Source organism: Phyllobates terribilis, unplaced genomic scaffold (genome assembly GCF_046119375.1).
Source record: "Phyllobates terribilis strain yellow unplaced genomic scaffold, ASM4611937v1 Scaffold_1__5_contigs__length_1240528914, whole genome shotgun sequence".
In the NCBI taxonomy this organism is placed as follows: domain Eukaryota; kingdom Metazoa; phylum Chordata; class Amphibia; order Anura; family Dendrobatidae; genus Phyllobates; species Phyllobates terribilis.
This window is the reverse complement of record NW_027362761.1, coordinates 724,124,309-724,412,666: the sequence shown is the minus strand read 5'-3', so window position 1 is coordinate 724,412,666 and position 288,358 is coordinate 724,124,309. Positions and strand designations below refer to the sequence as shown.

At 44.7% G+C, this 288,358-nt stretch overlaps 2 protein-coding genes and 1 long non-coding RNA gene across 3 annotated transcripts; all 3 read left to right on the top strand.

Annotated features, from left to right (window-relative positions):
- The first annotated feature begins 60,462 nt into the window (after positions 1–60,462).
- On the top strand, positions 60,463–63,531 carry LOC141170438 (uncharacterized). The gene is made up of 3 exons (XR_012252315.1): positions 60,463–60,527; positions 62,427–62,706; positions 62,781–63,531. It is a non-coding gene; the product is annotated as an uncharacterized lncRNA (long non-coding RNA).
- Positions 63,532–66,506: 2,975 nt separating this feature from the next.
- On the top strand, positions 66,507–278,787 carry ONECUT3 (one cut homeobox 3). The gene is made up of 2 exons (XM_073686336.1): positions 66,507–67,973; positions 276,517–278,787. Exons 1-2 carry the CDS (start codon positions 66,941–66,943, stop codon positions 276,807–276,809), a joined length of 1,326 nt encoding a protein of 441 aa, XP_073542437.1. The 5' UTR covers positions 66,507–66,940; the 3' UTR covers positions 276,810–278,787.
- Positions 154,838–155,333, top strand: LOC141165357 (gastrula zinc finger protein XlCGF66.1-like). Its single transcript, XM_073650957.1, has 2 exons — positions 154,838–155,110; positions 155,193–155,333. Exons 1-2 carry the CDS (start codon positions 154,853–154,855, stop codon positions 155,331–155,333), a joined length of 399 nt encoding a protein of 132 aa, XP_073507058.1. The 5' UTR covers positions 154,838–154,852.
- Positions 278,788–288,358: the final 9,571 nt, after the last annotated feature.

The following is a 288,358-nucleotide window of genomic DNA, read 5'->3' as shown; positions in this document are numbered from 1 at the left end:
TCCCTGCTCCTGCACTACAGGGTTCCCCTTCCTCAGTGTTCCCTCCCCCCACTCCAGCCAGGGACAGGGACTGTCGTGCCCATCTCAGGGGCATATTGGTCGCCCTGCCCCACGGCAATGTGGTGTAATGCATGCAGGTGTCGGGTCCTGATCCACACTCCATCCTTACCTGAGAGCGAGATATCACACCTCTGCGTGAGGTGCAATACCTCTGTAGCAACCGAGCCCTCAGGGTGCTACAGTTCTGACGCGCCCCCTGGGCCAGTGCTGTAGGGGATACCCGGAGCCGGATCTCGATGGGGGTAGTAGTCCTTGTGGCGGTGACCCGGTCCGTGCCCAGGGTGTCAAACTAAGTGGCAGTCTATGGCAGTAGATGTTGGACGACTACGCCACCCGTTGAGTGCAGCCAGGGAGCTGCTGCTGCAGGGCAGACCGCTGAGGCCGGTGGTAGGATTGTGCAGCGTGATAGTATAACCCCCAACGGGAGGGGTATGGCCTCAGGGCAGCCGACGTGGATGATGGGGGTAGCAGGAACCACTCGGAGACGGTACTGTGTAGTTCAGGGTCTTTACTGGTGACAAAGATAGACCCTCCCGGAGTACTGGCTAGCGATTGGGGCCTGGTCAGTCCTTGAGCAGATGGGATCTCCCCTGGCCAGGCGGAGTTGTAGGCCTCCCAAACTAACTATACTCTTCTGGCTACCTTGCTAGAGGTGGGTATAAGTAGCCCACGTCCCTGAGTGTACCGTGTGGTGCTCACCCGTATGGCCGGTGACTCGGGGCCTTCGGGTTTCTGGGCCAGAGGACCTGCAATCCCCTGCCGGTCGGTTTCTGCTGCTGGATAGGAGTTAGTCCCCACAGCCTCGGACTCCGGGTCCGGTGATAACTTCTCAGTCAGGGCGAGCTCTGCAGCTGCCAGCCCCTGACTCCTTGTAACACTGCTCCCACAGAGCTCCTGTTGTTTCTTCCTATATTTGCTTCTTTTCTCTGCTTCTTCTCTACTCACTCACCCTGCCTCAGCCCTAGGTTTATATAGGGGAAGTCCTTCCCCTCCCAGGACTGGGCAGGAGGTGTGGCATGCATAGGATCCCTGACCAAGAGACCTCCCACCTGCTCTCAGACATAACATTGCTGTTACTGTGGAAAACCAGACCCCTGGGGTGCCACATTCCCCCCTAGTGAAATTTAGTACTCCGGGACTAAACATATTTTAGAAAAACATAACAAGATATAACAATAACAATAAAGAAACACATAAAGGTGGTCACGGCATGTCCGTAACCGGGTGCAGTCTTTGAAGAAAGCAAGGTGTCCATTTCACCAAAACAGGGAGACGTAACCAGGTAGGGGTCTGTCCTGCCCCGAGTCCTTAACAGTCTTTAGTCCGTCCTGGGTTACGCTCCAACTATGTACAAAGGATTCCCGGTAAATCCACCAAGGACTCCTAAAAACAACTAGAAACACATAATTATACACAAGCAACAAGAAAAACAGGTAACCACAAATAAAACAATTTATACACTTCAAATCCTCCAACGTGCGGGTAACTGGCCTCTAGTGGCCCTAGTGGACCTACGGAGCTGACTGTCTGGCCCTGAACTACAGGGTGTAGGAGCTGTTAAGGGTAAACTGGGCAGCGGTCTACGGGCCCTTTGGCTCACTAGGGATATGGCAGGCTCACTGCAAGCAGAGGGTTGATCCTCCGGGTCTGCTGGTGTGGGGTCTTCTGCCTCCTGGACCGGCTGTTCTTCCAGCTCTACCTGATGCTCCGTAGGTGCTTGGGATGCTGGTTGGAGGAAGGTGAGTACAGGTACCACAACTGCACCATTGACTTGAGTCCAAGACCGAGGGAAGTCTCCGAGCACAGTACTAACCATATCTTCCCTTTCCTCTACGGGTCGATGGTCTTCTTGTTCCTCTTCAGGGTTCCGTAGCTGTTCAGGACACTTCTTCAGGTGATCCCGGGATACAATGGCTGTGGTCTCCCCTCCGTCTTTACTGATGGTACAGACCTTTGGGTTGTCGTGGCTTGAGGGCAGTACGGTGTACGGGTCCTTCTCCCACTGGTCGTCCAACTTGTGGAGCCGTCTTTTTCTCTTCAAGACCTGCTCTCCGGGTACCAGGGGAACAGCGGGAGCATACTGGTTGTAAGTTTTCTCTTGTCTTTCCCTAGCCTGACAGAGACTTCGCTCCACGCTCTCCTGTACTTTCCGGTACTGCTGCTGCCTCTCTGTGTCCCAGTCTGCTTCTGGTGAAGTGTCCTCAGGTGTCAGGACTCCCATTTCCAGGTCAACAGGTAACTTACCAGGTCTCGCCCTCATTAGGTAAGCCGGGGTACAGTTGGTGGAACCTACCGGGATGTGGTTGTATAGGTCCACCAGATCGGGCAGCTTCTCAGGCCACAGACTGCGTTCTTCCAGGGGCAACGTTTTCAGAAGATCCATTACCACCTGGTTCATTTTCTCACAAAGTCCATTAGTTTGCGGATGATAGGGTGTCGTCCTTATCTTCCGGCAGCCATACAGAGTGCAGAATTCTTGGAAGACCTCCGCTTCAAAGGCAGGTCCCTGGTCTGTCAACACTTGGTCCGGGTACCCGTGTGGACGGCAGAAATGCTGCTGGAAGGCTCTCGCTGCTGTTCGAGCTGTTAAGTCCTTGACGGGGACGACAACCAAGAACCGGGAGTAATGATCCACGATGGTTAACGCGTAGACGTAGCCACTTCTGCTTGGGGTCAGTTTTACATGATCCAAGGCTACCAGTTCCAACGGCTGCCGGGTGACGATGGACTGCAGGGGAGTCTTCTGGCTGGCACGGTCCTTCCTTCTTAGGTTGCACGGGCCACAGTCTCTGCACCACCTCTCGATGGTTCCCCTCATGCCTACCCAGTGGAACCGCTCGCGCAGCAGGAACTCCAGCTTCTTCCATCCGAAGTGTCCAGCCCCGTCGTGGTATGCCTCCATCACCATGGCTGCGTCTCTTCGTGGCACCACTACTTGCCAGATTAGTTCATGCGTCCGGGAGTTAACCATTCTGCGGCACAACTTCCCCTTATAAAGGAACAGTCGACTCTTCTCAGCCCACAGTTGCTTGGCTTCCTCCGGAGCGTCTGGGTCAAGGCGAGCCTCTGGCCGAGTCAGCATCTCCTTCACCAGTCGGACGGCAGGGTCACTGTCTTGCGTTTCCTCCCAGTTGTAGTGAGGCAAGGGGTTAAACGTAGCGGCTTGCTTACTCCTTACCCGGTGGGAATACTGGATAGTCCCATGCCGATGGAACGCAGGGAGTTCGACTTCTTCCAGTCCCTCTGGATCTTCTCCTACGTCCGGTAGGTTTGGCATCCTGGACAGGGCGTCCGCGTTGGTATTGGAGCGTCCTGCCCGGTATTTGATTGTGAACTCGTAGTTGGACAGACGGGCCATCCATCTCTGCTCTAGGGCACCGAGTCTTGCTGTGTCCAGGTGTGTCAACGGGTTGTTATCCGTGTACACGACGAACCGGGAAGAAGCGAGGTAGTGCTTAAAGCGTTCGGTGACTGCCCACACCACTGCCAGGAACTCTAGCTTAAATGAGCTGTAATTCTCAGGGTTTCTCTCGGTGGGTCGCAGTTTTCGGCTGGCATAAGCGATTACTCGTTCTTTCCCCTGCTGGATCTGGGACAGCACGGCTCCTAGCCCGATGTTACTTGCATCGGTGTAGAGGATAAAGGGCTGGCTGTAATCCGGGTACGCCAGGATTTCATCCCCCGTGAGGGCCATCTTCAGCTGGCGGAAGGACTCCTCTTCCAACTTCTCCCATCTGAAGGGCGGCTTCTGGTTCTTGGCCTTCCGGGACTGGCCTATCAGGAGGTCCTGCATAGGAGCTGCCTTTTTGGTGAAACCGGGGATGAATCTGCGGTAGTAGCCTACCAACCCGAGGAACTGCCGCACTTCCTTTACACTGGAGGGACTTGGCCATTCCTTAATTGCGGTGATCTTATCAGGGTCGGGAGCCACTCCGTCAGCGCTCACCACGTGTCCCAGGTACTGCACCTTTGGTTTCAGGAGGTGACACTTGGAGGGTTTCACCTTTAGGCCGTAGCTTGCCAGAGCTTCGAACACTTCCGCCAGGTGTTTCAGGTGGTCCTCATAAGTCTTAGAATATACGATGACATCGTCCAGGTACAACAGGACCGTCTCGAAGTTTCTATGGCCCAGACAGCACTCCATTAATCGTTGGAAGGTTCCTGGTGCGTTGCAGAGTCCGAACGGCATGCAGGTAAACTCGCTAAGTCCCATCGGGGTGGTGAATGCGGTCTTCTCCCGGTCCGCCTCTGCTACAGGAACCTGCCAGTACCCACTAGTGAGATCCAAGGTAGAGAAGAAGTTAGCAGATCTTAAAGCAGCCAAAGACTCCTCTATCCTTGGTAAGGGGTACGCATCCTTGTGTGTGATACGGTTGATTTTCCGGTAATCTACACACATCCTCATGGTGTTGTCTTTCTTTTTGACTAAGACTAGTGGAGCTGCCCAGGGGCTACAGCTATCCCTGATCACCCCAGCCTCCTTCATGTCTCTAAGCATCCCCTTGGCGTGTTGGTAGTGTGCAGGGGGTACGGGTCGATACCTCTCTTTTATGGGAGGATGGTCTCCCGTGGGGATGTGGTGTTCTACCCCCTTGACTCGCCCGAAGTCTAACGGGTGTTTACTAAACACTCTCTCGTACTCTTGAACCACCCGATAGACTCCCTGTTTCTGATGTGAGGGAGTGGAGTCAGTACCCAAATGTAGTTGCTGACACCAGTCCTCCATTGTTTTCTTAGAGCCGTTACCTTCCTCCGGGTGAGATGGAGGCAAGGGTTCCACAGCTTGTATAGCATTTTGGTTAATGGTATATAATTTGGCTAGCGTGGCATACCGGGGCAGGTACACTTCCCTCTTCCCGATATTGATTATGCGAACGGGCACCCTCCCATGGCGTACATTAACCACCCCCCGTGCTGTCAAGATGGTGGGCCTACTGTCTGAGTAAACTGGTTCTACCATTGCCTGGTAATCTCTACCTCTCAGACCAATAGCTGCCCGGCACCAAATCATCATTTCCCTTTTTGGGGGCATGGCAATAGGGAAAGGGTCACACATTCTCACGCTACCAATCTCACCGCCGGAGAGTTCCACCTGTTGCCGTCGCATCAGTGCCCGGATCTCTTTTTGGAGCACTCGCTGCTCGCCGGAGCTGGCGTTCTTGGCAACCTGCTGTAAAAGGAAAATCACCTCTGCAAGACAATTTTCAATTACATTAGTTCCTAGAGTTATCTTTGGGTGACTCTCGTGTTTGTCAATGTCTACAATGATCAGTCCCTGTGCTGCCAGTTCAACTCTACCAATTTTAATGGTCACCTCTTTAAATCCGATCTGTGGCACGGGCTGACCATTGCTGGCGATGATACTCAAGTCGTCGTCAGGGTAGCGGGTAATATCCGAGTCATTCCAGTACTGCTTGAAGAGCACGTACGGGATGGTGGTGACCTGTGACCCGGTGTCCAGTAGGGCACTCATAGGAATGCCATCCAGTACCACAGGCAAGACTGGACGTCCTCCCACATATTTGTCACGCCAGTTCGATGGGCCTGGTGATCTTTTTCCTGGGGGTTGGCCCTCTACCCCAGGTTGTGTCAGTTTAAAGGACAGTACCTTGCCATATGTCCGGGTTGATTGCAGCGGCAGATGGGTCGTCCGTCCTAGTTGTATCGGTCGCTGGGTCTTCCTCTGGCCGGTGGGGTCCTCCTTGGTCGACGCCACGGGATGTCCTCCGGTCCGGATGCCAGCTGGATCTTCCCTGGAGTGGAAACCTGTAAAGACTGCACAGTTCGGGTTAGCGCAGCAACGCTTTTAGCTAGCTCTTGGACCTGATGGTGCAGGTCTGGAGCCGGGTCATTGTTCAAAGCCTGCGCATCAGCTCCCACAGGCCCTGCCGACAAGGGCGCCGCCTCCTGGTGGTAAGTGGTAGTGGGGCGTCTGGGGGTCACAACGCCACCTGGTGCCGGTTCTCGAAGCACCCGGATGGCTCTGTCCTTGAACTGTGCAAATCCCAGATGAGGGTCCTGTAAGGCCATTGCCCGCAACTGGGTTCGGTGGGCATTGAAATATAAACCCTCTATAAATTGTTCAGTCAACAGCCTGTCCTCGTCTCCCAAGCCGTCAGGGTCGGTCTGCTTAATGGCTCTCAGGGCCTCTTGTAGGTTCAGGGCATAGTCCCTTATACTCTCATGTGCCCGCTGTTTGCACCCGTAGAATCTAAGCTTGATCTCGGCTGAGGTGCGGGTATCAAAGGTGTCCCTCAGCCGGGTTAGTATCCCTGCGACAGTCCTCCCCCCAGGTGGCCAGGACTTTACCTCCCTTCGGGCTGCCCCAGTTAATTGGGCCACCAGGATGCTCACTTTTTGCTCTTCTGTGAGGGGGTACACCTGGAAGAGGCTATCCAGCTTTTCTCTAAAGTCATGCAGGGTATGTGACTCCCCTGAGTACTGGGGTAGCCAGGCCGCTCCCGGGATATAGGGCATGGTGAAAGGCATGACTGCAGCAGCGATGGCGCTGGCGGGGGTTGAGGCAGTGAAGCTCTCCTCCGTATCCGACATCCTCCTCCCCCCTAGTGGACCGTGGCCTACCTTGCGATGATCCTCTTCCGTAGGCCGCGGCTCCGCAGTAGATCGTCAGGGTTGAGGACCTTCCGTCGCGCTCCTGTGACGTCGGCGTCTGCTGGGCTCCTTCCAGGACCTTACGCGACGTCCGGACGTGAGGCGGGGCTTCAGTTCTCGCGCGCTTTCGGAGTCCACGCCCCTCTTCTTCCCGCGCGACGTCTTCAAGATGGCGTCCAACGGCGGGAAAACTCCACGGAAGGCGGGAAGAAGGCTGAAAATGGCGCCGGATGGCGGGAATCTTCACAGATGGCGGGAAGAAGGCTGAAGATGGCGCCGGATGACGGGAATCTTCACCACAGGTAAGTTTGAACAGTCTCTTTCAGGCACGCAGTACCCGGTGGTTGCGGGCACGAGATCCTGCCGACTACGCCAAAAGTTGACGCGCCCCCTGGGCCAGTGCTGTAGGGGATACCCGGAGACGGATCTCAATGGGGGTAGTAGTCCTTGTGGCGGTGACCCGGTCCGTGCCCAGGGTGTCAAACTAAGTGGCAGTCTATGGCAGTAGATGTTGGACGACTACGCCACCCGTTGAGTGCAGCCAGGGAGCTGCTGCTGCAGGGCAGACCGCTGAGGCCGGTGGTAGGATTGTGCAGCGTGATAGTATAACCCCCAACGGGAGGGGTATGGCCTCAGGGCAGCCGACGTGGATGATGGGGGTAGCAGGAACCACTCGGAGACGGTACTGTGTAGTTCAGGGTCTTTACTGGTGACAAAGATAGACCCTCCCGGAGTACTGGCTAGCGATTGGGGCCTGGTCAGTCCTTGAGCAGATGGGATCTCCCCTGGCCAGGCGGAGTTGTAGGCCTCCCAAACTAACTATACTCTTCTGGCTACCTTGCTAGAGGCGGGTATAAGTAGCCCACGTCCCTGAGTGTACCGTGTGGTGCTCACCCGTATGGCCGGTGACTCGGGGCCTTCGGGTTTCTGGGCCAGAGGACCTGCAATCCCCTGCCGGTCGGTTTCTGCTGCTGGATAGGAGTTAGTCCCCACAGCCTCGGACTCCGGGTCCGGTGATAACTTCTCAGTCAGGGCGAGCTCTGCAGCTGCCAGCCCCTGACTCCTTGTAACACTGCTCCCACAGAGCTCCTGTTGTTTCTTCCTATATTTGCTTCTTTTCTCTGCTTCTTCTCTACTCACTCACCCTGCCTCAGCCCTAGGTTTATATAGGGGAAGTCCTTCCCCTCCCAGGACTGGGCAGGAGGTGTGGCATGCATAGGATCCCTGACCAAGAGACCTCCCACTTGCTCTCAGACATAACATTGCTGTTACTGTGGAAAACCAGACCCCTGGGGTGCCACAGTTCCATTTATCTTCAGCCTAGGTGACGTATTGCGATACAGGGCCGTGATTTTGGCTATAAAAGGGTCCCCTAGACCCCTACCTCAAGCTTTTTAAGAGAATCATATATGGCGTGCCAGGAGACTCTATGGAATGCTTTCTCAGCATCCAACGAGAGTATCTAATTACAAATTTTTAACTGCATCTAGCCCAGGAAATACTTTGTGCCTAGTAGCAGTGTCTGCTAGTCAGCGGATTATCCCGGCTGTTAAGCAAGCTACACCACCTGTAGTTTGGACACTTAATTTTTTCAAAGGAAATGCTTCGGGACCACGGGATACTCAGTGAAGAGCATCAGGAGGCACCCCAAGGCATAGGGGCTGGGACTGGCAGTAGGATGCCTTGCGGTGGACAGCCGAGCTCGATCCTTATAAAAGCTTTTTAACTGCAGCAGCTTTAGTGGACGCTACTGGAGCTGGAATTACGCGGCTGCTGGCATGAGACTTGCCCTCCAATAGATCCTTGTAAATGGATTTAAAGTGTATTCATTCAAATTAGAGAGACAATTTAAATTAAAAAGCTTAGAGCTGCCTCCACCACAGGGGGGCTCGCTCGACCCACCAGCGGACAGGCACCAGTATTGGGAGAGGGGGGCTGGCCGTCAGGGTTTACCGCGGATCTGGCACAAACCCGGCGACACGGAGGTGGCACGGGCAGGAGCGGACTGAACGTGTCGGCTTCTCACTTTTTGGATTTTAGAAGGGCATGACATGCCTATATCTGTGTCTCCCCCTCCTTTTACTCCTCCACCTCTTTTCTTTTCTCATGACTATATGTACTTGTCACTTTTCCATGTGTTAGTTGTGTCTTCTGAGCAGTTTGTCAGCTTTTGGACACCTTTGAAGGTGTTTTCTATGTGTTTCTATGTGTTTTTGTTTGCCTGCCATTGGTTTTAACGGTGTTCGAAGGTGTTCGACGAACAGTTCGACGAACAGTTCGGCGAACACAAGGGTGTTCGATGAACCGAACCGAACTCGAACACTACGGGGTTGGCTCAACACTAGTTTCTACCACCTGAACTGTAATCCCTGAGCTCCAACACCGCCAGTTGGCGCTCAGAAGTGCTGTCTGCACAGTCAACACTTGCTGCCGTGTTATTGGGGTTCAGTAATGTCAGCTGTTCCCCTGCTGTGCGGACGGCAATTTCTCCTGCTCTGTCCACATTCTCACGACTACAGATTTTAAAGTTGCTCCAATTACACCTCTGGCTCCTCTGTTTTCAGTATTATCCCTGAGCTCCAACACCGTCAGTTGGCGCTCAGAAGTGCAGTCTGCACAGTCAACACTTTCTGCCGTGTTATTGGGGTTCAGTAACGTCAGCTGTTCCCCTGCTGTGCAGACGGCAATTTCTCCTGCTCTGTCCACATTCTCACTACTACAGATTTTAAAGTTGCTCCAATTACACCTCTGGCTCCTCTGTTTTCAGTATTATCCCTGAGCTCCAACACCGCCAGTTGGCGCTCAGAAGTGACGTCTGCACAGTCAACACTTGCTGCCGTGTTATTGGGGTTCAGTAACGTCAGCTGTTCCCCTGCTGTGCGAATGGCAATTTCTCCTGCTCTGTCCACATTCACACTACTACAGATTTTAAAGTTGCTCCAATTACACCTCTGGCTCCTCTGTTTTCAGTATTATCCCTGAGCTTCAACACCGCCAGCTGGCGCTCAGAAGTGCTGTCTGCCCAGTCAACACTTGCTGCCGTGTTATTGGGGTTCAGTAACGTCAGCTGTTCCCCTGCTGTGCGGACGGCAATTTCTCCTGCTCTGTCCACATTCTCACTACTACAGATTTTAAAGTTGCTCCAATTACACCTCTGGCTCCTCTGTTTTCAGTATTATCCCTGAGCTCCAACACCGCCAGTTGGCGCTCAGAAGTGACGTCTGCACAGTCAGCACTTGCTGCCGTGTTATTGGGCTTCAGTAACGTCAGCTGTTCCCCTGCTGTGCGTACGGCAATTTCTCCTGCTCTGTCCACATTCACACTACTCCAGATTTTAAAGTTTCTCCAATTACACCTCTGGCTCCTCTGCTTTCAGTATTATCCCTGAGCTCCAACACCGCCAGTTGGCGCTCGGAAGTGCTGTCTGCACAGTCAACCATTGCTGCCGTGTTATTGGGGTTCAGTAACGTCAGCTGTTCCCCTGCTGTGCGGACGGCAATTTCTCCTGCTCTGTCCACATTCACACTACTACAGATTTTAAAGTTGCTCCAATTACACCTCTGGCTCCTCTGTTTTCAGTATTATCCCTGAGCTCCAACACCGCCAGTTGGCGCTCGGAAGTGACGTCAGCAAAGTCAACACTTGCCGTGTTATTGGGGTTCAGTAACGTCAGCTGTTCCCCAGCTGTGCGGACGGCAATTTCTCCTGCTCTGTCCACATTCTCACTACTACAGATTTTAAAGTTGCTCCAATTACACCTCTGGCTCCTCTGTTTTTAGTATTTACCCTGGGCTCCAATACCGCTAGTTGCTGCTCAGAAGTGCCGTCTGCACAGTCAACGCTTGCTCCAGTGTTATTGGGGTTCAGTAACGTCAGCTGATGCCCAGCTGTGTGTCCGGCAAATTCTCCTGCTTTGTCCACATCCACTGTACTACTGATTTAAAACTTGCTCCAATTACACCTCTGGCTCCTCTGTTTTTAGTATTTACCCTGGGCTCCAATACCGCTAGTTGCTGCTCAGGAGTGCCGTCTGCACAGTCAATGCTTGCTCCAGTGTTATTGGGGTTGAGTAACGTCAGCTGATCCCCAGCTGTGTGTCCGGCAAATTCTCCTGCTCTGTCCACATTCACACTACTACAGATTTTAAAGTTGCTCCAATTACGCCTCTGGCTCCACTCTGTTTTTAGTATTTACCCTGGGTTCCAGCACCGCCAGCTGTTTCCCAGCAGTGTCTTTGGCATGGGTCCTCCCTCCTGCCCAGCCTGGTTCCAGCACGTCAGCTGTTTCCGGGTAGTGTCAACGTCTCTTTGCCTCCAATGCGTTGTCCTGTCGTGTTGCGGTCGGGTTAGCCGACTCTATGGTGCCTGCAGTTTAGGTGACTCCTATGTGGGCTGCGGGATCTGGCAATGAAGGCTGGTTCCATAGTGCCAATAAGACAAGCACCCCCTGTAGGACTGTGGGTTTCGGTAACTGCGGCCGGCTCGCGGCCTTGCAACTTTTTTTTACATGGGTACCTTCTGCTACCCATCCGGGTTCCAGTACCGTCAGCTGGTTCTCGGCAGTGCCTTTGGCTTAGGTGCCTCCTTCTCGGTATCCAAGTTCAACCAACGTCTGCTGGTCCTTGGTAGTGCTTTCTGGCACAGGTACTTCCTGCTTAGTAACCGAGTTCCAGTACCGTCAGCTGGTCCTCGGTAGTTCCATTGGCTCTTGTACCTTCTACTACCCATCCGGGTTCCAGTACCGTCAGCTGGTTCTCGGCAGTGTCTTTGGCACGAGTACTCCCTCCTGCCCAGCCTGGTTCCAGCACGTCAGCTGTTTCCGGGTAGTGTCAACGTCACTTTCCCTCCAATGCGTTGTCCTGTCATGTTGCGGTCGGGTTAGCCGACTCTATAGTGCCTGCAGTTTAGGTGACTCCTTTGTGGGCTGCGGGATCTAGCAATGAAGGCTGGTTCCATAGTGCCAATAAGACAAGCACCCCCTGTATGACTGTGGGTTTCGGTAACTGCAGCCGGCTCGTGGCCTTGCAACTTTTTTTTACATGGGTACCTTCTGCTACCCATCCGGGTTCCAATACCGTCAGCTGGTTCTCGGCAGTGCCTTTGGCTTAGGTGCCTCTTTCTCGGTATCCAAGTTCCACCAACGTCTGCTGGTCCTTGGTAGTGCTTTCTGGCACAGGTACCTCCTGCTCAGTAACCGAGTTCCAGTACCGTCAGCTGGTCCTCGGTAGTTCCATTGGCTCTTGTACCTTCTGCTACCCATCCGGGTTCCAGTATCGTCAGCTGGTCCTCGGTAGTTCCATTTGCTCTTGTACCTTCTACTACCCATCCGGGTTCCAGTACCGTCAGCTGGTTCTCGGCAGTGTCTTTGGCACGGGTACTCCCTCCTGCCCAGCCTGGTTCCAGCACGCCAGCTGTTTCCGGGTAGTGTCAACGTCTCTTTGCCTCCAATGCGTTGTCCTGTCGTGTTGCGGTCGGGTTAGCCGACTCTATGGTGCCTGCAGTTTAGGTGACTCCTATGTGGGCTGCGGGATCTGGCAATGAAGGCTGGTTCCATAGTGCCAATAAGACAAGCACCCCCTGTAGGACTGTGGGTTTCGGTAACTGCGGCCGGCTCGCGGCCTTGCAACTTTTTTTTACATGGGTACCTTCTGCTACCCATCCGGGTTCCAGTACCATCAGCTGGTTCTCGGCAGTGTCTTTGGCTTAGGTGCCTCCTTCTCGGTATCCAAGTTCCACCAACGTCTGCTGGTCCTTGGTAGTGCTTTCTGGCACAGGTACCTCCTGCTTAGTAACCGAGTTCCAGTACCGTCAGCTGGTCCTCGGTAGTTCCATTGGCTCTTGTACCTTCTGCTACCCATCCGGGTTCCAGTACCATCAGCTGGTTCTCGGCAGTTCCTCAGCCTTCTTGTACCTTCTGCTACATTTCCAAGTTCAAGCTTTTTGAAATGGTTCTTGGTAATCACTCTGGATCTCCCTGACGAGGACCCTGAAGACGAGGACCCTGAAGACCACCCCGAAGAAGACGAGGACCCCGAAGATGAGGACCCTGAAGACGAGGACCCTGAAGACCAACCCGAAGAAGACGAGGACCCCGAAGACGAGGACCCTGAAGACGAGGACCCAGAAGACGACCCCGAAGCAGACGAGGACCCCGAAGACGATGACCCTGAACACGAGGACCCTGAAGACCACTCCGAAGAAGATGAGGACCCCGAAGACGACGACCCTGAAGACCACCCCAAAGAAGACCAAGAAGATGACCCTGAAGAAGTTGACCAAGAGGACAAAGAAGAAGACAACCACCAAGATACAGAAGAACAAGAGACAGAAAACCAAGAAGCAGAAGTACAAGAAGCTGCAGAACAAAAAGCGGAAGAACATTAAGCATAAGACTAAAAATCAGAGCAAAAGATAATATCTAAATTATAAGCAGAAGATGACTAAGCAGTGTATGGGGGTGAGTCCGTTCCTCCTCGTGGTGCCCCTGGAAAAGACCTGCTGCTGCAGGCCAAACTGAACGCGGACAAATCCTGTTGTAAATCTTTTGTGACGGGCAGAACGAAAGGTGTAATGTTCAAACTTTTATAGATAACAACTACAGCCAACTGAGCCAAATGTTCTAAATTTTTACATTTTTCTTCTAAATTTTTACCTTTTTCTTCTCTTTCCTTTTTTCAGACTATTCAAAATCAATGAATATTATTTTTTCGGGACATTACAGTATTGGATGAGGTCAATGAGAAGGCGATCTTAAGATATGGCCATATTTTGCAGTAGTGTAATGTATCATTTGGGGTATAAAATTATATGTTCTTGAGTTTTGTTTCATTTTCTAAAAATCTTGAATCAACTTATACTAAGATCAGTGGCAGGAATGTCAATAGATACGATTTAGTAGTAACATCATGGATGGTGATGCTACATTTGTGATACGACTCTACATGGAATGAATTAATTATTGATACCATTTCAAAGATTAGTCCTTATATATATTGAATTCGGAGAGCATCATAAAATTAATAAAAGTTCTAAAGCTATATATATAGATGTTTGTAAAAAGCTTTTTATGAAGTAGCCATGGTTCGTGATGTCACAATTGCGACATGACCCTGTATAGAATGATTTGATTAGCGCTAATATACTGGAGTTATTAATTATGTTGAGTGAGCATTAAAACATTTCTAAAAATAATAAAAATTATAAAAAGCCTTTTATATATATAGAAATTCTAAAAAGTAGTTTTCAAGAAAATAATCTATGGTATCATATTTATTGTAATAATCACTGATGGTCCATTCATATATTCTAGTTAATTCAGAGAGCATCATAAAAGTATTAAAGTTATAAGTAGATGTTTGTAAAAAAATCCTTTATGTAATGGTCATGGTTAGTGATGCTATAATTGTGATATGAGCCCATATAGAATGAATTGATTATTGGCACTATTTTACAAGATTAGTGTCAATGTATTGGAATTATTAATTATGTTGAGTGAGCATTATAAAATTAATAAAAATAATAAAAATGATAAAAAATAATAACAATTATAATAAATATTTTTTTATATATATATATATATATATATATAAAAAGCAGTTCTCAAAAAAACATTCTATGATAATAGTCTATGAAACCATATTAGTGGTAACAACTGCAGATGGTTCATTCATATATTCTAGCTGGGTAAATTAATAAATCCTTATATATGAGAACATTTAGGTTTTTGTTTTTGTATTGGTATGGAGATATCATTATATTAATTTATGATTGTAATTTTGTTTCTTTTTATTATGTTTTCTATTATTATCTGATATATGATGTTGTATTTTGTGTGATGCTTCATTGTAGTTTTGTATAATATATATCATTTTTGTAATTTTGCAATATTTTTTGTTATATTTTTTGCAAACTTTGTATGATGTCATTTCCTTAAATTTCTCTATATATGTGTGGAAGTTGTTTTGTTATCCACAATTGAAAAAAGCCTGCAATGGGCTGAAACGTCTTGTTGTAGTTTTCCTACATGTGGAATAAATGAATTGATTGAATACACGTGAGTGCCGGGATTTCTCTACTTTGTCTGCAATTTCTCCACGTGCACCACCACTACTAACGAGGACTACGGAGTGCCGACTGTTTCTTTGCATCTAAATCAGCAGATGTGACTGCTCTAACTGAGTCGCCGGTTACACATTGACAGGAGCTTTACTGCTCCAGCAGTGTATAGCGCTGAGCTGCCATGAGAGAGGTCACAGGAGTTCATCAGTTTATGATCTCCGGTGATCTCACTTACTGCACCGCCGCTACGTGAGAAAATTCTCACCCAGCAGTGGTGGCATAAATGAAGGTCACCAGGGTTCATCAGATGATGAACTTCTGTGACCTCTCTCACGGCTGCTCAGCGCTATATACTGGGGTAGTGATTACACTCCTGTCAGTGTGTAGCCTGCTGTCATGTAGAGCAGTCACATCTGCTGATGTGACTCTTCTACAAGTGAGATCGTCTTGGGACACTCTGTATTATTCATCAAATCTGACAGGTGAGGGATATGGTTGTTTTTCATTTTTGTTTTTTTACTGGGGACAATGGCTTCATTGGATTAGACACTAACATGAACATAAATTAGCTTTTTTATTTTCTGCTTTTACAGGGGACAATGGCTTCAATGGCTTCAATCAGTAGACGCTAATCAATGCTAATCAACCCCAGCTGTCTATTTAGCCTTTGTTGGTTAGTGAATATAGGGGGGACACCACATCAATTTTTTAGGTGGTCTCCCCTATAATAACCAGTAAAGGCTAAGCAAACAGCTGTCAGCTAATAATGAATAGCCTGTAAACCTTTAAGGCTATTGGACCGTTCCAAGGATATTAACATCAGCCCCCAGCTGTCGGCTTTCCCTCTGCTGGCTATTAAAAATAGGGGGGACCCCATGTATTTTTTTCCATTTATTTATATTAGTAAGTAATAAATGAAAATAACATCATGGGTTCCCCCCCATTTTTAATAACCAGCTAAGGAAAAGCATACATCTGAGTGCTGCAGTCTCCAGTTGTCTGCTTTCCATTGGTTGGATAGCAAAAATGGGTCCAACCATCCCTTATCCATCCATCCCTCATCCATTCATCCATCCATCCATCCCTCATCCAATCATCCATCCCTCATCCATCCCCCCCTTTTTGTGTTATTTTATTACTTAAAATAACAACAGACCAAAAAACATTTCTTTTACCTTTGTTTAAGCAAATAACTTTAACAATAAATAACATATGCAGCCAAAGGTTCAAAGTTATGTTCATGTGGTTGTCCTTAGTGATCCCCGCAGGAAATATAGGGGAGACCCACCAACAAATGAATATAGGGGGAATATAGTCCCCCCTATATTCACTAACTAGCAAAAGCTAAATAGACAGCTGCAGATTCATATTAGTAGCCTAGGAAGGGGCCATTAGGACTAAATGTTCCCTTGCTATTAATAACAGCTCGCAGCTGTTTGATTAGCGTTTACTGGCTAGATTACAGGGCTACCCCAGAGAAAAATTGACATAGGGTCCCCCTATATTTTGTAACCAGCAAAGGCTAACCAGACAGCTGCAAGCTGATATTAATAGCATAGGAAGGGTCCATTAGGCCCAAATGTTCTCTGGCTATTAATAACAGCTCACATCTGTTTGATTAGTGGTTACTAGTTTACAGAAAAAAATTGACCTAGGGTGGGGTAATAGGTTTGAGGCTCATGTCAGCCTTGTATTCGCAGCTGACAAGAAGCCCAGGTTAGTAGTGGAGGCCATCTCTAAGACACCCCCATTACTAACCCCATATTAAAAATTTAGAAAACATGGCCTGAAAAAAATCATTTATTTGAAATAAAGGTTCACACGGTTTTACTTATTTATTTAAAAATAAAAAACACAGTTATACTCACCTAATGCCTAATCCATTGAAGCCATTGTCCCCTGTGTGAGAATTTTCAGCTGATGAACTGTTGTGACCTCTCTCACGGCAACACTGTGGGAGTGATCACGCTCCTGTCAGTGTGTAGCCGGCTGCCGGGTAGAACAGTCACATCTAGTGATGTGACTGTTCTACCGACGAGATCGCCGTGGGACACTCTGGATTACATGGATTACGGTGGTTTATTATTTTTTCTTTTTTACTGGTGACATCGACATCATGGATTAGGCGTTAAGGTTAGTATTATGGGTTTCTTTATGTTTTACAGGGGACAAGGCTTCAGGGATTTGGTGTTAGGTGAGTATAAAGTGTTTGTTATCTTTATTTCAATATGAAGTTGACGCACCCCCTGGGCCATATTCTTTAGGGGGAATATCCGGAGCCGGATCAGATGGGGGTTGTAGTCTTCCGAGTGGCTGTGACCCGGTCCGTGCCCAGGGTGTCAAACTCAGTTGTATGTGGCAGTCCTACAGATGTTATTAAGTTCTTAATGTCGACTACGCCACCCGTTGTATTGCGGTCACTATGGCCGCCGCTGCAGCAGGGTCCGCTGAGGCTGATGGTGTTGGTGCAGCTTTTGGTAGTATAACCCCCAACGGGTGGGGTATAGCCTCAGGGGGTCAGGTGCAGAGGATGGGGGTTGTGGTGGTGCAGCATAGATGTTAAATGAAGACAGAGTCGGGTTGTGCAGTTTAGGGTATTTACTCACTGCTGTTGTTCCGGTCACTCCAGCTTCAAGTGACCACCCGAGCCGTGCTGCGTCCACCAGGTCCTGGATTCAGCCAACCCCCAAGCAAGTCCGGAGCGTGACCCTGAGCTCTCCTTCTGTCCTTTCCTCTGGCCGTCCCCACTAGTGATCCACCTAGGTCCAGCTCCCTCGGGCCTTCTGTTGGGAGACCCTTGGCCTTGGGTTCCCTGACCCTCCACGTGGTATGCCTTCGGGGTGGATGTGGTGGGTGGCCGTGGCAGACGCTGCCCACGGCCTCCGGTCTCTGGCTAGGGTGTGCTTTTGCCCCCACCAGCTTGGGATCCGGTACCCTATTGCCGACTCTTCACCCGGGGATTGAATTTGGGTTCTCAGAGTCCTCTCTTTGTCTCCTCTGGGTCTTTCCTTCTCTGCTCCACTCTCTCTCTCTCTCTGGGGCTTCTCTGCTCCTCTTCTTCTTACTCTGACAGACTGACTGATTGTGGCAGACTGACTCCTCTGCAAAGACTGACTGACCCTGAACTTAGATGGTGCCCACCTTAAATACTCCCTCTATGTGTGAGCTCAGGTGACCAGCACCCAATGAGCTCCTATCTTTACCCAGGCTGCTCCCCCTATCTGCCCCTACACTACTTGGGATGTACCACCCCCCTCCCACTCCAGCCAGGAACAGACTCGGTCGTACCTGCACATTTCTAAGTGGGAGTACCGTCGGCCTGCTCCTCGGAAATGGGATGTGTGTAGTGCATGCAGCCTACCGAGCTCAGGTCCACACTCCATCCTTACCCGGGAGTGGAATATCACACCTCTGGGTTGAGGTGCAATACCCCTGTAGCAGCCGAATCCTCAGGGTGCTACATTCCCCCCTGGTAAATCACAGCACGTCCTCGGGCTGTAAGAACAAAACACCACAAAACATACAAATTTTTGCATAAACATATAAAACATATAAAACAACATATATTAGCATAAAACTTTTCATATAAAACATTCTCGTCGCCTCTGGCTCCTCCCTCCGGTCACTGTGCAACGTGTGACCGGGTACAGTGCGACAGTCTTTTCTTGAAAAATGGTTTTCCTATAAAACCGGTAGGGGGCGCTTTAGGACGCGCAACTATTTACAAAAGGGGTAGTGGCCGCTCTCAGTCCTCGGCCAGGTATTAGGGAGGAATGACCGCTCTCAGTCCTCGGTCAGTGGGAATAGGGACACACGGGTTAACAGTTCAGTTCTCTGGTCCCAACGGGGACTATAATAGCGGCAGTAACAGTTCACGGTGCCCCGACGGGCAACTATATACAGCTTGTACTCTGCTGTACTTAACGACGGCGTCCTCCTGCTCTTTCTTTATGGTTTCCTTTAGCTTCAGACCCGTCCGGGTCCTCTTGCTCTTCCTCCTCACACCGCAGCTCTTCCTCCGTCAGACGATGCACATGGAGGGCGTAGGGTCCTTTGGCACACTTGTGCCGGGTGAAGGTGACCTCGTCCCCGATGTAAAGGTCACGACCTCTGTGTCCCTCCGGTAGGTGGGACTCAACGTCTCTCCTGGTCACGAAGACGTCGCCTAGGGTGCGGTGGTCTCGGATGAAGCCCCACCCATGCTGCATGTTAAACTTTATCACAGTCCCGGTGGTGCGGGGACTATGCGCTGCACGGGGGTCTCTCCTGGCCCGGCTCTTCTGCTCCGCGCTCCTTATTTGAGCTTGCTGTTCCCGGACCCGCCTCTCTCTCCGCTCCCTCTCGAAAACCTCGAGCTGTTGGCGGCAGCACTCAGCACGCTCCGCTGCAGCTGCCCGAGTCTCCTGAGTGAACCCCATGAGGTCTTCTCCGGTGGGGTCCCACTCAAACTGGGTCTCTTCTAGCGGGGGCGAGATCCTCTTCACGGGCTTCGGAGCCGGAATCAGGGGCTCGTCTAGGGCTCTCTCTCTCCGGAGTCGGGGATGGTGAAACTCCGGTGGCCCAATAAAGGGCTGCCCATCCGGGCACGTGTGTTGGGTAAACAGGTCCTCTCCCAGATGCGGCACTTTTGGTCTTATGGGCGCGGTGGTGTTAGCGCCCGGGTTGCCCGGGCCTTGCGGCCAGGCCTGGGGTATCTGGAAGGTGAAGGGCACCGTAAGGACGGCGGCACCCTGGGCTACTTGGCCCTGCGACCAGGCCGGGGGCTCCGCGGAGGTAGGGGGCGCTGTTGGTATTGCGTCGCCCGGGGGTACTAGGCCTTGCGACCAGGCTGGTGGTACTTCCTGCTTGGTCACGCTCGGGGTCGAGGCGTGTGACGTCACAGGGGTCGCGGCTCCCGTTTGAGGCCTAGTCTGCGGCGGTGACGTTGCAGCGACGGGCACGGCAGGATAGACTTCGGGCTCTGCGACGGGGAGCTGGGGCAGGTACGCGGTTTCCCGGTTTGGGGTATAGACGTCCCCTTTACCTGCCTCCACTCGTTCGGCTCCCTTCTCGGCGCCGTCTCCGGCCTTCAGTCCTCCCGCGCCATCCTCAGAGGCGGTCTGTCTCCTCGTCTCGGGTGGCGTGCTCCGCTGACAGGTCTCGGTCTGCTGGGCCATCTCACGGCTCCATTCTGCTAACGTCTCTCGCTGCACCCGGGCCATCCTCCTTGCGAGGCCCTCCAGAGCGGTCTGTGCACACTCCCGGTTTCGGGGGAGCTGTGCTAGGACCTCCACTAGGCCTAGTGGGGTCGTTGTTTCCAGCAGGCTCCTGACCAACGGGTCGGTGCTGCTCTGCTCTCCTTCTGTTGTCTCCAGCAGGCTCCTGGCCAGCGGGCCGGTGCTGCTCTGCTCTCCCTCCTCTGTTTCTAGCAGGCTCCTGGCCAACGGGCCGGTGCTGCTCTGCTTTCTCGCCATCTCCGGGTAAGCTCCTCCGATACTCTTCTCCAGGCTTCTTGCCTCCGGGTGCGCTCGCTCCAGACTGCTCCAAGCGACACCCATCTTTTCTCTCTTCTTCTCAGTCCTCCCACTTCGAGGGCGGTCCCGGGGCCACTTGGTGATTGTCAGCTCCAGGGGCTGTTCTTTCACGCTGACAGACACCTCTAGCATCACAGTCTCTGTTGGTGGGGGCGGTTTCCACTTTTGGCGCCATTTTCGGTCCTGGCCCACGATGGGAGGTGGCCTCTTGCCATCCTCTGGCACGCCCATAATGGCGTCCGCTCTTCCAAGGCGGGAAACCTTTGGAAATGGTGGGAATCGTCTCCCAGTGGCGGGAAACTCTGCAGATGGCGGGAAAAAGCTGTTAATGGCGGACAACCGGCTGGAATCGACCTGTGATGGGGTCCGATGGCGGGGACCCTCCGGAACCGGCAGGAGACTTCTTTTTGAGGTAAACTCGTTCTTTTCTTCAGGCACGCAATACCCGGGTGTTGCGGGCACGTAATCCTGCCGACTACGCCAAAGTTGACGCACCCCCTGGGCCATATTCTTTAGGGGGAATATCCGGAGCCGGATCAGATGGGGGTTGTAGTCTTCCGAGTGGCTGTGACCCGGTCCGTGCCCAGGGTGTCAAACTCAGTTGTATGTGGCAGTCCTACAGATGTTATTAAGTTCTTAATGTCGACTACGCCACCCGTTGTATTGCGGTCACTATGGCCGCCGCTGCAGCAGGGTCCGCTGAGGCTGATGGTGTTGGTGCAGCTTTTGGTAGTATAACCCCCAACGGGTGGGGTATAGCCTCAGGGGGTCAGGTGCAGAGGATGGGGGTTGTGGTGGTGCAGCATAGATGTTAAATGAAGACAGAGTCGGGTTGTGCAGTTTAGGGTATTTACTCACTGCTGTTGTTCCGGTCACTCCAGCTTCAAGTGACCACCCGAGCCGTGCTGCGTCCACCAGGTCCTGGATTCAGCCAACCCCCAAGCAAGTCCGGAGCGTGACCCTGAGCTCTCCTTCTGTCCTTTCCTCTGGCCGTCCCCACTAGTGATCCACCTAGGTCCAGCTCCCTCGGGCCTTCTGTTGGGAGACCCTTGGCCTTGGGTTCCCTGACCCTCCACGTGGTATGCCTTCGGGGTGGATGTGGTGGGTGGCCGTGGCAGACGCTGCCCACGGCCTCCGGTCTCTGGCTAGGGTGTGCTTTTGCCCCCACCAGCTTGGGATCCGGTACCCTATTGCCGACTCTTCACCCGGGGATTGAATTTGGGTTCTCAGAGTCCTCTCTTTGTCTCCTCTGGGTCTTTCCTTCTCTGCTCCACTCTCTCTCTCTCTCTGGGGCTTCTCTGCTCCTCTTCTTCTTACTCTGACAGACTGACTGATTGTGGCAGACTGACTCCTCTGCAAAGACTGACTGACCCTGAACTTAGATGGTGCCCACCTTAAATACTCCCTCTATGTGTGAGCTCAGGTGACCAGCACCCAATGAGCTCCTATCTTTACCCAGGCTGCTCCCCCTATCTGCCCCTACACTACTTGGGATGTACCACCCCCCTCCCACTCCAGCCAGGAACAGACTCGGTCGTACCTGCACATTTCTAAGTGGGAGTACCGTCGGCCTGCTCCTCGGAAATGGGATGTGTGTAGTGCATGCAGCCTACCGAGCTCAGGTCCACACTCCATCCTTACCCGGGAGTGGAATATCACACCTCTGGGTTGAGGTGCAATACCCCTGTAGCAGCCGAATCCTCAGGGTGCTACATTTTTATTTAACTTTTTTTTATTTTGAGCACAGACTGTAAGCCTGTAAGGGCAAGGCCCACTCCTTTTTGTGCAAGTCTGTCATTGTTAGTTTGTTCACCGTATTTTATATTTGTATCTTGTATGTAACTCCTCATGTACAACACCATGGAATTAATGGTGCTCTAAAAATAAATAATAATAATAATAATAATACACTCCTAGGAGACCTCAGAGTATTAGTGGTTTTGCATATTTAAACTTATCTGACTAGGGGAAAAAGGGTTGAAGACTGACAATGGATAGCCAGGCAGGAAGATGGTAGGGCTGATTTAATCATTGACATCAGCCATAAATGAAAGGAAATTAGCACTGATCAATGTCTGATTTATTTTGACAAATGTAAGGTATTCCATGCTCCACTTGGGTGTGATAACGCCACTCACCATGCAGAATTCCCTGTCTGGCATTACACCCATAACAAACTAGGTCAGTTCTTGTCACGGGTTCAATCTGTTGACCTAGAAGTCCATGGGATCAGGACTCAGAGTATTTACCTGAGAAATAACAGAGAAAGGATATTGTCTAAGTACGACTGAACCAGGTTTTTCAGCCAGTGTAACTCTGTCTACTGAAGTGCATCAGGTTATTGCAATGGGTGATAAAACATTTGGTCCATCATAACAAATTTACTCTATGTGTTGCAGTTGCCTCAGCTTCTTGTTGTATTCCTAACGCTGACACAGGTGGGGGAGAGTTTAGTCTGCAGGAATTGCAGAGCAGTCTTCTGGTCAGTCATGCATTCATCAGGCATCCACTCGGTGAAATTTTTACATACCAAGTAACACAGCTTATCTTGGTAATAAGCCTATTTAGGCTCTCTTTTAGAAGCCGGGGAAAAAATCTGCTTTTTTAGTATGGATATTCAATAGTCATCCCTTTGCTTGATGGAAACAATACACCTGTCATCCTATATGCATTACAGCATACAGTTTGCCATGCTGGCTAACATGACCGAGGGTACTCTTAGTTCATTTTCAACATTCAACACCCTGCTGTGATGGTCGGATGTCATAGAGTCATTATCGTCATTGTCACTCTGACTATTAGCCTCATCCACTGCCTGTGCCAACTCAATATCTCCCTCCACACTCACGTTCTGCAGCTCCTCCTCCTCTTCTTCCTCCTATTACTCTTCCAAATACTACAGCATATATCATAAACCTTGAGGGGCCCAAACAACACAGGACAGCAAAGTACAAGTTGTTGTTCTTCCTCTATGCCCTATTCATTCTGGTGAGTGTTTTTGTCAGGATAAATATGAGGGATTGCATAATTGATTCCCGAGTTGCCCCTGTTTCAAGTGTTTCAGTAGGCGACATGTGTCCCTCATTAGGTTCCCATGGCAAATCTCAAAGTAACCCATGCTCTAAAGTCAGGAGGGTGTGTTTTGCCACTTGGCCATAGCCACCAAATTCACCGAGCAGGTATATTTCTGAAAGACATTTTGCATAACTAAATTCAGGACGTGTGTCATACAGGGAGCGTGAGTTACTTTGCCTGTCGGTAAGGCAGTCAAAATGTTCCCAACATTGTCACTCACAAAAATTCTCAGCTGCAGTTCATGTAGTCTGTCAGTGTAAGAGTTGCTGCTTGATACACAGCAGCAACTTGTTCGCTATATAGCTCTTGTCCCCCATGCTTTCAAGCTGTAAAACCATTTGTCAAAATTATACCTTGTGTTACGGATCCGGGTGGTGGAATGGTGGAACCTCTGTGCTGTGATACAAGGATGGACCAGAGGGGCTTAACTAGGTGCCTACCCGGACCGACCCTGGACATACGGTGGCTTAGTTGACTCCATGAACCAAGGAGGAACCGGTAAAGTGAACCAGGTGCCACTCTGGGACCGACGTTGTGTGAGAGCAGGCGACTCCCACGGGACTGATGGCCGAAGCCAACAGGCACAGCTGATGAGCACAGCTGGTAGACAGGCAGGTGATGTGGGTAGACAAGCAGGCGGGCATGGCAGAAAGACAGACAGGTGGGCATGGCTGATAGACAGGCAGGCGGGCACGGCTAATAGACAGGCAGGCGGGGACAGCTGATAGACAGGCTGGCGGGCACGGCTGATAGACAGGCTGGCGGGCACTGGAACCTGTGGGCTGGAGAGAGTGTTAGCACACAAACAACAACTTTGCACAGGCACCTCCATTATGGAGGAGGTGCATTAAGCAGGGGCAGTCCTCCGGCCATTGGCCGGGGACTTTTAGGATGGCGCGCGCGTCCCCTTTAAAAGGAAGGGAGCGTGCGCGCGTGCGTGCCCTAAGTACAGAGACAGGGGATCTACGCGTGGTGCGCGCACCCCGGACTGACGCTGAGATGGGCCAGGGGGAGGAGCGGGGAACGCCGGACCGGAGCCGCGGTGGTGAGTAGATTGGAGTCTCTGTCGGGCAGGAGGCAGAGACGCCGACGCTACAGTACCCCCCCCTTTACGCCCCCTCCTCTTCAAGCCCTCAAGAAACTTTTCAAGAAGAAGAGGAGCATGTATGTTCTCCCTGGGCCCCCATGACCTCTCCTCAGGACCAAACCCCTTCCAATCCACAAGAAAAAAGGTTTTTCCTCTTAACCTCTTGGTAGCCAGAATGTTCTCTACCTCAAAAACGTCCTCAGAACTGACTGGAACTGGAGTAGTACCCGGATCATCAGAGAAAGGATTGAGGACAACAGGCTTGAAGAGTGATACATGGAAGGAGTTGGGGATCTGTAATGAGGCAGGAAGTTTCAACTTGTACGCCACCGGATTAATTTGGCTCAGAATCTCGAACAGATCAATGAATCGAGTACCCTCTTCCGATCCTGAGCCGCCACAAAGGTCTTACCAGGAGGAAGATGAGACGGGTCAAACGGAGCAACAGACATTATTCTGGAGGGGTCAATGATGTGTAGAGTCTCCTTCTCTTGGTCGGTAGACAGGAAAGAGCGGGATAGAGCGTCAGCTTTAATATTCTTGTCTGCCAGGCGGTAATGGAGAGTAAAGCTGAAACAAGCAAAGAATAGAGACCATCTGGCCTGACGCGGATTTAGTTTTTGGGCGGTCTGCAAGTAAGCGAGGTTTTTATGGTCAGTGTAGATGACCACCAAATGCAGGGCCCCTTCAAGAAAGTAGCACCACTCCTCCAGTGCTAATTTGATGGCCAGAAGTTCTCGATCCCCTATGGAGTAATTGCGCTCGGACGGAGAAAAGAGTTTGGAGAAGAAGGCGCGGCTCACCATTCGCCCAGACAAGGATTTCTGGGTGAGCACTGCTCCAGCCCCGGAGGGAGAGGCATCAACCTCCAAGAAGAACTGTTTATTGCAATCTGGACGATGTAGCACTGGAGCGGAGGAGAAAGCTTGCTTAAGAGATACAAAGGCACTTTTTGCCTCAGAAGTCCATTCCCTGGGATTTGCCCCTTTACGGGTGAGAGCAAAGATGGGAGCAGTCCAGGAGGATAAATGAGGAATGAAGAGGCGATAATAGTTAGCGAATCCAAGAAACCACTGAATAGCCTTCAACCCTCAGGTCAGGGCCACTTTAAGATGGCAGACACTTTATCGAGATCCATCCGCAGTCCGGTCTCAGAGATGATATACCCCAAAAATGGTAGGGTGGTCTGCTCAAAGACGCATTTCTCGTACTTAGCATACAGGCGATTCTTCCGGAGCCTCAGCAGTACCTGACGAACATCCCTCCGATGAGAGGGCAGATCAGGAGAGAACACCAAGATATCGTTCAGGTACACCACCACGCAGGAATACAGGAGATCTCGGAAGATGTCGTTCACTAACTCCTGGGAGACGGCTGTAGCAGTACGGAGACCGAAGGGCATCACGCGGTACTCGTAGTGACCATCCCGAGTGTTGAATGCCATCTTTCACTGGGGAATCCGGACCAGATTGTACGCCCCACGAAGATCGAGCTTAGTGAAGATCTTCGCGCCTTTTAGGCGGTCAAACAGCTCCGAGATCAGAGGCAGGGGGTACTTATTTTTTACAATTTTTTATTGTAATCTGGTTTAGGCCCCTGTAGTCGATACATGGACGAAGAGAGTCGTCGTTCTGTTTGACAAAAAATAATCCTGCTCCAGCCGGAGAGGTGGATTTCTGGATAAATCCCCTAGCAAGATTCTCTTCTATGTACTCAGACATAGCACGGGTCTCGGCTAGCGACAAGGGGTAGATTCGCCCGCGAGGAGGTGAAGCACCAGGTATTAGGTCGATGGGGCAATCATACGGCCTATGAGGTGGTAGTGTCTCTGCCTCCTTTTTATCAAAGACGTCCGCATAAGACCAGTAGGGTGCCGGCAGGCCAGGTAGGTTAGCTGGAGTAGACGGAGGTTGAGCAGGACGAACAGGAACCACACAGGACTTATGACATTCCTGATCCCAGCGGAGCACCTCACCCGAGCTCCAATTCAGGATGGGATCGTGACTCTGTAACCAAGGCAGGCCAAACAAGAGGGGATGAGAGAGACCGGACAGCACGTAGAAGGAGATCTTCTCCAAATGTAGAATTCCCACCTGAAGAGTTACAGGCTCAGTGACAAACAAGATGGTCTCAGAGAGAAGCTTTCCATCCACGGAGGAAACCGCTAAAGGATCAGCCAGACATATGGTAGGAATCTGATATCGCTCCACAACGGTCTGTTGAATGAGGTTCCCAGCGGCTCTGGAATCCAGATAGGCAGTCTCGAAGAAGCTGGTTTTATCACTGGTAACCGAAACGGGCAGAGTCAAGGGCAGAGAGGAAGAACTTTTGCCTAGGATGACCTCTCCGAGTGGCCCTAGACACAGGAGTTTCCCGGTCTCACCGGACAGGAGCGGATTAGATGCTCTATACTGCCACAGTAGAAGCAACTCCCCTCGGTGCGGCGGGCCTCCTGGTGAGACTTAACCATCTTTACTTGATCTATTTGCACAGACTCTGGAGAAGTAACCGCAGGGGATGTTGGTTGCGAGACTGGCCTTTGGAAGGTTGGTGTGAGGCTCAGGGATCTTCTCTCACAGGTCGCCTCCTTAGAAAGCCCCTGAAAACGGATGTCGATCCGTGTAGTTAATGACACCAGGTCGTCCAGAGAGGGAGGTATGTCATGACCAGCTAGCTCATCCTTGATCCATCCTCTCAAAAGGTGGACATCAGAGCCTCATTGTTCCAGGCAAGTTCAGATGTGAGGGTGCAGAAACGCACGGCATACTGACCCACAGAGAGACTCCCTTGGCGGAGTCGGAGAAGAGAGGAGGCAGTCGAAGATTTTCGTCCGGGCTCATCTAATACCTTCCGGAAAGCTGCGAGAAAAGCCTGGAGGTCGGACACCAGAAGATCCCTTCTCTCCCACAGAGGGTTAAGCCACGCCAACGCCTCTCCGGTAAGATGAGACATGATGAATGCCACCTTGGCCCGGTCGGAGGCAAACTGGTGCGCCAGGAGCTCAAAGTGCAGCTTGCACTGATTGATGAAGCCCCGACATAGGGCAGGATCACCACCAAAATGTGGAGGAGCAGATAGCCAGGGTCCTAAGCCGGGTGCCACAGCGCCACTGGGTTGAGGTGCCACCGGAGAGAGTGCCGCTTGGTTAGAGGCGGACACAGTCGGGGTGGACAGCGCGCCCAAGCAAGAGTTGACTGTCTGCAGATAGGACAGGATAGTATCCTGTTGGGATTTCTGGCGAGAGACCTCTTGGTACAGGTCTGAGAGCTAAAGAGCCTGGGAGCCCCCGGTTTCCATGGCCTGTGCAAACTGTTACGGATCCTGGTGGCGGAACCTCTGTGCTGTGATACAAGGAGGGACCAGAGGGGCATAACTAAGTGCCTACCCGGACCCACCCTGGACACACGGCAGCTTGGTCGACTCCATGAACCAAGGAGGGACCGGGAAGGTGAACCAGGTGTCACTCTGGGACCGACCTTGTGTGAGAGCAGGAGACTGCCACGGGACTGATGGCTGAAGCCGACAAGCACAGCTGATGAGCACGGCTGGTAGACAGGTAGGTGATGCGGGTAGACAAGCAGGCGGGCACATCAGAATGCAGGTGATGCGGGTAGACAAGCAGGCAGGCACGGCAGATAGACAGGCAGGTGGGCACGGCAGATAAACAGGCAGGCGGGCACGGCTGATAGGCAGGCACGGCTGATAGACAGGCAGGTGGGCATGGCTGATAGGCAGGCACGGCTGATAGAAAGGCAGGTGGCCATGGCTGATAGACAGGCAGGTGGGCACGGCTGATAGACAGGAAGGCGGGGACGGCTGCTAGACAGGCAGGCAGGCACAGCTGATAGACAGAGAAGCGGGCACGGCTGATAGACAGGCAGGCAAGGCTAATTGACAGGCAGGTGGGCACGGCTGATAGACAGGCTGGCGGGCACTGGAACCTGAGGGCTGGAGAGAGTTTTAGCACACAAACAACAACTTTGCACAGGCACCTCCATTATGGAGGAGGTGCCTTAAGTACGGGCAGTCCTCCGACCATTGGCCGGGGACTTTTAGGACGGCGTGCGCGTCCCCTTTAAGAGGAAGGGAGCACGTGCGTGCATTCCCTAAGTACAGAGACCGGGGATCTACGCTCGGTCACTCACACTGGACAGACGCTGCGATGAAGCCAAGAGAAGGAGCGGGGAACGCCGGACCGGAGCCGCGGTGGTAAGTAGATCGGCAAATTGGCCGAGACGCCGACGGCAGAGGTCGGCAGAGATGCCGACGCTACACCTTGCATATTCGAGAAAGATTGAAGTCGGTTTCTGAAATCAACACTGTGCCTTGTGGCTATTGGGTTGGCTCATGTCTTTTGAGCAGGATCTGGAGATGTAGCAGGAAACCGATAATCTGCACAGGGTGGTGAAAACGAATGTGCAGTGGGTACAAAAGTATTCAGACCCCTTAAAATTTTTCACTCTTTGTTTCATTGCAGCCATTTGGTAAATTCTAAAAAAGTTCATTTTTTTTCTCATTAAAGTACACTCTGTGCCCTATCTTGTCTGAAAAAAAACAGAAATGTAGAAATTTTTGCAAATTTATTAAAAAAGAAAAACTGAAATATCACATGGTCATAAGTATTCAGATCCTTTGCTCAGTATTGAGAAGCACCCTTTTGAGCTAGTACAACCATGAGTCTTCTTGGGAATGATGCAACAAGTTTTTCACACCTGGATTTGGGGATCCTCTGTCATTCCTCCTTGCAGATCCTCTCCAGTTCCGTCAGGTTGGATGGTGAACATTGGTGGACAGCCATTTTCAGGTCTCTCCAGAGATGCTCAATTGGGTTTAGGTTAGGGTTCTGGCTGGGCCAGTCAAGAATGGTCACAGAGTTGTTCTGAAGCCACTCCTTTGCTATTTTAGCTGTGTTCTTAGGGTCATTGTCTTACAATTATTAGGGAATGTGACAACAGGTTGTAATTTGTAGCATACAGGAAGAAAAAGATTTTTCCACCACCAGGAGTAAAACAGTAACAATGCAGTGACATAACAAGAATCTGCATAACTAATCATATTCTAAATAGTTGCAAGTCAAATTTATGTATGAGATAGCGGTAGTGGAGATGAGATATAGAGCCTGAAACTGAAAAATTCAAAACATTGCTACCCTTTTGCTCATCAGTGTATTTCAAACACCATGTTTTCTGAAAGTTATACATCTCATTCATCACTTTTTGTTGTCTTGCTTTTAGCTTTATGTATCGGTATAACTAATTTATTTTTGTATTTTTTCGTTGGAATACACCCACAATATAAGATTATCAATTTCGCACCTTTTAATATGTCGAGGGGAAAATAAGTATTTGATACACTGCAAATTTTGCAAGTTTTCCCACCTATAAAGAATGGAGAGGTCTAATTTTTTATCGTAGGAACACTTCAACTGTGAGAGACAGAATCTAAAAATAAAAAATAGAAAATTACATTGTATAATTTTTAAATAATTAAATTGCATTTTATTGCAGGAAACAAGTGTTTGATCACTTACCAACCAGCAAGAATTCTGGCTCTCACATACCTGTTTGTTTTTCTTTAAGAAGCCCTCCTACTCTGCACTCATTACCTGTATTAATTACACCTGTTTGAACTCATTACCTGTATAAAATACACCTGACCACACACTCAATCAATCACACTCTAATCTCTCCACCATGGCCAAGACCAATTAGCTGTCTAAGGACACCAGGGACAAAATTATAGACCTTCACAAGGCTGGGATGGACTACAGGACAATAGTCAAGCAGCTTGGTGAAAAAGGTAACAACTGTTGGCACAATTATTAGAAAATGGAAGAAACACATGATGACTCTCAATCTTTCTCGATCTGGGGCTCCATGCAAGATCTCGCCTCGTAGGGTAAGAATGATTCTGAGAAAGGTCAGGAATCAGCCCAGAACTACACAGGAGGAGCTGGCCAATGACCTGAAGAGAGCTGGGACCGCAGTCTTAAACATTACCGTTAGTTACACACTACGCCGTCATGGAATCCTTCAGGGCACGCAAGGTCCACCTGCTCACACCAGCACATGTCCAGGCCCGTTTGAAGTTCACCAATGAGCATCTGGATGATCCAGAGGAGGCATGGAAGAAGGTCATGTGGTCAGATGAGACCAAAATAGAACTTTTTGGTATCAACTCCACTCGCCGTGTTTAGAGTATAAAAAGGATGTGTATAAGCGCAATAACACAATCCCAAACCGTGAAGCATGGTGGGGAAAACATCATACTTTGGAGTTGCTTTTCTGCAAAGGGGACAGGACAACTGCACCATATTGAAGAGAGGATGGGTGGGGTCATATATTGTGAGATTTTGGCCTACAACCTCCTTTGCTCAGTAAGAGCATTGAAGATGGGTCGTGTCTGGGTCTTCCAGTATGACAATGACCCGAAACACACAGCCAGGGCAACTAAGGAGTGGCTTCGTAAGTAGTGTTGAGCCATCCCCGTAGTGTTCGAGTTCGGTTCGGTTCGTCGAACACCCGTGTGTTCGCCGAACTGTTCGTCAAACTGTTCGTCGAACACCTTCGAACACCGTTAAAACCAATGGCAGGCAAACAAAAACACATAGAAACACATAGAAAACACCTTCAAAGGTGTCCAAAAGCTGTCAAACTGCTCAGAAGACACAACTAACACATGGAAAAGTGACAAGTACATATAGTCATGCGAAAAGAAAAGAGGTGGAGGAGTAAAAGGAGGGGGAGACACAGATATAGGCATGTCATGCCCTTCTAAAATCCAAAAAGTGAGAAGCCGACACGTTCAGTCCGCTCCTGTCCGTGCCGCCTCCGTGTCGCCGGGTTTGTGCCAGAGCCGCGGTGAACCCTGACGGCCAGCCCCCCTCTCCCAATACTGGTGCCTGTCCGCTGGTGGGTCGAGCGAGCCCCCCTGTGGTGGAGGCAGCTCTAAGCTTTTTAATTTAAATTGTCTCTCTAATTTGAATGAATACACTTTAAATCCATTTACAAGGATCTATTGGAGGGCAAGTCTCATGCCAGCAGCCGCGTAATTCCAGCTCCAGTAGCGTCCACTAAAGCTGCTGCAGTTAAAAAGCTTTTATAAGGATCGAGCTCGGCTGTCCACCGCAAGGCATCCTACTGCCAGTCCCAGCCCCTATGCCTTGGGGTGCCTCCTGATGCTCTTCACTGAGTATCCCGTGGTCCCGAAGCATTTCCTTTGAAAAAATTAAGTGTCCAAACTACAGGTGGTGTAGCTTGCTTAACAGCCGGGATAATCCGCTGACTAGCAGACACTGCTACTAGGCACAAAGTATTTCCTGGGCTAGATGCAGTTAAAAATTTGTAATTAGATACTCTCGTTGGATGCTGAGAAAGCATTCCATAGAGTCTCCTGGCACGCCATATATGATTCTCTTAAAAAGCTTGGGGTAGGGGTCTAGGGGACCCTTTTATAGCCAAAATCACGGCCCTGTATCACAATACGTCACCTAGGCTGAAGATAAATGGAACTGTAGCACCCTGAGGGCTCGGTTGCTACAGAGGTATTGCACCTCACCCAGAGGTGTGATATCTCACTCTCAGGTAAGGATGGAGTGTGGATCAGGACCCGACACCTGCATGCATTACACCACATTGCCGTGGGGCAGGGCGACCAATATGCCTCTGAGATGGGCACGACAGTCCCTGTCCCTGGCTGGAGTGGGGGGAGGGAACACTGAGGAAGGGGAACCCTGTAGTGCAGGAGCAGGGAGGAAGCAGTTCCTGGGTGCATTGAGAAGGGAGTATAAAAGGTGGGCACCATCTTAGTTCAGTGCAGAGAAGTCTGAGCAGAAGTGGCAGGGAGCAGGGGCTCTGCATGAGCTCTGCTCCGGAGGCGGGCCTAGTAACAGAGCCCCAGGCCTGGAAGAGGGAGATGGAAGGAAGAGGAGCGGAAAAGGCTCCAGGAACGAGGAATGAAGGGATCCCAGGGGTGCGGACGGGCGAGTCGCCACCGCACGCCCGAATCCACCTGCGTGGAGGGGTCAGGCCAAAGGGGGAGACCGGTCCCCGAAACTAGTGGAGGCAGGAAACGACCCTCAGCTAGAAACCGGAGGCTGTGACATTTTATGTGGCGCAGCCCCTCGCTACACCCGCTAGGAAGGCACCACATAGGGTCAGGGAAACTCGCGCCAAGTTTACCAAGAGGAGGCCCGAGGCAGCCGGACAGAAGGGTTGGTAAGAAAGGCCAGACAAAGGACACACAAAGGGGGTCCTGTGAAGCGCTCCAAAGTTATCTGGGAGTTGTCTGAGCCCCTCACCTGGTGAGCACAGTATGACGTGGGCATCCGTTACCTGCAGACGTGGTCTGGATAATAAGAACTGTGAGTAAAGGCCCTGGACTGCATCACTGACTCCTATTCATAGAGACCTCTCCCATCTATGTTATCTTAATTTTGGGCCCTTTATTGAACAACTCCATACAGACCACGGTTGGCAAGTTAGAACTGTAAGATTCACTACGTGAACCACTGGTGTTTTGTGGAAAAGCACATGTACACTGTGTTCCAAATTATTATGCAAAAAGTGTTTAGGAGTGATAAGGGAAGAATTTGTTTGCTTGTCAGTTAAACTCATTGATGGTGATGTGTGTCAGGGCTCTTTATATCACTGTAAGCAATTGCAGACACCTGTGCTAATTAGTTTGGCAGGTGTGTCCAATGAAAGGCAAGACTACTTAAGAAGGCTGTCTCACATTATTAAGCAGCCTACATTTTCTGCCAAAATGGGAAAGTAAAAGGATGTGTCGGCTGCTGAGAAGCAACAAATTGTGGAGTGTTTAGGTCAAGGCATGACTACAATCAACATTGTGCGATAATCAGGATGAAGTGTCTTGGCAATCAAGAAGTATGTAGCTGATTCACAGTACACACGTGTGCGTGCTGATAAGGGCAAATTGAGGACTCTTTCCTACAGGCAATTACGTCAGGTTAAAAGAGCAGTGGCAAAAAAGCCTTGTCATAGCAGCAGACAAGTTTTTGAAGCTGCTGGTGCCTCCAACGTCCCCCGAACAACAAGATGCAGGGTCCTTCAGAGGTTTGCAGCTGTGCATACGCCATCCTGTTGACCTCCTCTATCCACTTCACACAAGCAGAAACGGCTCCAGTGGGCCAAACATTACATGAAGACTGATTTCAAAACTGTTTTGTTCACGGATGAGTGCCGTGCAGCGCTCGATGGTCCAGATGGATGGAGTGGAGGATGGCTGGTTGATGGACACCCCACGCAAACACGGCTACAGCGCCAACAAGGAGGAGGTGGAGTAATGTTTTGGGCTGGAATCATGGGGAGAGAGATTGTCGGCCCCTTTAGGATCCCTGAAGGCGCTAAAGATGAACTCCATAATGTATGTGGATTTTCTCAAACATCACTTCCTGCCATGGTTCAAGAAGAAGAACCGTGTATTTCACAGCAAGATCATTTTTTTGCATGATAATGCACCATCTCATGCTGCACATAAAACATCTGCATCTCTGGCTGATATGGGCATAAAAGGGGACAAACTTATGGTGTGACCCCCATGCTCCCCTGACCTCTACCCCATTCAGAACCTCTGGAGCATCATCAAAAGGAGTGTCTATGATGGCGGGAGGCAGTTCACATCTAAGCAACAGCTCTGGGAGGGTATTCTGTCCTCATGCAAAACAATTGAAGCAGAAACCATCCAAAACCTGACAAATTCAATGGACGAGAGAGTTCAGAAGCTCCTTTCGAACAAGGGGTCCTATGTGAAAATGTAACATCACCTAGAATAAAGTTTTGAGTTGAAAACTGTTTGATTTCAGTTTCTAATAACCTGCTAAAGCTTATAATTTCAAAAATGACCATTTTTTTGGTCTTTATTAAAATGAAAAGGTTGATCGAAAAGTTTGGGGGATCTAAGAGTGTGGCAACCCAGTAGTCATGATTACTTCGAATTCTGACAATATGAGGGTCATGTTGCAGGTAGTGCAGCAAGAAGGCACTTATGTGTCTTGCGCATCTCGGAGCCCCAAAATTATTTTCCGGGCTAGATGCAGCTAAAAATTATTATTAATTTTATCAGTGCTGCACACTGCTACAAAGCCCAAATTATTTTCCAGTCAAGATACAGATAAACATGATTAGTAATTTTAAATCTGGTGGAGCTTATTATAGATGGCCTAATAGAATCAGTGCTGCACACTGCTACAAAGCCCAAATTATTTTCCAGCCAAGATACAGATAAACATGATTAGTAATTTGAAAGCTTAAAACGGTTGGTAGGGTGATTTTAACCAATCATCAAGCTTTTACTCTCCCCAGGATGACACAGGGGTAGAAAAGTCATTTCGGATCCATGATTTGTTCATCTTTATGAATGTGAGTCTGTCTACATTATCAGTGGAGAGCCGCGTGCGCTTATCTGTCAGCACACCACCAGCAGCGCTGAACACACGTTCAGACAGAACGCTGGCTGCGGGGCATGACAAGATCTCCAAGGCGTAAGTGGCTAGCTCCGGCCATTTATCCAGATTGGAAGCCCAAAAAGAGCAAGGGTCCAGTGACACAGTCATGGCTTCAATGTTTACTTGGAGATACTCCTGTACCATCGTCTCTAGGCGTTGACTATGTGTCAGACTTCTTGTCTCCTGTGGCCTTGCAAAGGATGGGCTAAAAAAGTGGTGAAATGATTCCGCAAAATTGATGTTACCAGCAGATACTGTGGTTCTGTTACGGTTTGAGTGCTGAACACTTGACGGTCCCACGGTTGGCAAGTTGGAACTGTGAGATTCACTACGTGCACCACTGGTGTTTTGTGGAAAAGCACATGTAAGATTCTGCAACAGTCTCTGCTGATACTCCTGCATGCGTGCATCCCTTTCTATGGCAGGAATAATTTCTGCAAATTTACTTTTGTACCGGGGATCTAACAGTGTGGCAAACCAGTAGTCAGGATTATTTCTAATTCTCACAATTCGAGGGTCACGTTGCAGGTAGTGCAGCAAGAAGGCACTCATGTGTGTTGCGCATCCAGGAGCACCAAGTCCCTGTTGTGTTGGTGGCGAGGTAACAATCATGCTTCCTTCCTCTGTCCTCTCCCCCCAACCTCGCACAACAGAAATGTGATCAAGGTCTCCCTCATCTAATGAGTCTTCCATCAGTTCGTCCTCCACTTCTTCCTGGGCTCCTGCACCTTCCTCACTAGTTTGGCTGCTACCATGCACCCTGGTAAAACCATCTCCCCCACCCTCACATGCCTGCCGCCTTGGTGCTGCCGACCGTCTGGACCTTGCAGATGTTAGCCCTTCCGCATACAACTCCTCCTCCTCTACTTCCTCCACCTCCTCTTGTGCCACCACCTGACTCCGAATTCTGTTTAACATGTGCTCCAGCATGTAAATCACCAGAATAGTCATGCTGATAATGGCATCGTCAGCACTAAACATCTTCGTCGCCATTTCAAAACTGTGCAGAAGGGTGCATAGGTCCCTGATCTGAGACCACTCCTCCAGCGTGATTTGCCCCACCTCCGGATCTCGTTGGCCCAGGCTATACGTCAGAACGTATTGCACCAGGGCTTGTCGGTGCTGCCACAGTCGCTGCAACATGTGCAGAGTTGAATTCCACTGGGTAGGCACATCGCATTTTAGCCGGTGAAGTGGCAGGCCCAACCACTTCTGTAGAGATGTAAGTCGCTGAGCTGCGGGATGCGAACGGCGGAAGTGAGCACACAGCGACCGTGCCCTCTGCAGAAGGCCATCTAGTCTGGGATAGTGGGCTAAAAATTGCTGGACAACCAGGTTCAACACGTGAGCCATACAAGGCACGTGTGTGACATTGCCCCGGCGAAGGGCCGCACCCAGGTTTGCAGCATTGTCGCACACGGCCTTCCCTGGTTTCAGGTCCAGTGGAGACAACCATTCATGAAACTGGTTCTCCAGAGCTGACCACAACTCCTCAGCTGTGTGACTCACATTTCCCAGACATTTCAAAGTAAAAACCGCCTGATGACGTTGAGCCCTACTGCCAGCATAGTAAGGAGGTGTGCAGGATCCCTTCTGCGCAGTTAGAAAGCTTGTGGCATGACCAGACAGGCTTTGGGTGCAGGTGGAAGACCGAGAGGAGGTTGAGGAGGCAGAAGCAGTGGAGGAACTTTGACATAAAGAGGATTGACGCACAACTCGTGGGGACGGCAAGACTTGGACAGCAGCCCCTTGTCCTGCTGTCACCATAGTTACCCAGTGCCCAGTCAGCGACATGTAACGCCCCTGTCCATGCCTACTCGTCCAAGTGTCTGTGGTGAAATGCACCCTGTCACACACAGAGTTTCTCAAAGAAGCGGTGATGTTGTGTGCGACATGCTGGTGGAGCGCAGGCACACCTTTCTTTGAGAAGTAGTGCCGACTGGGCATCTGGTACTGGGGCACTGCGACGGACATAAGGTCTCGAAAATCCTCTGTGTCCACCAGGCGGAAAGGCAGCATTTCTGTAGCCAAGAGCTTGCAGATGGTGAAATTCAACCTCTTAGCTTTCTCATGGCTAGGAGGAAATGGTCTTTTACTTGTCCACATCTGAGGGACCGAGGGCTGGCTATTGTGCTTAGACGGGGTTGATAAGGGTGTCCCCGGCAAACTGCCGGTCTGTGAGGAAGATGCAGACGGACATGTTAGGTTGCCTTGATCCAAAGGTGGTGCTATCGATGTCGGACAGCGCTCAACACCAGCTGGTGTTACCACCTCCAAAGAAAATGATGACCTGCCAATCACGCTGGCTGTTGCGGGTAAAGAGGTGGCAGGTCTGCGCCCCAAAACAGGTGTGACTGCTGTCCCCCCAGTCACAGAGGATGAAGAGGCCGCGGATGCACAAGATATGGCAGACGGTGGTTGGCCCGGCCGGCTAGGCCGCATTGTAGCACACTGAGCTTCCCACTGCAACTTATGCTTCATGTCCATGTGCCGGTTCATGCATGAAGTACTCAAACTATGTATTTTTTGGCCTCTACTTAGCTTTTGCTGACAAATGTTACAGATAACACGAGTTGGGTCATCTTTATCGATCTGAAAAAATGCCCAGGCTATGCAAGGCTTAGCACCCATGCGACCTGTGGTGAGAGGCAGAGTTGTGTTTGAGGATGCAGTTGTTGACGTGCTTCCAGTACTACGTCTCTGTCCAGGAAGGCGCAACCTGACCTCGTCGTCACTAGCATCTTCCTCCACCTCCTCTGCTGACCTCATCTCTTGGCTGACTGTGGGTTGACAGTAAGTGGGATCTCCAACCTCATCATCATCACCCTGTGCGTTATCACACCCGTCGTCCTCAGAGCCAACCTGTTCCTGCCCTGACAAAAAACTAAAGTTGTCGCTCCAATCAGGTATTTGAGTCTCATCATCGTCTTCCTCATTGTCTCCACCAACAGGAGTTACAGTTTGGGAATGAGGGTCTACATTATGGTCAGAACCTTCTGCGTCTGGTCCTGGATCCGACTCATAAAGATTCTGGGCATCAGTGCAGATCATTTCCTCGTCTGGATTCACAGAAGCGCTGGAGTCGACCTCTGATTCCCAGGCTATAGTATGAGTAAACAGCTCTGCAGACTCAACCATCTGTTCTACCTCATACTCAGACGGGCAGCTGGAGATTTCGGAGCTGTGAGGAAGCAAGTGCGATTGGGGTGACACCTTTGAGGACTGGAGTATTTGTGATGTTGAAGTTGATGTGGAGGAGAGCCCACTTAAAGGAGCACTTGATATCCGTTGAAGCACCTGCTGTTTTTGTGCCTCATCTGGAATTTGTAGCGATTGGCGTGTCCGTAAGAAAGGTATCTTATCACATTGTCCGCTAAAAGAAGTAGACATTTTAGTTTGGCTGGAAGATGGTCTTTCTTCTGCAGATGTTACTGTTGCTTTAACACCTACCCCACGGACACAACCTTTTTTCCCCTTCCCAACACGCCTATTCCCCTTTCCACCAGCAGCAGGCCTTTTTCCACTCATTTTGGTGGTTAACTAATTCACAACTCTGGAGTTGTTTGCACAAAAAAACAATGGATGGGAACCGAGCAGAGCTCAGTGGCCAAACTGTGGTATTAGGCCAAAACTATTGGCTGGGTTAGATGCAGAAAAAAATTATATTCAGTTTGCAACCTGATGGAGGTCAGTATAGATGGACTAATAGAACAAGTCCCACACACAGCTAGAAGCCCAAATATTTTTTCAGAGGTAGATGCAGAAAAAAAATATATTCAATTTGCAACCTGATGGAGGTCAGTATAGATGGACTAATAGAGAAAGTCCCACACACTGCTAGAAGGCCAAATATTTTTTCAGAGCTAGATGCAGACAAAAAATTATTTTGAATTTGCAACCTGATGGAGGTCAGTATAGGTGGACTAATAGAACAAGTCCCACACACAGCTAGAAGCCCAAATATTTTTTCAGAAGTAGATGCAGAAAAAATATATATTCAGTTTGCAACCTGATGGAGGTCAGTATAGATGGACTAATAGAGAAAGTCCCGCACACTGCTAGAAGGCCAAATATTTTTTCAGAGCTAGATGCAGACAAAAAATTATTTTTAATTTGCAACCTGATGGAGGTCAGTATAGATGGACTAATAGAGAAAGTCCCACACACTGCTAGAAGGCCAAATATTTTTTCAGAGCTAGATGCAGACAAAAAATTATTTTGAATTTGCAACCTGATGGAGGTCAGTATAGGTGGACTAATAGAACAAGTCCCACACACTGCTAGAAGGCCAAATATTTTTTCAGAGCTAGATGCAGAAAAAAATTATATTCAGTTTGCAACCTGATGGAGGTCAGTATAGATGGACTAATAGAACAAGTCCCACACACAGCTAGAAGCCCAAATATTTTTTCAGAGGTAGATGCAGAAAAAAAATATATTCAGTTTGCAACCTGATGGAGGTCAGTATAGATGGACTAATAAAGAAAGTCCCACACACTGCTAGAAGGCCAAATATTTTTTCAGAGCTAGATGCAGAAAAAAAAAATATTTTTAATTTGCAACCTGATGGAGGTCAGTATAGATGGACTAATAGAGAAAGTCCCACACACTGCTAGAAGGCCAAATATTTTTTCAGAGCTAGATGCAGATATAAATTATTTTTAATTTGCAACCTGATGGAGGTCAGTATAGATGGACTAATAGAGAAAGTCCCACACACTGCTAGAAGGCCAAATATTTTTTCAGAGCTAGATGCAGAAAAAAAATATATTCAGTTTGCAACCTGATGGAGGTCAGTATAGATGGACTAATAGAACAAGTGCCACACACAGCTAGAAGGCCAAATATTTTTTCAGAGGTAGATGCAGATAAAAATTATTTTTAATTTGCAGCCTGATGGAGGTCAGTATAGATGGACTAATAGAGAAAGTCCCACACACTGCTAGAAGGCCAAATATTTTTTCAGAGCTAGATGCAGACAAAAAATTATTTTGAATTTGCAACCTGATGGAGGTCAGTATAGATGGACTAATAGAGAAAGTCCCACACACTGCTAGAAGGCCAAATATTTTTTCAGAGCTAGATGCAGACAAAAAATTATTTTTAATTTGCAACCTGATGGAGGTCAGTATAGATGGACTAATAGAGAAAGTCCCACACACTGCTAGAAGGCCAAATATTTTTTCAGAGCTAGATGCAGATATAAATTATTTTTAATTTGCAACCTGATGGAGGTCAGTATAGATGGACTAATAGAGAAAGTCCCACACACTGCTAGAAGGCCAAATATTTTTTCAGAGCTAGATGCAGAAAAAAATTATATTCAGTTTGCAACCTGACGGAGGTCAGTATAGATGGACTAATAGAACACGTCCCACACACAGCTAGAAGGCCAAATATTTTTTCAGAGGTAGATGCAGATAAAAATTATTTTTAATTTGCAGCCTGATGGAGGTCAGTATAGATGGACTAATAGAGAAAGTCCCACACACTGCTAGAAGGCCAAATATTTTTTCAGAGCTAGATGCAGACAAAAAATTATTTTGAATTTGCAACCTGATGGTAGTCAGTATAGATGGACTAATAGAGAAAGTCCCACACACTGCTAAAAGGCCGAATATTTTTTCAGAGCTAGATGCAGACAAAAAATTATTTTTAATTTGCAACCTGATGGAGGTCAGTATAGATGGACTAATAGAGAAAGTCCCACACACTGCTAGAAGGCCAAATATTTTTTCAGAGCTAGATGCAGACAAAAATTATTTTTAATTTGCAACCTGATGGAGGTCAGTATAGATGGACTAATAGAGAAAGTCCCACACACTGCTAGAAGGCCAAATATTTTTTCAGAGCTAGATGCAGAAAAAAATTATATTCAGTGTGCAACCTGATGGAGGTCAGTATAGATGGACTAATAGAACAAGTCCCACACACAGCTAGAAGGCCAAATATTTTTTCAGAGGTAGATGCAGATAAAAATTATTTTTAATTTGCAGCCTGATGGAGGTCCGTATAGATGGACTAATAGAGAAAGTCCCACACACTGCTAGAAGGCCAAATATTTTTTCAGAGCTAGATGCAGAAAAAAATTATATTCAGTTTGCAACCTGATGGAGGTTAGTATAGATGGACTAATAGAACAAGTCCCACACACTGCTAGAAGGCCAAATATTTTTTCAGAGCTAGATGCAGATATAAATTATTTTTAATTTGCAACCTGATGGAGGTCAGTATAGATGGACTAATAGAGAAAGTCCCACACACTGCTAGAAGGCCAAATATTTTTTCAGAGCTAGATGCAGACAAAAAATTATTTTGAATTTGCAACCTGATGGAGGTCAGTATAGGTGGACTAATAGAACAAGTCCCACACACTGCTAGAAGGCCAAATATTTTTTCAGAGCTAGATGCAGACAAAAAAATATTTTTAATTTGCAACCTGATGGAGGTCAGTATAGATGGACTAATAGAGAAAGTCCCACACACTGCTAGAAGGCCAAATATTTTTTCAGAGCTAGATGCAGATATAAATTATTTTTAATTTGCAACCTGATGGAGGTCAGTATAGATGGACTAATAGAGAAAGTCCCACACACTGCTAGAAGGCCAAATATTTTTTCAGAGCTAGATGCAGAAAAAAATTATATTCAGTTTGCAACCTGATGGAGGTCAGTATAGATGGACTAATAGAACAAGTCCCACACACAGCTAGAAGCCCAAATATTTTTTCAGAGGTAGATGCAGAAAAAAAATATATTCAGTTTGCAACCTGATGGAGGTCAGTATAGATGGACTAATAGAGAAAGTCCCACACACTGCTAGAAGGCCAAATATTTTTTCAGAGCTAGATGCAGACAAAAAATTATTTTTAATTTGCAACCTGATGGAGGTCAGTATAGATGGACTAATAGAGAAAGTCCCACACACTGCTAGAAGGCCAAATATTTTTTCAGAGCTAGATGCAGATATAAATTATTTTTAATTTGCAACCTGATGGAGGTCAGTATAGATGGACTAATAGAGAAAGTCCCACACACTGCTAGAAGGCCAAATATTTTTTCAGAGCTAGATGCAGAAAAAAATTATATTCAGTTTGCAACCTGATTGAGGTCAGTAAAGATGGACTAATAGAACAAGTCCCACACACAGCTAGAAGGCCAAATATTTTTTCAGAGGTAGATGCAGATAAAAATTATTTTTAATTTGCAGCCTGATGGAGGTCAGTATAGATGGACTAATAGAGAAAGTCCCACACACTGCTAGAAGGCCAAATATTTTTTCAGAGCTAGATGCAGACAAAAAATTATTTTGAATTTGCAACCTGATGGAGGTCAGTATAGATGGACTAATAGAGAAAGTCCCACACACTGCTAGAAGGCCAAATATTTTTTCAGAGCTAGATGCAGACAAAAAAATATTTTTAATTTGCAACCTGATGGAGGTCAGTATAGATGGACTAATAGAGAAAGTCCCACACACTGCTAGAAGGCCAAATATTTTTTCAGAGCTAGATGCAGATGTCAATTATTTTTAATTTGCAACCTGATGGAGGTCAGTATAGATGGACTAATAGAGAAAGTCCCACACACTGCTAGAAGGCCAAATATTTTTTCAGAGCTAGATGCAGAAAAAAATTATATTCAGTTTGCAACCTGATGGAGGTCAGTATAGATGGACTAATAGAACAAGTCCCACACACAGCTAGAAGGCCAAATATTTTTTCAGAGGTAGATGCAGATAAAAATTATTTTTAATTTGCAGCCTGATGGAGGTCAGTATAGATGGACTAATAGAGAAAGTCCCACACACTGCTAGAAGGCCAAATATTTTTTCAGAGCTAGATGCAGACAAAAAATTATTTTGAATTTGCACCCTGATGGAGGTCAGTATAGATGGACTAATAGAGAAAGTCCCACACACTGCTAGAAGGCCAAATATTTTTTCAGAGCTAGATGCAGACAAAAAATTATTTTTAATTTGCAACCTGATGGAGGTCAGTATAGATGGACTAATAGAGAAAGTCCCACACACTGCTAGAAGGCCAAATATTTTTTCAGAGCTAGATGCAGAAAAAAATTATATTCAGTTTGCAACCTGATGGAGGTCAGTATAGATGGACTAATAGAACAAGTCCCACACACAGCTAGAAGCCCAAATATTTTTTCAGAGGTAGATGCAGAAAAAAAATATATTCAGTTTGCAACCTGATGGAGGTCAGTATAGATGGACTAATAGAGAAAGTCCCACACACTGCTAGAAGGCCAAATATTTTTTCAGAGCTAGATGCAGACAAAAAATTATTTTTAATTTGCAACCTGATGGAGGTCAGTATAGATGGACTAATAGAGAAAGTCCCACACACTGCTAGAAGGCCAAATATTTTTTCAGAGCTAGATGCAGATATAAATTATTTTTAATTTGCAACCTGATGGAGGTCAGTATAGATGGACTAATAGAGAAAGTCCCACACACTGCTAGAAGGCCAAATATTTTTTCAGAGCTAGATGCAGAAAAAAATTATATTCAGTTTGCAACCTGATTGAGGTCAGTAAAGATGGACTAATAGAACAAGTCCCACACACAGCTAGAAGGCCAAATATTTTTTCAGAGGTAGATGCAGATAAAAATTATTTTTAATTTGCAGCCTGATGGAGGTCAGTATAGATGGACTAATAGAGAAAGTCCCACACACTGCTAGAAGGCCAAATATTTTTTCAGAGCTAGATGCAGACAAAAAATTATTTTGAATTTGCAACCTGATGGAGGTCAGTATAGATGGACTAATAGAGAAAGTCCCACACACTGCTAGAAGGCCAAATATTTTTTCAGAGCTAGATGCAGACAAAAAAATATTTTTAATTTGCAACCTGATGGAGGTCAGTATAGATGGACTAATAGAGAAAGTCCCACACACTGCTAGAAGGCCAAATATTTTTTCAGAGCTAGATGCAGATGTAAATTATTTTTAATTTGCAACCTGATGGAGGTCAGTATAGATGGACTAATAGAGAAAGTCCCACACACTGCTAGAAGGCCAAATATTTTTTCAGAGCTAGATGCAGAAAAAAATTATATTCAGTTTGCAACCTGATGGAGGTCAGTATAGATGGACTAATAGAACAAGTCCCACACACAGCTAGAAGGCCATATATTTTTTCAGAGGTAGATGCAGATAAAAATTATTTTTAATTTGCAGCCTGATGGAGGTCAGTATAGATGGACTAATAGAGAAAGTCCCACACACTGCTAGAAGGCCAAATATTTTTTCAGAGCTAGATGCAGACAAAAAATTATTTTGAATTTGCACCCTGATGGAGGTCAGTATAGATGGACTAATAGAGAAAGTCCCACACACTGCTAGAAGGCCAAATATTTTTTCAGAGCTAGATGCAGACAAAAAATTATTTTTAATTTGCAACCTGATGGAGGTCAGTATAGATGGACTAATAGAGAAAGTCCCACACACTGCTAGAAGGCCAAATATTTTTTCAGAGCTAGATGCAAAAAAAAATTATTTTTAATTTGCAGCCTGATGGAGGTCAGTATAGATGGACTAATAGAGAAAGTCCCACACACTGCTAGAAGGCCAAATATTTTTTCAGAGCTAGATGCAGAAAAAAATTATATTCAGTTTGCAACCTGATGGAGGTCAGTATAGATGGACTAATAGAACCAGTCCCACACACAGCTAGAAGGCCAAATATTTTTTCAGAGGTAGATGCAGATAAAAATTATTTTTAATTTGCAGCCTGATGGAGGTCAGTATAGATGGACTAATAGAGAAAGTCCCACACACTGCTAGAAGGCCAAATATTTTTTCAGAGCTAGATGCAGAAAAAAATTATATTCAGTTTGCAACCTGATGGAGGTCAGTATAGATGGACTAGTAGAACAAGTCCCACACACAGCTAGAAGGCCAAATATTTTTTCAGAGGTAGATGCAGATAAAAATTATTTTTAATTTGCAGCCTGATGGAGGTCAGTATAGATGGACTAATAGAGAAAGTCCCACACACTGCTAGAAGGCCAAATATTTTTTCAGAGCTAGATGCAGACAAAAAATTATTTTGAATTTGCAACCTGATGGAGGTCAGTATAGATGGACTAATAGAGAAAGTCCCACACACTGCTAGAAGGCCAAATATTTTTTCAGAGCTAGATGCAGACAAAAAAATATTTTTAATTTGCAACCTGATGGAGGTCAGTATAGATGGACTAATAGAGAAAGTCCCACACACTGCTAGAAGGCCAAATATTTTTTCAGAGCTAGATGCAGATGTCAATTATTTTTAATTTGCAACCTGATGGAGGTCAGTATAGATGGACTAATAGAGAAAGTCCCACACACTGCTAGAAGGCCAAATATTTTTTCAGAGCTAGATGCAGAAAAAAATTATATTCAGTTTGCAACCTGATGGAGGTCAGTATAGATGGACTAATAGAACAAGTCCCACACACAGCTAGAAGGCCAAATATTTTTTCAGAGGTAGATGCAGATAAAAATTATTTTTAATTTGCAGCCTGATGGAGGTCAGTATAGATGGACTAATAGAGAAAGTCCCACACACTGCTAGAAGGCCAAATATTTTTTCAGAGCTAGATGCAGACAAAAAATTATTTTGAATTTGCACCCTGATGGAGGTCAGTATAGATGGACTAATAGAGAAAGTCCCACACACTGCTAGAAGGCCAAATATTTTTTCAGAGCTAGATGCAGACAAAAAATTATTTTTAATTTGCAACCTGATGGAGGTCAGTATAGATGGACTAATAGAGAAAGTCCCACACACTGCTAGAAGGCCAAATATTTTTTCAGAGCTAGATGCAGAAAAAAATTATATTCAGTTTGCAACCTGATGGAGGTCAGTATAGATGGACTAATAGAACAAGTCCCACACACAGCTAGAAGCCCAAATATTTTTTCAGAGGTAGATGCAGAAAAAAAATATATTCAGTTTGCAACCTGATGGAGGTCAGTATAGATGGACTAATAGAGAAAGTCCCACACACTGCTAGAAGGCCAAATATTTTTTCAGAGCTAGATGCAGACAAAAAATTATTTTTAATTTGCAACCTGATGGAGGTCAGTATAGATGGACTAATAGAGAAAGTCCCACACACTGCTAGAAGGCCAAATATTTTTTCAGAGCTAGATGCAGATATAAATTATTTTTAATTTGCAACCTGATGGAGGTCAGTATAGATGGACTAATAGAGAAAGTCCCACACACTGCTAGAAGGCCAAATATTTTTTCAGAGCTAGATGCAGAAAAAAATTATATTCAGTTTGCAACCTGATTGAGGTCAGTAAAGATGGACTAATAGAACAAGTCCCACACACAGCTAGAAGGCCAAATATTTTTTCAGAGGTAGATGCAGATAAAAATTATTTTTAATTTGCAGCCTGATGGAGGTCAGTATAGATGGACTAATAGAGAAAGTCCCACACACTGCTAGAAGGCCAAATATTTTTTCAGAGCTAGATGCAGACAAAAAATTATTTTGAATTTGCAACCTGATGGAGGTCAGTATAGATGGACTAATAGAGAAAGTCCCACACACTGCTAGAAGGCCAAATATTTTTTCAGAGCTAGATGCAGACAAAAAAATATTTTTAATTTGCAACCTGATGGAGGTCAGTATAGATGGACTAATAGAGAAAGTCCCACACACTGCTAGAAGGCCAAATATTTTTTCAGAGCTAGATGCAGATGTAAATTATTTTTAATTTGCAACCTGATGGAGGTCAGTATAGATGGACTAATAGAGAAAGTCCCACACACTGCTAGAAGGCCAAATATTTTTTCAGAGCTAGATGCAGAAAAAAATTATATTCAGTTTGCAACCTGATGGAGGTCAGTATAGATGGACTAATAGAACAAGTCCCACACACAGCTAGAAGGCCATATATTTTTTCAGAGGTAGATGCAGATAAAAATTATTTTTAATTTGCAGCCTGATGGAGGTCAGTATAGATGGACTAATAGAGAAAGTCCCACACACTGCTAGAAGGCCAAATATTTTTTCAGAGCTAGATGCAGACAAAAAATTATTTTGAATTTGCACCCTGATGGAGGTCAGTATAGATGGACTAATAGAGAAAGTCCCACACACTGCTAGAAGGCCAAATATTTTTTCAGAGCTAGATGCAGACAAAAAATTATTTTTAATTTGCAACCTGATGGAGGTCAGTATAGATGGACTAATAGAGAAAGTCCCACACACTGCTAGAAGGCCAAATATTTTTTCAGAGCTAGATGCAAAAAAAAATTATTTTTAATTTGCAGCCTGATGGAGGTCAGTATAGATGGACTAATAGAGAAAGTCCCACACACTGCTAGAAGGCCAAATATTTTTTCAGAGCTAGATGCAGAAAAAAATTATATTCAGTTTGCAACCTGATGGAGGTCAGTATAGATGGACTAATAGAACCAGTCCCACACACAGCTAGAAGGCCAAATATTTTTTCAGAGGTAGATGCAGATAAAAATTATTTTTAATTTGCAGCCTGATGGAGGTCAGTATAGATGGACTAATAGAGAAAGTCCCACACACTGCTAGAAGGCCAAATATTTTTTCAGAGCTAGATGCAGAAAAAAATTATATTCAGTTTGCAACCTGATGGAGGTCAGTATAGATGGACTAGTAGAACAAGTCCCACACACAGCTAGAAGGCCAAATATTTTTTCAGAGGTAGATGCAGATAAAAATTATTTTTAATTTGCAGCCTGATGGAGGTCAGTATAGATGGACTAATAGAGAAAGTCCCACACACTGCTAGAAGGCCAAATATTTTTTCAGAGCTAGATGCAGACAAAAAATTATTTTGAATTTGCAACCTGATGGAGGTCAGTATAGATGGACTAATAGAGAAAGTCCCACACACTGCTAGAAGGCCAAATATTTTTTCAGAGCTAGATGCAGACAAAAAATAATTTTTAATTTGCAACCTGATGGAGGTCAGTATAGATGGACTAATAGAGAAAGTCCCACACACTGCTAGAAGGCCAAATATTTTTTCAGAGCTAGATGCAGATAAAAATTATTTTTAATTTGCAACCTGATGGAGGTCAGTATAGATGGACTAATAGAGAAAGTCCCACACACTGCTAGAAGGCCAAATATTTTTTCAGAGCTAGATGCAGAAAAAAATTATATTCAGTTTGCAACCTGATGGAGGTCAGTATAGATGGACTAATAGAACAAGTCCCACACACAGCTAGAAGGCCAAATATTTTTTCAGAGGTAGATGCAGATAAAAATTATTTTTAATTTGCAGCCTGATGGAGGTCAGTATAGATGGACTAATAGAGAAAGTCCCACACACTGCTAGAAGGCCAAATATTTTTTCAGAGCTAGATGCAGACAAAAAATTATTTTGAATTTGCAGCGTGATGGAGGTCAGTATAGATGGACTAATAGAACAAGTCCCACACACTGCTAGAAGGCCAAATATTTTTTCAGAGCTAGATGCAGAAAAAAATTATATTCAGTTTGCAACCTCATGGAGGTCAGTATAGATGGACTAATAGAACAAGTCCCACACACTGCTAGAAGCCCAAATATTTTTTCAGAGCTAGATGCAGAAAAAAATTATATTCAATTTGCAACCTGATGGAGGTCAGTATAGATGGACTAATAGAATGATGCTATGCCCAAAAGATTTTACTTCAGTAGGTGCAGTAAAAAAATTGGTCTTCTATACACAGGTGGTATATCTTGCAACACAGATAGGCTACTCCCCTGACTAACACACTCTGCAATAGGCCAAAAAGGATTAGCTTTGCTAGATTCAGCCAAATGCTGTGAAAAAAAACTTGCACAGCACTGGCACAGACCTGCCTGGCAAAAACTCATAGGAACTGATGTAACCTAGTCCTGAAAAGGACTGCAATTACAATTAGTCTTTACTCCCACAATCTATCTATTTAAGAGCACAGACCTGCCTGATAAAAGTCGTAGGAAATGCTGTAACCTAGTCCTTAAAAGGACTGCAATCACAACTATTCCCTACTCCCAAGCTATCTGTAGATTTGTGCGAAAATTGGCTTGAAATTAACAAGGTATAGCGCACACAGCAACAGCGGTGCCGTCTAACACGCAGCTGCAGCAGTGAGAAAATGGTGGCGATGGGGAAAATGGCTTGGTCTTATAGGGCAAGGACATGTGACATACACTGCCAATGACACATGCCCTTGCTTGTGTGAAAAAAAGCACTTCGCTCCGTGTGTGCGCTGCTGATAGGCTGACAGATTGCACCTCCCCACTGTAAATGCGGGAAAGAGAAAAAAAAATGGAGATCTTCATTATTCCTGCAGAGATCCATCCCCTGCCCCTCCCCCCACCCCGCTGTACACTCAAACTGCGTATTAACATTAATTTTCATCATTACTGAGAAAAAATCCAGTTATGATTTTGGTGCACGAACAGTTATCGAACATAACCTCGAACAGCCGAATTTTTCTCAAATCGTTTGTGTTCGCCGAACGGCTCGAACACCGCCCAAAACAGCTCGAATTTGAGATTGGCGAACAGTTCGAGTCAAACAACGCTCATCTCTATTCGTAAGAAGCATTTCAAGGTCTTGGAGTGACCTAGCCAGTCTCCAGACCTGAACCCAATAGAAAATCTATGGAGGGAGTTGAAACTCAATGCTGCCCAGCGACAGCCCCGAAACCTGAAAGATCTGGAGAAGATTTGTATGGAGGAGTGGGCCAAAATCCCTGCTGCCATGTGAGCAAACTTGATCAAGAACTATCGGAAACGTCTGACCTCTGTAATTGCAAACAAAGGTTTCTATACCAAATATTAAGTTCTGTTTTTCTATTGTATCAAATACTTATTTTATGCAATAAAATGCAAATTAATTATGTAAAAATCATACAATGTGATTTTCTGGATTTTTTTTAAGATTCTGTCTCACACAATTGAAGTGTATCTACGATAAAATTACAGACCTCTCTATTCTTTGTTGGTGGGAAAACTTGAAAAATTGGTAGTGTATCAAATATTTATTTCCACCACTGTAGTGGGTGAAATAAATATTGAACACGTCACCAATTTTTTAAGCAAATCTATTTCTATAGGTGCTCTTGCCGTAACATTCTCACCAGATGTCGGTAAGAACCCATCCAAACCACACAAGCAAAGAAATCAAACCATATGTTATAGATATAATTGCAAATCTATAAGCCATCTCATAGTTATGATAGTGAATACTGAAGCAAGACTAACACTCTATTAAAACTTGATAAGACCCTTTAACTGCAGCTGTTGCCCTCTAATCTCCTCCTTTGCAAACAGGTAATTAAAGAGGATTCTCTAATAGATAGCAGATGCATTCCCATCCCCAGCTTGCCTAAAAAGGTGGAAGGTGACACATTGATGGCGAGTAGAGATAACCTATCACCTTTAGCATCAGCTTTGAACAGAAAAGCAAGCAGATTACTTAAAATCCCTCATCCTCCTTTTAGAGATTATGAATTGAGGTTTTTAGGAATGGCATAGATATGATAGATATGAAAGTTATATTTTCAGAGACGTGACGAAGTGACAAACGTAACACATTGTCTTACGGCACTGGACGGTGACCATAACACTTTCAAATTAAATATCGGCAAGATGGATAATTCTATCCATGCCAAGTTTCCTATCTAAATAAAGGTAAAATCATGATAGTAAAGATGACAATAATTTCTCCCTCCTGGGACCTCCAGGGGTGAAGATATCGTAGAATTTTCTAAGACTGAGCCATGTCCCATAATTTTCTGAAGACTGACCCTGTTGTGAGCCACCGGTATGTATGCGTAACTAAGCTAATGCCAAATTATAATCTCATAATCCAAGTCCTGGGAGATTCAGTTTACTGTAGTTCTGTCTGTTGCCACCCAAGAACGAAGAGCTTTCCTTCATAAAAGCTAGAGCCAACCCTGCGACATTAGGTTTAGTACATTTCTTCTGTGTATCCATTTTATTTTATATAATTGTTTATAATGTATTGTTTTGTCCATTTTGTAACATCTTTTGTATATTTTTATAAACACTACCTACTTTTTTCAGATTAAATATATAAAATTTAATAGCCTTGTTCCTCTTGCACTATAAACCGCACCCCTGAAGACATACGCTACCTGTCGGGTGTCCAATCAGCCTGCATAAAAAATTGGTGGTGGCAGATAGTTTTTCATGGGTTATTGGGAAGCTTTGCGATATCAATGCCGGAGTATATATATTTATATATACGGTATATATACACAACGTATTTTTCAGACTATATGTATGTACAGTACAGACCAAAAGTTTGGACACACCTTCTCATTTAAAGATTTTTCTGTATTTTCATGACTTTGAAAATTTTACATTCACACTGAGGGCATCAAAACTATGAATTAACACATGTGGAATTATATATTTAACAAAAAAGTGTGAAACAACTGAAAATATGTCTTATATTCTAGGTTCTTCAAAGTAGCCACCTTTTGCTTTCATGACTGCATCTTGCAGCGGCATGCTATTCCATCCGGTTTGTGTTTAGTTGGACCATCATTTATTTTTCAACAGGACAATGACCCCAAACACACCTCCAGGCTGTTTTGCTATTTGACCAAGAAGGAGAGTGATGGGGTGCTACGCCAGATGACCTGGCCTCCACAGTCACCAGACCTGAACCCAATCGAGATGGTTTGAGGTGAGCTGGACCGCAGAGTGAAGGCAAAAGGGCCAACAAGTGCTAAGCATCTCTGGGAACTCCTTCAATATTGTTGGAAGACCATTTCCGGTGACTACTTCTTGAAGCTCATCAAGAGAATGCCAAGAGTGTGCAAAGCAGTCATCAAAGCAAAAGGTGGCTACTTTGAAGAACCTAGAATATAAGACATATTTTCAGTTGTTTCACACTTTTTTGTTAAGTATATAATTCCACATGTGTTAATTCATAGTTTTGATGCCTTCAGTGTGAATGTACAATTTTCATAGTCAAGAAAATAAAGAAAAATCTTTAAATGAGAAGGTGTGTCCAAACTTTTGGTCTGTACTGTATAGCTATATGATGGTTGATACTGATGAGGGTCTCTCCAAACCACAACACAGAGAAAAAAAAATAGGACTGAACATTTAACCATTGCTCAGCCACACCCTGAGGTGGAGGTATGGGGAATGACTTCCCTCCCATCTCTATGTCATTCCCATAAAAGAGTTAACCCCCAGCATATAACATGCTGGCAGAAAGTTTATTTGTTTCAGTTCACACAGGCTAGCAACCTGCGTGACACATACCTCCTCTCATATATCATACCAGTGACTCTGTCCAGTGCACTTTAAAGACATCATCACTGTCCCCATTGGGGATCACTATCTAAATTCTCTATCAGTATGTTTTTGGAGTGTGGGAAAAAAACCACCAAACTACGGTGAGAACATAAAAACTCCTTGCAGATATTATCCTTGTGAGATTTGAACCCAGGACTCCAGCACTGCAAGGCTACAGACATAGATATTTGTATATATATAGCTATATGATGGTTGATACTGATGAGAGTCAATGTAGAAGGGCAGCATGGTGGCTCCGTGGCTCAGTACATTCAATCTTATCAGTAGAAACCGTCATCTCCTATCTCAGTAATGGGAAAGTCTGTGTTCATTGAATACAAATTTTACCCAGGAATTGAGAATTTTGAGAATTAATAATCAATCAATCAAAGTGGTTTATGTTCATGTATACTATTGATTTATGTAATAATAATTAAAATGACAGTTACACTTTAAAGGGGTTTTCCCACAAACAAAGTACTCTTTAATCAATAGATCTTGGAATAATAGTCCGACAATCGGATGTGTTAAAAATAATGTTCCTGTGCTGAGATAATCTTATAAATGTGCCCCTGCTGTGTACTGTATAATGGCTGTGTCTGACTGTCCAGGAACACAGTCTGATCATACCACAGCTCCTGGGTAGGGGAGGAAGCAAAAGAGAGTATACAGACAGGACAGCATGGGATCGCAGCTGATTTTTTCTGTGAGGTAAAACATTTCCCTACCTGTTTAAAAACTTGTTTTACCTCACAGAAATAATCCACTGTGATCCCATGTTGTAATGTCTGTATAGTCTTTTGCTTCCTCCCATGCCCAGGAGATGTGGTATGATCAAACTATGTTCCGTACATGGTGTGGCAAGATGACTCGGACTCAGGAACCCGGGTTTTCTCTGCAAGCTTTATTAAACAGCATAAAGCTCTGCACTCCAGCAAAATAAACACGGCCTTACTGGCAAAATGACAAAACAAAAGAATAAACCATAGCAGAGTCCATATGAGTATGGGATTTGCCCACACAGGTTGTAGTCCCAGCCTTCAGCTCTGTCCTGATCTGAAGCTCTCCCAGTCTGGAGACCTAGTCTCTCCAAACCACAACACAGAGAAAAAAAATAGTACTGAACATTTAGATGTTGCTCAGTCACACCCTGGGGTGGAGGTATGGGAAATGACTTCCCTTCCATCTCTATGTCATTCCCATAAAACCACACCCTTTAAAAGAGTTAACCCCCATCATATAACATGCTGGCAGAAAGTTTATTGGTTTCAGTTCACACAGGCTAGCAACCTGCGTGACACATACCTCCCCTCATATTTTATACAAGTGACTCTGTCACATATTCCCCCCCAGCCGGAGGTTTGGGCACCTTCCGATACCAGACAGGGAATTCTATAAAGGGCATCAGCGTTCCCGTGTAACTTCCCGGGCCTATGTTCTACGTGAAAGTTGAAGTCCTGAAGAGCTAGGAACCATCTAGTTACCCTGGCATTTTTACCCCTCTTTTCCCTCAATCATCTCAACGGGGCATGGTCTGACACCAACTTAAACTTCTGGCCTAGTATATAGTATCTTAGTGTATCTACGGCCCACTTTATGACTAAACACTCCTTTTCTACTATTGTGTAGTTTTTCTCGCAGGAGGAAAGCTTCCGGCTCAGATAGAGAATGGGATGTTCTTCCCCATTTATCTCTTGAGAGAGTACGGCTCCTAGACCAACCTCTGAAGCATCTGTCTGGACCACGAACTCTTTCTTAAAGTCTGGTGCGACCAGAACCAGCTGTTTACACAGTGCTGACTTCAACAGTTGAAACGTGGTCTCTGTTTCCTCTGTCTACTTCACCATGGTTGACCTGGTGCCTTTTAGGAGATCCATCAGTGGTGCGGCCGTCGTGGCAAAATTTGGGATAAACCACCAGTAATATCCCACCATTCCCAGGAATGCTCTTACTTGCTTCTTGGAGAGCGCTTGCGGCCAGGTCTGGATTGCCTCTACATTATGGACTTGCGGCTTTATTTCACCTCTCCCGATGACATAGCCCAAGTGCTTGGCCTCTTCTTTTCCAACGGCGCATTTATTGTAAATCCCGCCTTCCTTAGAGCATCCAGAATGGCCTTTAGTTTAGGTAGATGACTAGCCCAGTCTGGCCTAAAAACTACAATGTTGTCAAGGTAGGTTGCGGTATACTTCTTATATGGGGCTAGGATCTGATCCATAGCCCTCTGGAAGGTGGCTAGGGAACCCTGTAGTCCGAACGGCATCCAGGTGTATTGAAAACACCCATCAGGTGTCGATAAAGCCGTCTTCTCCTTGGCCGTCTGGGACATGGGGATCTGCCAGTAGCCCTTCGTCAGGTCAAGAGTGGTGATGGACCTTGCCGGTCCAAGCCTCTTGATGAGTTTGTTGACGTGAGGCATGGGGTACGCGTCACACTTGGACAACTCATTCAGCCGGTGGTAGTCATTACAAACCGCTACTCTCTGTTGAGTTTTGGCAAGAAGATGATTGGGCTCGACCACCCACTCTTTGACTCCTCTATCACCCCTAGGTCTAGCATCCTCTTCACCTCGTCAGAGATCACCTCCTGGCGTGCTTCCGGAATCCGGTATGGCTTCAGATTTACTCTTACATGTGGCTCTGTCAGCACGTCATGCTCTACCACCTGAGTATGCCCCGGCAACTCTGAGAACAACTCCCGATTTCGTTGTAGTAGGTCCCGACACTGTTGCTTCTAGGGTCGGCAATAGAGTCTTTGCTATAGTGACCTCTTCCACCTTGCCTTCGGGAGCGGCTCCCAGGCAAGGAGTTTCCACCGGTTCCCGGTCCAGCCACGCCTTGAGCAAGTTCACATGGTATACTTGGTTCTTCGGCCAGGCTGGTGGACTTTATAATTAACTTTGTTGACTTTCTCCACCACCTTGTACGGACCTTGCCATTTGGCCAGGAACTTGCTCTCGACTGTAGGGATTAGCACCAAAACACGGTCCCCAGGCTGGAACTGCATCAGCCTCGCCGATCAATTATAGACCCTTGCCTGGGCTTCCTGCACTTGGAGGAGATGCGCTTTCACGATCGGCATCACTTTTGCTATTCTTTCCTGCATCTGGGCGACATATTCAATGATGCTCCAGTGTGGCGTAATCTCAGCTTCCCAGGTTTATTTAGCGATATCCAGGATTTTTCGTGGATGTCGTCCATACAGGGGCACAAATGGAGAGAAGCCAGTGGAGGCTTGGGGAACTTCCCTGACGGAAAAAAGTAGAAATGGAAGCAGGTAGTCCAAGTCTCGACCATCCTTCTTGACGACCTTTTTGAGCATCGCTTTCAGGGTCTTATTAAAGCGCTCCACCAGGCCATTGGTCTGTGGATGGTAAACGGAGGTTCGCAGCTGGGTAATTTGAAGCACTTTACACAACTCCTTCATCACCTTGATCATGAATGGGGTTCCTTGATCTGTCAGGATTTCCTTTGGCAGACAGGTCCTGGCAAAGATGTGGACAAGTTCCCTGGCTATGCATTTACTTGATGAATTTCTTAGCGGTATCGCTTCTGGATACTGGGTCGCATAGTCAATGATCACCAGAATATATTGGTGGCCTCGGGCCGACTTGACTAAGGGCCCTACTAGGTCCATAGCAATCCTCTCAAAGGGGATCTCTATCACCGGCAGTGGCACTAATGGACTATGGAAGTGGGGAGAGGGAGTGGTTATTTGGCAGGTGGGGCAGGACCTACAAAAGTTGAGAATTTCTTGGTAACACCCAGACAAATAAAATCTTCTTAAAATCCTCTCCTGAGTTTTCTTGACCCCTAGGTGTCCCCCCAGAACATGTGAATGGGCCATATTCAGTACCCTCCTTCTGTATGGCCCGGCACTAACAGCTGTTCCACTGTCTCACCACCCCTTAGTTTAGCCACCCGATATAGCAACTCCCCCTGAACTGCAAAGTGGGGGAACCTGGTATCGGCCCCCGGCTCTTGGGCAACCCCATTACATACAGTAACCTGGTCAAACGTCCCCTTTAAGGTCAGGTCCCGAATTTGAGCAGTCCCAAAGTTCTCTCAGGACATATCTATGTAATTCAGGGAGGTCGGCCTCCTCAGTCACCGTCTCACCCTCATCGCCAGCAAGATCGACGGGGGTTTTTCTCCAGGGACCAGGCTTTTGCCCTAGCTACTTAGTCCAGTTCCCTTCCCCCACAAGTCCCAAAATAAAGAAAATTCACAGCTCAGTATGACGGGATGTATCAGGACCTTAACCACCCTGACCTCGCGGGACTGGGCACCACAGTCTGTTCCCACTGTCACTGTGGCCATGGGATAGTCCTTGGCGTCGCCATGGATGCACCGAATGCCCACAGTTTTGGAAGGGATCAACTGGTGGGGAAGGGTAGCTCTGATTAAGGTTACCAGACTCCCAGAGTCCAACAATCCAAGCACTTTTACTCCATTAACAGATACGGCACATGCCTTCGGCCCCTCGCCGGGCCGACAGTCCACACTGCAGACCGGATAAGCATAATAGGAGACCCGTCTGCCTAGGCTGCAGTCCATGGGCTCAGGGGACATATGAGACCTGGCGGCTACGTGTCAAGGGTTGTGACACCGCCAACAAACTATATCTTTAACAACAGTCCTTGTGGCACCTTCAGTGGGAGTGGGACATCCCCCCCATGGTGGTTCTAGACCCCTTCCGTGGTAAACCCGTCCCCTTTTGGGTATCCCAGTACAAAGAAATGACTATATCCGTTTTCCCGAGGGATTTCTCAATCACCTGGTACCTCTCTACCAGGCCGATGAAGTCATCTGCATTCTGGGCAACCCAGGTCTGTACCAACTTGGAAAGGGAGGGGACGAATCTATCAATGACTACCCACTTGACCATCTGTGCCGGAGTGGAGGACTCTGGCTGCAACCACTTCTGAACGAGATGCAGTAGGTCAAACATCTGCGAGCGGGAGGGTTTGTCGTTGCCATACGCCCAGTGGTGGACTCGTTGGGCTCTACAGCCATATTCACTTCCAGGCATGCTACGATCTCTGTCTTTAGCTTGGCGTATTCCTTAGCATCCTGCAGTGCCAAGTCATAATATGCCTTTTGGGGTTTCCCCAACAAATATGGTGCCAGAACCTCTGCCCACTGTTCTGGTGAAAGTCTCTCCCGATCAGCCACCCTCTCAAATACTGTCAGAAATGCTTCTACAGCATCCCCTGGGGTCATCTTCTGCACGGCCTGTCTTACCACCTTTCTGACGTGGAAGTTATCAGTCGGCCCTGGGGGTGGGGCGGTTGCTTTTCCCTGGATGGCGTCCGCCAGAAGCTGTATCTGCTGTTGCTGCTCCTGCTGGTGCTGCTGCTGCGCCTTTTGCTGCAACTGGATCTGTTGAAGCAGCAGTTTGGTCGTCTCCTGGTGCTCTGCAAGTGCTGCTGGTGCATCTGTTGTTGGCTCTGCACCAGGTGCTTAATGAGCTCCTCCATGCTGCCAGACTTTTCTGGCTGGCTGCCAGACTTCTCTGGCTGGCAGCCTTCACCCAGGACATCTACCGGTCTCTGTGGCAGGTACAAGTGTTCCTGGAATCTTGCCTCACACCAACTGTGGCAAGACAACTCGCTCGGCCGCTTCCGGAAATAGACTCAGGAACCTGGGTTTTCTCTGCAGGCTTTATTAAAGAGCATAAAGCTCTGCACTCCAGCAAAATAAACACAGCCTTACTGGCAAAACGACAAAACAAAAGAATAAACCATAGCAGAATCTATATGAGTATGGGATTTGTCCACAAAGGTTGTAGTCCCAGCCTTCAGCTCTGTCCTGAGCTGAAGCTCTCCCAGTCTGGAGACCTTGCCTCTCCAAACCACAACACAGAGAAAAAGAATCAGGACTGAACATTTAAACGTTGCTCAGCCACACCCTGAAGTGGAGGTATGGGGAATGACTTCCCTCCTATCTCTATGTCATTTCCATAAAACCACACCCTTTAAAAGAGTTAACCCCCAGCATATAACATGCTGGCAGAAAGTTTATTGGTTTCAGTTCACACAGGCTAGCAACCTGCATGAGACATACCTCCCCTCATATATCATCATACCAGTGACTCTGTCACAATGGTCAGACACAACCATTCCATTACACAGTACACATCAGGGGCACATTTATAAGATTATCTCAGGATAGGGACATTTTTAACACATCCAATTGTGGAAGATATTTTTTTTCTAAGATCTATTAATTAAAATATATTTTATTGGTGAGACAACACCTATAAGTGTCACGCATGAAGTTAGACATTTCCATCAACGTTTGCTTTGTTTACTTGAGGCAAATAATTTGTGCTTAAAAATACAATCATAAATCTGGTTGGTGCATTTTCAAACCTTTCAAAGTCACATCCCATATTCTAGATACTTTGTAAAATGTTTAGCGAGACCCACGTCTGTTGTTTTTGGTGCAAATAATTGGTTTGTCTAACTGTTTGTTTAAACAATATGTGAAAAAGATATAGTCCTGACTACAGATGAAATGGTATAAGCTTCAACCTTTGTAAAAGAGAGAAAGAATGGGAGAGAGATGGATAGATACTGTAAATAGATATGGTAGAGAAATAGATAGATAGATAGATAGATAGATAGATAGATAGATAGATAGATAGATAGACTGTAGATATATATTAATATACAATGTGTTCGCCAAACATTAAATATATGAAATCTGAACAGCATTAAACCATATAGCATATACTTAGAATGTGCTGCTGCTGCACTTTTTGATTTGTATCTACTGTAATGATGGCAGTTTGCACCTGTTCACAGTTGCTTCATTCTATTAGGAGGTGCTGGACAGTTCTTATTTAATTGTAGTATACAAGTGGAGATTGTGACTGCCCTCATAATGACTAAGCACTCCTCCCATCAGTCTAATGCTATATTTAATTATTGCTGGATGTTATCTGCCCTTTAAATTCGTAGGCTTTTTGACTCAGGGGCGAGACATATCTGATAGAAAAGGTTAGGGTCCCATCAGAGAAAGGTTGCCTTGTTGTGGCTGGGCTGCATACATGAATTGGACAATTTATGCACTAAATATCAAAATTTTAGAGCTGTTTTCTTTATAGCAGTAATGCAGTTCATATTGCATTTATTTGCTGATTACATATATCTTGGTGCACACAGTTACTGCTGGACTTGCTGACATCTATTTACTGCAGTCACAGCACCTTGCACATGTTTGCATTTGTCTAATTCTCCTAGGAAGTGCTAATCAGTTTTTACTTCATTGCTGATGGATAGATAGATAGATAGATAGATAGATAGATAGATAGATAGATAGATAGATAGATAGATAGATACTAGATGCATGGATTGATAAATAGATAGACAGATAGATAATAAATATATGTATAGACAGATAGATAGATAGATAGATAGATAATAGATATATTTATAGATAGATAGATGTTAGATAGATAGATAGATAGATAATATATAGATAGATATTAAATAGACAGATAGATAATAGATATATGTATAGATAGACAGATAAAATATATATGTATAGATAGATAGATAATAGATAGACAGACAAATAATAGATTGATAGATAATAGATAGATAGATAGATAGATAGATAATAGATAGACAGATAATAATAGATTGATAGATAATAGATAGATAGATTGATAGATTGATAGATAATAGATAGATAGATCGATATATAGATAATAGATAGACAGATAGATAGATAATAGATTGATAGATAATAGATAGATTGATAGATAATAGATAGATAGATAGATAGATAATAGATAGATAGATAGATAGATAGATAGATAGATATTTAGATAGATAGATAGATAGATAGATAGATAGATAGATAGATAGATAGATAGATAGACAGATAGATAGATATGGGGTAAATAGATGGATATATAGATATATGGATAGATAGATATGAGATAGATAGATATTAGATAGATAGATAGATAGATAGATAGATAGACTTTAGAAATATATTAATATACAATGTGTTCGCCAAACATTAAATATATGAAATCTGAACAGCATTAAACCATATAGCATATACTTAGAATGTGCTGCTGCTGCACTTTTTGATTTGTATCTGCTGTAAACTGTTACATAACATAGTAGTCCCATTGTCTCAGAACTGTGTGCTATGAAAAGAAAGACAGGTGAATGCCACCTAATAGTGGTATTAACATCTGATTTATCATCACAGTTATTATGCCTGCTATAGCTCACCTGTCCAGTTTCCTGCTGGTCTGGAGACTGTAGTTTAAAGTTCACAATGAGGGGTGTGAGTTTGTTAACTTTTCAAGTAGATGACAAATGAAACCCGGTGAGTCTGACATTGATCTTCTACCTCGCGACAACTTTTCCTTTGTGCAAAATGTGTAGATGACGAGCACTTAGATAAACTGCAGCCCCGGCCAGGGAGGTAGAAATATACTACTAATATGCTTTATTGTTCTTGTAACACTGGGTACAAGAAAGAAATGGGAGTGACAAGAAACGGAGGAATCCAGCTGCAGGTTTATATATGTGTGTAACCTCTCATATATAGGTATATATATATATATATATATATATATATATATATATATATATATATATATATATATATATATATATATAAAAATATATATATATATATATATATATATATATATATATGAGTTTGCATACCTACCACTGTTTGTGTGTGCATACATTAATCAATGTATCTCAAAACCTTCACGTTTCCTTTCTTGCGCTGTAATTATAATGAATTAATGTAAAAAAAAATAAAATACATTTCAGAATTAGACTTTAACCTAAAAATAAAAAAAATACCTTTAAATAGATATATGGAGAAGAATATGTGTATCTCTGTAATTCTATATATCGCCATATGGATAAATATACATATATATGTACATATATGTATATCTGTACGTATAAAATATGTATGTATATACAATTATATATGTTTATGCATATATATAGATTTCTCTCTCTATATATATATATATATATTCATATATATACATATATTTATATAAGTACAAATAAATATATATGCATAAATGTATATATTTATATATATACATTTGTCATTTTATATATAGAGAGAGAGAGAGAGAGAGAGAGAGATATGCTCTCACACATAAAATAGTGTTTTCATTTACATGTTCATAGTTTACTTCTTTTTTGTCCTATACATGATCATGATCAGAAATGATCTCACCGCTGTATACTACACATTTCATGTCTGTAGATATTATATAGTATAGTCGTTGTTATGACATTGTCTGATTACAATATTATATTTCATGGCTGTATATTTTATATTGTATAGCTGCTGTTATTACATTGTCTGGTTTCCATATTGCACAGCATTGATGCAGATACTATAGTGAATTAATGCGGTTATTCCATTGATCGGCGGCATATATTCCGATGAATGGCTGCACATGCTACATTGTGTCGCTGTGGTTAATATATGGTATAATCCATGTTATTCCCGTAGTTTTGCCTAGTTCTTGTAGTGCCCCTGTGCTGATCGCAGTCCTGTTCCCCACGGTCTCCCCGTGCTCGGATTACTGCAGGACACACATTTGTGCGCTGGACTCAGTGCAGTTCTGTATGTACAATAGGATTAACAATGGCAGTCTGTCTCCCTTCTCCCCACATTTAGCCGCTTCTCCCCTATAGATTATTTCGATTTTGCAGCAATCAGTAGTGACTGGGATACTCAGGCAATTTCTTCCTATCGACTTTGTAGCCCCAGACAAGGCTTAAGATGTGAGAAAGTAACGTGTGCCTTAAATAAGACTCCACTGATCAATGAAGAAGCTAAAGAACAATAACTGAACATTAAAACATAACTGCATGTTATCCAGAAAGTAACCACAGGGCACTAAAGTGTTAACTAGAAAACTCTAGAAAAAGAACTGGTAAAACGACACTGTGTTTCTCCCATTCTTCTTCTTTCTATCTATCTATCTATCTATCTATCTATCTATCTATCTATCTATCTATCTATCTATCTATCCATAATCACACACACACGTGTATATATATATATATATATATATATATATATACACTCGTATGTATGTATCTCATATTCCTATTCCTACGACAATTTAGCTGTGTATTTAAATGATATCTCCTTGTTTCGTCCATCCACATAGACTGTAGTGTATGTAGGCTTGCTTCGGGATCACACTAAGGTTTTTCTTTTCTTTTTGTACAGATCCACATTCATAGGACACCTATTACCTGGCATAATATCTGCACACTGTGCATCTCCATCAGATCATGTCGTGTTGCTGGATTTGTGCAAAAAACGAATTTTGACCGAATTGATGAATAATTCTGTATTATCAGGTTGCAGTCCATAGGCGAAAATAAAATCTGACTTGTGGTCAGTGGCTTCAGTGTTTCAATAGGTAAAAAACAATAATGGAGCCTACACAGAACCCACTCCTGGTTTTGGCTAACTAGTGATGCAAACTACTCACCAATATTACCATGTAAGTGAACCTGTGATTTCATATCGATGAGTTTACATTAATAAAAGAAACATGCAAGGTAACCTATATTCCAGTTCTAGGTGGACATAGATGACCACATCACCACATCCCACACCTGAACTAAAGGGGCAGGAGAGAGGATAGGAGAGAATAAGGATAAGAAGAGATGAGTGAGAAAGAAGAAAATGAGAGTGGGAAGAGGAATCGATAATTAGCAGCTGTCAAATGAAGAAGGAGAGATCAGCAGCGGAGCCCATCACTTCCCAGGTCAGGAGGCAATACATGGAGGCAGAGGAAGAGCATTCGTGTTATCATCATCCTCATGGCTTTCTGCCCTGAGATTATTCTCATTCCATCGTGTGCAATATGCATCGGAGGAGGACACTGTGCGACAACCTCATCCAGGAGTCACTAAAGAGTTAACTGACCTTTAAGTGAATGCTAGGAGTGCAGCCTTATACCAGGGAAGTGACATGGAACTAATAATTCCTGTTTGCCTATCTCATTGGTTTTTATAACTCAAGGTGATTTCTAAATTGGCAGATTGATAGAAATCCAGATCCGATTATTTCTCATACGACAGGTTTCAAAGCTGTCAAAGTTCAATCAGTAAATCCATGTGTCACCCACAATAGTTCACTGTTAGGAATCAGGGGGTGCCCCAGAAACCTGCACAAAACGGGGGGAGGTGGTAGGAAAGTACAAAGATACCTCTACCTGTAAGTGAGGGGGGAGTAATGGTGCGTTTATACAGATCATCATAAATGACCCCACTCCTATCAATATTAGAGGATCGTATAGACCAGAATAGCTGTGTATTCTTATTACTGCAGAACAGACCATTCTCACATCGGGGTACACTACACACAGGCGTCTCTTTGTCACTTCTGGCCGCTGCCCATTAGGTACCCCTCACACCCCAGCTCCCCTCCCCCCTTGCCTGTTCCCTAATGTCTCTCTTCCCCACTCTGTTTATCAGCACATTTCTCTGCCTTTTGCTTAATGATATTTTATTGATTAACAAGGAGCAATGGGGTGTCTCAGAATAGGAACTCACGCTAGCAGTGCTCAATTATATTTTACTAATTACTAAAAGGACCTCTTTCCAAGCTCCAGTAGGGATGTTCAATTAATAACAGTCCTAGAGCAAAATTAAGAGCACCATTCATTTTAGCAGAGCTAGACAAATTATGGATTATCAGACCAAGAGCTTAGAGGCAGGGATGTGTGCTATGTATATTACTAATATATATATATAATCTGTGGATATATATATATATATATATACATATATATATACATGCATATACACAATGTATATATATATGTGTGTGTGTGTGTGTATATATGTATATATGTATATGTATGTTACACCACCGTGATTGCAGAACTTGATGCCTCTTGTCTTACCTCGGAAATCTTGAAATAATACTATAAATTTTAATTATCTGGTACATCTGAAGCGGAAAGCTTTTCCAAAGGCCTGTGATATTCTGGCGTTTATTCTTTCATGGAGGTAAGGCCAAGAATATCGTGGGCACGACTAGCAAGATGCTATTATAAATTCATATAATTACAGATCCCATTTTTTCCAACCTTCCCTGATGACTTTGTCTATACTTCGCCATGCTAGAAGTAGTCTTCCTGTGCACCTGTTTGCCCCTCGCTCTCTCTTTCTCCTTTTTAAAAATAAAAACCTGCACAGCAAGGGAGGCTCCATTTCTATCCCAATCATATTGATCTGGATAATAGATGAAGGTGTATTATGAACGATACAGAAATATTCTATAACCATGCACATCCAGAATGGGACTTTCAGTTTAAATCAAACTAAAACATTTATCTATCTATCTATCTATCTATCTATCTATCTATCTATCTATCTATCTATCTATCTATCTATCTATCTATCTATCTATCTCTATTGATCCTCTATCTATCTATCTATCTATCTATCTATCTATCTATATTAATCCTCTATCTATCTATCTATCTATCTATCTATCTATCTATCTATCTATCTCTATTGATCCTCTATCTATCTATCTATCTATCTATCTATCTCTATTGATCCTCTATCTATCTATCTATCTCTATCTCTATTGATCCTCTATCTATCTATCTATCCATCTATCTATCTCTATTGATCCTCTATCTATTTATCTATCTATTTATCTATCCATCCATCTATTATCTATTTATTATCCATCTATCTATTATCTACCGTATGCATTCAATCATGTCAATTATTACATAAGATTGTATATACTCTATATTAATACTAGCTGTAACTGTATACAATTAAAATCTTGTTTTCGACATTTTACAGGTTATTCACATATGTGAAATAGATTAAATTTATACATACATATACAAACACACACACACACACACAGAGAATATTGAGGTGATACAAGAATGTATTTTAGCATTGTCAGTGTTCTTTTTGCAGCGCTTGTTTAACCTAACACACCCCAGACAAGGCAGCGCTGACCATATGAAATGCTGCAGAAATCCATTTCATTGTGGAAAATAAAATGTTTCCATTTCCCATTATAAAATAAATATTGTAGTAGGAGACTCTTCACTCAATAGCAATTTCACAGAGCTGAAGCTCACCTCCAGCTTCTCCACATTGGAAATAAATTCTAATGATTTGATAGAAAAAAAAAAACTATATAATAGATTTTGTGGTATTTGGGATATCAAAGTGATAGAGGCATCTGGCATTGATGAATTCTATAAAGCAGCAGCTTCACAACGGGCTAAGACTTTAAAACGACGAGGTATAGATTTTACTCAGCTCAATGCAATTTTTTCAGTCTGTTTTCTATTGACCTAAAAGACTTAAGGGAAAGAAATACATATTATTGGAATTTTTTCAATATTAATTTAAATATTAGTTATGGTCTCTGAAGGAGAGAGATTGAGCTTGCATCAAAACAATAAAATCAAAGCTCAGATCTGAGACGTGAGAAGAGGAAAAAGGTGTTGCATATAGCATGTGAGCGAATATATATATATATATATATATATATCATTCCCTTTTATTAATGCATCTGCTTTATGAACTGCTGATAAGCAGTGACTAATTGAAAGCAGACGGAGTGGTCTGCAGGGTTAATATTACGCACTTACTATAAGGACAGGAATAGTGGTGTGCTCCACCACTTTTACAAGACCAGAGCACAAGGGGTTAATTTCGGAATGCAATAATTATTCTCTTTAATTGTGCTCTTTGTTTATATTGACAAATACATGTAATATGTAAGTATGGCAGGCAGAAGGATACAGCAGCACTGACAGCAATATATACTGATGCTCCCTTTACTCCCTTTCTCCCTAATATTTCCCTTTTTCCCCACTCTAATGTTCATTGCTCTCTCCATTGTCTCCCTATGCTAAACCTATATTAATTTTTGGACTGTACAGGGTAAAGGGCATGAGGGCAGCGTGTGCCTCCAGTAATAACCTGCATCCATGGGATGTGACAGGCCTCCTCCTTCACAGACCACCTATCTGTGTATGTTATACTGTACAAGCATTCATAATGCTGCTTCAGGTGTATGTGAAACGCTGAATAATAGTCCTTGCATTTCTTATTGCACATGTTATGACCTTTATTTCATAAACATATATCCCTCTGGACATGCTAATTTTTCTCTTTCCCTATATATAATTTTTCCCTTTAATATTCTGCATAATCAGTAATATATTCACAAAAATGGTGACGCTGATCTACATTGGATCCATGTAAAATCCTAACAGTGATGTTTTCAGATGAAGTCCACAGTATATCAGAGCGGAGGACAGCTGGAGGTGGTCTTGGTGGAGAGTGCTGAGCAGGAGTAGAGCAATGACAGGTACTTATCGATGGGCAGAGGGATGCTGACGTCAGCCAGTGCTGGCTGTGAGACTGAGGCTGGCAGGAGGTCTGATCTTCAGCTTCAATATTATCTGCAGGTTTTCAGCTCTAGACACACCACAAACCAAGAGGCAGCAACCATCACTTGGGGAGAGGGAGAGAGAGAGCCTCTAGCCAGCAATCACATAGCCATTGTATCCCAGGAAAGGAGGGGGAGAGAAGCAGAGAAAGCTCATCAAGTCATGCAGGATTGACTGCAAAGGAGAAGCTAATCGATGGCAAAGCTTTGAATCTGAATTAGCCTGGAAAGCAAAAGGAGAAGAAAGGAAAGGAGCAGGAGGGGGCACAGCGAATAAACCTGCGAGGAAGATGGAACTTACAATGGAAAATTTGGGGAACATTCATAATATACCACATTCCCAAGCTGGGGAGCTCATGAGCTCCACACACAACCGACAAGCTTCCCACAGGAACCTGGTTTCTCACGGTCGACCTGCTATGGTGACAAGCATGGCTTCCATTCTGGACGGAGGGGAGTACAGAAGCGAGCATACCTTGGCTGGACCACTGCATCCTGCTATGAATATGTCCTGTGACTCCCCATCTGGCATGAGCCTAAGCAGCACCTACACGACCCTAACCCCTCTCCAACACTTACCCCCTATCTCTACAGTGTCTGACAAGTTTCACCACCCGCACCACCACCATCACCACCACCATCACCACCACCAAAGGTTGACAGGTAACGTCAGCGGAAGTTTTACTTTGATGAGGGACGAGAGAGGTTTGACTTCTATGGGTAACCTCTATAGTCACTACCCAAAGGACATGACGACCATGGGTCAACCGCTGTCTCCTCTGTCTAATGGCCTAGGCACTTTGCACAACTCACAACAGTCACTGGGCCCATATGGTCCTGGTGGGCACTTAGCCAATGATAAAATGTTGTCACCAAATGGATTCGAATCTCATGCTGCCATGCTATCTAGGAGCGAGGACCACCTTTCAAGAAGCTTAGTTGCTCCAGGAGCTGGCATGATGCCCTCTTTGAATGGGATGCATCCACATGGTCATCATCACTCATCATCCAGTGGCTCAATAATTGGAGACAGGGACAGGCAAGCATCCACTTCTGGTTCCCAGTCTGGTGGCAATGGTCAAGTGGAGGAGATTAACACAAAAGAGGTCGCTCAAAGGATCACGGCTGAACTAAAGAGATACAGTATACCACAAGCCATTTTTGCCCAAAGGATCTTGTGCAGGTCTCAGGGAACCCTGTCTGATCTCCTGAGAAACCCCAAACCTTGGAGTAAGCTCAAGTCTGGCCGAGAGACCTTCAGGAGAATGTGGAAGTGGCTGCAAGAACCTGAGTTCCAAAGGATGTCTGCCCTGAGACTCGCAGGTAAGTCTATTCCTAAAACCCCGCACATAATATAATATACCACACTCAGAAGCATTTATATTGCTTGTGAAAGATGTTCTAGTGTGTAACATCAGTACATTAGGTAGAAATACAATAATAACATTTTAAAGTGGAGCATAGTCACTACATCTCACATAATGAATATTGTAATTGAAAAAAGAAGTGAAAAAATGCTTCGTTTATTCTTAGAATTCTCTTTCTTGTTTTGAACTTTTGGGAGGATGGAACCTTCCTTCCAGATGAATTCAGTGCTAACTATGGAGGTTGCATTTCCACAAAAAGACTTCTGAGTAAAATTTCTTGTCAATCAGACCAGTTGCTTTGCTATGTGTAAATGAAGTATTGATCTGATTGAAATCAGTCTTATCTGCCAACAAATGCATCTGACCTGCTTAATAATATTGTAGTGACCATCACTTTCAATGCCACTATTCTGTAGTGTGTCTGAGAAGTTCTGGGACAGATCCATGAAAGGGACTAAGATAATATTATCCTGATGAAAAGAGCATTATTTGTAGTAATTAACCTATTCTCACCTAACCTTACTCTACCATTAGGCACTAGCAACATTGTATACTGAACAACATACACTTGCAGGAAATAATACTTATTACATTGAATCAATGACAATACTCTAAAAGCATTTTTTGCTGCTTCCCAACTTGCACTCCTCTAGCAGATGTTAAACTTTCTTGTGTCCCACCTTAACACACAGTCCACATATACATAATTGTTGGCCTGTGTAACCAAGATCAAATCCTATACGGTGTCAAGTGCTGTATTCCAGGTGGGTTCTGCTCACTCTATTCTTACAGTCTTCTTTCTGACTTTGTTTTCTGTTTTGGAAGCAAAGGGGTCACTTAGTATGTATATAATACACATAACAATTTACATTTCCTATGAAAATGTATAGGCTCACAGAACAATTAGTTTAGGATCCACCTGGGAGGAGTTCTGCTATTAATGGCCTGGTTTTGGGTGTACAAAAATATAAGGCTAAATCAAGCATAAAACTGTCTAGTGGACTGACAAGTATGTCTCTTCCTGTCACATAGGTACCTGTACCAGGGAGCATTCTTCCTAATCACATTTGCTGCTTTATGTGGTTAGCACCACACTTAAAATACATTTTTTTCTATCTTCTTTTTGTTGTTATTATTATTATTATTTTATAGACTTGCAATTTAATTGATATTCAGTAATGATTATTTTAGTATATATAATAAATACAAATGATAGAAATGTTTGCATGTAGAAAATGATTAATAGCAGACCAGCTGGGAGTATATACAATAATCCTCAAAAGAGTAGTGAAAAATCTCCACCAATAACACTAATCGATAAAAGCCACCAAAAAAAAGAAAAGTATGGAGCAAAAATATTTGTTTATTTTAATTAATTAGTTGCAGATCCACATACATCACACTAATGTATATATATATATATATATATATATATATATATATATATATATATATATATATATATATATATATATACACACACACAAACACATACATATGTATATATCTGACTATTAAGTAATTCCTTGGCCAGGAACTGTGGAAAGTGTAAAAGAATGATCGGTATTCGTACATTATTGCAAGCTATAGAGATGTTCTAACTGCTATATTTATATAACATTATTATTATTATTATTATTTATGGAGTATGTAGCTGTAGATTTGCTGTCAGGTCAATGGACACCTAACACCTAAGATAATGACCCTGTGAGAATTAGTTGTATAGACCCAGCATTCGGCTTTTAGTACCTATTGGCAAGCGGTTTGTGAATGTGGCGAGTAAGCGGTGAGCGAAGTGAAGTATCAAGCAAACAGAATCTTCTTCCTCGATCCTCTCTCAGCTGCTCTCCGGCCTATCGATCCACACTAGGCCTCTTCATCTCACAAATGGCAGATCCAATCAATTATCTATAGCACACAGACAAAACCTCTAGGGATTTACCCCTTTGTCTAACCGACTTTATTTCATCACACTAGTCACAATGCCCTATCTATCTATCTATCTATCTATCTATCTATCTATCTATCTATCTATCTATCTATCTATCTATCTAATAATAATAATAATAATTATTATTATTATTATTCTAGCCTGTACACATATTCTTCCTCTTTGCCCTGATCTCAGATTTGCCCTTTGATGTCTTTATTTTGTAAAGACCAGTAGGAATAACACAGCAGACAATTGCGGCACACACAGCAGACAATTGCGGCACACACAGCAGACATGCTCGGGGCTTTCGCTTTTCGAGTCGATTTTCAAGCGACCGATTTGACTTGCAGTAGAAGTGCTGCAGCCCATTGCTACATAATGGAGCCGATAAGCCGCAGACGGAGGGACTGGGCGGCCGATCTGCCTGAAGCCCCAGATCTCGGTCGCACACCTTCCTGTGTGCACACAGCTGACAATACTGCTCCTATCTCCGTCCATTTTTCACGCCGAGGCAATGCTGTATGGAGGATTCATATGCCTATAGTGTAATTCAGATGGCTGTAATTAGGGCAGGATAGTGGCATCCTTTAGTTCCAGTCAATGCCCTATTGAAAAGCAGTTAATAGAATGCAAATTGTTCTGGCTTTACAAGGTTCTGGTAAATAAAGATTTAAACACTGCCACAATTGGCTATTTAAGTACCTTTCTTGTTCAATGTAATTGAGCAGTTTTAGTTTTATATCTTGCTCACTAATATAAAAATAATCACCTGGAGACCACTAATAAGGAGAATGTCTATTACATGGAGACTGACAGAACTGTCGGGACTGTAATATTCCATAATATGTCTGCAGGTACATATATTATATCTACACCATATATTCATCTATCTGTCTATATATATACAGTATATATGTATATATATATATGTATATATATGACTATAGAATGTCTAAAAATGTATATATATATATATATATATATATATATAGTTAACATGTAAAATTTATAGGATAGTTCAATGCATATATATATTTATATATATATATATAATACACACACAGATATGTATATACACACACATATATGTATACACACATATACACATATATACACATATACACACAAACACACATATATACACACAAATATATACACACGTACACATACATATATATACACACACACATATATATATATACACACACACATATATATATATATACACACACACATATATATATATATATACACACACATATATATATATACACATATATATATACACATATATATACACACACACATATATATTCACACACATATATACACACACACACATATACACACACACACACACACATATATACTCACACATATATATACACACACACACATATATATATATACACACACACATATACACACACACACACACATATATACTCACACATATATATATATATACACACATATAAATGCATACACATATATAAATATATATATATATATACACATATATATATACACATGTACACATATACACACACACATATATATATACATATACACATGCACATATATACGCAAAATATAATACCAAACTTTTTTTTACCTCACTATATAATTTAGAAATTGCAATGGAGAATAGATTTCACTTTATTACCCCCTGAATTTTGTAATACGATGCATTTAACAGACTGCATTGCACTAACTTACAATTTAATATATGTAAGTACACATTTGCAGTATAGAAATATGCACAGGAGCCTTTCATTTACAATGAAACATCAATTGTGTATTCTGGGGTTGCTGCCACATGCCTTAATGAATTGACTAACATTTTCCTATGTACATTTAATATTCAATGCTAATATATTAATCAATGCTCCATGAAAACAAAGGTATAAACCGCAGATTAATAATTAACCATGCAAGTGTGTGATTGCCCGACACAGAAGCCTTCTCAGCCGGGTATTATTCTGTATTCAGACATCTGTTGCATGAATGTGTGGACGATCTCAAGGTTCTTTTCTCTATCTATCTATCTATCTATCTATCTATCTATCTATCTATCTATCTATCTATCTATCTTTCTCTCATTATCATTATAACAATAGTATATATGTGTTTATTGTATATGTCTATGCCTCCAGGAGGTATACATATATATGTTGCACATGTGTTGTCTATGTACTGAGGTGGTATAGAGGACATCTGCATACTCTCTTGCATATACAATTCGCTGATTACACTTAAACTGGTAATTATATGGAGAGAGGAATTGGTTTGGGGTGGAAGAGGCATGCAAGAAGTGGATCAATAAATTCGAATTACTATCCCTAATTCATCACAGTCAGGAAAATCGATTTAATCTTTGCCATCTTCAAATATTGTTTAGATTGCAAGTTTAAAAAGGAATATATATATATATATATATATATATATATATATTATATATATATATATATATATATATATATACACACAAATCACAAATAGTCATGTTTTTGTATGCAGTGTAAAAAGACATGATAAAAAACATGATATTCAGCATATAATCTGAAATGTATACATATATTACACAGACTGCTATGTAAACACCACTCTGCAATGTACAACAGCAGAAACCTAACACTGTAGCCAGGGGAATACATATTGGTCTGTTTCAGATTCCTCTGACCTGAGTGTCATGATAAATACAGCACAGTGAATTTAAACTTGTATGTGTACATAATTTATTGCAATTTTCCCCATACCTCTTCATCGGTCAGGGCTCATCCACAGTTAAACACTTGTAGTTTTTGAAAGTTGACACTTCCCCTTGACTTCCTGGCAATGTCAGCACTGTCACAGCCTGCTGTTACAGCATGGGTTGTAGTATTGTGGTGCAGGTGCAGTGCATATGGCAGTGCATGTCCATTATGGCTGTAGCACATTGAATTGTCTATTATTGAATGCAGCAACTTTTCCATGTGTAACTCAAACTTGTTTATTATGAAACTGAAATCTGTGTGGATATAACCAATGTAATATGTGAATGCAATCATGTAGGAAACAGGAATATAGGCTGTGCAGAATAAATGATTCAAATCTGTAGACAGCAGAGTTTCTCTGTGAGTAGTTTCCCATAAATGTGTTTGACTATGAATGATATGCTAAAGTCTATTTAAGGCTTGTTTCCATTTATCTGACCACCTGGCTTTTTCCCCTCCAACATGCTATAAAAATGCCAGAGGGAAACTGATGAGGGTACTGATCCTATAGTTTTCTATGAAATCATCCCATTTATCAGATGTTGCACTGGACCCTTCAAGGATTCAGATCAACGCTACATGTTGCATTTCTCAATGCTGCCCATCAGTTTTGCAGTACAAACTAGTAAGGCTGGATTTACATATGACCCTTGTTTCTATCTGGCATTTAAAATGGTAGAAAGGAACTGATCCCATTGTTTGCATTGGGATTATTCCCATCTGTCCAGTGCATCAGTGGTTGCACCGGATGAGTACAGATGCTGGTCTGGGGTCCGGATCACAAGATTTCATGTAACACTGGGATTTGGCTTCAGGCCAGGTCCTGGGAGTAAGTGGGGAAAAGCCTTATGGCCACTGATGCATTTTTGCATTAGTTTTGGTCCAGCAGAGTTGCATTAATCACAAAAAACAGAACCTGATGCAATGGATATCTGTGAAACCAGTCTACAAAAACCGGATGACAACTGATGTCGCTTTGACATGAGATGTGATCAGTAAAGAAATAAGAACACTGATCATGACGCCCCAAATAAATGGAAAAGAAAAAAAGAAAAATAAATGGAAACACAGCTATTGATTACTTAATATATTGTGGGTTGAAATATTTACTATAAATGATCAGTTTATCTGTGGAGGAAAAATGTATATCTTTGTACCATGTTAGCCAGTAGATAGAAAAATATTATGATTTGAGAGTCCTCGGTGGTTGATACCTTTTAATGGCTCACTGGAAAGATAACAAATTGCAAGCTTTCCAGACTACTCAGGTCTCTTCATCAGGCAAATGACAAAGAGGCCTGAGTAGTCTCGAAAGCTTGCAATTTGTTATCTTTCCAGTGAGCCATTAAAAGGTATCATAGAATCATAGAATGGTAGAATTGGAAGGGACCTCCTGGGTCATCTGGTCCAACCCCCTGCTCAAAGCAGGATTCACTAGATCATCTCAGACAGATGTCTGTCCAGCCTCTGTTTGAAGATGTCCATTGAAGGGGAACTCACCACCTCTCGTGGCAGCCTGTTCCACTCATTAATCACCCTAACTGTCAAAAAGTTTTTTCTAATATCTAATCTGTGTCTCCTCCCATTTAGTTTCATCCCATTGCTTCTAGTCTTTCCTTGTGCAAATGAGAATAAAGATGATCCTTCTACAATGTGACAGCCCTTGACATATTTGTAGACAGCTATTAAGTCTCCTCTCAGTCTTCTTTTTTGCAAGCTAAACATTCCCAAATCCTGCAACCGTTCCTCATAGGACATGGTTTGCAGACCAGTCACCATTCTGGTCGCTCTTCTCTGAACTTGCTCCAGTTTGTCTATGTCTTTTTTAAAATGTGGTGCCCAAAACTGTACACAGTATTCCAGATGAGGTCTGACCAAAGAGGAGTAAAGACCGATAATGACTTCACGTGATCTAGACTGTATGCTTCTGTTAATACATCCCAGAATTGTATTTGCCTTTTTTGCTGCTGCATCACACTGTTGACTCATGTTCAGTCTATGATCTATTAGTATACCTAAGTCTTTTTCACATGTGCTGTTGCTTAGCTCTATTCCTCCCATTCTGTATATGCTTTTTTCATTTTTATTGCCCAGATGTAGTACTTTGCATTTTTCCCTGTTAAAAACCATTCTGTTGGTTGCTGCCCACTGCTCCAGTTTATTTAGGTCTTTTTGAATCCTCTCTCTCTCTTCTCTAGTATTAGCTATCCCTCCTAGCTTTGTGTCATCAGCAAATTTAATCAGTTTACCCTCAATTCCTTCATCTAAATCATTGATAAAGATGTTGAACAATACAGGTCCCAGGACGGAGCCCTGTGGTACCCCACTTGAGACATTCATCTAGCTGGATGTGAAACCATTTACAACCACCCTTTGAGTCCGATCACTAAGCCAGTTATGAATCCACCTAACAGTTGCCTGGTCCATTGCATACTTGGTCATTTTTTCAATAAGGATGGTGTGAGATATTTTGTCAAATGCTTTGCTGAAGTCAAGATATAGTATATCTACAGCATTTCCCTGATCCACCCAGTCAGTGATTCTGTCATAGAAGGAAATTAAGTTAGTCTGACATGACTTGTTAGTTACAAACCCATGCTGACTCTGGTTAATCACTTCATTCTTATCCATGTACTTACATACATGTTGTTTAATAATTTGTTCAAAGATCTTTCCTGGTATAGAAGTCAGACTCACCGGCCTATAGTTCCCTGGGTCCACCTTCTTCCCCTTTTTGAAGATAGGAACAACATTTGCTCTTCTCCAGTCTTCTGGGACTTCTCCTGTTCTCCAAGAATTTTCAAAGATTATGGAGAGTGGTTCTAAAATTTCTTCTACGATCTCCTTCAGTACTCTGGGGTGTAATTCATCTGGACCTGGAGACTTGAACTCATTTATGTTAGCTAAATATTCCCTCACAATCTTTCTGTTTACAGATAACTTGGATTCCTCTATTCCTTTAAAAGGACAGTGAAGATCAGTTGATGTTACATTTTCTTTCTGAGAGAAAACAGATGCAAAATAGGAATTAAAAAGTTCGGCCTTCTCAACATCCTCTCTTACCATTTCTCCATTTTCATCCTGTAAAAATCCTATAGCATCTTTGACTTTTCTTTTACTTTTGACATACCCCCAAAATCCTTTTTTATTGCTTTTGACATCTCTTGCAAGCTTTAATTCATTGTCAGCTTTAGCTAACCTGATACGTGCCCTACAGGATCTGCAGATTGCATTATAATCTTCTTTAGATATGCCTCCCTCTTTCCATTTAATAAACATTTCTTTCTTTCTTTTTAGCATGTGTTTAAGTTCTGTGTTCATCCATCCTGGTTTCCTTAAATGCTTCCCATTCTTCCTACTTTTCGGGATTGTTAACGATTGTGCTTTGAGAATCTCATTTTTAAAAATTTCCCATCCTTCCTGGACATTTTTGTCCTTAAGGACATCCAGCCATTGGATCCCTCCTATTCTCTTTCTGAGTCTCTTAAAATCTGCCTTTCTAAAATCTAACCTTGAAGTTTGAGTCTTCACATGTCTTCCTCCTCTAGTTATCCAAAATTCTATAATAGCATGATCGCTGCCTCCTAGGGTCCCAGCCACCTTTACCTCCTCAACCATTTCCTCCCTGTTTATAAGGATTAGATCCAAAGTAGCAGATCCCCTTGTTTTCTCCCCTACCTTTTGGAAGATAAAGTTGTCAGCAAGAGAGGATAAGAATTTGCTTGACCTGTTAGTTTTACTTGAGAGAGATTCCCAACAAATGTCTGGATAGTTGAAATCTCCCATGACCACTACGTCATATTTTTTGGAGAACTTGGTCATTTGATACATAAAGAGTTCATCCATATCTTCAGCTTGCCCAGGTGGCCTGTAGTAAATGCCTACAATGGTGTCCTTTCCATTGTTCTCTCCTTGTATTCTTACCCAAACAGTTTCCACAGAACTCCCAGTCTCTGAAGCTTCAATCTCTGTGCAGATATACGCTTTTCTAACATACAATGCAACACCTCCTCCTCGTTTATCAAGTCTGTTTCTTGCAAATAAGTTGTATCCTTTTAGCCTTTTATTCCAATCATGTGTATGGTCCCACCAAGTTTCAGTGATTCCAATGACATCATATTCCTTTTCCTGCATTAGTAGTTCCAATTCTCCTTGTTTGTTGCCCATGCTTTGTGCATTTGTATAAAAACATTTTAGTTTGTGATTGGTTTCTCTTCCTCCCATATTTTTATTATTTAAATTGTTTTGTCTTTGTTCTTCCTTTCCACTTCCAGTAGCAGAGATCTCAATAGTATTTGTCAGCTGTATGGCTTTTTCTGGCCTTTTGCTTCCCTTCCCACATTGTTCTATCAACCACCGAGGACTCTCAAATCGTGATATTTTTCAGTTTATCTATGGACAGGTGTCTACATTTAGCTTCCACATGATGTATATGGCTATATTTAGCAGCAGGGATATATCTGTCACTGCTGGCACTAGGGCATGGAAGAGTTAATACTCTACTTTGTGTTATTCTGAACAGGGCCTAGCCTGTATATTCAGGAATTTATTGCCACTGGCTATTGGGCTGAGGACAGTAGAGGGCTCTAGGATTTGGAAATATCCTTAGGCTAGGTAGGATTCTGGTATTATTTTTTTTTTACATTTTAGTATTTTTTACAATCATCATGTGTATTTGGAAAGGAACATAAACATATACATATCTCCCCCAATATTAATATTTTTCACATAGAAAATAATTTGCATTAGGGGAAAAAAAGGGGTGTCACTATTGGGTGTGCAAAAGTAGTAATCTCACCTGAGCCTTAGTGGCCCCCAGCCTGTAAAATAAAAAGATAGCAATATTATAAGTAGCACGTTAGCTTACAGATTTAACATTGGCATTCCAAATTACTCCGTAAGTTACATTTCTTTTTTTTCCCTGAAGGTATTTTAAGTTAGATTATGAAACATGATTGCTAAGCATGTGATGGAAGGGGCAGATTTCTATTACAATCAATTATTTTTTTTTCTTGTACGACAGACAAACTATTACAATGCATTATTGCAAAATCCCATAGATCGTTAACAGTAATGTAATGGCAGCATACGATCAGTTGGATTGCAACATATGTGTTCATCATGCAAAATAATCATCTACCTTAAGGCCACGTTCACACGTTCAGTATTTAGTTAGTATTTTACATCAGTATTTGTAAGAAAAACCAGGAGTGGGTGAAAAATGCAGAAGTGGTGCCCATGTTTCTATTATACTTTTCCTCTGACTGTTCCACTCCTGATCTTGGCTTATAAATACTGATGTAAAATACTGACCAAATACTGAACATGTGAACGTGCCCTTATCTCTCATTTCCAAATCAGTCGGCCTCAGTATGTCGGACTAGATCTGTATTAGTATTTTTCAAAATAATTTATATAACTGACCATTTTCAAGAAATGAATAGGAAACACATAGGATTGCCCCTTCGAAATACAGTTGCAATACAGAAGACTACCTATACTTGTGGCCAATTCCAGATGACTGTGTTTATTAGTGCACGTAAGGCACAAATGTACTAAGATAGTCCATACTGTAGGGCCAGTATTCATTTATAGGGCTTTTCACGTACTCTCATAAAAATGTGCATATTCGAAATATGCAGCATGCACTGCTATTATTTATTTTACAGTAAAAAAACAATGAAGTCTAAGTATGCCATCTTAATAATAAAGCTGGAAAAGGAGAACTTAAAGGGAATCTGTCACCAGGTTTTGCCACCTAATCCTAGAGCAGCATGATGCAGGGGCAGAGTTCTTGATCCCAGCTATGTATCACTTGCTGGGCAATTTGCTATAGTTTTGATAAAATCACAGTTTTATGAGCAGGAGATTATGACGAGGGAACAAGTAAATCTGCTGCCATGTAGTTCTTAATATTCATGAACTCTGTATAATCCAGATTCCACCACTGATTGGCAGCTTTCTGCCTATGCACAGTATACAAAGAAAGATGCAAATCAGTGGTGTGGGCGTGATTATACACAGCAGCAGATAAAGCAGTGATTTTATCAAAACTGCAGAACCCAGTAAAATAAGTAATACATAGCTGGAATCAGGGTCTGTGCCCCTATATCATGCTGCTCTCAGATGGAGTAGCAAAAACCTGGTGACAGATTCCTTTTAAATAATCCACTCATAGCTAAGAGTGTATTGGCGCTTGATGGCATATTTAAACATTTTGTGATTGGCCGCATTCTAAAGCTAAGTTCACACAATCAGTAATGTAGCTTACAGTAAAAAATGATGTGGCTTTACCTAGAATTGCTGCATACTAGCCAGATAGAGGCCAGGAAAGCAAACTTGTGGTAGCCATATAAGAACCTATGACAATGATAAAGTATAAGGCAAGAGTTTTTCTGACTTGTATGTTCGCAGAGACTTTTTGTAACATTATTGATTAATTTTAACTATTGAGCTACTGCTGCAGTCCAAAGGAATTCATTGAGTTATGTGCAAACATTTGAACTGTACTGCAAAAAATCTAAGCATACACCAAGGTAAAAAGGTATACATTTTTAAACATTTTTTATGTCTGCCAAAATTATATTTTTATAATTTTTTTTTCCTAAGACATTAACAATTTTTTTTAAAACAAAGGGGTAGAAGAGCTCAGCCGAGTATAAAACTTTATAGCCTTTCTTTTGAGCACATGTAATCAGGTACCAATGTTGGTTCTGTTCCTGTATTCATGTTCTGATGATGGTTCTGGGGGTTTTGGTTCTGTATTCATGTACTGATGATGGTTCTGGTGCTGTATTCATGTACTAATGATGGTTCTGGTGATGTATTTATGTATTGATGGGGATTTTGGAGTTGTATTCATGTACTAATGATGGTTCTGGTGATGTATTCATGTACTGAAGGTGCATCTGGTGCAGTATTCCTGTACTGATGATGGTTTTGGTGCTGAATTCATGTACTGATGATGGTTGTGGTGCTATATTCATGTACTGATGGAGGCCCTAGTGCTGTATTGATGTATTAATGATGGTTCTGGAAGTGTGTTAATGTTCTTATTGTGGTGCTGGTGTTGTATTTATACACTGATGATGGTCCTGGTGAAGTATTCTTGTGCTGATTATGGTTCTAGTGCTTTAGTCGTGTACTGATGATGATTCTGGTGCTCTTTTCATGTACTGATGGTTGTTTTGGGTGCTGTATTCATGTACTGATGGTGGTTCTGATGATGAATTCATGTACTGATGATGGATCTGGTGCTGTATTCCTGTACCGATGATGGTTCAGTTTTAAAGTGGAACTGTGCTTGGCTGAGTATTCTTATCTAATTTGTTTAATTGATTGTTGTAGTCTCAGCACCTGATACCTAGGGGTGGGATTCGACTGAGGGAGCCACAGGATCCAATTTGGTTCCCCTTTACTGTTTTTAATTGTATTCATTTCTGTAAAACCTGGATACAATTGAAGAAAATTCCCAGAATCTCCTTATCATTGTAATAGAGGTGAGCGTAGAGTCAAACAATACATATAGTAGTGATGACCTGATATAGCAATTGATCACTGTACAAAACTGAGTGTTGTATTCATGTACTGATGATGGTTCTGTTTTCATGTTCTGGAGATGTATTCGTGTACCCATGGTAGTTCTGGCGATATAGTTATGTACTGATGGTGGTTCTGATGCTGTATTTATGTACTAATGCTGTTTCTTATGCTATATTCCTGTACTGATGATGGTTTTGGTCCCGCATGCAAGAACTAATGATGGTTCTGGTGTTGTATTCATCATAAACTGATATTAGTTCTTGTGCTCTATTCCTGCAATGATGCTGGTTCTGGTGCTGTATTCATGTACTGATGGGAGTCCTGGTGCTGTATTCATGTACTTAAGATGGTTCTAGTAATGTATTCATGTATTGATGCTATTTCTGGTACTGTATTCATTTACTAATTGCTCTGGGAAGTATTTATGTACTGATGTTGGTTTTGTTGATGTATTCATGTTCTAATGATGTCTCTGCTGCTGTATTCCTGTACTGATGTTGGTTCTGATCCTGTACAGATGTAGCAATCCTTAACTTGTCAGTTGATGTTTTACATGTTTATGTTAATAAAGTAGAATTCTGCTTAACAAGTTAAGGATTACTACATATATAAGTTAGGAGCATTAAACTTTTGTATTTAGTGGGAGTCCATTATCAATAATTAAAGAAATTTCACTGTATATTATTTGCAGCATTACATAGGACAGCTGGGTACATTTCCTACATTTGAAAAAAGGGAAATATGTCTTTAATTTTACTTACTATTTTATATGGTTGAGTGATGTGTAATGGGTGTGTTGTACAGGAAGGGGTGCTTGGTTTCAAACAGAAACCACTTTTTGGTGGAGTTAACTTAAACTTGAGAGGTTGGCGAAGCAGTTTTGAAGATTTTTTGACTGGACCTTTTACCAGACATTTTTTTAAAGCTCCAGAAACTCCTAATATGAATAACAGAGTGGAGTTTTGATAAAAATTAAATGAAAAAGTTGTCCAAGTGTTTTTGAAGTGTTTTTTTTAATGAGGATTTTGTTGAGGAACCTCTCCAAAAAACTGCTCAAAAAATTTAGTGTGTACAGACAGCACTATGGGTAACACTGTGGCTCAATGGCTAGTACTGTAGCTTTGTAGTACTGAGGTCATGGCTCCAAACCCTTTTAAGGACAACATTTGCCAGCAGTTTATAAGTTCTCCCAGTATTTGTGTGGGTTTGCTCCTACACTACAATGAAATACTGATAAGGAGTGTAGATTGTGAGTCTCAATGTGGACATTGATTACAATATCTGAATATGATGCCACTATATAAGCAAAGCATAATAATAAATAAAATGATGTGGAAATGAATGGCTCAATCTAAACAAGTAAAATAAATAAAACATAGCCTATGGGGATGTAAAAATGTTCTAAGTTTATGAAGCAGAAACTCCAACTTTTGGAGGAGTTTTGAGCTTTTCAGTAGGATTTGGAGACTTCCCACGTCAAAAACTCAGCAAAAAGACTCATACTCTAAGGTTCACAATGCGTCGTTTTTACAATGGTCAAAAATATTTTTCACATGGAAGATGCTTTAGAAATCACTCCTTTTTTATAGCTTTTTTTTCTGGACGTTTCCTAAAGTGTTTTGTCAACATTTTTTTCTCTCAGTGTTTTTTTGCACATTTTTTTCAGCATTTATTTTTGCCATTTTCAAAACATTTTAGTAATTCTATAAATCAATGAAGAAAACGTTAAGGTTTTTCATGGCAGAAACACTGAAAAAAAAAATGCCAGTATTCTTCCGGATGTTTTTTTAGCCTTACCATTGACTTATATTGTAAATCAGTGAGCATATTGCTAGCGTAAAAAGTCTGACGAATGTAGATCTTACTTCATTTAAATGCTGGGAGTCCTTCAAAGCCTGAAGCATTGAATAGAGGTGAAAAACCCTAAACATATGAACAAAATGTTGTTTTTGCATAAAAATAAATAGGATTTTTTTTTTTATCATTTTGTTAGCGCTTTTTTTCTGGTATTTTTTGTAAGTAAAAAATGTAAGTAAGAGTAAGAATACACAGTGTAAACATACCATTACTGTAAAAAACACTTGCATAAATACTTGCCGGACCCCCAATGATCAACATTTGTGGCATGTCTCTGTGTCATGTCAAAAGCTATTTGAAAGCTTGGTTACGCTTTAACAATTTTTCAAAAACAATGCCAAGGTAGTGCCAATCGTTTTAGGTTGCAAGTAGTGGTCCAGTGTGACAAACCGTGATTGTTACTTGGAACTGCTAGCACACGTCTAACGGTACCCTCAGTATGTCAGATCATTTTTTTTTTGGCAGATAAGGCAGATTTCAGTCAGGTCAATAATGCATTTACATAAAACAATTTATATTGACATTGATCTGATTGGATACATATTGGTCATAAATCTGTATGTCTAAAATAACTCTCAGAGAACAGCCCCACGTAAGAACGTTCTCTTGTACATTGATTGTTAATGTCTCCATTTTTTGCAGGTAAAGCTGCTATTTTTTTTCCCAACACATGTATGGTGGTTTTCAAGTATTTTCTCACAGGCTTCTCTACAAGGGTATGTGCTCACGACATCTTTTAGATGCCGGTGCACCATCAAAGTTTTTGAAAATGCTCCAGTAAAACAATGGCTGTGGTTTTCTCTGTCTTCTTTGGTGCCTTTTTTGCTGATCCTGCAGTGTTTTTGCCACAGGCGTTTTTTTTTTTTTGTCAACTGCATATGTAAACTAGTGAGCAGCTTCCAAACACAATCCACCTGAAGAAGCATGGTCAGGTCACTTCTTTTAGCTGCTTTGTGACTTTGACTTTTGGAACCTCCAAGAGACTGAACATACTGTTTGCACATCAGTGCAAATGTTAATTCTTTATAGCATGTTTTACCTCTTTTTCAGGTGGATTTCAGACAGAATCTTCCTGAAAAAGAAGTCATGAGCACATATCCACCCTAAAGGTATGTGCACATGGTGGTTTTACACATCAGTGCACCAGACAGGTTTTTTAAGGTGGAGACTCTAGAGGAAAATGCCAGGAATCGTTTTCCTGAAGCCTCTTTGTCGGTGTCTTTCCAGACATTTTGCCTGAAGCCGCCAGAAGAATGGATAGGTCAGATATTTTAACTGCTTCTGTGTTTCCGAACCCTGAAGCGGTTAAAAGATGATATATAAGATGGCGTTTTGACATGGTTGTTCATTTTATGGGTCACTTTTGTGATGTTTCTTCAGGCAGATTCTGGGCACATGCCCTAAGAAAGGTTAAAAAAAGCTTGTGAAAAAACATATCCATCGTGTTTTGCATGAAAAAAATAAGTAAGTCGCAAATAAAGGAGAAAGTTAATTCATTTGAGGTTTAAGTATTGAGAATAAATATGCATACATTTTTTATACATTTTTTAGAGCTAGAAAATACTAAACATAATTGCATAATAGAGATGTTATATTACTCATATTGATATCAAAAGGGTACAGTCAAGTGAAATTGGTCTAAATCATCAAATTTACAGTGAACGCAATATAAATTGAAATCTTAATCTGGGAACAGTGTATAATTTAACATAGTTTAGATTTAACCTGGAATCTAAATTTCAAAAGCATGAGGTTATATATCACCATAACATGAATGGCCAGTTTCAGCTATTATTTTATTCCCACTGTTACCCTGAGTATTCTGTTATTCTTTATTTAATACTCCATATTGTTCCAGAGATACAAGCATTTTTATGAAATGCTGGTTTCATGGTCTTTGCCAATAGAGCGTTGCTCACAGAATAATAATGCAGATACAAAAGTTTAAAGATAAAAAATTACTCAGGAAAGCAGGTATACAGCAGGAGCAAAATCTGTCTACTTTTGACCTAGTGGCAGGTTTGGGTGATACCTGTTTAAACCACAGGACTACTTAGTGAGGCAAAGATTAGATAATATCTTTTGTCTCATGACTTTTGCCATACAAACTGTCATAGGAACTGGGTCTTTAATAGGAATTCTGTGACTTTGATGTTTTTTCTATATTATTGTAAAGACACATTTTCCACCATCACTATACAGTATCTCCCAGTCCCAGATGTTTATCTAGTTATCTATGTCTTATCTATTTAAAGGGCACTTGTCAGCAGGATTGTGCTCAGTAAACTACATACACTGTTACGTGGGTGACATTACACTGATTAAAATGATACCTTTGTTGACGAAATCCATCCTGTGGTTCTTGTGTAATCTCTACTTTCAGTTTGGAGATAATGATATGCTCGTGCTTTGGCGCAGCCTGTGAGGTGGGCTCTATGTGGTGCTTTGCTTACTTATTCATCTGTATGCTCTTATGACAGCTGACTGTGCCTTCACTGATCTGCCTCCTATTTTACATAATGCATCTAGTAGTGCGGGGCTAGGTAAAAAAATAGGAGGCAGGTCAGTGAAGGCAGAGTGAGCTGTCATAAGAGCATACAGATGAATATGTAAGCAGAGCCCCAGATAGAGCGCCCCCCACAGGCCGCCCCGGAGCACGAGCATATCATTATCTCCAAACTGAAAGTAAAGATTACACAAGAACCAGGGGACGGATTTAATAAACCATGGTATCATCTTAATCAGTGTAATGTCGCCCACGTGACAGTGTATGTGGTTTACTGAGCACAATCCTGCTGACAGGTGCACTTTAAGATTAAATTCACTTTGCTACATCAATGGCCTTTCGAGCAGGACAAGAAATCCTCCCAAATCTCCTTCTCTGTGACACTTGCAGTGTCAGTCTATGAATATGTCCTGTACCAGTGCTGTTTTGATATGTTATTTAGTCCATTAGTTCCTTCAACATCAACAACTTGAAAAGATCAACTGAACATAGGGCAGCCCAGCTAGACATGTTGCTTCAAACTTGGGTTTAATTAAACTCACAAAATCCAACTTATTTTAAAATGAATATAAAATCATAAAAAACACCCAGCATGCCAGCTCTTGCATAATCCTGTGTTTCACCTGTTGGCTTCTTCCCGTGGCTAGCTGTGCATGCTCAATGACTTATTTCTTATTTATTTGGGCACCTTATGGTTTGTTAAAAATCTCCTTACAGAAAATTGTGAAATGCTGCAAGCAGTACAGTAGTGCAGCATGGTTTGCCAGCTCCTGGGCAAAGGCAAGTACTTTGCACCCCCTAACCTTTTAGCACTTCCTGGGTCAGTTCTACCAGTATACAGTATACCAGCAACACTTCCAAAGACAATAGTCCCTGTACACAACGGTATTGACACTAATATAATGAAATGTAAATTTTATTGATATCTCAAGAACATGCCCCTGTTGAAAAAGCTAAAGGCGAAACGGCGGCGTCCGAGGTGGTAGCCCAGGCATATACAGATCAACACTGCCATAATTGTAAGTGACACTACTTTGAATCATTCTTGTACCTTTTCCCATATATATTTGGTCGGAAACAATATGACTCATGCTTTATATATCTAGGAGAGGAATCTTTGTGCTGCCTCTTTAGCACCTGCATTTTATACTTTTTATAGCACCTTGATTATCCAAAATCTCCTGAAAAGAGAGATATATACTTTTTTTAACACGGTCTTTGTATCCCTGCAAAATATACCTTAAAAGGCTTACTTATGCATTAAATTCTTGAGGACTCATAAAGATGCACTGAGCATTATGCACTTTATAAGATTGATTTATACATCTATGTTACAAGATTTTTCAATATTCGTTGATCCTAAGAAATTTTGGAAGTATTGGAATATGATTCTGATTTGACTGTCTGCTATGTGGCGCCCCTGCGGGCTCAGTCGCCACAGAGGTACTACATCTGGTGGTGCCTCACTCTCTGGTAAGGAAAGGAGTACAGCCCGGGACCCCAACACCTGCATCTAACACTACACTGCTCCAGGCCGGCTGTAAGGGCAAGATGCACTGTGTTCTGCTGAGTCCTGTCCCTGACTGGAGTGGGGGGAACCAGAGTGAGGGGGAACCAAGTAGTGGGTGTGGGTGGAGGAAGGAGTTTAGGGGAGCATTTGTTAGGAGTATAAAAAGGGGATCCATCTTAGGTAGAGAGAAGAATGAGTATGGGAGTGTGCAGTAAGCAAGAGAGGAGCAGAGTCTCTTCAGGAGCTCTGCTCCAGAGTGGGCCTAGTCAATGAGGCTCAGCAGAGGAGAGAAGAAGAGGGGAGCAGAGGAGGAAGGCTCCGGTAACTGAAGGGGTCCCAGGGGTACGGAAGGAGCAGGAAGGCACCCGTACACTCTAATCTGTCAAGTGTCGAAGGGACCAGGCCGCAAGAAGGTCCCTGGGCTAGTCATGTCACTTTAAGTCCCGGCTAGGAAACCGGAGGCTTCTGACTTTTATGGTGCAGTTGCCATGCTCGCATCCGAGTAGCCAAGAAAGGTAGCCATGTAGGATCAGGGAATTCCAGGTGACCCTGAAGGATCCGAGGACGCCATGTTGGGGCTCAGTTAGTGTGGCGCAGGGCAGGAGGGAGAGACCCAGCGCGGAAAGTCAGCTGAGGAAAGGAACATATAGAAAGGGGGTCCCGATAAGTGCTCTCGAATTGCCGGAGGGACTTCTGAACCCCTGCTTGGTGAACGCAGCGCGATGTGGGAAGTGGTAACCTGTACAGTGTACCCGAGGAACCTAAAAAGAACTGTGAGCAAACTCGGATGACTGCACTCTACTGTCTCTGTCTGTTATTGCCGCTGCGCCATCATCCCTCCTAAGCTACAACGCCCTGCATCCCATCCATCAATCCTGCCCCGGGGGCCCGCTCCGCCTGTGCGGAGCAGAAACATCCTAGCTGCCATCCCATCACCCCCGGAGGTCTGCAGCAGCGCTGGTAACTATTACCAGAAACCACAGATGACGTCACGAAACAAACTGTTAACAAAAACAACAAAACCCCCTTTTAAAGAGTGACCCAGAGGACGGGCCCGGGAGCCAACTGCCGTGATATCCTGCAAAGAAGGTAAAGGCCCGGGTACCGAGTCTCCCCCCATATATCCCCCTGGGTGAGTCAGCTACATATTGAAGATACCAGTTTGTTGATTTTTAATTTAATTTTAATTGTTCTTGACTGAAATATCAATAAAAAATAACTTTTATTATATTAGTGTCGATACCTTTGTGTACAGGGACCATTGGCTTTGGAAGTGTTGTTAGACTATTGTTTTGGAGGTGTACTGATGTACACATAATTTGGACATAGTGTATTAACCAGTATACAGTATAGTATTGTGAGAAAATAAAAAGTGTGGTAGAACAGGCTGGCCATGACTCACTGTTCTACCACTTGATTGATCTGTATTGATATGGTTCAAAGTAGCATTAATGGCGTCATTTGACTGTGGAAAGGCAGAAATTTTCACCTTCTCATAATTTGGCACCTGGATTTCTGGCCTTCCCCTGAAGCAATTTATTAGTAAGAATTGTATTGTTGTCGTAGGCGGATTATAATGAGGGCAATTTGGGCTACCGCCCGGGGCCCCGGGGCTCCAGGGGGCCCGGGACTCCGGGGGGTCCAGTCAGAGGCAGCACATACCGGCAGTCAAAGGCGGGGGGCCCCCAGACCGCTCCCCCAGCAGCGACACACGGCTGCTACTTCTTCTTCAGCCGGGCCAGCACTGCACCTGTTAACTTCCCTGTGTGCTGGCCCGGCCGCGTCACAGCTAGGAGACATGGCCCTGTGCATGGCCGTGTCTGCCAATGTGACGTCACGCAGTGCGCACTGCACTGCGGCACCAGAGAGGAGCTGGAGGACTGGAGCCGAGCCGGGGATGGTGAGTTTGTGAGAGTGTGTGTGTGTGTGTGTGAGTGTGTGTGTGTGTGTGTGTGTGTTTGAGTGATTGAGTGAGTGTGTGAGTGTGTGTACAGGCAGAAATCATTGTGTGACGTCTGTTTATATGTATTTTTGTGTTTCAAATGTGTTTATGCGTGTATGTACAGTACAGACCAAAAGTTTGGACACACCTTCTCATTTAAAGATTTTTCTGTATTTTCATGACTATGAAAATTGTACATTCACACTGAAGGCATCAAAACTATGAATTAACACATGTGGAATTACATACTTAACAAAAAAGTGTGAAACAACTGAAAATATGTCTTATATTCTAGGTTCTTCAAAGTAGCCACCTTTTGCTTTGATGACTGCTTTGCACACTCTTGGCATTCTCTTGATGAGCTTCAAGAGGTAGTCACCGGAAATGGTCTTCCAACAATCTTGAAGGAGTTCCCAGAGACGCTTAACACTTGTTAGCCCTTTTGCCTTCACTCTGCGGTCCAGCTCACCCCAAACCATCTCGATTGGGTTCAGGTCTGGTGACTGTGGAGGCCAGGTCATCTGGCGTAGCACCCCATCACTCTCCCGCTTGGTCAAATAGCCCTTACACAGCCTGGAGGTGTGTTTGGGGTCATAGTCCTGTTGAAAAATAAATGATGGTCCAACTAAACGCAAACCGGATGGAATAGCATGCCGCTGCAAGATGCTGTGGTAGCCATGCTGGTTCAGTATGCCTTCAATTTTGAATAATTCCCGAACAGTGTCACCAGCAAAGCACCCCCACACCATCACACCTCCTCCTACATGCTTCAAGGTGGGAACCAGGCATGTAGAGTCCATCCGTTCACCTTTTCTGCGTCGCACAAATACTCTTGATGAGCTTCAAGAGGTAGTCACCGGAAATGGTTTTCACTTCACTGGTGTGCCCTGTCAGGTTTAATAAGTGGGATTTCTTGCTTTATAAATGGGGTTGGGACCATCAGTTGTGTTGTGCAGAAGTCAGGTGGATACACAGCTGATAGTCCTACTGAATAGACTGTTAGAATTTGTATTATGGCAAGAAAAAAGCAGCTAAGTAAAGAAAAACGAGTGGTCATCATTACTTTAAGAAATGAAGGTCAGTCAGTCTGAAAAATTGGGCAAATTTTGAAAGTGTCCCCAAGTGCAGTTGCAAAAACCATCAAGCGCTACAAAGAAACTGGCTCACATGAGCACCGCCCCAGGAAAGGAAGACCAAGAGTCACCTCTGCTTCTCAGGATAAGTTTATCTGAGTCACGAGCCTCAGAAATCGCAGGTTAACAGCAGCTCAGATTAGAGACCAGGTCAATGCCGCACAGAGTTCTAGCAGCAGACACATCACTACAACATCTGTTAAGAGGAGAACAACATCTGTTAAGAGGAGACTTTGTGCAGCAGGCCTTCATGGTAAAATAGCTGCTAGGAAACCACTGCTAAGGACAGGCAACAAGCAGAAGAGACTTGTTTGGGCTAAAGAACACAAGGAATGGACATTAGACCAGTGGAAATCTGTGCTTTGGTCTGATGAGTCCAAATTTGAGATCTTTGGTTCCAACCATCGTGTCTTTGTGCGATGCAGAAAAGGTGAACAGATGGACTCTACATGCCTGATTCCCACCGTGAAGCATGGAGGAGGAGGTGTGATGGTGTGGGGGTGCTTTGCTGGTGACACTGTTGGGGATTTATTCAAAATTGAAGGCATACTGAACCAGCATGGCTACCACAGCATCTTGCAGCGGCATGCTATTCCATCCGGTTTGCATTTAGTTGGACCATCATTTATTTTTCAACAGGACAATGACCCCAAACACACCTCCAGGCTGTGTAAGGGCTATTTGACCAAGAGAGAGAGTGATGGGGTGCTACGCCAGATGACCTGGCCTCCACAGTCACCAGACCTGAACCCAATCGAGATGGTTTGGGGTGAGCTGGACCGCAGAGTGAAGGCAAAAGGGCCAACAAGTGCTAAGCATCTCTGGGAACTCCTTCAAGATTGTTGGAAGACCATTTCCGGTGACTACCTCTTGAAGCTCATCAAGAGAATGCCAAGAGTGTGCAAAGCAGTCATCAAAGCAAAAGGTGGCTACTTTGAAGAACCTAGAATATAAGACATATTTTCAGTTGTTTCACACTTTCACAGTATATAATTCCACATGTGTTAATTCATAGTTTTGATGCCTTCAGTGTGAATGTACAATTTTCAAAGTCATGAAAATACAGAAAAATCTTTAAATGAGAAGGTGTGTCCAAACTTTTGGTTTGTATTGTATATGTTTGGTGTGTGTGCGTGACTGCGTGCAGCCTCCTGCTGTGTATAGATGGCTACGTGCGGCCTCCTGCTGTGTATAGATGGCTACGTGTGGCCTCCTGCTGTGTATAGATGGCACCATGCGGCCTCCTGCTGTGTATAGATGGCTATGTGCAGTCTCCTGCTGTGTATAGATGGCTACGTGCAGCCTCCTGCTGTGTATAGATGGCTACGTGTGGCCTGCTGCTGTGTATAGATGGCTACGTGCAGACTCCTGCTGTGTATAGATGGCTACGCGCGGCCTCCCGCTGTGTATAGATGGCTATGTGCAGCCTCCTGCTGTGTATAGATGACACCGTGCGGCCTCCTGCTGTGTATAGATGGCTACGTGTGGCCTCCCGCTGTTTATAGATGGCTACGTGCGGCCTCCTGCTGTGTATAGATGGCTATGTGCGACCTCCTGCTGTGTATAGATGGCTACGTGCGACCTACTGCTGTGTATAGATGGCTACGTGTGCTCAATATTAAGCCATACAATTAATGTAAGGCTATGTGCCCACGATGCAGAAATGCTCCGGATTGTTTTTGAGCTTTCTGCTCTCCCTGACACAAAAAACGCATGTGGATTGTACATGCGTTTTTCCTGCCAGGGACAAGCGGGTGTGAAACGTTCTTCACATTCATTTCCACATGCGGGTTGTCAAGCGCTTTCCAAGCGATTTTAGCATCACTTGGAAAAGTACTTGACAACTTGGTCACACTATATAAATCCATGCAACCGGCATGGATTTATATAGTGTGACCGTAAAAGAATGGTAAAAAACAAAAAATAAATATATACTTACCTTCTGATGGCCTGCCGACGTCAGCGGTCGCGTGACCCGTCGCATGACTAAATGACGTCACCATAGGTCCTTTAGTCTACCGCGAGCTGCCGGCAAGCCAGGACGCATCGGATAAAGACACCGTGGGCCATCAGAAGGTAAGTATAATATTTATTTTTTATTTTATTCTTTTTTTTACTGGTTCTATGGTACCCGGGTCCAGAGGAGAGTCTCCTCTTCTCCAGACCTGGGTACCATCCGCAGATTGAAACGCATGGAATCCGCATGTACAGATGCAGTGATGCGGATTCCATGCGTTCCAATGCAAGTGAATGGCGGCGAAAATGCCGCGCTTCCGCAAAATAATTGGTAGTGCTGCGGATTTTTCCGCAATGATAATCCGCAGCGTAAATTTCCGCAGCATGTGCACAGCACATGCGGATTATCATTGGGGAACATGACGGACCTTCTACCAAGCGTTTTTTAAGCATTTCTGCAGCAGAATTGCCGTTGCGGAAACGCTTAAAAAACGCATAGTGGGCATACAGCCTAAAAAAAATTATTATAATTAATATTTTAGTATTGTGCCAAATTAATTTCACGTGAACTATCACATGATCTATCACAGGGGATCATGTGACATGTGACACATCAGGTGTGTGTGTGTGTGTGTGTGGGGGGGGGGGGGCGCGCCTTCTAAACTGCCCGGGGCCCTTGCTACTCTTAATCCACCCCTGATTGTTGTACATTATTTTATGTTGGCTGCAATGTTAACCACTGAGCCACCATGCTATACAGTAAGCAGTTGAACTTATGACAGCAATATGCTTTAAGTAATACATACATGGTGGCTGAAAAACAAAGCAAAGCACCATCCCAAATCAATCTATATCTCACATCTTAAACAGTCAGATTTTTCATGAAAATGTTACCAATATTTTCAATATATTGTATTTTAATTAGCTCCAATGTATTATTTACAATTAAGATTGAGTTTTTCTTTTAAGTAAAGAATCGATAACAGAATTTTCCAAAAAACAGCTTTAGATGGCACATTCAATATATTAAGTAGCATGTAGTATAAAGAGAAAATTCTGTTACTGAAGATGAAATCCCCCATTTATCAGTGGATGACCTGGTGTCCTTTGCATAGACCTAAATCCCAAAAGGACTATTTGTATTGATTGAGAATATAAGTGTTTATAGTTCCATTTAACAATTTTTAATGCCTTTTATTTATATACAGACTAATGTGGCTTATGGCTAGTTGATTCCTGAACAAAACATTCTAATTATTTATAGCAGACTACTGTCCTAATACATAGTTTATTCTATCATGGCTCATTGGACTTCCCTATAATGCCTTGCAGCTATCACCTCCCATGATATAGTGTAGCCAATTATGAAGGACAAACATAGCCTGTATAAAAGCAGAAGTAGGGAATGCAGAAAGCATTTTTGGGTGAATCAAGATCAGTGGTCCCCAACCTTTCCTACCTGGAGAGCCACATTCGCCACTGAGAGAGGGTTGCGAGCCACATCCAAACATTCCCCTTTCTCAAAGTAGCGACACCCAAAGCCTCCATTACTGGTATAGTGACAGCCAAAGCTTTTCTACAGAAATCCCACTGAGGCAATATACTTACATCCAGGGTTCCCCACCATATTCGTTATTCTCGTATCAAGCACTCCCACCACACCATCATATTGACCTACAGGCCCCCCTTCTGGCAGTATCATCCTATATCCAGAATACTATACTTAATTTATAAAAACTGTACAAAGTGTGTGTGTCACAAATTACTGTATTGAGGTTTTCCACATCTGTTATATTAGTCTAATTTGATGTACATACATTCCAGCCACACCAATACTGCGGCCTTTTGTTTGTAGGGTGTGTCATTTATCTAGCATTTCTTCTTCAGTCCTTTTTAGAAGGGGGGAATAATTGTGTTAAAATAATACAAAAGAGTATAAAAAATATCCAGATACTTAACTGTGTGACTGTCAAACTACTATTTTGTTGCACACTTGTTTTATTAGTCTAATTTGACGCACATACTGGTCACACCAACACTGCGCCCTGTTTTTTTTGGGGCATGCCATGTACCTAGCATTTCTTGTTCTGTAATTTGTAGGAAGGGGGAAATTGTGGTTGAAAACAGTGACAACAGTTAATTCCTGTGTAATAAAAAATGTAAGAAAAAAAATTTGGCAATGCTAATTGATGGGGTAATGTAAAAGAAAAAAACACACCATGGCATTTGGCAATGGTAATGTGGGAGATAAAAGCAGCAGAAGCACCATCCCCACTACCACTAGGCATCCAGATAGTAATACTACGAAATGCAGGTCAGTATTAGTGCAGAGGAAGTGTAAGACATTCTAAAATATATAGCACATCGCTTGTCTCAGTTACAGAACGATATTCTTACCTCAGTCAGATTTAGTCAGTGTTCTGTGTTCTGCACAATACTCGTTCCCCACCACCTTAGCAGTTAATCTTTTACAGTGTGGACTGTAAATCCCATCAATGACACCTCTGCCAGGGTCCAAGGCAGGTATTGCACAACAACAACTACTTTCAGTTGATGTTTTGATGAAATGAACAGTCGAATCTTGGACTTGGAGGAGATGGGGTTGAGAAGGTGAAGGACATGAGTCAAATAGCTACCTATGTTGGCAACTCTCTGAACCGTGGTGAAATGGGCACTGTCAGTAGCAGTTGGCAATGATGTTGATAATGATTGTGTGGTGGATAGGACCTGGGGACCATATCTGGATGACAAGGAAGTGCTGTCATCAGAGGAGGAGGGTGGTAGCATCAGTATTAAAGAGAGGAGCCGACATCCATCCAATAGATCTCCAAGGGGCAGATTTGATTATTCAACGGTAAGCTCAGGAGAAGGCGATGCCGCAATTGCTGTTGGTGGAGAAGGCTCAACTGTGCTTGAAAGCTCTAGTTGTGGTGGTAGTGAGCCCTGTGTGCAGTCATCTTGGATGTAGGAATTCTTTTTTTTGTTGCCAGTAAATCAGTCTATGTGGTCAAGGTTTGCAGCCACAAATAAAGTGGTGGAAAACCCAGCACAAATCAACCAGGAACTACAGCACATGAAGTAGCATAACCTGTTCATATTTAAAAAAGCAAGTTGGCTGACAATATGAGCCAAATACAAGTTCTCCTTGTTATGATCTGCTACAAGCACTAAGGAAAGAAAGGAGATCTGTCCCTACAATAGAACTAAGCTAGATCCCTACGATGTAACGGGGAACCTGATCCTGCGATCAGACCCGCTAAAGTCCTCGGCTAGTCTGTACGTAGACCTATAGATGCAAGGGAGGGATCCCTACAAGAACTAGGGACTGGGATAAAGTTGGACACCTCCTAGCAGAAATTGTAGCAGTAAAAGACAAACACACAACATAGAACATAAAGGTCCGAAGACCTAGCTAAACTGACTGAGAAAGGTAACTAAGCACCAGGCTAACTTAAGAGTAGAAATTACAATGAAGTCCAGCAAGGCCAGGAGGGCGGAGCAGGATTAAATAGGCAAAAAAGGTCATGTGACCAGCAAGATAGAAAAAACCTAACAGGAGAGTTCTAACAGTACCCCCTCTTCTATGAGGATCCTCCGGATCCCCTAAGCCCAGGCTTATCAGGAAACCTCTTGTGAAACGCTCTGACAAGTCTGGAAGCAGAAACATCATCCGCCCTCACCCATGAGTTATCCTCGGGTCCGAAACCCTTCCAAGCGACGAGATACTGCAAACTCCCTCTATACCGTCTAGAATTTAGGATGCGGGAAATTTCGTATTCCCCGTCCTCCACCACCGGAGGAACAGTGGCAGAGGCGTCTCCATCCGACACATAAGCTCTTTTCAACAGAGAAACATGAAACACCGGATTAATCTTCCAGGAGGTAGGAACCTCCAACCTAACAGCAGATTGGTTAACTACCTGAAGCACCTTAAAGGGCCCTACAAACTTGGGACCCAATTTTTTAGAAGGAATCCTCAACCGCAGATTCTTAGAGGACAACCAAACCATGTCACCAATAGCAAACAAAACCTCTTGCCATTTCCTATCAAAGTACCTCTTAGATTTTTTGTTAGCCTCCTGAAGATTACCACGCACATCCGTCCGAACTCTCTCCAAATCACCGGAAAAACTCTCCTCCTCAGGCACAGCCGATACCAATTTGGAGAATGACCCAAAAGACGGATGTCTCCCAGAACAACAAAAAAAAGGCGAACAACCAGCAGAAGAGGATGTATGGTTGTTAAGAGCAAACTCAGCAAGTGGCAGAAACTCAGACCACCCCTCCTGATTGTCTGCCACAAAACAATGCAAGAACTGCTCAACATCCTGATTCTTCCTTTCTGTCTGGCCATTAGACTCAGGATGATATCCGGATGAAAACGACAAATGAACTCCCAACCTGTCACAAAAAGCACGCCAAAAACGAGCCACGAACTGAGGTCCCCTATCCGAAACAATGTCAGTAGGAACGCCATGTAGTCTGACAATTTCCTTGACAAAGGCCTTAGCGAGTGTCTTAGCGCAGGGCAGTTTGATGAAAGGAACCAAGTGACACATCTTGCTAAAACGTTCCACGACCACCCAGATGACTGTGAAACCCTCAGAGGGGGGAAGGTCAGTAATAAAGTCCATAGCCAGATGTGTCCAAGGTGCACTAGGAACCTTCAGAGGGCAAAGCAACCCCGCTGCAGGAGTATGTGAAGACTTAGATCTAGCACACACCGTACATTGACTCACCCACTTAATGACTTCCTTCTGCCATCCAGGCCACCAAAAACTGTGACCCACAAGTCTCTTGGTCTCAGAAATTCCTGGATGACCTGCCAACCGAGACTCATGACACTCAACAAACAAATCTCTCCTAAAGGTCCTAGGCACAAACAACCTCCCATGGGGAGTGTTAGATGGGGCATTCTCCTGTGCTTTAAGAATCTCATCTTCCAAAATGGAGTCCAATGCAGCAATCACAACACCTTCTTGTAAAATGCTCTCCTCCTCCTCAGCACCGACCATGGGAGAAAAGCTGCGAGACAAAGCATCAGCTTTAACATTCTTGGTACCCGGGATATAAGTAACTGAAAAATTAAACCGCGAGAAAAAAAGTGCACACCTAGCCTGACGGGCATTCAAGCACTTGGCAGCATCAAGATAGATCAGATTTTTATGATCAGTGAAAACCTGAATGGGAAATTCAGCACCTTCCAAGAGATGACGCCAGTGTTCAAATGCGAGTTTAATAGCCAGCAATTCCCGATTACCAATATCGTAATTAAGTTCAGTCTCAGAAAATTTTTTTGAAAAAAAAGCACAGGGATGTACGCCATCCTTGTTTTTCTGAGACAACACCGCACCGACCCCCACCGAAGAAGCATCAACCTCAACCAAAAACGGCTTAATCACATCAGGCTGCATAAGGATGGGAGCAGAGCTGAACCTCTCCTTTAGAAACACAAAAGCTTCAATGGCCTCAGTAGTCCACTGAACCGCATTAGCACCTTTCCTGGTGAGATCGGTCAGTGGTTTGACAATAATAGAAAATTTTTTAATGAATTTTCTGTAATAATTGGTGAAACCCAAAAACCTCTGTATCAATTTCAAACCAATAGGCCTAGGCCATTCCTGAACCGCCTGAACCTTCACAGGGTCCATCTCAAAGCCCTCGCTGGAGATAATGTAGCCCAAAAAACTAATTCTCTGTACAACGAACTCACATTTCTCCAGCTTAGCAAAAAGCGAATTGTCAATTAATAACTGTAATACCTCACGTACGCTCCGCCAATGAGACTCCAGATCCGGTGAATAAATCAAAATGTCATCCAAATACACAACCACATTTTTGCCGATCAAAGGTCTAAGGATGTCATTAATAAGATTCTGAAAAAATGCTGGAGCATTGGTAAGACCAAAAGGCATAACCAGGTTCTCAAAATGACCCACAGGAGTGTTAAAAGCAGTCTTCCATTCATCACACTCCTTCATGCGCAACAAATTGTATGCCCCCCGGAGATCAATTTTAGAGAACCACTTGGCCCCCACTAACTGGTTAAACAAATCAGGAATCAATGGCAGTGGGTAAGGATTGCGTACAGTAATTTTATTAATCTCACGAAAATCCAGACAAGGACGTAAACCGCCGTCCTTTTTTTTAACAAAAAAAAAACCCAACAGCCACAGGAGACTTGGAAGGCCTAATGTGACCGGCGGCCAAGCTTGTCTGTATGTATTCCTCCAAAGCCTTTCTCTCAGGAATAGTAAGATTAAATAAACGACTTTTAGGAAGAGTCGCTCCAGGGACAAATTCAATGGTACAATCATAGTCTCTACGGGGAGGCAAAATTTGTGACTCCTCCTCAGAAAAAACTCTCCAAAAATCCTGAATAGGTACAGGTAATTCCCCTTTTTCCACCGCAGCAATACGTCCGTTACAACACTTGTCATAACACTTAGGGCTCCAGGACTTAATTTCATTGGTAGACCAATCCAGTACAGGATTGTGCAATTTTAACCAGGGTAACCCCAAAATTACTGGAGAAGACAAATTATTTAATACCACCAAATCCAAATTTTCTTGGTGAATACCATTAATAGTGAGGGGAAATTCACAGACCTTGTGAGTAACACTCTTCAAGGGGGAGCCATCGACAGAAACCACAGCAATAGGGGATGACAAAGGTTTGGGTTTTAATTTAAGTTTTTCCAAGAATCCCCCATCAATCACATTCAGAGTAGAACCACAATCCACAAATATCCGAAATTCAATTAATTCTTCCTGAGCAGCAGTAGTAGCAGAAAGAAATACCCCCTTAGTATTTAAACAGGCAATACGGGCGTAACTGACCTTTTTTTTTTCTTTGTTCATACGAACCACACAGTTCTTAATAAAATGGTCAGATTTCCCGCAATAAAAGCACAAACCTTCAGAAGATCTGTGGTCTTTTTCCTGAGAGCGGGGTGCCTTCGCCCCAATCTCCATCGGCTCTCCAATGTCAGTACATAGTAACATAGTAACATAGTTTATAAAGCCGAATAAAGACTTGCGTCCATCAAGTTCGACCTGTAAGTTCTGTAATTGCTAAAGTTGATCCAGAGGAGGGCAAAAACCTCAAATGATTTGGCCAATCTTCACCTGAGGAAAAATTCCCTCCCGACTCTGAAACCAGCAGTCAGAATAAATCCCTGAATCAACCTACTATTTTATTTTATTTTTAAGTATATACTGAAATCTGCCTGGTATCTAGAAATGCATCCAGTCCCCGCTTGAACTGGTGTAGTGAATCTGACATTACCGTCTCCTCACTCAGTGAATTCCATATTCTCACTGCTCTTACCGTAAAGAACCCCTTCCTATGCTGGTGCTGAAACCTTTTCTCTTCCAGTCTTAGTGAGTGCCCTCTTGTTACCGTAATATCCCTCCTTTTGAACAAATCCCGGGCAAGATCTCTATACTGTCCCCTAACATATTTGTACACATTTATTATGTCCCCCCTCAACCTTCTCTTTTCCAGGCTGAATAGTCCTAGTTTTGACAACCTCTCTGGGTATTGCAGTCCCTCCATTCCCTTTATTAATTTTGTTGCCCTCCTTTGTACCTTTTCAAGCTCATTTATATCCTTTCTATATATTGGGGCCCATAACTGAGCACAGTATTCCAAGTGTGGTCTGACCAGTGCTTTGTACAGTGGAAGAACAATGTTCTCATCCTTTGCAGCTATACCTCTTCTGATACATCCCATTACCCTGTTTGCCCTTACAGCAGCGGCCTGACTTTGGGCACTCCAATTTAGTTTGCTATCAATCAAGATGCCCAAGTCCTTCTCCATCTCTGAATTCCCCAATGATTTCCCATTCAGTGAGTACTGGTGACTTCCATTTTTCCTTCCCATATGTATGACCTTACATTTCTCCTCGTTAAAACTCATTTGTCATTTAATGCTCCACCTACCCAGCTTATCCAAATCCCTCTGTAGGTCTGCACTGTCCTCTTTTGTATTAATTGTTTTACATAACTTTGTGTCATCTGCAAATATTGATATTTTACTATTTATCCCATTGACTATGTCGTTAATAAAGATATTAAATAACCTTGGGCCTAGTACAGACCCCTGTGGTACCCCACTAGTGACGCTTACCCAATCTGAGTATATTCCATTTATAACCACCCTCTGCCTTCTATCCTTTAGCCAGTTAGCTACCCACTTGCAAACATTTTCCCCCAGCCCCATCATTCTCATTTTGTATACCAACCTATTATGTGGCACGCTATCGAACGCTTTTGAGAAGTCGAGATACACGACATCCACTGGTTCCCCCTGATCTACTCGAGAGCTAACCTCCTCGTAGAAGTCAATCAGGTTTGTTTGGCAGGAGCGATTCCTCATGAATCCATGTTGGTTCGGGATTAAAAGATTATTAGCATCAAGATGCTCCGTAATTGCCTCTTTAATGAAGCTTTCAAAAATTTTGCCCACAACGGACGTCAGACTCACCGGCCGATAGTTTCCGGCGTCTCTTTTCGCTCCCTTTTTGAATATTGGCACTACATTCGCCTGTCGCCAATCAAGTGGCACAAACCCAGTCTCAACAGAGTCCTTAAATATAAGATATAACGGTCTGTCTATCACATTACTTAGTTCCCTTAGTACCCGTGGGTGTATGCCATCAGGTCCTGGTGATTTGTTTATTTTAATGTTACTGAGGCGTTTCTGTACCCCAGCTTGGGTTAGATTTGTCATACTTAGTGGAGGATTAAGCTTGTCACTTCTCATTTCTCCTGTTAGTTCTATTTCCTTTGTGAAAGTTGTCAAAAAAAAATTATTTAATAGATTAGCTTTATCCTCATCTTTCTCTATGATTTTGCCTTCCTCACTTTTTATCGGTCCAATATTATCCGATTTAATCCTTTTACTATTTATATACGTAAAGAACAGTTTGGGATTTGATCTACTTTCCCTAGCAATACGTCTCTCTGTTTCCTCCTTCGCTATTTTTATTTGTTTTTTACAGGTTCTCGTTTTTTCCTTGTAACACATTAGTGCCTCCTTACTGTTTTCCTGTTTTAATCTCTTGAATGCCTCTTTTTTGCTATTTAACGCCCCTTTTACGTTCTTGTTCAACCATATTGGTTTCCTCTTATTTCTGGCCCTTTTATTCCCATACGGTATATATCTCTCGCACTGAGTATTCAGAATTCTTTTGAAGGTTTCCCATTTACTATTCGTATTCCTTTGATTAAGAACTTTGTCCCAGTCAATAAGTTGAAGGCTTTCTTTCAGCTGATCAAACTTCGCCCTCCTAAAGTTTAATGTTTTTGTTGTTCCCTTATTGATAACCCTACTGAAGGGCATTTTGAAGTCGATAATATTATGGTCGCTATTACCTAGGTGCCCCCTATCTGTACCTCAGTTATTCTATCAGGCCTATTAGTCAATATTAAGTCCAACACGGCCTTCCCTCTCGTTGGTTCCTGCACTAGTTGGGAGAGATAATTATCCTTAATATTTGTCAAGAACCTTTTTCCTTTCTGAGATCTACAGGTTTCTGTTTCCCAGTCAATATCCGGGTAGTTGAAATCCCCCATTACAATCACTTCATTATGTTTTGCTACTTTGTCTATTTGTCCTAATAGCAGATTCTCATTCTCCTCTGTTATATTTGGTGGCTTATAGCAGACCCCCAGTAATATTTTATTATTATTTTTAGTTCCCTCTATCTCTACCCACATGGACTCGACCCCCTCTTCTCCCTCTCCTATATCTTCCCTTAGTCTGGGTTTTAGACATGACTTTACATATAAGCAGACTCCTCCGCCTTTCCCCTGTTTCCCCTGTTTCCGGTCCCTTCTAAATAAACTATAATCTAATAAATTTACCGCCCAGTCGTAGCTATCGTCTAGCCAAGTCTCTGTTATACCTACGATGTCATACCTCTCCTCCGATATAAGCGCCTGCAGCTCATCCGCCTTATTGGTCAGGCTTCTTGCGTTGGTCAGCATGCAAGATAAAACTTTGGGGTTATTTAGCATCCTATTCTTCTCTAACGATCTAACTGTACTATCCCCACCCCCCTCTCCACCCTCATTATATTCACTTCTCCCCTTCCCCCTTGCTTGCCTCACATCCCACCTATTTCCTTGGTTTCCCCCCCCCGTCTCTAGTTTAAAAACTCCTCCAACCTATTAGCCATCTTCTTCCCCAGCACCGCTGCACCCTCCCCATTGAGGTGCAGCCCGTCCCTACGGTAGAGCCTGTAGCCGACCGCGAAGTCGGCCCAGTTCTCCATGAACCCAAACCCTTCTGCCTTGCACCAACTCTTTAGCCACTTATTCACCTCCCTAACTTCCCGTTGGCGCTCCTGTGTGGCTCGCGGGATTGGTAGTATTTCTGAGAAAACTACCTTGGAGGTCCTTGCCCTAAGCTTCCTACCTAGGTCCCTGAAATCATTTTTAAGGACCCTCCATCTACCACTCACTTTGTCATTGGTGCCGATGTGGACCATGACCGCTGGGTCTTCGCCAGCCCCACCCAGTAACCTGTCAACCCGATCCGCGATGTGCCGGACTCGAGCGCCAGGGAGGCAGCACACCGTTCGGCGATCCCGGTCTTTGTGACAGATTGCCCTGTCTGTCCCCCTAATAATAGAGTCACCCACTACCAGAACCTGTCTTGCCTGCCCTACACTTCCCCCCTCCCCCTCATTACTGGAGCATACACTCCCCCGGCGGTCAGAGGATCTGTCGTGCTCCAATAATGCCGGTTCTGAACCAGCCTTCCTATACTTATTCCCTCTATCCCTCCTAACTGTTATCCAGCTCCCTGCCTGTTCAGCCTGCACTTCCCCTCTATGCTCCACCCCCAGTATTGACCCATTGAGTGTCTGCTCGGTGAGCAGCAAACTCCGTTCCATGTTGTCGATGCTCCTCAGTACCGCTATCTGAGCACTTAGATCCAGAATTTGGGCTTCCAAGTGCACGATATGCTCACATCTCTCGCAGCAGTATGGATCCTCGAGCGGTTGCTCACTGAATGCATACATTGCGCAAGATGTACACTGCACGGCTCCGGCCAAAATGGACGTCATTCTAAATATGGGGATACAGTCAGTATATATATACACAAGTACAAAACACAATTATTTATATATAGGTGTATGGACGGGGATCAATTAGGGATGTGCAAGTGTATCAATTAGATATCGGCGGGGGATCAGTTAAGTATCAAGTATGGACGGGGGAATCAGATAAGTAGGTCAGGTGGATTAATTAAGTAAAAAGTAAAGTAAAGAAAGAATGAAATACAGTCAGCAATTCAGTCCTAAGTCCTCCCTTCCAAACTCCCTGAATCCAAAGTCACTGAAAAACAAGTCACACACTTACTTTCGTTCGCACTTATGCTCCGGACACACGCAGCTCGTTCACACTCGCAAACTAAGAGATTTAAAGAGTTTTTTTTTTCTTCCTTTTCCAGCAATGTACCCTTCACCTCAATGCACTTCCAAAAGTGGTCAGACCCTCTCAAGACTCGGAGCTGACATGGCAGAGGATTTACTCTCATTAACCCTTGCACGCAGTCTCCTGTCCACCCGTATAGCTAATTGCATTGCCTCCTGCAAGTTTCCAGGTGTGGGATAAGCAATCAGCAAATCCTTAACCCTTTCACCTAGCCCCGCAAGAAACAAACTTTTCAAAGCTGAATCGTTCCACCCCACCTGGGCAGACCACCGACGGAAGTGAGAACAATATTTTTCCACATTACCTGATCCCTGCCTCAAACGTCTCAATTCAGTCTCAGCTGATGAGACACGATCAGGATCATCATACAACAAACCCAAAGCAGAAAATAACTATCCACTGATCTAAAGCATGGATCACTAGGTTGGAGAGAAAAGGCCCATCCCTGAGGTTCTTTGCGCAAAAGTGACATTATGAACCCTATGCGCTGTGATTCATCACCAGAGGATCTGGGTCTCAAACGAAAATACAACAAACAAGCATTTTTAAAGGGAAAAAATTCTTCTTGATCACCAAAAAATAAATCAGGCAAACGTACCTTTGGCTCCACAAAATGTGCTCCAGAACAGCTACTCACGTGTTGTTGGAGCTCGGCCACCTCCAGAGAGAGTCCCTGCAGGCGTTGAGCCAAATCCTGAACCGACACCATGATGGAAACTGGAAGTCTTTCCTTAGAGATATTTTTTGGCTGGACTTACTGTTATGATCTGCTACAAGAACTAAGGAAAGAAAGGAGATCTGTCCCTACAATAGAACTAAGCTAGATCCCTACGATGTAACGGGGAACCTGATCCTGCGATCAGACCCGCTAAAGTCCTTGGCTAGTCTGTACGAAGACCTATAGATGTAAGGGAGGGATCCCTACAAGAACTAGGGACTGGGATAAAGTTGGACACCTCCTAGCAGAAATTGTAGCAGTAAAAGACAAACACACAACATAGAACATAAAGGTCCGAAGACCTAGCTAAACTGACTGAGAAAGGTAACTAAGCACCAGGCTAAATTAAGAGTAGAAATTACACTGAAGTCCAGCAAGGCCAGGAGGGTGGAGCAGGATTAAATAGGCAAAAAAGGTCATGTGACCAGCAAGATAGAAAAAACCAAACAGGAGAGTTCTAACACTCCTTCTATATTTTTTCTGAGCATTCATTTCTGGTAGCCAGGCTGCATCCTCAAGCAGTTCCGGGTCAGTGTCATCATCTTCATATACTGCTTGTCATAATTCTCTTTTCGTCTACCTCCTCTCTGTTGCATTATCATACCTGAATGTGTGGTCAACAAACCACAGTACACTCCCAGTTATCTGATTGTGTGCCAACTCAACGACCACCTAGGCAAGTTGCTGGGGATGTAGTCACTCCTCTACCACTTAGTTGACTACACTACCTTTTGAGAAAAAATGTCATGCACTCAGCCTTGCTGAAAGATACCCAGTAGCCATTATTTCTTACAGAAAGAAGTGGCCACCCTTTTCTCTCATGTGCAGCAAAACGGCTTCTTCTTGCACTTGGCATTGAGATCAAAAGTGCAATGCACCATTGACATATGGAGCAGGAATTATATGCAGGGATATTATATTTCTTTCGCCCACTAGATCAACGTTTTGAGTGGCAGCGATGCACCACTGCATCCAGGATAAGTGGTGAAGCCTCTCTCACTTACCTACCTTCTCCTACATCTCCTCCACATCTTCCTCAATGTTCATCATCCCTTCTTCATCATCAATTGTGCAGTACGTTGCATCCACTTCTCGTCTTCAGTCTTTTCATTCTTGTAAGTTTAAGTGCTAGCAAGCTTTATATCACTTATAAGCAAATGTGACAAAAGCCATTCAGTGGATGAGTTGTTCCACTGCATCAAGCAGCAAATCTTACTCTGTGTGTCTCCATTTTCTCTGCAACTGGGCATTGTAGAAAGTCACAATGCCCAGAACATTGTGGTTGCACATTTGGCCAAAGTAGAACACAAGTTTTCAACATTGCACACTTCCTAATTTTTATTTTTTTTTAAAGAAATAACCCCTTGAAGAAAAAGGTGGCCATGATCAGGAGAGTGTCTGGACATTTCAATCATTCTTATGTTGGATCCTTCAAAGAGTGCTTTCTTACTGCTTTTTTTCAAGGGACTACTACATTTGTCAGTAGAGACATTGGGCAAACACTATCAAGGATGCAACAAAGGATATGGAAAAAAATAAACTTCTACATGTTTATCACCATCCTGGCTCTTTTGGGGACCCTCAGGGGTCAATATAACATGCATCAGGATGTGGAGGAGGAGGAAAAGGGAAAAGGCAGGTGAATGTGTTCGGAGACATTGAGTAATCCCAGTAACTGACAAGGGATGAAATTGATGATGATAATGATGATGACAACGCTAGATAGGATGATTAACCATTGCAACGGGGTTGGAAAGTGAACCAACGAGGTTTCTAGGTCAACCTGGAGAGCATAGCATTCTGCATGACCGATTGCTGGAGGACTGACAGGCGTATCATTAGCATCGAACAAAGGGATGACTACTGAAAGGCCATTCTTTTATTACCTTGCTGTAAATGCCAAATAAAAGATTTTTTTTCAAATTCTTAAAAGGTGTAGCCATTGGCATTAAGCAGTGCTACGTAGTTGGCAAAGCTTTTGCTGAGCAGACATCTGCTGACCACATGTGTGTCTAGTAGACACTTGTGTGCTCCCTGCAGAGTAAATGCTCCCCAACCTATGTCATTGCTGCCACTACAAGCAATAGATGAGGCAACAGCAATATACATGATAGTAAATAAGATATGATGGACCAAATCAAAGATGCACAGCCTGAACAACCAGGCTTAGTTGGAACGGCACTGCATCCTTTTTCCAGCAAATATTCTGAGCCACAACCCCATGGGATTTTGTTTCACCAGACCAGACCAGTGGCAAAAACCATATCAGTTTGCCATGGGTATATTGTCTTGTCCAGCCTCGAGTGTCCAGTCAGAGAGGATATTCAGGGAGGCAGGTGGCTTTTTCACATCCTCCATAAGTGTGGAAAACCATTCATTTCTAAAAAAAAAAAAATAGAAAAGTGAAAGGATCAGTGTGGATTTTCTTTCACCTACAACTGATATTACTACCAATTAGAGATGAGCGGATCTTTTCAAACTCAAATTTGCCAGGTTTGTTGAATTTTCCTGAAAAATGAGATTTGCAGCAAATAGCATAATTATTCCTTTTCTGATGTGGTACGGAATAGTACGCACCACGTCGGAACCTCCGGTTCAGCGCGGGCTCCGGCGCTGAGCATGCACTGAACCGGGCACATGTCAGCTGATTTATACAGCTGACATGTGCCCGCAACAGCCGTGGGTGGAATCGCGATCCACCCGTGGCTGTTAACTAGTTAAATGCCGCTGTCAATCTCTGACAGGGGCATTTAACTTACGCAAACCGGATGCACGTCACTTACCCAGCCCATCGGTGATCCCGTCACATGATCGTGGGTCACCGATGGCTTGGCATTACAACCCGGGGTCTGCAGCAGACCCCTGTGGTTGTCATGTTCAGATTGCTATGAGCGACGCCCAATGGTCGGCGCTCATAGCAAGTGAGCACATCTGCTGCATATAGGCGATCTGCTCATCGCCTGTATGCAGCAGAGCCGATCAGGCAAGTGCTGCTTCTAACCTCCCATGGAGACTATAGAAGCAAGCAAAAAGTAAAAAAATAATGTTTTTAAAAATATAAAAAAATATATAAAAGTTACCCCCCTTTCACCCCACTCAAAATAAAACAATAAAAAAAAACCCACATACACATATTTGGTATCGCCGCATTTAGAATTGCCCGATCTATCAATATAAAAAAATAATGAATGCGATCAGTAAACGGCGTAATGATAAAAAATTCTAAATGCCAGAATTAAGTTTTTTGGTTTGGTGGCTGCAACATTGCAATAAAATGCAATAACGGCCGATAAAAACATCAGATCTACACCAATGGTATCACTAAAAACGACAACTCGGCGTGCAAAAAAATAAGCACTCAACCAGCCCCAGATCATGAAAAATGGAGACGCTAGAGGTCTTGGAAAATGGCGACTTTTTATTTTTTTTAGCAAACTTTGGATTTTTTTTTTCACCACTTAAATCAAAAATAACTTATACATCTTTGGTGTCTACGAACTCATAATGACCTAGAGAATAATAATGGCAGGTCAGTTTTAGCATTCAGTGAATGTGGTAAAAAAAACAAACAAAAAACAACTGTGGTATTGCACTTTTTTGGCAATTTTACCGCACTTGGAATTTTTTTCCCCTTTTCCAGTACACGATATGGTAAAACCAGTGATGACATTCAAAAGTTCAAAAAATGAGCACTCACATCGCCATATTGATGGAAAATAAAAAAGTTATGGCTCTGGGAACAAGGGGAGCAAAAAATAAAAAAGCAAAAACGGAAAATGATCCGGTCATGAAGGGGTAAAAAATTGCCTGTAAAATATGTGTATAACACTCTGAATTCCCATTGGAGTCTGTCTATTAAACCAATTTTGAGCTCAGTAATTCAAACACAGCATTTTTAATGTCCAAATGACCTTGACCTATCTGGCAAGGGCAAAACAAATGGTAACCAGTGGAAGACAGCAGTCTATTTAACCACCCACAGCTGTTTATGACCTTGTATACTGCTTACATTACGTAACCTGTCCCAAAATTTTCCCTTTTTGAGGTAGATACGTGACTTTCTGTTGTTTATAAACAATCAGTGCAAACAGAGACTTTTTGCACAAATAGTCCAAAAATAATTTTTTTAATTACTGAAACAAAACAGGTATACTGATTTAATTGTGAAGAAATTATAGTTTTTCAACTAAGACTAAAAAATTATCTCTTTAGGGTCTGCAACTGGTTTGCTAATCACAAAATGATTAGGCAATTACAAAGGTTTTTTCTTAAGCCATCCCCTTTTTTAAGAAAAGTAAACATGAGTACTGTTTTGAAAGTGAAGAAGTTGTCACCAAATCTTTTCATAGAATCATAGAATCATAGAATCATAGAATGGTAGAGTTGGAAGGGACCTCCTGGGTCATCTGGTCCAACCCCCTGCTCAAAGCAGGATTCACTAAATCATCTCAGACAGATGTCTGTCCAGCCTCTGTTTGAAGACGTCCATTGAAGGGGAACTCACCACCTCTCGTGGCAGCCTGTTCCACTCATTAATCACCCTAACTGTCAAAAAGTTTTTTCTAATATCTAATCTGTGTCTCCTCCCATTTAGTTTCATCCCATTGCTTCTAGTCTTTCCTTGTGCAAATGAGAATAAAGATGATCCTTCTACAATGTGCCAGCCCTTGACATATTTGTAGACAGCTATTAAGTCTCCTCTCAGTCTTCTTTTTTGCAAGCTAAACATTCCCAAATCCTGCAACCGTTCCTCATAGGACATGGTTTGCAGACCAGTCACCATTCTGGTCGCTCTTCTCTGAACTTGCTCCAGTTTGTCTATGTCTTTTTTAAAATGTGGTGCCCAAAACTGTACACAGTATTCCAGATGAGGTCTGACCAAAGAGGAGTAAAGACCGATAATGACTTCACGTGATCTAGACTGTATGCTTCTGTTAATACATCCCAGAATTGTATTTGCCTTTTTTGCTGCTGCATCACACTGTTGACTCATGTTCAGTATATGATCTATTAGTATACCTAAGTCTTTTTCACATGTACTGTTGCTTAGCTCTATTCCTCCCATTCTGTATATGCTTTTTTCATTTTTATTGCCCAGATGTAGTACTTTGCATTTTTCCCTGTTAAAAACCATTCTGTTGGTTGCTGCCCATTGCTCCAGTTTATTTAGGTCTTTTTGAATCCTCTCTCTCTCTTCTCTAGTATTAGCTATCCCTCCTAGCTTTGTGTCATCAGCAAATTTAATCAGTTTACCCTCAATTCCTTCATCTAAATCATTGATAAAGATGTTGAACAATACAGGTCCCAGGACGGAGCCCTGTGGTACCCCACTTGAGACATTCATCCAGCTGGATGTGAAGCCATTTACAACCACCCTTTGAGTCCGATCACTAAGCCAGTTATGAATCCACCTAACAGTTGCCTGGTCCATTGCATACTTGGTCATTTTTTCAATAAGGATGGTGTGAGATACTTTTTCAAATGCTTTGCTGAAGTCAAGATATACTATATCTACAGCATTTCCCTGATCCACCCAGTCAGTGATTCTGTCATAGAAGGAAATTAAGTTAGTCTGACATGACTTGTTAGTTACAAACCCATGCTGACTCTGGTTAATCACTTCATTCTTATCCATGTACTTACATACATGTTGTTTAATAATTTGTTCAAAGATCTTTCCTGGTATAGAAGTCAGACTCACCGGCCTATAGTTCCCTGGGCCCACCTTCTTCCCCTTTTTGAAGATAGGAACAACATTTGCTCTTCTCCAGTCTTCTGGGACTTCTCCTGTTCTCCAAGAATTTTCAAAGATTATGGAGAGTGGTTCTAAAATTTCTTCTACGATCTCCTTCAGTACTCTGGGGTGTAATTCATCTGGACCTGGAGACTTGAACTCATTTATGTTAGCTAAATATTCCCTCACAATCTTTCTGTTTACAGATAACTTGGATTCCTCTATTCCTTTAAAAGGACAGTGAAGATCAGTTGATGTTACATTTTCTTTCTGAGAGAAAACAGATGCAAAATAGGAATTAAAAAGTTCGGCCTTCTCAACATCCTCTCTTACCATTTCTCCATTTTCATCCTGTAAAAATCCTATAGCATCTTTGACTTTTCTTTTACTTTTGACATACCCCCAAAATCCTTTTTTATTGCTTTTGACATCTCTTGCAAGCCTTAATTCATTGTCAGCTTTAGCTAACCTGATACGTGCCCTGCAGGATCTGCAGACTGCATTATAATCTTCTTTAGATATGCCTCCCTCTTTCCATTTAATAAACATTTCTTTCTTTCTTTTTAGCATGTGTTTAAGTTCTGTGTTCATCCATCCTGGTTTCCTTAAATGCTTCCCATTCTTCCTACTTTTCGGGATTGTTAACGATTGTGCTTTGAGAATCTCATTTTTAAAAATTTCCCATCCTTCCTGGACATTTTTGTCCTTAAGGACATCCAGCCATTGGATCCCTCCTATTCTCTTTCTGAGTCTCTTAAAATCTGCCTTTCTAAAATCTAACCTTGAAGTTTGAGTCTTCACATGTCTTCCTCCTCTAGTTATACAAAATTCTATAATAGCATGATCGCTGCCTCCTAGGGTCCCAGCCACCTTTACCTCCTCAACCATTTCCTCCCTGTTTATAAGGATTAGATCCAAAGTAGCAGATCCCCTTGTTTTCTCCCCTACCTTTTGGAAGATAAAGTTGTCAGCAAGAGAGGATAAGAATTTGCTTGACCTGTTAGTTTTACTTGAGAGAGATTCCCAACAAATTTCTGGATAGTTGAAATCTCCCATGACCACTACGTCATATTTTTTGGAGAACTTGGTCATTTGATACATAAAGAGTTCATCCATATCTTCAGCTTGCCCAGGTGGCCTGTAGTAAATGCCTACAATGGTGTCCTTTCCGTTGTTCTCTCCTTGTATTCTTACCCAAACAGTTTCCACAGAACTCCTAGTCTCTGAAGCTTCAATCTCTGTGCAGATATACGCTTTTCTAACATACAATGCAACACCTCCTCCTCGTTTATCAAGTCTGTTTCTTGCAAATAAGTTGTATCCTTTTAGCCTTTTATTCCAATCATGTGTATCGTCCCACCAAGTTTCAGTGATTCCAATGACATCATATTCCTTTTCCTGCATTAGTAGTTCCAATTCTCCTTGTTTGTTGCCCATGCTTTGTGCATTTGACGCGCCCCTGGGCCTGCTGTGTCGCGCAGCGTCTCGCGCACGGGGGCTTACCCGGAACCGGATCAGATGAGGGTTGTAGTCTCCGAGTGGCGGGGACCCGGTCCGTGCCCAGGGAGTCAACTCAGTGTGTGGCAGTCTTGATAGATGTTATTGGAGTGTCGACTACGCCACCCGTTGATTTGCAGCTATGGAGCTGTCGCTGCAGGGCAGACCGCTGAGGCCGGTGTAGAATTGTGCAGCGTGATAGTATAACCCCCAACGGGAGGGGTATGGCCTCAGGGCAGCCGACGTGGAAGATGAGGGTAGCAGGAACCACTCAGAGATGGTGCGGTGTAATTCAGGGTCTTTACTGGTAACAACGATAGACCCTCCCGGAGTACTTGCTAGCGAACGGGGCCTGGTCAGTCCTTGAGCAGATGGGATCTCCCCTGGCCAGGCGGAGTTGTAGGCCTCCCAAACTGACTGTACTCTTCTGGCTACCTTGCTAGAAGCGGATATAAGTAGCCCACGTCCCTGAGTGTACCGTGTGGTGCTCACCCGTATGGCCGGTGACTCGGGGCCTTCTAATGGCTTCCGCTCCACGATGGCGGCGCTGGTCCCACGCGTGTGACCGTGCCTTCGGGTTTCTGGGCCAGAGGACCTGCAATCCCCTGCCGGTCGGTTTCTGCTGCTGGGTAAGGATTAGTCCCCACAGCCTCGGACGCCGGGTCCGGTAAGAAAGCTTCTCAGTCAGGGCGAGCTCTGCAGCTGCCAGCCCCTGACTTGTAGTAGTATTGCTCCCACTGAGCTTCTGCTGTTTCTTCCTGTGACTGTTTCTTGTCTCTACTCTCCTTGACTGACTAACCCTGCTTCAGCCCCGGGTTTATATAGGGGAAGGTCTTCCCCTCCCAAGACTGGGCAGGAGGTGTGGCATGCACAGGATCCCTGGCCAAGAGACCTCCCACCTGCTCTCAGACATAACATTGCTTGTTACTGTGGAAACCAGACCCCTGGGGTGCCACATTCCCCCCTAGTGAAATTTAGTACTCCGGGACTAAACATATTTTAGAAAAACATAACAAGATATAACAATAACAATACAATAAAGAAACACATAAAGGTGGTCACGGCATGTCCGTAACCGGGTGCAGTTTTTGAAGAAACAAAGGTGTCCATTTCACCAAAACAAGGAGACGTAACCAGGTAGGGGTCTGTCCTACCCCGAGTCCTTAACAGTCTTTTAGTCCATCCTGGGTTACGCTCCAACTAATTGTACAAGGATTCCCGGTAGATCCACCAAGGATTCCTAAAAATAACTAGAAACATAAAATTATACACAAGCAACAATACACAGGTAAACATAAATAAAACAATTTATACACTTTAAATCCTCCAGCGTGCGGGTAACTGGCCTCTAGTGGCCCTAGTGGACCTACGGAGCTGACTGTCTAGCCCTGAACTACAGGGTGTAGGAGCTGTCAAGGGTAAACTGGGCAGCTGTCTACCGGCTCTTTGGCTCACTAGGGATATGGCAGGCTCACTGCAAGCAGAGGGTTGATCCTCCTGGTCTGCGGGTGTGGGGTCTTCTGCCTCCTGGACCGGCTGTTCTTCCAGCTCTACCTGTTGCTCCGTAGGTGCTTGGGATGCTGGTTGGAGGAAGGTGAGTACGGGTACCACAACTGCACCATTGACTTGAGTCCAAGACCGAGGGAAGTCCCCGAGCACAGTACTAACCATATCTTCCCTTTCCTCTACGGGTCGATGGTCTTCTTGTTCCTCTTCAGGGTTCCTCAGTTGTTCGGGACACTTCTTCAGGTGGTCCCGGGATACAATGGCTGTAGTTTCCCCTCCGTCTTTACTGATGGTACAAACCTTCGGGTTCTCGTGGCTTGAGGGCAGTACGGTGTACGGGTCCTTCTCCCACTGGTCGTCCAACTTGTGGAGCCGTCTCTTCCTCTTCAAGACCTGCTCTCCGGGTACCAGGGGAACAGCGGGAGCATACTGGTTGTAAGTTTTCTCTTGTCTTTCCCTAGCCTGACAGAGACTTCGCTCCACGCTCTCCTGTACTCTCCGGTACTGCTGCTGCCTCTCTGTGTCCCAGTCTGCTTCTGGTGAAGTGTCCTCGGGTGTCAGGACTCCCATTTCCAGGTCAACAGGTAACTTACCAGGTCTTGCCCTCATTAGGTAAGCCGGGGTACAGTTGGTGGAACCTACCGGGATGTGGTTGTATAGGTCCACCAGATCGGGCAGCTTCTCAGGCCACAGACTGCGTTCTTCCAGGGGCAACGTTTTCAGAAGATCCATTACCACCTGGTTCATTTTCTCACAAAGTCCATTAGTTTGCGGATGATAGGGTGTCGTCCTTATGTTCCGGCAGCCATACAGAGTGCAGAATTCTTGGAAGACCTCCGCTTCAAAGTCAGGTCCCTGGTCTGTCAACACTTGGTCCGGGTACCCGTGTGGACGGCAGAAATGCTGCTGGAAGGCTCTCGCTGCTGTTCGAGCTGTTAAGTCCTTGACGGGGACGACAACCAAGAACCGGGAGTAGTGATCCACGATGGTTAGTGCGTAGACGTAGCCACTTCTGCTTGGGGTCAGTTTTACATGATCCAAGGCTACCAGTTCCAACGGCTGCCGGGTGACGATGGACTGCAGGGGAGTCTTCTGGCTGGCACGGTCCTTCCTTCTTAGGTTGCACGGGCCACAGTCTCTGCACCACTTCTCAATGGTTCCCCTCATGCCTACCCAGTGGAATCGCTCGCGCAGCAGGAACTCCAGCTTCTTCCACCCGAAGTGTCCAGCTCCGTCGTGGTATGCCTCCATCACCATGGCTGCGTCTCTTCGTGGCACCACTACTTGCCAGAGTAGTTCATGCGTCCGGGGGTTAACCATTCTGCGGCACAACTTCCCCTTGTAAAGGAACAGTCGACTCCTCTCTGCCCATAGTTGTTTGGCTTCCTCCGGAGCGTCTGGTTCAAGGCAAGCCTCCGGGCGAGTCAGCATCTCCTTCACCAGTCGGACGGCAGGGTCGCTGTCTTGCGTTTCCGCCCAGTTGTAGTGAGGTAAGGGGTTCAACGTAGCAGCCTGCTTACTCCTTACCCGGTGGGAGTACTGGATAGTCCCATGACGGTGGAACGCAGGGAGTTCAACTTCTTCCAGTCCCTCCGGATCTTCTCCTTCGTCCGGCAGGCTGGGCATCCTGGACAGGGCGTCCGCGTTGGTATTGGTGCGTCTGGCCGGTATTTGATTGTGAACTCGTAGTTGGACAGACGGGCCATCCACCTCTGCTCCAGGGCACCGAGTCTTGCCGTGTCCAGGTGTGTCAACGGGTTGTTATCCGTGTACACGGTGAACCGGGAAGAAGCGAGGTAATGCTTAAAGCGCTCGGTGACTGCCCATACTACGGCCAGGAACTCTAGCTTAAATGAGCTGTAATTCTCGGGGTTCCTTTCGGTGGGTCGCAGCTTTCGGCTGGCGTAGGCGATTACTCGTTCCTTCCCCTGCTGGATCTGGGACAGTACGGCTCCTAGCCCGATGTTACTGGCGTCGGTGTAGAGGATAAAGGGCTGGCTATAATCCGGGTACGCCAGGATTTCGTCCCCCGTGAGGGCCATCTTCAGCTGGCGGAAGGACTCTTCTTCCAGCTCCTCCCATTTGAAGGGCGGCTTCTGGTTCTTGGCCTTCCGGGACTGGCCTATCAGGAGGTCCTGCATAGGTGCTGCCTTTTTGGTGAAACCGGGAATAAACCTTCGGTAGTAGCCTACCAACCCGAGGAACTGCCGCACTTCTTTTACGCTGGAGGGGCTTGGCCATTCCTTAATTGCGGTGATCTTATCAGGGTCGGGAGCCACTCCGTCAGCGCTCACCACGTGTCCCAGGTACTGCACCTTTGGTTTCAGGAGGTGACACTTGGAGGGTTTCACCTTTAGGCCGTAACTCGCCAGAGCTTCGAACACTTCCGCCAGGTGTTTCAGGTGGTCCTCATACGTCTTGGAATATACGATGACATCGTCCAGGTACAACAGGACCGTCTCGAAGTTTCTGTGGCCCAGACAACACTCCATTAGTCGTTGGAAGGTTCCTGGTGCGTTGCAGAGTCCGAACGGCATGCAGGTGAACTCGTTAAGTCCCATCGGGGTGGTGAATGCGGTCTTCTCCCGGTCCGCCTCTGCTACAGGAACCTGCCAGTACCCGCTAGTGAGATCCAAGGTAGAGAAGAAGTTAGCAGATCTTAAAGCAGCCAATGACTCCTCTATCCTTGGTAAGGGGTACGCATCCTTGTGTGTGATACGGTTGATTTTCCGGTAATCTACACACATCCTCATGGTGTTGTCTTTTTTTCTGACTAAGACTAGTGGAGCTGCCCAGGGGCTACAGCTATCCCTGATCACCCCAGCCTCCTTCATGTCTCTAAGCATCCCCTTGGCGTGTTGGTAGTGTGCAGGGGGTACGGGTCGATACCTCTCTTTTATGGGAGGATGGTCTCCCGTGGGGATGTGGTGTTCTACCCCCTTGACTCGCCCGAAGTCTAACGGGTGTTTACTAAACACTCTCTCGTACTCTTGAACCACCCGATAGACTCCCTGTTTCTGATGTGAGGGAGTGGAGTCAGTACCCAAATGTAGTTGCTGACACCAGTCCTCCATTGTTTTCTTAGAGCCGTTACCTTCCTCCGGGTGAGATGGAGGCAAGGGTTCCACAGATTGTATAGCATTTTGGTTAATGGTATATAATTTGGCTAGCGTGGCATACCGGGGCAGGTACACTTCCCTCTTCCCGATATTGATTATGCGAACGGGCACCCTCCCATGGCGTACATTAACCACCCCCCGTGCTGTCAAGATGGTGGGCCTACTGTCTGAGTAAACTGGTTCTACCATTGCCTGGTAATCTCTACCTCTCAGACCAATAGCTGCCTGGCACCAAATCATCATTTCACTTTTTGGGGGCATGGCAATAGGAAAAGGGTCACACATTCTTACGCTACCAATCTCACCGCCGGAGAGTTCCACCTGTTGCCGTCGCATCAGTGCCCGGATCTCTTTCTGGAGCACCCGCTGCTCGCCGGAGCTGGCGTTCTTGGCAACCTGCTGTAAAAGGAAAATCACCTCTGCAAGACAATTTTCAATTACATTAGTTCCTAGAGTTATTTTTGGGTGACTCTCATGTTTGTCAATATCTACAATGATCAGTCCCTGTGCTGCCAGTTCGACTCTACCGATTTTGATGGTCACCTCTTTAAATCCGATCTGTGGCACGGGCTGGCCATTGCTGGCGATGATACTCAAGTCGTCGTCAGGGTAGCGGGTAATATCCGAGTCATTCCAGTACTGCTTAAAGAGCACGTACGGGATGGTGGTGACCTGTGACCCGGTGTCCAGTAGGGCACTCATGGGAATGCCATCCAGTACCACAGGCAAGACTGGACGTCCTCCCACATATCTGTTGCGCCAGTTCGATGGGCCTGGTGATCTTTTTCCTGGGGGTTGGCCCTCTACCCCAGGTTGTGCCCGTTTAAAGAACAGTACCTTGCCATATGTCCGGGTTGATTGCAGCGGCGGCAGATGGGTCGTCCGTCTTCGCTGTATCGGTCACTGGGTCTTCCTCTGGCCGGTGGGGTCCTCCTTGGTCGACGCCACGGGATGTCCTCCGGTCCGGATGCCAGCTGGACCTTCCCTGGGGTGGAAACCTGTAAAGACTGCACAGTTCGGGTTAGCGCAGCAACGCTCTTAGCTAGCTCTTGGACCTGATGGTGTAGGTCTGGAGCCGGGTCATTGTCCAAAGCCTGCGCATCAGCTCCCACAGGCCCTGCCGACAACGGCGCCGCCTCCTGGTGGTAAGTGATAGCTGGGCGCCTGTGGGTCACAACGCCACCCGGTGCCGGTTCTCGGAGCACCCGGATGGCTCTGTCCTTGAACTGTGCAAAGCCCAGATGGGGATCCTGTAAGGCCATCGCCCGCAACTGGGTTCGGTGAGCATTACAATATAGTCCCTCTATAAATTGTTCGGTCAACAGCCTGTCCTCGTTTCCCACTCCATCAGGGTCGGTCTGCTTAATGGCCCTCGGGGCCTCTTGTAGGTTTAGTGCATAGTCCCTTATACTCTCATGCGCTCGCTGCTTGCACCCGTAGAATCTAAGCTTAATCTCGGCTGAGGTGCGGGTATCAAAGGTATCCTTCAGCCGGGTTAGTATCCCTGCGACAGTCTTCCTCCCAGGTGGCCAGGATTTTACTTCCCTTTTGGCTGCCCCGGTTAGTTGGGCCACCAGGATGCTCACTTTTTGCTCTTCTGTGAGGGGGTACACCTGGAAGAGGCTATCCAGCTTTTCTCTAAAGTCATGCAGGGTATGTGACTCCCCTGAGTACTGGGGTAGCCAAGCTGCTCCCGGGATATAGGGCATGGTGAAGGGCATAACTGCAGCAGCAGTGGCGCTGGCGGGGGTTGAGGCAATGAAGCTCTCCTCCGCATCCGACATCTTCCTCCCCCCTAGTGGACCGTGGCCTACCTTGAGATGATCCTGTTCCGTAGGCCGCGGCTCCGCAGTAGATCGTCAGGGTTGAGGACCTTCCGTCGCGCTCCGGTGACGTCGGCGTCTGCTGGGCTCCTTCCAGGACCTTACGCAACGTCCGGACGTGAGGCGGGGCTTCAGTTCTCGCGCGCTTTCGGAGTCCACGCCCCTCTTCTTCCCGCACGGCGTCCTCAAGATGGCGTCCAACGGGGGGAAAACTCCACGGATGGCGGGAAGAAGGCTGAAGATGGCGCCGGATGGCGGGAATCTTCACAGATGGCGGGAAGAAGGCTGAAAATGGCGCCGGATGGCGGGAATCTTCACCGATGGCGGGAAAACTTCACGGATGGTAAGTTTTAAAAGTCTCTTTTTCAGGCACGCAGTACCCGGTGGTTGCGGGCACGAAATCCTGCCGACTACGCCAAAGTTGACGCGCCCCTGGGCCTGCTGTGTCGCGCAGCGTCTCGCGCACGGGGGCTTACCCGGAACCGGATCAGATGAGGGTTGTAGTCTCCGAGTGGCGGGGAGCCGGTCCGTGCCCAGGGAGTCAACTCAGTGTGTGGCAGTCTTGATAGATGTTATTGGAGTGTCGACTACGCCACCCGTTGATTTGCAGCTATGGAGCTGTCGCTGCAGGGCAGACCGCTGAGGCCGGTGTAGAATTGTGCAGCGTGATAGTATAACCCCCAAAGGGAGGGGTATGGCCTCAGGGCAGCCGACGTGGAAGATGAGGGTAGCAGGAACCACTCAGAGACGGTGCGGTGTAATTCAGGGTCTTTACTGGTAACAACGATAGACCCTCCCGGAGTACTTGCTAGCGAACGGGGCCTGGTCAGTCCTTGAGCAGATGGGATCTCCCCTGGCCAGGCGGAGTTGTAGGCCTCCCAAACTGACTGTACTCTTCTGGCTACCTTGCTAGAAGCGGATATAAGTAGCCCACGTCCCTGAGTGTACCGTGTGGTGCTCACCCGTATGGCCGGTGACTCGGGGCCTTCTAATGGCTTCCGCTCCACGATGGCGGCGCTGGTCCCACGCGTGTGACCGTGCCTTCGGGTTTCTGGGCCAGAGGACCTGCAATCCCCTGCCGGTCGGTTTCTGCTGCTGGGTAAGGATTAGTCCCCACAGCCTCGGACGCCGGGTCCGGTAAGAAAGCTTCTCAGTCAGGGCGAGCTCTGCAGCTGCCAGCCCCTGACTTGTAGTAGTATTGCTCCCACTGAGCTTCTGCTGTTCTTCCTGTGACTGTTTCTTGTCTCTACTCTCCTTGACTGACTAACCCTGCTTCAGCCCCGGGTTTATATAGGGGAAGGTCTTCCCCTCCCAAGACTGGGCAGGAGGTGTGGCATGCACAGGATCCCTGGCCAAGAGACCTCCCACCTGCTCTCAGACATAACATTGCTTGTTACTGTGGAAACCAGACCCCTGGGGTGCCACACATTTGTATAAAAACATTTTAGTTTGTGATTGGTTTCTCTTCCTCCCATATTTTTATTATTTAAATTGTTTTGTCTTTGTTCTTCCTTTCCACTTCCAGTAGCAGAGATCTCAATAGTATTTGTCAGCTGTATGGCTTTTTCTGGCCTTTTGCTTCCCTTCCCACATTGTTCTAGTTTAAAGCTCTTCTGATGAAGAGCATTTCAATTTTTTCAAGCATTAGCCCAATTTTGCAAGCTGTTTCATGCTTGTGTACTCTCTAGAGAGTATGTTTCCCAGCATCAGTAGTACTGTCTAGCAGTGTGAAACACAGTGAGCATCCAGGAAATGTGTGGTTGGGGTGCTTGCCCTTGTGTGGTGCACTTATATGGTGCTGGGCAGCTCACCTGAACTAATAGTATGGGCATCATCAATAGGCTGTAAGCCAAACACTATGCATCACACATACCTGTGTGACTGGCGTCCTATGCAAGCCTCATATGTGTACATTTTTAATACTAGGCAACCAGCCCCTTCATGAATGGTAGGTTTGTGAGCGGTTGTTTCATCAGTAATTTGCTCCTGTGCTGTTCTTGCCTTCATCACGGGGGACTGCTGCATACTGTTAGTGGATTCTGATCTATTGTTGGTAAGGCTGTTTCTTTTTCTGTGATGTTTTTTGAAATGTGTGGCTGGCATGGCTGTGCATTGGTTTCGGCAAGGCAGCATGTTTGAGAGTACAAATGGGGCAGGCAAGGAGACGTGTGGCAGTTTAGGGCCAGCAACATCAACCCTGGTAGCAGCAGTACTATAGTATAGATGACAGGATGGACATGGAGTATATGCCTGGCTGAGGGTGGCCCTTGGGGACTGGCGGCAGCAGACAGGTGTAGAAGACAGGCAACAGACAATCATTAGCATCAGCTGTAGATGAAAGAAAGTTGGCACTTAACCATTCCTGATTTATTTTGCTAAAGGGTAGGTTTCCATGCTTGTGGTGGATAAACTGCTCTGCTTGAGTCTGAAAAAGCCACCGGCTGTGCTGAGCACCCTCTCTGACAATACACTAGAGCCTCGACATGACAGTGCGCCAATAACAAACTGTCCAATTTTTGCCGCTTGTCTAATCTGTTGACCCAAAATTCCATGGAATTATAGCTCAGGGTATCTGCAGGAGAAAGAACACAGTGCAGTTAAGACTGGACCAGTTTTTTTAGGGAGTTGAACTTCTGATTTTTGATAAATCACCTGGTCTATCATGTCATATTTATTGCAATTGATGCTGTCGCTTTGGTTATTGGTAAAGTTAATTTTAAGAAAGAAAATTGCACTTATGAAATAATTTAGCCCTTTCTGACTGTTTTTCCCATTCAGACCTGTTCTGCAGTGGAGACCACATATGCCGTGAAGTGTTGACTCAGCAGGGAACGTATAGTGGTCACCTGGTCATGCGGTCAGCAACCATCTGCTGTGCAAAAGCTTCACCATGTAGGAAACAGATTTTCCTGGTAATACGCCAATTTCCCCGAAAACCAAATTTTTTTTAACAATTTTGGGAAAAATAGTTAATTTTTGTTAAAGAAAAAATTCAAAGGAGTCATTTGGTTAAGTAGTGTACATGAATGGAAAGTAATTTGCGGTGTTCTAGTCACTATGATTGTAAAATGCAACTCGTCAAACTTTAGCAAAAAAAACTTAGCAAAAAAAAATGTGGACTTGGAAGTCTCAAAATACTCTTTCAGTAATATGCAACAAGCTTCCAATTCAAATTTTGATTTGAGTTTCAAAATTAGCAATAAAGGGTTCATTAATAACCTTCCTGGCTTGCACTGTGTGAAACAAATGCAGCTTTTAATGTGCTATTACTGCAGTATATCTCAGATCAATCAATTCACAGTCACACTAAGTGACTATACAGCTACAGTAGTTTCCTTTATGTGACATGCAGAAGTAATGCTGTTGCTTCAAAAGCATCCAGCAACTAGAGGGGTTAACACAGTCACAGGAGACAGGGAGTGGTTAGCAGAGCCCCAGGGGGATTGTGGGGAACTTGTTGATTAGTCTGGCTGCAGCCAAAGGGAAAAGTGATGTGTGTGATCTGTATCTCACAGAAGTTCCGGCAAGGGAACAGGATTCAAGTCAAGAGTGAAGCTGAGCACAGGTCAGATAGACTCCTGAACTAGCAGTGCAGGGTATCATCGGGCAGGAAGATAAGGAATGGAAGGAATTGTGTCACAAGGATCATCTCTCTCATCAAACCCTCCCCCCTTCCATCTCAATGCAGGATAAAGGATGCTGTGTACTACTGTGTCTTTGTGAAGGAAAAGCTTGTTGTTGTGGGTGCATAGAGGTGTGCTGCTAAAGAAACTTGATTTGTGCTGTACTGTGCTAGTAAGAAAGACTGTTTATTAATGTGCCTTTAAGAAGAAACTGTTTGTTACTGAAGTCTGTTGCTCAAGAGGCTAAACCTTCACTGGACATGCGGCTTCATTAAATGCTACTGTTCAACTGTTCATGAGGACTCTTGTCAAATGTGTCTGGTCAGCAAGTGAATCCATCTACGTGTCTGTGCCCGAGGGTCAATATACCTGTATGACTGAGAGGGCTGCAGTCTATGGTCACCCTGAGTAACGGTTCCCCCAGGATTCCAAAGAATTCATGAAACCTGTATCGCCCCTATCTAAACTTAGGCGGCCTGCGCGTAACTTTGGTGGCCCGTATGGGGAGTCCTAAGCGGTAATCAGCGTGTACAGTCATGGCCAACAGTATTGAGAATGACACCAAAATTATATTTTCACATGATCTGCTGGCCTCTGGTTTTTATTAGTGTTTGTCTGATGTTTATATCACATACAGAAATATAATTGCAATCATATTATGATTACCAATAGGTTATATCGACAGTTAGAATGAGTTAATGCAGCAAGTCAATATTTGCAGTGTTGCCCCTTCTTCTTCAAGACCTCTGTAATTCTCCCTGGCATGCTCTCAATCAACTTTTGGACCAAATCCTGACTGATAGCAGTCCATTCTTGCATAATCAATGCTTGCATTTTGCCAGAATTTGTTCGTTTTTGTTTGTCCACCCGTCTCTTGATGATTGATCACAAGTTCTCAATGGGATTAAGATCTGGGGAGTTTCCAGGCCATGGACCCAAAATCTCTATGTTTTGTTCCATGAGCCATTTAGTTATCACCTTTGCTTTATGGCAAGGTGCTCCATCATGCTGGAAAAGGCATTGTTGGGCGCCAAACTGCTCTTGGACGGTTGGGAGAAGTTGCTCTTGGAGGACATTCTGGTACCATTCTTTATTCATGGCTGTGCTTTTAGGCAAGACTGTGAGTGAGCCGATTCCCTTGGCTGAGAATCAACCCCACACATGAATGGTTTCAGGATGCTTTACAGTTGGCATGAGACAAGACTGGTGGTAGCGCTCACCTCTTCTTCTCCGAATAAGCTGTTTTCCAGATGTCCCAAACAATCGAAAAGGGGATTCATCAGAGAAAATGACTTTGCCCCAGTCCTCAGCAGTCCACTCCCTGTACCTTTTGCAGAATATCAGTCGGTCCCTGATGTTTTTTCTGGAGAGAAGTGGCTTCTTTGCTGCCCTCCTTGAAACCAGCCCTTGCTCAAAGAGTCTCTGCCTCACAGTGCGTGCAGAAGCACTCACACCAGCCTGCTGCCATTCCTGAGCAAGCTCGGCACTGCTGGTAGTCCGATCCCGCAGCTGAAACAGTTTTAAGATACGGTCCTGGCGCTTGCTGGTCTTTCTTGGGCGCCCTGGAGCCTTTTTGACAACAATGGAAGCTCTCTCCTTGAAGTTCTTGATGATGCAATAGATTGCTGACTGAGGTGCAATCTTTGTAGCTGCGATACTCTTCCCTGTTAGGCCATTTTTGTGCAGTGCAATGATGGCTGCACGTGTTTCTTTAGTGATAACCATGGTTAACTGAAGAGAAACAATGATACCAAGAACCAGCCTCCTTTTAAAGTGTCCAGTGATGTCATTCTTACTTAATCATGACTGATTGATCGCCAGCCCTGTCCTCATCAACACCCACACCTGTGTTAATGGATCAATCACTAAAACGATGTTAGCTGCTCCTTTTAAGGCAGGACTGCAATGATGTTGAAATGTGTTTTGGGGGTTAAAGTTCATTTTCTGGGCAAATATTGACTTTGCAAGTACAGTAATTGCTGTTAAGCTGATCACTCTTTGACATTCAGGAGTATATACAAATTGCCATTACAAAAAATGAAGCAGTAAACTTTGGAAAAATTACTATTTGTCTCATTCTCAATACTTTTGGCCATGACTGTAGAGGCAAAGTTACTGGAAATTATAGCAGCACCTCAACTCAACTCTGCTACACTAGTTAAAGGGGAGGAGCCCTAAAGAAAACTCACTAGCAGCAATGGATGTGGAAATACAAATGGACAGAATTAGTGAGCTGCTTCTTCAGTTAATCTGTGAAGAATTGAGAACAGTAGCAGAACATATAAAGATGTCAGAAGAACAGATTTCTAAAGCATGCAACCGCATACAACTTTTAGCTGCCATTAATGCAAAGTTGGATGAGTTGGGGGAGAAAGAAGCTGAAGATGTCATGGGGACGTTCCTCCAGGAGCTAACACAGTTTCTAACCGGGTTGAAGTTGGAGCATGGAGGGGCAGTGCCAATTACCAAGAGCGGGAATCTCTTTCCTCAGACAGAATTCCAGGAATGGAAAGAACAATTCAAAGCCTTAACAACAGCCGTGCAGGAATCGTCCAAAACCTCTGAACGGGTGACAGACTCTGACAGAACCTTTAACCCGCTCGGGTTAGATAAATCAGGAAGACAGTCCACAAATCACCATAAGGAAAGAATTCAAGATCCTGGGACAGATTGGAGAGTGTGAGCAGAAAGAGAAACTGTCTTATATGAACTTGTTGCACCAGATCGATGCAGGATTACAGAAGGGCTACCAGCCAGATGAGATCATTGACGGGGTGGTGAAAGCAATCAGCCCAGGACTGAACCTCCGTAGTATGCTAGAAATGAAAAGTAAATTGATCTTACCACAACTGAAGATGATTTTGAAAGGGCACTATAAAGAAGAGAGTACTTCAGAATTGTTCCATCGACTCATTAACATCTCACAGAGCAATAATGAACCACCCCAAAGTTTCTTGTTTAGAGTGATCAAACTTAAGGATATACTGTTGTTTGCATCCAGAGATCCAGAGAATCTAAAAATAAAAAACAGAAAATCACATTGTATGATTTTTAAATAATTAAATTGAATTTTTTGCATGAAATAAGTATTTGATCACCTGCCAACCAGCAAGAATTCTGTCTCTTACAGACCTGTTAGTTTTTCTTTAAGAAGCCCTCCTACTCTGCACTCATTACCTGTATTAATTGCACCTGTTGAAACTCGTTACCTGTGTAAAATACACCTGTCCACACACTCAATCAATCACACTCCAACCTCCCCACCATGGCCAAGACCAAAGAGCTGTCTAAGGACACTAGGGACAAAATTGTAGACCTGCACAAGGGTGGGATGGGTTACAGGACAATAGGCAAGCAGCCTGTTGAGAAGGCAACAACTGTTGGCACAATTATTAGAAGATGGCAGACACACAAGATGACTGTGAATCTTCCTTGGTCTGTGGCACCATGCAAGATCTCACCTCATGGGGTAAGGATGATTCTGAGAAAGGTCAGGAATCAGCCCAGAACTACATGGGAGGACCTGATCAATGACCTGAAGAGAGCTGGTACCGCAGTCTCAAACATTACCATTAGTAACACACTACGCCGTCATGGATTAAAATCCTGCAGGGCACGCAAGGTCCTCCTGCTTACCCCAGCACATGTCCAGTTGCATTTGAAGTTCACCAATGACCATCTGAATGATCCAGAGGAGGCATGGGAGAAGGTCATGTGGTCAGATGAGACCAAAATAGAACTTTTAGGTATCAACTCCACTTGCTGTGTTTGGAGGAAGAAGAAGGATGAGTACAACCCCAAAAACACCATCCCAACTGTGAAGCATGGTGGGGGAAACATCATACTTTGGGGGTAGTTTTCTGCAAAGGGGAGAGGATGACTGCACTGTATTGTAGGGAGGATAGATGGGGTCAGGTATCGCAAAATTTTGGCCAACAACCTCCTTCCCTCAGTAAAAGCATTGAAGAAGGGTCATGGCTGAGTCTTCCAGCATGACAATGACCCAAAACACACAGCCAGAACAACTAAGGAGTGGCTCTGTAAGAAGCATTTCAAGGTCCTGGAGTGGCGTAGCCAGTCTCCAGACCTGAACCCGGTAGAAAATCTTTGGAAGGAGCTGAAACTCTATGTTGCCCAGTGCCAGCCCTGAAACCTGAAAGATCTGGAGAAGATCTGTATGGAGCAGTGGGCCAAAATCCCTGCTGCAGTGTGTGTAAACTTGGTCAAGAACTACAGGAAACGTCTGACCTCTGTAATTGCAAACAAAGGTTTATATACCAAATATTAAGTTGTGTTTTTCTATTGCATCAGTTACTTATTTCATGATAAAATTCAAATTAATTATGTAAAAATCATACAATGTGATTTTCTGGCTTTCTTTTAAAGATTCTGTCTGTCACAGTTGAAGTGTACCTGCGATAAAAATTACAGACCCCACTGTATAACAACACCAAAGGTCTTTATTATAGAATACAATTAATCTACAATTTCCTATTTCAAACCAGTAATAGTAATATTGCCATACAAAAGAATAAACAGAATGTTGTCTTGTCTCTTACATCTAACAAGAAATCAGCCCCCATCACTCCTTATGCTATTACTCTTCCATAACCTTGAACTGTCTTTTCTAGTAATTCCCTTGGTGGAAAGTTTAACTGTATTTCCAGAAAGCATATTTACCTTAGAGCATATCTTCCATACCACCAACTGCCCAGTGGGACTCTATTCCGATCATTTCATTTGCATTTTCGATACACAATGCTAGATGTATCACTTAGTCTTTTTACTCTTCACTTGTGAAGTGAAAAAAAAGCTTTTTTTTCCTTTGTGGTTTCATGGAATTTCTGACTTGTATATGCCCCTGCTGCATTCTACAGAAAATGTAAAAGGTTTTTCTCCAGTTCAGGAAATCATGATTACAGGCTGGATAGCCGTAGTGTCCGGCATAAAAAAAACACTGCCCATGATTTTTTAAAAACTTTTTTTGCAATTTGTACTGCGCAGGAGCTAAAAAGGTTGATGTGCACATTACAAACTGAAAGGAGGTAGTTTCAGTGCTGTACTGGCATCTTTATCCAGTGTAAAAAAGCAACAGCTGTTAGATTTTTTACACTGGATAAAAATGGCAATACGGCACTGAAATACGTAATGGATAGTAAAGAACCTTTTAAGAATATTACAGCAAAAGACTTCTTTCCAACAGTGCAGCTAATTTTTAAACATGTTTTTATTCTGTTTTTGATAATTCTGCATACATGGACTCGACATTTCTCCTGTCCTGTTTGAAGGGTGTAATTTTAATTACATGCTCTTATTTTGTACTTACTGTATACATTGCATAGTACCACTTCTCCTGTCCTGTATACTGAGGGTAATTCTCAGTATCTGTATTATTCTGTGTATATACACTGCGCAGTACCACTTCTGTCCTGTATTCTGGATGTAATTCTCAGTATCTGTATTATTCTGTATATATACACTGCACAGTACCACTCCTCCTGTCCTGTATATATACACTTCACAGTACTTCTCCTGTCCTGTATACTGTGTGTAATTCTCAATATCTGTATTATTCTGTATATATACACTGCACAGTACCACGTCTCCTGTCCAGTATACTGGGTGTAATTCTCAGTATCTGTATTATTCTGTATATACACTGCACAGTACTACTTCTCCTGTCCTGTATACTGGGTGTAATCCTCAGTATCTGCATTATTCTGTATATATACACTGCACAGTACCACTTCTCCTGTCCTGTATTCTGGGTGTAATTCTTAGTATCTGTATTATTCTGTATATATACACTGCAAAGTACCACTTCACCTTTCCTGTATTCTGGGTGTAATTCTCAGTATCTGTATTATTCTGTGTATATATGACGCGCCCCCTGGGCCATGTTGTTAGGGATACCCGGAGCCGGATCAGATGGGGGTTGTAGTCTCCGAGTGGCTGTGACCCGGTCCGTGCCCAGGGTGTCAAACTCAGTGTGCGGCAGTCCTTGCAGATGTTCTTAGTGTCGACTACGCCACCCGTTGATTTGCGGTCAAAAGGCCGCCGCTGCAGGATGGTCCGCTGAGGCTGGTGGTGTGTGTGCAGCTGTGGTAGTATAACCCCCAACGGGAGGGGTATAGCCTCAGGGGTCAGACGTGGAGGATGGTGGTTGTGAAGGTGCAGCAAGGAGACTCAGAGTCAGGAGATGCAGTTCAGGCCTTTTACTTACTGGTGTTCTTTTGGTCACTCTGGCCTTGAGTGACCACCCGAGCCGTGCTGCGTCCACCAGGTCCTGGACTCGGCTAACCCCCAGGCAATTCCGAAGCGTGGTCCTGAGCTCCTTTCTGACTCTCCCTTCCTCTGGCCGTTCCCACCAGGGATCCACTTTTGGCCGGCTCCCTCGGGTCTCTTGGTGGTCAAGCCTCTTCTGGGCTCCCTGACCCTATACTCGGTGTGCCTTTCTAGTGGATTTGGTGAGGGTCGTGGCAGATCCTGACCACGACCTCCGGTTCCTGGCTAAGGTTCGTTTTGGGCCTCCGCCAGCTTGGGATCCGGTACCCTTGTCCGCCAACCCTTCACCCTTCTGTCCTTATTCTGGGATCTTGGGGTTCCTTCTTGTTTCCTCTCTGGGTCCTTCTCACTCCTCTCTCTCTCTCTGCAGGCTCTGCTCTGGAGCTGGGCCCAGCCGGAGCCACAGCTCCCTGTCAGCCCTCCTGGCTGAGCTCCTCTGCTCTGCTCCTCAGGCTAAACTCTGACTGACTGACCCTGTTCTAAGATGGTGCCCACCTTATATACTCCCTCTATGTGTGAGCTCAGGTGACCAGCACCCAATGAGCTCCTACATTTACCCAGACTACTCCCCCTATCTGCCCCTACACTACTGGGATGTTCCACCCCCCTCCCACTCCAGCCAGGGACAGACGCTGTCGTACCTGCACATATACTGGTGGGAGTACCGTAGTTCTGTCCCCCGGAAATGGGATGTATGTAGTGCATGCAGCCTACTAGCTCAGTTCCACACTCCATCCTTACCCGGGAGTGGAATACCACACCTCTGGCTTGAGGTGTAATACCCCTGTAGCAGCCGAGTCCTCAGGGTGCTACATTCCCCCCTGGTAAATCACAGCACGTCCTCGGGCTGTAAAAGAATAAAAACATCACAAACATACAAATTTTTTTCAAAAACATCATAAACATATAAAACATTATATATATCATCAGCATAAAACTTTTCATAGTAAACATTCTTGTTCCTCCGGCCACGGTGCAACTTGTGACCGGGTAAAGTGCAACAGTCTCTTCAAGAAAAACAGTTTCCTATAAAACCGGTAGGGGGCGCTTTAGAAAGCGCAACTATATACAAGGGAAGGTGGCCGCTCTCAGTCCTCGACCAGTGGGGAAAAGGGATGGCTGTTCACAGTCCTCAGCCTGTGGGGAGATGGGACACACTGTAACAGTTCACTGGTCCCAACGGGGACTATATTTTAACTAGCAGCAGTACTTATAACAGTTCTCATACCGTACTCTAATAACGGCGTCCTCCTGCGGGGTCCCACTCAAACTGCGCCTCCTCTAACGAGAGCGGGGTCATCTTGACGGGCGCCGGAGCCGAGATCAGGGGCTCATCCAGAGGTCTTTCTTTCCGGAGTCGGGGATGGTGGAACTCCGGTGGCCACACAAAGGGCTGCCCATCCGGGCAAGTGTGCTGGGCAAACAAGTCCTCACCCAGGTGCGGCACAGTGGAAGTTGAGGGCGCGGTGGTGGTAGCGGCGCCCAGGTTTACCAGGCCTTGCGACCAGGCTTGGGGCACCCTGAACGTAAAGGGCACCGTGAAGACGGCGGCGCCCGGGGTTACTTGACCTTGCGACCAGGCCGGTGACTCAGCAGAGGTAGAGGGCGCTGTTGGTACTGCGGCGCCCGGGGGTACTCGGCCTTGCGACCAGGCCGATGGCGCTTCCTGTTTGGTCGCTCTCTGATTTGAGGCGCGTGACGTCACGGGGAGCGCGGCCGCGGCTTCTGTTTGAGGCCTAGTCGGGAGCGGTGACGGTGCAACGACGGGCACGGCAGTGGAAATTTCGGGCTCTGCGACGGGGAGCTGGGGCAGGCTCACGGCTTCTCGGCTCGGGGTAGTGACGTCCCCTTTACCTGCCTCCGTTTCTTTAGCTCCTTCCTCGGCGTCGTCTCCGGCCTTGATTCCTCCTGCGCCATCCTCAGAGGCGGTCTGACTCCTCGTCTCGGGTGGCGTGCTTCGCTGGCGGGTTCCAGCCTGCTGGGCCATCTCTCTGCTCCATGCGGCCAGTACGTCCCGCTGCACTCGGGCCATCCTCTGAGCCAAGCCCTCCAGTGCGGTCTGTGCACGCTCCCGGTCTCGGGGGAGCTGTGCCAGGATCTCCACCAGGCCTTCTGGGGTTGTCGCTTGCAACAGGCTCCTGACCACTGGGTCGGTGCTGCCTGACTCTCCCTCCATCTCCGGGTACGGCTCCTCCAGACTCCTCCAGGCTGCTCCCATCTTCTCTCTTTTGTTTTGCATACGCCCATACTGAGGGCGGTCCTGGGGTAACTTGGTGATTGTCAGTTCCAGGGGCAGTCCCCTCACGCTGATGGACATCTCTAACATCACAGTCTCTGCTGGTGGGGGCGGTTTCCGCTTTTGGCGCCATTCCTTGACCTGGCCCACGATGGGAGGTGGCCTCTTGCCACCCTCCGGCACGCCCATAATGGCGTCCGCTCTGCCAGGGCGGGAAATCTTCTGAAATGGCGGGAATCGTCTCCCAGTGGCGGGAAACTCCGTGGATGGCGGGAAAAAGCTGCAGATGGCGGGCAACCGGCGGGAACCGATCCGAGATGGCGTCCGATGGCGGGGACCCTCCGGAACCGGCGGGAGACTTCTTTTTGAGGTAAATGTGAACTTTTCTTCAGGCACGCAGTACCCGGTGGTTGCGGGCACGTTATCCTGCCGACTACGCCAAAAGTTGACGCGCCCCCTGAGCCATGTTGTTAGGGATACCCGGAGCCGGATCAGATGGGGGTTGTAGTCTCCGAGTGGCTGTGACCCAGGCCGTGCCCAGGGTGTCAAACTCAGTGTGCGGCAGTCCTTGCAGATGTTCTTAGTGTCGACTACGCCACCCGTTGATTTGCGGTCAAAAGGCCGCCGCTGCAGGATGGTCCGCTGAGGCTGGTGGTGTGTGTGCAGCTGTGGTAGTATAACCCCCAACGGGAGGGGTATAGCCTCAGGGGGTCAGACGTGGAGGATGGTGGTTGTGAAGGTGCAGCAAGGAGACTCAGAGTCAGGAGATGCAGTTCAGGGCTTTTACTTACTGGTGTTCTTTTGGTCACTCTGGCCTTGAGTGACCACCCGAGCCGTGCTGCGTCCACCAGGTCCTGGACTCGGCTAACCCCCAGGCAATTCCGAAGCGTGGTCCTGAGCTCCTTTCTGACTCTCCCTTCCTCTGGCCGTTCCCACCAGGGATCCACTTTTGGCCGGCTCCCTCGGGTCTCTTGGTGGTCAAGCCTCCTCTGGGCTCCCTGACCCTATACTCGGTGTGCCTTTCTAGTGGATTTGGTGAGGGTCATGGCAGATCCTGACCACGACCTCCGGTTCCTGGCTAAGGTTCGTTTTGGGCCTCCGCCAGCTTGGGATCCGGTACCCTTGTCCGCCAACCCTTCACCCTTCTGTCCTTATTCTGGGATCTTGGGGTTCCTTCTTGTTTCCTCTCTGGGTCCTTCTCACTCCTCTCTCTCTCTCTGCAGGCTCTGCTCTGGAGCTGGGCCCAGCCGGAGCCACAGCTCCCTGTCAGCCCTCCTGGCTGAGCTCCTCTGCTCTGCTCCTCAGGCTAAACTCTGACTGACTGACCCTGTTCTAAGATGGTGCCCACCTTATATACTCCCTCTATGTGTGAGCTCAGGTGACCAGCACCCAATGAGCTCCTACATTTACCCAGACTACTCCCCCTATCTGCCCCTACACTACTGGGATGTTCCACCCCCCTCCCACTCCAGCCAGGGACAGACGCTGTCGTACCTGCACATATACTGGTGGGAGTACCGTAGTTCTGTCCCCTGGAAATGGGATGTATGTAGTGCATGCAGCCTTCTAGCTCAGTTCCACACTCCATCCTTACCCGGGAGTGGAATACCACACCTCTGGCTTGAGGTGTAATACCCCTGTAGCAGCCGAGTCCTCAGGGTGCTACATTTACACTGCACAGTACCACTTCTCCTGTCCTGTATTCTGGGTGTAATTCTTAGTATCTGTATTATTCTGTATATATACACTGCAAAGTACCACTTCACCTTTCCTGTATTCTGGGTGTAATTCTTAGTATCTGTATTATTCTGTGTATATACACTGCGCAGTACCACTTCTGTCCTGTATTCTGAGTGTAATTCTTAGTATCTGTATTATTCTGTATATATACACTGCAAAGTACCACTTCACCTTTCCTGTATTCTGGGTGTAATTCTCAGTATCTGTATTATTCTGTATATATACACTGCAAAGTACCACTTCACCTTTCCTGTATTCTGGGTGTAATTCTCAGTATCTGTATTATTCTGTATATATACACTGCAAAGTACCACTTCACCTTTCCTGTATTCTGGGTGTAATTCTCAGTATCTGTATTACTCTTTATATACTGCATACACTGCACAGTACCACTTCACCTTTCCTGTATTATGGGTATAATTCTCAGTATCTGTATTATTCTGTATACAGTACAGACCAAAAGTTTGGACACACCTTCTCATTTAAAGATTTTTCTGTATTTTCATGACTATGAAAATTATACATTCACACTGAAGGCATCAAAACTATGAATTAGCACATGTGGAATTATATACTTAACAAAAAAGTGTGAAACAACTGAAAATATGTCTTATATTCTAGGTTCTTCAAAGTAGCCACCTTTTGCTTTGATGACTGCTTTGACAATGAATGACAATAAGCGAAATAGGGTCTTACCCAGTTTACAAGGGAAAAGGTAAAACGGGATTTGCTCACTTGTGGGGTTGTGACTGTTAGTTGTCTTGTTTGAAAAAGTCCATCATTGTGGTTTGTCCTGAAGAAGAGGTATGATTACCTTGAAACGCATTGGCAAATAAAATCCGTATCCATACTGCATTTGGACTCTCATCGTATATTGGCTCTTCGGCAGCATGTACTTACATCCACTTTATCTCCATAATTGCAAGAAATAAAGAATAGTACTCACCAATCTTCTAATTCTTTATTCTGCAAGTGGTATTAAAACATTGAAGCCACACATGACAAGAGGTACAGTAATTATCGCTACAAGAACTTCCTCTTGCTTATGAAGCACTATGCAGCTTGAAATGGTCATCAGTTTTCTGTACCTCCTGCTCTGCATGGCATTTATTTTTTAATACCGTTTAAAAGAATAAAGAATTCGTAAAGTAATGAATGGCCATGCTTTGTTTATTATCTCTTATTATTATATCATGAAGCCACCAGTGTGTAAAGGACTGATCCCCAATCTTCCCCAGCGTTTGAGGAGGAAAGATAGTGAAACAGTCTATATGTTATGATCTGCAACAAGAACTAAGGAAAGATAGGGGAAAGCTGTCCCTACAGTAAGACTAAGCTGAATCCCTACGATGTAGCGGGCTGCCTGTTCCTAGCGAACAGACCCGCCTTAGTCCTCGGCTAGTCTGAACGGAGACCTATAGAAAAAAGGGAGGGGTCCCTAAAAGAACTAAGGACTGGGACAAAAATGGGACACCTCCTAAACAGAGAAGTTGTTGCAGAACAAAAAAAAAAACTGACAAAAAGGTACTAGAGGCCCCAGAAGGACCAAGCGAACTGACAGAAAGGCACAAAAGTACCTGGCTAGAGAAACAGTCAAACACTGAAGTCCAGCACAGCCAAAAGGGTGGAGCTGGAATATAAAGGCAGATGGTCACGTGACCGCAAAACACAAGTTGGAAAAAACAAACAGGAGGGTTCTAACACTATAACTGTTGACTGGAAAGACTTTCCAAAAATTAACAATGTATAATATTTTTGACTAATTTACTTAATTTGGTTCTTAATCTCCTTTTAGGACTTGTGTGGAAATCTGATGTAATTTTAGATCAAATTTATGCAGAAATATGGAAAATCCTGAATAGGGTCACAAACTTTCAAATGCTACTATATCTCAACATCAAAATAGCATATATTTATATAGGACCAAAATAAAACTACTGATGATGGATAAAATGTAATTAAGTGTAAAGTGGGTGACATGATCAACCAACATTTACAGGCGTTGTATGAAACTCATGTGGCCACAATTCTGTGATGAAATTTTCTGACTTTCCATTTTTTCCCTCACTGTTAGAGATAAGTAGATCAAGCAAGCTCAAGTCGAATGTCCTGAAATTCACAGTTTCCCGCAAATTTGAACACTTTGATCTTCGATTTGTGGTTTGAAAAAATTCTTGCTGATACTAGGTCACAGACTATTGTCTTTTTGCATGGCCGTGCAGGCCTCCCCATAATGCTCTGCAGCTATAACATTTAGTGGATTATTATGCCTTACACAGTGGTGGTCAGCAGCTGGGCCATAACAGATCAGCAGTTCCCAGAAGAGAACAGTTTGTATGGCAGAGTCATTTTTTATCTCCACAGTCACTGGGTAAGTCTCTCTCTCCTATAGAGTGTAAGCTCTTATGGTCAGCATGGTCTTCTCTTTCTCTCTCCTGTAGAGCGCAATCCATTATAGTCAGTAGGGTCTACTCTCTCCTACAGTGTGTAAGCTCTTATGGTCAGCGGGGTCCTCTCTCTTTCTCTCTCCTGTAGAGTGTAAATTCTTATGGGCAGCAGGGTCTACTCTTTCCCTCTCCTGTATGCTGTAAGCTCTTATGGTCAGCGGGGTCCTCTCTCTTTCTCTCTCTTCTGTAGAGTGTAAGCTCTTATTTTCAGCTGGGTCTACTATTTCTATCTCCTTTAGAGTGTAACCTCTTATAGTCAATGGGGTCCTCTGTCTTCTGTAGAGTGTAAGCTCTTATGGTCAGTGGGGTCCTCTCTCTCTACTGTAGAGTGTAAGCTCTTTTGAACAGCAGCGTCCTCTTTCTTCTGTAGAGTCTAAGCTCTTATGGTCAGTGGGGTCCTCTCTCTCTCTGCTGTAGAGTGTAAGCTCTTTTGATCAGCAGGGTCCTCTGTCTTCTGTAGAGTGTAAGATCTTATGATCAATAGGGTTCTCTCTCTTCTATAGAATGTAAGCTCTTATGATCAGCATGGTCTTCTCTTTCTCTCTCCTGTAGAGCGCAATCCATTATAGTCAGTAGGGTCTACTCTCTCCTACAGTGTGTAAGCTCTTATGGTCAGCGGGGTCCTCTCTCTTTCTCTCTCCTGTAGAGTGTAAATTCTTATGGGCAGCAGGGTCTACTCTTTCCCTCTCCTGTATGCTGTAAGCTCTTATGGTCAGCGGGGTCCTCTCTCTTTTTCTCTCTTCTGTAGAGTGTAAGCTCTTATTTTCAGCTGGGTCTACTCTTTCTATCTCCTTTAGAGTGTAACCTCTTATAGTCAATGGGGTCCTCTGTCTTCTGTAGAGTGTAAGCTCTTATGGTCTGTGGGGTCCTCTCTCTCTACTGTAGAGTGTAAGCTCTTTTGATAAGCAGGGTCCTCTGTCTTCTGTAGAGTGTAAGATCTTATGGTCAGTGGGGTCCTCTCTCTCTCTGCTGTAGAGTGTAAGCTCTTTTGATCAGCAGGGTCCTCTGTCTTCTGTAGAGTGTAAGATCTTATGGTCAGTGGGGTCCTCTCTATCTCTGCTGTAGAGTTTAAGCTCTTTTGATCAGCAGGGTCCTCTGTCTTCTGTAGAGTGTAAGATCTTATGGTCAGTGGGGTCCTCTCTCTGCTGTAGAGTGTAAGCTCTTTTGATCAGCAGGGTCCTCTGTCTTCTGTAGAGTGTAAGATCTTATGATCAATAGGGTTCTCTCTCTTCTATAGAATGTAAGCTCTTATGATCAGCGGGGTCCTCTCCTCTCCCCTCATGTATTTTCTGAGCAATTACAAGCTTTTCAGTATTTTGTTTTGCGTGCATTTATTCACTATGAATTGTAGATTTTGGAAAAATGTGGCAAACAGGCGAATTTGAATTTCAAAAGATCCATTTATTTCTACTCATTGTCATTCTTAGAATTACTTTTCAGTATCAGATCTTTTAAATCTTTCAAACAGGACCACGTTTAAAAAAATGTTAACACTGGTGTCTCCAGGTTTTTGCTTTTTTTCATTGTGGGTCTGCATAGCTTCTTAATTTTTTCAGAACATGTTGCACATTACGTTACAACAGGGAAGCACATCTCTATATTGTCATACTGAACCATTCCCATGGTTTATTATAACAAAATAGTGTGGATGTTGTGCAGCCTAGCATTTCACAACTAGCATAAACTACAAGGAGAGAGTTCCATGCATAAACGAACTTATATATTTCATTGTGGAGAACAAGGGATCAAGGGATCCCATTCACTTAATATATGAAAGACTCAGAGATGTTTATCCAGTCAACGGCTAATACCAATACCTGCTTGTGAGCTTTGTACTCCTCTTTGATAAGGAAACCGCACACAAGAACCACAGGACGGATTTCATCAACCAAGGTATCATTTTAATCAGTGTAATGTCGCCCACCTGACAGTGTATGTAGTTTACTGAGCACAATCCTGCGGACAGGTGCACTTTAATCACTCTGCAAAACTCTAACTGAAACACTCAGTCTTACCTTACTGTTAGTCATGTTGTTGGTACACCAGGTGCCCTCTGGATGTCTCCAGGTGCACTCTGGATGCAGTTGCCTTTAAAGGCTTGTCCTTGCACTTTCAGCATTATCCAGTCTGAACAAAAAGAACTGTTGAGGAACCCGGCCATTCTGAAGTACTTGTAAATCCTCTCTGGCAGGCATTTTCTCTGTTCTGAATGTCGATTGGGAGGATGTTTCTGTTAGTTATTCAGTTCTGGTCTCACTTAGCTGTTTCCTCTTCCTTCTTGGAATGTGACACCAAATCCTCTACCATTTCCTGTCTCTATCTGCTGCTCCAACTCCAATAATGCACACAAACTACACACAGAATCTGTGCGCCATCTACTCACTGGAGGAACGTAAAAACAACTCAGTTTTGCATTCTTGCAGTCCATTCTTCTTAGATGTACTTCCTTCTCATCACTACAACTTTACAGTATCTATGATTAAGAGCTGATAGGACCCCAATTCTCATGATAGGTCCGGATACTAGAGGTGGAAGGAAAATCCATCAGACAGGTATGGCATATCCTGAGCATATGCTATAAATGGTTATTTCCTTCTCAGATATTTAGATTTGGTACAGTAGCAAGTTTGGATTTACTTCTTACAGATCAAAAAACATGGCCTAGCTCAGATAGTGTCTTTGATTTTCATAAGGGTTTCTGAAAAACAGCTGAAATTTGGTTAATTGCTAGGGCCAACTATTATAATTTTTCTTTTTACCAGTTTCAGTTTTCATCATTTTCCTTCTATATATTAACGGGCAGCATGGTGGCCTTGCAGCGTTGTAGTCCTGGGTTCAAATCCCACCAAGGACAACATCTGCAAGGAGTCTATATGTTCTCCCCGTGATTGAGTGGGTTTCCCCCGGGTTCTCCCACACTCCAAAGACATACTGATAGGGATTGTGAGCCCCAGTGGGGACAGTAATGATAATATCTGTAAAGCTCTGTGGAATATGTTGGTGCTATATAGGCAAAGCATAATAAATAATAACATCAGTCTCACTCTGTTTTATGCAAAGGTTTAGTCATGCATGTCTCATAGTGTGAAGGACAGGCGATGAAAAATGAGGAATTTATAAGCTATAAGCTTTGTTAGATGACAGTAGTATCTCCCTGTGTCAGAATTACTTTCTCTAATGTCCAAAATACTAAATGATGAGACCAACACCATAAATGAATCTAATTAATAAGCAATTTTATTGTCTTTTCTGACACACTCATCCTCTCTGGTGTTTGTAGAATTTTTTTTTTCCTTTTTAAAATGACTGAATCACTTGCCTGGTATGTGTAGATCCATAATATGTAAATCTGCCTGATGATGGAGTCTCTGTGCCCTAAAAGTTTATGATTCTGGTTTTACTGGTTAGCCAATATTATATTATCATCCGTCTACTACTTTTAGCTTCTCTCCATCGTGATTTCTTAGTGGTACACGTATGCCTTGCCTTGAAACATGTGAATCATTTGTGAGGAGTTGGAGAGAATGCTTAATATGCTGATCTCCAGTTTCTGTCTGCTTTTTTCCTGTGTTTTATATACAGCTGGCTGCTCAGAGACCTGATCTATAGCTGGTTTGAACTGAATCTGTATTGATTTCTGCCTAAGCTTTGCAGAGACAAGCTCACCCTCTCTCTATCCTTACTCAGAAAGCGGCATAGCCTCAGCTTTAACTGTGATCAAGCAAATAGAACTCCCCAACCACCTCTTGGAAAAGTTATTACACAGACAGCTAAAGATGTGCAGTACATCAAAATAAGGGTGGTGGGCAAGAGGGGGTGGGGGAATTTATAGACCTATCCAGTTGACTCATTAAGACAGGCAGAATTCCTATACTCTGGGATTTAAGAAGATCCCACACATAAATAGAAGTGATTTTACCTTTTTGGTATCTATTAATACATTTAAAGGTGGCAGAAACCACACAGCAATAAATACATAATAATAAATAAAAAAAAAAAAATATATATATATATATATAAAAGAATATATATATATATTTATAAATACCGCATATGTATATATATATATATATATATATATATATATATATATATATATATATATATATATATACAGTGCCTACAAGTAGTATTCAACCCCCTGCAGATTTAGCTGGTTGACACATGCGGAATTAACTTGGCATTGTGACATTTGTACTGTAGATCAGCCTGGAAGTGGGAAATGCACTGCAGCAAATTTTTTTTTTTTTTTTTTTTAAACGTTAAAAGTTAATTCAGAGTGTCATTTATTATTCAACCCCTCAAACCACAAGAATTCTGTTTGGTCCCCCTAAAGTATTAAGAAGTAGTTCAGGCACCAAGAATAATGAGCTTCACATGTGTGGATTAAAGATCTCTTTTGCCAGCCTTTTCTGACTATTTAAGACACTCCCCAAACTTGTGAACAGCACTCAGACATGGTCAACATGGGAAAGACAAAGGAGCATTCCAAGGCCATCAGAGACAAGATCGTGGAGGGTCACAAGGCTGGCAAGGGGTACAAAACCCTTTCCAAGGAGTTGGGCCTACCTGTCTCCACTGTTGGGAGCATCATCCGTAAGTGGAAGGTGTAACGGGTCCGGGAGGCGGACTGTAACGGGTCCGGGAGGCGGAACCTCTGAGCTACTATACAAGGGGGCGGCCCTTGTAAGGGAGCGGGTGGCAGTCTCTGGGTGAACGGACAGGGAGTTACGGCAAGTGATCAGGGCAGTCTCTGGGTAAGGGGTAGGTACGACCTGTGATGGCAGAGCCTCCGGGTAGGCTAGCAGGCAGGTGGTAGATGTGTGCTCCCAGGTGAGCAAGCGAGAGTCTCTGGAATAGCTGATGGTCACCGCACGTGACAACGGGACCTCCGGGCTGGCAAGCAGGCAGGTAACGGAGATGCGCTCCCAGGTGAGCGGGCAAGAGTCTCTGGAATAGCTGATGGTCACCGCACGTGACAACGGGACCTCCGGGCTGGCAAGCAGGCAGGTAACGGAGATGCGCTCCCAGGTGAGCGGGCAAGAGTCTCTGAGATAGCTGGTGGTCACAGCACGTGACAACGGAGCCTCCGGGCTGGCAAGCAGGCAGATAACGGAGAAGCGCTCCCAGGTGAGCGGGCAAGCTGGTCCATAGACAGACTGACCGGAGTAGTAAGGCAGACCGTCGGACCTCAGGCAGGCAGACAGGTAACAAGTATTCAGGCAGGAATCAGGCAGGTAACTGGCAGGTACTGGCAGGTAACTAGCAGGAAACTGGCAGGTAACTGGCAACGGGACCTGAGGGCTGAAGCACAGGTGAGACACAGGTGCAAACAACATTGCTCGGGCACCTCCATTTTGGAGGAGGTGCCTTTTATATGATGAAGTCCTCCGGCCATTGGCCGGGGACTCTTTAGGGCGGCGCGCGCGGCCCCTTTAAGAGGAGGGGAGCGCGCGCGCGCGCGCCCTAAGCACAGGGGCCGGGAAGGAGCGCGCGCCGAGAGCAGAGCAGGAGGAGGACGCCGGGACGGAGCGCGCGCTGACAGCAGAGCGGGGAGAGGACGCCGGGCAGGAGCGCGCGCTGACAGCAGAGCGGGGAGAGGACGCCGGGCACGGAGCAGAGCGGTGAGGGGAGCAGCGTCCCTGCCTAGCAGAGGGCAGGGACGCCAGCGCTACAGTACCCCCCCCTTTAGGCCCCCCCTTTTTTAGGCCAGACAGAAATTTAGCTAGGATGAGAGGGGCATGGATGTTCTCCCGGGGCTCCCACGTTCTCTCCTCAGGACCAAACCCCCTCCAATCTACCAGAAAAAAGGTCTTTCCTCTTACCCTTTTGCTGGCAAGAATGTTCTCTACCTCAAACTTGTCCTCAGCAGAAACCAGAGCAGGAGGCGTACCTGTAGACTTAGAAAAAGAGTTAAGTACCACAGGTTTGAGGAGAGATACATGGAAGGAGTTAGGGATCCGTAAGTTGGCCGGGAGTTTCAATTTATAGGCTACCGGGTTGATCTGACCGATGACCACCAGTGGGCCGATGAACCGAGACCCTAACTTATAGGAAGGGATCTTGAGTCGGACATATTTGGACGAGAGCCAGACTTTATCCCCAGGACGGAATTGAGGAGGGTCCATCGCTAAATGCTGCCAGGGGGCAGCAGGTACTGGCAGAGGAAGAAGGCGGCCGGCCGACAGGTGTCTCGGAACTTTGTTGCGGGCGCAGGTCACACAGGCAGAAACAAAGTCCATAACATCCTTGTGCAGGTTAGGCCACCAGTAGTGTCGGGTAATAAGCTGGAGGGTCTTTTTCCGACCGGCGTGGACAGCTAGTTTAGACGAATGACCCCAGTGTAGGATTCTCTCCCGATCAGGTACCGATACGAACGTCTTACCAGGAGGGAGACAATTTAGACTCACGGGAGCCACCTGCATTACTCTGGCGGGATCGATGGGGCAGTCACATGGTCTATGAGGTGGTGATGTCTCTGCCTCCTCCTTAACAAAGACATCAGCACTAGACCAATAAGGAATCGGAAGTCCAGGTAGATTAGCTGGGATAGGAGAGGGACGGACGGAATGGACGGGAACCAGGCAGGTTTTATGACAGGCCTGTCCCCAGTGAAGGACTTCTCCGGTTTGCCAGTCAAGCACGGGTGCATGTCTCTGGAGCCAAGGCAGACCTAGCAAGAGGGCGTGAGGGAGACCAGGCAGAACGTGAAAGGAGATACTCTCTGAATGCAGCATTCCCACCTGCAGAGTAATGGATTCGGTGATGAATTGGATGGGGCGAGGTAAGAGGCCCCCATCCACGGCAACAACAGACAAGGGTACAGCCAGAGGTTTGGTGGGGATGCGGAATTTCTCCACCAGGGACTGTGAAATAAGATTTCCGGCTGCTCCAGAGTCAAGTTGGGCTAGTTCGGAATAACGATTCTCCCCGCAGATGATTGAGACTGACAACAGCAGGGATGAAGAGGATTTATTTTTGTCTAGATCGACCCCTCTGAGTGAACCTAGATACAGGCGTTCTACCGACCTCTCCGGGCAGGCACGGATCAGATGCTCCTTACTGCCACAGTAGAAGCAGCTCCCCTCGGCACGGCGGAAATCCTGACGGGATTTGACCATCTTGGTCTGGTCGACCTGCATAGGCTCAGGAGAGTGTACCTGTGGAGAAACGGAAGGAATGACGGGTTCCTGGAAAGTAGGAGCTAGACGTGGAATCCTTCTCTCACGGGTGACCTCTTTGGCACGCTCCTGGAACCGTAGGTCAATCCGGGTGGCAAGGGTTATTAGATCATCGAGAGTGGTAGGAATGTCCCGACCAGCAAGTTCATCTTTAATACGGCCGGACAGACCCTCCCAGAAGACGGATACCAGGGCTTCGTTATCCCAGGCCAGCTCCGAGGCAAGGGTACGGAACCGTATGGCATATTGGCCCACGGTGAGGCTTCCCTGACGGAGGCGAAGCAGAGAAGATGCGGATGAGGTCCTCCGTCCGGGTTCGTCGAAGGCTTTCCGGAAAGCCATGAGAAAGGCAGGCAAGTCGGACACCAGGGGATCTCCTCTCTCCCATAGAGGATTTAGCCAGGCCAGGGCCTCCCCGGTGAGATGGGACATGATAAAGGCAATTTTGGCTCGGTCGGAGTTAAACTGGTGGGATAATAGTTCAAAATGCAGGGTGCACTGATTTATGAAGCCCCGAGCCAGGACGGAGTCGCCTCCGAAGCGAGGAGGTGCAGAGAGCCGGGGTCCGGAAAAGGATACCATGGTACTGGCGGAGGTTGTTGGTGGATCAGACAGAGTGTTCAGGCGAGTATTAACATTCCGCAGGTGACCCAGGATGGTCTCCTGTTGGGACCTCTGACGGGACAGTTCAAGACAGAGGTCCGAGAGCGAGGGAGCTTGGGTGCCACCGGGTTCCATGGCCCGAGCAAACTGTAACGGGTCCGGGAGGCGGACTGTAACGGGTCCGGGAGGCGGAACCTCTGAGCTACTATACAAGGGGGCGGCCCTTGTAAGGGAGCGGGTGGCAGTCTCTGGGTGAACGGACAGGGAGTTACGGCAAGTGATCAGGGCAGTCTCTGGGTAAGGGGTAGGTACGACCTGTGATGGCAGAGCCTCCGGGTAGGCTAGCAGGCAGGTGGTAGATGTGTGCTCCCAGGTGAGCAAGCGAGAGTCTCTGGAATAGCTGATGGTCACCGCACGTGACAACGGGACCTCCGGGCTGGCAAGCAGGCAGGTAACGGAGATGCGCTCCCAGGTGAGCGGGCAAGAGTCTCTGGAATAGCTGATGGTCACCGCACGTGACAACGGGACCTCCGGGCTGGCAAGCAGGCAGGTAACGGAGATGCGCTCCCAGGTGAGCGGGCAAGAGTCTCTGAGATAGCTGGTGGTCACAGCACGTGACAACGGAGCCTCCGGGCTGGCAAGCAGGCAGATAACGGAGAAGCGCTCCCAGGTGAGCGGGCAAGCTGGTCCATAGACAGACTGACCGGAGTAGTAAGGCAGACCGTCGGACCTCAGGCAGGCAGACAGGTAACAAGTATTCAGGCAGGAATCAGGCAGGTAACTGGCAGGTACTGGCAGGTAACTAGCAGGAAACTGGCAGGTAACTGGCAACGGGACCTGAGGGCTGAAGCACAGGTGAGACACAGGTGCAAACAACATTGCTCGGGCACCTCCATTTTGGAGGAGGTGCCTTTTATATGATGAAGTCCTCCGGCCATTGGCCGGGGACTCTTTAGGGCGGCGCGCGCGGCCCCTTTAAGAGGAGGGGAGCGCGCGCGCGCGCGCCCTAAGCACAGGGGCCGGGAAGGAGCGCGCGCCGAGAGCAGAGCAGGAGGAGGACGCCGGGACGGAGCGCGCGCTGACAGCAGAGCGGGGAGAGGACGCCGGGCAGGAGCGCGCGCTGACAGCAGAGCGGGGAGAGGACGCCGGGCACGGAGCAGAGCGGTGAGGGGAGCAGCGTCCCTGCCTAGCAGAGGGCAGGGACGCCAGCGCTACAGAAGGCTTATGGAACTACTGTTAGCCTTCCACGGCCTGGACAGCCTTCGAAAGTGTCCTCCCGTGCCGAGGCCAGGCTTGTCCGAAGAGTCAAGGCTAACCCAAGGACAACAAGGAAGGAGCTCCGGGAAGATCTCATGGCAGTGGGGACATTGGTTTCAGTCAATACCATAAGTAACGTACTCCACCGCAATGGTCTCCGTTCCAGACGAGCCCGTAAGGTACCTTTACTTTCAAAGCGTCATGTCAAGGCTCGTCTACAGTTTGCTCATGATCACTTGGAGGACTCTGAGACAGACTGGTTCAAGGTTCTATGGTCTGATGAGACCAAGATCGAGATCTTTGGTGCCAACCACACACGTGACGTTTGGAGACTGGATGGCACTGCATACGACCCCAAGAATACCATCCCTACAGTCAAGCATGGTGGTGGCAGCATCATGCTGTGGGGCTGTTTCTCAGCCAAGGGGCCTGGCCATCTGGTCCGCATCCATGGGAAGATGGATAGCACGGCCTACCTGGAGATTTTGGCCAAGAACCTCCACTCCTCCATCAAGGATCTTAAGATGGGTCGTAATTTCATCTTCCAACAAGACAACGACCCAAAGCACACAGCCAAGAAAACCAAGGCCTGGTTCAAGAGGGAAAAAGTCAAGGTGTTGGAGTGGCCTAGTCAGTCTCCTGACCTTAACCCAATTGAAAACTTGTGGAAGGAGCTCAAGAATAAAGTCCACATGAGACACCCAAAGAACCTAGATAACTTGGAGAAGATCTGCATGGAGGAGTGGGCCAAGATAACTCCACAGACCTGTGCCGGCCTGATCAGGTCTTATAAAACACGATTATTAGCTGTAATTGCAAACAAGGGTTATTCCACAAAATATTAAACATAGGGGTTGTATAATAATTGACCCACACTTTTATGTTTAAAATTTTATAAAATTCAACTGAGCAACATAACTTTTTGGTTTGTAAGATTTATGCTTCTGTTCATAAAACCTACTCTCGTTTGCAGTTTGAAGGCTCTAACTTATTTGCATCTTATCAAACCAGCTAAATCTGCAGGGGGTTGAATACTACTTGTAGGCACTATATATATATATATATATATATATATATATATATATATATATATATATATAAATATATATAAAAAAAAGAAGGGGGTTGTAGATACTACATGCATATAATTGACAATTCCAATATGTAAATTAGTTCATCCCATGAGGTACAATGCAAGGAATTCGGAAAGTCTAGCAGATAATGACGCTATATTGAACACATGATTTGCAAAATTAATGTATAACAGCTTGTGGGTCGTTTCGTAATATTAACCCAGGTTGATTTTTTATTCACCCCTTGGTTCCGCAGTCATTTTTTTTTTTTTTTCTTACCCGCTAAGACACAAACTTTAATTCTTCTTGTATTTTATAATTACATTATTATTATTGTAATTATACAATACAGTGGATAAGAAAATGGAAAAAAAATGTTGCGGGGAAGATAAGAAATAAAAAAGCAATTCCACTTTTGTTTTTCCGGTTCATTTATACAGTGTCCACAGTGACGTAAAAATGACATTTAACTTTATTTTACGAGTCATTGGGATTATGGTGAAACCAACTTTGTATAGTTTTTTTTTTTTTATATTTCTCTTATTTTACATATAAAAGAATAAAAATAATAATTTTAAACCATAAAAATGTGGTCTTTGTTGCCATATTCTGAGACCCATAATTATTTTTATTTTTTCATCAGTGGAATTGTGTGATGCCTTGAGAGCTTCTATATTTCTTTTTTTGTTTTGCTCAGACAATTATGTACTATACGTTTTGATACTAAATGTTTTGATTTTTTCATTCAACAAATCAGAACATGTAGACGCTTTAAACTTTTATATTTTGATTTTTTCAGATTTTTTTTTTTTTACAAAATGTTAAAATTAGTGATGAGCAAGCACTAAAATGCTCGGGTACTCGTTGCTCGGGTCGAGCAAATTGGAATACTCGGATGCTCGACCCGAGCAACGAGCCCAAAGTAAGTCTATGGGAAACTCGAGCATTTTTCAGGCGACTCCCCCCGGCGGTCTGCAGAGGGCCTAAAAATTGCCCAAATCGATGGGAACAGTGCTCAAATGACATGGGGACAGCATGGGGAAGACCCCTCGAAGCATTTCTGACTCCCAGGTCACTTCTGTCAACAACGTTGTCAGAGTATTACGCCACTTTTACGGACTCACAATAAAACATACCAAAACTAAACCAAAATGGATTTTCTTGGGAAATATGTTAAGGAACATCCTTTCCAGGGTAATGACTTGTATATAAGGCAAAATAAATAACCAAAACCAAAAATACTCCTCCACACCTTGGGCTATGTTCACACGTAGCGTTTTTGCACTTTTGCATTGCTTTCAACCAAGACAAATGCATTCACTGGGAAATGTCATTTTAACATTTTACAACCTTATCTAGCCATGTGGTGTGTGACACATCATCAGACACATGCATACAGTGCTGAAAAGACATGGGAACAGCATGGGGAAGACCTCTGGAAGCATCTCTGACTCCCAGGTCACTGCCTAAAAGTGTGCCAATCATAAGTGATCCTTGGCGCATGCGAAGATGCCTCCCGCCATGAACCTGTCGTTGCAGACTTGCAACAATCACCGTCCACGTCCTTGTCTCACTGCAGCGTTCAGTTGTCCCTACCCCATTCCTTGGAATGCAAGCGCAAGTATGCAGGCAGCCAGTCACCCACCCACCCACAGGCTGCAATACTATACTGCCAAATTTTTGACAGCTGCTTACACTTGAAATGTGGCCTTTTAGGCTCGTGGAGGTGGAAGCTTTTCATAACCTCATGCTGGCGGAAGCTGGGAGTTCATACTCGATCCTCAGCCGCCACTATATTTCCCGGTATCGCCTCCGCCTTCCACAAGCACGGGTCCCACAACATTACCCGTGCCCTCCCCAGTGCACTTACTGGGAAGGACCGCCTAACCACAAACACGTGAATAGGTGAATGTGGCCAGGGACGGTACGGAGCCAGTCCACAACTTTTTTTGCTGACAGTTGTATTTAGCTCGGTGAAAGGACTGGCATAGAGGGAAACCCTATTTACCCTGCATGTCATTTCTCACAAGAAGTCCTGTAATGCAGCTTGTTGCAGAAGCAATGGCAGTCCGTCCAACACAACATCAACTCGCACTTGTCGGTGGTGCTTTGACACACACACACATCTTTCTTTGCGCATTTAATTTCTTGAATACAGAGTTGAACAATGGCCTGATCTGTAATGCGGTTTGAGAAATAACATGCATAAGCATGGCCAATCCACATTAAAAAAGCAGCCATAGAATGTCTGGGAACCTTCCCCCACACTTTTCTTAGCCAGGGCTGCTTTTCAGCAGGGTTGGACGGGCCCACCAGAGAACCGGAGACTCCTCCGGCGGGCCCTGGCTTCTCCTTCAGGAGAGTTCATAGTGCCGAGGTGAGGCCATGATGATGATAGAGGCTATCATCTGCTTAGTTTTCTCTTACTTGGAATGCAAGTGCAAGTATGCAGCCAGCCACCCACTCACCCACAGGCTGCAACACTAAACTGCCAGATTTCTGGGCAGCTTGTTGCACTTGAAATATGGCCTTTTAAGCTCGTGGAGGCGGAAGCTTTTCACAACCTCATGCCGGCGGCGGCCGGGTGTCCATATTCGGTCCCCAGCCGCCACTATATTTCCTGGTATCGCCTCCGCCTTCCACAAGCACGGGTCCCAAAACATTACCCGTGCCCTTCCCAGTGCACTTACTGGGAAGGACCGCCTAACCACAAACATGTGGACAGGTGAATGTGGCCAGGGACGGTACGGAGCCAGTCCACACCTTTTTTTGCTGACTGTTGTATTTAGCTCGGTGAAAGGACTGGCATAGAGGGAAACCCTATCTACCCTGCATGTCATTTCTCACAGGAAGTCCTGTAAAGCTGTTTTCACTTGAAATGTGGCCTTTTAGGCTCGTGGAGGTGGAAGCTTTTCACAACCACATGCCTCATGCCTCGTGTCCATACGTGGTCCCCAGCCGTCACTATTTCTCCCAGTGTTGTCTCCGTCTTCTACAAGCACGGGTCCCTGAACATTACTGCTGGTACTTTTCTGTGGGAATTTGCTTGCCTCCTACTAGCCTGGAATATTTTCAGCAAACTATGGTACGACGCCATGGTATTAGCACTGCCCCCAGTACCAGTAGCGAAGCCATCCCCAATTTCCTTCTCAGGAATTTTATTTGGTAGACTGAGTGGCTGCCCAAATACATTTTCTCACAAAGGAGCTGAAGATAGAGTGGCAGTAGGTGCAAGTTTCTCCAGCCTGTTAGATATTAGAAGGTGAACGGCAGCACATTGGATCAGTGGTTAGCACTGAAGACTTGCAGTGCTGGGATCCTGAGTTCAAATCCCAGGAAGGACAACATCGGCAAGGACTTTGTATGTTCTCCCCGTGTTTGCGTGTGTTTCCTCCTCAGTAAAAAAAGCAGCCATAGAGTGTCTGGGAACCTTTCCACACACCTTTCTTAGCCAGGACTGCTTCATGGCAGGGTTGGGCGGTCCCACCAGAGAATCTTCTGGTGTGCCTTGGCTTCTACCTCAGGAGAGTTCATGATAGCGTTAACTTTGCAGCTGCTATGGGGCTCTTGAGCGGGGGAGAAAGGTTAGCCTTCAGAATCAAATCCTCTGGCGGGCACAATGTTTTTCAATCTGAAACAGCTTCTCAGTGGGAGTTTTATTTCACCACAGCCATATTATTTAGCTTGGTGAAAGGACTGGCATAGAGGGAAACTGTATCTACCCCGGCTGTCATTTCTCCGTCACCAGGTTCCGCCCATTTTCACACACGACCATGCCTGGCTGTATGTTCATCGGTGAGAGCCACAGATCAGGCTGCTGTGTTACAGCTTTCAACAACTCTGCAGCGCTGGGCGGTTTGTCAATTAAGCATTAAGCATGTTATCTTCAGCACAGCCTGTTGCCGCTTGGCCAAGGCAGTGCTGCAGTGCTGTCAGCTTGTGACTGATGTGGTCATTTCGGAGATGGAGCAGGAGGTGCATGAGCTGAACAATGTGATTACATTGTTGTTAAATTGGTGATGCTGTTTTTTATACTAAAGAAAGATCCTATTGTTTTGTTTTTTTCACATTTTTTTTAAGACAAATGCATTCACCGGGAAATGTCATTTTAACATTTTACAACCTTATCTGGCAATGTGGTGTGTGACACATCATCAGACGCATCCTGTTTTATTTATGATGGAGGGACTCTGAAAGTCATAAAGCCTATTTTTATAGGGACATCAGAAGGCCCTTACTATTCTTAAAAGGCCAGCAGTCGGCCCTAGCTATTGTTAGAGAGCCATCAGCCGGCTATGCTTTGTTGTTCCCATTATTAACAAGTGGGTCTCCTATACTGTTATTGCGTATCCAGTGACTGCAAGGCCTGCCAAAAATTTGGACGCAACCCAATACCCCTTTGAAGAGACATAGAGGAGGGTCTCAGTAAAAAAAATGTTCCCATTATAAAGGAGCTGGTCTCCTATAGTGGTAATGCTCATGCTGTGACTGCAAGGGCTGCCAAAATTTGGGAAAAACCCCACTAAGAATTTAAAGACACATGGAGCAGGGCCACAGTAACAAGGTACAACATGTTCCCATTAGAAAGGAGAGGGTCTGCTATACAGTTATAGGGTATGCAGTGAGTCCAACGGCTGATCAATTTTAGTAAAAATACCACTAAGAATTTAAAGACACATGGAGCAGGGCCACAGTAGCATGGTACGACATGTTCCCATTAGAAAGGAGAGAGTCTGCTATACAGTTATAGGGTATGCAGTGAGTCCAACGGCTGACAATTTTAGGAAAAAACCCACTAAGAATTTAAAGACACACAGAGCAGGGCCACAGTAACAAGGTACGACATGTTCCCATTAGAAAGGAGAGGTTCTGCTATACAGTTATAGGGTATGCAGTGAGTTCAACAGCTGACAATTTTAGGAAAAACCCCACTAAGAATTTAAAGACACACAGAGCAGGGCCACAGTAACGACAAATTCCCATTAGAAAGGAGAGAGTCTCCCATAGTGTTGGCCTATGCAGTGAATGCAAGGGCTGCCAAAAATTTGGAGGCACTTCAATGCCCTTTGGAAGAGACGTGGAGGAGGGCCTCATAAAAAAATGTTCCCATTAGAAAGGAGCGGGCCTCCAATACTTGTAATGCCCATGCACTAAGTGTATGGGCTGACAAACATTTACCCCTGGGGGGTATACATGAACATACTGTATAAAAAATTTTTTTACGGGCATCATAAACACCCTTAAAAAAATTTATGTGGGTGTTGCATCACGGACCACGGTCACCCTGGTGATATAGTGGTGGAGGATGAGGAGAAGGAGGAGGACAAGAGCAAATAACCAAAATCAGGAAGCATGTACCCATGTGTGGGTGTGAAAAGGTGCATGGGAATACACCTCCCAAGAAAAGACACTGGATTAGAGTTTATGTTACGCTGCTATCATTCGGTGGTGTTGAGAAGTCTGGCTCAATACAGCTCTTGTTCATTTTTATAAGAGTCAGCCTGTCAGCATTTTCAGTTGACAGGCAGATGAGCTTATCAGTTATAATTCGACCAGTGGCACTAAAAACCCGCTCTGATAAAACGCTGGCAGCAGGGCAGGCCAGGACCTCCAAGGCATAGAGAGCCAGTTCATTCCACGTATCCAGCTTGGATACCCAATAATTATAAGGCGCAGCGGAATCACAGAGGACGTTGGTACGGTCGGCAAGGTGCTCCCTCAGCATCTTCCTAAACTTTGCACTCCTTGTGAGAGTACCCCGCGTCTCAGGGCCTGTCCGATGGGAGGGTCTGAGAAACTCTCCCAGAACTTTGACAGTGTTCCCCTGCCTCTGCTGGATTGAAGTTGTGTCTCTCTCGCCTGCACTCCTTGGTTGTCCAATGAAGTGTGCCCTCTGCAGCCAGTGTTTTCAGATGGGAATTTTTTTAATAGTTCCGCAACAAGGGACTTCTGGTACAGCCCCATTTTTGTAGACCTGTCCGCCTCAGGAATAAGAGATATAAAGTTCTCCTTGTAGCATGGGTTTAGAAGTGTCACCAACCAGTAATGAATGTCACCCAAAATTATGAGAATGCGAGGGTAATGGGAAAGGCAGAGTAACATAAACTCGGCCATGCGTGCCAGACTACTAGCAGGCAAGACTTCCGAGTCCTCACCAAGAGGATGACTGACCATGCTCTCCACCTCCTCTCTGTCCTCTGGCCATCCACGCTGAACAGATGGTATGACAGCTGTGCAGGTAGTACCGTCTATAGTGCATGAAACTAGCTCCTGTCCTTTCTCCTCCTCTTCCTCATTGTCACCCAATCCACGTTGGGATGAGATGAGGCTTGGCTGTGTGTAATCACCCTGTATGGTTCCTTGCTCCATCTCATCGTGCTTCGCCTGCAATGCATCCTCTTTGATAGTGAGCAGAGAGCGTTTCAGAAGACAGAGAAGCGGGATGGTGACGCTAATTATGGCGTCATCGCTGCTCACCATCTTGGTAGAGTCCTCAAAATTTTGGAGGATGGTACATATGTCTGACATCCATGTCCACTCCTGAGGTCTTATGTGTGGAGTCTGAACTGAATACCGACGGCCTTGTTGATGCTGGTACTCAACAACTGCCCTCTTCTGCTCACAAATCCTTCCCAACATCTGCAGTGTAGAGTTCCAACGCGTGGGAACATCACACACCAGTCTGTGAGCCGGAAGCTGCAAATGCTGCTGAAACACTGCAAGGGCGGCGGAAACTGTAGCTGACTTTCTAAAATGGGCACACAGGCGGCGTACTTTAACAAGCAGATCCGGCAGCTCCGGGAAGGATTTGAGAAATCGCTGAACTATGAGGTTAAGCACATGGGCCAGGCATGGAACGTGTGTGAGCTCACCTCGCCTCAGAGCCGCCACCAGGTTCCCCTGACGAAGCCACCTTGTGTGGCGATACGCGTTGGGTAACAAGCACTCATCTACACCTTTCTACTAAACAGGCTTTGTTTCACGTAGGAATTTTGGGGCTTATTGCTAGCTCGGTTTGTATCTTGCTGGTGCAGCATTTTCCACTCAAACTGTATGTATTTAGTGGAGTCACTCTCCCTTAGCTGAGTTGAGAGACCCATTTGAGACTGCCAGGGTTTTATGAGGTGGGGACACAATAGTGCCTAAGTTGACCTATCACCTTGCATGGGTACCATTAGTTTGAGTGGACGTATCTATATGAATGTCTATGCATTTATGACCATTGAACTGTATTAAGTTGTCATCTGCTGCACTATTTATACATTTTCTTACTTCCATTGATATTTCGGGCTGTGCAATATTGACCACCACAGACTTTTTATACAGCCTGTATAGATTTATTTACTTGTACAATCATGTATGTATAATTACCGTATATTCCGGCGTATAAGACGACTTTTGAAGACTGAAAAATCTTCTGTCTAGTCTGGGGTCGTCTTATACGCCGGTAATGCTTTTGAACTTTCAGAAATTGACATGCGGGGATACTCTGGAGGTGTTAATAAGCTGCCGTGGCCGTATCCCTGCCATGTCGGAGTTAATATAAGGTGGAGGGAGTTAAAATACGGTGGCGGTAGGTCCAGACGGTCAGCGCTTCTGTGCTGAAACGGACACATCGCTGCGTATTCCCAGCTCCGGACACAGCGCAGGGCTTCTGTGCCGACAGCTTTCACTTGTCACAGAAGCGCTGCGCTGTGTCCGGAGCTGGGAAGTTCGCATCGCTTCTGTGACAATATATGAAAAGCCGGCAATTCAGCAGCGGCATAAGCCGGCACCCGACAATTTAGAATAGAAAGAATAGAGCTTCACACATAGATTAGATAGATAGAAACATGTCAGTCACATATATATGAAGTACAGTGACAGTATTGCTTACTGTACTTGTCATTTAGTGTAAAGGATTTATTAAAACAAATAATAGTGTTTTCATGCACCGTCTCTTTAAAAAAGCCGGCCGGCAATTCAGCATCTGTACCCGACAATTTATAACAGACAGAATAGAGCTTCACACATAGATTAGATAGATAGAAACATGTCAGTCACATATATATGAAGTACAGTGACAGTGTTGGTTACTGTACTTGTCATCTAGTGTTAAAATAACGGATTTATTAAAAAAAAAATTGGCGTTGGGTTCCCCTTAATTTTAGTCTCTAGCGGAGGTTAAGCAGACGGCTGGGGCAGATGTTTGAAGCCTGGGAAGGGGGTAATACCCACGGAGCTTCCCAGGCTACTAATATCAGCCCCCAGCTGAATACCTAGCCTTTACTAGCTATTAAAATGGGGGATCCCAAAAAAATGACGTGGGGTCCCCCCTATTTTAATAGCTAGCAAAGGCTAGGCAGACAGCTGGAGGCTGATATTAATAGCCCAGGAAGGGAGCCATGAATATTGGCCCCCTCCCAGGCTAGAAACACCAGCCCTCAGCCGCCCCAGAAATGGCGCATCCATAGGATGCGCCAATTCTGGCACTTAGCCTCGCTCTTCCCACTGCCCTGTAGCGGTGGCAGGGGGTAATAGGGCTGGGGTTGATGTCAGCTTATAATGCCAGCTGACATCAAGCCCAGGTTAGTAATGGAGAGGCGTCTATAAGACACCCCCATTACTAACCCCATAGTCAAAGTTAAAAAAAACACAAACACCCAGAATAAAGTCCTTTAATTGAAATAAAGACACAATTCTTTATTGTTCTAAATTAAACCATACTTACCATCACGCCCATTCCAGCTGAAGCCAACGATCTCCTGCAATAAAAGAAAAATAATAAAGCAACCTCATCCTTACCTCTCCATGGTTCCCACGACAGCTTCAGCTCTGCTACATCGAGATGACAGGCTGGACCGCAGCAGAACGCTGCCATCCAGCCTGTCATCCCGCAGACACTGAGAAGCGCAGGCATGCTTGCGCTGCTCAGCGTCTCTCTGTGACGACATCCAGATGAGCCGACAATGAACTCAGCTCACCTCATGCACGTCCGTCACTGACAGCGTGGGAAACTTCTACTGCGCATGCGGGGAGCAGGAGAATTTTCCCACGCTGTCAGTGACGTGCATGAGGTGAGCCGAGTTCATTGGACATGATCTCGGCTCATCTGGATGCCGTCACAGTCAGACACTGAGGAGCACAAGCATGCCTGCGCTTCTCAGTGTCTGCCGCATGGCAAGCTGAACGGCAGCGTTCTGCTGCGGTGCAGCCTGTCATGTGAATGTAGCAGAGCTGGACCGGTCCTGGGAACCATGGAGAGGTAAGGATGAGGTTGCTTTATTATTTTACTTTTATTGCAGGAGATCGTTGGCTTCAGCTGGAATGGGCGTGACGGTAAGTATGGTTTAATTTAGAACATTAAAAAATTGTGTCTTTATTTCAATTAAAGGACTTTATTCTGGGTGTTGTGTTTTTTTTAATTACTTTACTAGAAATTCATGGTGGTCATGTCTAATATTGGCGTGACCCCATGAATTTCGGGCTTAGGGCCAGCTGATAATGCCAAGCTGGCCTTAACCCCTTTATTACCCAGTGAGCCACCGCACCAGGGCCCTGGATGAGTTGGGTACAGCGCCAGAAGATGGCGCTTCTATGAACGCGCCATTTTCCGGGGTGGCTGCGGACTGCAATTTGCAGCGGGTGGGGCCCAGAAAGCTTGGGTCTCCCTGCGCTGCAGATTCCAGTCCCCAGCTGCCTAGTTGTACCTGGCTGGACACAAAAATAGGACGAAGCCCCACGTATTTTTTTTTTTAATTATTTCATGAAATAATTTAAAAAAAAAGGGCTTCCCTATATTGTTGTGTCCGGCCAGGTACAAATAGGCAGCTGGTGGTTGGGGGCAGCCCGTTCCTGCCTGCTGTACCTGGCTGGACACAAAAATATGGCGAAGCCCCACGTCAACATTTTTGGGAAAAATTAATTACAAAATTAATAATTTAGGGACTGCATCTTTATTAACCCCTCAATTGTCATTTAGTGTTAAAATAAAGGATTTTTTAAAAAGAAAATTGGCGTGGGATCCCCCATCATTATAGTCTCTAGTGGAGGTTAAGCAGACGGCTGGGGCAGATGTTTGAAGTCTGGGAAGAGGGTAATACCCACGGAGCTTCCCAGGCTACTAATATCAGCCCCCAGCTGAATACCTAGCCTTTACTAGCTATTAGAATGGGGGACCCCCCCAAAAAATGACGTGGGGTCCCCCCTATTTTAATATGTTTATGAGTGACAGTTTTCCTGCTATATACCTGCATGTCATAAGAATTTAAATTAAAAAAGGACCATGTTAAATTCAAATCTGTTTTTTTAAAATTTTTACCGGTGTTTGGTATGCGTTGGAAAAGGGGTAGTCTTATACGGTGAATATATCCTAAACTCTATATTTTAACAGGAAAGTAGGGGGGTCGTCTTATACACCAGGTCGTCTTATACGCCGGAATATACGGTATGTCAAATCATGAAAGGTTTCTGAAGTAGTGGGTTGTATAAAGAGTGGATGGTTCCACTTCGTTTTTTAATGGTGTTTTAATAACTCTGTTGGTATGTCCATGATTATATGTGTCTAGATAAATTTTGAAATAAATTTTTGTACCTTGTATTTATCACTTGATATACTTTGATTATCAGTGGTGATCACTGCTCAGATGCATGTCTCCTTTTCTTCTTAATATTGCACAGTTCTTGTACGACATGCGGCAGGTAGATCCCAATTACCTGATGGTGCCCTCCTAATGTGTTAGGTCAGGTTCCGGCCATTGTCACAGACGACCATGCCTAGCTGTAGGTTCAGCGGTGTGAGTCACAGATCTGCCTGCTCTTTCAGAGCTGTCCACAACTCTTCAGCATTGTGCGGTTTTTCACCTAAGCGTATTAGCTTCAGCACAGCCTGTTGCCGCTTGGCCGAGGCAGTGCTGCAGTGCTTCCAGCTTGTGACTGATGTGATCATTTCGGAGATGGAGGCTAAAGAGGAGTAGCAGGCTGAGGAGGATGAGGTGCAGGAGCTGTAGACCGTGGGGGCAACCCTGATTGACCTAGGGCCCGCAATCCTTGGTGTTTTCTGTCCCAAGGTCTGACTGGGTCCCGGCTTCCACTATGTTAACCCAGTGTGCCGTCAGGGAGATGTACCATCCCTGCCCACAAGAACTTGTCCATGTGTCCGTGGTTAGGTGGACTTTACCGATAATTGTGTTGTTGAGAGCACAGCTAATGTTTTTGGACACGTTCTTGTGTAATGCGGGGACGGCACACTGGGAGAAATAGTGGCGGCTGGGGACCGAGTACCGAGGGACGGCCGCCGCCATCAGGTTGCGGAATGCTTCCGTCTCCACGAGCCTAAAAGGCAACATTTCGAGCGCAAGCAGTCGTGAAATGTGAGAATATGTGGTGGCAGCTCTGCAGGTGGAGAATTTTTCTGAATCACCTATCAAGGATGGATATGGACAGAGACAAGATGGCGGAGAGGATATTACACCTCACTCTAGAGATCCTCTTCCGGATTACTGGAGAGGATTACACAGTAGTGAAGAAGACCTCTAGGGAGCGCTGTCAGGACCCTGTGTCTGAGGGATGGGGAAGACTCCTGAGCCCAATCACGGGGTCTCCACCTCACCCCCTGATACATGAGGACATCAATGACCAGAAGATCCTAGAACTCACCTTCAAGATGATTGAGCTGCTGACTGGAGAGGTGACACTGCTGGGAATGCTGGGACATTATACAGTAAAGCTATGAAGGGATCGGGGGATGACGGTATCATTGTATGTGTCAGGTTCCTATAAGGTGTCAGGATGTCGCTGTCTATTTCTCCATGGAGGAGTGGGAGTATTTAGAAGGACACAAAGATCTGTACAAGGACGTCATGATGGAGGTTCCCCAGCCCCTCACATCACCAGGTAATAGACAGGACTAAATACACAACCTGCAATGACCACACTGCCACCTCAACAACACCGGAGCTACTGCATCCCCCCCAACCTACTGTCTCCTCCCCATTCCTGTAGAATGTAAGCCCGCAAGGGCAGGGTCCTCTTCCCTCCGTACCAGTCTATCATTGTTAGTTTGTTTACTGTAAGTGATATTTTTATTTGGTCTGTATCCCTTCTTATGTACAGCACCATGGAATCAATGGCGCTATATAAATTAATAATAATAATAATAATTTAGTAGTGTGGCCTGTGGGGCGTTGGCTGCATATTTGTGCTTGCGTTCCAAGGACTGGGGTATGGACAACTGAACGCTGCGCTGGACAAGGACATGGACGTGCTTCCTGATGCTGCTACTTGAGAGTGTGCAACGACAGGTGCAGGGCAGGATACATCTTCGCATGCACCATGGACAGGGGATTGGCTTGCATGCGCAACAGCGGAAGAATCAATGGTGCCACCCGCAGACACTGTTCCTGGACCCTGGGGTTCGGCCCACAAAGTCAGGTGCTTTGCTGCCATGTGCCTGATCATGCTGGTGGTGGTCAGGCTGGTCGTTTTGCCTCCCCTGCTGATGCTGGCCTGGCAGGTGGTGCAAATGGCCTTTTTGGGGTTATCGGCAGAGTCTTTAAAAAACAACCAGACTCGGGAAGACCTAACAGTTGTACTGGCAACTTCCTTCGTGTTGGTGTTACGGGAAACGGTTGCCTGCCTTCTGTCTGCGGCCACCACACTGTTCCTTCCTGCCTGTTGGGGTGCTCTGCCTCCTTCCCCCTGTGTGCTGCTGTCCTCGCTCTGCATGTCCTCCTGCCAGGTTGGGTCAGTTACTATATCATCCACCACCTCGTCTTCCACTTCCGCACCCTGGTCCTCCTCCTGACTTTCTGGCAATTGTGTCTCATCATCGTCCACCTCTTGTGACACTTTCCCACCTTCGCCTTCGTGTGACCGTGGCTGCTCAAATATTTGGGGCATCGCTACACGTGATCTCCTCTTGCCCCGCTTCAAGTGGACAGGGCGAGAGGCTCGAATCTATAAATGGCAAAGTGAACAGCTCTTCAGAGTGTCCAAGTGTGGGATCAGTTGTCTCTGGGTACTCGGCATGGTGGGAGGAAGGAGGATCAGGGTGAGTAATATGCGGTCCAGACTCATGGCTACTGAGACTTGACCGTGTGGAAGACAGGGTGGTGGTGGTGGCTAAGTGACTGGACGCATTATCCGCTATCCAACCAACAACCTTTTGACACTGCTCTGGGTTCAATAGTGGTGTGCTGTGGTCCCCTAGAAATTGGGACAGGAAGGTCAGGCGAGAAGATGTGGGTGTTTGTTGTGGCACAATTTCGGCTTGCCCACGGCCTTGTCCTCGGCCTCTGCATGCACCATTACCATCACGTCCAGTTCCTCGTCCCTTGCCACGTGCCTTGCCCATTTTAAATGGAGGACAGTATCTTCCACGCTCACTACAAATGACTGAGTTTGGAGCGAATTTATATGTGATCCGTGTGACGGAGAAAACAGAGTTTTAAATACCTGGCCTGTAGGTAAGTAGTTTGACCAGCAAACTGCTGTGAATTGCTTCACTGACACACTGAAAGAAATTTTTAATGGAGGCCAGAAATGGCAGTATTTTCTGACAATGTATATGTGAGCCGTGAGATGGAGAAAACACAGTTTTAAATACCTGGCCTGTAGGTAACTGTTTTGAACAGCAAACCAGTGTCAAAAAATTTGCTGACACACTGAATTTTTTTTTTAATGGAGGCCAGAAATGGCAGTATTTTCTGAAAACGTATATGTAATCCGTGTGATGGAGAAAACACTGTTTTAAATACCTGGCCTGTAGGTAACTGTTTTGAACAGCAAACCAGTGTCAAAAACTTTGCTGACACACTGAAAAAAAAATTTAATGGAGGCCAGAAATGGCAGTATTTTCTGAAAACGTATATGTAATCCGTGTGACGGAGAAAACACAGTTTTAAATACCTGGCCTGTAGGTAACTGTTTTGAACAGCAAACCAGTGTCGAAAACTTTGCTGACACACTGAAATTTTTTTTTAATGGAGGCCAGAAATGGCAGTATTTTCTGAAAACGTATATGTGATCCGTGTGACGGACAAAACACAGTTTTAAATAGCTGGATTTCTAGCGCTGTAATATGGAAATGACCTGGCTGTATTCTGCAGTGCCAACAAGCAAATGGCGCAGAAAAACTGTGTTCTTTGGATTGCTTTTTAAGCAAATAATGAGGATTAAGATGCAATAAAAATTACTCCTGGCCCCTGAGACCTGGGCTTATTTCCAGAAATATCTAACAGCAGCAGCCGACAGAATTGGAATGGAGCCTCTTGTGCTATGTGCACTGCAGTCCGCTATATACCCTGCCTGCCTGCCTATATACACTGCCTGCCTGATATCTCTGCAGATGGATTAGTCCTCAGAAGGACTGTTTGTTAAGATGGATATGTGTAATATACGGTTTTCCTCCCTACACTACCTAATACACGATCAAATCTCTCCCTGACGCAGCAGCAGCTCTCCCTACACTGTCTGATCCGAAGTGACTGTGACGAGCATGGTGGCGCCAGGTCTGATATAGACCTGATGACGCTGTGCGACCAGCCAATCACTGTAATGCCCACAACCAACATGGCTATGGAATTACAGTGCATGGCAGGCAATCCCTGCATGTTCATTGGCTCTCTGAAGAGCGCCAAAAATGCAGGGAGGGGACCCGAGTTCCCGCCCGAGCAACCCGGAAATACTCGCCAAACGCTGAGCTTGTCGAGCACCATGATGCTTGGGCGAGTACCGAGTAGTGGCGAGCACGTTCGCTCATCACTAGTTAAAATGTCTTTGATTTTTTATGTTTTTTTGTCCCACAAGACTTGAATCTATGATTAATACACAATACAAATGTACGATTTCTGCATTGCAGTGCGTAGTTCTATTACCGTTCTCATATTAGGTGTTGCCTGTGGCAGAACTTAATGGGTGTAAAAAGATGATCTCAGGGCCTTTGTTAGCCCCTTGCTATCATCACAGCCCATAATGTTGTAGAGGGGTGTCATAGGGTTACAGAGGGTCCCCCATCGAAGGTGTTAAATTACCACATTTGGCGCTAGTTCAGTTGCATGTGGATGTCAGCTATATGATATATATACTGTATATCTGATTATTTGGAATCGACACATGGGACACAGTGTGAATACTTCTACAAAGTGCATTCACTTGGGCTAATACGCCACGTGAATAAAAACGTCACCAATTTTCATAATTTTGAATAGACATATAGTTTTACATAAAAAGAGAAGAAAAAAAATATACCTATCAGCTCTCTCAGGGGTGAATAAAGTTACAAGATCCAAACATTCAGGGAGAGATGCACGGATAATTTACCTAGCTGGTTACTAGGTGGAGTAGTGCCAATTACGGAATAGAAATCCAGCAATCCCATGAAAATATTTAAAAGTAGGAAAAGGAAAAAAAAGTTAAATTATATAGCTGACGCATTTCAAACCGTACTGGTTCTTAATCCTTCTACCTTTTCACAATTTTTTAAAGAATATGGATTAAAAATTAATGTTTAAATATTTTCTTGGGATTGCTGGATTACTACTCTGTAATTGGCATATAGGTTTACATAATGTTGCAAAATCATTGCATCAAAAACTACATTTCTAAATTATGTTCTTGTTTATCCAATAATTACAGATGGGAAAATGCATAAAAAGACATGAGAAACAGATAGCAATGTTATCCAAAGAGTCCACAAAGACTTTAATGGGTATGGCTATAATGTGTGTATGTTCTATTCATAAAAACTAGAACTGAATTTGCCAATTTATCAGAATTTTTATAAAAAATTTGATTTGTGTGAGGGAAAGGAGAAAGAGAGAGAACCCAGCTGACCATAAAAGATTACACGTTACCGGCAAGCGATAGAGATAGAGTGAGGATCCTGCTGATCATAAGAGCTTAAATTCTACAGGAGAGAGAGGACCCCGCTTATCATAAGAGCTTACACTTTACAGGCAAGCGAGAGAGAGCGAGGATCCTGCTGATCAAAAGAGCTTAAACTCTACAGAAGAAAGAGAGAGGACCCCGCTGATCATAAGAGTTTGCACTCTACAGGAGAGAGAAAGAGAGAGGATCCCGCTGATAATAAGAGTTTACACTCTAGAGGAGAAAGAGAGAGGACCGCACTGACAATAAGAGCTTACACTCTACAGGAGAGAGAGATTTACCTGGTGACACTGAAAATGGAAAATGACTGCTGTACAAACTGTTCTCCGCTGGGAAACACTGATCTGTGATGGCCCAGCTACTGACCATCACTGTACAAGGTGTGATAATCCATAAGATGTCATAGCTGCAGGGCATTATGGGGAAGCCCGCGCAGCAATGCAGAATGATATTTGTCTGCTCTTTGATGCCTCAGCAGTGTGGATAACAGTTCCGGGCAAGATTTTTTTTTTTGAGAACTGTGAATCAAATCTGAAAATGTTTGTATTCCCGTGAAACTGCGAAGTTCAGGAATCAAATTCAGTCCTGTACAAGTGGGGTTCCTATTTAAGGTAAAATCACAGCTGTCCAATGGGGTCAAAACCTGGCCCACCTGCAGCCAGCCAATGAATCAGCTGGTTGGGTGAGGTTTCAGTAGCATGGGAAGGGTTTTAATCATATTAGTAGCCAAACACCGTCATTTTAACCCCAGTGAGAACCATTCAGATACTGGGATACTGGCTCCAATCATTCAGTTGCTAAGCTGGAACTAGGATGATACTGCAAGATAGAGAAGGTTATAGAAGTAGGATGCGATGGTGTGGTAGAAATGCTTGATGTGAGAATAGCGAATGGGGGTTAGATGGGTAAGTATGCTGCTTTAGTATGATTTCCATAGGGAAACTTTAGCTATCTTTATAACAATAATGGGGCTTTGTGTATCATTATTGTGGGGGCCTTTGGATGTGGTTTCTGACTCTCTCAGACCTGAATGTGACTCTCAGTATAAGAAAGGTTGGGGACCACTGCTCTATGGAGGGGGACGGGAAGTAGGATGGAGCAGCAGGGAGAGGAATAGACAAAGGCAGCCAGAAAAACACAGTGCAAAGCTCTATAACAAGTGTTTTATCTCATATCAGAGCTTGATTCAGATGAAGACTGCTCGGCTCAGTTATATAATGTCCTCCTTTTTTATGCAGCATGTCACTGTGAGCTAAAAAAAGAATAAAGAGCAGGGATTCCCCTTTAGGCTGTGCTGTCTATGGGAGAAATCACTATAGAAGGTCAACCATTTTTTTTTATAACCATGTTTGCCCTTTTTTTCCCATTCCTGCTTAGAAGCCCAATTCTTTACAGCATTCTACTGAGGGAAGGCACCTCATTTGATCCCCATCCCCAAAAAAATTGAGCTACACCAAAAATCATGGTGAAGTAGAGACCTAAAGAAATTTTGGAGTCAGAGAAAGACAACAATTTTTTTTTCATAACAATTTCTTCCCCTTTGTCCATCCATGCGGAGGGGCCCAATCCAGGGAATTCATCCAGTACACTGCAGTCCCCAAAATGTATTTATTTATAAACAAGTACAATGATGAGATGTACCTAAAATCAGAGTCATGGAAGACAAACAGTTTTGTACCCTCTTTCAAAGGCTTCAGTAAGTGAACGCGGCCCACATGAGCCACATTACCTAATACCCATCAATGGCAGAATTAAAAGTAACAGAAGCTCCAGTTGCTGCACAATCCAGCACCTCATCACCTGATTGATTTTGCTCGTAGAGTTGCAACAACTTATTGAGTTGTGAATTCTATAATTTTGCAAATTTGTAAATCAATCGGTAGCTCAGTAAAAACTAATCTACAGCTGTAATTTCTGGCATTGCTAAAGTTTCGACATACTCTTCTGACAATAAGCACAGCCTTGTTTCAACAGGTAAATATTTTTCTTTTAAATGTGTGATTTTGCCTAAATGCAGGGTAGATACAATGTTTATGTCATTGCTGCTTATTAGGTTGCCCAGTTGATGTTGACTAGGAGTCATTCTGTATGAAATTTCATACATTATGCCTTATTGCTCGTGGGGACACGGAGATGTCCATTGAGAAGTAAGTGCATAAGTATCGCATAATGTGGAGATATGACTATTAAACAATGAGCTTTCGGCTGTGCATCACTGCTACGCGAAACATTGACTCAGTGGGGCATAAAATACATGTAAAATCCCTGGCCATAACTGATGCTGTCAAAGGTAGGTAGAGTGCAACATGCAGCACAACATCAATTTAAAGGAGCAGGCAAAAAGAAGTGCAAGTGGTTCGGCATTGATTGTGAAGATGTGAACAAATGCTTGGGATTCAACAGCGCAGAAGATGAGGACACAGCGGTAACTTAACCAAAAATTATTTATTACTCTAACACATCAATTTGAATGTTCCGTTTACAAAATTAAACAAGGTTAGCAGATTATTAGAGTGCAATATAATGTTTTACAATTTATACATAAGTCACTTCTTTGGATAGAAGCAGCGGTAACATTTATAACAATTAAACCCTATTATAGAAAGCTCTAAACATTTACTGAACTGTACAATAGGTACAATCATCTCTATTCTAGTACACTGCTCTATGGTGCATCACAGTCAGTCTTGTACCAGTCACCAACGTTACCCTGTCATGCAGGTGGTAGTGATACACGCTACCCAGGCCCTAACAGCAGTCTATACTACTACACCACTAGTCTGCAAGTCACTTATGGTGAGTCGTTTCTAACACACGTTGCGCTGGCAGCCTCTGTTCTCTGAAGCATGTCCCTGGATCCCTGTGTACCATCCTTCTGCACCTCACGCCGCGAATCTCACAAATATCCCTCTAACACGGCCTGTTCACTTCTTGTGACTCTGGTTCCACTCACACAGCTCTGGTCTCGGACCCTTGGCTTTTCACTCGGGTCTGGTCACTTGATTTTTCTCTCGGATCTGGTCTCTAAATTCTTCACTTGGGTCTGGTTACTCGGTTCTTCACTCGGGTCTGGTCACTCGATTCTTCTCTCGAGTCTGGACACTCGACTCTTCACTCGGGTCAGGTCACTCGGTTCTTCCATCGGGTCTTTTCACGTGGTTCATCTCTCAGGTCTGGTCACTCGATTCTTCACTTGGGTCTGGGCACTCAGTTCTTCACTTGGGTCTGGTCACTAGGTTCTTCTCTTGGGACTGGTCTCTCGATTCTTTACTTGTAACTGGTCACTCGTATTAACTGCTATAAGTCAACTTCGCTGCATCACTCGTCTGTCCTGCTACAGGTTCAGGTGCTGACTTCACCTCTTCACTGCCCGCCTGGGCCTTTTATAATTACTAATTGTGATACAGCAATCACCTGACCTGGTGTCTCCTCCAAACTCTTCCTCTCAGGAACCGTATGATTCGTTATACAGTTCCTGCTGATGCAATTCTTTCCACTTTCTCTCATCCTACAAACTCTGGCCAGTAGATAGTGATGCTTACTTGCAGGCACCCTGTTATGAATTAACTGTGGAAATCTTCCATTTGTCCATCTCCTTACAATAAATGTGGATGTGTGGGAGTTCCGTTTGCATATAACTTACAACTGGACGATTGTTTCTTTGACACACAAAAAGCGAACTGAAGATGCAATGGAGAGAGGAAGGAGTATATAGAAAGCAGTACATGAGGATGGTGATCATGTTAACGACAAGGCAGTGCACTACTTGTGGATGCCGACAATCATGAGGAGAAGGACAACTTGAGCCCTGTTGATCTTGCTAATCAGTATGCTTTCCCCATGTGAGCAGGTAATGCCATTTCTTGTGCTCACTGTATGCATAGTTCCTAGTAGTGGTGTGCTAGAATGTACGCAACTTATTGTCCAACAACAGAGCTTGCACACTGATAGCGTAAACTAAGCACATAGGGGCCTATTCATCAAAGCATTTATGCCAGAAAACTGCCAAAAAAGTTTTGAAAAGTTGCAAAATCAGCTAGGCCGAAATGGGCTGAGCTGGGGCGGAGCCAAGATGGGACTGGGGCATGTAGAAACAGAAATGTAATCAAATATGCTAATTAGGGTGCTTGGTACACCGTTGAAATGGCCAAGAAGTTCAGTGTCCCATTCTGCTCATTGCTTTTTACATGTCCCACCTCCCTGACTTTTGATTGACAGAGCTGATTTGCTTTGAGCAAGCTCAGGGAAACCAGTGCTGTCAATTACTAAAGAGAGAGGCTGGACATGAAAAACCAGGGAGTGGAAAGGTGCACTGAGCCTCTTGGCCACACCAAGGGTGCACCGAGCACCATACTAAGCATGTTTGATCAAATTTCAGTGTCTGCAGAACAGAAACAATGATTAGTATACTAAAGAAGCCATGTTCATAGAGGCCATATACCCAACATGGTTATGTGTTTAATTTATAGTTTGGGATGACAGTCTCCCTTTAAGTATATCAGAATGCATAAATGCTCATTTATGAAAGGAGATCAGAGGTCGAGCTAAAAGCAGACAGTCAGAGTTTAGCATAATTTTGTTAAGTGCAGTTTACGACAACAGTTATGTAGAGGGTTGTGGAGCAGGGGAGTCAGTGGCTGCCATCTTGAGTCTCATTCCCCTACATTCTGTAGGGTCAATTTTTATATGAAGCAATAGTAAGCCAGTTCCTATTTGCTGCTAAACATTAAACGTAGGTTCACCTCCATATAGTGCTTACATTTGGCTGCCTTTGGAGCTAATAACAGCTGATCGGTGGAGATGATGGTTCTGGGACCCTCATCGATTTGGTATTGAGGTATTGATGACTTATTGTAACGGGTCTGGGAGGCGGAACCTCTGAGCTACTATGAAAGGGGGCAGTCCTTGTAAGGGAGCGGGTGGCGACCAGGGAAGACGGGCAGGAGGTCACAGCAGGTGACCGGGACAGTCTCTGAGTGAACGGGCTGGAGGTCACGGCAAGTGACCGGGGCAGTCTCTGGATGAACGGGCTGATGGTCACGGCAAGTGACCGGGGCAGTCTCTGAATGAACGGGCAGATGGTCACGGCAAGTGACCGGGGCAGTCTCTGGATGAACGGGCAGATGGTCACGGCAAGTGACCGGGGCAGTCTTTGGATGAACGGGCAGATGGTCACGGCAAGTGACCGGGGCAGTCTCTAGGTAAAGGGTTGGTATGACCTGTGGCGGCTGATGATAGACGTGAGCTCCCAGGTGAGCAGGCGAGAGTCTCTGGATGAACGGGTGGTCACAGCATGTGACGGCGGAGCCTCCAGGAAGACCAACAGACAGGCGGCAGATGAGCGCTCCCAGGTGAGCGGGCAGAAGTCTCTGGACAGGCGGGTGGTCACAGCACGTGACGGCAGAGCCTCCAGGTAGGCTAGCAGACAGGCAGCAGAAGAGCGCTCCCAGGTGAGCGAGCAGGAGTCACTGGACAGGCAGGTGGTCACAGCACGTGACGGCGGAGCCTCCAGGTAGACTAGCAGGCAGGTAGCTGGTGTATGCTCCCAGGTGAGCGGGCAAGCTGGTCCATAGACAGACTGACAGGAGTTGGAAGGCAGACCGTCGGACCTCAGGCAAGCAGGCAGGTGGCTGATGTGCGCTCCCAGGTGAGCGGGCAGGCTGGTCCTTAGACAGACTGACAGGAGTAGTAAGGCAGACCGTCGGACCTCAGACTAGCAGGCAGGTAGCAGATAATCAGGCAGGAATCTGGCAGGTAACTGGCAGGTAACTGGCAGGTAACTGGCAACGGGACCTGAGGGCTGAAGCAGAGTAGTGAACAGTGCAACAACATTGCTCGGGCACCTCCATTTTGGAGGAGGTGCCTTATATATGGTGAAGTCCTCCGGCCATTGGCCGGGGACTCCTTAGGACGGCGCGCGCGGCCCCTTTAAGAGGGAGGGAGAGCGCGCGCGCCCTAAGCACAGTGGCCGGGAAGGAGCACGCGCTGCCAGCAGAGCGGGAGGAGGACGCCGGGCACGGAGCAGGGAGGTGAGGGGAACAGCGTCCCTGCCTGGCAGAGGGCAGGGACGCTGGCGCTACAGTACCCCCCCCTTTAGGCCCCCCCTTTTTTAGGCCAGACAGAAATTTAGCTAGGATAAGAGGGGCATGGATGTTCTCCCGGGGCTCCCACGTTCTCTCCTCAGGACCAAACCCCCTCCAATCTACTAGAAAAAAGGTCTTTCCTCTTACCCTTTTGTTGGCAAGAATGTTCTCTACCTCAAACTCGTCCTCAGCAGAAACCGGAGCAGGAGGCGTACCTGTAGACTTGGAAAAAGAGTTAAGTACCACAGGTTTGAGGAGAGATACATGGAAGGAGTTAGGGATCCGTAAGTTGGCCGGGAGTTTTAACTTATAGGCCACCGGGTTGATCTGACTGATGACCTCCAGAGGACCGATGAACTGAGGCCCTAACTTGTAAGAAGGTATCTTGAGTCGGACATATTTAGATGAGAGCCAGACTTTATCTCCAGGACGAAATTGTGGAGGATCCAGGCGTTTTTTGTCAGCGTGTCTTTTCATCCGTTCGGACGACTGAAGGAGTGCGGATCGGGTACTCTCCCAAATGGAGGAAAATTTGCTAACGAGAGATTCCGCAGCCGGGTTGTCCACAGAGGTGGAGACAGGAAAAGGAATCCGAGGATGCTGACCGAAGACTACAAAAAACGGGGATTTGGAGGAGGATTCGCTCTCGTGATTGTTATAGGAGAACTCGGCCCATGGTAGGAGATCCACCCAGTCAGAATGATGGGCATTAACGAAGTGCTGGAGGTAACTGGTCAGGTTCTGATTGATCCGCTCCACTTGACCATTGGACTGTGGGTGGTAAGTGGAAGAGAAGTCCAGGGTGACGTCTAGCAGTTTACAAGTGGCTCTCCAGAAACGTGAGGTGAACTGTACCCCACGATCCGACACGATGTGGAGGGGCAGGCCATGAAGACGGAAGATGTGGCGGATAAAGTCTTTAGCCAGCTCGGGTGCAGACGGGAGACCAGGCACAGGAATAAAGTGAGCCATCTTGGAAAAGCGGTCAGCGACCACCCAAATGACCGTACAACCGGCAGAGACGGGGAGATCAGTTATGAAGTCCATAGCAATATGCTGCCAGGGGGCAGCAGGCACAGGAAGCGGAAGAAGGCGACCGGCTGGCAGGTGTCTCGGGATTTTGTTGCGGGCGCAGGACACACAGGCAGAAACAAAGTCTATTACGTCCTTGTGCAGGGTAGGCCACCAGTAGTGCCGGGCAATAAGCTGGAGGGTCTTTTTCTGACCGGCGTGGCCAGCTAGTTTAGACGAGTGACCCCAGTGTAGGATCTTCTCCCGATCAGGTACTGATACGAACGTCTTACCGGGAGGGAGACGATTTAGGCTCACGGGAGCCACCTGCATTACTCTGGCGGGATCGATGATATGTTTAGGTTCCTCCTCGAGATCGGACACCAGAAAGGATCGGGACAAGGCATCTGCTTTGACGTTTTTGTCAGCCGGGCGAAAATGAAGAACAAAATCAAAGCGAGCAAAAAGCACGGACCACCGGGCTTGGCGCGGGTTAAGTCTCTGGGCATGCTGGAGGTAAGCCAAGTTCTTGTGGTCAGTGTAAATTATTACCGGGTGAAGAGCCCCCTCGAGTAGGTAACGCCACTCCTCCAATGCCAGTTTGATGGCCAATAACTCTCGGTCTCCTATGGAATAGTTGCGCTCAGAAGAGGAGAAGAGTTTGGAGAAGAAGCCACAAGTTACCATTCTCCCGGAAGATGATTTTTGAGTAAGTACCGCTCCGGCTCCAGAGGAGGAGGCGTCAACTTCCAGGAAGAACTGCTTGTTGCCGTCCGGGCGATGCAGCACCGGGGCGGAAGAGAAGGCCTGTTTTAGGGAAAGAAAGGCCTCCTCTGCTTCGGGCGGCCACTCTTTGGGATTAGTACCCTTACGGGTGAGCGCGGAAATTGGGGCAGTCCGGGAGGAGAAGTGTGGTATGAAGAGGCGGTAGTAGTTGGCGAAGCCCAGGAATCGCTGAATGGCCTTCAACCCCTCCGGTCGAGGCCATTTCTCGATGGCAGACAGTTTCTCTGGATCCATTCGTAGGCCGGTCTGAGAAATAATGTAGCCCAAAAACGGAAGCGAGGTCTGCTCAAAGAGGCACTTCTCGTATTTAGCGAAGAGGTGATTCTGCCTGAGCCTGAGCAGGACCTGACGAACGTCCCTCCGGTGAGTCTGGAGATCCGGAGAGAAGACCAAGATGTCGTCCAGGTACACCACTACACAGGAGTAGAGAAGGTCCCGGAAGATGTCATTGACCAACTCTTGAAAGACGGCTGGAGCGTTACAGAGACCAAAGGGCATTACCAGATATTCATAGTGGCCGTCCCGGGTGTTGAATGCCGTCTTCCATTCATCCCCCTGACGGATACGAACCAGGTTGTACGCCCCACGGAGGTCCAGTTTGGTGAAGATTCTAGCCCCCGTCAGACGATCAAATAACTCCGGAATGAGCGTAAGGAGGTACTTACTCTTCACCGTGATCTGGTTAAGGCCTCTATAGTCTATACAGGGACGGAGAGAGCCGTCCTTCTTTTTGACGAAAAAGAAGCCTGCTCCCGCCGGGGAGGTAGATTTCCGGATGAATCCCCTGGCCAGATTTTCCTCAATATATTCGGACATCGACCGGGTCTCAGCAGCGGATAAAGGATAAATACGCCCACGGGGAGGAGTAGTACCAGGTAACAGGTCGATAGGGCAGTCGTATGGTCTATGAGGAGGTAGTGTCTCTGCTTCCTTTTTATTAAAGACATCAGCATAAGACCAATAAGGAATCGGAAGTCCAGGTAGATTAGCTGGGGTAGGAGAAGGACGGACGGGATGGACGGGAACCAGACAGGTCTTATGGCAGTCCTGTCCCCAGCGAAGGACTTCTCCGGTCTGCCAGTCAAGCACGGGTGCATGTCTCTGGAGCCAAGGTAGGCCTAGCAAGAGGGCGTGAGAGAGTCCAGGCAGAACATGAAAGGAGACACTCTCAGAATGCAGCATTCCCACCTGCAGAGTAATGGATTCGGTGATGAGTTGGATGGGGCGTGGTAAGAGGCCCCCATCCACGGCAGCAACAGACAAGGGTACAGCCAGAGGTTTGGTGGGGATGCGGTATTTCTCTACCAGGGACTGTGAAATAAGATTCCCGGCTGCTCCAGAGTCAAGTTGGGCTAGTTCGAAATAACGGTTCTCCCCGCAGACGATTGAGACTGACAGCAGCAGAGATGGAGAGGATTTATTCTTGTCTAGGTTGACCTCTCTGAGCGAACCTAGACACAGGCGTTTCCCGACCTCTCCGGGCAGGCACGGATCCGGTGCTCCTTACTGCCACAGTAGAAGCAGCTCCCCTCGGCACGGCGTAAGTCCTGACGGGTTTTGACCATCTTGGTCTGGTCGACCTGCATAGACTCAGGAGAGTGTACCTGGGTAGAGACGGAGGGAGCGACGGGTTTCTGAAAAGTAGGAGCTAGACATGGTAACCTCCTCTCACGGGTGACCTCTTTGGCACGCTCCTGGAACCGTAGGTCAATCCGGGTGGCAAGAGTTATTAGGTCATCGAGAGTGGTAGGAATGTCCCGACCGGCAAGTTCATCTTTAATACGGCCGGACAGACCCTCCCAGAAGACGGATACCAGAGCGTCGTTATCCCAGGCCAGCTCCGAGGCAAGGGTACGGAACCGTATGGCATATTGGCCCACGGTGAGACTTCCCTGACGGAGGCGTAGCAGTGATGATGCGGATGAGGTCTTTCGTCCGGGTTCGTCGAAGACTTTCCGGAAAGCCGTGAGAAAAGCAGGCAAGTTGGACACCAGGGGGTCTCCTCTCTCCCATAGAGGATTTAGCCAGGCCAGGGCCTCCCCGGTGAGATGGGACATGATGAATGCAATTTTGGCCCGGTCGGAGTTAAACTGGTGGGACAATAGTTCAAAGTGCAGGGTGCACTGATTTATGAAGCCCCGAGCCTGGGCGGAGTCGCCTCCGAAGCGAGGAGGTGCAGAAAGCCGGGGTCCGGGGTAGGATACCATGGTATTAGTGGGCAGTGGAGCTGCCGGATTGCGAGACATGGCACTGGCGGAGGTTGCTGGTGGAGCAGTCAGAGTGTCCAGGCGAGTATTGACATTCCGCAGGTGACCCAGGATGGACTCCTGTTGGGACCTTTGACGGGACAGTTCATGACACAGGTCCGAGAGCGAGGGAGCTTGGGTGCCACCGGGTTCCATGGCCCGAGCAAACTGTAACGGGTCTGGGAGGCGGAACCTCTGAGCTACTATACAAGGGGGCAGTCCTTGTAAGGGAGCGGGTGGCGACCAGGGAAGACGGGCAGGAGGTCACAGCAGGTGACCGGGACAGTCTCTGAGTGAACGGGCTGGAGGTCACGGCAAGTGACCGGGGCAGTCTCTGGATGAACGGGCTGATGGTCACGGCAAGTGACCGGGGCAGTCTCTGAATGAACGGGCAGATGGTCACGGCAAATGACCGGGGCAGTCTCTGGATGAACGGGCAGATGGTCACGGCAAGTGACCGGGGCAGTCTTTGGATGAACGGGCAGATGGTCACGGCAAGTGACCGGGGCAGTCTCTAGGTAAAGGGTTGGTACGACCTGTGGCGGCTGATGATAGACGTGAGCTCCCAGGTGAGCAGGCGAGAGTCTCTGGATGAACGGGTGGTCACAGCATGTGACGGCGGAGCCTCCAGGAAGACCAACAGACAGGCGGCAGATGAGCGCTCCCAGGTGAGCGGGCAGAAGTCTCTGGACAGGCGGGTGGTCACAGCACGTGACGGCAGAGCCTCCAGGTAGGCTAGCAGACAGGCAGCAGAAGAGCGCTCCCAGGTGAGCGAGCAGGAGTCACTGGACAGGCAGGTGGTCACAGCACGTGACGGCGGAGCCTCCAGGTAGACTAGCAGGCAGGTAGCTGGTGTATGCTCCCAGGTGAGCGGGCAAGCTGGTCCATAGACAGACTGACAGGAGTTGGAAGGCAGACCGTCGGACCTCAGGCAAGCAGGCAGGTGGCTGATGTGCGCTCCCAGGTGAGCGGGCAGGCTGGTCCTTAGACAGACTGACAGGAGTAGTAAGGCAGACCGTCGGACCCCAGACTAGCAGGCAGGTAGCAGATAATCAGGCAGGAATCTGGCAGGTAACTGGCAGGTAACTGGCAGGTAACTGGCAACGGGACCTGAGGGCTGAAGCAGAGTAGTGAACAGTGCAACAACATTGCTCGGGCACCTCCATTTTGGAGGAGGTGCCTTATATATGGTGAAGTCCTCCGGCCATTGGCCGGGGACTCCTTAGGACGGCGCGCGCGGCCCCTTTAAGAGGGAGGGAGAGCGCGCGCGCGCGCCCTAAGCACAGTGGCCGGGAAGGAGCGCGCGCTGCCAGCAGAGCGGGAGGAGGACGCCAGGCACGGAGCAGGGAGGTGAGGGGAACAGCGTCCCTGCCTGGCAGAGGGCAGGGACGCCGGCGCTACACTTATCCAATGAATAGGTTATCAATATTTTATGGAAATCACTGAATGATGACCTAAAAAAACCCTGAAAGTCCACTATTAAATAACCCTATCACTGACTGAGGTGGACTAAAACAATAAAATATAACCTTTATTTTCAACAATTAAAATAACCTTTCCACCGTGCTTTCTGCAGCCTATCCACTATGGCCCTCGATGTATGTTAGGGTCAGTTTATGGATACCAATAAGGTATAAAAACAACCATGCGACCTCCTGTTATTACGTTTGTACACTTCCTATAACTGTAGAGTATAAGAGTTTGATCAAAATAAATGCAAACACAATAACAGGATGCATGGTTATTTTTTATACTTTATTGGCATTCATAAAATGACCCTAATATACATTGAGGACCATAGTGGATAGGCTGTAGAAAGCACGGTGGAAAGGTTATTTCAATTACTGAAAATGAAGGTTATATTTTATTGTTTTAGTCCACCTCAGTCAGTGATAGCGTCAATATTTTATGCCCGGACAACCCATTTATCTTATCAGTGTGTAGGTATAAACCAGTGTACCCAAATAAGACCCATGCAAAAACGGGAGAACATACAGACTACAAGAAATTGTTGTCCTTGGTCAGATTCAAACCTAGAACCCCAGCTTTGCAAGTCAAAAATATTACCATCCACGATTTTCATTGTTTAAAAAGCTTGACTATGGGAAGAATAAAATGTAGGGAGTCAGAATCAGTAAGAGTAAAATGCAAGAAAAGAATCATTCAGGAGTGACCTTTGGTTTAGTTTGAGGAGACTCATTTAGTTGATAAGTTGCAGACTTGTCCTCAAAGTCTCATTATTAATCCCTTATTACTGGAGTCTACAGTGAGGTGTGTGAAAATGAGGGTTTGGCACAGAGATAAAGGCACACATTCCAAGTAGGTATAATTTAAGGTTGCACATTTCTGAAAATATAAATCATACTAACTGGAAGCAAACAAAGCAGGGGCTGGTCAAACACAACAGGAAATAATAACTACTATTACTTATAATAATGAAACAATTTGATAAATCTCTCCAGTTTTCACTGTTTTTTCACCAAATAAGGCAAAACAAACATAATCTGCAATAAGAAATGTGGCAACCAATAAAGAACCTCTTATACACAAGCCCAATATGGGAAAATTATGATATATGAAAGATGGGTAATCATACATTGAAGATACTTGCTAAAGTATCTCAGTGCGTTAGCAAGTATCTTCAGTTTATAATCCTGCATTACTTGGTGACAATTCTATCGGATTTAGGAGTCTATAGGTATCCACATGGCCTTGATTATGCATTTTCAATTTCTTGTGCACTTTATATACAGTATTTATATTAAACTGGGACATCTTCTAATAGAATAAATATAAAAATGATAAATACTAAATATTTTTGACCACATTATTTGGCAACTTGCTTTTTGGTCTGTATTGTATTGCCTTACAGATCACATATGCTTTCTTTGCATGGTTTTTAATATTTTTGTAGTTCCATGATTCTTGACTATATTTTCTGAAATACAACAAATTGTTAGCACTGTACTTTATTGGTCTTTATTGCTGCTAATCTGTACAGCTTTTCCCTTCTTTTTTTTTCTCAAATTGTTTTTTATTCAGACTGGCAGCACTTTGTTTTACTATAACAGTGGTGCCCATTGTTTTGTAGTTTCTATTCAACATTTTACTGTCTGGAGTATTTGTCCAATTGCTTTTGGCTTTATCTTCCTATCTACTGCTAAGCTGGTAACTCTCATGTACTCTCAGAATCCTAAAACTGCCTTAAAATGGCTGCTGCATTCCCTGAATCAGCTTTTATCATGCTATGATAGTCACTCCTGATTGGCTTTTCTGTACCGTGTGATTTGATATCTTCAAGGCATTATAGAGAAGTCTGCTGGTCCAAGGGATTTATCAGGTTCATGTTGTCCAGTAGTAAGTATCAAATCACATAAGAGGTCTGACAACTATAAGCTTGTAGAGGAAGATAGATGCAAAATTATGTAAAAAGTCTGAATATTTTATCCATTTAGACATTTTTTATTCATACAGCAATTTAGTTTACAATTTAATTCATAACTTAGATTGCACAGATTATTTTTTCTAAAGTTTCAGAGTAATATACATCTTACCGACCCCCTGCTTCTCCTGAAAAAAATCTTTAGCAGATTTAAAGCCTTGATACACATTAACATTCAATGAACCAAATCATTTTGGCAGACTGGAAAACCATCTACTGACTATGGGGGTCTCTAATTATAATTCTCAATCCTTTTTTACCCCAAGAGATAGGCGGCTGCCCGAGATGATCAAAAATGCTTAAAACGAAAATGCCCCACCAAGCGTGCATATATTCTTTATATGGGGTTGCCAAGAGAGATAATTGTCCGTCAAATGACTGTTCAGCCAACCAGAATCTAAATTGTATAGATACCTTAAGATGTTCATATTTTTAATTTATTTTATTTTGTCCACAAAAAGGTCCTGGCAATTGCTCCTAGCTCTAGATTTCACTGTCAGGATAGCTCGATTGTATTGATGGCGCTACTTGAAGAGCAGTAACTAGACCATACTCTGTCATCATGTAAAGATTCTGCTTTCAATTCACCCACTAAACCTGGCGTTCATTGAGATATATTGAAGCATTAGTTCATGGAAAATTGAGCTGTGCACTTTTCTCTTTTCTAAACTGTTTACTTCTATTTTGTATTGAAACTAATAAACAAACAAAGAAAAATAACTATTTTCTCAAAAAATTCAAGAGAGAAGAATATGCAACCAAGGCTAATCTTGCCATTGTAAATATCCCATTAAATGGGTTAGTCCATAAAAATATAAATCAACTATACATGGGATACTTGATAAATGTATTATCAGTAAAAGAGTAATCTTGGTACCATTAAAGCGGGAAGTGGGTGGAGGGGGTATATGGCCCAATTCCCTGTTCGGGAATGTTGAACAAAGAAATGCACTCTGGTTTGGACGCATCTGATTCATTTGCAGCGTATCGGAATACAGAGACAGCTCGCTACAGCGATTGGCTTTTTCCGTCCGTCCCACATTCTAGACAGGATGCACGTAAAACCACCGCTCCATTCAAACTTATTTATTATGGGACCTTTCTTCTAATGATCAGTGGGAGTCCCATTTATATATATTATATATGTTTTTTGTCTTCCAACCTCTTTAAAAATTGGAGAATTAGAGATTCAGGATTCTTTATTTGCAAGTTAATAAACAATTTATATAAGTTTTAGACTCATCAGACATTCAATGAACTCATTTCGTGGCAGGACTGATGGATCTTAGTCAGTTAGGGGTGCGGTTGAGTAACATAAAATTTCAAATGAAGGGACTGTTGTACTTACAGTTATATGAAAAAGTTTGGGCACCCCTATTAATCTTAAGCTTAATGTTTTATAAAAATTGGTGTTTTTGCAACAGCTATTTCAGTTTGATATATGTAATAACTGTTGGACACAGTAATGTTTCTGCCTTGAAATGAGGTTTATTGTACTAACAGAAAATGTGCAATCTGCATTCAAACAAAATTTGACAGGTGCATAAGTATGGGCACCTCACCAGAAAAGTGACATTAATATTTAGTAGATCCTCCTTTTGCAAAAATAGCAGCCTCTAGTCGATTCCTGTAGCTTTTAATGAGTTCCTGGATCCTGGATGAAGGTATTTTTGACCATTGCTCTTTACAAAACAATTCCAGTTCAGTTAAGTTTGATGGTCGCCGAGCATGGACAGCCCTCTTCAAATGATCCCACAGATGTTCAATGATATTCAGGTCTGGGGACTGGGATGGCCATTCCAGAACATTGTAATTGTTCCTCTGCATGAATGCCTGAGTAGATTTGGAGCGGTGTTTTGGATCATTGTCTTGCTGAAAGATCCATCCCTGGGGTAACTTCAACTTTATCACTGATTCTTGAACATTATTGTCAAGAATCTGCTGATACTGAGTGGAATCCATGCGTCCCTCAACTTTAACAAGATTCCCGGTGCCGGCATTGGCCACACAGCCCCAAAGCATGATGGAACCTCCACCAAATTTTACTGTGGGTAGCAAGTGTTTTTCTTGGAATGCTGTGTTTTTTTGCCGCCATGCATAACGACTTTTTGTATGACCAAACAACTCAATCTTGGTTTCATCAGTCCACAGGACCTTCTTCCAAAAAGAAATTGGCTTCCCCAAATGTGCTTTTGCATACCTCAGCCGACTCTGTTTGTGGCGTGCTTGCAGAAACGGCTTCTTTCGCATCACTCTCCCATACAGCTTCTCCTTGTGCAAAGTGCGTTGTATAGTTGACTGATGCACAGTGACACCATCTGCAGCAAGTTGATGCTGCAGCTCTCTGAAGGTGGTCTGAGGATTGTCCTTGACTGATCTCACCATTCTTCTCTGCCTTTCTGATGTTTTTCTTGGCCTGCCACTTCTGGCCTTAACAAGAACTGTCCCTGTGTTCTTCCATTTCCTTACTATGTTCCTCACAGTGGAAACTGACAGGTTAAATCTCTGAGACAGCTTTTAGTATCCTTCCCCTGAACAACTATGTTGAATAATCTTTGTTTTCAGATCATTTGACAGTTGTTTTGAGGAGCCCATGATGCCACTCTTTAGAGGAGATTCAAACAGGAGAACAACTTGCAAGTGGCCACTTTAAGTAGCTTTTCTCATGATTGCATACACCTGGCTATGAAGTTCAAAGCTCAATGAGGTTACAAAACCCAAAAAAGTGCTTTAGTAAGTCAGTAAAAAGTAGGTAGGAGTATTTAAAACAAGAAAATGATAAGGGTGCCCATACTTATGCACCTGTCAAATTTTGTTTGAATGCAGATTGCACATTTTCTGTTAGTACAATAAACCTCATTTCAAGGCAGAAACATTACTGTGTCCAACAGTTATTACATATATCAAACTGAAATAGCTGTTGCAAAAACATCAATTTTTATAAAACATTAAGCTTAAGATTAATAGGGGTGCCCAAACTTTTTCATATAACTGTATATTTGTATTACGTACTTTTGAAGGTCTAAACCCAGGTCCATTGTGCGTAGACAATTTGTGCTCTCTATTAGTTATGTATTTTTAATCTTAATGGGATGTGAGATGATCAGTTGTGAGATACCTGTGTAAGGGGGAAGACCGGGGTGTAAGTACTGGAGGAGTTTTTAAACTAGAGACGGGGGGGGGGAAACCAAGGAAATAGGTTGGATGTGAGGCAAGCAAGGGGGAAGGGGAGAAGTGAATATAATGAGGGTGGAGAGGGGGGTGGGGATAGTACAGTTAGATCGTTAGAGAAGAATAGGATGCTAAATAACCCCAAAGTTTTATCTTGCATGCTGACCAACGCAAGAAGCCTGACCAATAAGGCGGATGAGCTGCAGGTGCTTATATCGGAGGAGAGGTATGACATCGTAGGTATAACAGAGACTTGGCTAGACGATAGCTACGACTGGGCGGTAAATTTATTAGATTATAGTTTATTTAGAAGGGACCGGAAACAGGGGAAAGGCGGAGGAGTCTGCTTATATGTAAAGTCATGTCTAAAACCCAGACTAAGGGAAGATATAGGAGAGGGAGAAGAAGGGGTCGAGTCCATGTGGGTAGAGATAGAGGGAACTAAAAATAATAATAAAATATTACTGGGGGTCTGCTATAAGCCACCAAATATAACAGAGGAGAATGAGAATCTGCTATTAGGACAAATAGACAAAGTAGCAAAACATAATGAAGTGATTGTAATGGGGGATTTCAACTACCCAGATATTGACTGGGAAACAGAAACCTGTAGATCTCAGAAAGGAAAAAGGTTCTTGACAAATATTAAGGATAATTATCTCTCCCAACTAGTGCAGGAACCAACAAGAGGGAAGGCCGTGTTGGACTTAATATTGACTAATAGGCCTGATAGAATAACTGAGGTACAGATAGGGGGGCACCTAGGTAATAGCGACCATAATATTATCGACTTCAAAATGCCCTTCAGTAGGGTTATCAATAAGGGAACAACAAAAACATTAAACTTTAGGAGGGCGAAGTTTGATCAGCTGAAAGAAAGCCTTCAACTTATTGACTGGGACAAAGTTCTTAATCAAAGGAATACGAATAGTAAATGGGAAACCTTCAAAAGAATTCTGAATACTCAGTGCGAGAGGTATATACCGTATGGGAATAAAAGGGCCAGAAATAAGAGGAAACCAATATGGTTGAACAAGAACGTAAAAGGGGCGTTAAATATCAAAAAAGAGGCATTCAAGAGATTAAAACAGGAAAACAGTAAGGAGGCACTAATGTGTTACAAGGAAAAAACGAGAACCTGTAAAAAACAAATAAAAATAGCGAAGGAGGAAACAGAGAAACGTATTGCTAGGGAAAGTAGATCAAATCCCAAACTGTTCTTTACGTATATAAATAGTAAAAGGATTAAATCGGATAATATTGGACCGATAAAAAGTGAGGAAGGCAAAATCATAGAGAAAGATGAGGATAAAGCTAATCTATTAAATAATTTTTTTTCGACAACTTTCACAAAGGAAATCGAACTAACAGGAGAAATAAGAAGTGACAAGCTTAATCCTCCACTAAGTATGACAAATCTAACCCAAGCTGGGGTACAGAAACGCCTCAGTAGCATTAAAATAAACAAATCACCAGGACCTGATGGCATACACCCACGGGTACTAAGGGAACTAAGTAATGTGATAGACAGACCGTTATATCTTATATTTAAGGACTCTGTTGAGACTGGGTCTGTGCCACTTGATTGGCGACAGGCGAATGTAGTGCCAATATTCAAAAAGGGAGTGAAAAGTGACGCCGGAAACTATCGGCCGGTGAGTCTGACGTCCGTTGTGGGCAAAATTTTTGAAAGCTTCATTAAAGAGGCAATTACGGAGCATCTTGATGCTAATAATCTTTTAATCCCGAACCAACATGGATTCATGAGGAATCGCTCCTGCCAAACAAACCTGATTGACTTCTACGAGGAGGTTAGCTCTCGAGTAGATCAGGGGGAACCAGTGGATGTCGTGTATCTCGACTTCTCAAAAGCGTTCGATAGCGTGCCACATAATAGGTTGGTATACAAAATGAGAATGATGGGGCTGGGGGAAAATGTCTGCAAGTGGGTAGCTAACTGGCTAAAGGATAGAAGGCAGAGGGTGGTTATAAATGGAATATACTCAGATTGGGTAAGCGTCACTAGTGGGGTACCACAGGGGTCTGTACTAGGCCCAATGTTATTTAATATCTTTATTAACGACATAGTCAACGGGATAAATAGTAAAATATCAATATTTGCAGATGACACAAAGTTATGTAAAACAATTAATACAAAAGAGGACAGTGCAGACCTACAGAGGGATTTGGATAAGCTGGGTAGGTGGAGCATTAAATGGCAAATGAGGTTTAACGAGGAGAAATGTAAGGTCATACATATGGGAAGGAAAAATGGAAGTCACCAGTACTCACTGAATGGGAAATCATTGGGGAATTCAGAGATGGAGAAGGACTTGGGCATCTTGATTGATAGCAAACTAAATTGGAGTGCCCAAAGTCAGGCCGCTGCTGTAAGGGCAAACAGGGTAATGGGATGTATCAGAAGAGGTATAGCTGCAAAAGAGGAGAACATTGTTCTTCCACTGTACAAAGCACTGGTCAGACCACACTTGAAATACTGTGCTCAGTTATGGGCCCCAATATATAGAAAGGATATAAATGAGCTTGAAAAGGTACAAAGGAGGGCAACAAAATTAATAAAGGGAATGGAGGGACTGCAATACCCAGAGAGGTTGGCAAAACTAGGACTATTCAGCCTGGAAAAGAGAAGGTTGAGGGGGGACATAATAAATGTGTACAAATATGTTAGGGGACAGTATAGAGATCTTGCCTGGGATTTGTTCAAAAGGAGGGATATTACGGTAACAAGAGGGCATTGACTAAGACTGGAAGAGAAAACGTTTCAGCACCAGCATAGGAAGGGGTTCTTTACGGTAAGAGCAGTGAGAATATGGAATTCACTGAGTGAGGAGACGGTAATGTTGGATTCACTACACCAGTTCAAGCGGGGACTGGATGCATTTCTAGATACCAGGCAGATTTCAGCATATACTTAAAAATAAAATAAAATAGTAGGTTGATACAGGGATTTATTCTGACTGCTGGTTTCAGAGTCGGGAGGGAATTTTTCCTCAGGTGAAGATTGGCCAAATCATTTGGGGTTTTTGCCCTCCTCTGGATCAACTTTAGCAATTACAGAACTAACAGGTCGAACTTGATGGACGCAAGTCTTTATTCGGCTTTACAAACTATGTTACTATGTTAAAACAAGGGATCCGGAACTGCCGGGGCCGTGCCTCTTGTTGCAGGGGGAAGACAGACTGCGAGACAGGAGTCCGGTGACCGGGAAGCTGGGGGTGTGTCCAGGGAGAGAGCTGAGGAGTTAGGTGACCGGGGAGCTGAGCTCGTGTCTAGGAAGAGGGTGGAAAAGGCGTTTTTGCGCAGGAAAAGCGGCAGTGGACGGTGGGAGTCAAGTCTGAGTAGAGGGAGAAGAGTGGTGTACTGTTATGGACTAGGGGCTCAGAGGGTCAAACCGGAGACCGCCCGCTGCCGCCAGAAGACGGAGCATTGTTTAGGCGAGGAAGCTGGAAGAAAGCAACACCGGCATCAGCCGGCAACTGCCTTGTGAGGAGCAAGAGTCAGCTAAGTGAAAAAACTGCCGATTACAACCGTGTCGACTCTGCTACATCTAGCCCAACTGTGGATTGTCAGTTATAGCATATTACCTGCTACTTCCTTGTTGTCCCCATATATTCCCTGTTACTCCCTGCATGGAGATTGACCCTGTAACAGTAAATCCCCCTTGTTATTTAACCCTGTACTGGCTGCTCTGTGTTTCTGTGTCACTGCATCTAAAGTACCTGTGTTACACCTGTACAGTGGCTTATTTTTATCATATACCATATAATAAGTGAGGAAAATCCATACTGTCTTTGTGCAGACACTGAAAGCAGTGGTTTAGAGACTGCCCATCAGCTCATCTGTATAGAGGTCCTTGGCAGAGGGAGCTTATTTTTTAGGATACACAATATAAGTGGGCAGGATAAACCATCCTGTCTTGGTGCAGAAATCTAGAGTGAGGTTGGAAAGACTGCCTGCGCAGACTGTTTAGCTACACAAGAGCCAAGAAGAACTGCTGCCCTCTGCTTAGTAGGTGTCTGTGTAGTTTCCTCTCAAGTAGATCCTCGTGATGCAGGACATTGGTTGTGAGGTCCTCCCGTCTCCCAAGATGTGACAGCACACAGTGTATGCTTATACTGTATATATTTAATTCATTCTCAATGTTTTCTTGTAGTTCATTTTTTCCAGGATTTCAAGTCAAGACTATGTTACAGGAGGCAGAAACACTAAGGCCATGTTCACACGTTTAGTATTTGTAAGCCAAAACCAGGAGTGGGTGATAAATACAGAAGTGGTGACGTGTTTCTATTAGGCTATGTGTCCACGATGCAGAAATGCTCAGGATTTTTTCCTGAATGTTTCTGCATCTCCCTGGCAGAAAAAAACGCATGTGGATTGTACATGCGTTTTCCTGCCAGATGCGGATGTGAAGCGTTCTTCACATGCATTTCCGCATGCGGGTTGACAAGCGCTTTCCAAGGGATTTTAGCATCACTTGGAAAGTGCTTGTCAACTTGGTCACACTATATAAATCCATGCAACCAGCATGGTAAAAAATAAAAAAATAAACATATACTTACCTTCTGATGGCCCCCGGAGTCTTGCTTCACCGTCCTGGCTGCCGGCACATCGCGGTACACTGCACTGAAGGACCTGCCGACGTCAGCGTCGCGTGACCCGTCACATGACTATGAAGTCAGCGCAGGTCCTTCAGTCCATCGCTATCTGCCGGCATGAAAGAACGAGTGCAGCGGGGGCCGTCAGAAGGTAAGTATATATTTATTTTTTATTTTATTCTTTTTTTCACAGTTTTCTATGGTACCCGGGTCCGGAGGATAGTCTCATCTCCTCTAGACCTGGGTACCATCCGCACATTAAAACGCATGGAATGCGCATCTACTTATGCAGTGATGCGTAATCCATGCGATCTAATGCAAGTCAATGGCGGCGAAAACGCAGCACTTCCACAAAATAATTGGTAGTGCTGCGTTTTTTTCCGCAATGATAATCCGCAGCGGAAATTTCCGCAGCATGTGCACAGCGCATGCGGATTTTCATTGGGGAACATGGCAGGCCTTCTACCATGCGTTTTTTAAGCGTTTCTGCAGCGTTTTTGCCGCTGCGGAAACGATTAAAAAACGCATCGTGGGCACACAGCCTTATACTTTTCCTCTGATTGTTCCACTCCTGGTTTTGGCTTACACATACTGATGTAAAATACTGACCAAATACTGAACGTGTGAACATGGCCTTACACTTAGTCACAGGCATTTCTCTATACAAGTACATTATACATTAAAAAAATTTACTACAAAATAATGATGCAAAAAAATTAAAGAATCACATTTTTGTAATAAGTGTGTAAATAAATATAACAACCTAGTAAATAACATAGACATATTTGATACCTCTGAAATCATGACCTTTTGCACAATAAAGTGAACACAAATTATGATAATCCCAGTAAATGGCACAAAAGCTAGTAAATATATTTGTCCTTTTTCCATATGTGTGTAATATGTATATGTATGTGCGTATTTCATATATAGTGTATGTGTGTAGATGTTGGAGTGGTATGCTGTGTGAGGCTCAGCACAGGACTAGTGTTGAGCATTCCGATACTGAAATATCGGGTATCGACCGATATTCGCGGTATCGGAGTTCTGATTCTGAGTTCCGATACTTTTAGAATATCGAATACCGGAATCGGAAGTTCCCATAATGCCTGCGCTCTGCAGTGTCTCTGAAGGATGACAAGCTGGATGGCAGCACTCAGCTGCGATCCAGCCTGTCATCAGAATGCCATCCCAGCGTGAGAGAATTCTCCTGCGCTCACGGCAAGCGCAGGAGAATTTTCTCACGCTGTCAGTGATGTGCATGAGGTGAGCCGAGTTCATTGGACATGACTAGTATTGAGCCACCCCCGTAGTGTTCAGGGTTCGGTTCGGTTCGTCGAACACCGGGATGTTCATGGAACTGTTCGTCGAACACCTTAGAACACTGTTGAACAACGTCGAACACCGTTAAAACCAATGGCAGGCAAATAAAAACACATAAAAAACACCTTCAAAGGTGTCCAAAAGCTGACAAACTGCTCAGAAGACACTCTCTTTAAAAAAGCCGGCCGGCAATTCAGCATCGGTACCTGACAATTTAGAACACAAAGAATAGAGCATCACACATAGATTAGATTCACAGAAACATGTCAGTCACATATATAATAAGTACAGTGATAGTGTTGATTACTGTACTTGTCATTTAGTGTTAAAATAAAGGATTTATTAAAAAAAAAAATTGGCGTGGGGTTCTCCGTAATTTTAGTCTCTAGCGGAGGTTAAGCAGACGACTGGGGCAGATGTTTGAAGCCTGGGAAGGGGGTAATACCCACGGAGCTTCCCAGGCTACTAATATCAGCCCCCAGCTGAATACATAGCCTTTACTAGCTATTAAAATGGGGGACCCCAAAAGAAATGATGTGGGGTCCCCCCTATTTTAATAGCTAGCAAAGGCTAGGCAGACAGCTGGGGGCTGATATTAATAGCCCAGGAAGGGTGCCATGAATATTGGCCCCCTCCTAGGCTAGAAGCACCAGCCGTCAGCCACCCCAGAAATGGCGCCGCATCCATAGGATGCGCCAATTCTGGCACTTAGCCTCGCTCTTCCCACTGCCCTGTAGCGGTGGCAGTAGGGTAATAGGGCTGGGGTTGATGTCAGCTTATAATGCCAGCTGACATCAAGCCCAGGTTAGTAATGGAGACACCCCCATTACTAACCCCATAGTCAAAGTTAAAAAAAAACACAACACCCAGAATAAAGTCCTTTAATTGAAATAAACACACAATTCTTTATTGTTCTAAATTAAACCATACTTACCATCACGCCCATTCCAGCTGAAGCCAACGATCTTCTGCAATAAAAATAAAATAATAAACCAACATCATTCTTACCTTTCCATGGTTCCCAGGACGGCTCTAGCTCTTCTACATTGACATGACAGGCTGGATCGCAGCCGAAAGCAGCCATCCAGCTTGCCATGCCGCAGACACTGAGAAGCGCAGGCATGCTTGCGCTCCTCAGTGTCTGGCTGTGACGGCATCCAGATGAGCGGAGATCATGTCCAATGAATTCGGCTCACCTCATGCACGTCACTGACAGCGTGGGAGAATTTTCCCACGCTGTCAGTGACGTGCATGAGGTGAGCTGAGTTCATTGGACATGATCTCGGCTCATCTGGATGCCGTCACAGCCAGACACTGAGGAGCGCAAGCATGCCTGCGCTTCTCAGTGTCTGCGGCATGGCAAGCTGGAGGGCAGCTTTCGGCTGCGATCCAGCCTGTCATGTGAATGTAGCAGAGCTGGAGCCGTCCTGGGAACCATGGAAAGGTAAGGATGAGGTTGCTTTATTATTTTACTTTTATTGCAGAAGACATTGGCTTCAGCTGGAATGGGCGTGATGGTAAGTATGGTTTACTTTAGAACAATAAAGAATTGTGTGTTTATTTCAATTAAAGGACTTTATTCTGGGTGTTGTGTTTTTTTTTAACTTTGACTATGGGGTTAGTAATGGGGGTGTCTTATAGACGCCTCTCCATTACTAACCTGGGCTTGATGTCAGCTGGCATTATAAGCTGACATCAACCCCAGCTCTATTACCCCACTGCCACCGCTACAGGGCAGTGGGAAGAGCGAGGCTAAGTGCCAGAATTGGCGCATCCTATGGATGCGCCATTTCTGGGGTGGCTGACGGCTGGTGTTTCTAGCCTGGGAGGGGGCCAATATTCATGGCACCCTTCCTGGGCTATTAATATCAGCCCCCAGCTGTCTGCCTAGCCTTTGCTAGCTATTAAAATAGGGGGGACCCCACATCATTTCTTTTGGGGTCCCCCATTTTAATAGCTAATAAAGGCTAGGTATTCAGCTGGGGGCTGATATTAGTAGCCTGGGAAGCTTCGTGGGTATTACCCCCTTCCCAGGCTTCAAACATCTGCCCCAGCCGTCTGCTTAACCTCCGCTAGAGACTAAAATTACGGGGAACCCCACGCCAATTTTTTTTTTAATAAATCCTTTATTTTAACACTAAATGACAAGTACAGTAATCAACCCTATCATTGTTCTTCTTATATATGTGACTGACATGTTTCTATGAATCTAATCTATGTGTGATGCTCTATTCTTTCTGTTTTAAATTGTCAGGTACCGATGCTGAATTGCCGGCCGGCTTTTTTAAAGAGACGGTGCATGAAAACACTATTATTTTTTTTAATAAATCCTTTAACACTAAATGACAAGTACAGTAAGCAACACTGTCACTGTACTTCTTATATATGTGACTGACATGTTTCTATCTATCTAATCTATGTGTGATGCTCTATTCTTTCTGTTCTAAATTGTCAGGTACCGGTGTATGCCACTGCTGAATTGCCGGCTTTTCATGTAATACATTCTACATTATTCTTAGTTGTTTTCCTTCATGTAGAATTAACCTACAAGGAAAGAAAGGGTTTATTTTCATTCCGATATTTGTGTCCCATTGACTTGCATTGGTTTCCGGTATCGGAATCGGCGATATCCGATATTTTTTGGGTATCGGTCCGATCCAATCCGATCCGATATTTCCCGATATCGGAAGGTATCGCTCAACACTACACAGGACCCCTTAGCTGTCACTGTCCACCCCTGTCCAGAGCCTGTTTGACAGTCCAAATACGGATAAAATAAAGGACCACTGAGCAATTCAATGGTTAGAGTTCTGCTAACCACACAGTAGTATGTACTGCAGGCATAAAGCACATTATTCCAGAAAATAACAATATCAATGCAAGTATGAATGCTCTGGAGGAAGAACATCTGCCCTGCTTAGCTGGTAACATAGAAGCAGCTATTGTTTTTGCTATTATTGGACACTCGCAGCATTTCTGTTATGAATAATAACAAAGAAATGAATCTCACTGGTTCCCAGATCTTGAATGACTTTTACAGAATAAGGAATTACAGACTATATCTCATTATCTCTGGCCAAGTCTTAACAACCCCAAGACACGTAATTATCAGACCAGTGTGCCAGTAATATCAAACATGTAGTTAACGCTTCTCCAGGGGGTATCAATAAAATTGACAGGCCTAGGAATTATTGATTCTCTTCTCTGCTTCTCTCTGTGTTTCCTTACAACCATCCCCCAATGTCAGGGGCTCAACAAAGCAAAGTCTGCATGTGCGATACACACACATGACACATGTCACAGTTGTAGAGAAAATCTGCTTTGCATTTCGCATAGGCAAGGTAAAATATAAAAAAATATATATAATATAATACAATTTCAGGGAGACACTTAACATTACATCGGTAACATCAGATAGATAGATGCAATATGTACACATCCAAAGTGTATATATATGTATATGTAGCAATCTGATGTTTTATATACATAGTACACAGACACATACATAATACATCTATTTGATGTTATCTCTCTCTCTCTTTATCTATCTGTCTGCATGTCTCTATCTATCTATGTATCTATCTATGTATCTATCTATCTATCTATCTATATTTATTATCTATCATTCTATATATCTACAGTATATATGCCTATGGCATGTGCTCACATACTGCGCTGCTATCTCCACCACACGCTCTTCTTCCCCCAGCAGGATATATATTTTCTCTTCCTCCTTCATGGAGCTGAAATCCGGGAAGAGATCAGAGAGCCTCCTAAAGTGAGTGTCCCTCACTGCTGAGTATTTGGTGCAGTGTAGCAGGAAGTGGGTCTCATCCTCCAGGTCACAGTGTAGGCACAGTCCTGGGCTTGTAGCTGTGCCAGACGGAGTCGATGGCCAGACTATGGTCACTGAGTCTATACCGGCTCAAGATCTGGCCGTCTCTGGAGTCCGGGAGTTTCTCCAGATATGGGGCCATTCAGTAGTCTCTCTGGAGACTACGGTACATGGTCAGTTTCTGTGACATGATGATATCATTCCTCCAGTCACTGTCATACCTCTCCTGGCCCTTGTCTACCATCTTCGTGATTCTGGCTTTTGCCAGGCTGCTGTAATTAATGTTTTGGACCAGTTGGGATTGGGGGAGCTGTTCTGGGGGTCCTGGTTTATGAGGACCACCTACATGTAGTAGGGCTTTATGATGATGGGAGCATGGACTGCTACTTTGTAGGTGAGCCCGGAATGACAGCACTCTCTTCTGAACTGCAAGGTGTAGAGGGAATCTTGTATCTTGATGGTATGGTGTGGTATATGGGGTACAAAGATAGTGGGGCCATTCTTCATCAATGGATACCTCAATGCCACTGGATATCTGAAATTGCTACATGATGATGTGTTGCCTTCTTTATGCACTGAAGATGGCACGTTCCCTGAGTTTTTCCAACAAGATGGTGCACCACCACATTATGGGTGTCAGGTCCGAGCATTCCTACATGAACAGTTTCCTGGAAAGTGGATTGGTCGTCGTGGGCCAGTTGAATAGCCACCAATGTCTCCCGATCTGACCCACTTAGACTTTTATCCTTGGGGTCATCTGAAGGCAATTGTCTATGCTGTGAAGATACGAGATGTGCAGCATCTGAAACAACGGACACTGGAAGCCTGTGCTAGCATTTCTTCTGCGGTGTTGCTATCAGTGTGTCAAGAGTGGGAGAAGAGGGTTGCATTGACAATCCAACACAATGGGCAGCACTTTGAACACATTTTATAAGTGGCCATAAACTTGTAAAAAACTCATGAAAGAATAAAGTTACATTAAAACCAAGCACAGCATTGTTTTTCATATGAAATTCTCAATAAGTTTGATGTGTCACATGACACTCTTCCCATTGAAAAAAATAAAGTTGGATCCAAAATGGCCAACTTTAAAATGGCCGCCATGGTCACCACTCATCTGGAAAAGTTTTCCCCCTCCCATATACTAATGTGCCACAAATAGGAAGTTGATATCACCAACCATTCCCATTTAATTTAGGTGCATTCATATAAATGGCCCACCCTGTATATTGAAAGAGGGAAAATGCCCATACTCATAGATAACTATGTGAATAGATAAAGGGCATATTGCTCACTCAAGAAAAATCCCAGATTCCATATTAAGTATAGCACCAACTAATGAACCTAAGAGAACCCCCCCCATGCGCTGTGGCTGGTTCATTAAAGATAACCAGACATATAAGGAGTTCTGCAACCACTTAAAGTCACAGTTCTCAACTTTGGATCTCTTTAAGGTTTAGGCTAAACCATTTAAAGGAGCATAAAGGGATTCAATCAAGTGTCCACAAAAAAGAGAGATAGTGGTATAAGGACCACAGTACTCTATGAAGGTAATACAAAAGACATAATATATGGACCAAATCGTAGCATTGGACCCATTCACATTTAAAGTGACACAAAAACATAAAAAACAAATAACTATTTTAATAATAATTATTAAAACAGTGGATCCTTAGGCTGGAAAAAAAGTCTATCTATGTATCTATCATCTATCTATTTATCTGTTATCCATCTGTCTGTCAGTCTATCTATCTATCTATATGTCTATCTATCATCTATCTATTTATCTATTATCTATCATGAATATAATAAACTTCATCTTAATATAAGCTTTGTATAGAACATTAAAATGTACAATATAATAATAGTATAACACTAATTAGCTAGCTACCCACCTAATTTTTCAGATTAGATGCTACTTGATCTTATGGGCCTTTGTGTGTTTGGGCCAAATTGTTTAGTCTTAATCTAATTGTATCAGAAATCCAGGGGTGATCTAGCCATATGCTTTATACTAAAATGTATTTGGTAATCTTTCTTGTACTTTCATGTACTTGGTTCAGTATCATTTCTTTCCATACTATATTGATATAAGGCTGTTCTTCCATTAACTATTTTATGAAGAATGATTCACCTCCCCTGAATGAGCATGACCTCTCCATGAGTTATGTTTCCCTATTATGAGTCATTAATATTGATCAGACTTATAAATATCCCACACTCTTTTTTGGTTGATAAGCACAAGCTCGATTTTGGAAGATCTTAAATTTACCTCAAAATCTACTTTTAGAATAATAGAATGATTACTTTATGGGGGAATGGCTAGTAGCTAGCATATTGACTGCATTAATAAAAATGTATTATATTTATTGATTTTGAGGTAGCCCCTCACCATAGTAACCACAGCACGACAGTTAGCTGCTTGGAAGAAACGCTCACTGGAATTGTGTTAGATTATAATCATCCGTCATTTATAAAGCTGTGTACCACCTTTGTGGGTCATTTTTTAATGGAAAACTATGTAGTACAAATTATAGAGACCGAATTTGGTATCATTGTGTTTCCTGTTGCTTGCAGATAAAATGTATTTTTTAGTGGGTAAAAAAATATTTGTTAATAAATGGAACCTGTCACCAGTTTTTCCTAATATAAACTACAGCCACCATTTTTACCGCATCTTTTACAGCAGTCTGGCAATCTACATAAAAGCCTCCAACCACCTCTGCATAGGCTGAAAAATACCTCCTCATACGGCACAGTTCGGTACAATAGGCATTGCTGGTCTTGCTCGGCACCTCCTCTTCCCCCGCAATCACCGCCCTCCTGCCCTGCTTCATGTGGATGGCACATCCTATGTGTGACGCATCCTGTGAATCTGCTTTGTTAAATTAAAAAGTGACAAAGTCTAACTTTAGACATTGTCCTAGTTTTATTTCTAAGCTATCACTGCCAATTATTCACGATTTGTCAGTGGTCAACATAATGTCCATGTAGAATTTGTTTTTACTGTAGCCCACAGGATTATATAAGCACAGTAAAGCATCATTACTTTCTGAATGGGTATCACCTCCGTCTTTCATATTAAAGGGAACCTGTTATCAAGTTTTACTACCACAAACGAAACACATCTACTGTGATCCAGAATCAGTCCTTACCTTCTTTTTTGTAATCCTTTGCTTTTCAAAGTACCGTAATCCTCTATTACATTCTTATGATAAGGAGCCACAAATACAGGAGGCCTGGCCCTGCACTTACAGCTCTCTGCCCACTTTCCAGCTTCCCCCACCCGCCGCCGTCCTTCATGCCCTGATTGACTTGCCACTTTTATTAGAATGACCAGCCTTTCCCGCCAGAAATTATGCACTGGTGCTGTCACTCCCCGCACCACCAGTTTCTCAGAGGGGGCGATGCAGATCCATAGTCCTGTTTTGGCTCCGTTCTCAGGACTTTACTATGCATTCACCGCCAATGGAAGCGATGGCGCCTCTGTAAGATTTTCAGCAGGAAGGCAGATCACTCAGACAGGAGTGATAAGTCAATCAGTGAGTAAAGGACAGTGGCGGGGAAAATTGGAAAGAGGACAGAGAGCTGTAATTGCAGGGGCAAGCCTCCTAGCATAAGAATGCAATATAGGATTACCTTGGAAAAATGAAAGTAAGGAATGATTTTGGATTATAGAGACCTAACATCATACCTCCCAACTTTTGAAGAATAGAAAGAGGGACAGATGTTGCAGCACACATAGCGCGTCACGGCAAATTTTCACCACGCCCCTGGTCACACCCCAATCCACGCCCATTTACCATTTCTTTCTCCCCTGGCAGGAGGAGATGTCAGAGAGGAGGTGGCAGTGAGGGAAATTCAACAGACGCCCAAGACTGCAGGGCATAAACCCAAATCCGGGACTGTCTGCTGCATCTGGGCAGTTGGGATTAGAGATAAGTTGACCAATTCACGGGACTCTGGTCCAGCGTCCAGATCAGTGATACCTGGCGGCTGGACATCTCTAACCTTCCGAAGTCCATGGTGCGGCTTTTGATTAGCCAGGGCTGGTGCGACTTCATCTATGAGTCCTGCTCTTCTCTAGTTGGGACCTGTGGATTATTTTTTGTTTCTTCACAGTCGTAGATGCCAGAACATTCTCATCTTCATGTAGTTTCACTATATGACATCTAGCTTCTGGTTTCTGTAAGGCCGTGTTCACACACTGCAGAAATACTGTTTTTTTTTTTTTTCTGCAGGATCTGCACCAAACGACACAATAGCAATCTACTCTGATTATTGCTGCATTTTTTACATGTGTTATTTTTAGGCTTCAAATAGAAGACAAGAGAAAAAAAAGCACTAAAACCACACAGTTCAGCAGCATCCTTGGTCGCATAGCGGGCTCAGGTTTCATGAAATCACATCCATGTTGCTTGGACAGTTAAACACAGCAGAATTTCTGTGCAAAAGACAGCAAAAAAAAGCAGCATTTATGCTACAAGTGAACACGGTCTAAATATCCAAGCAAAGTGGATGTGATTCCATGAAATCTCCGCCCTCTGTGGTGTGAAGACGCTGCTGAACTCTGTGGTTTTGGTGAATTTTTTCTTTATAGACTTCTTCTGAAAAAAAAAGCGCATGAAGAAAAAATTGCCGTTGCATGTTTAAGTGCAGAATCAAAGCTTTTCTGTAGTATTAAAAAAAGCGATAAAAATGTGGATTCACATCTGCACCAAAATTGCACCAAATATGGGGGAACATGCATAAAAGAAACGCAGCAAACACTTAATAATCAGAGAAGATTGTTATTACGTTGTGTGGTGAGGACACCCACAGAAAATGTGCAGGAAAAAAAGTGTGACGCCTCTACTCAGAAAGCCCGTGTTTTACCCTGGGTGTTGCGGGACTCGGTGTCGGGCCCTGTTGGAGAGATGGGATGCAACTGTGGCCCGGGCCCGACCCGTGCTCAGGGCCGTCACATTAGAAAGAGATGGTGTGGGCTTGTCCGGGTTGAGTGGCTGATTAACGACTACGCCACCTGTGGTGTCTGGTGAAGGGTCACCAGCGCCGCTAGCAGTCCTCTGAGGCCCGATGTCATGGCGGCTAAAGTTATTACCGCTCCCCACAGGCGGAGCACTGCCTCAGGGCAGTCAAACAGGATGAAGGGGGGTAGCAGTAGCGCGGGGAGTACGGGCACCGCGTCGCGTGGTATGGCGCGTAATGAACAGTCCGGAGGCCATAGGGGTGAATTTCCAAGGCTTTACTCACTCAGAGATGTTAGCGGGAAGGCGACTCCCTGCTCCTCGTGGAGTCCTGCGGCCACCAGGGACGGGGGTCCGACTACCTCTGAGGAAGTCCAGTGTTCGGTAGCGATCTTTTACCAGAGTGTTCCTGCACTACGGACTTCACCCTTTCCCATGTGTGCGTGTGTAGATAGGCCGGGACTCCCTCTGAGCTCCTCTCAGGTGTAGGGGTCGGGTGGCAATTCCTCTCCATCCGACGCCCGGTGGGATCCTCAGGGCCTAACCGGGCTTTCCCGTCCTGGACGTAGAGTACAAGGTCGGGTGTCGGCGGCCGGTACCCCTCTTGCAGCCGGAATCCCTCTGAATAGATCAGGTAGGCGAGGACAGGTGGTGTGCTCCGCTCCTTCTGCATCCTCCCCGGGACCCATTTGCTAGGGAGCCACACTCTAAAGCTCCCGGGCCTTCTTGATCCTGGTCCTCGGCCGGGTTGAGACATTCCTTGTCTGCAACCTACCACTCATCCCAATATCAGGGTACGAGGGCTGTGTCCCATGCCGGTGCAGGCCCACACAGGATCTGCGCTCCCGGAGGGAAGTCACATTACACACAGTATTTTGACAGCACAGTGACAGCCAATAGACTAGCAAAGGCTAGACTAAAGGCAAAGAGACAGAAAACGACCAAAAGACCAGAGAAGAACCAAGATCAAAGATGGCATTCTATTAAGTACTAGATTTGAAGTGTAACCAACTAGTTGTTCCTCCACCCACACCCACTAACTGGTTCCTACTACTTTGTGTTCCCCAGTCTCCCTGTAACCAGGGGAGCAGCACCTAGTGCATACTAGCTCCCTCTGGTGGAAATGTGGTGTTGGATGCAAAAGGTTAGGTCACTACCATCACACTGGCCTTACCTCAGAGGAGGAACACCATATTCCATTGAAGAAGTGCAGCATTCCTGTGGCGGTCGAACCCTCAGGGGCACCACATTCCCCCCTGGTAAAACACAGCACGCCCGCGGGCTGCAAAGGAAGTAGCACCGAGGAAATTTTCTTTTTATAATAACAAAACTATCATCCCTTTATGGGAGGCACATTTCTTAAACGTTACATAACAAGGTATAAAAGTGTAAAAGTGCAAAAGTACAAAATTATAAAAGTATAAAGCATAAATTAGGACAAGAGACTTTTGACAATGGCAGCAGACTTGTTAGAAGTGGCGACGGTCAGTTCAGTAGCAAGAGGGACCTGCCCTAAACCCTCTACGTGGGCCCTGGGGTGGCTGCAGGGCATGAAGATCCGGGGTTGGACCGCCACAAAAGCCACTCCAGACAGGTTTTGCTTCTGAGGTCTGAGGTAGAAGAAGAGGCACGGTTTTACATAAAACCAATAGGAAGCACCTAAATAGATGTATAACTATATACAAACGCAGTCCGCCGCCTGCCATAGTCCGCAGGGACCAAAGTCTCTGTAAACAGGGGGAAAACATAAAATAGCAGCATTGAACTTAAAACTTTAACAACAGCAGCAGCCGGGGGCTGCTTTAGACCTCGGACTCTCTTCTTGGAAAAGGCTCATTCCTCCCGACGGAGGCTAGCCGGTCACCTGAGGCTGAGGGCGGGGTGACGTCGCTCCCAGACACTTTGTGGACGTCCAGGGCGTACCACCCACGCTCTCCCTGGTGGCGAGAGAAAGTCACTGTGTCGCCCGGGAGGAGGTTCCGACCGGGGTGTCCCTTCTTGAGGCGCGGCTCGACGTCCCGCCGGCTGACGAACACATCGTCCTGGAACTGGGGACACCGGATGAACGCCCACCCCGCCTCATGATGAAAGCGGACGACTTGGCCTTCGTACCGGGGACTGGAACGGGTGGCCTCTTCCTGTCGCGCCCGAGTCTTTGCAGCTTTGGTCCTGACCTCGAGGCGCTCGCAGCGCTGCTCCCACCGACGCTGCTCCAATGCGAGCTGGAATATCTGATCGCTGCACCACTGGCTCCTCCTTCGCGCTTCAGCCCGGGTCTCCCGAGGGAAGCCCATTAGGTCGCCCCCCTGGTTTTCCCAGGCCCACTCCTCAGCCTCGGGCCAGGTTACTGCTGGTGCAGGTAGCGGGGTAAGAACGGGTTGCTGCGAGTCCTCTGTAGATGCGGACCAGTCCGGGTTGGAGCCGGTAGTTTCCTCCGCAGCTTCAGGCACCTCCGACTCAGGATTTGGGCGGCATCGCAGGTCCCCACCAATGTCTGCTGATTGCAGCTCTGGAGCTAACGCTTGCTCCCAGGTGACCGCGTGGGGAACTAAGTACTCCGAAATGAGGTCCAGGATAGTCACGGTAGGCTCTGCAGCCGGGGCAAGGGTTGCACACTCACCCGCCACGAGGTCACCCTCGACCTCTGTCACCGAGTCGACTTGTCCTGGTACCTCAACTCCTTGGCGGCGGTCCCGGATACGCAGCAGCATCTCCTCCCGCCACGCAGCCGTCGCCGCCTCCTGGGCCTCTCTCTGCCTTCTTAGGAGTTCCGGAGCTTCTTGCTGGAGACATGCAACATCTCCCAGGGTCAACACGCTGCCGCCTTGCTCTCTGCCGGGTGAAGGGCCTGAACCGGGTTCAGTAGACGCATGGTCTTGTTCCCCAGAGGCATCCATGTCTGCCTCCGTTGACTGCCAAGCTCCGACTGCCATGGCCGCACCTTGTTGCTTTTCTTCTTCCTCCTCTTTCGGGGCGGTTCCTGGGCGGAATGCTGACAGGCCCGCCTTCGTTCAACCCATCCGGTTTGACGGGCATTACCCCGCAGACAGTCTCTGATGGAAGGGGGAGTCCACATTTTTTTTTTGGCGCCAAGCGGGAGCCCAGCCCACGATGGGAGGCATTCAAAGACAGTCTTTTCACAGCATTATGGCGCCTGTTCTTCTTGGCCGGGCACCATTTTAAGTGTAAAACAACAGTTCAAGGTATAAGGCACACAGTATCCGATAGCAATGGGCACTCTTCTCCGTTGCTGCGGGCACGATATCCTGCCGACTACGCCAGGTTGTGACGCCTCTACTCAGAAAGCCCATGTTTTACCCTGGGTGTTGGGGGACTCGGTGTCGGGCCCTGTTGGAGAGATAGGATGCAGCCGTGGCCCGGGCCCGACCCGTGCTCAGGGCCATCACATTAGAAAGAGATGTTGTGGGCTTCTCCGGGTTGACTGGCTGATTAACGACTACGCCACCTGTGGTGTCTGGTGAAGGGTCACCAGCGCCGCTAGCAGTCCGCTGAGGCCCGATGTCATGGCGGCTAAAGTTATTACCGCTCCCCACAGGTGGAGCAAGGCCTCAGGGCTGTCAAACAGGACGAAGGGGGGTAGCAGTAGCGCGGGGAGTACGGGCACCGCGTCGCGTGGTATGGCGCGTAATGAACATTCCGGAGGCCATAGGGGTGAACTTCCAAGGCTTTACTCACTCAGAGATGTTAGCGGGAAGGCGACTCCCTTCTCCTCGCGGAGTCCTGCGGCCACCAGGGACGGGGGTCCGACTACCTCCGAGGAAGTCCAGTGTTCGGTAGCGACCTTTCACCAGAGTGTTCCTGGACTACGGACTTCACCCTTTCCCGTGTGTGCGTGTGTAGATAGGCCGGGTCTCCCTCTGAGCTCCTCTCAGGTGTAGGGGTCAGGTGGCAATTCCTCTCCATCCGACGCCCGGTGGGATCCTCAGGGCCTAACCGGGCTTTCCCGTCCTGGACGTAGAGTACAAGGTCGGGTGTCGGTACCCCTCTTGCAGCCGGAATCTCTCTGAATAGATCAGGTAGGCGAGGACAGGTGGAGTGCTCCGCTCCGTCTGCATCCTCCCCGGGACCCATTTGCTAGGGAGCCACACTCTAAAGCTCCCGGGCCTTCTTGATCCTGGTCCTCGGCCGGGTTGAGACATTCCTTGTCTGCAACCTACCACTCGTCCCAATATCAGGGTACGAGGGCTGTGTCCCATGCCGGTGCAGGCCCACACAGGATCTGCGCTCCCGGAGGGAAGTCACATTACACACAGTGTAAGAACCAAGATCAAAGATGGCATTCTATTAAGTACTACATTTGAAGTGTAACCAACTAGTTGTTCCTCCACCCACACCCACTAACTGGTTCCTACCACTTTGTGTTCCCTAGTCTCCCTGTAACCAGGGGAGCAGCACCTAGTGCATACTAGCTCCCTCTGGTGGAAATGTGGTGTTGGATGCAAAAGGTTAGGTCACTACCATCACACCGGCCTTACCTCAGAGGAGGAACACCACATTCCATTGAAGAAGTGCAGCATTCCTGTGGCGGTCGAACCCTCAGGGGCGCCACAAAAGCAGTAGAAAAAATGTAGCATTTACACTACACGTGAACATGGCCTCAGCATTATATTTTTAATACATTTTTTGTGGGTCTAATAGAGAAAAAATATCAATCACACCATTTTTTACGCCATCAATAATAAATAATCTGATCGCTGTGTTGTGTGGGTCATTACGATTACAGGGACACCTTATATGTCCATGTTATGTGCTGATGTGTGATGTTTATTATTTTTTAAAAAATGCATTAAACATGACAATATTTTAAGTATTTTTCATTATTTTTTAGTAATTTTATAGGAAGAAAAAAAATCTATTTTCTTCTCCTTCGAGAATACAATACATAGAAATACTTTGCCGTGTATAACATATCAGTAAAATCTGCTTGTGCAGTCAAAGCCTGCAATAACAGATCAAGTAGACAACATTTTCTTCATTGCATCAACAGAGCTTGTGGCTCAATATGTTCAGCTCCTGCCTGTGATGTTGGAGGGTTGTGGGTTTGAGACCTTGGGGAGGCTCTCACAAAAAAAAAAATTATGTTTTTGTAACTGCTTATTATTTTTATTAGTTTTGTAGGAACAAAAAAATCTGACTTATTTCTCAGTGCAAGTACAAAGAAATACACTGCTGTATCCAATGTACATGTATAATCTGCTTCTGGCGTTACTGCAATACAGGTTAAGATTACCAAAATCTCCTATATTCATCATTATGAGCTGCAGCTCATAGATAAAGCTGCCGCCTGCAAACAAAGAAAAATAAGCTGGAGCCTGGGAGACTGATGGCAAGTGAAGTAAATTAGATGTAATTTATGCACTGAGCTGAGAGAAGCGGCCCCGCCTCAGAGGAGGAGCTACGGGAGCGATGAAGACCTTGGAGAGGTGAGCATAGAAGACGGGACAATCCCGCTGAATCAGGGATGCTAATGTAGCGCCCCGAGGGTTCGGTTGCTACAGGGGTATTGCACCTCAACCAGAGGAGTGATATTTCACTCCCAGGTAAGGATGGAGTATGGACCAGGGCTCAGTAGCTGCATACACACACTCACCCCATTTCCGGGGGACAGCTCGACGGTGCTCCCATTTATATATATGCAGGCACAACTGACCATGTCCCTGGCTGGAGTGGGGAGGGGGGAGAGAACCCAGTGATGTAGGAGCAGAAGGGGATGGTTTCTGGAGCATAGGAAGGAGCTCATTGGGTGCTGGTCACCTGAGCTCAGACACACAGAAGTAGATAAAAGGTGGGAGCCATCTTAGTTCAGTCAGTCGGTTCAGTACAGTGGAGAGGTGACAGGGAGCAGAGGCTCTGTAGGAGCTCTGCTCAGAAGGCAGGCCTAGAGAAAAGACCGGGGCCAGAGAGGAGAAGTAAAGGAGAAGAAGGAACAGGAAAGAAGGAGAAGAGACAGAGGAGTAGAAAGGCTCCAGAAACAAGAAGGCAGAAGGGACCCTAAGAACCCACGAGATATCGGGTGAAGAGTCAGGCAGAATAAGGGGACCGGATTCCCAAGTTGGTGGAGGTAAATCATCCCTCAGCCAAAGACCGGATGTCGTGATCATCTATTGGTGCGACCCCCCGCCAAACCTGCTAGGAAGGCACCATATAGGATAGCAGGAAACGGGGCCCACGTTTGCCCGCATAGATCCGCGGCAGCTGGACAGAAGTTTGGTCACTGGTGGGGCACGAGAGGCCAGAGAAAGGACAGAAGGGGGTCCTGTGCCATACTCCTGAATTGCCTGGGGGTTGACCGAGCCCCTCACCTGGTGGACGCAGCACGGCTTAGGCAGTGACATGGATAACAACTGTGAGTAAAAACCCTGGACTGCATCATCGGACTCTGTGTTATTTATGCTGCGCCTGCACCATCACCCCCAGCATCCTATTACACTGCCCTGAGGCTACACTCTTCCCGTGGGGAGTTATTCTATCCCTGTGCTGCAGACCAACATCAGCCTCAGCGGTCTGCCTTGCAGCGGCGGTCATCTCTGACCGCAATCCACGGGTGGTGTAGTCGTACATTCAAAACCCTACAAATAGACTGCCACAGCATTAGGTCTGACCACCCTGAGCCACGGGATCGGGTTGCCACTACTACCCCATCATCGCACTGAAGCCCGGTTCCGAGTGCCCCACGGCCCAGGGGGCGAGTCAGCTTTTGGCGTAGTCGGCAGGATTGTGACCAACCCGCCACAAACGGGTATTGCGTGCCTGAAAAGAGACTGTTTGACTGTATTATAGATGGCGCCCGCCCCAGAAGAATGGACGCCATAATGTGCGCGGAAAAAGACAACAAGAAGCCACCTCCCATCGTGGGCCGGGTCCCTGAATGGCGCCAAAAGCGGAGCCCGCCCCAAGCAACAATCACGTATGTGGATGTGTCCATCAACGTGGGGGGAAGTGAACGGCAGCAGGCTGCCATGGGACCGCCCCCAACAACGGGGGGGGGAAGAAAACTGGAGGGGAGGGTGTGGCCTGTGTGAGTTCTGGCAGACCGCACCCGGAGGGCAAGATGGAGGACGTCAGCCCTAGAGCCCCAGCCAGCGGCCTGCTGCAGCCGGCAGCACCTTACACTGTGGAGGAGCTTGTGGCAAAGCTGCCCCAGGAGGATTTGGAATTCCTCCGTTCCTTGATGGAAGACCTGGGCCGGAGGATGGAGAAGGCCCTGCACGACGCCATCGCCGGATGGAAACGGGAAATGCAGAAGAGGCTGGCGGACCGGCAGAAGACTAAGCTGGCCAGCATCGGCAGTGCCCCAGCCGTCGCAGATCCCGACCAGCGCCAGGAGAAGACGCGTGACGCAGGTGTGGTCGCGGGAGCAGGTAAGAGGAGTCTCCCTGTCCCGGATGCTGCCGGCGTCAGCCTCCTCCTGGGTCCCCTGGTGGAGCCGCCGATCCCGGGCGCTGCAGACACCGACCTGCTCCAGATCCCGCAACAAGCCCTGCAGCCGAGCCCTCCTGCCCTGGGCGCTGCCACCACCAGCCCGTGCCCAGGCCCGAAGCCGCACCCTCTGACCCCGGGCGTCATCAGCAGCGGCCCTCTCCAGGCCCCGCTGCAAGGCCTACTGCACTGCGACGTAAGGGGCTGGTATGCCCTAAGCATCCACTGGGTGGGAGCAGAGAGTCACACTCTACCCTGCTGCGCTGAAGACCTGTACAAGTCTGAAGAGGACTGCTACCCTGAGCGGGAGCCGCCTGGAGGGCACCGCCATTAAGCCCAACCAGCGAATGAAAGAACTGTACATAGTTACCCGTCTGGGTACAAAGAACTGTTTAGTTGCCCCCGTTGGAACTGTTATTTGACTGTTGCCCGTTTAAAGTGCTCCCCTAAGTTACCTGGCTGAGGACTGAGAGCAGCCATTCCCCTTTCCCATCCGGCCGAGGACTGGGAGCGGCCAATCCCTGTAAATAGTTGTGCTTCTTAAAGCGCCCCCTATTGGTTTTATAAAAGTACAGCAACATCTACCTCTGGACAAAGCTTGAAAGTTGCTGAAGTTTTGCACTTAATAGAAGAGTGGACACCTGGTCGCAAGTTGCACCGTGGCCAGTGAATCAAAGTTTACTTGAAAATGTTTTACCTGAAAAAGTTTGATATACTGAATAGTTTTATATGCTGCTAGAAAATGTTATATGACAAAAGAGTTCCAGTAATATTAAAAGTGCAGTATAATATCTAGTAAAGAGAAAGTGTTTCCCATAAAGGGAAGTTGAATAATGCCGGCCGTTTTCTAATGTGAAAAGTTTTGAAAAAGTTTTGCATGTCTTGTAAAATGTTTTTGCTCTTTTCCAGCCCGAGGACGTGCTGTGCTTTACCAGGGGGGAATGTAGCGCCCCGAGGGTTCGGTTGCTACAGGGGTATTGCACCTCAACCAGAGGTGTGATATTTCACTCCCAGGTAAGGATGGAGTATGGACCAGGGCTCAGTAGCTGCATACACACACTCACCCCATTTCCGGGGGACAGCTCGACGGTGCTCCCATTTATATATATGCAGGCACAACTGACCATGTCCCTGGCTGGAGTGGGGAGGGAGGAGAGAACCCAGTGATGTAGGAGCAGAAGGGGACGGTTTCTGGAGCATAGGAAGGAGTTCATTGGGTGCTGGTCACCTGAGCTCAGACACACAGAAGCAGATAAAAGGTGGGAGCCATCTTAGTTCAGTCAGTCGGTTCAGTACAGTGGAGAGGTGACAGGGAGCAGAGGCTCTGTAGGAGCTCTGCTCAGAAGGCAGGCCTAGAGAAAAGGCCGGGGCCAGAGAGGAGAAGTAAAGGAGAAGAAGGAACAGGAAAGAAGGAGAAGAGACAGAGGAGTAGAAAGGCTCCAGAAACAAGAAGGCAGAAGGGACCCTAAGAACCCACGAGATATCGGGTGAAGGGTCAGGCAGAATAAGGGTACCGGATTCCCAAGTTGATGGAGGTAAATCATCCCTTAGCCAAAGACCGGAGGTCGTGATCATCTATCGGTGCGACCCTCCGCCAAACCTGCTAGGAAGGCACCATATAGGATAGCGGGAAACGGGGCCCACGTTTGCCCGCATAGATCCGCGGCAGCTGGACAGAAGTTTGGTCACTGGTGGGGCACGAGAGGCCAGAGAAAGGACAGAAGGGGGTCCTGTGCCATACTCCTGAATTGCCTGGGGGTTGACTGAGCCCCTCACCTGGTGGACGCAGCACGGCTTGGGCAGTGACATGGATAACAACTGTGAGTAAAAACCCTGGACTGCATCATCGGACTCTGTGTTATTTATGCTGCGCCTGCACCATCACCCCCAGCATCCTATTACACTGCCCTGAGGCTACACTCTTCCCGTGGGGAGTTATCCTATCCCTGTGCTGCATACCAACATCAGCCTCAGCGGTCTGCCTTGCAGCGGCGGTCATCCCTGACCGCAATCCACGGGTGGCGTAGTCAGACATTCAAAACCCTACAAATAGACTGCCACAGCATTAGGTCTGACCACTCTGAGCCACGGGATCGGGTTGCCACTACTACCCCCATCATCGCACTGAAGCCCGGTTCCGGGTGCCCCACGGCCCAGGGGGCGAGTCACTAACATAGATGTGTTTGGTTTGTGGTAGTAAAACATGCTGACAGGTTCCCTTTAAAAGCAACAGGAGCTACACTATCCCATAAAATTGAGCCATAACTGAACACTTTTATCACTACATTGTGAATAATAAAGGGTTGGAGAAATATACAGGACATGCAATATTAATATTATTTTTTCTCACTACCGTTCTAATATAGACATTAGTTAATCTCATTGTTGATCCATTTACTTTTTAGTATATTGCAGTTAAAATCCATTGTTAATTTAGTATGAAAACATGCATATCAGTTTTACTATATATGGAAAAAGACAGGACAGCTGATGCGGTTATTTCCACATTATTATTTTTTATAAAACACAGTTAATTCATACTTATTTTAATCCTTTCATGACATGCACCATACATGTACAGTGCATGGTGTGTCTCCCGCTTTGGCGCAGGCGCTGGTGATGAGCCCGCACCTTTCCGAGGACATGATAGCTGATCTGTACAACTGTCATGTGCCCCTAACAGCGATTCCACCAGCGGCTGTTAACATGTTCAATGCCGCTGTCAATCTCTGACAGCGGCATTTAACATGGCCGCGGCGGAAGGACGTCACTAGTCCCGCTCATCTGCGCCCGTGTCACATGACCGGAGGTCGCTGATGGGTTGGCATGAAAACCCGGGGTCTGCAGGAGACTCTTGCTGTTGTCATTGCCGGGACGCTATGATCGGTGCTCATAACAAGTGAGCATTTCTTCTACACAAAGGCGATCTGATGATGTAGCACAGGCGATCAGAAAAAAAAGTTTTTTGACAATATTAAAAAAATTTTAAAAATATAAAAGTTCAAGTCACCCCCCCTTTTGCCCCATTCAAAATAAAGCAATAAAAAAATACACATATTCGGTATCACCGGGTTCAGAAACGCCCGATCTATCAAAATATAAAAAGAATAAATCTGATCGGTAAATGGCGTAACGAGAAAAAAAATCAAAACGGCAGAGATACGTATAGTATCAATAAAAACGTCAGCTTGGCGCAAAAAATAAGCCCTCACCCAGCCCCAGATTCTTCTATGGGTCGCGGAAAATGGCGGCATTTTGTTTTACAGACAAACTTTGGATTTTTTTTTTATCACTTAAATAAAAATGAATCTATACATGTTTGGTATCTATGAACTCACAATGACCTGGAGAATCATAATGGCAGGTCAGTTTTAGCATTTAGTGAACATGGTAAAAAAAACAATTGTGGAATTGCACTTTTTTGCAATTTCACTGCACTTGGAATTTTTTTTTCCATTTTCCAGTACAATATATTGTAAAATCAGTGGTATCATTCAAAAGTTCAACTCATCCTGCAAAAAAACTAGCCCTCACAACAAGGCCTTAAAAGGTCGAAAATGCAAAAACGGAAAAACCAAAGGTGGTAAAGGGGTTAATATATAAATCAAACCCAACATAAAGTTTATTTCTTGTAGTTTTGTGTCTTTTTTCATCTCCAGCTGCTCCTCTGTGCTTCCAGCTTCACATAGCTGAATGGGTGGTCCTCAAAAATTACATTTCACAGCAGCATCTTGCTTGTCCTTAGGGCTGCAAACCCTTCCCTCACCTATGTTCTCCTGATTAACCCCACCTCTCTAAATTGATGAATTAGAGCTGTTCTTTTCTAAACTTTCAGCTCAGCTGCATTCACCACAAATATTTGGACATATAATCAAGTTAATCTACAGTGGTGTGAAATAGTGTTTGCCCCCTTCCTGATTTCTTATTTTTTTGCATGTCATTTTGTCATACTTAAATGTTTCAGATGACAACTATTTTCCTTAATAATAATAAAGAGCTTAGTTTATAAACTGCATTTTGTGTTAGGTTATAAACTGCATTTTGTGTTTACTTGTGTTATCTTTGTCTAATATTTAAATTTGTTTTGTGATCTGAAACATTTAAGTGTGAATAACATGTAAAAGAATAAGAAATCAGGAAGGGGACAAACACTTTTTCACATCACTGCATGTTTTGAATGCAACCTATTTTTCGCAGCACTGTTTGATACTATACACTACTCTGTGTGAAGCTATTTTATATTCTAGCATATACAGCAGTTTAGCTGCTTTTGTGTTTTTACAACATTAATCTGTTAGCTGGTTTTCAGCAATGATCAACAACTCTGCAGTCTGCTCTGCTCTACTTGCACAACAGGGCACTGCAGAGCTTTTTGATGCCTGCTGTTGACAGATCATGATGCAATAACTACAAATGAAGCTCTGATCATGCATATGGCAGTGGATTACCTTATTGCACAGGGACCCTCAGTTGTTTTCATCTGATATTATTTTCTGCTGCTCCCATTACAAGGTACACATAATGGTAACAATGTGTCGCGTTGGTGGGTGTGGACCCACTGCACCACGGGCCAAGCTTACCCTGGAAGGGTGTAACTAAGCGGCTACCTGGTTCTTCACCAGAGCTTCTGATGGTGAGGTTAGTCTTGTGCTGCAGGTAACCACCAGGTACCACTCCAGGGCAGTCCCCGCTACTGCAGAAACTGACCCCAGAAGTCAGGGACACAGGTATGGACTCAAGGTGTCAGGAAGGACAGGATCAGGATCACTGGCGGTATAGATACTGGTGCCGCTTCAGACAGAATGGGTTCAAGTTCCAACAGAATGGCTGGTTCAGACAAGACGGGCTCAGGATCACTGGACAATTACTAGTGCAGGATCGCAGAACGGGTTCAGGAACAGGGACCGGACAATGGACTAGTAGCTCAGAGACACACTAGATACTGAAGTTGCTCAGGCACCTCCCTAGTGGGGAGGTGCCTTATATACCTAATGCCTCCCAGCTATAGGCTAGGGACATTTCCGGAGTGCGTGCCCTAAGTGTGTTGCTGGGAGACCTGCACAACTTGCGCAGGCACTGGAACCTGGGAGGTAAAGCAGGAGATGCCGTTGAGCGACGGTGGTGGTGAGCATGTCGGTGTCCCTGCGGGGGAAGGAAGGAGAGACATGCATGGACACCGGCATAACAGTACCCCTTCTTTATGCCCCCTCCTCTCCAAACTCGAAAGGAATCTCTTCAGAAGAAGTGGAGCATGAATATTCTCCCTGGGCTCCCACGATCCCTCTTAGCGACAAAATCCTTTCCAATCCACGAGGAAAAGTGTTTTACCCTTCACCTTCTTCATTGTCAAGATGCTCTTCACCTCAAAGACATCCACAGAACGGACTGGTGCAGGCGTGGAACCAGGATCCTTGAAGAAGTGGTTCAAGATGACTGGCTTGATGAGGGATATGTGGAAGGAGTTAGGCACGCATAATGAGGCTGGAAACTTCAACTTGTAGGACGCGGTGTTGGTTTGCTTGATGATCTCGAAGGGACCAATAAAGCAAGGACCCAACTTGAAGATGGATCCTTGAGACGTATGTATCTTGATGAGAGCCACACCTTATTCCCTGATCAAAAACATAATGGATCTATGAGTCTTTTGTCAGCATGCCTTTTCATCCATTCGGACGAATTCTAAAGAGTGGCTTTGGTGTCCTCCCAGATCTTGGAGAAATATTTAGTTAGCGCATCGGCTGCAGGTACGCCAGAAGAGGCTGGAACTGGAAGAGGAATACCAGGCTGTTGACCATAGACAATGAATTATGTAAGCAGATGCCTTGCTTACATAATTATTATAGGAGAATTCTGCCCAGCGCAAAAGCTTGACCCAGTCGTCATGATGCACATTTGTGAAATGCCATAGAAAATTAGACAGAATCTGATTGACCCTCTCCACCTGTTCATTGGATTAAGGATGGTACACACAAGTGAAGTCCAAGACCAGGTTCAAAAGTTTACAAATGGCTCTCCAGAATCTGGATGTGAAGGTGGAAGATGTGCTGAATAAACTTCTCAGAAACACAAGAGCAGAGAGAAGACCATGCAATGGGGTAGAGTGAGCTATCTTCGAGAAGCGGTCCACCACCACCCAGATGACGGAGCATCCAGAAGACACAGGGAGATTCATAATAAAGTCCATAGCAATGTGCTGCCAGGGAACTGAAGGCACAGGAAGTGGCAAAAGTTGCCTGGACGGAAGTTGGCCGGGACTCTTGTTACAAGCACAGGAAGGACAGGCTGAAATGAATTCCACAATATCCTTTCACATGATTGACCACCAATAATGATGCAAGATAAGTTGCTAAGTCTTTCTCTGCCCAGCATGCCCAGCCAACTTTGAAGAGTGGCCCCACAGCAGACTCCCTTGAGTAGTCTGAAACCAGTTTACCGGAGCCACAGTTATCATCTTTGAAGACTCAATGATAAGTTGGTGTTCCTCATCATGGTCGGTGGGTAGGAAGGACTTAAAAGGGGCATCCACCATAATGTTATTCTCGGCCGGCCAAAAATGAAGGACGAAGTCAAAGTGGGCAAAGAACAGCGACCACCTAGCTTGGCGGAAATCCAGTCTTTGTGCGGGCTGCAGGTAAGCCAAGTTCTTATGGTCAGTGTATATGAGGACTGGATGAACTGCCCCTTCGAGTAGGTAAACACCATTCATCTATCACCAACATTTCATGATCGCCAATCGAGTAGTTACGTTCAGGGGCAGAGAAGGCTTTAGAGAAGAAACCTCAGGTGACCACTCGACCAGAGGAAGACATCTGCTTGAGAACTGCCCCTGCCCCAGAGGATGAAACATCCACTTCCAGGAAGAGTTGTTTGTTGATCTTAGGCCTATGTAGTACAGGGGAGAAGGCCTGTTTCAGGGAGAGAAATGTGTTCTCAGCTTCTGTAGTCAAAGCGTTTGGATTGGCGCCCTTATGGATCATTGCTGAGATGAAGGCGGTCCAAGACGAAAAGTGAGGTATAAAATGGCAATAATAGCAAATCCCAAAAATTGCTGAATTTCCTTTATGCCAACAGGACACAGCCATTTGAGAATTGAAGACACCTTCTCAGGATCCATCATCAAACCCGTGTCAGAGATGATATATCCAAAGAAAGGCAGAGAGGACTGTTCAAAGACACATTTCTCTAATTTAGCATACAGGCGATTCTCCTTAAGTCTTTGAAAGGCCTGACAAATGTCCTTCCTATGAGAAGCCAGATACAGAGAGAAGACCAGGAAATCATCCAGATAAACCACCTCGCAAGATTAAAGGAGATCTCGGAAGATGTCATTCACAAACTCTTGGAAGACAGCTGGGGCATTACTGAGCCCAAATGGCATAACATGGTACTCCTAGTGCCCATCAAGTGTGATGAAAACAGTCTTCCACTCATCTCCTTGGTGTATGCAAATTAGGTTGTTGGCTCCTCTCAGATAGAGCTTGGTGTAGATCCTGGCACCTCTAAGATGATAAAACAATTCCGGGATTACTGGCAACCGATATTTGTTTTTAATCGTGATCTTGTTGAGATCTCTATAATGTCATCCAGATCCTTCTTTTTAACAAAGAAGAAACCAGCTCCTTCCTGTAAGGAAGACTTCTGGATAAATACACTTGCCAAATTCTTCTTAATCGGACATGACGAGGGTGACTGCCTGAGACAGAGGGTAGCCAAGGAAATTAGGTCATCAAGAGTAGCGGGGATGTCACAACCTGCCAGTTCGTCCTTAATTCCTCTAGACAAACCCTCCCAGAAGGCAGCTACCAGTTCATAGTGCAGTATGCAATGATTAAAAAATCCATGGCACAGCTTGAGATCTACATCGAAATATGGAGGAACAGACTGACAAGGTTGCTGCAACTTGGGCTGCTGCGGGTGAAATAGCCGACGTCAGAGCATCTAATTGGGCGTTCACTAACCGTAAGTAGGACAGGATTTGATCCTGCTGATTTCGTTTGTGGGTCATCTCCCAAAACAACTCAGAGAACAGAGGGGTTTTGGAGTCAGCGTGGTCCATGGCCTGAGCAAACTGTCATGCTGGTGGGTGTGGACCCACTGTGCCACGGACCTGGCTTATCCTGGGGGGGGGTGTAACGAAGCAGCTACCTGGTTCTTCATTAGAGCCTCTGATGGTGAGGTTAGGCTTGTGTTGCAGGTATCCGCCAGGTACCGCTCCAGGGCAGTCCCTGGTACTACAGCAGCTGACTCCATGGGTCAGGGATGCAGGTATGGACTTGGAGTGTCAGGCAGGACAGGATCAGGACCACTGGTGGTATGCATACTGGTGCTGGTTCAGACAGAATGGCTGGCTCAGACAAGACTGGCTCAGGATCACTGGACAGGTACTGGTGCAGGATCATAGAACGGGTTCAGGAACAGGGACCGGACAACGGTTTAGTAGCTTAGAGACACACTAGATACTGAAGTTGCTCAGGTGCCTCCCTATAGGGGAGGGTGCCTTAAATACCTAATGCTTTCCAGCTATAGTCAGTGTGCGAAGTGTGCACGTTGTCCCTTTAAGAAATGGGGAGTGCACCCGAGCTCCCTAAGCATGTTGCCGGGGGACCTGTGCAATGTAGTCAGGCACTGGAACCTGGGAGCCGCGGCGGTAGCTGGAACAGGAGATGCAGACAAGAGGCGGTGGTGGTGAGCATGTCTGTGTCCCTGCCGGGGGGAGGAAGGAGTAGCGTGCAGGGATGCCGGAATTACACAATGACGATAAAACACTACATTAAATCTATATGTCAGAGAGAAAAAACTCATGAGACATTCCTAGATGTCACCCTCACATAGAACATCTTCAAGGAGAGCTTACACTTCAAACTCTTTTAAGCAGACCTCACAATGGAACATATAAGGAAGAGAGGAAACTAGTTATATCTAGTGAAAGTAAATAAAACAATGGAAATAGGGAGAGAGATAATGCTTCAACCTCTGTGAAGCTGGGACTGCCTGCAGTGTACAGGTAATTAAACAGGAAAGGTCTTCTCTGAGAAAATGGCAACCAGGCTGAGATTTGTTTACCCTAGGAGGAGAATTGTGTTCACCTGGATGAGCTTCCTATTATGAAAGGAAACTGAAAGAATCTGGTGTTGAAAGCCCAGCTCTGGGGTCCCATAGGAATATTGGGATTTTATCAATCTGATATTTATGAGATATAGATTTTCACACCGTAGCAAAGGGACAGACATGAGGCATTCACTCACATTCACTCACAGCACTGTAGGACTACCAGAATCCCTCCAACTGAATATCGGTTCAATAGATGAGGCTATATCTGTCATATTTGGTCTCTATGGTAAAATCATGATAAAAAATATGACGTCAATATCTAACCCCTGGGACCTTCAGAGGCGAAGATATCTTGTAAATTGGGAATATTATAAAATCCCAAAGGGCTGAGAACATCCCACAATCCGCCTCCACATGAAATCATCAAGGGGTGGTGTGTGGGCATAACTTAGAGCTAATAAAAAGTAGAAACTGGGTTTGGATCCTTTGTCAGTTCAGGAAGGTACAGCTTGCTGTGGTTCAGTCCATTTTCCCAATTGGAGCACCTGCCACCGCTAAGCTTTGAGCCATATCCGTGACATCAGGATTGGTTAGTAAGTTTCCTTCATTATCCCTTTTTATTGTATGTAATTGTATGTACCATATTGTTTTGTTCCCATTTTGTATCATCTTGTATATTTTTTATAAACACTGCCTATCTTTCTGGATTAAACATAAAATGTAATAGCTCTGTTCTTCTTGATCTGTAAACTGCCCCTTTGAAGCCATGCACTACCTGTAACGGGTGTCCAATTGGCCTGTATAAACAATTGGTGGTGGCAGCTAGTGGTTCTTTTTGTTATTGCATAGCTGGTAGTGACTGTGCCAGGGTATTTACATATATTCCATGTGTTGGAATCGGAGGTGTATATACCATACGCTTACTGCAACTTCCCCAATAACTGGTCTAGTAGTGGAAGCAGCCATGACCTAGTCCATCACTTACCAATCAATTGTGTAATTTCCCTGACGATTGGAGGCAGCAGAGTTGCTTTCCCTGACAATAAGGTAACCGCGGGTGGTGTAGCGTGATTCCCCCTGGCTGTGTATCTAAAACACTATATACACTGATGAGCAAAAGGATGACAATGTTTTGAACTTTTGACTTTCAGGCTCCATATCTCACCATCCACTACTGCTTCGAACGTGAGACTACCATGATTTTATAGACAATCATCTTGGCTATCTTGTACATAAACTTGACTTGCAACTATTTTGCAAGTCAAAAGTTCAAAACATTGTTACCCTTTTGCTCATCAGTGTATATGTTTCTATTTGGAAAAAAAATATTATTGTCAAGCAAATATAGTGCACAAAACAAGCACTACAGGGAGTCATTAGTATACACGTGAAGTATTTCTCCCGTAAAATGATTGCAATTACACATGTTTTGTTATACACATGTTTATTCCCCTTGTGTGTATTGGAACAACACAAAAAAAATGAGAAAAAAAGACAAATTGGACATAATTTCACACAAAACCCCAAAAACAGGCCAGACAAAATTGTTGACACCTTTCCAAAATTGTAGATAAACAACTTTGTTTCAAGCATGCGATGCTTGTTCAAACTTACCTGTGGCAAGTAAAAGGCATTTGTGTGCCACACTAAGCATGGAGAACAGAAGAGAAGAAGAAAACTGTCTGAGGACTTGAGATCCAAAATTGTCGAAAAATATTAACAATCTCAAGGTTACAAGTCCATCTCCAGAGATCTTGATGTTCTTTTGTCCATGGTGCACAACATAATCAAGAAGTGTACATTCCATGGCACTGTAGCAAGTCTCCCTGGACTTGGATAGCAGAGAAAAATTGATGAAAGGTTGAAATGCAGGATTGTACGGATGCTGGATATGCAGCCCCAATCAAGTCCCAAAGAAATTCATGCAGGCTCAGGGTGCATCAGTTTCAGCACGAACTATGAGTCGACATTTGAATTAAATTAAACTCTATGGCAGGAGACCCAGGGGGACCTTTTGGGGGTTTTGTGTGAATTTATGTCCAGTTTGCCTTTTCTTCTGTTTTTTTTGTGTTGTTCCAATAAACACAAAGGAAATAAATATGTGCATAACAAAATGTGTAATTGCAATAATTTTCTGGGAGAAATACTTCATTTTCTGGAACAATTTCAAGGGTGCCAACACTTTCAGCCATGACTGCATATAAAGCAATTTGTACAATATAGAACACAGTCATTATACTAAAGACAAAATAAGGGGAAGGCGGAGGAGGGACCTATAAAAAGAGTATCTAGGGGTTAAGTTACTGTATATAGTTAAATACATCTTCTATCATTAGATTTTTTATAACCCACACTGTGATTTGTTGTGAGAAAATCATCCAGCCCTTTAATAAATGCTGATATAGTATCTGCTATTACTACCTATTGCGGTAGGGTATTCCACAGTCCCCTTCATATATAGCTGCTGGAGCCGCCTTTCCTCCAAATGTAATGAACGTCTCCTGTTTTTTTGTAAGATCTTTGAAATGAATAAGTCATGTGCCAGCAGTCCTTTGTATTGACCACACATGTATTCAGGGCTGCCACTAGGAATTTCAGGGCTCCATACAGGTAAAATTTTGGGGCCCCCTTGAGACTCCACCCAGGCTCCACCCCAACTCCGCAGCCAGAAATGCCACCCTCACAGGACTAGAAACCCCCCAACAGCCTCCCCCAGTCCTCATACACTGCCCACTGCTGCCACTGTGGCCTCCTCACTGACACACACACCCACACACACAGTCACAGACACACACAGTCTGCCTACCTCCCGCCATTGCCGAAGTCCTGTCCCAGGCGGTCCCAATCCATGTGGCATGCACGCTGCTCTGCTCCAAAATAAAAGTGAGCGCTCAGCGTGTCACGTGACCGGCGTCAGGACCATGATGCACCCAGTGGTGGTTTAAAGGCATATCGCTCATTTCCGGCCACAGGGTGCATTAAGGTCTGAACTGTTGCCCCTGATTCCCTGAGACCCGGTGAGTAGAGGCAAAGAGAGGGGGAGCCCGGGCTGGCCGCCCCCCCTTTTTCCATTTGTTCATCGGGCCCCATACAGTAGTAAGGGCAGTAATGCCCTGATAGCAGCCCTGCATGTATTTATACATATAAATGAAATATCCTCTGTGGCGTCATTTGTTTAAGTTAAAAAAGCCCAACTTTTCCAACCTTTCATCATAGGGGAGGATTTCCATCCCATGTAATAATCTAGTTGTTGTCTTTGAACTGACTCTAACTTCTGAATTTCCTTTTTAAAATGGGGAGCCCAAAACTGGATCTCATATTCTAGTTGTGGCTTCACAAGTGATTTATAGAGGAAGTAAAGTATTGAGGTTTAAGGATGTACATATAATCTTAAATTTAGACCAGATCATGCTTTCATCCATTGCAGCATGAAGGGTAGTTTAGTATCTCCTGGGGGTTGGCTCATAGCTCATAGCTCTATATACGTTGGCGATGTGGCCTGAGCTGTGTGTGAGTTGGCATAAAATCTAAAATGAAGTAGGGGCTAGGAGGTCTTTTACGATTGTGAGAGAGCAAGAACAATGAAGAATCTGGGGCATACTAAAATGCCGTGCATTAGGGGGTTCATATTTTTCGATAAGTTGATGAACTAATATGATTTATCTGTTCAGGGTGAGAGAAGTACTATTGGCACCACACCGTTCATCACTCTCGGCAGACACCTGTATTAGTCTAAGCTCATGTGCTCAGAGATTCGTCTGGTGGGGCAGATAGCCAAGTTTATGTTCAATAGTAGAGAAAAAAAGATAAAGGCAGCACTCACCGAATCTTCATGGAAAAATCCTTTATTTTCAAATGCAAAACATGGTATCGGTCGGCTTGTGGCAGGATCCCCGGAGGGAGGTGCGGGGGAGAGGGGAGCAGAGGACTACGACCGTTTCGCAACCTTCCGGTGCTTCTACGGATCCAAGGTTAACCTTTGTTACTTTGTTACCTTTGGGCCCGTAGAAGCACCTCCCTCCGGGGATCCTGCCACATGCCGACCGCCACCATCTTTTGCATTTGAAAATAAAGGATTTTTCCATGAAGATTCGGTGAGTGCTGCCTTTACCTTTTTTTTCTCTAATATGATTTATCTGCCTGATGCAAAATTTCTTAAAGATACCAAAACTTTGCCTTTAGTGAGAGGGCTGGAGGATTGAGGTGAATTTATGTTAGGCAGTATCCTAGTAAGTGGTGAAGGGTTGCTGATAAGATGGAAGTGATGCCTTAAGCGCTGTAGGATGTAGGGATGTGAAAAGAGGGTGAATGTTTTACATTATGTTGTGGAGGGTTGTTAGACCAGATAAAGAGATTGAAATGTAAGGGCTTAAGTAGGGAAGGCTGGATATTTACCCACAGGGGAACCTCCAAGTTTGCATTTATAACTAGGAGCTGGGCCAACTGAGCTGCATTATAATAGCAAAAGAGATGTGGAACTGATAGTCCACCTTGTCTTTTGTGGTAATGCATTAATTTTTCTGTCATGCAAGGTTTTATTGTCCTAAATAAATGGCCCAAATAAATGTAGACATAGTAGTTTCCAGGTTCCCAATATCTCAGGGTATTAATGGAACCGGAAGTCAGCAGAAAAAATATAGTGTTCATTTTTACTGAAATACGCCCAATCCAGGAGAGGGATTTACGGTCACATGTGCAGGAGTCAGATATTAATTGTTTGATCAGAGATGGATAGTTGCATGCAGAGCTGCCACTAGGAATTTCAGGGCCCCATACTGGCAAAATTTTCGGGCCCCCTTGAGACTCCACCCAGGCTCCACCCCAGCTCTGCCTCCACCCCTTGAACCTTCCATAGTCCCACCGCCCACTCTTGGAAAAATTCCACTTCTGCACCACTTCCTCACCTCATACATTACCAGTTCCCAGTGAACACCAGATCACACACTTAGCCATCAGCTTTTGTTTTGGCCAAAAGATTTTTATAGCCACCACCACGATAAGGTAGACTCTTCTGGCCGGGCCCTACTCTACTCTAATCTATTAAAAATTTCTTAAAATATCCAGTACTCTTTTTAGGTATATTTTTCTTTATTTTTCTTTAAAGGAATGTGTCATATACATTTTTTAAAATGACCAATAATACCACATACAAGGATCAAATACCCCCACACCATGACCAGAGCACATACTACCACCACATAGTGAACGAATAATACTACATACAAGGGACAAAAACCGCCACACCATGACAAGACCACATATTACCACAACATTGTCACCGAAAAATACCACATACAAGGGACAAATACTGCCACACCATGACTGGACCAAATATTACCACCACATAGTGACCGAATACTACAATACTGATCATTAATAAAAAACACAATACTAATATTACCATAGTGCCATTAGACACGGGAGCTCTGTACATGGTACACAGTGTAAAATGTAAGTGTACAGTTAATATAGTGATCACCAGTGACATTATACACAGGATCTCTGTATATAGTGTCAGTGTACAGGTAATACAGTGATCACCAGCCAGCGACATTATACACAGGAGCCCTGTACTTAATATACATTGTATAGTGTCAGTGTACAGATAACACACTGACTCAACGGTGACGTCTCTAGGTGAAGTCCTTCATCTTCGCTTTTCTCCTTCATCCAGCACAGACCGCCATCACTTTTTCCAGCCAGGACTTGTCTCTGCATAAAATAACACACAGTTATCTAGAGCACATTTCCCAACTTTTACATTACACAGCTGAATACAGACGTGAACCCACCATTAATATATGATTAGTCATTATGCAACCCACCATTCCAAATATAAATTGTAATCCACCCCTGTGAACCTACTAACTATAAATAGCCACTTTCCCCACCTAATAAATATATAAATTAATTAGAACCTGTACTCTTTCCCCCAATTTATTACCAGTCACACTCCTGCATCCTCAACGCCCCCAACTCTTTACCTCCTGCTCCCCCGATTCATTATATTTACATGTACCCTCTGCCCCAATTCATTATGTCATGTCCGTGCTCTCCCCACCCCCACCCTCTATTTATCATCATTTGCTCTCCCCACCCCCAATTCACCATTTGCTCTTCCAAACCTCCACTCTCAATTGCCCATGCGCTCTCCCCACCCTCCACTCCCAATTCCCCATGTGCTCTCCCCACCCTCCATCCACTCCAAATTCCCTATGTTCTCTTCCCACCCTCCCTCCACTCCAAATTCCCCATGTTCTCTTCCCACCCTCCCTCCATTCCAAATTCCCCATGTGCTCTTTCCACCCTCCATTCCAAATTCCCCATGTGCTCTTCCCACCCTCTCTCCACCCCAAATTCCCCACTGGCTCTTCCCACCCTCCCAATTTTCCATGTTCTCTCCCCACCCTCCACCCCCAATTTCCCATGCGCTCTCCCCACCCTCTACTCCAAATTCCCCATGTGCTCTCCCCATCCTCCACTCCCAATTCCCCATTTTTTCTTCCCACCCTCCCTCCACTCCAAATTCCCCACGTGCTCTTCCCACCCTCCCTCCACTCCAAAATCCCCATGTGCTTCTCCCACCCTCCACTCCAAATTCCCCATGTGCTCTTCGCACCCTCCATGTGCTCATCCCCCAAGACCATTAATTAATTTAAAAAAATAAAGTTTTCATATTTACCTGTCATACGATCCCTGCAGTTGTGCTGGCATCCTGGCGCGGCTCCAGCTCTCTGCAGGCGCGCATACGCACCTTCACCAGCGCGTCACAGGGGAGGAGGCATTCCCTTGGAGCTGCTGCACGGCCGTTCAGTCTTGAAGGCCGTGAGCGCTCTGGGGGGTCTCTGCACCAGGAGAGGTACGCCGGTTCTCCTGACTTCTGGTCAAGTGACCGTGCGTGCGCCATGTCACCTGACCAGAAGTCAGGAGAAATATGAGGGAGCTGCTGGCGCAGCTCCGGTAAGGTGCTTAGCGCCGTTGCTCGGCACTTTGCTACAGCATAGGGTCCCATGAGCAGAAGCACACGAGGGGGGTCCCGACTGGGCCCGGGCCCCCCCTCTGTACTGCTGCTCACGGGGCCTCATACAGCAGTAAGGGCAGTAATGCTCTGATGGCGGCCCTGGTTGTACGTGTATAAGTAATCCAAGCAAGGTAGGTAATATATTTTGAGTTTTAATTCTAGAAGTTTTTGCATGTGTGTATGAAACTTACCAAATAGAGTTTCTGTTTTCTTGTAACTGATTTTAAGTCTGGAGGCTAGTGCGAAATTAAATTGTCCAGGAGGGAGATTAAGTTTGGTAATGAGATGAGATATTTCTTTATAGTCAGCAGTAAATCATCTGCGAACAGACTTAATTTGTGTTGTGTATATATGTGTTTTAACTATGAGCAATGTATACAACGGATTCTTTAAGATGTGGGCTACAGTTTCATCTGTTTATAAATAATAAAAGACCATTGATTTCCTATTTAATGAATAGCTTTAACTAAGGCTTTTTACCATTTGATACTGTCTGAGAATTGATAGGTGTATCCATGGGCTTAAACTATACTGTATATGAAATTTTCACAGCGTGAAAATGTCATATGACACTACAGCATTGAACATAACATGTTGCCCAATATAGCAGAAAGATAAGCAGTGTAACCTACCTAAATGTCTATGGAACCTGAACATGATACTGAAATAATTAGCAGTGCCGAGTAGTGTTTTCCAGTGTAAAATTCAAAATGGTTTGTTCCTACCTATTAATACAGAACTCTGCCTGAACTCTTTTTAATTGCTGCCATGCACTAATCTGTGTGATCACTACAAGGTAGGAGGAGAAAGCATAAAGGGGTATTCCCATCTCCAAGATCCTATCCCAATATGTAGTAGGTGTAATAATAATAATATTAGCAAATACCTACAATTAGAAATGTAGTATAGTATTTTTGATTCCTATGTCTCTTTCCTCATGTGCACGCATTGCAGGACCTTAGGTATCCATGGTTACGTCCACTGATAAAGTGACTGTTAGTTAGCTAGCTGCTAGTGGTCATAACTGTGGATACCTAAGGTCCTGTACTGCCTGCACATGAGGTAAGTGGCATAGTGAATCAAAAATACTATACTACATTTCTAATTGGAGATATTTGCTAATATTATTATTACACCTACTACATATTTGGATAGGATCTTGGAGATGGGAATACCCCTTTAATATACTGTACATATTGCTCTACTGCAAGTGACGAGTCCCCTGGGCCGTTGGGTACTCAGTGCCGGACCGGTCGTTGCTAGGGGAGATGTCACAGTGGCGGTGACCCGGTCCGTGACCCAGGGCGGTCAATAAAAGGGGGATATTTACATGGGATTTAAAGTTCTTTTATAGAGTTCGTGACGCCACCTGTGGTATGCGGCTAAAGGGAGCCGCCGCTGCGGAACAGGTCCTCTGGAGCTGGTGTGAATGCAGCACAGTTGGTTTAGCTCTCCACAGGTAGAGCTTAGCTCCAGGGCAGTCAATGGATGTTAAAGATGTGCTGTGCAGTGTAGTGCAGGGGGTGATGGCGCAGCAATAATTTCACAGAGACAGTGGGGTGCAGTCTTCAGAGTTTACTCACAGTTGTTAAGTTCCTCAGGTTGCACTTTCTGGATTACGACCTCCCACGTCGCGCTGCGGTCACCAGGCAGGGGTTCAGCAAGCTCCCAGGTGTTTCAAGAGTGCCTGACAGGACCCCGTTCTATATACCCTTCTCAACTGTCTTACTGCGCTGGCTCTCACCCTTCTTGCCCTGCGCCTCGCCAAACAATATCCCAAGCCGGTATCCTCGGATCTTTCTGGGCAACCTTGAGTTCCCTGGATCCTATGTGGTTACCTTTTTGGCGACTTGAGTGCGGATGTGGCAACTGCACCCTGAAAGTACAGAAGCCTCCGGTTTCCAGTTGAACTTTGTAATTCTCACTAGTTAGGGGCTGGTCCCCTCTGTGGCTTGATCCCTCCACCGCCTGGCAGATTCGGGCGTACGGGTGGCCTCCAGCACTGCCCGTACACCTGGGATCCCTTCTTCATTCCTGGAGCCTTTCTCCTGCTCCTCTCTCTCTCTCTTCAGTCTTGGGCCTCTCTGGCTAGGCCCTCCTCCTGAGCAGAGCTCCTACAGAGCTCCTGCTCCCTCTGCTTCTCCTCTCAAACTCCACACACTCCCAAGATGGCTTCCCTATTTATATCTTCCTAACAAGTCCTCCCCTGATTTACTTCCTCCACCCACACCCACTACATGGTTCCCCTACTTTGGTTCCCCCCACTCCAGCCAGGGACAGGGCTCAGCAGGGAATGACGCATCTTGCCCCTCCTGCTGGTCTGGAGTAGTATAGTGTTGGATTCAGGTGTTAGGGTCCCGGGCAGCACTCTATCCTTACCTGAGAGTGAGATACCACACCTCTAGGTGAGATTCAGTACCTCTGTGGCGACTGAACCCGCGGGGGTGCCACACAAGCATAAATAATACCTGTATAGTACACTCATTCATAGTACTGTTCACTTAACAAACATATACATGCATACACACATTACACACACATTTATATAGATGACAAATCTACATATATGCACAATACAACAATAATTCACACTGTATATACACATTTGTATAAAAATATATAACATGCACATACAGTATATTCTTAGTCAGTATATACATAGACAACAATAAATAGAGTTGTGACATTAACACTGGCCCATACTATTTTTTGATCCATCATGAAGAAAAGGTATAATAGAAGCAAGTGCACCAATTTTATTTATTTATCATCCCTCCTGGTTTTGGCTCCCACTCCTGAGAAAATATACTGACCGAATACTGACCAAATACTGATAGTGGGGTCATCGCCAAGGGACATATTAGACCCTCCTCTTTTCCCGTTACAGCAGGGTTCTTTTTTGTCAAGAAAAAAGATGGGGGTCTGCATCTTTGTTTAGATTTTCGGGAGTTAATTCAGATTACTATCCAAGACACTTATCCCCTTCTGCTCATTCCTGATTTGTTTAATCAGAATGTTGGTGCAAAATGGTTCTCCAAGTTGGACGATATCTTTCGTCATCTGGTGGGCAAATTTGTGGTGGTATATCTCGATGACATTCTAATTTCGGAAAATCTGAAAGTCTTACAATGCTTTTTGGAGTTTGCTAATGGGATTTACTATAGTAAAAAGTTATATAGCAAAATAGTGCTATGGGATGATTACACATAAGGGAAAAAACAATGTGTTTGCATATTGCTGCCACATACTGCTGCACACCAACCTTAGTAGTATTCTGCGTAATTTTAGAGAGGTACATCCATCAGTTTAAATAATTAAAGTCAATAAAGATTGGTGGTGCAGATATACATACGGACGTCAGTGTAAAAATCTAGAATATGTTACTCATCACTTGCTGACATAATGGCACATATAGAGGAGAATGCGTTGAAGAAATTTGCGGGCTGTCAAATCGACGCTATGTAGAGTCAATATCTCAAGAGGGGTGTTCCACTAGACTTCTCTGACTTCAGTCACATGTAGCCCATGTGAGAGAGATGACAACGAGTGTCTGATGATATTATAGATAAGTATTAGTCTAATCTTTTATTATGTGTAAGGCGGTCCAGCGAATGTTCCAATGTTCGCTTGGTCTCACTCAAGCGGTGCGATGCTCCAGGATAGTTGTTTGAAGTTGTTCCAAGTTGTTTAGACTCCTATGGAGTTCAGGCGCATCTGAAGAGGTCAGTTCAGGCTGGGATCTAGGTCCGGATAACTTGGTGAATTCCTATTACCTGGTATTGTGTGACGTCACAGTGATTGCGGTGTAAACTGTTAGATCTGTTAGGACAGGACCAAATCCGACGCGTTTTGAAAGTGAGCGGCTTTCTTCCTCAGGGAAGAAACCCTGCTGGGATCTGTGGTGCATACAGGATCTGAATATCTCAGAGATTATCTGATCACAGGTCCTCTTTGGAGTCTACGCGGCCATTCACATGAGTGGTGCATTTATTGTTTCTTATTATACAGAAGGGGATAAGAGTTCCTGGTGTAAATCTATTCAGATTCCATTTGGCTTTCGTCTCAGTTGTTGCTCATTGGGACCACTCCCCCTTTATTATTTAAACCCATTCCTGGCTCCTTCCCATGTCAGCAATAGAGTTTCTATCCTGAGCCTGACTTCTCTGGAGGAGTTCCTAGGAGAAGCTGTTGTGTCTTCCATTAATGCCGTGGAGTTCTGTTTGTGTGTTTTCCCCTGCTTGTCTCCTTTCCTGTGTTGTCTTGTAGTAGTAATAAGACCAGTGTCTTGATGCCCATTTCACTAGCCAGGGCAAAGCCCAGGGTCAGCCAGGGCCTAGGCACGTGACGGCGTACAGGGCAAAGGATCCGTCAAGGGCGATAGAGAGCGCAGGGTTCAGCATTAGGTAACTGATCAAGTTTGGTATATAGTGATCTTCTTGTCTGCAACAGAGCTTGCAGTAACAAAACTCAGAACTTAATTAACCCATTTTTATTCATTTTTTTCAGTGTACATTCTTATGGCATAATGATCATGATCCCTGACACTGCTTTTAACTGTATCTGCATTTTCAAGATGCAGATAAAGTTAAAAACTGTGGCAGAGCATAGAGCCCTTGGCTCCTTAAACTGTCACTTACTCTTATAAGTCACATTCCTACTTAAGCTACTTAAGGCATTTGGCCTACCAGAGTTCTCAAATGCGTGAAGGATGTCAGGCAGTGCAATGATGTGCTACTTGCGCCTGGCAGCAAGGAGAGGAGGGAGATCTGGCCACTCATGGGAGCAGGTAAGGGAAGTTTGGGAGATATCATTAATAGAGGCCGAAAGGGGACATAACTTTTGTATGGAGCACAAAAGGGGCATTATTATTGTACAAGGGACGTAAAAGGGCAATATTATTTTATAGGGAGCTAAAAGGAGAATTAATATTTTATGAGGGGCACCATAGAGCAGGCTTGCCAACCATCCCGAAATGCCAGTGCAGTCTGTAAAAATAGGGCACTATGTTGCCCTATCCATAAAAAAAAAATTAAGATGTCCATGATTTTTAAAACTTTTACAAATTATTTTGATGGTAATTATCATCATTTTACAGTTGTTTACAATGAAAGCAGCTGATATCTTCATATCAGAATTATGGGCTGTGGACATAAATCACTTATAATCATAAAGATTTATTATGATTTTCCAATGTTTCCATAAAAAATATTGTGTCTGTGATTTTTTGATAAGATGTCCATAAAAAATAAAAATGCAAATTGTGATCCCTGCTAAAGAGTCATTATTATTTTATGGGGCTCCAAATAATCATTATTATTGTATGGGGGAGCAAAATGGGCATTATTTTATAGGGGGCACAAAGGGACTGTATGAGGAGTGAAAAAAGGAAATTATTATTTTACGGGGGTACAAAAGGAGTATAATTACTGAATGGGGGCGCAAAAGGGGCATAATTATTGTACAAGGAAAGATATTGCAAAGGGGACATGATTTCTGATTGGGTGCACTTTAAGTGTTTTAAGGTACAAAGTGTGTGCTGTCAGTTGTGGCCCTCACAAAACTAGTGTACAGCAATGGGGTGTTGAATTATCACTGTATATGGCACTATGTAGTTTGTTTAGAGGTGGTTAAAAGCGATGAGCCAAAGATTTCTGTGTGTTAAATGACAGGATGGAAGAAGTTGCAATGGCTGTCTACGATGGATGTAGGAAAAGGGAAATGAAGATACAGTGTCCATTTTAGGACATGATCAGATATCAAAATCAAACATCAGAATGATTTCAGTTTGAGCCTAAATACCCTGTCTGACAAGTGATCCTGACAAGTGACTTTTACAACTGTAATAATAATAAAAAAAAACGTAACTGTTCGCTGATGGGACTTGAACCCAAAATTGTGGGTCCCAAAGCCAGTGCACTAACCACTGAGGTATAAACTCAATGGTAAAACCCTACGAGTTCTATTTGGTTATATGATTTTCAGTGTCTAAAACCCATTGGGACTTATGCACAGACTGCAATCAAGCCAAATTCAAATGATGTTTGATTGTGATGTGTGAAGAAAGTCAAGTATCAAACTCATTCATCAAACTCATTCATCATTTGAATTTGGTTTGGACAATTTTTGTGTGAAAGTCCTGATTGCACTAGAAATAACATAATCAAGTAGAATGCCCTACTTTTCTTTAATGAGTGTATAGCTCAATGGTAAGTGTGCTGACTGTAAAACATATGCTTTTGGGTTCAAGTCACAGTAGGGACACTGAGCTTTTTATTAATTATTATTTCTATTATTATTATTATTATCCTTTCAAGCCAAAACTATGTGTGACACAGATGCCTTACCATTAAACTATAGGTTCATTATTTGATTATTTAGGTAGTGATATATAATAATAATTACATAGCAAAGTAAATTGGAAGTTTGCAGCCAGTACTTGGGTGGATGGAAAAAAAATGTACAATAAAGAAATGTTATCATTAGACCCTTTTAAGAAATTATGCAAATATAAAGTCACTTGGAAATAGATATGTAGTAAATTATTGCCTCCCAATTTACTTTAGCTATGTAATTTACCATGCAAATAGACAGCGTGTCTGAAACTCTTAACACATCAGGATGACAGTGTCAGATATTAAAAGTAAAACACCCCTGTAGTTTGTGTGCTAAATAGGAATAAGAATGTTTTTTTTTTTGTTGTTGTTTTTAATTATGCCTATCAGGATTTGAACTCAGAGGCTGATGCCTTACCATTGCGCTATCCAGTCAAGTGATACTAACAAAGAGCTTTTCTTGTCTTATGAGATCAACCATGAAAATAATCAGGGTGACTAAAAGTCATTATGATTCTGATGTTTGAAGAAAGTCACACATCAGACCCACACATCAAAATGAAACATCATTTGAATTTGGCTTGCTTGCAGTCTGTGCATAAGTCCCAATGAGTTTTAGACAAGTTTGAACTGAAAATCATATAACCAAATAGAACTGCTAGGTTTTAGCAACTGAGTTTATAGCTCAGTGGTTAGTGCACTGGCTTTGGGACACAGAATTTTGGGTTCATGTCCCATCAGCGAACAGTTACGTTTTTTTTATTATTATTACAGTTGTAAAAATCACTTGTCAAAATCACTTGTCAGAATCACTTATCAAAATCAGTTCTCAGACAGGGTATTTAGCCTCAAACTGACATCATTCTGATGTTTGATTTTGATATCTGATCATGTCCTAAAATGGACACTGTATGAAGGACATTTGTCAAAGAAAACATCATGGGTAAGTCACTGGATTTATATGTGCAGTTACAATATACGCCTATATGGTATACCTGTACATAACACCAGTGTACAACTCATATCTATCACTATACGGTCACTGCATGGTGGTTATATCAGTCTTGGCACAGTGGTTTTTGCTAATAAATAGTATGGTGACATTATTTGGTTGCTATGTTATGGTAATATGAGGTCAATGTGTGGCGATTTTATACTATCTTAGGCACCCTTCACATGTCAGTGTCTCCTGTACATGTGGTGCCAGTTTCCACACGTACCCGAGACACTCACACACGTAGACCCATTCAAATCTATGGGTCTGCTCACATGTCAGTGTGTTTCCACAGACCATATTCCATGTGCAAAACACATAGACATGTCCATTTTTTGCAGACAGCATGGTCCAAAATACGTCCCACACACGCAAACACTGATGACACACAGATGTCATCAGTGTGACACGTACCAGTGTCTGGGCAAAGCTTTACCGTTTGCGCTGTTCCACCTCTCATCATCATCGTCTTGTCTCCCTGCGATTAGCGAGACCAGGCAATGCTGATGACAGTTGTAGTCAGCACATGCCGTCCGGGAATAGCGCTAACTATAACTCTCATCATCATCGCCTGGTCTCACTGCGATCAGCAAGACCAGGTGACACTGATGACAATTGTAGTCAGCACTGAATCGCATGTATTAAATAAATAATTAAAAAAAATGGCATGGGGTCCCTCTTAATTTTCCTAACCAGCTGAGGGAAAGCAGACAGCTGGGCGATGCTGTTCTTATTCTGGGAAGGGGTCAATAGCCATAAGGTTCCCAGCTTATTAATAACAGCTCAAAGCTGTCTGCTTAGCCTTTACTGGTTATTAAAAGGAGGACCCCCAAAAAAATGAAGTGTAGTCCCCTTCATTTTTAATAACCAGAAAAGGCTAAACAGACAGCTGCAGGCAGACATTAATAGGATGGGTAGGAGCCATTGATATGGGCCCCCTCCCAGACTAATAACATCAGTGCTCAGCCGCCTCAGAAATGGCGCATTCATTAGATGCGTCAATTCTGGCGCTTAACCTCGGCTCTTCGCGCTTGCCCTGATTGTTTTTCAAGCTGGGTAATAGTTTTGGGATTGATGTCAGCTGTGTAATGTCCACTGACATCAAACCCAGGGGTTAATAATGGAGAGGTCTCTATCAGTCGACCCCATTACTAACGCCATAGTCAAAATTAATAAAGACACTCAGAGAGAAAAGTACTTTAATTGTACAAATCACTCCCCGACAATTACCCTCTTTTACCCATTTATTAACCTAGAAAAAAAAAATCAAGTAATCCTCACCTTTCTGCCGTTAATCTATAATGATGAGGTCCTACAACAAACCCCAACTTTACTACATCTGGATGGTGTGGTGAGCGGAGCTATCAGTAATTTGACCACTCACCGCGCCAGCTGGAACACACCGAGCTTAGCATGAGAACATGGCTGCAGTGACGAACTGTGAAACGATTAAGGTTACTGCAGATCACAGGCAGAAGTTCTCACGGTAAGCCCTGTGTGAGCCGGCCTGTGAACTTCTTTAACCTTACTGACGTCACCGCTTGCAGTAAGCTCGCCATTTCTGGGGCGGCTGAGGGCTGATGTTATTGGTCTGGGAAGGGGCCCATATCCATGATGATGAGAGTTGGATTCAGCACCCGGCACCTGGGACCAGAGCTGAATGTACTGCTTTTTCCCAGACGCCGGTATGTGCCACACTGATGGTGCATACTGACGGCACACGGATGTTGCACATGGATACTCGGACACGGATAGCACCGGTACTGTTTTTTCCAGTACTAGAAATATCAGGACGTGTGAAGGGGGCCTTGTATAGTGGCATTGTTGGTAGTATTGGTGATAGTACACTGTATTTTGTTCATTAACAGTATGGTGGTATTTGTTACTTGTATAGTGCTATTATTTGCTAACTGGATGACTGTGTTGTCTAAATAATTATGTTTTGGATTTTTTTTAAGGGAGGGGGAAGATACAGTACAGACCAAAAGTTTGGACACACCTTCTCATTTTAAGATTTTTCTGTATTTTCATGACTATGGAAATTGTACATTCACACTGAAGGCATCAAAACTATGAATTAACTCATGTGGAATTATATACTTACCACAAAAGTGTGAAACAACTGAAAATATGTCTTATATTCTAGGTTCTTCAAAGTAGCCACCTTTTGCTTTGATAACTGCTTTGCACACTCTTGGAATTCTCTTGATGAGCTTCAAGAGGTAGTCACCGGAAATGGTCTTCCAACAATCTTGAAGGAGTTCCCAGAGATGCTTAGCACTTGTTGGCCCTTTTGCCTTCACTCTGCGGTCCAGCTCACCCCAAACCATCTCGATTGGGTTCAGGTCTGGTGACTGTGGAGGCCAGGTCATCTGGCGTAGCACCCCATCACTCTCTCTCTTGGTCAAATAGCCCTTACACAGCCTGGAGGTGTGTTTGGGGTCATTGTCCTGTTGAAAAATAAATGATGGTCCAGCTAAATGCAAACCGGATGGAATAGCATGCCGCTGCAAGATGCTGTGGTAGCCATGCTGGTTCAGTATGCCTTCAATTTTGAATAATTCCCGAACAGTGTCACCAGCAAAGCACCCCCACATCATCACACCTCCTCCTCCATGCTTCACGGTGGGAACCAGGCATGTAGAGTCCATCCGTTCACCTTTTCTGCGTCGCACAAATACACGGTGGTTGGAACCAAAGATCTCAAATTTGGACTCATCAGACCAAACCACAGATTTCCACTGGTCTAATGTCCATTCCTTGTGTTCTTTAGCCCAAACATGTCTCTTCTGCTTGTTGCCTGTCCTTAGCAGTGGTTTCCTAGCAGCTATTTTACCATGAAGGCCTGCTGCACAAAGTCTCCTCTTAACAGTTGTTGTAGAGATGTATCTGCTGCTAGAACTCTGTGTGGCATTGACCTTGTCTCTAACCTGAGCTGCTGTTAACCTGCGATTTCTGAGGCTGGTGACTCGGATAAACTTATCCTCAGAAGCAGAGGTGACTCTTAGTCTTCCTTTCCTGGGGCGGTCCTCATGTGAGCAAGTTTCTTTGTAGCGCTTGATGGTTTTTGCAACTGCACTTGGAGACACTTTCAAAGTTTTCCCAATTTTTTGGACTAACTGACCTTTATTTCTTAAAGTAATGATGGCCACTCGTTTTTCTTTACTTAGCTGCTTTTTTCTTGCCATAATACAAATTCTAACAGTCTATTCAGTAGGACTATCAGCTGTGTATCCACCAGACTTCTGCACAATACAACTGATGGTCCCAACCCCATTTATAAGGCAAGAAACCCCACTTATTAAACCTGATTAGGGCACACCTGTGAAGTGAAAACCATTTCCGGTGACTACCTCTTGAAGCTCATCAAGAGAATGCCAAGAGTGTGCAAAGCAGTCATCAAAGCAAACGGTGGCTACTTTGAAGAACCTAGAATATAAGACATATTTTCAGTTGTTTCACACTTTTTTGTTAAGTATATAATTCCACATGTGTTAATTCATAGTTTTGATGCCTTCAGTGTGAATGTACAATTTTCATAGTCATGAAAATACAGAAAAATCTTTAAATGAGAAGGTGTGTCCAAACTTTTGGTCTGTACTGTATATCTTTATATTTCTTAGCAGAGTTACTCACCTGTGTGGGATCAATCTAACACATACTAATTTAATACTTTATTTAGCTCTTGTAATGCAGTAGCTTGCTTGGCATTACGGTAATGATCCAGGGTATGTTTTGGGTACCAGGTACCCCCCCCTCTGGAGACTGGTCACATGACTGTGGCATCACACAGGTCCTTTTGCACACAGAAGGTCTGATCACATGACTGTGACATCAGCAAGGTCCTGTCTGTGTGCACTGGATGGATATATAAACCCTGGTGCTTTTGAGACAGGGTGTGTTAGGCGTGAGGCCTGTTCCCATGTGGGACACCGTGATACAGTGAAGCCTGGCAGCCTGAAAGGTTGAGGCTGGATCCTGTGTGTAGAGGCCAGTGGCCTTGGAGTGAAAGCCAGCTTGGAAGGCAAGAGTCCTGGGAGGCGAAGACTGGATGTGTGTGTGAAACATTCCAGTAGTCTTTGAGGGAACGAGGGCTGGAGACCCCCACCTGGGAAAGCCCTAAAGCCACAGTGGTGGCAAACCAAACGGACTGAAGCAGCCAAAACCCGGCAAAGGTAAAAATACTGCTTAATGTGGACATTTATGCTATTACCTTGCTGAAGGCTGTAACTTGGGCCAAGTGGGCCTGTCTGCTACTTGAGAGACTCCCTGATGTTATGTGTGTAAACATGCCAGTGATATACTAAGATGGACTGCGTGAAAAGCGGTTTATGATAAACAATAAACTGCAGCATTGTGAAATACCGGAAAGACATTGCATGTGTGCTTTAATTGACCCTGTGCAGCGAGTGTCCCCCAGTATGATGACTAGCGCTGCCTCGCACTCTCTAGAATTTATGGGTGTGAAGACTAATAATTTTTTATATTGTTTAGATTGTTTATATTGGTGTTTTTTTATGTGGTGGTTTCATAGTCATATTATTATGGTGATTTATTATGGTGGTTTCATAGTCCAAAAATGTGTTATGTCATATTTCCATATACCTGGCCCATTAGCATCAGTTTTTTTGTGCCTCAACAGAGGACAGCTGAATAAAATCAGTTATCATATTATTTCTACAGCAAAACGGGTGAGCCAGATTGAAAAATATGTTGCATTTTCTGATCTGACACTTTGAAGGGTCCGGTGCAACATTTGATGAGCTGAATAAATGTGATCTATTCCATAGGAAACTGTGAGTTTTTCTTGCATCAGTTTCCCTCTGGCATTTCACAGCCATTCTGAAGGGAAAAATGGCAGATATATGGAAATGAGGCTTTATGGATTATTTGTAGAGAAAGTTGACTTCAATGTCTAGCATACAGTGCAAAAAGGACATGGAAAGGATGAGTAAAGAACACTCTATTAAATCCCAAGCCTGTCTGCACTTAATGAGTTATGTCATAGACCAGAAGTTATCAGGAGTAGAGAATTGTGGAACATTTATAAACGGACCAGTTGAGTGGAACATGAAAATCTATCTTCACATACATGGCTGAGTGGGTCCACAAGCCTGTCAATAAAGTAGATCTTTAAAGCTACATCACAAATGCATTGCAGGCAAATTCTCTGCTATCTATGGAAAATCATTCTCTGGAGAGATGGTCAAAGTGAAGTCTGTGTTCTGATAGAATACAAAGAATAAACATAACTAAGGCAGCTTTCACAATAAAGTATTCTTGTAAATTTGTGAATCAGACAACAGAAATATTTTTGCATCCGCCGTCCAAGCATCAATCTTCTGAGAAAGAGAAAAATAACAGCAAGGACCCCATTACTACGTTCACACTCAGAAGATACAGTATGTTGCACACATTTCACATTAATCTGAATGCGGTACTTTCTATCTTAATTGTACGCATTCAAATCCCATTCATATAATGAAATAGTCACAGAAATGACTACAACATTTTTGGTGCATGTGAAAAGGTAAAAATAGATGCTACTGCAGGGTTAGATTTTCAGATAGGCGCAAGAGGCTTCTTGCCTTGGGTGGACTTCGGGAAAAGTCTTTGCATCTTTGCTATCAAGAAGGGATAATAATCAATGCATTCAGAGTTTGTGATGTAGTCTCCTTACTGACCCGTGATGAGGTGTATGAGGGCCTGTTCACATGATGTGTGTTATTCACGCTTCAGTTGCACTTCGCAGAAGCTTCCAATGAACGCGCTAAATATGTGCAACGGAGTTTGATGATAATGAAGGGCAAGATAGTTCCCTTTTAGCCTCTCTTTGGCTGGCCTGGCACAAAAAATCTATTCCATGTTGCAGTGTTCAGTAAAAAAAAAGCATTTTTTAAACATGGACGCCTATGAATAATGGAAGTCATGAGTAGAGATGAGCGTTGTTCTACTCGAACTGTTCGCCAATCTCAAATTCGAGCTGTTTTGGGCGGTGTTCGTGCCGGTCGGCGAACACGAACAATTTGAGAAAAATTCGGCTGTTCGAGGTTATGTTCGATAACTGTTCGTGCACCAAAATCATAACTGGATTTTTTCTCAGTAATGATGAAAATTAATGTTAATACGCAGTTTGAGTGTACAGCGGGGCGGGGGGAGGGGCAGGGGATGGATCTCTGCAGGAACAATGAAGATCTCCATTTTTTTTTCTCTTTCCCGCATTTGCAGTGGGGAGGTGCAATCTGTCAGCCTATCAGCAGCGCACACACGGAGCGAAGTGCTTTTTTTCACACAAGCAAGGGCATGTGTGATTGGCAGTGTATGTCACATGTCCTTGCCCTATAAGACCAAGCCATTTTCCCCGTCGCCACCATTTTCTCACTGCTGCAGCTGCGTGTTAGACGGCACCGCTGTTGCTGTGTGCGCTATACCTTGTTAATTTCAAGCCAATTTTCGCACAAATATACAGATAGCTTGGGAGTAGGGAATAGTTGTGATTGCAGTCCTTTTAAGGACTAGGTTATAGCATTTCCTACGACTTTTATCAAGCAGGTCTGTGCTCTTAAATAGATAGATTGTGGGAGTAAAGACTAATTGTAATTGGAGTCCTTTTCAGGACTAGGTTACATCAGTTCCTATCAGTTTTTGCCAGGCAGGTCTGTGCCAGTGCTGTGCAAGTTTTTTTCACAGCATTTGGCTGAATCTAGCAAAGCTAATCCTTTTTGGCCTATTGCAGAGTGTGTTAGTCAGTGGAGTAGCCTATCTGTGTTGCAAGATATACCACCTGTGTATAGAATACCAATTTTTTTACTGCACCTAGTGAAGTAAAATCTTTTGGGCATAGCATCATTCTATTAGTCCATCTATACTGACCTCCATCAGGTTGCAAATTAAAAATAATTTTTTTCTGCATCTAGCTCTGAAAAAATATTTGGGCTTCTAGCAGTGTGTGGGACTTGGTCTATTAGTCCATCTATACTGACCTCCATCAGGTTGCAAATTAAAAATAATTTTTTTCTGCATCTAGCTCTGAAAAAATATTTGGGCTTCTAGCAGTGTGTGGGACTTGGTCTATTAGTCCATCTATACTGACCTCCATCAGGTTGCAAATTGAATAAAAAATTTTTCTGCATCTAGCTCTGAAAAAATATTTGGGCTTCTAGCGGTGTGTGGGACTTGGTCTATTAGTCCATCTATACTGACCTCTATCAGGTTGCAAATTAAAAATAATTTTTTTCTGCATCTAGCTCTGAAAAAATATTTGGGCTTCTAGCAGTGTGTGGGACTTGGTCTATTAGTCCATCTATACTGACCTCCATCAGGTTGCAAATTAAAAATAATTTTTTTCTTCATTTTGCTCTGAAAAAATATTTGGGCTTCTAGCAGTGTGTGGGACTTGTTCTATTAGTCCTTCTATACTGACCTCCAGCAGGTTGCAAATTGAATATAATTTTTTTCTGCATCTAGCTCTGAAAAAATATTTGGGCTTCTAGCGGTGTGTGGGACTTGGTCTATTAGTCCATCTATACTGACCTCCATCAGGTTGCAAATTAAAAATAATTTTTTTCTGCATCTAGCTCTGAAAAAATATTTGGGCTTCTAGCAGTGTGTGGGACTTGGTCTATTAGTCCATCTATACTGACCTCCATCAGGTTGCAAATTAAAAATAATTTTTTTCTTCATTTAGCTCTGAAAAAATATTTGGGCTTCTAGCAGTGTGTGGGACTTGTTCTATTAGTCCTTCTATACTGACCTCCAGCAGGTTGCAAATTGAATATAATTTTTTTCTGCATCTAGCTCTGAAAAAATATTTGGGCTTCTAGCGGTGTGTGGGACTTGGTCTATTAGTCCATCTATACTGACCTCCATCAGGTTGCAAATTAAAAATAATTTTTTTCTGCATCTAGCTCTGAAAAAATATTTGGGCTTCTAGCAGTGTGTGGGACTTGGTCTATTAGTCCATCTATACTGACCTCCATCAGGTTGCAAATTAAAAATAATTTTTTTCTTCATTTATCTCTGAAAAAATATTTGGGCTTCTAGCAGCGTGTGGGACTTGTTCTATTAGTCCATCTATACTGACCTCCATCAGGTTGCAAATTAAAAATAATTTTTTTCTGCATCTAGCTCTGAAAAAATATTTGGGCTTCTAGCAGTGTGTGGGACTTGGTCTATTAGTCCATCTATACTGACCTCCATCAGGTTGCAAATTAAAAATAATTTTTTTCTTCATTTATCTCTGAAAAAATATTTGGGCTTCTAGCAGCGTGTGGGACTTGTTCTATTAGTCCATCTATACTGACCTCCATCAGGTTGCAAATTAAAAATAATTTTTTTCTGCATCTAGCTCTGAAAAAATATTTGGGCTTCTAGCAGTGTGTGGGACTTGGTCTATTAGTCCATCTATACTGACCTCCATCAGGTTGCAAATTAAAAATAATTTTTTTCTTCATTTAGCTCTGAAAAAATATTTGGGCTTCTAGCAGTGTGTGGGACTTGTTCTATTAGTCCTTCTATACTGACCTCCAGCAGGTTGCAAATTGAATATAATTTTTTTCTGCATCTAGCTCTGAAAAAATATTTGGGCTTCTAGCGGTGTGTGGGACTTGGTCTATTAGTCCATCTATACTGACCTCCATCAGGTTGCAAATTAAAAATAATTTTTTTCTGCATCTAGCTCTGAAAAAATATTTGGGCTTCTAGCAGTGTGTGGGACTTGGTCTATTAGTCCATCTATACTGACCTCCATCAGGTTGCAAATTGAATATAATTTTTTTCTGCATCTAACCCAGCCAATAGTTTTGGCCTAATACCACAGTTTGGCCACTCAGCTCTGCTCGGTTCCCATCCATTGTTTTTTTGTGCAAACAACTCCAGAGTTGTGAATTAGTTAACCACCAGAATGAGTGGAAAAAGGCCTGCTGCTGGTGGAAAGGGGAATAGGCGTGTTGGGAAGGGGAAAAAAGGTTGTGTCCGTGGGGTAGGTGTTAAAGCAACAGTAACATCTGCAGAAGAAAGACCATCTTCCAGCCAAACTAAAATGTCTACTTCTTTTAGCGGACAATGTGATAAGATCCCTTTCTTACGGCCACGCCAATCGCTACAAATTCCAGATGAGGCACAAAAACAGCAGGTGCTTCAACGGATATCAAGTGCTCCTTTAAGTGGGCTCTCCTCCACATCAACTTCAACATCACAAATACTCCAGTCCTCAAAGGTGTCACCCAAATCGCACTTGCTTCCTCACAGCTCCCAAATCTCCAGCTGCCCGTCTGAGTATGAGGTAGAACAGATGGTTGAGTCTGCAGAGCTGTTTACTCATACTATAGCCTGGGAATCAGAGGTCGACTCCAGCGCTTCTGTGAATCCAGACGAGGAAATGATCTGCACTGATGCCCAGAATCTTTATGAGTCGGATCCAGGACCAGACGCAGAAGGTTCTGACCATAATGTAGACCCTCATTCCCAAACTGTAACTCCTGTTGGTGGAGACAATGAGGAAGACGATGATAAGACTCAAATACCTGATTGGAGCGACAACTTTAGTTTTTTGTCAGGGCAGGAACAGGTTGGCTCTGAGGATGACGGGTGTGATAACGCACAGGGTGATGATGATGAGGTCGGAGATCCCACTTACTGTCAACCCACAGTCAGCCAAGAGATGAGGTCAGCAGAGGAGGTGGAGGAAGATGCTAGTGACGACGAGGTCAGGTTGCGCCTTCCTGGACAGAGACGTAGTACTGGAAGCACGTCAACAACTGCATCCTCAAACACAACTCTGCCTCTCACCACAAGTCGTGGTGGCTCTTCAGGTCGCATGGGTGCTAAGCCTTGCATAGCCTGGGCATTTTTTCAGATCGATAAAGATGACCCAACTCGTGTTATCTGTAACATTTGTCAGCAAAAGCTAAGTAGAAGCCAAAAAATACATAGTTTGAGTACTTCATGCATGAACCGGCACATGGACATGAAGCATAAGTTGCAGTGGGAAGCTCAGTGTGCTACAATGCGGCCTAGCCGGCCGGGCCAACCACCATCTGCCATATCTTGTGCATCCGCGGCCTCTTCATCCTCTGTGACTGGGGGGACAGCAGTCACACCTGTTTTGGGGCGCAGACCTGCCACCTCTTTACCCGCAACAGCCAGCGTGATTGGCAGGTCATCATTTTCTTTGGAGGTGGTAACACCAGCTGGTCTTGAGCGCTGTCCGACATCGATAGCACCACCTTTGGATCAAGGCAACCTAACATGTCCGCCTGCATCTTCCTCACAGACCGGCAGTTTGCCGGGGACACCCTTATCAACCCCGTCTAAGCACAATAGCCAGCCCTCGGTCCCTCAGATGTGGACAAGTAAAAGACCATTTCCTCCTAGCCATGAGAAAGCTAAGAGGTTGAATTTCACCATCTGCAAGCTCTTGGCTACAGAAATGCTGCCTTTCCGCCTGGTGGACACAGAGGATTTTCGAGACCTTATGTCCGTCGCAGTGCCCCAGTACCAGATGCCCAGTCGGCACTACTTCTCAAAGAAAGGTGTGCCTGCGCTCCACCAGCATGTCGCACACAACATCACCGCTTCTTTGAGAAACTCTGTGAGTGACAGGGTGCATTTCACCACAGACACTTGGACGAGTAGGCATGGACAGGGACGTTACATGTCGCCGACGGGGCACTGGGTAACTATGGTGACAGCAGGACAAGGGGCTGCTGTCCAAGTCTTGCCATCCCCACGAGTTGTGCGTCAATCCTCTTTATCTCAAAGTTCCTCCACTGCTTCTGCCTTCTCAACCTCCTCTCGGTCCTCCACCTGCACCCAAAGCCTGTCTGGTAATGCCACCCGCTTTCTAACTGCGCAGAAGGAATCCTGCACACCTCCTTACTATGCTGGCAGCAGGGCTCAACGTCATCAGGCGGTTTTTACTTTGAAATGTCTGGGAAATGTGAGTCACACAGCTGAGGAGTTGTGGTCAGCTCTGGAGAACCAGTTTCATGAATGGTTGTCTCCACTGGACCTGAAACCAGGGAAGGCCGTGTGCGACAATGCTGCAAACCTGGGTGCGGTCCTTCGCCGGGCAATGTCACACACGTGCCTTGTATGGCTCACGTGTTGAACCTGGTTGTCCAGCAATTTTTAGCCCACTATCCCAGACTAGATGGCCTTCTGCAGAGGGCACGGTCGCTGTGTGCTCACTTCCGCCGTTCGCATCCTGCAGCTCAGCGACTTACATCTCTACAGAAGTCGTTGGGCCTGCCACTTCACCGGCTAAAATGCGATGTGCCTACCCGGTGGAATTCAACTCTGCACATGTTGCAGCGACTGTGGCAGCACCGACAAGCCCTGGTGCAATACGTTCTGACGTATAGCCTGGGCCAACGAGATTCAGAGGTGGGGCAAATCACGCTGGAGGAGTGGTCTCAGATCAGGGACCTATGCACCCTTCTGCACAGTTTTGAAATGGCGACGAAGATGTTTAGTGCTGACGATGCCATTATCAGCATGACTATTCCGGTGATTTACATGCTGGAGCACATGTTAAACAGAATTCGGAGTCAGGTGGTGGCACAAGAGGAGGTGGAGGAAGTAGAGGAGGAGGAGTTGTATGCGGAAGGGCTAACATCTGCAAGGTCCAGACGGTCGGCAGCACCAAGGCGGCAGGCATGTGAGGGTGGGGGAGATGATTTTACCAGGGCGCATGGTAGCAGCCAAACTAGTGAGGAAGGTGCAGGAGCCCAGGAAGAAGTGGAGGACGAACTGATGGAAGACTCATCAGATGAGGGAGACCTTGATCACATTTCTGTTGTGCGAGGTTGGGGGGAGAGGACAGAGGAAGGAAGCATGATTGTTACCTCGCCACCAACACAACAGGGACTTGGTGCTCCTGGATGCGCAACACACATGAGTGCCTTCTTGCTGCACTACCTGCAACATGACCCTCGAATTGTGAGAATTAGAAATAATCCTGACTACTGGGTTGCCACACTGTTAGATCCCCGGTACAAAAGTAAATTTGCAGAAATTATTCCTGCCGTAGAAAGGGATGCACGCATGCAGGAGTATCAGCAGAGACTGTTGCAGAATCTTACATGTGCTTTTCCACAAAATACCAGTGGTGCACGTAGTGAATCTCACAGTTCCAACTTGCCAACCGTGGGACCGTCAAGTGTTCAGCACTCAAACCGTAACAGAACCACAGTATCTGCTGGTAACATCAATTTTGCGGAATCATTTCACCACTTTTTTAGCCCATCCTTTGCAAGGCCACAGGAGACAAGAAGTCTGACACATAGTCAACGCCTAGAGACGATGGTACAGGAGTATCTCCAAGTAAACATTGAAGCCACGACTGTGTCACTGGACCCTTGCTCTTTTTGGGCTTCCAATCTGGATAAATGACCGGAGCTAGCCACTTACGCCTTGGAGATCTTGTCATGCCCCGCAGCCAGCGTTCTGTCTGAACGTGTGTTCAGCGCTGCTGGTGGTGTGCTGACAGATAAGCGCACGCGGCTCTCCACTGATAATGTAGACAGACTCACGTTCATAAAGATGAACAAATCATGGATCCGAAACGACTTTTCTACCCCTGTGTCATCCTGGGGAGAGTAAAAGCTTGATGATTGGTTAAAATCACCCTACCAACCGTTTTAAGCTTTCAAATTACTAATCATGTTTATCTGTATCTTGACTGGAAAATAATTTGGGCTTTGTAGCAGTGTGCAGCACTGATCCTATTAGGCCATCTATAATAAGCTTCACCAGATTTAAAATTAAAAATAATTTTTAGCTGCATCTAGCCCGGAAAATAATTTTGGGGCTCCGAGATGCGCAAGACACATAAGTGCCTTCTTGCTGCACTACCTGCAGCATGACCCTCATATTGTCAGAATTCGAAGTAATCATGACTACTGGGTTGCCACACTCTTAGATCCCCCAAACTTTTCGATCAACCTTTTCATTTTAATAAAGACCAAAAAAATGGTCATTTTTGAAATTATAAGCATTAGCAGGTTGTTAGAAACTGAAATCAAACAGTTTTCAACTCAAAACTTTATTCTAGGTGATGTTACATTTTCACATAGGACCCCTTGTTCGAAAGGAGCTTCTGAACTCTCTCGTCCATTGAATTTGTCAGGTTTTGGATGGTTTCTGCTTCAATTGTTTTGCATGAGGACAGAATACCCTCCCAGAGCTGTTGCTTAGATGTGAACTGCCTCCCGCCATCATAGACACTCCTTTTAATGATGCTCCAAAGGTTCTGAATGGGGTAGAGGTCAGGGAGCATGGGGGTCACACCATAAGTTTGTCCCCTTTTATGCCAATATCAGCCAGAGATGCAGATGTTTTATGTGCAGCATGAGATGGTGCATTATCATGCAGAAAAATGATCTTGCTGTGAAATACACGGTTCTTCTTCTTGAACCATGGCAGGAAGTGCTGTTTGAGAAAATCCACATACATTATGGAGTTCATCTTTAGCGCCTTCAGGGATCCTAAAGGGGCCGACAATCTCTCTCCCCATGATTCCAGCCCAAAACATTACTCCACCTCCTCCTTGTTGGCGCTGTAGCCGTGTTTGCGTGGGGTGTCCATCAACCAGCCATCCTCCACTCCATTCATCTGGACCATCGAGCGCTGCACGGCACTCATCCGTGAACAAAACAGTTTTGACATCAGTCTTCATGTAATGTTTGGCCCACTGGAGCCGTTTCTGCTTGTGTGAAGTGGATAGAGGAGGTCGACAGGATGGCGTATGCACAGCTGCAAACCTCTGAAGGACCCTGCATCTTGTTGTTCGGGGAACGTTGGAGGCACAAGCAGCTTCAAAAACTTGTCTGCTGCTATGACAAGGCTTTTTTGCCGCTGCTCTTTCAACCTGACGTAATTGCCTGTAGGAAAGAGTCCTCAATTTGCCCTTATCAGCACGCACACGTGTGTACTGTGAATCAGCTACATACTTCTTGATTGCCAAGACACTTCATCCTGATCATCGCACAATGTTGATTGTAGTCATGCCTTGACCTAAACACTCCACAATTTGTTGCTTCTCAGCAGCCGACACATCCTTTTTCTTTCCCATTTTGGCAGAAAATGTAGGCTGCTTAATAATGTGAGAGAGCCTTCTTAAGTAGTCTTGCCTTTCATTGGACACACCTGCCAAACTAATTAGCACAGGTGTCTGCAATTGCTTACAGTGATATAAAGAGCCCTGACACACATCACCATCAATGAGTTTAACTGACAAACAAACAAATTCTTCCCTTATCACTCCTAAACACTTTTTGCATAATAATTTGGAACGCGGTGTACATGTGCTTTTCCACAAAACACCAGTGGTTCACGTAGTGAATCTTACAGTTCTAACTTGCCAACCGTGGTCTGTATGGAATTGTTCAATAAAGGGCCCAAAATTAAGATAACATAGATGGGAGAGGTCTCTATGAATAGGAATTCCTAAGTATTTGATACCCTGTGAGTGCCAGGCAAAGGGAAAGTTGGACTGGATGGAATCCTATATGGATTTAGGGAGGGAGACATCGAGGGCCTCAGACTTCGCTGCATTGATTTTAAAATTTGACCATGTAACAAAGTGATCTATTTCAGCCATAACAGCAGGGATGGATATATGTGATTGAGTGATATATACTAGGACATCATCAGCAAATAGAGAGCACTTGTACTCGGTGCCTCCCACCTCAATCCACCTAATATTGGGGTTATGGCGAATTGATGAGAGCAGGTGCTCCGTCACTAGGATGTATAAGAGAGGGGACAGAGGACATCCCTGCCTTGTCCCATTGGTGATTGTGAAAGGTGATGAAAATGTTCTGACGCACCCCCTGGGCCTTGGGACACCCGGAGCCGGACCCTTTTTGGTGGATGCTGGTGGTTGTAGTCTTCGTGGCGGCGATCCGGTTCCGTGGCTCAGGGCGGTCAAACCAGTGGCGGAACTATTTATGTGGTTTTGATGTTTAAATGTCCGACTACGCCACCCGTGGATTGCGGTCAGAGTGAACCGCCGCTACAGGGCAGACCGCTAAGGCTGGTGTTGTGGGTGCAGCAGAGCGTAGCATAACTCCCCACGGGAGGAGTATAGCCTCAGGGCAGTGTATGCGGAGGATGGGGGTGATGGTGCAGGGCAGCAGCAGTAACGACACGGAGTCAGCGATGCAGTTCAGGGCCTTTACTCACAGTTCTTATTATCCAGACCACGTCTGCAGGTAACGGCTGCCCACGTCGTACTGTGCTCACCAGGTGAGGGGCTCAGACAACTCCCAGATAACTTTGGAGCGCTTCACAGGACCCCCTTTGTGTGTCCTTTGTCTGGCCTTTCTTACCAACACTTCTGTCCGGCTGCCTCGGGCCTCCTCTTGGTAAACTTGGCGCCAGTTTCCCTGACCCTATGTGGTGCCTTCCTAGCGGGTGGAGCAAGGGGCTGCGCCACATAAAATGTCAGAGCCTCCGGTTTCTAGCTGAGGGTCGTTTCCTGCCTCCACTAGTTCGGGGACCGGTCTCCCCCTTTGGCCTGACCCCTCCACGCAGGTGGATTCGGGCGTGCGGTGGCGACTCGCCCGTCCGCACCCCTGGGATCCCTTCATTCCTCGTTCCTGGAGCCTTCTCCGCTCCTCTTCCTTCCTTCTCCCTCTTGCAGGCCTGGGCCTCTGTTACTAGGCCCGCCTCCGGAGCAGAGCTCATGCAGAGCCCCTGCTCCCTGCCACTTCTGCTCAGACTTCTCTGCACTGAACTAAGATGGTGCCCACCTTTTATACTCCCTTCTCAATGCACCCAGGAACTGCTTCCTCCCTGCTCCTGCACTGCAGGGTTCCCCTTCCTCAGTGTTCCCTCCCCCCACTCCAGCCAGGGACAGGGACTGTCGTGCCCATCTCAGGGGCATATTGGTCGCCCTGCCCCACGGCAATGTGGTGTAATGCATGCAGGTGTCGGGTCCTGATCCACACTCCATCCTTATCTGAGAGTGAGATATCACACCTCTGGGTGAGGTGCAATACGTCTGTAGCAACCGAGCCCTCGGTGCTACAGTTCCATTTATCTTCAGCCTAGGTGACGTATTGTGATACAGGGCCGTGATTTTGGCTATAAAAGGGTCCCCTAGACCCCTACCCCAAGCTTTTTAAGAGAATCATATATGGCGTGCCAGGAGACTCTATGGAATGCTTTCTCAGCATCCAACGAGAGTATCTACTTACAAATTTTTAACTGCATCTAGCCCAGGAAATACTTTGTGCCTAGTAGCAGTGTCTGCTAGTCAGCGGATTATCCCGGCTGTTAAGCAAGCTACACCACCTGTAGTTTGGACACTTAATTTTTTCAAAGAAAATGCTTCGGGACCACGGGATACTCAGTGAAGAGCATCAGGAGGCACCCCAAGGCATAGGGGCTGGGACTGGCACTAGGATGCCTTGCGGTGGACAGCCGAGCTCGATCCTTATAAAAGCTTTTTAACTGCAGCAGCTTTAGTGGACGCTACTGGAGCTGGAATTACGCGGCTGCTGGCATGAGACTTGCCCTCCAATAGATCCTTGTAAATGGATTTAAAGTGTATGCATTCAAATTAGAGGGACAATTTAAATTAAAAAGCTTAGAGCTGCCTCCACCACAGGGGGGCTCTCTCGACCCACCAGCGGACAGGCACCAGTATTGGGAGAGGGGGGCTGGCCGTCAGGGTTCACCGCGGCTCTGGCACAAACCCGGCGACACGGAGGTGGCACGGGCAGGAGCGGACTGGCCGTCTCGGCTTCTCACTTTTTGGATTTTAGAAGGGCATGACATGCCTATATCTGTGTCTCCCCCTCCTTTTACTCCTCCACCTCTTTTCTTTTCGCATGACTATATGTACTTGTCACTTTTCCATGTGTTAGTTGTGTCTTCTGAGCAGTTTGTCAGCTTTTGGACACCTTTGAAGGTGTTTTCTATGTGTTTCTATGTGTTTTTGTTTGCCTGCCATTGGTTTTAACGGTGTTCGAAGGTGTTCGACGAACAGTTCGACGAACAGTTCGGCGAACACACGGGTGTTCGACGAACCGAACCGAACTCGAACACTACGGGGGTGGCTCAACACTAGTCATGAGCTTATCAATAGCTTTATATTGCATATGAGGAACGGCAAGAAGACTGTGGCATTTATAGCTTGTAAAGACAATCATTTGTCATGAAAAGCTCATGAAAATCAGTTAAATGGATAGAATCATTCTTATGAGTGACGGATGTCACTATTGGGCATTTGCCATGACCTACTATTAACTTTTATGTCAGGGGTCTGGCCTAAGATGTAACCAAAGTGCAGGCAAAGTATTCTCAATAGAGATGAGTGGATCAGGCAAGATTCAATGTTGCCTGTTCGCAAGGATTTTACCAGGAAATTTGATTCACAAAGAAGTTATTCTCCCCAAATTTAATGTCCCTTATTATGCTCTGCGGTCTCTCTAGGCCCCAGGGTATAATAAAGGTAATATGTAAAAAATGAGAAACATCCTTATACTTACCTCACTGCTCACCTGTCTGGTCCTCATGCTCAGAATCATGGCCCACGACCTTGGTGAACACATTTGTAGAACTCTCTCGGACCTATCAAATCCGAAGCAGTGGCCTAGCGTAAGAGGCCTGGGCATTTCAGTGCTGCTGACAGCAGTCCGAAGATGCTATGAGCACCGGATGGGTGGCGGTAAGGAGCAGAGGGGTGAGATGAGCATACTGTATGTATTTTATTTATTTTTTTTACATTTTTATAGCCTTTCAAGGTTCAGAAAATGGCGGCCAATGCCCTCCATTTTGTTTAATCTGCTCTGAATTGTATTACAAAAAAATCTGCATTTTGACAAATGTGGATTTTTGTAACATTCAAGTAGAATTCAGTTCCACTCAAATTTATTCGCACATCTCTATTATTCACCTGTAAGGCTAGTTTCACACCACATTTGAGCCTCCTTTGCTGCCTCCATCGGAGGCTTCCAGCTGAAACCAGCAAACACTGGATTCAGACGGAACCCTGATGGAACCACTGAGTATAATGAGGCAAATGGACTCCAAAGTCTGCATCTTTGGACTCCATTTGACCTGTTTCCAGCGGTGTCTGTCTTTTATGCCAAACACAATTGCATATTCTACTGTGCTATTGGATCAGGCATAAAAGACAAAAACTGATGGTGAAAAGGTCAAACAGAGTTCAAAGTTGCAGGCTGAGACTCCATTTGCCTCATTATACCTATTGGTTTTGATCAAGTTCCATCTGAATTACTTTTTTGTGGACTTCAGAAGGAAACCCCTGACAGAGACTGCTAAGGAGGCTTAAACATCGTCATATGTCATGTCCCTGCCTTTGACATCTGCTTATCTCTTTCCCGGCAGATGATGGCTGATTTAATCAGCCATCATGTGCCTTTAACTGCCACTACTGGAGCGGAGCTTCATTCGCAGCTGCTATCCTGTTAAATCCCGCTGTCAATCTCTGATAGCAGCATTTAACACGCAATGGAAGGGATCATAATCGTGGGGCATCAATGGGTTGTCATGGCAGCCGAGAGTCTACTGAAGACCTCGATGCTTGTCATGATGATTCTCCTGTGTTCATAGGAGATCGTGATTTTCTCTACACATAGCAGAGCTAATGCGCTGCCATGTATAGTACAAGCGATCAGATGATCGTAGCTTTAACCTCTTTCTAGCCCATGACGTACTAATACGTATCTGCACCCTGGGAGTTAAGAGCCTCATATGTATTAGTACGTCTCGGTGATCTTGCCCGCACCAAGGCTGTGCGGGCGAGATCGCCGCCGAGTGTCAGCTGATTGTCACAGCTGACACCCGGTGCTATATGCAGGGAGCGGTCCCGGTGCCCGCTCCCTGCACATTAACCTCCAAAATGCTGCGATCTAAATCGATCGCAGCATTGTGGGAGCAAGGGAGGAGGTAAGCGCGATACTTACCTCCTCTCCGGCGTCCAGCGGCGTCTGAGTCCGGTCCCGGATGTTGTCATGGTGACCCGATGTCATCATGACAACATCCGGGTCACCAGGAGGCAGGAGGTTACTTTGGTCATGCGCAGTGTGCAACCAAAGTAACTTCTCCCTGTGCAGCGCTGACAGGCTGCATGGCATAGGGATGGTGCTGCTTCCTGTGCTATACAGCCGATCAGGATGCAAAAAGTGAAAGTCCCATAGTGGGACAATGTGTAAAAGTAATAAAAATGTCAGAAAGTAAAAAAAAAAATAAAAAAAATTGTAAAAATATAAAAAAAAAATGAAGAAAATAATAAACATTTTTTAAAAAATATATTATACCAACAAATAAATAATCTTGTGAAAAAAAACAAAAAAACAATAAAAGTACACATATGTGGCATCGCCGTGTCCGGAACGACCTGACCTATAAAACTGTCCCACTAGTTAACCTCTTTAGTGAACACGGCAAAAAAAAAAAAAAAACGAAGCAAAAAACGATGCTTTATCATCATACCGCCCAAAAAAATTGAATCAAAAAGACGAATGTAAATAGAAATGGTACCGCTCAAAACGTCATGTTGTCCCGCAAAAAATAAGCCGCCATACAGCTCCAACAGCTGAAAAATTGAGCACTTGAGCACTCGTGATACTTGGTGCTTACCCGAGTACCCGATGCAAACTCAAGTAGCGAGCACTTGCACTCAAGACTAATGACAACTTATTCAATATGATGACCTAATGTTATCAAATTCTGTGTCGTACCTCTGGGTTCAAAATGTTCACTATACACCTTGATAAAATCCTTGAGGGGTCTAGTTTCCAAAATAGTGTCACTTGTGGAGGGTGTCCACTGTTTAGGCACATCAGGGGCTCGCCAAACGCAACATGGCGTCCGCTAATTTACATTCAAAAAGTCAAATGGCGCTTCTTCCCTTCCGATCCCTGCCGTGCGCCCAAACAAGGGTTTTCCCTCACATATGGGGTATCAGCGTTCTCAGAAGGAATTGCAAAACAAATTTTGTGGTTAAATTTTTAATGATACCCTTGCAAAAATAAAAAAAATGGGTCTAAAGTAACATTTTTGTGAAAAAAAAAAAAAGTTTATTTTTTTCTTCCACATTCCGAAAATTCCTTTGAAGCACCTGAAGGGTTAAACTTCTTATATGTGGTTTTGAGCTCCTTGAGGGGTGCAGTTTTTAGAATGGTGTCACTTTTGGGTATTTTCTGTCATAAAGACCCCTCAAAGTCACAGCAATTGTGATGTGGTCCTTAAAAAAATTGTTTTGTAAATTTTGTTGTAAAAATGAGAAATTGATGGTCAATTTTAACCCTTATAGCTCCCTAACAAAAAAAATGTTGGTTCCAAAATTGTGCTGATGTAAAGTAGACATGTGGGAAATGTTATTTATTAACTATTTTGTGTGACATGTCTCTCTGATTTAAGGGCATGGAAATTCAAAGTTTGAAAATTGCGAAATTTTAAATATTTTTGCCAAATTTCTGTTTTTTTCACAAATAAGCGCAAGTGATATCAAAGAAATTTTACCACTAAAAAGTAAGTACAATATGTCACGAAAAAACAGTCTCAGAATCAGGGGGATCCGTTGAAGCGTTCCAGAGTAATTATCCCATAAAGTGACAGTGGTCAGAATTGTAAAAATTGGCCTGGTCATTAACGTGTAAACCACCCTCGGGGGTAAAGGGGTTAAATACTATTAAATCCAGTAAAAATATTTTTAGAAATATGAAAAAAACCCCACAAAAGTTCAAATCACCCACCTTTTGCATTATTAAAAATAAAACAATTAAAAAATATATGCATAAAAAGAAGGAGCAAATGGGTTGCTCTGTGCTGCCGTGAAAGAATGGAAGATGCCAATCCAGTAGCAAGTGGTTTATTGGTCAACGTGACTCGCCCCCTGGGCCGTGGGGTACCCGGAACCGGGCCTTCTGTACGATGCTGGGGGTAGTAGTGGCAACCCGATCCCGTGGCTCAGGGTGGTCAGACCAAGTTGTGGCAGTCTATTTATCAGTGTTTTGAATGTCCGACTACGCCACCCGTGGATTGCGGTCAGAGATAACCGCCACTGCGAGGGAGACCGCTGAGGCTGGTGTTAGTGTGCAGCACAGGGGTAGGATAACTCCCCACGGGAAGAGTGTAGCCTCAGGGCAGTGTAAGTGGATGCTGGGGGTGATGGTGCAGGCGCAGCAGAAATCACACAGAGTCCAATGATGCAGTCCAGGGTCTTTTATTCACAGTTGTTATCCAAGTCACTTCTGTCAGCAATGACTGCCCAAGCCGTGCTGCGTCCACCAGGTGAGGGGCTCGGTCAACCCCCAGGCAATTCAGGAGTATGGCACAGGACCCCCTTCTGTCCTTTTTCTGGCCTCTCGTGCCCCACCAGTGACCAAACTTCTGTCCAGCTACCGCGGACCGTGTCGGGTAAGCGTTGGCTTTCACTTCCCGCTATCCTATATGGTGCCTTCGTAGCAGGTTTGGCGGGGGGTCGCACCAATAAATGATCACGACCTCCGGTTCTTGGCTGAGGGATGACTTACCTCCACCAACTTGGGAATCCGGTACCCTTCCATGGCCTGACCCTTCCACCCGGTATAATGGGGTATGCAACGGTTGCTGTCCGTTCTGCTCTCTTAGGGTCCCTTCTGCCTTCTTGTTTCTGGAGCCCTTCCACTCCTCTGTCTCTTCTCCTTCCTTCCTTCTCCTTCTTCTCTTCTCCTCTCTGGCCCCGGCCTTTTCTCTAGGCCTGCCTCGTGGAGCTGAGCTCAGCTCTCTCTCTCTCTCTCTCTCCCTCCTACTCTGACTGAACTGAACTCTGAGCTCTCACCTTTTATCTGCTTCTCTGTGTCTGAGCTCAGGTGACCTGCACCCAATGAGCTCCTTATTATGCTCCAGAAACCGTCCCCTTCTGTTCCTACATCACTGGGTTCTCTCCCCCCTCCCCACTCCAGCCAGGGACATGGTCAGTTGTGCCTGCATAAAATGGGAGCACCGTCGAGCTGTCCCCCGGAAATGGAATGAGTGTGTGTATACAGCTAACTGAGCCCTGGTCCACACTCCATCCTTACCTGGGAGTGGAATATCACACCTCTGGTTTAGGTGCAATACCCCTGTAGCAACCGAACCCTCGGGGCGCTACAAACGCGTTTCAAAGCATACAGCTTCTTCATCAAGACACCCTTCATGGTTGTCCTGATGAAGAAGCTGTATGCTTTGTAACCCATTTCCTACTTCTTTTTATGCATTAATCTCCTCATAGGTCTCCAGCAACCTTAAGTGCTATAAGTTGTTGTGTGCACACAACCAAATCAGGTGAGCACATTTTGTGCATTTCTGTTTATTTTGTTACCCAGATTAGACCCTTTTTGCGCTCTGTCTTTTTCCAGTGCTTTTCCTTTTTGTAATTAAAAAAAATACACATATTTAGTATCGATGCGCTCGTAAAAGTTCAATCTATCAAAATATAAAATAAATTAATCTGATTGGTAAACGGCATAATGAGAAAAAACAATCAAAATGCCAGAATTACATTTTTTGGCTGTCACAACATTGCAATAAAATGCAATAAGAGGCGATCAAAACATCATATCCACCCCAAATTAGTATCAATAAAAACGTCAGCTCAAGGTGCAAAAAATAAGCCCTCACACTGCACTACATCTAAAAAATAACTTTGACTTACCTGGAGAATGATATTGACAGGTCAGTTTTACTGTATAGTGAGCATGGTAAATAACACCCCCCCCCCCCAAAAAAAAAAAAAAATTGTGAAATTTCACTTTTTTTGCAATTTCACTGCACTTGATTTTTTTTCCCCGCTTTCCAGTGCATTAAATGATAAAATGAATGACGTCATTCAAAAGTACAACTTGCCTTGCAAAAAACAATCCCTCATACTGCTATGTAGATGTAAAAATAAAAAAGGTATGACTCTTGGGAGAAGGGGAGGAAAAAACAAAAACGAAAAAAAAAACAAAGCGGAACATCGCTCGGGGGTGAAGTTAATCAACAGAAAACTTTTTATATAACCTTTTAGAAAGTTTCAACTCTGCTGAATTCTTGGGCAAAATAACCATGTAGGTTTTATGATTGATAGATTGTATAAAATGTATAAAAGCATTGGTTATTTTTATTTCAGTAACGAAAATAGCAAAAATTAACAAAGAAAACAACAGACTACAGTAGATTGCCTGAAAATAACTATTACTTTTTTCCTCAATTTTTTTTTTCTTTGTACCAGAAACTGTCATGATAACAAACCTGAATTTAACAAATGACCTACTGCAATGGGAGAACTAAAACATAAGTCGTGTATTTAAAAAGCAAAGGAATAAGGGGCTGGATGCTAGTTATTAAATGGAAAATACCTCTTTGTGTATTCACTCATGTATAGACTGTAGTGGTTTAAACTACCCACTTAAGGACAGCAGGTAATCTTTGAAAGCAGTTGGCAAGTCATTGTATTTTCTGCAAATCACTTGCACTTAACTTAAATGTGCTGGAAATTGCAGGTTATATTACAGACAAATGCTGCAAAAATATTGCCAACATTTAGAAACAAGAAAGGAGAATGAGGTTTGGAGAATATAACAGTGACTTTGTAAGGCCGACAGCAGATATAGAAAAAGCCATCAGGTCGACTTTAAATGGTCCATAGATATCTCCACGGGTGGTATTATTTGTCCATGCGACTTGTAGACCATTACTATCCTATTAGTAGGATGTAGTACTCCATACTCAAGGCTCTTAGACTTTTATTGTCAAGAACACTTGAATAATCACAGGATCATGTGATGGTCAATGAAAACAGATCTCATTTAATGTAGAGGCAGGAAAAGCCACTTCTCTGAAACACTTAGAATTCAAGTATATTACAAGCTTTACCAATAATTCAAATGGGTGGGAAATTTAGCAATGAGTACTATTACTATAAGCAAAAGACCTATTTCAATACAAACAATATTTGTAATTTATTAAAAAATATTATAACATATTGAACCAGTTCAAGACAAGGCACATTTTTAGGTTTTGACATTCAGACAATTTTAAGACCTTCCATTTGGTTATTACAATAATTTTTGCCTGTTTTTTATTTAATGTAGGGCCTAAATTTTATGTTATTTTTAAATTCATATTTTTATTTTTACAGGGGAAAATTTAAAGAAAAGAGCGGAAACACAATTTTGTTAGAGGCCCAAAACAGGCCTCTAAAATGCATTTAAAATTAAGTTCCTCTTTTTTTACTATTTTTTTTTATGTTAGACATATTGTTGTTTTTTCTCCGGCAGGGACGAGGCTACAAATAATGGTTCGGACTGGCAGTGACTTTCTTCTTTTTAACTTTATTTCGTTTTTTTTTTTCTTTACTTTATTTCTTTCTTTTCTTATTTATTTCACACCAAATGCCCTCCCCATTGGGTGATTGAAGGCATTTGGGGCATTTGAAAAGTTAAAATCATTTTTATAATTGCTGATTTCCACTGAAACTGGGCTTTATGAGTTACAGTTTCAGGAAAAATTCGGCCTGCTGTCTCCACTGCAGAACGTATCTGCTAAGACCCAGTAGTTCATGTTCCCTCCTGGCGTCTTGCATTGTTTCTGCTCCTAAACTGTATACACAGTGGTTGTTCAGCTATGTGTATACCGCGACCCGTAAGGCAGATCAGTAATAAACCATCTCTGCCTTCTTTACAGGAAGTTCGGCTGACTTCGACAGTCAACTCCTGCTTCAACAGCAGCACAATCACTGCTGACATTGCAAGGCTGTTCTAAAATATCCTTGTCATATGTAATATGGACCAGTGAGTCATTATAAGATGCTGTGTGGTCAGCAAGCTGTTAAATAAAAATGTATTTTAAAATCATACATTTTAAAGCGATGCTGAGTCCTGGGATTGAAAAGTGATTGTACATTTCTCATGTATAGTCACCCATGTTGCCCTCCATTTGGCTCCTCCTGTCTTCTCCACTTAGATACATGTTTCATTCTTCCTGCTTTTAAAATGGCTACCACAGTGGCATAGGAGATGCAGGGGTAAATCTTAAGCACACTTACACTGCCTTTTCATATTCCACATTGCAAGAAATGCCAGGGAGGCATGGGTTAAACTTACCACTGCATTCCTTATGCCACTGTGGCAGCCATCTTGGAGGCAGGAGGAAGAAATGCATAGCTCAAAAGTGGGGGCAGAAATGGGCAAACGGAAGGCAACAAGGATGATTGTACATGAGAAATATGTAATCCTCTTTTAAGTTACAGGGTGTTGGGTCATCATTTTAGATAATTTAAAATTAGTTTAAAAGAAAAAAAGGGATAATGTTTCTATGATTTAAGGTGATTTTAGGTGCTGAGTTGCAGTTCTTGGCAATAGTCATTAAAGGGAACCTGTCTCTAGATTCATGGTTCCTGAACTTTGCACGGATTCAGCCAGGTATATTTTAGTCTGAAACGCTGTGACAATGCAGAGCCTGAACATGGTGTGACAAGCTGGCGGCAGACACTATAGGAAGAGACAAGCTGGCTTCTCCCTGTCCCACTCCAGTTAATTAACAGGTCTTTCCCTATGTCAACACATAGGAGAGACTTGACAAGCAACTGTTGCGGGACAGCTGAAGTCAGCCAGGGAAGTCATAGGACTAGTCAGGTCTCTCTGTTTAGTCGTAGGACGACTTTTCAAACTATGCTTACCCTGAAATGCCGCATGATTGCATACCTGGCTGCAATTGCTCTGATTCATGCTGCCCATAGCTTGGGCAGCAAGGCTCTGTTGACAGGTTCCCTTTAACCTCTTCACCCCCCAAGCCTGCTTTCACCTTTATGACTTGGCCAAATTTGACCAGTGTCACTTTATGTGGTAATAACTCTAGAAAGCTTCAAAGGATCCAACTGATCGTTTTCTCATGATATATTGTACTTCATGGTAGTGGTAAAATTTGTTTGCTATAACTTGAGTTTATTTGTAAAAATATCGTAAATTTGGCAAAAATTTAGAAAATTTTGCAGTTTTCAAACAGTTAATTCTTGCGCCCTTAAACCAGAGAATTATGTCACACAAAATAGTTAATAAATAACATTTCCCACATGTCTACTTTACATATACATAATTTTTTAAACATATTTTTTTGTTAGGAAGTTAGAAGGGTTAAAGGTTGATCAGCATTTTCTCACTTTTTCAACAAAATTTACAAAAGCATTTTTTTAGGGACCACATCACATTTAAAGTGACTTCGGGGGCCTATATGACAGAAAATACCCAAAAGTGACACCATTCTAAAAACTGCACCCCTTAAGGTGCTCAAAACCACATTCCAGAAGTTTATTACCCTTCAGGTGTGTCACAGGAATTAATGCAATGTGGAAGGAAAAAAATAACATTTTACTTTTTTCACAAAAATGTTACTTTAGCCCAAAATATTTATTTTCACATGGGTAACAGGAAAAATGGACCCCAAAATTTGTTGCGCAATTTCTCCTAAGTATATTGATACCCCAAATGTGGGGCAAAACTACTGTTTGGGAGCATGGCAGGACTTGGAAGGGAAGGAGCACCGTTTGACTTTTTGAAAGCAAAAATGTCTGGAATCGAGACTGGACGTCATGTCGTGTTTGGAGAGCCCTAAATGTGCCTAAACAGTGGAAATCCCAAACAAGTGACCCCATTTTTATTTCCACTTTTATTGGGAACATTTTACATAACATTTTGGGTCACATTTATCCTGCGCTCTACGCTGAGCACTTACATTGGGGTTTCCATCTAAATCTCCTAATGATGTGATACAGATGAAAGCCCCGAGGAATCCAATCACTATAATGAGGTAGCAGAGTTATTCTGGACTCCTTCAAGCCTCTGTTCAGCAGTGTTCTTCTTTTAAGAAGTGAACAAAACTGTGGCCGACCAAACTTTTATGCAAGTCTAAAAAGACGGACACCGCCAGATCACAGGCCAGACAGCGTCCATGTGTCTCCATCTGCCTAATTATAGGGAATCTTTCGCCGGAGGTTCCATCTGAATCACGCATTTTAGAGATTTACACGGAAACCCCGGTGTAAGCGCTCAGCGTAGAGTGCAGGATAAATGTGTGCCAAGCCTTACTGCGATCTTTGGGAGGCAGAATGAGCAAATCAATAGTAGGTCAAGAATTGTTTTTTTTTTTTTTACGTCATTCCTCGTGCGGTATAAGTGATTAGACGACTTTATTCTTCGGGCCGTTGTGATAACAGTGATACCAGATTTACATGGCTTTTTTCTGCTTGGCTGCTGTCACACACTGAAAGACGCTTTTTTTTTGCAAAAACTAGTTTTTGTATTGCCTTATTTTGAGAGCTATAATTTTTCTAGATTTCTTCCGACAGAGTCATGTGAGAGCTTGTTTTTTGCAGGACTAGTTGACGTTTTAATTGGTACCATTTTCGGGCACATGACTTTTTTGATCGCTTTCCATTCCGATGTTTGGGAGGCAGAATAAACAAAAAACAGCAATTCAGGAATTTTTTTTTATGCTGTTCCACGTGTGGTAAAATTGATAAGGGAGCTTTATTCTTCGCGTCAGTATGATTACAGCGATACCACATGTACATTTTTGTTTATGTTTTGGCGCTTGTACACAAAAACCATTTTATAGAAAAAATAATTATTTTTGAATCGCTATTCTTGAAGCTATAACTTTTTAATTTTTCTGCTTATGGAGCTGTATTGGATAATTGGTTTCTTTTTTTGCAGGATGCAATGATGTTTTCAGTAATACCATTTCTATTTTCATTCGTCTTTTTGATCGCGTTTTATTTCACTTTTTGTTCGGCGGTATGATGTAAAAGCTTAGTTTTTTGCCTCGTTTTTTATTTATATTTTTTACAGTGTTCACTGTAGGGGTTAACTAGTGTGACAATTTTATAGGTCGGGTCGTTCCGGATGCAGCAATACCAAATATGTTTACTTTTTTTTTTTTTACATAAAAATACTTATTTATGGGTACCATATATATATATACTCTGCTCAAAAAAATAGAGGGAACACTTAAACAACACAATATAATTCCAAGTCAATCACACTTCTGTGAAATCAACCTGTCTAGTTATGAAGCAACACTGATTGTGGATCAATTTCTCCTGCTGTTGTGCAAATGGAACAGACAACTGGTAGAAACGATAGGCAATTAGCAAGACACCCCCAATAAAGGAGTGGTTCTGCAGGGGATAACCACAGACCATTTCTCTGTTCTCATCCTTTTTGACTGTTGTTTTGGTCACTTTTATATTTTGTCATTGCTCTCACTCCTAGAGGTACAGTAGCATAAGTCGGTGTCTACAACCCACAGAAGTTGCTCAGGTAGTGAAGCTCATCCAGGATGTCACATCAATGAGAGCTGTGGCAAGAAGGGTAGCTGTGTCTGTCAGCACAATGTCCAGAGTATGGAGCAGATACTGTACCAAGAGACAGGCCTGTACAGCAGGAGACGTGGAGAGGGCCGTAGGAGGGGAACAACCCAGAATTAGGACCGCTACATCCTCCTTTGTGCACGGAGGAACAGGAGGAGCAGTACCAGAGCCCTGCAAAATGACCCCCTGCAGGCCACTAACATCGAAATATCTTCGCAAACTGTCAGAAACAAACTCTGAGGACCCAACATCCACAAGTGGGTGTTGCAATTACAGCCCAACGCCGTGCAGGGCAATTGACATTTGCCAGACAACACTAAGATTGGCAGATTCCACATTGGCACCCTGTGCTCTTCACTGATGAGAGCAGGTTCACACTGAGCACATGTGACAGATGCGACAGAGTCTGGAGGTGCCGTGGAGAACATTCTGCTGCCTGCAACATTCTCCAGCACGACCAGTTTGGCAGTGGGTCAGTAATGGTGTGGAGAGGCCGCACAGGCCCTCCATGTGCTAGCCAGAGGTACCCTGACTGCCATTAGGCACCGGGATGAGATCCTCAGACCTATTGTGAGATCATATGCAGATGCTTTTGGCCCTGGGTTCCTTCTGATGCAGGACAATGCTAGGCCTTATGTAGCTGAAGTGCCTCAGCAGTTCCTGCATAATGAAGGCATTGATGCTTTGAACTGGCCTGCCTGTTCACCAGACCTGAATTCAATCGAGCATATCTGGGACATCATGTCTCGTTCCATCCACCAACGCCACGTTGGACCACAGACTGTCCAGGAGCTGACTGATGCTTTAATCCAAGTCTGGAAGGAGATCCCTCAGGAGAACATCCGCCGCCTCATCAGGAGCATGCCCAGGCATTGTAGGGAGGTCATACAGCCACATGGAGGCCACAAACACTACTGAGCATCATTTCCTTGTCTTGAGACATTTCCAGTGAAGTTGGATCAGCCTGTAATTTGATTTTACACTTTGATTTTGAGTATCATTCCAAATCCAGACCTCCATGGGATATGATTTTTGATTTACATTGATCATTTTTATGTTTTATTGTTCTCAACGCATTCTACTATGTAATGAATAAAGATTTGCAACTGGAATATTTCGTTCAGTGATATCTAGGATGTGGTATTTTAGCGTTCCCTTTTTTTTTTGAGCAGTGTATATACAGTCATGGTCAAACGTATTGTCACCCTTGAAATTGTTCCAGAAAATGAAGTACTTCTCGCAAAAAATTATTGCAATTACACATGTTTTGTTATACACATGTTTATTTTCTTTGTGTATTGGAACAACACAAAAAAACTGAGAAAAAAAGTAAATTGGACATAATTTCACACAAAACCCCCAAAAATTGGCACCTTTCCAAAATTGTGGGTAAATATCAATCTTTGAATTGTGTGTCTGTGTGTGTGCCCCACTAAGCATGGAGAACAGAAAGAGGAGAAGAAAACTGTCTGAGGACTTGACAGCCAAAATTCTCAAAAAAAAAAAAATATCAACAATCTCAAGGTTACAAATCCATCTCCAGAGATCTTAATGTTTCTTTGTCCACGGTGCACGACATAATCAAGAAGTTTACAAACTATGGCACTGTAGCTAATTTTAATGGACGTGGTCGGCAGAGAAAAATTGATGATAGGTTGCAACACAAGATGGTGGATAAGCAGCCCCAATCAAGTTCCAAAGAAATTCAAAATGTCCTGCAGGCTCAGGGTGCATCCGTGTCAGCGTGAACTAGCTGTCGATATTTGAATGAAATGAAACGCCATGGCAGGAGACCCAAGAGGAACCCACTGCTGACACAGAGACATAAAAACCACCCACCATTAGAGAGCATAATCATACCCAGTTTTTTCTATTTGGGTGACACACCTCTAACATAAGATACTATCAACAGGTGCATAATGTCTCATAAAAAATAACCTTTATTGAATATATTAAAAAAATATTTAAAATTACATACATACTTAACATAGAAATCCAATGCTGTACCACCTATATTGTAATCAAATATTACTTCTTATAAATTGACATGTGCTAAAAAGGCATAATATACTTTACATGCTGAATACATGTAATAAGAATATTTTAGATATACTATTTGCAACTCATTATCCTCTATAAATTGCACAATATTTTTCCCATAGTGGTAATGTAAAGATTAACCAAGTAGTACTTACATGGCAAAGAGCGTTGCGCAAACCTATGGTCCTGTGTGCCCCACTGCACGTTTTGCCCAAGCTTTGTCAGGGTGTGTGTCCTAGAGGATAAAGAGTTGAAAACAGTATATATAAAATATTCTTAATACATGTAATCAGCATATAAAGTATATTATGCCTTTTTAGTACATATCAATTTATAAAAAGTAATATTTGATTACAATATAGGTGGACCAGCATTGGATTCCTCTGTATGTATGTAATTTAAAATATTTTTTAATATATTCAATAAAAGTTATTTTTATGACACATTATGCACCAGTTGTTGTTCTGTTGATGTTATCTTACATAAAAAAAAGCTACATTGCAGTTTGCCAAATGTATGTGACTAAGCTAAAATCTTTCTGGGAAAGCGTTTTGTAGACACATGAAACCAAGATAGTGACGTGCCCCCTGGGCCGTGAGGCACTCGGTAGCCGGGCCGGTCGATGCTGGGAGATGTCACAGTGGCGGTGACCCGGTCTGAGACCCAGGACGGTCAGTAAAAGGAGAATAAAGAAAAGGGAATATAGTTTTTATATAATGTTCGTGATGCCACCTGTGGTATGCGGCTATATGGAGCTGCCGCTGCGGTGCAGAACCTCTGGAGCTGATGATGACGCAGCAGAGTTGGTTCAGCTCTCCACAGGCAGAGCTTAGCTCCAGGGCAGGAAGTAATGATTTTATAGATGTTGCTGTGCAGTGTAGTGCAGGGGATGCCGCAGTTAATAATCAGTCCACAACTTAATGGCGGTTTCCTCTTATCTTTACTTGCGGTGGTTAGGCAGACCGGGGCACGGGTACTAGCTGGTAGTAGAGGTCCAGGCGGCCTGGAAGCAAGTTGGGAATCCACCTCGCCAGGTGAAGTTGGAGGCCTTCTCTTTGCGCTAATCTCTTTGGACCTGCTGCTTATAGCTGTGCTGTGGCCCTCGTCCCTGAGTAAAACGTCTTTGTGCTCACCCGTAGGGCAGGCAGCTCGGGCCCTCCTGGAGTGTCGCTCCCACGTGGCGGTGCTGGGCCCTATGTGCTGCTGAGCCTCCGGGCGTCTGATGGGGCCAGGACACCTGCAGTCTCCTGCCCTCCGGTTTCTGCTGCTGGGCCTTCAGTGCCCCACAACCTCGGACTCCGGTGTCCGGTTCTTCTGCGCTTCCCTCTGGGGTGAACTGCCGTGCAGCTCCACTCCCCAGGTCTTTCCTCTTTGCACTCCTGACTTCAACTCCTCTCACTAACTCTTGCTAACCCCGCCTCCAGATTCCAGTTGCTAAGGGGAGGAGCTCCCCTTGCTGATCTGGAGCCAGGAAAGTGTTGTATGCTAGTAAACCTGATTAGGGGACCTCTCCTTGCTTCCAGACATGACATCACCCTTGTGAGGGAGGCAATGGTGTAGCACCCTGAGGATTCGGCTGCTACAGGGGTATTGCACCTCAACCCAGAGGTGTGATATTCCACTCCCGGGTAAGGATGGAGTGTGGAACTGAGCTCAGAAAGCTGCATGCACTACACACATCCCATTTCCGAGGAACAAACCAACGGTACTCCCACTTAGAAATGTTCAGGTACGACCGAGTCTGTTCCTGGCTGGAGTGGGAGGGGGGTGGTACATCCCAGTAGTGTAGGGGCAGATAGGGGGAGCAGCCTGGGTAAAGTTAGGAGCTCATTGGGTGCTGGTCACCTGAGCTCACACATAGAGGGAGTATTTAAGGTGGGCACCATCTAAGATCAGGGTCAGTCTGTGAGAGGTCAGTCAGTCTGTCAGAGTATAACCTGAAGAGCAGAGCGGAGGAGAAGAGCAGCCCCAGGCCCAGAGAGAGTGAGAGAGGAGAGCAAGAAAGACCCAGAGGGGGAGACAGAAGGAACTCTGAGAACCCAAGTACAACCCCAGGGTGAAGAGTTGGCAACAGGGTACCGGATCCCAAACTGGTGGGGGCTAAAGCATACCTCAGCCAGAGACCGGAGGCCGTGGGCAGGATCTGCCACGGCCACCCACCACATCCACCCTGAAGGCAAACCACGTGTAGGGTCAGGGAACCCAAGGCCAAGGGTCTCCCAACAGAAGGCCCGAGGGAGCTGGACCTAGGTGGATCCCTGGTGGGGACGGCCAGAAGAAAGGACAAGAAGGAGGGCTCAGGGACACGCTCCGGACTTGCTTGGGGGTTGGCTGAATCCAGGACCTGGTGGACGCAGCACGGCTCGGGTGGTCACTCAAGGCCGGAGTGACCGGAATATCTGCAGTAAGTAAACACCCTGAACTGCACAACCCGACTCTGTCTTTAATTATCATCTACGCTGCACCACCACAACCCCCATCCTCTGCACCTGACCCCCCTGAGGCCATACCCCTCCCGTTGGGGGTTATACTATCTAAAGCTGCACCAACACCATCAGCCTCAGCGGACCCTGCTGCAGCGGCGGCCGTAGTGACCGCAATCCAACGGGTGGCGTAGTCGACATAACGAACTTTGTAACATCTGTAGGACTGCCACATACTCTGAGCTTGACACCCTGGGCACGGACCGGGTCACAGCCACTCGGAGACTACAACCCCCATCTGATCCGGCTCCGGGTATTCCCCTAAAGAATATGGCCCAGGGGGCGCGTCAATGGCACTTTGGCAACCGGACTCCTGGGGTGCCACAATAGAGTTTTTGATAAAGCACATCATTCTACTGTTTACTGCAGATGGAATGAGGCCTACAAAGAAAAGAACACAGTACCTACAGTCAAATATGGCGGATAGTTAAACATTTTTTGGGGTTGTCTTGCTGACTTTGCTGCCTGAGTGTCTTGACTGTGTGTAAGGCATCATAATAATAATAATCTTTTTTTTTTATATAGCACCAACATATTCTGCAGCACTTTACAGACATTATCATCACTGTCCCCTTTTGGGGCTCACAATCTAAATTCCCTATCAGTATGTCTTTGTAGTGTGGGAGGAAACCCACACAAACACAGGGAGAACATTCAAACTCCTTGTAGACGTTGTCCTTGTTGGGATAAGGGCCCCAGCGCTGCAAGGCTGCAGTGCTAACCACTGAGCCACCGTGCTGCCCTAAGAAATCTAAAGATTACCAAAGCATTTTAGGTCGCAATGTAGTGCCCAGTGTCAGAAAGCTGGGTTTGCGTCCTAAGTCATGGGTCTTCCAGCAAGACAATGACCCCAAACATACTTCAAGAAGCAACCAGAAATGGATGGAAACAAAGTGCTGGAGAGTTCTGAAGTGGCCAGCAATGAGTTCGGATCTAAATCCCATTGAACACCTGTGGAGAGATCTTAAAATTGCTGTTGGGCACCCTTCAAATATGAGAGACCTGGAGCAGTTTGCAAAAGAAGAGTGGTCCAAAATTTCAGTCGAGAGGTGTAAGAACCTTGTTGATGGTTATAGGAAGTGATTGATTGCAGTTAGTTATTCCAAAGGGTGTGCACCCAAATATTAAGTTGAGGGTGCCAGCAAGTTTGTCCGGACCATTTTGGGGATTTTGTGTTAAATTATGTCCAATTTGCCACTTTTTATCAGTTTTTTGTGTTGTTCCAATACACACAAAGGAAGTATACATGTGTATAACAAAGCATATGTTATTGCAATAAATTTCTGGGAGAAATACTTCATTTTCTAGAACAATTTCAAGGGTGCCAACACTTTCGGCCATGAATGTAATTTTTTTTTATTCTTTTATGATTTTATTAAAAATATTTTTACAATATCATAATCACTGAACATCTGGCGGTGATCGCGCGCAAAATCGCCAGGACGTATCCATACATCCATGGTCAGAAGGTCCTTCCCAACCAGGATGTATGGCTATGTCTAAGGATGGGAAGGGGTTATGGAGCCCCACCAACTTGATACTGATGGCCCATATCTTGCACAGGTCATCAATATCAAAAAAACTGAGCAACAGTAGCAATAAAATTAGACCACACTCAGTGACAATGTCCAGCTGCGTTCAACAGCATAAATATACCACAAGTGTGCATTACAAACATGGTGAAAAGGTAAACTAATGCTGTCTAGTAAAGTGACGTCCAACTGCTGTGTTAATCTAAATGGCATGGAGGTGTATGTATCCAAAATGTGTCATTTGTCCTGCTTCATAAGGGCCACGCTAATCAGCAATGCATCACAATCTAAATTCTGCTATACCTACATCTGCTCAAAGCTGTGATTGATTTTCTTTGTATGCAGCTGTAATAAGACGGATGGGAGAAAAATTATGTAGTGCAGCATCAGCAAAATGTAGAAACAATGACTGATCATCAAGAAAGCCTTTTTCAAACTGAAATGTGGTTACGTATAAAAAGACAGAAAATTATCTCTGCTAAAAACAGTTTATATGAATGCCTATTTGCTATAAAATCACATTTGTTTTGCTGTTATGAAGCCTAACTAAAAAATTGTGTTTTAAAAATTCAATGCTTGGGCATTACCTACATAAGTGCTTTTTAATGCGCAAGGCTATGTCCACACTTGTCAGATTTCACAGATTCCGATGATGTGTTTGCAAAGATTCCACATGGAAAGACCAGCGGATTAACCCAATGCAGATTTGATCTGTTGAACAAAACCTAACATCCGTAATAGAATTAAATAAAAATTGTAAAAAAAATGTTTTAATGTTTTTAAAAAGTTCACCACAATTGTTCATGATAAATGGAAAAATGTTATTCATGGATTGCATGTGAATAAACCATCTAAACTGTTCTTCTTAATGGAATGTCAAATTCTTGAATCCATGTATTGTAGGAAAGACTCATGATTTACCCAATAAAGACATTTCACCCTTTTTTAGCTTGTCCATCAGTGGCATGTTTTAAGTGCCTGAAGATCAGAGTAAGGCCACGGCTCCACTATCAGTATTTGGTCAGTATTTTTTCTCAGGAGTGGAAGCCAAAACCAGCAGTGAGTGATAAATGCAGAATTGGTGACTTGTTTCTATTAGGCTGTGTGCCCACTATGCGTTTTTCAAACGTTTTTGCCGAGGAATTTCCGCAGCGAAAATGCTTAAAAAACGCTTGGTAATACGTGCCCCATGGTCACCAATGATAATCCGCATGCGCTGTGCACATGCTGCGGAAATTTCCGCTGCGGATTATCATTGCGGAAAAATACGCAGCATGTCCATTAATTTTGAGGACACGCAGCGTAATTGCCGCCATTGACTTGCATTGAAACGCTTCATATCCGCATCACTACATGTGCACACACGGATATAAAGCGATTCAATGTGCGGATGGTACCCAGGCCTGGAGAAGAGGAGACTCTCATCCAGACCTGGGTACCATAGAAACTGTAAAAAAAAATAATTTAAAATAAAAAATAAAGATTATACTTACCTTCCGATGTCCCCCGGCCTCCTCAGCGATGCGTGCGGTGTGTTGGGCGGCTTGCGGTGGTGTGAGGACCTGACGTGACGTCATTGAGTCATGTGACAAGTCACGCGACCGCTGACGTCGGCGGTCGCGTGACCTTTCACATGACTCAATGACTTCATCGAAGGTCCTTCACACCACCGCGAGACACCGGGGAGACCGGACGGAGCGGAGAAGGAGACCGGGGGGCCATCGGAAGATAAGTATAATCTTTATTTTTTATTTTTCACCATTCTTATTCTTTTTTTTAAACTATTACTTGGTCACACTATATAAATCCATGCCGGTTGCATGGATTTATATAGTGTGACCAAGTAGTCAAGCAATTTTCCAAGTGATGCTAAAATTGCGTGGAAAAGCGCTTGATAACCCGCATGCAGAAATGCATGCAAAAACGCTTGACAAACGCTTCTACCTGGTGGGAAAAACGCATGTAAAATCCGCATGCGTTTTTCCTGCCAGGGAGAAGCGGAAAAAATATGCAGCATTTCTGCATCATGGGCACATAGCCTTATACCTTTTCTCTGATTGTTCCTCACCTGGTTTTGGTTCCCACTCCTGAGAAAAAATACTGACCGAATACTGACCAAATACTGATATTGGGGCCGTGGCCTTATAAAGGATTCGCTGGCATATGCATATATAAACTCACTGAGATTCTCAGCCAGAAAAGTTGGAGAGTGTCAGGCGAGTGTCATGCGTTTTTTTCTCACCTAGCATCAGTATGTCATGCGAGTGCTATGCGAGAATGCGGTCTTTTTCTCATCTAGCGTCTGTATGACATCTGCATGACATGCGTATGCGATTCGTTTTTAACATCAGCTTTTGCATACAGCTAGTTTTCTAACTAATAAAACACTCTTATATACAGATATAGATAGATAGAGGTCAGTGATATATTTAATAAGCGTGTTGCATGTGTAGTTTTCTGTGCATGTTTTTAGCTAATAAATACATAAATAAGTAAAAGAAATGGAGAAGTGTCCCCCTTATTTTTAATAACCAGCTGAGGGAAAGCCTTTACTAGTTATTAAAAAGAGGAGACCCAAAAAATTGACGTGAAGTCTCCCCTATTTTTAATAACTAGCAAAGGCTAAGCAGACAGCTGCAGGCTGATATTAACAGGCTCTGTTGGAGAAGAGATCTAGAATGGGGGACATTATTATAGGGGTGAGCCAGGATAGGGGACATTATGAAAGAATGTGGGCCAGAACAAGGGACATGATTACTAGATGGGGGCCAGGATGAGGTGCATTATTACAGGATGGGGACCAGGATAGGAGACATTATTAAATAAAGGGGTCAGGATGGGGGACATTATTAGAGGATGAGGCAAGGATTGGGGTGCATTATTACAGGATGGGGAACATAATTACAGGATCGGGGACATTATTACAGAATGGAGACCAGGACCAGGGATATTATTAAAGCAAGGATGGGAGACATTATTACAAGTTGGTGACTAGGATGGGTGACATTATTACATTATATGGGACAGGACAGAGGACATTCTTACAGGGTCTCATAAATCTAACTAACATTCTGTTTGGGGCCCATAACTAAATTTTGCACCGGGGTCCATAGGACTCTAGTTATACCACTGCTGACGAGGCTGTGGAAGACGTCCGGCCCAAAGCAAATCATAATGGGTTGCTTAGAGTTAGATGCTAGTCTGTCCCCACTAACACTAAAGACAGAAAGGGGAAAAAGACATGGGGGAAGTAGCTTGGCTTGAGTCGACTTCAGTGAACTGCACTTGCTCCAAGCCTTCACAAGGGTTCATGTGAATATCACCGGCACCTCCCTATTGCAAAGTGAAGGTATTTATACACCCAGACCAGGGTGTTAATTAGCAAGAGGAAGGTAGCCACTGGGTCCTAGAGTGAGACAGATCTAAGCTGGTGTCTGTAATGCCAAACGAAGAGGTCTCCTGCAACCAACTGCAGGGTGACTGTCACATCTGACACACCTGTGATACTATCACATGCTTGTGCTCAAATCCATGGGCCCTAGTGGTGTTGCTAGAGTCAATAAATACCAATGTTCAGCCCCATAAAAAATAATACAATTATAATATATAAATCATTCAGAAAAGTCAGCAATAAGATAATTTTCCAAGTGATATTTCTCATCAATAGTCATACAATAACCAAATAACCAATATTATCACAATATTGTTTAAGAACAAAACCCGAATAGCAATGGTTAAAAAACAACCATGACTCTCACCTTTCCATGCTCCCGCGATGAGTTTTTCAGTCAACCGATGAGGACCGTGCAACAAGGTGACTTTATTGTGCCACCTGCATCGAGACGCTCTTCTGGACCTCTTATTATCCTGTAACTTGACTATGTAATTCAGGGAGCCAGTGTCTCTCTGCTCTACAATAGTTTTCAACTGGATGTGTGCCCTAGGACGTAGCTCGAGTTGAAAATAGTGCTGGTCACTGGTGGGCCCCCCTCCTGTGTGGGCCAGGTCACCATTGCACTCCCTGCATTCCCTGCAACCACAATAGTTATGCCCCCACTTACAATACAGTTGCTTGTTGTATTGTTCCAGCTTTTATTTTAATAGAAAGCTCAAGTATTTTACATCATCAGGAGTATATAATGAGCAGTGTTATGGCACCACCTAGTGTGCATTGAGGCCACTAAACATCTGTGCATTATATGATTATTATAACCACCAAAAGTTTTGACCACTGTTGTGTGAACAAAAGTAAAATTAAAACATTCTTTTTATTGAATGCAATCTGCGATCACACTCTGGCAAAAAAGTTAGTCATTAGCAAAGAAATGCTGTAACAATAGGCAGTAAACTGTCCACTTCGGTAGAAAAGTTTTCTTTTTCACCCTGTAACTGTTATTTTCTACAATAAGGGGTTTTGTCTGTAACCTAAATATACTGTTGCTTAAATAAATTGTCCCATTAGGTGACTGCAAAATATGTAAGCATATACATCAAATGTGAAAATAGACTGGAGAAAAATGTATCCCAAAGAATGCCATTTTTAGCATGTACCTCCTCTGTACATGTCAGTAAACCTTTGCCTGAACTGCTCTGAAACAGTAGTTGCCTATGTTTTTAACTAGTGTATAATTGTTGAAAAAGTATATTGCATTGTATACTGTAAAATACTGTAATTTAGCAACTTGAGTATTAGTTTCAAATGTCACTCTATGTGACTACATATTGTTAAATCGTGACTGTGTACAGTGTGCAAGCTGTCACAATTCCCAGGTATTCCCAATTCCATCCGGGCTGTTTTTCACTGATAGAATAAATACCCATTTTGGTCTATGGGGTACATATGACATGTCTGTGATTTTTTATGAACTGTGTGTCTGTGCAAAACTCACAGAGACATGTCCTTTTTTCCAATATTATGGATGAAAGGTGCCAATACCAGTCTATGAGTCTGAGAAACATGTACAGCACATGGTGTGCCATCCATCTGCTGTCCGTGTGACGCGCCCCCTGGGCCATATTCTTTAGGGGAATACCCGGAGCCGGATCAGATGGGGGTTGTAGTCTCCGAGTGGCTGTGACCCGGTCCGTGCCCAGGGTGTCAAGCTCAGTGTGTGGCAGTCCTTACTGATGTTACTAAAGTTCTTTATGTCGACTACGCCACCCGTTGAATTGCGGTCACTACGGCCGCCGCTGCAGCAGGGTCCGCTGAGGCTGATGGTGTTTGTGCAGCTCAGGTAGTATAACCCCCAACGGGAGGGGTATAGCCTCAGGGGGTCAGGTGCAGAGGATGGTGGTTGTGGAAGTGCAGGGATGATGGTAATGAGAGTCAGAGTCGGGTTGTGCAGTTCAGGGTTCTTTACTTACTGCAGATGTTCCGGTCACTCCGGCCTTGAGTGACCACCCGAGCCGTGCTGCGTCCACCAGGTCCTGGACTCGGCCAACCCCCAAGTAGTTCTGGAGCGTGGTTCTGAGCTCCCTTTCTGTCCTGTCCTCGTCTCTGGCCTTCCCCACCAGGGATCCACCTATGTCCGGCTCCCTCGGGCCTTCTGTTGGTAACCCTTGACTCTGGGTTCCCTGACCCTACGCGTGGTCTGCCTTCCGGGTGGATATGGTGGGTGGCCGTGGCAGATGCTGCCCACGGCCTCCGGTCTCTGGCTGAGGTATGCTGTAGCCCCCACCAGTTTGGGATCCGGTACCCTGTTGCCAACTCTTCACCCTGTGATTGTATTTGGGGTCTCAGAGTTCCTTCTTTCTCCCCCTCTGGGTCTTTCTTGCTCTCCTCTCTCACTCTTGGGCTGGGGCTGCTCTGCTCTTCTGCTCTCTTCCACTCCTCTGCAAAGGCTTACTGACTGTCTTCTCACAGACTGACTGTGGCTGACTCACTGACTGACTGACCCTGATCTTAGATGGTGCCCACCTTATATACTCCCTCTATGTGTGAGCTCAGGTGACCAGCACCCAATGAGCTCCTATCTTTACCCAGGCTGCTCCCCCTATCTGCCCCTACACTACTGGGATGTACCACCCCCCTCCCACTCCAGCCAGGAACAGACTCGGTCGTACCTGCACATTTCTAAGTGGGAGTACCGTTGGTCTGCTCCTCGGAAATGGGATGTGTGTAGTGCATGCAGCTTTCTGAGCTCAGTCCCACACTCCATCCTTACCCGGGAGTGGAATATCACACCTCTGGGTTGAGGTGCAATACCCCTGTAGCAGCCGAATCCTCAGGGTGCTACATTCCCCCCTGGTAAATCACAGCACGTCCTCGGGCTGTAAGAGATAAAACACCAAAACATACAATTTTTTTTATATAAACATAATAAAACATATAAAACAACATATATATCAGCATAAACTTTTCATATAAACTTTTCATAAAAACATTCTTGTCTTCTGGTACCTCCGGTCACAGTGCAACTTGTGACCGGGTAAAGTGCGACAGTCTCTCTTGAAGAAACACGGTTTCCTATAAAACCGGTAGGGGGCGCTTTAGGAAGCGCAACTATATACAAGGGAACCATGGCCGCTCTCAGTCCTCGGCCAGGTATTAGGAAAGGAATGACCGCTCTCAGTCCTCGGTCAGTGGGAATAGGGACACACGGGGTTAACAGTTCACTTTGCTGGTCCCAACGGGGACTATATTTTAACTAGAACAGTTCTTATACCCTGACGGGTAACTATGTACAGTCTCTTCACTACCGTACTCAACGACGGCGTCCTCCTGCTCTTTCTTTGTGATTAACTTTAGCTTCAGACCCGTCCGGGTCCTCTTGCTCCTCCTCACACCGTAGCTCCTCCTCCGTCAGGCGATGCACATTGAGGGCGTAGGGTCCTTTGGCACACTTGTGCCGGGTGAAGGTGACCTCGTCCCCTATATACAGGTCACGTCCTCTGTGTCCCTCCGGTAGGTGGGACTCAACGTCTCTTCTTGTCACGAAGACGTCGCCTGGGGTGCGGTGATCCCTGATGAAACCCCACCCATGCTGCAGATTGAACTTTATCACAGTCCCGATGGTACGGGGACCATGCGCTGCACGGGGGTTTCTCCTGGTCCGGCTCTTCTGCTCCGCGCTCCTTATTTGGGCTTGTTGTTCCCGGACCCGCCTCTCTCTCCGCTCCCTCTCAAAGACCTCGAGCTGCTGGCGGCAGCACTCTGCACGCTCCGCTGCGGCTGCCCGAGTCTCCTGAGTGAACCCCATGAGGTCTTCTCCGGTCGGATCCCACTCAAACTGGGTCTCTTCTAGCGGGGGCGAGATCCTCTTTATGGGCTTTGGAGCCGGGATCAGGGGTTCGTCTAGGGGTCTCTCTTTCCGGAGTCGAGGATGGTGAAACTCCGGTGGCCATATGAAGGGCTGCCCATCCGGGCACGTATGCTGAGCGAATAGGTCCTCACCCAGGTGCGGTACTTTAGGTGTTATGGGCGCCGTGGTGGTAGCGGCGCCCGGGTTAACCAGGCCTTGCGACCAGGCCTGGGGCACCTTGAAAGTAAAGGGCACCGTAAGAACGGCGGCGCCCTGTGTCACTTGGCCCTGCGACCAGGCCGGTGGCTCCGCGGAGGTAGGGGGCGCTGTTGGTATTGCGGCGCCCGGGGGTACTAGGCCTTGCGACCAGGCCGATGGTACTTCCTGCTTGGTCACGCTCGGGTTCGAGGCGTGTGACGTCACAGGGGTCGCGGCTCCCGTTTGAGGCCTAGTCTGCGGCGGTGACGTTGCAGCGACGGGCACGGCAGGGGGTACTTCGGGCTCTGCGACGGGGAGCTGGGGCAGGTACGCGGTTTCCCGGTTTGGGGTAGAGACGTCCCCTTTACCTGCCTCCTTTCGTTCGGCTCCCTTCTCGGCGCCGTCTCCGGCCTTCAGTCCTCCTGCGCCATCCTCAGAGGCGGTCTGTCTCCTCGTCTCGGGTGGCGTGCTCCGCTGACGAGTTCTTGTCTGCTGGGCCATCTCACGGCTCCACTCCGCCAACGTCTCTCGCTGCACCCGGGCCATCCTCCGTGCGAGGCCCTCCAGCGCAGTCTGTGCACACTCCCGATCTCGGAGGAGCTGTGCCAGGACCTCCACTAAGCCTAGTGGGGTCGTTGCTTCTAGCAGGCTCCTGACCAACGGGTCGGTGCTGCTCTGCTCTCCTCCCGCTGTCTCCAGCAGGCCTTCTGGAGTGGCGACCGGCAACAGGCTCCTGACCACTGGGTCGGTGCTGCCTGGAGTGGCGGCCCGCATCAGGCTCCTGACCACTGGGTCGGTGCTGCCTGGCTCTCCCTCCATCTCCGGGTAGGCTCTTTCTGGACTCTCTTCCAGACGTCTTGTCTCCGGGTGCGCTCTCTCCAGACTGCTCCAGGCGACACCCATCTTTGCTCTCTTCTTCTCAGTCCTCCCACTTCGAGGGCGGTCCCGGGGCCACTTGGTGATTGTCAGCTCCAGGGGCAGTTCTTTCACGCAGACAGACACCTCTAGCATCACAGTCTCTGTTGGTGGGGGCGGTTTCCACTTTTGGCGCCATTTTCGGTCCTGGCCCACGATGGGAGGCGGCCTCTCACCACCCTCTGGCACGCCCATAATGGCGTCCGCTCTTCCAAGGCGGGAAATCTTTGGAAATGGCGGGAATCGTCTCCCAGTGGCGGGAAACTCTGCAGATGGCGGGAAAAAGCTGTTAATGGCGGACAACCGGCGGGAATCGATCTGTGATGGAGTCCGATGGCGGGGACCCTCCGGAACCGGCAGGAGACTTCTTTTTGAGGTAAACTTGTTCTTTTCTTCAGGCACGCAGTACCCGGGTGTTGCGGGCACGTAATCCTGCCGACTACGCCAAAGTTGACGCGCCCCCTGGGCCATATTCTTTAGGGGAATACCCGGAGCCGGATCAGATGGGGGTTGTAGTCTCCGAGTGGCTGTGACCCGGTCCGTGCCCAGGGTGTCAAGCTCAGTGTGTGGCAGTCCTTACTGATGTTACTAAAGTTCTTTATGTCGACTACGCCACCCGTTGAATTGCGGTCACTACGGCCGCCGCTGCAGCAGGGTCCGCTGAGGCTGATGGTGTTTGTGCAGCTCAGGTAGTATAACCCCCAACGGGAGGGGTATAGCCTCAGGGGGTCAGGTGCAGAGGATGGTGGTTGTGGAAGTGCAGGGATGATGGTAATGAGAGTCAGAGTCGGGTTGTGCAGTTCAGGGTTCTTTACTTACTGCAGATGTTCCGGTCACTCCGGCCTTGAGTGACCACCCGAGCCGTGCTGCGTCCACCAGGTCCTGGACTCGGCCAACCCCCAAGTAGTTCTGGAGCGTGGTTCTGAGCTCCCTTTCTGTCCTGTCCTCGTCTCTGGCCTTCCCCACCAGGGATCCACCTATGTCCGGCTCCCTCGGGCCTTCTGTTGGTAACCCTTGACTCTGGGTTCCCTGACCCTACGCGTGGTCTGCCTTCCGGGTGGATATGGTGGGTGGCCGTGGCAGATGCTGCCCACGGCCTCCGGTCTCTGGCTGAGGTATGCTGTAGCCCCCACCAGTTTGGGATCTGGTACCCTGTTGCCAACTCTTCACCCTGTGATTGTATTTGGGGTCTCAGAGTTCCTTCTTTCTCCCCCTCTGGGTCTTTCTTGCTCTCCTCTCTCACTCTTGGGCTGGGGCTGCTCTGCTCTTCTGCTCTCTTCCACTCCTCTGCAAAGGCTTACTGACTGTCTTCTCACAGACTGACTGTGGCTGACTCACTGACTGACTGACCCTGATCTTAGATGGTGCCCACCTTATATACTCCCTCTATATGTGAGCTCAGGTGACCAGCACCCAATGAGCTCCTATCTTTACCCAGGCTGCTCCCCCTATCTGCCCCTACACTACTGGGATGTACCACCCCCCTCCCACTCCAGCCAGGAACAGACTCGGTCGTACCTGCACATTTCTAAGTGGGAGTACCGTTGGTCTGCTCCTCGGAAATGGGATGTGTGTAGTGCATGCAGCTTTCTGAGCTCAGTCCCACACTCCATCCTTACCCGGGAGTGGAATATCACACCTCTGGGTTGAGGTGCAATACCCCTGTAGCAGCCGAATCCTCAGGGTGCTACACGTGTTTAACATCAAAAAAGTATAGGAGAAGTTTTGTCATTTATTTATTTATCCGTATATGAAAAACACTGATAGCACACTGGTGGTAAAAACTGGACACATGGATGACACACTGGTGGTAAAAACTGGACACATGGATGACACACTGGTGGTAAAAACTGGACACATAGATGACACACTGGTGGTAAAAACTGGACACATGGATGACACACTGGTGGTAAAAAGTGGACACATGGATGACACACTGGTGGTAAAAACTGGACACATGGATGACACACTGGTGGTAAAAACTGGACACATGGATGACACACTGGTGGTAAAAACTGGACACACGGATGACACACTGGTGGTAAAAACTGGACACAGTGATGACACACTGGTGGTAAAAACTGGACACATGGATGACACACTGGTGGTAAAAACTGGACACAGTGATGACACACTGATGGTAAAAACGGACACACGGATGACACACTGATGGTAAAAACTGTACACACGGATGACACACTGGTGGTAAAAACGGACACACGGATGACACACTGGTGGTAAAAACTGGACACACGGATGACACACTGGTGGTAAAAACGGACACACGGATGACACACTGGTGGTAAAAACTGGACACAGTGATGACACACTGATGGTAAAAACTGGACACAGTGATGACACACTGGTGGTAAAAACTGGACACACGGATGACACACTGGTGGTAAAAACTGGACACACGGATGACACACTGGTGGTAAAAACGGACACACGGATGACACACTGGTGGTAAAAACGGACACACGGATGACACACTGGTGGTAAAAACTGGACACACGGATGACATACTGGTGGTAAAAACGGACACACGGATGACACACTGGTGGTAAAAACTGGACACAGTGATGACACACTGATGGTAAAAACGGACACAGTGATGACACACTGGTGGTAAAAACTGGACACAGTGATGACACACTGGTGGTAAAAACTGGACACATGGATGACACACTGGTGGTAAAAACTGGACACACGGATGACACACTGATGGTAAAAACGGACACACGGATGACACACTGATGGTAAAAACGGACACAGTGATGACACACTGGTGGTAAAAACGGACACACGGATGACACACTGGTGGTAAAAACTGGACACAGTGATGACACACTGATGGTAAAAACTGGACACACGGATGACACACTGATGGTAAAAACTGTACACACGGATGACACACTGGTGGTAAAAACGGACACACGGATGACACACTGGTGGTAAAAACTGGACACACGGATGACACACTGGTGGTAAAAACGGACACACGGATGACACACTGGTGGTAAAAACTGGACACAGTGATGACACACTGATGGTAAAAACTGGACACAGTGATGACACACTGGTGGTAAAAACTGGACACACGGATGACACACTGGTGGTAAAAACTGGACACACGGATGACACACTGGTGGTAAAAACGGACACACGGATGACACACTGGTGGTAAAATCGGACACACGGATGACACACTGGTGGTAAAAACTGGACACACGGATGACATACTGGTGGTAAAAACGGACACACGGATGACACACTGGTGGTAAAAACTGGACACAGTGATGACACACTGATGGTAAAAACGGACACAGTGATGACACACTGGTGGTAAAAACTGGACACAGTGATGACACACTGGTGGTAAAAACTGGACACATGGATGACACACTGGTGGTAAAAACTGGACACACGGATGACACACTGGTGGTAAAAACGGACACACGGATGACACACTGGTGGTAAAAACTGGACACAGTGATGACACACTGATGGTAAAAACTGGACACACGGATGACACACTGGTGGTAAAAACTGGACACACGGATGACACACTGGTGGTAAAAACGGACACATGGATGACACACTGGTGGTAAAAACTGGACACACGGATGACACACTGGTGGTAAAAACTGGACACACGGATGACACACTGGTGGTAAAAACTGGACACACGGATGACACACTGGTGGTAAAAACAGACACATGGATGACACACTGGTGGTAAAAACTGGACACACGGATGACACACTGGTGGTAAAAACAGACACACGGATGACACACTGGTGGTAAAAACTGGACACAGTGATGACACACTGGTGGTAAAAACTGACACACGGATGACACACTGGTGGTAAAGGGTGGACACAGTGATGACACACTGATGGTAAAAACTGGACACACGGATGACACACTGGTGGTAAAAACTGGACACACGGATGACACACTGGTGGTAAAAACTGGACACACGGATGACACACTGGTGGTAAAAACTGGACACACGGATGACACACTGGTGGTAAAAACGGACACACGGATGACACACTGGTGGTAAAAACAGACACACGGATGACACACTGGTGGTAAAAACTGGACACAGTGATGACACACTGGTGGTAAAAACTGACACACGGATGACACACTGGTGGTAAAAAGTGGACACAGTGATGACACACTGATGGTAAAAACTGGACACACGGATGACACACTGGTGGTAAAAACTGGACACACGGATGACACACTGGTGGTAAAAACGGAAACACGGATGACACACTGGTGGTAAAAACTGGAAACAGTGATGACACACTGGTGGTAAAAAAGGACTCACGGATGACACACTGGTGGTAAAAACTGGACACAGTGATGACACACTGATGGTAAAAACTGGACACACGGATGACACACTGGTGGTAAAAACTGGACACAGTGATGACACACTGGTGGTAAAAACGGACACACGGATGACACACTGGTGGTAAAAACTGGACACATGGATGACACACTGGTGGTAAAAACGGACACACGGATGACACACTGGTGGTAAAAACGGACACACGGATGACACACTGGTGGTAAAAACTGGAAACAGTGATGACACACTGGTGGTAAAAACGGACACAGGGATGACACACTGGTGGTAAAAACTGGAAACAGTGATGACACACTGATGGTAAAAACTGGACACACGGATGACACACTGGTGGTAAAAACTGGACACACGGATGACACACTGGTGGTAAAAACTGGACACATGGATGACACACTGGTGGTAAAAACGGACACACGGATGACACTCTGGTGGTAAAAACGGACACACGGATGACACACTGGTGGTAAAAACTGGACACACGGATGACACACTGGTGGTAAAAACTGGACACACGGATGACACACTGGTGGTAAAAACGGACACACGGATGACACAATGGTGGTAAAAACGGACACACGGATGACACACTGGTGGTAAAAACTGGAAACAGTGATGACACACTGGTGGTAAAAACGGACACACGGATGACACACTGGTGGTAAAAACTGGACACAGTGATGACACACTGATGGTAAAAACTGGACACACGGATGACAAACTGGTGGTAAAAACTGGACACACGGATGACACACTGGTGGTAAAAACTGGACACACGGATGACACACTGGTGGAAAAAACGGACACACAGATGACACACTGGTGGTAAAAACTGAACACACGGATGACATACTGGTGGTAAAAACTGGACACAGGGATGACACACTGGTGGTAAAAGCTGGACACACGGATGACACACTGGTGGTAAAAACTGGACACACGGATGACACACTGGTGGTAAAAACGGACACACGGATGACACACTGGTGGTAAAAACGGACTTATGGATGACACACTGGTGGTAAAAACTGGACACAGTGATGACACACTGGTGGTAAAAACTGGACACACGGATGACGCACTGGTGGTAAAAACTGGACACACGGATGACACACTGATGGTAAAAACAGGACACACGGATGACACACTGGTGGTAAAAACTGGACACATGGATGACACACTGGTGGTAAAAACGGACACAAGGATGACACACTGGTGGTAAAAACTGGACACACGGATGACACACTGATGGTAAAAACTGGACACACGGATGACACACTGGTGGTAAAAACAGGACACACGGATAACACACTGGTGGTAAAAACGGACACAAGGATGACACACTGATGGCAAAAACGGACACACGGAAGACACACTGGTGGTAAAAACGAACATGGATGACACACTGGTGGTAAAAACGGACACAAGGTTGACACACTGGTGGTAAAAACGGACATGGATGACACACTGGTGGTAAAAACGGACACATGGATGACACACTGATGGTAAAAACGGACATGGATGACACTCTGATGGTAAAAACGGATACGCGGATGACACACTGATGGCAAAAACGGACACGGATGACACACTGGTGGTAAAAACGGACACGGATGACACACTGATGGTAAAAACGGACTTGGATGACACACTTGTGGTAAAAACGGACACACGGATGACACACTGATGGTAAAAACGGACATGGATGACACACTGATGGTAAAAACGGACACACTGACACACTGGTGGTAAAAACGGACACACTGATGACACACTGGTGGTAAAAACTGGACACACGGATGACACACTGGTGGTAAAAACTGGAAACACGGATGACACACTGGTGGTAAAAACTGGACACACGGATGACATACTGGTGGTAAAAAGTGGACACACGGATGACACACTGGTGGTAAAAACTGGACACACGGATGACACACTGGTGGTAAAAACTGGACACACGGATGACACACTGGTGGTAAAAACGGACACACGGATGACACACTGGTGGTAAAAACTGGACACACGGATGACACACTGGTGATAAAAACAGACACACGGATGACACACTGGTGGTAAAAACTGGACACAGTGATGACACACTGGTGGTAAAAACTGGACACACGGATGACACACTGGTGGTAAAAACTGGACACACGGATGACACACTGATGGTAAAAACAGGACACACGGATGACACACTGGTGGTAAAAACTGGACACATGGATGACACACTGGTGGTAAAAACGGACACAAGGATGACACACTGGTGGTAAAAACTGGACACACGGATGACACACTGATGGTAAAAACTGGACACACGGATGACACACTGGTGGTAAAAACAGGACACAAGGATGACACACTGGTGGTAAAAACGGACACACGGATGACACACTGATGGCAAAAACGGACACACGGAAGACACACTGATGGTAAAAACGGACATGGATGACACACTGGTGGTAAAAACTGACACACGGATGACACACTGGTGGTAAAAACGAACATGGATGACACACTGGTGGTAAAAACGGACACAAGGTTTACACACTGGTGGTAAAAACGGACACATGGATGACACACTGATGGTAAAAACGGACATGGATGACACACTGATGGTAAAAACGGATACGCGGATGACACACTGATGGCAAAAACGGACACGGATGACACACTGGTGGTAAAAACGGACACGGATGACACACTGATGGTAAAAACGGACTTGGATGACACACTTGTGGTAAAAACGGACACACGGATGACACACTGATGGTAAAAACGGACATGGATGACACACTGATGGTAAAAACGGACACACTGACACACTGGTGGTAAAAACGGACACACTGATGACACACTGGTGGTAAAATTGGACATGGATGACACACTGGTGGTAAAAACGGACACACTGATGACACACTGGTGGTAAAAACGGACATGGATGACACACTGGTGGTAAAAACGGACATGGATGACACACTGATGGTAAAAACTGACACGGATGACACACTGATGGTAAAAACGGACACACGGATGACACGCTGGTGGTAAAAACGGACTTATGGATGACACACTGGAGGTAAAAACTGGACACACGGATGACACACTGGTGGTAAAAACTGGACACACGGATGACACACTGGTGGTAAAAACTCGACACATGGATGACACACTGATGGTAAAAACTGGACACACGGATAACACATAGGTGGTAAAAACTGGACACATGGATGACAAACTGGTGGTAAAAACGGACACAAGGATGACACACTGGTGGTAAAAACTGGACACACGGATGACACACTGATGGTAAAAACTGGACACACGGATGACACACTGGTGGTAAAAACAGGACACACGGATGACACACTGGTGGTAAAAACGGACACACGGATGACACACTGATGGTAAAAACGGACATGGATGACACACTGGTGGTAAAAACTGACACACGGATGACACACTGGTGGTAAAAACGAACATGGATGACACACTGGTGGTAAAAACGGACACACGGATGTCACACTGGTGGTAAAAATGGACACAAGGTTGACACACTGGTGGTAAAAACGGACATGGATGACACACTGGTGGTAAAAACGGACACATGGATGACACACTGATGGTAAAAACGGACATAGATGACACACTGATGGTAAAAACGGATACGCGGATGACACACTGATGGTAAAAACGGACATGGATGACACACTGGTGGTAAAAACGGACACGGATGACACACTGATGGTAAAAACGGACTTGGATGACACACTTGTGGTAAAAACGGACACACGGATGACACACTGATGGTAAAAACGGACATGGAAGACACACTGGTGGTAAAAACGGACACACTGACACACTGGTGGTAAAAACGGACACACTGATGACACACTGGTGGTAAAAACGGACATGGATGACACACTGGTGGTAAAAAAGGACACACTGATGACACACTGGTGGTAAAAACGGACATGGATGACACACTGATGGTAAAAACGGACATGGATGACACACTGATGGTAAAAACGGACACGGATGACACACTGATGGTAAAAACGGACACACTGATGACACACTGGTGGTAAAAACGGACATGGATGACACACTGGTGGTAAAAACTGACACGGATGACACACTGATGGTAAAAACGGATACACTGATGACACTCTGATGGTAAAAACGGACACTCAGATGACACACTAGTGGTAAAAACGGACATGGATGACACACTGATGGTAAAAACGGACATGAATGACACACTCATGGTAAAAACGGATACAAGGATGACACACTGATGGTAAAAACGGACACACGGATGACACACTGATGGTAAAAACGGACATGGATGACACTGATGGTAAAAACGGATACAAGGATGACACACTGATGGTAAAAACGGACACACAGATGACACACTGATGGCAAAAACGGACACGGATGACACACTGATGGTAAAAACGGACACACTGATGACACACTGGTGGTAAAAACGGACATGGATGACACACTGGTGGTAAAAACTGACACGGATGACACACTGATGGTAAAAACGGATACACTGATGACACTCTGATGGTAAAAACGGACACTCAGATGACACACTAGTGGTAAAAACGGACATGGATGACACACTGATGGTAAAAACGGACATGAATGACACACTCATGGTAAAAACGGATACAAGGATGACACACTGATGGTAAAAACGGACACACGGATGACACACTGATGGTAAAAACGGACATGGATGACACTGATGGTAAAAACGGATACAAGGATGACACACTGATGGTAAAAACGGACACACAGATGACACACTGATGGCAAAAACGGACACACGGATTACACACTAATGGTAGAAATGGACACACTGATGACACACTGATGGTAAAAACAGACATACGGATGACACACTGATGGTAGAAACAGACACACGGATGACACACTGGTGGTAAAAATGGACACACGGATGACACACTGATGGTAGAAACAAACACACTGATGACACACTGGTGGTAAAAACAAACATACGGATGACACACTGATGTTAAAACGGACACACAGATGACACACTGATGGTAAAAACGGACACAGTGATGACACACTGATGGTAAAAGCGGACACAGCGATGACACACTGATGGTAAAATCTGACACGGATGACACGTTGATGGTAAAAACGGACACAGTGAAGACACATTGGTGGTAAAAACGGACATGGATGACACACTGGTGGTAAAAACTGACACGGATGACACACTGATGGTAAAAACGGACACACGGATGACACACTGGTGGTAAAAACGGACACGGATGACACTGATGGTAAAAACGGATACAAGGTTGACACACTAATGGTAAAAACGGATACAAGGATGACACACTGATGGTAGAAACGGACACACTGATGGTAGAAACGGACACACTGATGACACACTGATGGTAAAAACGGACATGGATGACACTGATGGAAAAAAGGATACAAGGATGACACACTGATGGTAAAAACGGACACACAGATGACACATTGATGGTAAAAACGGATACACTGATGACACACTGATGGTAAAAACAAACACACGGATTACACACTAATAGTAAAAATATATACAAGGATGACACACTGATGGTAAAAATGGACACATGGATGACACACTGATGGTGGAAATGGACACACTGATGACACACTGATGGTAAAAACAGACATACGGATGACACACTGTGGGTAGAAACGGACACACGGATGACACACTGATGGTAGAAACTGACACACTGATGGTAAAAACGGACACAGCGATGACACACTGATGGTAAAAACGAACATATGGATGACACACTGATGGTAGAAACTGACTCACTGATGAAACACTGTTGGTAAAAACGGACACAGTGATGACACACTGATGGTTAAAAAGGATACAAGGATGACACACTGATGGTAAAAATGGACACAGTGATGAAACACTGATGGTAAAAATGGACACACAGATGACACACTGATGGTAAAAACTGACACTCTGATGGTAAAAACAGATACATGTTTGACACACTGATGGTAAAAACAGATACACGGTTGACACACTGATGGTAAAAATGGACACACGGTTGACAAACTGATGTAAAAATGGACACACGGTTGACACACTGATGGTGAAAATGGACACACGGATGACACACTGGTGGTAAAAACGGACACGGATGACACTGATGGTAAAAACGGATACAAGGTTGACACACTAATGGTAAAAACGGATACAAGGATGACACACTGATGGTAGAAACGGACACACTGATGGTAGAAACGGACACACTGATGACACACTGATGGTAAAAACTGACATGGATGACACTGATGGAAAAAAGGATACAAGGATGACACACTGATGGTAAAAACGGACACACAGATGACACATTGATGGTAAAAACGGATACACTGATGACACACTGATGGTAAAAACAAACACACGGATTACACACTAATAGTAAAAATATATACAAGGATGACACACTGATGGTAAAAATGGACACATGGATGACACACTGATGGTGGAAATGGACACACTGATGACACACTGATGGTAAAAACAGACATACGGATGACACACTGTGGGTAGAAACGGACATACGGATGACACACTGATGGTAGAAACTGACACACTGATGAAACACTGTTGGTAAAAACGGACACAGTGATGACACACTGATGGTTAAAAAGGATACAAGGATGACACACTGATGGTAAAAATGGACACAGTGATGACACACTGATGATAAAAATGGACACAGTGATGACACACTGATGGTAAAAATGGACACAGTGATGACACACTAATGGTTAAAAAGGATACAAGGATGAAACACTGTTGGTAAAAACGGACACAGTGATGACACACTGATGGTAAAAATGGACACACTGATGGTAAAAACAGATACATGTTTGACACACTGATGGTAAAAACAGATACACGGTTGACACACTGATGGTAAAAACGGACACACGGTTGACAAACTGATGGAAAAATGGACACACGGTTGACACACTGATGGTGAAAATGGACACACTGATGACACACTGATGGTAAAAACGGACAAACGGAATATACACTGATGACCAATGGATCCAAAACACTAACGACACCGGTACCATTTTTTTTTTTGCAGATGTCTGAATGAAGCCTAAGGTCATGGCCCTACTATCAGTATTTGGTCAGTATTCGGTCAGTATTTTGTCTCAGGAGTGGGAACCAAAACCAGGTGAGGAACAATCAGAGAAAAGGTATAATAGAAACAAGTCACCAATTCTGCATTTATCACCCACTCCTGGTTTTGGCTCCCACTCCTGAGAAAAAATACTGACCAAATACTGATAGTGGGGCCGTGGCCTTATAGTGAAACTCCGTTTATTCCAGTTGCTAACTGGCTGAAGTTAGATTCCCCAAAATTTGCAGTATGGTTAATTAAATGTTATAGTCAATTAAGTATTTGCATTCTATTAATTAGCCACCTGTCTGTCCATATAATGTAACATAGTCACATAAATATTAACGCTGTGGAACATCATACAACAATGCTGTTAAAATTTGAAATTATTTTTATGATATTAAGAAAAGTTCTACTTTAGACAAGTCACCATATCTGAAAAGCGCTTGAAAATCACCATTGCTGTTTTTTGTATATTATTTTTGAAATAGTCTAAAATGTTTTATTTTAGTCATGTATGTGTTTCCTTTTGTCTGTGTTTTTTAGCTTGTAAACGTAAAGAACAAGAACAGCAGAAAGACCGTAATCTTCAGCCAAAGAAGCAGCGTTTGGTATTTACAGACCTTCAACGGCGTACTCTTATTGCCATCTTCAAAGAAAACAAACGTCCTTCAAAGGAGATGCAAATAACAATTTCGCAGCAGCTCGGCTTGGAGCTCAACACGGTCAGTAATTTCTTTATGAACGCTCGCCGGCGGTGCATGAATAGATGGCAAGAAGAACCTGGAGTCAATCCTGGGATGCCTTCAACATCCGCTAGCACTTTTTCCAAGGCATGAGCTGTTTTCAAAGCTTTACATTCTGAAATAAAAAATCCCCAGCTACAAACATCTTAAAATATACTGAAAAGCAGTGAAAACACCAAAGTCAAGTTGTGCTTCTTTACAAGGTTCCATTTGTTCATCTGCTGACTTTTTTTCCCCGACCACGAACCGACTGAATAATATCAGTTCAGTTTACGTATTTTTTTTTTCAACGGTACATGCATAAAACATCTACTCCCAAAGAAAAAGGTAAAAAGCTGTGGGTGTTTATTACAATTCTAACAAACAGAAAATCAGGAGGCAGCTGTAGATAAAATATCAGTTTATTTTAAGAAAAATCTGTCAATTAAGCCATGAATGACAAAAAGGATCAAGATGAAGAGAAGCACATTTTGTGCGACAATTTTTACCAAATTCATTCTTCTACCCAATCATGGTAGTTTGAATAACCAAAACAATCTATGCCTAAAATTCCTAAATATAATTATATGCCTCCAATATTTTTAAAGTTTCCAAATAAAACATGTTTAATGCATTTAAACAGGTAAGACACAAGGAAACTACTGAAATTAGAAGAACTGGTGGATATCAGTGCAAGATGACGGTATTTGTGTGCCAATAACAACTGCCTTAAAGCTTTCAGCAGAAGATGGTACTTTAGAAAAGAGATGTACAGTTGCCCACCTGGCTTCCATAAAGTCATACGTTGTAGAAAAAAAAAGAAAATAAATAAGCAAACAACAAAAAAAAAAAGTTCATTCTTCTTAGGGCTGAATAACCCTAGCTGAAGGTGCAATTCCAAAGTCATCCTTCTGGACCTAATTCTCTACTCACGTTGTAGGAAGCCTCACAATGCAGAGCTGGTAGGTGGGTCGAATTCAGCAAGGATAGACTTTTTTGAAATGATGCGGGTATTAAAATATAAATAGTTATGTAAAGAACCATCTCAATTATGTGTATTTAATATGGCTTCTCAATTTTATGGTATAAAAATTGTATATTAACAAGTAGGCACCTTGAAAAAGTATTTACAATATATACAAGCAAACAGAACTGTAAAACGAAGACGCAAAAGCAACCGACTTTTGTGAAAGGTACTTGAATGTTATTATTCTTTCTTTTTTTTTTTTGTTTTTTTTACTATATAAACAGGATTTGTCCTTATTATCAAACTATAACAAGAAGGATGAAACATGTTGATACTATAGTGGAGTAATTTAGATGGTATGAATTCTAAAAGGTATCCAAGTATACCTCCCAAGCAACAAAAATTCACTTTCCTAAATGTTTCAAGAATCCTAAATATGGATCTCCGTCTGACAACCAAAGAGATAAAACTATTTCTACCTGGGGCAACATGATGACATTTTCCTTAATATTCTCTAGGTGGGAAGATTGACATTTAAGACATTTCTAGTGAGAACCTCATAGAAAAGGCTACCTCACTTGAGTTTTCGATTTGTGATTGAAAAAAAAAAAAAATCACACCTGATACCAAAGATTTTGTTCCTACTTGCCTGGTCTGTGCTGAAGTGCACTTTCTGAAACGTGTGTCATGTGTTCATCTCCTGCTGTCCTCATCTTTCGTCTGTCTTTAAGGTTACCTGCCTTTATAAATGTCATTTCGTTTTTAATCACATTACAGGATGATATTATATAATGTAAAAAGCTGCTGAACAGAGCACAATATTTTGGCACAGAATTTGCTATTGCACACCCTCGCAACCAGTTAGATTCTGTCATTTTTCTAGTGTTTGTTTTGGAAATTTTTGAAAATTAATTTTTAAAAAAAATGTAACAGAAACAGCGCCACTCATGATTATTGGCAGTGTCTGGTATTGCACTTCAGGCTCATTCCCTTTAGTGATGACTGGCAACACCAGACACAACCGGATGACAAGTAGCCTCATTCATGGTAGGAAGCAACTACAACGTCTTTGTTTTTTTATCTCATACAACCACTTTAAAATGATAATTTCCTTTGGGAGCATTTTCTAGGACGCTACATTTCATGAACTACAATCCTTTTTTATAATGATAAAAGTTGTTATTATCAACAGCATTGAATATTCTTTGCTACTAAAGTTTGAAGTTAACACCATTTTACAGTTTATGTAGATTTAGCCTGGAGAAAATAAATCATTTTTACAAAGTAAGGGTTTGTTCACACTTGTGGCTTTTTAATTTGTATACTTTACTGTATGTGCAAAAGAGAAAATGCAACTGTGTTTAAGGGCTCATTCAGACAAGTGTACAATCGTTCTGTGTGAGATCCGTATGTCCCATTACAGGCTGGACCTATTATTGCCAGTACAAATGGCCCGGCATAATTCTGAGACCTTTTTGGACCACTATTTTCTTACATTTTAAATGATCCTTTCTGGTTGAATAGCTTTCAATGTGAATGCACCCTTTCTTTATAAATACTTTGTATTACTAATCTTCCCCTGAATTGTTATTACTGCCTGCTTACAGTTCAGAGCTGCATTTGATATTGGAAACATTTCCTAGAATTCAAATAATTTAAATTGTACCATTAAAGAGAATCTGTCAGCAGGTTTTAAACCATGTAATCTGACAGCAGCATGACAAAAGGGACAGAGACCCTGACTCCAGTGATCTATCACTTAGCATACTATGTGCAACAGTCATGTTATAATCACAGTTTTCTCTGCTGCAGTTCTAGCAGAGATCAGTTGTTGAGCTATGTATAACCCCGCACACACCACAATGTATAGTTACAAAGAGCTGCTAATCACTGCTGGGGGTGTGGTTGGACTAGGAGGCACGAGGCCAGTTGTCCTGTAGTGATAAACTCCTGCTGATAAAGCATTGAAACAACAAAACACAGCCCAATAAGTAATACATCGCTGGAGTCAGGGTCTCTGCTCCTACTTTATGCTACTCTCAGAATACATAGCAAAGACCTGCTGACAGATTCCCATTAAGAAATGCTTCTTGATTTCTGCTGTGAAGTCTATAGAATTGAGCATTATTGTCTAGAATCTAATATTGGCTTTTACTCAGGATCAGAACAAAACATACACTTCTAAATAATGCTTTAAAGAATAAAAACACTGCTTCCCTGGGCAATCAATCAGATACCTCTTTCACTTTGAGCTATGCAATGGAAAAACACAATATGACATGAGCTTTTGTATTACAAAGCAGGTAGTAGTCTGCAAAGGACCTGGACCATACTATTACTTTTAAAGAAAATCCCATTATGAGATTGAACAAATGAATAGAAATGTTATGCCTTATCAAAGTATGTCATTTTTGAATATAAGGCAACCTTCCTTCCCTCCCAAAATAAGAACTGGGGTCCGTTAGCCAACAATGGCCAAGTTTTAAAGGGGTTTAACTGAAAATGAATTGCTTGTTGGGGCAGCACACTTTTTCCTAGAACAGTTTTAATGTATGTTCTGTTTTGAAAATTAACAAAAGGTAATTAATCTCTGTATTGTACATATATTTAATATATAAACTGTAAAATGTTGGCTTAGGCAGGGGATACACAGTGACTTTGGACACATCACATGTCGCGGGGCCAAAGTTTGCTACATTGCAGCACAATACAAGTGAATTATGTCGCACTGTGATCCCCAAGTACTGTGACCGTGACAAGCAATCGCAAAGAACCCAATGTGGTTGGACTTTGTGTTACTTGCTTGTCGTGGTCGCAGCACCCTCACAGTCACAATGCGACCCAGTTGACTTTTACTGGGATATAGCAGTGACATCTAGTGAATTTGGTAGCACAATATGAGTCCAAAAGTCACCGTGTCGCCCCAGGTTTAGGGCGCATTCAGACGTTTGTGCAAATCGGTCCGAGATCGGTTTGCAATGCACGGACTGGCCGCGGGTCTCCCAAACCGAGCAGCTTCATATATGTCTATGAAGCCGTAATGCTCTGGTCATTAGACCCAGTCCGGGCATTGCGGACCGATCTCGGACCGATTTGCACGGACGACTGAATGCGCCCTTATTCGTGCGGAAAAATGTGAAAACTTTGAAATAATACCAGGGTTTTATTCATAGACAATAACTTTTGATATGCACAGGAAAAAAACTAGTGCAAGCAAAAAAAAAAAAGGTCTAGCAACCAATATGATTTAAGATTTGATCAAAACTGGTATTAAAATTAAAGCCCTGATTGGAGTGGTGGCCTGAAATAGCCTTTCATACACACAATCTAAAATGGAAGATAAAAGCTAGTCTGCTTAGAACAATGTACATTTTGGTAAATGTTCATTCCTCATATTGAAACAACATTAGTGACTCGATTTTCTTTTTTATGCTGGTCGGAAAGGACATGGAACTGTAGGAAAATACAACCAAATGTGGTGCACATACAATGAAAGGAAAGCAGATTGGCAAGTCATATCATATTCAAGCAAAACACAGGTTCATAAATGGGTAATTCAGTAAAATCGAAATAAGTGATATACTAAGTTATACCAACTACGTGTTCAGAGCACAACTTCTAGTTTTGTCATTCTCTGAATCATGAGTGGTGCTCTACTTCATGGACTGCGCAAGGCGTAACCTGTTGTTCCTTTAGTGTTCCTATAACTTACAGCAAATCCTAAAAGGCTCACTTTGTCATATCTTTATATCACTGGAAATGTCCAATTCTCCTTGGAAAAGAAAGGCTACTCAATATGATTTACTGATTTAAATTTAGCTGCTTTTTATCAATTACTTTTTCATACCAAAACAAAGTATACTAGAAAAAAATGAGTTTCTAATACCAACTAGATGGGTACTATACCATAACACATTTTTTTAAAGGGAATTTGTCACCAGGGTTTGCCACCTAATCTGAGAGTAGCATAATGTAGAGACATAGACCCTGATTCAAGCGATGTGTCACTTACTGGGCTTCTTACTGTAATTTTGATAAAATCACAGTTTTATCAGCTGGAGTTTATCTCTAGCATACTAGTAAACCTGCTCCTCCATATTCATGAGCTCTGTATAATTAACCACACCCCCACTGATAGGAAGCGTTCTGCCTATGCACAGTGTACACAGATATCTGCCAATCAGTGGTGTGGGCGGGGTTATACAGAGCTCAGCATTCAGAGAACTTGTAGATCTTCAGCAGATAAAACAGTAATTCTATCAAAACTGCAGCAAGCAGCCCAGTAATAAATCTCTGGGATCAGGGTCTCTGCCCCTATATTATGCTGCTCTCAGATGAGGTAGCAAAGAATGGGTGCAGATTCCCTTTAAACAGGCTCTAGATTACCTCATACTACCAGCAGCTTTGAGTTCTGCCAAAGAAATCCTCTGATATGTACAGACCACTTACAAATATTCAGCACAGACCTCTCAAGCTTTTCATAATTTTCTCTGAAATACCTCAAATATTTAATGTATAGTTTATGTGAATATACTTAGCTAGTTTTTGGAATTTGTGACTTGAAGCTTTTTACAGTTAAATTATATTTTTTTCTTTGCCGAAATATGTGGCATGATCCTTTCTCTGATGCATAAAATGGGAGACATTTTGAATGTTTAAGGGGTTCCGGAAGACAATTGAGGGCAGGTCCACAGAGTTTACATTTTAAGACTTTAATGTCCTTTGGGCCCTTTTGCTGTTAAGAATACATGACACATTGTTAACAGCATAAAGGACCACATGCCTTTTGCCTTTTTTTTTTTTTTCATGATCATTATATTCTGTCAGATCTTGTATGGCAGTATTTATAATTTATGTTCTGTGTTCAAAATGTGAAAAGGGGTTAGTAAAAGAAAAATAATTTATAGTTTTTTTGCATGATAAATGTATTGTTTTATTAACTTCTGTATTATTCCTTGATAAAATAGGGGGTTAGGTGAAAGAAAAGGGTCAAACATTTCTGCATGAGCAGATGTATTTCATACACCTGGTTCTTACCCGATATGAGAAAAAATATTGCTCCTTTTAAGATATTTTTATAGCTGGACAATTGCACTGTTGTATGCTAAAAATATCTGGACTGAAATAGTCTAAAATGAATATTGCCCAAAAATAATAACAGTAAGATCATCTTCTCTTCTTCATCACTCAACTTAAAATTGAACACTGGTTGAATTGTTACTGGTAAGAAACTACAAAATCATGACCAACATTAAAGGAAAAGGGGAAGTCATTCTTGTAAAAATATGATGTCTAAAGCATAATTAGGCACTGTTCACACTTGAGCCTTCCATTGGAGGCATACATCTGGAGGATCTCAGAGGCATACAGTGGCACGTATCACCAATAACCTCAAATTGGAAAAAAAAAGAGATTTGTACAATAAGATATACATTTTCAAGGGCCCTTCTACATAGAATGGCAAAATCTACTACCCTAATCTATACAGTAAAAATAAAGATACTGTAGGCTGATACATAAAGCAAAAAGGATTATTGTCATACACTGTATGAATAGGGTCCTTTGTCTGTGTCCAGCATATGCACTGATAGTCATTCACAATCTTGATATGATCATACCCTTTCTAAAGATAAAAAGTAAGATTGGGATCTGATCAATGTTCTGAGAACCTTAGTAGATATTCACAAACTGGGGCATTTTCTTAGGAGTGTACTACAAGATTCACAATGTTGCATTTCTCATCCAAATTGAAATCCTAAATTTGTGCACTGCTTCTCTTTGAATGGTCCATATGAGACATTGCTACATGAAGATAATGTCGCTTATCCTTTTTAAATCAAACATGTAGGTGGCACACCCAGTGGATTAGGCTTAGCTTGAGATGGGTGCTAGTTCCTCTGGAGCCAACCACCGAGCTCCTGTAGACCAATAGTAGACAGAGTGAAGGAACTGCACACCTAAAGTCACTTGGTTGGAGATGCTTCAAATACAATTTATTGTCAGTATTTCATATCCATTGGTTACACCATGGTAAGTACAGTATTACGTAACGTTTCGGGTAAAGACCCTTCATTAGACGTATAGGCTATGTTCAGTGCATATAGATCAAGGGGATCCAGGGTGTGGTGTGGTATTCTCTGCAGGCCTTGTTACAGCTGGATCCTGGTTTTCCCTTTTTCGGTGAATCCCACCCCACACCCTGCATCCCCTTGATTATATGCAGTAAACATAGCCTATACGTCTGATGAAGGGTCTTCACCTGAAACATCACGTAATACTTTACTTACCGGGGTGTAACCAATGGGTATGAAATTCTGACAATAAATCCTATTTGAAGCATCTCCATGTGTCTTTAGGGGTTCAGTTCCTTCGCTCTGTCTGCTATTGTACTTTTCAAATGTCTTTCTTTTTTGGTACACAGCCATCTACAGCTCCCATACTTTTACACACAAACTAGGAATATCAAACAATCTCCATGTTATTTAGCCAGGTGGCTCACAGTATAGATCAGGAGTGATGTCGATCATATGACTCCTGGCTACCCTACCTCATGCCAAATTATTGGCTTGGATTTAGTAACAAAGTCTTAGTTTGCAAGCATTGTTCTGGAATACAACACATCTTTGATCTGTTCTTTAGAAGTTGACTTTATGTGGGGCTGGTTCTGGAGAATTGGCAGTGATAATAAAAGTATACCATTAGTTTGTGTATTTGAAAATGTGCCATGGCATGATTTAGGTCGCCAATTGGCAACCAAGACTATGTTGAGAATTGAAACAGACAGATAGCCATCCAGACTTGTTAATACCTATCAATAATTGAATAGTTTCCTTTGTCGAAAAGGCGAAGTCAAGGAGAGACAATCAGTTACTAAACACATTCTTAGACTTTGTATCATTGATAAGTATTTTTATGTCTACATTTTCAATCAGAAATCTGTGACCCCCACTATAGAGGTTATTTTATAACAGTTTGGAGCTGCAGGAGGTCACATCTGTGATGGGTCTAGCTTAAATTGTGGTTCCTCATTAAGGCTCAAACTCAGGCATAGTCATCAAAAAGTAGAGAAGGAAATGTAACCTTTTGTCACATGTGACAATTACAAGTATTTGCTACAGAGCCAGCACAGAAGTACAATATGTTCTAGGTGAAAGTTGTGGTTCCAGGACTTATTATAATAAATCACTTACCGATGCTTATTTATGAAACATACCAGCATATCAAATGAAGTGAGCACATATTTCCAAAATCTACTAATGAATCTAGTAAACAGCTTCAGAGTCTCCCCGATCTAAACCAAAGATTTCTAAGTATTGACAATCCCTTCTACTTTTAAAGCAATTCTTAACCCTTTGGGAGGCACTGAAGCCAGACTTACTAGATAAATGTCCTGGGCAATTCCAAAAATGTTTCTTTTTTTTAATTCTACAATTGAATGAATTAATTGATTTCCATATTTTAGCTGACAAAACAGCTTTATCTATGACACTGTATAAATGTGGAAAAAAAATAGCAATGTGCATTAGATGTATTCAAAAATAATGTACACAAGTTGCTTTGAAAATCAGTTCATGATACTAATCCAAGTAATCCAAACTGGATGGATTTTTGTAATTATCTTTTTATTTTATTTTATTTTTGGATACTGTTGTTATACCTGTAAAAAAAAAAAATCCCACCAGACCTGTGACAAAGCGATAGAGCCTACTGCATTTTGGCCTAAGTATGCATCCCATAAAAATGAAGTAGATTGATTTTTTTTTTATACAATACAAGGATCCTTTCTTTTTATATAAAAAATGTGTCAAATAATGTTAAGAGTGATGTAGCCTTAGTTTAAGTGTTTTAAGAAGATCCCTGTATTAGTCTGTTTAAAGTAGAATTGCTATGTTAAATGAAAGCAGATGATAACATTACTGTAAATGAGCTGAAGGGTAAGTATACTGCGTAGCATGCAGTATATTGCACTGCATTATTTGGCGTAGGATAGAATATACTGTACATTAAAAAGACTACATGGCAAATGCTTGAGTTTCATCCAAGTGGAAATAAAAAATAATTTTGCAATGGCACAAGTTTTCAGCAATTACAAAAACAAAAATTCACATGATAAACTATTATTTTTATGGCAATGAGCAATGTTCACCCTAAACTAGTGAGCAGGGCAAATGTGGACCTGAAATCCACTCCCTCTAAGCTGGACAATACAAAACTGCATCAAATACTGTAAATATTAACATACAGTGGCCTAATAAATAGGCCCGGCACGGTGAACGCTATTGTCTATACCTCTGGTGGTCCAGAGCAGTGGAGGAGCAGTGTCGATATCCTTTGCGGTGTAGGACAGTGAAGGGATTGATGTTAGAATCTCTGGAGGTCTAGGAAAGTGAAGAGGTTATATTCTGTATTCTGGGGCAGTGAAGGGCTTAATGTCAGAAGCCCTGATGGTCTATGGTAGTGGTTACGGAGCATTATCATTCTTGGGACTGATGGTTTCACCATTGGGACTTTCAATAACTTATTACCTACTCTGCAAATAAGTGATTAGTTGTGACGGTGGCCCAGCTCATTTAATGCTGCTCATCTGGGATCCAGTGGGTCACTCACCTATCCACCACACTCCAGCTTGTTTCTGAGGTTAACCGGAGGCTGATTGCTAATAGTCCGGTTTCCTGTTTCATCCCTTCATTGAGTGTAGACATAAGTGCAGAGTATGGATAAAGAGAGCTGTCTGTATGATTAGATAGAATGATATAGAAGCAATAAGGAGACCTTAGAGATGTCTACGCTGGAACTGATCTACCTAGAGTTAGGAAAGCATCAGAGCTGTACTCTGCTTTGCAACTTAAAGGGGTTGTCCAGTCCTGAAGAAATTTTCAGTAAGCCTTGCAGGTTGCCTAATCCTTGCACCGTTAGGACTCGGCTCCACCTGATGGTTTCAGTGATCGACACATAACCACAAGTATGTGATTTGTTTAGTTGCAGACACGTACTGACTAAAGTCTCAGCCATTCTTAATAGAACATTGACATAGAACATTGAGAAAAGGGGCTGAGACTCTGGTCAGCACATGACTGCAGCGATGCAAATCACATACTTACAGTCATGTGATGACTGCAGGAACTACCTAGAGGAACCAAATCCTAATGGTGTGTACATTACACCTCACTAGGATCCAGCAAGCTTCAGCGGTGAACAATCCCTTTAAAGTGTAACTCTCATTTAAGGACAACTTGCAGCAGTATATGTGTGTCTGCCTCTAGCACCTTCCTCTTCCTCCCTCATCACCTCTACATAGACTTTTATGAGTAGCAACTGTCATCTCCTATCTCAAAGGGAAAATCAGACAGATTTTATTCATGAATTGAGAGTGATGAGTCAGTCCAGGAGGAAAAAGAAGCAAATTTCTCTTATAATATATTCCAAAATTTCATATTTTCCAGTATAATATTGATTTCTGAAATAAAAATGTAAACAATTTCTCTTTAAAGGGAACAGTGTTCAGCAGTGCGGAATTTCACCAGCCACGTTACAATATCACATACTGTACAAAGTCAAATAGGGTTCTAGACATGCGAGAAACATTTTTTTCCTTTTAAAATGTTAAATTTTTTATTTTCACTATATATGATCATTTTAGTAAGGTAGATTTCACTATATATATATATATAAATAAACAGTGATGTCTCATAAAACAGCAATTCCCAGTAATTCTACTAGTTTGAAATTTGATGATTAGGTTAGATAAATCAGTTCATCATCATGTATATCAAACATTTCTAATTAAAAGAACCCAATTTTAGTGTCAAATCAAAATCAGAATAAAAATGTTTTTGTTTTTTTGTTGTAGCAGTTTTAATGTCTGTAAAAATTCAACGGCGTTTCTTTATGTATGCCAATTTGTACATGCGTTTTTAGTGGTTGCTTTTAATTTATGTAATTTTGTACAACCATTGTTCCTGGCAGCTTTATTGACAAACCTTTGGTGAAAAAAAATCTTAAAAAAATGGCAAACATAGAGAATACAACTCTTTGATAAAAACGTAAATAACACCAAAACGGCACAAAGCCAAAGCTATGTATTTATATATTTTTAGATTTTATTATAGCCTAACTAAAAACTAGCCTTTTAAAATTTAAAGCTGAAAAACACGTAGATAATTTCTGTTTGTAAGACCGGGTGCAGACGAGTGTATGAAAAATTGTTCAATTTTCATCCAGGAAACTCAGAAGATTTTGATCCATATTGTCATCCATGTGCCATCTGTGTGTCCGTATTTTATTTCCTTGGGCCATCCATTTTTATACATCAACATTTTAAAATGTACATGATTAAATACGGTTTCCTAAATTAATAATGACAAAGTGTCCATAAAATTTGGATGCAATACGGATGTTCCATATTCGAACCAATTTTTTTTTCCGCAACCATAGAATTGATTGGGCAAAACCTGGAAGAGAATAGCGCATGAAGCGACTATATTTTTTCACTTGGACACCCCATTTGTGTGAAATAACTGTCATCTGAACAGTCCTATTGAATTACATTGGTCAGTGTGCTGTACGACTTTAACTCAAACATCATACGTCCGTATTATACGCTCGTCTGAACGACTCCAAAAAATGACCTAAAGGAATGATTTTTCTGATTTTGACATTTGTTGCCTTTTTATGTGCCTGAATTCACTGATGTGCA

Bases quoted from the DNA above. Each gene is read 5' to 3' on its own strand.
- LOC141165357 (XM_073650957.1), top strand. From the start codon at position 154,853: ATGGATATGGACAGAGACAAGATGGCGGAGAGGATATTACACCTCACT. The intron at 155,111-155,192 runs GTGACACTGCTG...TGTATGTGTCAG, and splicing joins TTGAGCTGCTGACTGGAGAG to GTTCCTATAAGGTGTCAGGA.
- ONECUT3 (XM_073686336.1), top strand. From the start codon at position 66,941: ATGGAACTTACAATGGAAAATTTGGGGAACATTCATAATATACCACAT. The intron at 67,974-276,516 runs GTAAGTCTATTC...TGTGTTTTTTAG, and splicing joins GTCTGCCCTGAGACTCGCAG to CTTGTAAACGTAAAGAACAA.